Source organism: Scyliorhinus canicula, chromosome 11, assembly GCF_902713615.1.
Source record: "Scyliorhinus canicula chromosome 11, sScyCan1.1, whole genome shotgun sequence".
In the NCBI taxonomy this organism is placed as follows: domain Eukaryota; kingdom Metazoa; phylum Chordata; class Chondrichthyes; order Carcharhiniformes; family Scyliorhinidae; genus Scyliorhinus; species Scyliorhinus canicula.
The window spans coordinates 166,496,105-166,784,462 of NC_052156.1; the positions used below are offsets into that span (position 1 = coordinate 166,496,105).

Sequence of the window (288,358 nt, forward strand, 5' to 3'; positions counted from 1 at the left end):
CCACCTCCCCACCTCCCCATCAACCACAGATTATTACTGCCACCAACCAAACCGGCAGGAGTCTCATTAAAATCATTTTCAAACGTCGGTGAGCAAAAAACGTTTCGGTTCCTCAAAGTACTAATGCCACATTTTCCGCCTTTACTCTAGAAGCAATGATGGTATAATTAACAGGCAGATTTACCGTTTAACAAATCGGTCAGCCGAATCAAGTTTTCCTTGCTTATGAATTAGGGGGCATAGTCACAAACCACACTTCAGGTGCCTGAAGGTAATGCCAGATACAAACTTTGTTTAAAAAAAGAAGCAAATTAAAACTACTGTCCATTCCAAGGCAGAGGACTATTCTGTCCATTCCAAGGCAGAGGACTATTCTGTCCATTCCAAGGCAGAGGACTATTCTGTCTGTTCAGAAGCGAAAACCTGAATTAATATTTTGACCCTGAGCTATGAAAGACTGCAAAGTCTGTTTGTGATATAAATGAATTCATGATTTTGAAACTGTGAAATAGGGATGCACTATTTCATGTAATTGAAAGGTGAAATGTTCCTTTGAATGTTGCCTTTGTAGCAGTTATAGACGGGTTATTGAGAAAACGCCATGCTGCAGGATTTCCATTAGTTTCAATGAAGGTACAGTTTCTTTAGGTATTACAATGAAGTGTACAAGCTGACAAATCACATACACGTATCCATATATTAGTTCCAAGAAGGGGAATGGTGTTTTACTTGTCATAGTTTTTGTTATTCAATAATCAGTTAATTTAGTTGTAAAATGGGAGTGGAAGATTGAATGTTTTCATAACAATCGTCATAATTTGGAGCACATCAGAATATTGTTCAATGCACTTAGTAAACTGGAAATGAAGAATGATGTTTTGATGAAGGCCCCACATTGCTTCTGTATTACACATATCTGACTTTCAGTAGACATGGATTACAAAAATGGTAGTTTTACTCCCCACACATCCAGAATTTAATGCAGGCGGGCAGAGTTTCTACTTTGGAGGCAATTGGCGATTGGCTGCCCCAAATTGCACCCCATTGAAAAATTGTTCCCTCTTCCCATGCACACCACCATCCTGAGTTTCTGCTCAAACCTATTTACATATTGACACAAGTAAAAGCTGCCGTGAGCCAGTACAGTTGAGCAACATTTTTAAAAGTTTACCTTTTTAAAACAAATTGCTTTTAATAAACATTCTTTGATATGTTTGAATGATAACTTTACAAAGTTTGATTAATGCACCATATAATTTTTTTATAAATTCACTCACGGGATGTGGGCGTCGCTGGTTGGGCCAGCATTCCTTGCCCATCCCTTCAGAAGGTGGTGGATGAGCTGCTGCTTGAGCCACTGCAGTCCCAGAGGTGTAGGTACTGCCACATCCGCTAATGGGTTATCACAAAAAGTAAGCATTTTAAATTGGTTCATCCACCACCTGCGATCGTACATTACTGTCAAAACTATACAAAACTATTTTCTAGTTCGATTGGGGTCCAGTAATCAACTATTTCGTAATTCTTTAAAAAAAAGTTGACTCCTTTTAATAACGTGTCCAATGGTGTCCTCATGTTCCTGTTCATTCATCAAGCTTCCTCAAACGAACACAATTAGCAGAAACTCATCATGGTGATGAATTCAGCTAGGAGGCATTGGGCAGATTTCTGGGCCGTGCCTGTTTGGAGTATGACGTTTTTAAAACTAGTGCACCGTGGAGAGTTGAGTTGCATTTAAAATTCCACCGTCCTTTGTGCTGGTTGTGCTGGTATTGGGGAAAATGGCACCGAGTAAAAGAGAATGAAATGACCTCGAGAGGACTGGTCCACTTAAATTGGTCTCAATGATTTGGGAAATTTGCATGCTTAACTGGAATAAACCACCGTTTTCTTCTAAATATTACTTGCACTGTTGGCCATTTGTTGCTTTAAGTACACTGCCAATTTTGTTTTTCCAAATCCAGTGAAGCGTACACATATATATATATAGAGAAAATAATTTTTATGAAGTTCAGATATATGGCAATATGTTTAGAAATGGAGGCTGCACCGTTTAAAATTCTTTCCATGTCTTGTATATTCTAGTTTTTCAGAATTTGTGCATTGTTTGTACCATCTGGACTTGTGCATTGTGTTATTTTTCCCTGCTGAGTTGTGCAATCATTGTTAACCAAAGTAGTCTTTGGTGTCACCTTTCTTAAATAAATGTGAGCAGTTTTGGGAATTTTTGCCATGCCTGTTGCCCTTTTCTTTAACGTGAAAGAAGCAGCTTTTTATGGTTCGGTACTTTTGGGGCATTTTCCTGGAGGTATTAATAGTTGTACCTTTGACATTTTTGACCTATCGTTCCACTAAATTATGTTGAGCTTAAAATGAAATGGGGAGATTGTAGATTCTGAAATAAAAACCACAAATGCTGGAAAAATTCAACAGGTCAGGCTGAACCTGTTGCAGAAAGAAAGATTTAACATTAACCTTGCGTTTTATTTTGCCACTGATGACGCTCGATCTGCTGAGTGCTTCCAGCAATTTTTATTTTAAGATTCCTAGCACTTGCAGTATTTTGTTTTTCTCTTTCTGACTTCTGAAGAACGGCTGTAGAAAGGTTTCTGTTAACAGGTGATGAAGGTCTTGCTATGTGTTGTAATTATTGGGCTGGATTCTCCGCTTTGCGACGCCAGAAGCAGGAATCTCAATCGGGCGGAGAATTGCGCAAAATCTTTAAAATAAAGATTGAAGGGCGCGATTCTCCGCAAATGCGGAGAGTCGTGAAGGCTGCCGTGAAACTGGCCGTGTTTCACGGCAGCCTCCGCGCCCCCTCCCGGGACCCGATTCTGCTCCCCGGTCGGGGCTAGCAGCGAGGCCCCGTGAACCTCGGCATCGCAGGCTTATCGAACTTCGCTAAGCCCGCGCGCCAAGGGTAACGGCGGCTGACGCGCACGATGACGTCAGCCGCGCATGCGCGGATTGGACGGCTCCAACCCGCGCATGCGCGGATGACGTCATTGCGCATATGCGTCAAACCCGCGCATACGCGGGCCGTTATGCCCCTCAGCCGCCCCGCGGACTGATCCAGCGGGCGGCGGAGGAACAAAGAGTGCGCGGGGTTCAGACCCGCTGCCCGCGATTGGTGCCCACCGATTGCGGGCCCATGCCACCCTTGGCACGGCCATGGTGCGGCCGTGCCAATCGGTGCCATGGTTCTCGAGAACGGCACTTTGCGGCCGTCTTCACGAACGGTGAGAGCAGGTGTGTTGGAGTTTGTGAAAACGGCCGTAAAGGCCTGGGAAATCGGCCCATCGGCTAGGGGAGAATCGCTGCTCGCCGTAAAAAAACGGCGAGCAGCGAATCGTGTCGTGGGGCGGCCGTGGGGGGGGGGGGAGAATAGCGGGAGGTCGGGAAAAATGTCGGGAAGGCCCTCCCGCTATTCTCCGACCCGTCGTGGGGGGCGGAGAATCGCGCCCTGCATCTGGCGCTGATTCCTTCTTCACGCTCTGGCCCCTCGCTGGCTCTGGTTCCTTCTTCACGCTCTGGTCCCTTCGCTGGCGCTGATTCCTTCTTCACGCTCTGGCCCCTCGCTGGCTCTGATTCCTTCTTCACGCTCTGGCCCCTCGCTGGCTCTGATTCCTTCTTCACGTTCTGGCCCTTCGCTGGCTCTGATTCCTTCTTCACGCTCTGGCCCTTCGCTGGCTCTGGTTCCTTCTTCACTCTCTGGCCCCTCGCTGGCACTGATTCCTTCTTCACGCTCTGGTCCCTCGCTGGCTCTGATTCCTTCTTCACGCTCTGGCCCTTCGCTGGCTCTGATTCCTTCTTCACGCTCTGGCCCCTCGCTGGCTCTGATTCCTTCTTCGCGTTCTGGCCCTTCACTGGCTCTGATTCCTTCTTCACGCTCTGGCCCCTCGCTGGCTCTGATTCCTTCTTCGCATTCTGGCCCTTCACTGGCTCTGATTCCTTCTTCACGCTCTGGCCCTTCGCTGGCTCTGATTCCTTCTTCACGCTCTGGCCCCTCGCTGGCTCTGATTCCTTCTTCGCGTTCTGGCCCTTCACTGGCTCTGATTCCTTCTTCACGCTCTGGCCCCTCGCTGGCTCTGATTCCTTCTTCACGTTCTGGCCCTTCGCTGGCTCTGATTCCTTCTTCACGCTCTGGCCCTTCGCTGGCTCTGGTTCCTTCTTCACTCTCTGGCCCCTCGCTGGCACTGATTCCTTCTTCACGCTCTGGTCCCTCGCTGGCTCTGATTCCTTCTTCACGCTCTGGCCCTTCGCTGGCTCTGATTCCTTCTTCACGCTCTGGCCCCTCGCTGGCTCTGATTCCTTCTTCGCGTTCTGGCCCTTCACTGGCTCTGATTCCTTCTTCACGCTCTGGCCCCTCGCTGGCTCTGATTCCTTCTTCGCATTCTGGCCCTTCACTGGCTCTGATTCCTTCTTCACGCTCTGGCCCTTCGCTGGCTCTGATTCCTTCTTCACGCTCTGGCCCCTCGCTGGCTCTGATTCCTTCTTCGCGTTCTGGCCCTTCACTGGCTCTGATTCCTTCTTCACGCTCTGGCCCCTCGCTGGCTCTGATTCCTTCTTCACGCTCTGGCCCCTCGCTGGCTCTGATTCCTTCTTCACGCTCTGGCCCCTCGCTGGCTCTGATTCCTTCTTCACGCTCTGGCCCCTCGCTGGCTCTGATTCCTTCTTCACGCTCTGGCCCCTCGCTGGCTCTGATTCCTTCTTCACGCACTGGCCCCTCGCTGGCTCTGATTCCTTCTTCACGCTCTGGCCCCTCGCTGGCTCTGATTCCTTCTTCACGCTCTGGCCCCTCGCTGGCTCTGATTCCTTCTTCACGCTCTGGCCCCTCGCTGGCTCTGATTCCTTCTTCACGCTCTGGCCCCTCGCTGGCTCTGATTCCTTCTTCACGCTCTGGCCCCTCGCTGGCTCTGATTCCTTCTTCACGCTCTAGCCCCTCGCTGGCTCTGATTCCTTCTTCACGCTCTGGCCCCTCGCTGGCTCTGATTCCTTCTTCACGCTCTGGCCCCTCGCTGGCTCTGATTCCTTCTTCACGCTCTAGCCCCTCGCTGGCGGCAGAATCGAAGTTTTGCGCCCCATGCCGGCGGGTCCCCGCAAAACTGTCGGATGCATAGATTTAAATCTCATTAGCGGGTTGAACACCTCGCGCTTCACCCCTCCACGATGCTTTGTCCCTTAGGCGGAGGACTCTTGGGCACGAATTGGTGCAAGTATTTACCAGCGGGGCCTGATGACAGGGCTGTTGAGGGGGAGTGAGAAAACTCTTAAGAACTCTCCAAAATTGTTGGGGGGGGGGGGGGTCTGCCTGGGCTGGGTGGAGTAACGGGCAATGACCCGGTGTCAAGTCCGTGACTTGGGGTGCCCCCCTCGATTTTGGGATGGTCTGGCTCAGACCGTCATTACTGCACTATGTGTTTTGAATGCACACCTTGGTGCTACGTACAGGCCCCTGGCTGATCACTGCTGACTGCTCACTGTGTCCTGCAAATGTTCACACAGCCTCTGGTCATCTGGGAGCCCACCCAGGCTGCCCCCATGGAATCCCTCAGACCCCGGCTGACCCATCACTGGAATGGGCGTGGCCAACCTCAATCAATGGCCAATCAGGTGCTGCCACTCCTCAGTTCACTCATTAGAAGCTCAGCCCCACTGCAGGGGAAGCAGGGGAATAGCAGAGCTCACCCCAAACAAACAGTACACGCACCATGGCCATTGGCACCCTCCCTGGCACACTGCTCCTCTCAGGGCAGAGGCCTCACCAGTGATGCTATCAGGTAGCCCTTCCCCAGGACCACAGGCTGCCTCCAAGCCCTGTCTATCCACTGCCCCTTGCCCCCTGTCCCCATCCATCCTGCCCCGGGTCACGTTGTCACAACTGGTGTGTCACACCCAGGACCCACAACACACTGCAGATGCACACTCCCCTTGCCCAACTCTGTAATATCCTGCACGGGATTATGGGGTGGGAATGCGTATCTTCCCCGTGTTCCTTGTGGAGTACGAGCCCCCCGCTAGGGGCGGGTATCTCAATTACCCAGTATGTATAAGGTCGGCCAGCAAGGCACCGATCAAACAGGAAATGGTAGGGTGCTCCCGGGAAATTTGTATGTATGGTTTGTAAATAAAACTTTGTTCTTATTTTTACCGGGTGTGGACTCACCGTGTCCTTATTATTAAAACCCCATTCTTGATCTTTCCACCAATGGAACCGTTTCTTCCTGTCCACTCGGTCCACATCCCTCACCATCTTGAACACCTTTGGTCAAATCTCCTCTCAGCTTTCTCTTTAAGGAAAAGAGCTTATCCAATCCATCAAAGTGATTGGAGCTTCTTATTCCTGGAAATATTGTAAATCCTTCCTGCACCCTCTCATCCTTCTAAAGTGTGGTGTGCTGAATTGAGCAGAATACTCCGCGTACATGTAAAGGACACCATGCCTCCCTTGCTGCCAAACTCTACACCCTCTATGGAAAAGCCCATGGCCCAATCTGCTTTATTCACCTCGTCCTCAACTGTCCCCCTGCCAATTTCAACAGTTTTTGTATATATGTGCCCAGCTCCCTCTGCTCCTGCACCCACTTTAGAATTGTATAATTCTTTTAGGCTGCCTTCTCCTGTTCTCCCTTACCAAATCGCCTCACTTCTCATTTATCATAGAATTTACTGCAGAAGGAGGCCATTCGGCTCATCGAATCTGCACCAGCCCTTGGGAAAGAGCACACCATTTAAGCCCACGCCTCCACCCTATCCCTGTAACCCCACCTAACCTTTTTGGACACTATAAGGGCAATTTCGAATAGCCAATCCACCTAACCTGCACATCTTTGGACTGTGGGAGGAAACCGGAGCACCCGAAGGAAACCCACCCACACACGGGGAGAATGTGCAGACTCCGCACAGACAGTGACCCAAGCCGGGAATCGAACCTGGGACCCTGGCTCTGTGAAGCAACTGTGCTAACCCATTGTGCTACCGTGCTGCCCTGCGTCATCTGGCTTAAATTTCAAGTGCTCTGTTTCCCAGTAGCCTGTCAATTTTTTTTTTAAGTCATCACCATCCCCCTCCCAGTTTGTGATGGAAAAGCACTTGTTCGAAGATGTAGATACATTCTGGGAAATAATGACTTAAACTGAAACTACCTCTACCAAAGTACGTTCTCCTGTAATATCAGGAGATGCGTTCTTAACCCAGATTTTTCAGCCCAATATTAAAATAATCATGAAATAAACAAAACCACTGTAAATAAGTATTCTGCATTCCTCGTGATGGAGAAAGAACCAAAGAGAACATAGAATTATAGAAATTTCACAGCAGAGAAAGAGGACACTCGGCCCATCATGTCCCTGCTGTCCCAAAATGGGTCACCCAGCCTAATCCCTCTATTTTTTAATATAAATTTAGAGTTTATTTTTCCAATTAAGGGGCAATTTAGTGTGGCCAATCCACCCAGCCTGCACATATTGGGGTTGTGGGGGCGAAACCTGTGCAAACTCCACACGGACAGTGACTCAGAGCCGGGATTGAACTTGGGACCTCGGCACCATGAGGAAGCAGTGCTAACCACTGTGTCTAATCCCTCTTCATCATTTGGTCCATAGCTCTGTGGTTTACAGCACTCGAGGTGCAAATCCAGACACCTTTAAATGATTCGAGGGTATCTACCTCAACTGCACTTTCAGGCAACAAGTTCCAGACCCTCAAAACCCTCTGGGTGACACTTTCCTCCCTCTCATCTCCCCTCTAATCTTTCCATCAATCACTTTAAATCTATGCCCCCCAGTCACTGGCCTCTCTGCTCAGGGAGTTGACTCCTTCACACCCATCACATCCAGGACCCGTACAATTTTGTGCATCTCAATCTAATCTCCCCTCAGCCCCCTCTGTGCCCAGCAGAACATCCCCAGCCTATCCAATCTCCCCTCATCGCTGCTATTGTCCAATCCTGTCAATGTCCTCGTCAATCCCCTCTGTACCCTCTCTAATGCAATGACATCCTTTCTGTAATGAGGTGACCAGAACAGCCCGCAGTACTCAAGTTGTGACCTAACCAATGTTTTAGTTCCAGCATAACCTCCCTGTTCTTAAATTCTATTCCTTGGCTAATAAATGCAAGGATTCCATTTGCCTTCTCATCCCCCTCGTTGAGCTGCTCTGTGACCTGCAGGGATCTGTGGACATTTGCTCCAAGTTCTCTCACTTCATCAACACCTCTCACTATCGGCTCATTTATTGTATAATCCTTTGCCTTGTTGTACCTCCCCAAACACATCACCTTGTACTTCTCTGAGTTGATATCCATCTCCCACTTTTATGCTGTCCTGCAAAATGGTCCCAGGTTTGATTCCCGGCTTGGGTCACTGTCTGTGCGGATTCTGCACGTTCTCCCCGTGTCTGCGTGGGTTTCCTCCCACAAGTCTCGAAAGACGTGCTGTTAGGTGAATTGGACATTCTGAATTCTCCCTCCGTGTACCCGAACAGGCGTGGAGTGTGGCGACGAGGGGATTTACACAGTAACTTCATTGCAGTGTTAATGTAAGCCTACTTGCGACAATAAAGATTATTATTATTAGTACCTTCCTGCAGTCAGCAACGATAATCTTCACCACTAACCTTGTGGCCAATTTATGTGTTATCCACAAACTTCTTGATCAAACCCCCTGCATCTACACCCAAATCATTTAAATACACAACAAAAACCAAGGGACCTGGTTGAGTCCTACGGAACACCACTTCCAGTGACAAAAACACCCTTATCCCTTGTTTCCTGTCAATTGTGAATCCAGTTTGCTGCATTCCCATGGGTGGCACAGTAGCACAGTTGTTAACACCAGGGACCCATTCCGGTCTTGGGTGACTGTGTGGAGTTTGCGCATTCTCCTCATGTCTGTGTGGGTTTCCTCCGGGTGTTCCGGTTACCTCCTACAAAGATGTGCAGGTTAGGTGGATTGGCCATGATCAATGGGCTGGGTTACGGACACAGGACAGGGGAATGGGCCTAGGTAGGGTGCTATTTCTGAGGCCGGTGCAGACTTGATGGGCCGAATGGCTCCTTCTGTACTGTAGAGAATCCTTCCATTCCCCTTGACCCCATGGGTTTATCTTTTTTAAACCAGTTTGCCATGTGGGACTTTGTCAAAAGCCTTGCTAAAATGCATGAAGACTGCATCAAATACACCACCCTTCATCGACTGCTTTGCGTTTTTAAATAACTTGTAAACCTCGCTGATGTGACATCACGTCATCAAGGAGGGAATTCTAAATGTGGGGGAAACATATGGCAGGGAAGTCCTTATTATTAATTTATTAAAATCTACTGAAATGGGCGGGGGAAATTAGAAAACGAGATCTCACCAGCATGAATCTCTTTTTCCATTTCTCTAGAGATTCTGCACCCAGGTCACCATTTGCGTTCATGGTGAATGGAGCGCAAATTGCCCCCAATATTCCCGATGACTCCTCCTTAACTCCAATATCTGCTGCGTCCCCTATTTTGTGAGGACAGACACAAAGTATTCATTAAGAACCGCACCAACATCCTCCGTCTGCACACATGGTTACCTTTTTGATCTTTTATGGGCCCTACTCTTAGTTATCCTCTTACTCTTAATGTATTGATGAAATATATTCCTTTCACGCCACAACAATCCAATTGATATTGGGAAAGTTAAAATCCCCACTGACTACTCCCTATTGTTTTCAGTCTATGGTACACTCCCAGTCGTGTAACTGCCCCTTGTTAGTTTCTCAGCTAAATTCACACAACCTTATTTGATAATCCTTCTACATATCATCCCTCCTCATTGCTGCAATTGTTTTTTTGATGAGAATTGTCATCCCCCCCTCCTATTTTATCGCCCTCTCTATCTCATCTGAAAACTCTGTATCCAGGAACGTCTCTCCTTGAGCCGTGTTTCTGTAATACTTATGATATCATACTGCCACATTTCTATCAGTGCTCTCAGCTCCTCTGCTTTATTTGCTAAACTCCTTGCGTTGAAGTAGATACTCTTCTTTTGTTAAATAAATTTAGAATACCCAATTAATTTTTTCCAATTAAGGGGCAATTTAGCGCGGCCAATCCCACCTACCCTGCACATCTTTGGGTTGTGGGGGTGAAACCCAGGCAGACACGGGGAGAATGTGCAAACTCCACACGGACAGTGACCCAGGGCCGGGATCAAACTTGGGTTCTCAGCTCCACAAGGCAGCAGTGCTAACCACTGCTCCACTGTGCCTGCCGCATTGACGTATCTACTCTTGATCACTGCCACTCTCTTTATTTTCTAATCTTTGTTTTCTTTGACTTCCTGACTCATCCACTAATTTTCAGCCTTCCATTTCAATTTCTGATTTTGTCCCAACTAAATCAGGTCCCATCCTTCCAGCAAACAAATTTTGCTTTTTCTGATTATTCTATGACAAGCTGGGTGGAAGGCGTGACTGGCTGTGTTTGGGTGGGAGGGTATGAGGTGGAGATCCCAATGTCTTCCTGCTCAATGAGCTGACTCACAGCCAGGCTCCCGTCATGTTCACTGGGATTGAAATGTACCTTCCATTACCAAGTCAGTGATCGCCGCTTCTCCACATACTGCTGACCAGGGTGTTGATGATCTCCACCATTACCAGACAGTATCTCAGCCTCTTCTTTCTGAGGAGCTAGGGACCACTGTCCAGGTGATGGGAGCCCTGGTCAGTGATGTCTTTCCTTTACTGTCGGGGCCCTGGTCAACTGTTGGCCAACTAATGGTAAGAACAAGGAGACAACTCATGTGGTGAAATCTATGAAATCTCCAGGAATAGATGTAATCACAGCTAACAACCCTGTTTTTCCCTTCACCCACCCCCCAATTAGATCGTCGTGAGACAGGTTAGTTTTACCCTACTGATGATGAAAGGGCATTCAAATGGTCATTGGATAAGCATATGGATGATAAGGGAATAGTGTAGATGGGCTTTAGAGTGGTTTCACAGGCGGCTAATTCTGCTGCCACTGGTCTTCAATGAGTGGGGTGGGTGGGGCTTACCATGTAGGGAGATGACCCAGGTTTGCCTACAGTCTCCTTGTGTGTGATTGAGTGGGGGGGGGGGGGGGGTGCTTACCCAAGACTGACTGCTGAGCAGCCTGACCAACAGAGCTAGTGGACGGCTTGAAAGAGGTCTCAGAGAGTTAGAGTCTGATGTAATTGTGCAGAAACTGGCCCATCATTACAGAGGGTATTCCCAAAATGCTGCATGAAAGTAAGGAGAAGAGGAAAGTCCTGGATGGATCTTTGGGATCTTCAGATTTGATGGTGTTGAGAAGTTAAGCACTGTTAATGATGCTGTGATCACAACATAACCATGGAAACTATCAACCTAGAAATTTTACCACGACGTAAATAACTGGTTGTGTTGAAGGATATAATAGATGTTTCTTAGTTGAAGTATCTATTTCAAAAGATCCCCACCAATCTATTACCTTTCTACCTTACAGAGAGATTTGGTCTTACATTCACCATCACAGTTCAATTACTTTAGGTATTGAATAAGAAAATAACAGAATTGTAAAACAAAATAGCTGTTTATTGTATATGACCAAGAGGGATTGTAAGACATTTAAAGAAAAATCATTCTGTAAGTTATATTTTTTGTTTTAAACGCATTTTATTCAAACTTGTATCAAAGAAGGTTACAGCAAATAAACACCCCGGGAAACATTCTTCCCAACAATCAACTATACAGTTTGTACAGATTGTCCTCCTTTTTCACCCCCCATCCCCATCACCCACACCCCCCCCCCCCGCGACGAACAGCTCCTCAAACACGGTCACAAACATCCCCCACCTTTTCTCAAACTCCCCTGCTGAGTCCCTTAACCCAGACTTTATCTTCTCTAACCACAGGAAGTCGTACAGATCACCCAACCATGCTGCTACCCCCGGTGGCGATGCCGACCACCACTCCAGCAAAATTCACCGCCGTGCAATCAGAGAGGCGAAGGGCAAGACATCGGCCTTCCTCCTCTTCATGAGCTATGGCTTCTCTGAAACCCCAAATATCGCCACCAAAGGGTTCGCGTCCACTCCCTCCTCCACTATCCTGGCTAAGACCCCGAACACTCCCGCCCAGAATCTTCCCAATTTTTCACAATCCCGAAACATGTGCGCGTGTTTCGCTGGTGCCCGCCCACACCTCTCACACTCATCTGCTACCCCCTGAAAGAACCCACTCATTCTTGCCCGTGTCATATGTACCCTGTGCACCACCTTAAACTGTATCAGGCTCATCCTTGCACAAGAGGAGGTCCCGTTTACCCTTCGCAGTGCCTCACTCCATACTCCCCAATTGATCTCCCCTCCCAACTCCGCTCCCCATTTCTCCTTGATCTTCACCACCTGCTTGCCTCTCTATTCCATAAGTTATTCAACATCGTTTTTATTTACAGAAATGTGGTTAGGCAGAAAAGCAAGGAGCAGCTTTGTAATAAGTTCCAGTGGGTCTTATAAAAATCTGAGGTGGCTCCTTTGAGGAAACACTTCTGCATGATGAAGAATACAGAATGGTAAATCAGTTCCATCAGTAGTTAGATTTTTATTCAGTTTACTTTACAATAAAGTTTTCAATTAATTTTGTGCTGTTAGAACCATAAGTTACATAATGTAACTATTGTAGATACAACATAAAAATTACTATGCATTCTAGTGTAAATACATTAAGGATGATAATAAAAACTTCAAAACTTTATAATAGTCAGTTTGCCATATTTCATACAGTACTTGCCCTAAGTAAACAGTTTATAACAATGTATGTAAATAATAGTTATTTACAGGATAAAATACGATTAACCAGAAAAACGAGAGTACTAGTAGTTATTTACAGCCCTTAAAAATAATTTAATACGCTGTTTCTACAAAACAAGTTACTGATTCACCATCGCGCCCGATGCGTGTGGTTCTGAACAGTACAACAGCTGAATAGAAAACAACTTCACAAAGATGATGTAGTTGAGTCTAGAATTTCTCTTCCATTGCAAACAGTAGGGACATAATGAGCACTGGCAGATGCTGCAAAGCAAGAGTATCATGGCAGGTTACTCCAAGTGTCCTTTGAAACGCAGAAAGAAAATCATCCAAATCAAATAAACTTGCTCCGCTGTTTTCTCCCCTTTCCCCTGGTTCCTGTTGCTGCACCATTCCCCAGGCACCAAGAGCCTTCTGCCATTTGATTTCTTGATGTGGGCCAAGACCACGAGCATCAGAAGGCTGTTCAACATCACAAATGTGTCCAATCCCGTGCTCACCCCCAAGTGCACAGTCGGGCATTTTCCAGACGGAGTGATTAAGTGCTTGGATACTGGCCGGGTTTCTCCGCTCTAACCTAGTGGTGCTGCGGCCAACTCCAGACATTTAACAAACCAATGGTCAAAATAAGTAAAGTAAACATAAAGTAATACATATCTCCTAAATATACCATCCTACCTGCTCTCTCTTGGATAATTGGTAGACGGCATTTGGGGAGGTTAATAGGAGGGGACGTGGGGAGGTTAAAAAACAGTCTCTCTTTGTTGACAAGAGTCTTTTGTGTAAACAATTACTTTGTTGTGCGAAGGAAAAAAACAAGAGAATTGGCCGTTTGGTTGATGGTGAGGACGGTCACTGCAGACTGCAGGAAGTGCTCAGGTTGCCAGAGACGTGGGAAATGGAATTCAACCCAGAGAAGTGTGAGGTGATGGGGAACTCCGACAAGGCAAATGATTGCATAATAAATGGGAGGATGCTGAGAGGTGAGAGGAAGTGAGGTACCTTGGAAAGGTCCTTGGAGTGAATGTCCACAGGTCCTTGCAGATCGCAGGGCAGCTCGATAACAAGGACAAATGGAATCCTTTCATTTATTAACCGAGGCATTAAATATTGTAGAATCCCGACAGTGGAGAAGGAGGCCATTCACCCCATTGTCTGCACTGACACTCTGAAAGACCACACCACCTAGGCCTACTCCCCACTCTATCTCTGCAATCCTGTAACCACACCTAATCTTTGGACACTAAGGGCAATTTAGCATGGCCAGTCCACCTAATCTGCACATCATTGGACTGTGGGAGGAAACCGGAGCACCCGGAGGAAACCCACGCAGTCACGGGGAGAACGTGCAGACTCCACACAGACAGTCACCTAAGGCTGGAAGTGAACCCAAGTCCTTTGCACTGTGAGGCAGTAGTGCTAACCACTGTGCCATCCCTATAAGATCAAGGAGGTTCTGCTGGAACTATATAAAACATTGGTGAGGTCACAACTTGAGTGCTGCGGGTTGTTCTGGTCACCTCATTACAGAAAGGATGTAATTGCATTAGAGAGGGTACAGAGGGGATTGACGAGGACGTTGCCAGGATTGGACAATAGCAGCAATGAGGAAAGATTGGATAGGCTGGGCATGTTCTCTTTGGCACGGAGGGGGCTGAGGGGAGATTAGGTTAAGGTGCTCAAAATTGTGAGGGGCCTGGTTAGAGTGGATGGTAAGGACCTGAGCCGAAAGGTCAGTAATGAGGAGCACAGGTTTTAAGTGACTGGTGGAATGATTTGAGGGGGGATGAGGAAAAACATTATCAGACAGGGGGTTGTAGGGATCCGGAGCTCACTGTGTGAAAGGGTAGTCGAGGCGGAAACCCCCAAGTCATTTAAAGGTGTCTGGATTTTCACCTGACCTGCCGTAACTTTCAGTGCTGTGACCCAAATGCTGAAATGTGGGATGAGCCTGGATGCCTCCTGTTTCAGACAGTGCAGACACAATAGATCAAGTGGCCTCTTCCTGTGCTGTAAACTTTCTATAATGTTTAACTAAATAGAATTTTTGTTGATTTTTAAAAAAAAGTTTCAGAATAGTAAGGGCTTATAATTGATCAGGTTTGGCAGCCTCTGTGGACAGAGAAACAGAGTTAACGTTTTGAGTTCAATATGACTCTTCTTTGGAAGCAAAATGTCAACTCTGTTTCTCTCTCCGCAGGTACAGATATTTTGGTTATTATTATACCTTGGGGATAGTTCGGCGATGTGGGGGGGGGGGGGGGAACAGAAACATTTGGGGGGCTGGATTTTACAGAGCGCTGTATTTCCTGCCCCCCAAAACACGCAATCATCATTGGGGGTGGGGGGGTGGGGGGGGGGGGGGGTTTCAGGGGGGATCCCGTTGCTGGATCCACAGTTAGGCTGCTGGGGTTTAACCACCTCACTGGTAAAATACCAATGACTGAAGGTAGAGGCCCTTAAATGGCCAATAATTGGCCACACAAGGGCCTCAATTGGCTCAAGTGCAGGCAGGCCACCCACCTCGTCGCTGGTCAAACGCCAGGCATAGTGCCCTCCTGCTGTCCCACCTGATTTTACACCTGCCTGTCGCTCCCAGGCAGGGTCGATGGGGCATAAAATATTGACCAAGGATTTAATACCTGCATTGTTTATGCCTGTGTGGGAATAGCACATGGTAGCGAAATGTAACCCGATGAAAGAAAGAAAAAGAAAATTACTTCTGAAAAATATGTACCTTACCGATGATATTGGGGTGTAGTTTTTAAAGTTGATAGGGAGGGGTCATGTGTGTTCTTTTTCAGGGTTTCGGAAGCTATCTGCATAGGTTATGGGTGAAGAATAGAAAAACCCTCAGAATTCACCTTTTTACTTACAGTGCGAGTGACTAGTGACCGTTCCGCTGACACTGAACCTGTTCATGGTGAGTCTGTGACTGGTCACATTCTTCTGCGGCTGAAACACAATAATGTGCACCTTTGGGGCAAAGAGGCAGCCTAGCACGACAAAACCACTCAAGCTGACCGAGATGCACATGGTGGTCGTCTGAACCTGTGGAACAAAAGCAATTGTTAAACTATTGAACATGTTCTTAAAGCCTAGAGAGAGAGACTGAGCCATTTGGACCAAAAATTGTCAAAGTGTTTGTTCCAAATCATGATTTAGAGATATGTGTCCTGACTGAGAATAAGGTGCACGACCACAGCTGGAGTTAGTCTGAAATCAATTTCAGTCTTTAAAAAGCCACAGGATGGAAATTACTGCTACCATTGTTCCTTTGGAGCACCTAATGTGTTTATATATAGGGGAGGCAGTGCGTAGCGGTATTGTTTCTGAACTCGCAATCCAGAGACCCAGAACCATGCTCTCGGGTCCTGGGTCCAAACCTCACCAGGGCAGATGGTGAAATTTGAATTCAATAAGAATCTGGAATTAAAAGTCTAATGATGACCATGAAACCATTGTCGATTGCCATAAAAACACATCTGGTTCACAAATGCCCTTTTGGGAAGGAAATCTGCCGTCCTTACCCGGTCTGGCCTACATGTGACTCCAGACCCACAGCAATGTGGTTGACTCTTAAACTGCCCTCAGGAATGGGCAGAAAAAGCTGGCACAGCCAGCGATGCCCACATCCGTGTATAAATAATTTTTAAAAAATGCCTCACTACACTACCTTAACAGAAAAGTTATCCTGTTTAAAACAAATAGATTACTACTTGTAAAATAATGGAGGCAGCAATTTGATAATTGGGTTGAAATTTGTGTTATGATTATTTTGTCAATAGTAATTTTTGTTTTGTGTTCCAGGGAGTCATAGTCATGTCAAATATTGGCTTGAAGGTAACCATGTAACATTTTAATTTGGTGATGGTGCATAGAAATCCTGATCCAAGTGTAATCGAACTCAGAGTTTGTTGTGCTACTTGTGCTAAATTGGTAACAATGTGTTGTACATACAAATTCTCATCATGTCCTAGTTTTGCTCTGTGTGTGCCATTTGTACATTGTAGCAACATGGTGATTATGTTACTGGGACCAGCGACCTTGACTAATGATCTTGACAAGTTCAAAGCCCACAATGGAAGCTGGGGAATTCAAATTCAATCTGGAGTAAACAAGTTACTGACACTAATGGTGGCTACCAGATTGTCACAAAAACTCACTGATGGCATTTTGGAAAGGAAATTTGCCATCCTTACCCAGTCTGGCTATACATAACTCCAGACCCACAGTAACGGGGCAGACTCTTAACTGCCTTCTGAAATGGTCCAGCGGGCTACTCAGTTCCCACAAAGTGCTACAAAAACTACAATCAAACTAAAACCATGGATTGCAGCAGCTCATGAGGGCGGTTCACCACCACCTTCTCTGGGGCAATTAAGGATAGGCAATAAGTACTGGGTGAGCCAGTAATGCCCAAATCTCATGAATTAACAAACAAGGTTCTAAAGTCTGTCTGCATGTCTGGTACTATGTGTAACATTTTTCGAGGATTCAACCTTTTACACGTCATTAATCTGCCACGGAAACAAAAGATTGTAGGAAAATTATGGAAAGGAGTGTCTGTTGAAAAGCAAAATGAAGTGGATCATTCTGGCCTCCACAGTACCAGAGGACCAATTCAGACACTATCTGGACAGACGCACACACATTAGAAGTGCACTGAGATTCTGTAAGTAAGTAACTCCCATTCCCCGTGACCCAGATTTCGGTGAGTGGTACAATATTGTGCTGTGCAGACTGGGGAGCTCCCAGATTCAATTACTGGACTTTACTGAGTTACATGACCTCATTCAGAGTAGCAATTGAGCTAAATAATTGGCCTCCAGTGTCCTAGGATTCATGCTTTTCCATTATTTTGTAATGTGTTAATCTTGTGACAGTCCTGTCCACAGCTTTAACAGATGAAATAACACTTTTGTTTAAATTTCAGAAAAATGTATTCATAAAAAATGTACTGGTGCATTAGTCACTATTATCACATTGTGATTTTAAATCTTTTGTTCCCACTTTAGATGCAGGTCCTACCACCTACACTAGGTTTGATAATCGCAGGCAGCTAACGAGATTGAAAAATGGTGTTAAACATTTTCCATTACCATCAAACTCAATTCTGCCGAAACTGTACTAAAGGGGCAAGCTATTTCCAGTAATTCAAATAACTATTTGGGGGCATATTCTGCTCATATGAACATATGAATTAGGAGCAGGAGTAGGCCATTTGGCCCTTTGAGACTGTTCCACTCTTCAATAGGATCACGCCTGTTCTGATTGTGGCCTCAACTCCCTCCCGATAACCTTTGACTCGCTTGTTAGTCAAGAATCTATTTAAAGATATTAATTGATCCTGCATGTGCCGCTGTCTAGGGAAGTGAGTTCCAAAGGTTCACAACTGTCTGAGAGGAAACATTTCTTTTCATCTCTGTGTTGAATAGGAAACCCCTTGGGTGAGATTCTCCATTGGCTGACGCTGAAATCGCAAAATGCGATTGGGCGGAGAATAGGTTCTGACGCAAAAATCACAGTGGGCACCGATTTGACGCCAAATCGCAGTTCTCCATCACCTTGACAACAGTGTCAATGCAGTCTGGAACACACGTACAGTAAACACATTTGTATGTCTTTAATGTGCCAGACCCCGGTATTCTCCGTGGCCTCTGCGATTCTCGGGCTCCGAAGGGCGGAGTTCCAGACAGCACGGTTCATTTGTGCTTTGAACGCCCAGTGGGTCCCTAACTATGCGGACAAGGCCCGCCCACTCATTCACTCCGCCGTTTTCCCCCTGACGGCCGAGGATCACCAGGCCTTCAACTGTATCAAGGCCGACATCGCCAAGGCCGCGATGCACGCGGTCATCGAGACGCTCCCATTCCAAGCTGAGAGCGATGCTTCAGAGGTCGCCATGGCCGCCACCCTCAACCAGGCAGGCAGGCCCGTGGCATTCTTTTCACGCACCCTCCATGCCTCCGAAATGTGGCACTCCTCCATCGAGAAGGAGGCCCAAGCCACCGTAGAAGCTGTGCGGCATTGGAGACATTACCTGGCTGGCAGGAGATTCACTCTCCTCACTGACCAACAGTCGGTTGCCTTCATGTTCAATAACACACAGCGGGGCAAGATCAAAAATGATAAAATCTTGAGGTGGAGGATCGAGCTCTCCACCTACAATTACGAGATTTTGTATCGGCCCGGTAAGCTCAACGAGCCCCCCGATGCCCTATCCCGAGGTACATGTGCCAGCGCACAAGTGGACCGACTCCGGACCCTGCACGATGCTCTCTGTCACCCAGGGGTCACCCAGTTCTTTCACTTCATAAAGGTCCGCTATCTGCCCGACTCCATTGAGGAGGTCAGGGCTATCACCAGAGACTGCCAGGTCTGCGCGGAGTGTAGACCGCACTAATACCTGCCAGACCGCATGCATCTAGTGAAGGCCTCCCGCCCCTTTGAACGCCTCAGCGTGGATTTCAAAGGGCCCCTCCCCTCCACCGACCGAAACACACACTTCCTTAACGTGGATATGACGTTTGCCACCGTCATCAAAGCCACTCAACACCATCTTTGCTCTGTTCGGTTTCCATGCCTACATTCACAGCGACCGGGGATCCTCCTTTATGAGTGATGAGCTGCGTAAGTACCTGCTCAGCAAGGACATCGCCTCAAGCAGGACGACCAGCTACAACCCCCGGGGAAACGGGCAGGTGGAGCAGGAGAATGAGACGGTCTGGAAGGCCGCCCAGCTGGCACTGCCGTCCAGAAATCTCCTGGTATCCCGCTGGCAGGAGGTCCTCCCTGACGCCCTTCACCCCATCCGATCGCTACTTTGCACTGCGACTAATGCGAACCCCCATGAATGTCTCCTTGCCTTCCCCAGGAAGTCCACCTCCGGGGTTTCGCTCCCAATGTAGCTGGCAGCTAGAGGACCCATTCGGCTCCACAAGCACGTGCGGCTCCACAAGGCGGAGCCATTGGTCGAGAGGGTACAGCTATTCCATGCAAACCAGTAGTACGCCTACTTGGCGTACCCTGACGGCCGCCAAGATGCAGGGCGGAATTCTCCGTAAGGCCCGACGCTGTCGTGAAACCTGGAGAGGTTCACGATGGCGTCGGAAGCCTCCCCCGGCCCCCCTATTCTCCCCTACCCGGGGGGATAGGAGGGCCGTACTGGGAAACCCGGCGGCCGGGCCTTGTCCCTGGCTTCAAGGCCCGGCATGCCAAGAATGACGCGGCGGTGCCGCCTAATGACATCAGCCGCGCATGCGCGTGTTGGACAGCTCAAACCCGCGCATGCGCGGGTGCCGTCTTTCCCCTCAGCCGCCCCGCAAGACGTGGCGGCTTGATCTTGCGGGGTGGCAGAGGGGAAAGAGTGCGTCCCCTTGAGATGCCGGCCTGACGATTGGTGGGCACCGATCGCGGGCCAGTCCCCTCCCGAGCACAGTCGTGGTGCTCGATCCCCGATCCGTCCCCCCTAGGCCCCACACTTACCTGGCGCGCCATGTTCATGACGGCAGCTACCAGGTGTGATTGCCGCCATCGTGAACCGGTCGGGAACGGCAGGCCGCTCGGCCCATCCGAATCGGAGAATCGTGGGCCGCCGTGAAAAACGGTGGCCCGCATTTCTCCGAGCGGCATGTCGGAAAACCGACGCCATTTTGGTGGGGGGGGTGGGAGAATAGCGGGAGGTGCGGGAGTGGACCTCCCGCTATTCTCCCACCCATCATGATTGCGGAGAATCGCGGCCACAGTCTCCCTCAGGGACCTAGCACCAGCTGGTCCCCCCCCCACCCCCCCCCCCCCGCCCCGGCGCCATTCTTTCTCCCCCCCAGCGCACCTCACCACAGCCCCCACTCCAGGACGATCCGTCCTCCCCTTAGTCCCACCCGGGGATGAAGATGAGGTCTACACGTTCCCGGAGTCACCGGTGACCGAGCCGTCGCCTGCATCCATCGCCACCGGGACTGCGGCACTCACAGTGGAGGATTAAGGCACCCGAGCGACTGAATTAGTGAACTGCCCCCAAAATGTTAACCTTTAAATACATTTAAATAGTTTCTCCACCCCCCCCCCCCCCCCCCCAGACTCTTTTTTTAACAGGCGGTGAATGTGGTATTCACCACTGTTGTACATGTCAGGCTAGGAGCAACATAAAAGAACCAGGTAGGGATAAAAATCAAGATCCTAGAGCAACAAGCAGAATAAGCAAATCACTTTACGCCTTGTCATTTACAATAATGGACAATTATTAATATTTGAATCAGTAGATAGTCTCTTCATTCAATAGTTTGAGTTATTCTGAGAAAATAATTCACACTGATTAATATCTATTTCTGTTATAACATCACCCTGTGATGGAACAACATGTCTCTGTTGCTATCCAAACTGGATATCGTGCTTGATGGATATGTCTTCCACTCTTGCAACAGGCTGAATCTTTTAATTCAGGTGCGAAGGGGCTGGAATAAATTATAAAACTGTTTTTTAGTGAACATACAATACGAGTTGTGATCACACACTCCACTGAATCAATACAGGGTTTCTTCCTGCAATGATAGAAATAATGAACAAACAACATTAGCATCTTCTTGACTCAGAGTCTTTCTTTTATTCTTTCCTGAGACGTGGGTATCAATGGCAAGGGCAGCATCTGCTGCTCAAGCCTCAACACCATTGAGAAAGTGGTGGGTGGTGAGCTGCCTTTGTGAACTGCTACAGTCCATATGGTGCAGATACACCTGCAATGCTGTTACAGAATCCAAATGTTGTCCAGGTCATGCTGCAAATGGACCTGGACTATTTCAGTAGCTGATGATGTGCGATTGGTGCTGAACACTGTGCAATCATCAGCAAACATCCCTCCTTCTGACCTTACGATGAAGGAAAGATCATTGATGAAAGACTCAAGGTGGTTGGGGCTCAGTTACTTCCCTGCGCAGCTCTGGAAATGATGTTCTGGGGCTGAGAGGGTTGGCTTCAAATCTTCCTGTCAGTGGAGAGATTTTCTCCTGATTCACATTGTCTCCAGTTTTGCTCGAAGGTGCAGAGGGATCCGAGTGTCATAGTGCATGAGTCAAAAGGCTAGTAGAGAGATACAGCAAGTAATTAGGAAAGTGAATATAATGTTACTGTTTATCGTGAAGGATTTGATTACAAAAGTAGGGAAGTTATGTTTCAGTTGTACAGGACATTGGTGAGACCACATCTGGAGTATTGTGTACAGTATGGGTCTCCTTATTCAAGGAAATATATAAATGCATTAAAAGCGGATCAGAGAAGGTTTACTAGATTCATACCGGCTGGTTTAGCACAGGGCTAAATAGCTGACTTTTCAAGCAGGCCAAGCAGCGTGGGTTCAATTCCCGTACCAGCCTCCCCGAACAGGTGCCGGAATGTGGCGACTAGGGGCTTTTCACAGTAACTTCATTTGAAGCCTACTTATGGCAATAAGCGATTTTCATTTCATTTCATTTTCATGAATGGGAGCAAAGGCTGGACAGTCTAGGTTTGTATCCATTAAAGTTTAGAAATGTAAGAGGCGACTTGATCAAAACTTTTAAGTTTTGGAGGGGTCTTGATGGGTGGCATGTGGAGAGGATAGTTCCTCTTCTTGGAGAATCTAGAACTGGGTTCACTGCTTAAAAATTTAAAATGAAGAAATTGCTTCTACAAAAGGCAGTGGAAGCAGAACATTTGAATATGTTGAAGGCAGAGTTTGATAGATTCATGGTTAATGAGGGGGTGTAAGGTTATTGGGGTGGGCAGAAATCTGGCTTTGAGGTTACAATCAGATCAAGCGTGACCTTATTGAATGGCAGATCAGGCTCGAGGGGCCGAGTGGCCTACTCCTGCCCCTAATTCATACCTTTGTATGTTCGGGCTCTTTGATGCCACACTCAGTCAAAATGCTGCCTTGATGTGAAGGACAGTGAATTTCAACTCCCCTGCTGAATTCAACTCTTTTGTCTATTTTTGAACTAAGATCGTAATAGGTTCAGGAGCTGAATGGACCTGGCAGAACCCAAATTGGCTTCACTGAGCAGGTATAAGTGACGCCTGATAGCATTTACTGATGATCAAGAGTAGACTGATGGGGCTGCAATTGGGTGCACTGAATTTGTCCAACTTGTTGTTGACAGGACAGGACATACCTTGTCAATTTTACACAATAAATGCTGTGTTCTATTCGTACTAGAACTGTTTGGCTAGGGACACGGATGGTTCTGGAGCATGAGTGTTCAAGATTTGAATTACTCAGGTACAGCAAGTGATTAGGAAGGCAAATGGAACCATAGAATCCCTATTGTGAAGAAGGAGGCCATTTGGCCCATCGGGTCTACACCAACCCTCTGAACGAGCGTCCTACCTAGGCCCGCTTCCCTGCCCTATCCCCATAGCCCCATAACCCCAGCTAACCTTTGGACACTAAAGGACAATTTAGCATGGCTAATCCACTTAACCTGCACAGCTCTGGACTGTGGGAAGAAACCGTAGCACCCGGAGGAAACCCAGCAGACACGGGGAGAACGGCAGACTCCACCCGATTATTTTTTTAAATTGAATTAAAATTTCACCATCTGCAGTGGTGGGATTAGAACCTGGGTCCCCAGAGCATTACTCTGGGTCTCTGGATTACTAATCCAGTGATGGTATCACTACGCTACTACCTCCCCTAATGTTGGTGTTTATTGCAAGGGGAATGGACTATAACGTTAAGTTTAACTGTAGCTGTACAGCGCCTTGATGAGCCCACATCTGGAATAGGAATACAGGAACTAGAGTAGATCATTGGGCCTGTAAAAGCTGCCCCACTATTTAACTAGACCATGGACTGATCATTGACCTCAACACCTGCATTATCTCCATTCACTTTGGTGCAATAAGTCTACAAAAACCTATGAATTTCTGCCTTAAACTGAGCTTCCACGGCCCTCTGGGGTAGAAAATTGCCAAAAGTCACCACCCTCTGAGTCAAGAGATTCCTCCTCATCTCAGTCTGCAATGACCTATCCCTCATTTGGAGAATATGTCACTGGTTTTAGACTCACCAGCCGGGGGAAAGATGTTTCTACATCAAGCCTGCCACACCCTGTCAGAAGTTTGGAAGTTTCAATGCGTTCAATCCTCATTCTTTGAAACTATAGACAATCCAGACACAGCCTCCTCAATCCCTCCTCACGTGACGATCCCACCACCCCAGGGATTATTCTGGTGAACCTGTTTCATAAATTCATGTTGATTCTACCCAATTGTATCATCTGTTTCTCAATGTCAAGTTATCACATCCTTCATAATAGATTCTCACATTTGCCCTGAAACTGACACCTATCTAACAGGTCGACATTTCTCCATTCACCCTGTTTACTGTTTTGGTCTCCGTATTTGCAAAACTATATAATTTTGTTAGAGGCAATATAGAGATGATTCACTCAGCTCATTCCTGTGTTGAGGGACTTATCTTATGAAGAAAAGTTGACCAGGTTGGGCCTGCACCCATTGGAATTTAGAAGAATGAGAGGTGATCTTATTGATCTAGCGGGATTCTCCCAAATCCCCCGATGGTCCGTCGCCGGCGTAAAAAAATGGCGCAAACTACTCCGGCGTCAGGCCAACCGGAAGTTGGTGAATCCTCTGCACTTCCGGGGACTAGGCTGGCGCTGCAACAACTGGTGGTGAAGGGCCACCGCGCGTTAGCGCATGCGCAGAACCGCCGGCGCATTCTTGTGCATGCGCAGGGGGATGTCTTCTCCCTGCCAGCCATCGCGAAGCCCTACAGAGGCTGGAAGAGAAGGAAGGAGCACCCCCATGCCACAGGCCCGCCCGCAGATCGGTGGGCCCCGATCGCGGGCCAGGCCACCGTGGGGGCCCTCCCCGGGGCCGGATCCCCCCGCGCCACCCCCACCCCGAGGACCGCACCAGCTGGCCTACCAGCCAGGTCCCGCCGTGTAGGACCATGCCCATTTCACGCCGGCGGGACTGGCCAGAAACCAACGGCTGCTCGGCCCATCGGGGCCCAGAGAATTGCCGAGGGGGCCGCTGCCAACGGCCCCCGACTGTAGTGGCATGATCCCTGCCCCATCCCTCTCAATGATCTCAGCAGGTCTGGCAGCATCCGTAGGGAGAGAAAAGAGCTAACGTTTTGAGTCCAGATGACTTCTTTGTCAAAGCTAAAAGGCATAGAAATGGCTACCGATGTCGGGTAATGGCGAATTCACCCCTAGTATTCATCCACAGAGAGCGGCAGGAAATCAGAGGCCGACTGCTCTTTCGCCCAGCTCTGCCACTGTGTTCATAGTGAATGCTGACGGACTAATGTCCACCAGAGGCCCAGGATTGCAGAGCAAACCAGGCCATAGGTAAATGATTGCAGGAGGGGTTTTGCGGAGTGGGTGCCGTGGGAGAGATATTAATCGGTCGGAATCCTTTTCTCAGAGATACTCAAGCGGAGTGGGTGCCTCAGTATGTGGTGTGGTGGGATCACCATCCATGCAAGATTTGTCAGCTGGAAAGGTTTACACTGTAGTTTATAGGGATGGCAAAGAAAAATAACTGGAAACACATGAAAGTGATAGTAAATATTGGACAGACAAAGAAACTCTGTATTATAAAGATATCTGGAAAATTTAGAAGAATTAAACACTCTGTGCCATTTCGATTTCTCTGAGGACCACTGATAGAAAGATAAAGACTACGTTTTGGCATTATGGAGAGAATGCTGAATTCTGTAGGATGATAAATCACCACTGTTATCCCTTGCTGAGTGACTTGAATTTCACAATTCAATTTAAAGCCCTTGGTGTTAGGGAAACAAAATTAGTTCAAGGGGCTTATATTTGTATTGGGAACATTAAAAGGTATAATTTTAAGTGGGTTTAATTGAATGTCTGTGCCTGGAGGGTAACATCTACAGTTAGATTCCTGCTGGATAAAGGTGTTTGTATGTGTGGGGATTGGTTAAGTTCCAACTGTGTTTCTATTGTGCTTAGAGAGGGCTATGTCATTACGAATAAATAAAAGGCATAAGCATGTGGGAGTTGCTTAACAACTGGGGCACTGTAAGGTAAAGGTACACACACCTTTAAGTTTTAATTTGACTAATTTGATTGCAGCTGGAGACAGGATCTTCGGGAGTTAACATCTCTCAATTTTTGCCAGAAGAAAGATTAGACAGGATTGGAGCTGCAAAGAGGCAGATGTCCTAATCTACAAGCCGTTGTCTAGATAACCAAAGAACTGGGACAGAAAGAGGGTTTAGGACAAATGGAGTTAATAGAACAGAGACCAAGGTATTGTTCAGAAGAGTTCAAGGAAGAGTAAACAAAGTGCTCAGTGTTAAAGAGATAATTGCAGCACTAGATTTAAAGTAGGGCAGCAAACTTCAAAGGTAGATAAAATGTTTGATGTCATTTTAATACAGTCTGGGAATTGAGAGCAAAAGCAATTATCAGCAGTTTGCACGGCAGTCAAGACAAAGAAATCGTAAAAGGGGTTGGTGTAAAATCCTGGACTGGATTCTTTGTTAAAAATGAAGCGGAAGCTTTGTTTCAAAATGCCACTTGGAAAACCTAGTCTGGATTTCGGAATGCAAAAACACCAAGGGAAAACATTATTATAAGTAGATTTGAAAGTGTATTTTTGTGAGTGAAGTTTGGAAGTTCTCATGTGATAATCATCTGGGGGGTGGGGGGGGGGGGTGAGGAGGGGGTAAGATTCTGAGGAGACATCCACAAATGGCAGAGAGTGTATATTCCTACAGTCATCTTGTGTGCTTAAAAAGGACTTTGTGTTGATGAGACCAGATTAATAAGTACTTTGTAATCCGTATTAATCCTAAAACCTGTCAAGCTAAGAGGAGGGTGGGGGGGGGGGGGGGGGGGGGGGGGGGGGGGGGTAAAGGTGTATTGTATTGTAATCCAATAGTTTCATGTTTAATAAATTATGTTTTTGTTGCTCAAACTAATTAGAAGTCCTATGACTCTGTTCCTCCATGTTTTATTAAAGAAAAATTACATTTATGGTCTTTTGATCCAGGGCTTCATTCTGGGATCTTCCTGTTGCAGCTATAACATTAACAGGGATGGTAACAGTGTACTTGTATGCAATGGCGAGTTGATCACATGTTGTATGAGACTAGACTCGCAATTAAGACAACTTACTGAATCAGTATGTAAAGACCAGCACTAGGATTTGGGACTAATTTATACCCATTATTGGAGATTTTTAGTTAAATGGCAAAGGCCAAAATCCTGACACAAAGGTAACTTATGTTTTGGTGGGACCTGAGAAATTCATCAGTTTTCTCTCCTTCAGCTGCTCACAGCTCTGTTGTGCTTTTAAATTATTTTTTTCCCCAATCAAACATCTATTAAGATATTGCTAGTACTTTACTTGTAACGAGACTGTGAATATATGAACGTAAAGATATTTACCTCATTCTCACTTACACTTTGGATCTCAATTTGATGATAGCATAGTAAAAGTTCATCACTTACCCTATAATCACTGGAAGTCACGTAAAATATCGGTAGAAAGGCAAGCCAGATAATACATGTTGTGTACATGGTAAATCCAATAAATTTGGCTTCATTGAAGTTTTCAGGACATTTTCTGGTCTTAAAGGCATAGACTGTACACAGGGTCACCAGCACCACATCATATGTCAAAGACATTAACATGCTGGAGTCTTTTACATTACATTTCAGAATAACTGTCTCTCTTTTCTCAGGGACCGTGTACCTTCTTGTACCAGGAGCCTCTAGAATCAGCCAGACTGACACGATGATGATCTGAACTGAGATGAGACTCAGACAGATGAAGACTTGAGAACTGGGGCTGATGAACCGGGGTCTTTGGGCCCCTTCCTTCACACCGTTAAATATCCGAGCAATACGGTTGGTCTTGGTGAGCAGTGCTGAGTAACACACGGCAAACGATGTGCCAAGTCCCAATCGACGCAAGGTGCATATAGCGGGCGAGGGTTTTGCGATAAAGAAAAATGTCATACAGTAGGAAAAGAAGACCCCAAACAGCAAAATATAGCTGAGCTCGCGTCCTGAGGCTTTGATAAGAGGTGTGTTGTTGTGCTTTACAAAGATAGTGGCAATCATCAGTGTAGTAACAATCCCAGCACATGAGATAGTAATTGGTCCTACAGCCCAGGCGTCTCCCCACCTGATGTACTCCTCCGGTAAGTCATAGCATCCTGTCAGGTCCTCATTGGGCCATCTGCCCGGCCCACAGTCCTTGCACGTGAATTCATCCTCCAAGAAGGCATAGGGGTCACACGGCACACAGATCCAGCAGCAGACATCTCCAGGCTGCATGTTTTTGATCTCGTTTCTAGCACATGGATCACTGCATTGTGATGTGGGGATGTAGTGCTTGGGCCAGTGAATCAGGGCTGTGGTCAGAGTCAAAGACTTTGCCCATTGGCCCACCTTGATGTAGGTGTATTTTCCTGCAACTTTCTGAAAATTGAAGACATTGTACCGACCAATACCATCGCCATTTCCATCAAAGTTGACTTCGCTGTCCATATCACCAGACGGGCGGAATGGAGCTGGAAGAAAGAACAAAGATGACATTTAAAATATGTCTTCAACCTAAGTGATAATTCTATAGGCAACATGGCTACAAAAATACCATACAGAAGTGAAACTATATGAGCACAGAAATAAGTCTAAATTTCATTCTGCCCATGTTCTGGATGATTTACGCAAATGCTTCCCCTCACCCCCCAACACACACCAGCCACAAAGCTTATTCCACCCTGAGCTCCCTGGTGCATAAGCAATTGTTTTCATTCTATGTTATTCTGAAACAGAATCTATCCATTGTCTCAGTTTTTTCTGACTTTGTTTGCTTGCTGCCTACTCTGATTCCCAGTGGAAAGTTGGAGTGAACTGGAGAGGTGCACATGAACCTTCCTCTCATTTTTCAGAAAATCGCAGGAAAATTCTTTTGTGTCAGATTCGCGCTAATTCCACCTTGAACTGGTTCCTCCTGAGTCTCCTGGAGCTGTTCCATAAATCCTGTCATTCTCCCATCTGAACTCTGATCAATACAAAGTGAGATGGTGGGGAAGGAGCTCCAAGTTTGCGTGATATGGAGGCTGCGCTGAGTATTATACGATGTTCAGCACCATTCACAACTCCACAGATACTGAAGAAGTCCATGTAGGAAGACCAGGATAATATCCGGGCTGGGCTGATAATTGACAAATAACTTTCACACCACAAGTGCCAGGCAATGACCATCTCCAACACGAGGGGATCGAACAATTGCTACTTAACATTCAATGGCATTACCATCGCTGACTCCCCCACAATCAACATCCTGGGAGTCACCATTGATCAGAAACTGAACTGGACCCAGCCATATTAATACTGTGGCTACAAGAGCAAGTCAGAGACTGGGAATCCTACAGCAAATAACTCACCTCCTGACTCCCCAAAGCCACCAGCTACAAGGCTGGAATATTCTCCACTTGCCTGGACGAGAGCAGCTCCAACAACACTCAAGAAGCTCAGCACCATCCAGGAGAAAGCAGCCCACTTCATTGTTATCCCTTCCACAAACATTCACTCCCTCCACCACCGATGAACTGTGACAGCCGTCTGCACCATCTACAAGGTGCACTGCAGGAACTCGCCACGGTTCCTTCGACAGCATCTTCCAATCTCGCAACCACCACCATCTTCACGGCAAGGGCAGCGTATACCTGGGTTTCCCTCCAAGTCAATCGCTGGGCAACATCCTGGAGCTCCCTCCCTAACAGCATTGTGGGTGTACCTACACCTCAGTGGCTGCAGTGTTCAAGAAGGCAACTCACCACCACCTTCTCAAGGGAAATTAGAGATGGGCAATAAATGCTGGTCTAGCCAGCGATTAGATGAATATTCTAAAATCTCATTTGATTGTCTTTGGGGATGAGGCTTTTTTCAAGAAATAGCAAAGACAAATGAAATGAACTAAAGGGTGATGTAGCAGTGTCTATGGTTATGTGGAAAGACTGGAGTTGGAGGGTTGTGTTTGGACTTATTCACCTTCGGTAGCCAATTGCCTGGAACAAATCACCAAGAGGGCAAAGGTTAGTATATGGCATTTCAAGCCAGAATTAGGTTGGGTTGGGTTGGATTCTCTGTTTCTGAGTCTAAGTGCTGACCCCAGCGAAGAATCTGTGAACTTTCACGTGGGAAACATGGGTGCCAAACGTGCACAGATACTGCTATGGGTGAGAGGATAGCAGCGAAGGTATGTGGAACACCCTTGAAACAAATGAAAAACAGCATGGGAATGGTCGGGTCTGTGATGACACTGGCAGGGCAGACATATTGCAGCTGTACACTCCCCACACACACTGACATATTGCAGCTGTACACTCCCCCACACACACACTGATTGGGGCTGGAAAGATGGGACAGGTTGTGCTGGAACCACAGGACCTCAATCTGCAGGACATATTGCCCATAGAAGCTGGTCACTCTAGGGGGGGCAGTGGAAGTTCCCTTTTAAGAACTGGGGTGTTGAACCCCTGTCAATGTTGGGTGGCCTGCTAATTCAACCCCATGATACCTGGCATGGGGCTTTCCGCAACTGCTCATGTCAGGTGAGTTTGGGCGACGAGGGTGGAAAATATCACGAGATGGCCAAAGTCACGTTTCACATGGGGGAAACGGGGGAAATGACCGTCCACTCCCTCGTCAGTGGTGGACCGCTTTTCCCACCGGTCAATGTCAGGGATCTCACTGCAATACGTTTGCATCTTATCGGGCCCATACGCCAGAATCATACCCCCACGTCAAAACATCCATCACGACGGCGTGACATCAGAACAGCGCAAATCAGAACTGGCTTTCAGGATCCACAGAGGCTGCAGGCTTGGCTCCTCAGGGACAAGGACTACCCACTGAGGAGGTGGCTGATGACACCTGCACAGAAGCCAGAGGGCAGCATGGAGATGGTTCAACAGGCTCATTCTGCAGCTCACTCTTTGGTGGAGCAGACCAAAGGGATGCTGAAGGTGAGGCTCCGGTATCTGGTCCGGTTTGGTGAACCCATACAATACAATTCACAGAGGGCATTATGTATTGTGGTCACCTGCTGTGCCCTACACAACCTGGCAATGCCACAAGGGGAGGAGCAGCCGGAGGAGGAGGAGGATGTCGAAAGGGATGAGGCTGAGGAGGTCCTGAAGGGAGTGGATGTTGGCCATGAGGCAATGGCAATGTCCAGGCTAGAAAGATGAGCTCAGGACACACCCATTGTCCTGAATCAATCCTCTATCTTTCTTAATACAGTGAAACCTCAGAGATGTCTGCTACAATAGATACTTGACTGATGCTTACACCAGTACAGATGGATAAGCAAATGCTAACTTAGTACTGATTTTTCCCCCTATGTCCGGATCATCACATTTTCCCGAGTATTTTCCCTAAATCGAAACGAAGTGAGAAAAATTACACTGTCCGTAGTTACGTTCATATTTGAGAGAAGGAAGTGAAAGTTAACAAACAAATCTGAGCCAGGAGGGGAGTGGCAATTGCTGCACTAACAGGAGGTGGCAGTGTGGCCTCACTGTACTCAACTAAAAAGATGTTGTGACGACTCCTCTTTACTGTGAACTCTGTTGAAAAGTACTTTCCAAACTGTTACCCAATCAGGTTTATTGCGATAATTGTGCAAGTACAGAATAGCTGCAAATTGTTTGGGAGCCACGAGCTGGATTCTCCGATTGGGAACGGTGGCGTTTTACGCCAGAAAAAGTGGCATAAAACGGCCACCGATCCTCTGTTTTGCTGGGGGTTAGCATGCCGGCAGCGTAGAGCACCCGGCTCTAGCTGCCGATACGGCCCGGAAAACTGCCGGGTCCGTGGCCGCGCATGCGCGCGACGGCGGCCGACAGCGGCCACGCCGTGCTACATGGCCCGTGAAATAGTGCCCACCTTTGGCCGGTTCGCGCACACCGGACCGTCCCCCCCATAGTGCCCCCAGCCCCTGATAAAGTCCTCCCTGCCTGCGGATCGATCCTCCCCAAACTATGGCGGCGTTGGGCTGAGTCTGCAGCCGCCATGCTGAGTTCCCGACAGATGAGACCACACGTGACCCACGCCGTCGGCAACTCGGCTGGTCGGGGCGGAGCATCGGGTACGGGCCTCAGGCAATGTCCTGAGGCCATCGATACATCGCGCGGTGTACTCAGAGAATACGCTGCTTTGGAGGGGCGGAGCATTGCGAATGTGTCGTCGCCCCCGATTCAGTCGTGACCTTCGATCTCCGGCCGATCACCAGACACGATTTCAGCGACAGCGACCGGAGAATCCAGCCCTATATTGGCCAGTTGAATTCAGGACTTCTCACTTGCCCCTCCAACAAAAACATTTAAAATGCATAATAGAATATTTACAATGTTTTTGCATTATAGACATCACCCCATAATGGTAAGAAAACCCAAAAGCCTCTGTTTGTTTCAAATTTACAGTGTTGCAATCCCCATAGAGATCAATAGCTTTAGACAAGAGATTTGAATTCCCAGTGACCAAGGAATTGCATAAGATTTCAAGTTTTAAGACTTTTACTGTAATGAACAGAGTAAATTCAACAGTGATGAAACATTACTTAGTCGCCAACTAATACTCTACAGAAATGATAGCTCTAGTTTAACACAACCAGTAACCCACACTACACATATACGTAAGCACATTTTCCACAGGACTACAGTCTTTATAGTCACTTCCAGCTTCCAATGGATTCATGACCCCCCGTTTGGTGGAGCTGTAACATTAAATGACTGTCAAAAGGCGCCTCCCTCAGTTTCCGGAGAATTTCCAAACTGCCTACCACCAGCAAACCCCAATCTGGGGATTCCTTCTCTCGGTCAAATCAGGGTGAATCTTCCAGTCTTTAGATTACCATGGGTTGCCTCTCTTCAATTGGGGACTGTTCTCCCTGCTGCATTCTGCCTGGTGGCTTGTAGAGGACGGCAGCCTTCTGTTCTCTGCTGAACACAATAGTTGTAGCCTTTTGTCTCTGAGACGCTCTTGCGCTCTCTCTCTCTCCTTTCTGTACAAAATCTCGGAGACAGAAACTCTGCTCACAGTCGGCCGAGCTGTTCTTGCCTTTGTGAACAATTTTAACCTTTCTCTCACTCAGTAAGTCTCAACCTGGGCCGGTATCCATGGTAATCAAGGGTTGCTGTCGGGAAGAACTAATAGCAGATCACATGACCCTATTCGCTCCTCCATTTTATCTTGAATTAAAGAGACAGTCCAAAGCATAATCATTGTGGAAAACTGGCATACACCTGTATTAACCTGGGACGGAAGCATTGGTTCTAAACCTCACGCCAATTTATTTGTAAATCTGTTATTTACTGCAGTGAGCCTAGTGGGTTAAGGTGCATCTATTCCACTGAAATAACTGTGTATGAAATACATTGGCCGGAATTCTCCCGTCAGCAGTGGGATTCTCTGTGGCCGCCGGTAACGCACTCTCTGCCTACGTGGTTCCCGGCAGCGTGGCGTCGGCTTCGATGGGAAATCCCACTGATGGCGGCAGAGCAGAGAATCTATTCCCAGAACCACGCAGAATACTGATTGGACACCTCAAATAAATGAGGGTGGGGGAGCGGTGGGGGGAATTGGACATCAGAAATATCAAAATTGTCCTTAATTACAAAAATGCTGAAGACCACTGCAAATTTGGAAACTGGTCTAAAACAAAAACAGAAAATGCTGGAAATATTTTATGTGCCTGGCAATGCCTGCAGAGAGAGAATCAGATTGGATGTTTCAGAACTGTGACCTTTCACCAGGAACTGGTTTCTTGATTCTGAACCATGTATTTTCTCAGTAACGTTCAGTTTTAGAATATTCTGGAAAAACAATAAGACCATCATATATAAATGAATTGTTCTAAAAGTTGAAAATAATATTTTGTTAAATGAAATAAAAGAGATACAGGGGGCACAATTTAATGGGAAAATATCTAGGGGTCATTTTGGGCATGATTGGCGGGGTGTTTCTTTACGGCCACGTTGGCAAGATCACAGCCTGTATATAATGGGCAAATGAGGCTCCACGGGCATCTCGCCATTACTGGCTTTCTTGCTGTCTGATTCTCCGGATCGCGCCTCAGTGTCTCGTCGCTAACGAGGGGGAGCTGCTTTTAAGCGCTCCCTCACCACTCACTCTGAGTGAACACACAAACATGGCAGCGCACAGATGTGCCCCTGACTTTGGGGGTGCCGACCTGGCCAGGCTTCTCAAAGAACAAAGAACAAAGAAAATTACAGCACAGGAACAGGCCCTTCGGCCCTCCCAGCCTGCGCCGATCCAGATCCTTTATCTAGACCTGTCTCCTATTTTCCAAGGTCTACTTCCCTCTGTTCCCACCCATTCATATACCTGTCTAGATGCATCTTAAATGATGCTATCATGCCCGCCACTACCACCTCCGCTGGTAAAGCGTTCCAGGCACCCACCACCCTCTGCGTAAAAAACTTTCCACGCACATCTCCCTTAAACTTTCCCCCTCTCACCTTGAAATCGTGACCCCTTGTAACTGACACCCCCACTCTTGGGAAAAGCTTGTTGCTATCCACCCTGTCCATACCTCTCATAATTTTGTAGACCTCAATCAGGTCCCCCCTCAACCTCCGTCTTTCCAACGAAAACAATCCTAATCTACTCAACCTTTCTTCATAGCTAGCACCCTCCATACCAAGTAACATCCTGGTGAATCTCCTCTGCACCCTCTCCAAGGCATCCACATCCTTCTGGTAATGTGGCGACCAGAACTGCACGCAGTATTCCAAATGTGGCCGAACCAAAGTCCTATACAACTGTAACATGACCTGCCAACTCTTGTACTCAATACCCCGTCCGATGAAGGCAAGCATGCTGTATGCCTTCTTGACCACTCTATCAACCTGCGTTGCCACCTTCAGGGTACAATGGACCTGAACTCCCAGATCTCTCTGCACATCAATTTTCCCCAAGACCCTTCCATTGACCATATAGTCCGCTCTTGAATTTGATCTTCCAAAATGCATCACCTCGCATTTGCCTGGATTGAACTCCATCTGCCATTTCTCTGCCCAACTCTCCAATCTATCTATATTTTGTTGTATTCTCTGACAGTCCTCCTCGCTATCTGCAACTCCACCAATCTTAGTATCATCTAAGATGACAGTTCTCGACGGCGTCCATGCAGATCGGGACATCCCGTTCGCCTGAGGGGGTGGGAGGACCAGCAGCAGGGTCACCAATACCGCCTGGGAGACAGTGGGAGCAGCTGTCAGTGCGGGCAGCGTGACCAGGAGGACCAATGTCAGAAGAAGGCCAATGACCTTCACCGAGCTGCAAGGGGAAGTTACCACCTCTCTCCTGGCATCAATTCCGCCTCCCCCCTCCCCCCACAAATCACTGGCTGACACCTCGCAACCTGTCCACACCCAATCGTCATGCATGTTCCTCAGCATCCCCTGGCACTCACCAGTAAAATCCCTTCATGTCCAGGTGTGGTGTCCTCATATGTCACCTGCTATAGAACCGACCCCCCCTCCCACTGTGCTAAACCAGCCCCTATTCCCTCTCTTTGTCCACACGGGAGAAGATAGCCCATAATAAGCGGGAAAGGGTTAAGATGGTGGGTGGAGCACCAGAGACCCGAATCCCCGCCCCAATGAGGAACGGGCCCTGGAGATCATGGGGATGTCCGAGGAGAGAGCAGTCACCAACAGTGAGGTTAGCCTGCGCTGGAGAGGTGAGGGTCCATCGCCCCTTCATCCAGGTGACCTGTCCCAAGTGAGTTGTTCATGTCAGACAAAATGATCCTTCCCCCTCACTGACCACATGTCCATTCTCTCGCAGGATCCTGGACACTAAACCACGGGGTTGAGGAATATTGAGGATCACTGAGGGGTGGCCACAATGTATCACTAGGGGAAATAATTATTAAAACATGTTACACCTGATACAGGAGACTCCTCCTCAAATGAGGCCTCCTTCTCCTCCAAGTTGTTGCCCCGCTGCTGTGCCAGGTTGTGGAGGGCACAGCACACCACCACAAAGTGGGAGTTCCTCTGGGGGGCGTACTGCAATGCACCGCCAGAGCGGTCCAGGCATTTGCAGCAGTCCGATGCACCGCTCTGTGAGCTTTACGTCAGTGGTAGGGAAAATACTGGAGAGAATTCTTCGAGACAGATCTACTCCCATTTGGAAACAAATGGACGTATTAGCGAGAGGCAGCACGGTTTTGTGAGGGGGAGGTTGTGTCTCACTAACTTGATAGAGTTTTTCGAAGATGTCACAAAGATGATTGATGCAGGTAGGGCAGTGGATGTTGTCTATATGGACCTCAGTTAGGCCCTTGTCAAGGTCCCTCATGACAGACTGGTACAAAAGATGAAGTCACACGGGATCAGGGGTGAGCTGGCAAGGTGGTTACAGAGCTGGGTAGCTCATAGAAGGCAGAGAGTGGCAATGAAAGGATGCTTTTCTAACTGGAGGGCTGTGACTAGTGATGTTCCGCAGGGATCAGTGCTGAGACCTTGGTTGTTTGTAGTATATATAAATGATTTGGAGGAAAATGTAACTGGTCTGATTAATAAGTTTGCAGACGACACAAAGGTTGGTGGAATTGGGGATAGCGATGAGGACTGTCAGAGGATACAGCAGGATTTAGACTTTTTGGAGACTTGGGCGGAGAGATGGCAGATGGAGTTTAATCCGGACAAATGTGAGGTAATGCATTTTGGAAGGTCTAATGTACGTATGGAAAATGCAGTGAATGGTAGAACTCTAAAGAGTATTGAAAGTCTGAGGGATCTAAATGTACAGGTCCACAGGTCACTGAAAGTGGCAACACAGGTGGAGAAGGTAGTCAAGAAGGCATGCGGCATGCTTGCCTTCATTGGCCGGGCATTGAGTATAAGAGTTGGCAAGTCATGCTGCAGCTGTATAGAACCTTAGTTAGGCCACACTTGGAGTATAGTGTTCAATTCTGGTCGCCACACTACCAGAAGGATGTGGAGGCTTTAGAGAGGGTGCAGAAGAGATTTACCAGGATGGTGCCTGGTATGGAGGGCATTAGCTATGAGGAGCGGTTGAATAAACTCTGTTTGTTCTCACTGGAATGACGGAGGTTGAGGGGCGACCTGATAGAGGTCTACAAAATTATGAGGGGCATGGACAGAGTGGATCGTCAGAGGTTTTTCCCCCGGATAGAGGGGTCAATTACTAGGGGGCATAGGTTTAAGGTGTGAGGGGCAAGGTTTAGAGGAGATGTACGAGGCAAGTTTTTTACACAGAGGGTAGTGGATGCCTGGAACTCCTGCCGGAGGAGGTGGTGGAAGCAGGGACGATAGTGACATTTGAGGGGCATCTTGATAAATACATGAATAGGATGGGAATAGAGGGATATGGACCCCGGAAGTGTAAAAGATTTTAGTTTAGACGGGCAGCATGGTCGGTACGGGCTTGGAGGGCCGAAGGGCCTGTTCCTATGCTGTACTTTGTCCTTTGTTTGTAGCACGGGTGGCTACATGGGCCTCGTTATATCAGGTCTCCACATCGGCCTACAGCACTGGTGTCATCAGCCAGGACCTCAGCTGGTACCCTTATTCCCCAAGAGCCAACCTACCATCCTGGGGTGGTCCTCGAAGATGCCGAGGATCTACGAGTGCCCCAGGATGTAACTGTCATGCGCGCTCCCTGGGAAATGTGCACACACGTGCATGATCCAAAGGTGGTGGCCGCACAGGAGTTGAACATTCAGGGAGTGAAACCCCTGATGCACTTGTGGGCTGCAGCTTTTGATATGCAGCACGAGTGCTTGCTCGAGTCCTGGAATGACGTTTAGGGCTGCGGTGACCTTAACGACCAGCGGGAGTGGGTGTGCCAAGTCCGCGAGGATGTGGCACAGGTCCAGACTGTCTCTTTGTTGAGACAGAGTCTCCTCTGGCCCATGCTGTCCATCATCTCCTCGGAAGACCAACAACGCCTGTGCAGCTTAGGTCGTCGTTTGCGTCCCCTCTGAGTTGCTCCTCTGCCTGATGGGCGGATGGGTCTTCAGGGGTGTGGTGGCCCCCTGAACATGGGTGCCAGCTCCAGCCTGCTTTGGCACCCCTGCCGCATACTCCAGCACCTGATCGCCTGGGCTGCCACCAGCACTGCAAGGGCATCTTCTATGGGGTAAACACCTCCATCCATTTGGTATCTGTCAAGAATTGGAGAAGGAGAGAGACCGACAATCAGTTTGGGCTTTCCACCTGGGACCCTCAAATCCCTCAAGCCCCCACACTCACCCCCGGCCACTTCAGGGGCCCCCAGACCCCAGGCGCCTGCTGGGTACACTAGAGAGACCGTGCTTAGGTGCCCTCCCCTGTCCACACACTCACTCTTTCGGCACGAGGATATCCCCAGCTCTTGAATGTTTGATCATTGGCTGCTGCCTGGTGCTGACGCTTATAGAGGTCAGGCAAACTGTTTAGGCTTCAAAGTTTGATTGAAAGGCGGTGCAATAATCATCGTCTAAGACATGGCACGTGTACCCACAAGAATCCACTTGAGAGCTGTAAAGTGCTCTCACAACTAACGCGGCCAATTCCTTCTTAGCGATAGGCTTCAGCTGTGAAGCTGGAGGCTGCTCACAGTCAAAGTGAGTTAAAGTGACCTTCAGCAAAGAACCAAGAGCAGCTCTCTGTCCTGGACATGTTTGGTGGGACAGACAGGCAGCAGCTGTCGTTGTAGTTGCTCCTGTTATGGTCGTCCACAACATGTAAAGATGGTTTGAAGGAGTCACAGACAAAAAGCCCCTCACCCCACCCCACCAGGCCCAGGGACGACCCCTGACCTGGAATGTCGCAGCAGCCCCAGCAAGCACTACCTATTCCCCCTCCCGCCCCCCCCCCCCCCCCTTCCTGAGGCCTGGGTCAGCTGCTCCAGAAACCAACATGGCTGTTCACCTCCTCAGTTCCCCTCAGCGCCCATTGCTCCAGCTTCACATTTTTAAAATGGAGTACGAAACGACGCCCGCATGATTTCTCGCTGGGGAGTCGGTTAATGGCTGGGTGGCTGTTACATTCGACTTCAGTCTTGTTAATGAGATGGAAATGATGCAAATGAGGGTTAATGATATGCTCTCCATATTGGGGCATGATCTGGAACTCGCCATCGGAAGCAGGCCGGTTCGATAGCAAACTGGGTCACACCCGGCGCCAATCTCAATTTTTTGGCCTTTCCCTCTATTTAACCGCTTTCGTGGCCTTTGATCATGAAGAAGCAAGCTAAAAACAGAATACGTGTGAAAAGATAAAGGTAATTTTATACTGTCCATTGCCTTTTCTCAGCAATTATTTCAGTTTATTCCAATGCTAATTAAAGTTACCATATCACCAGAATCACAGAAAAATACAGAGCAGAAGAGGCCCTTCAGCCCACCGAGTCTGCACCGCCGCATGAGAAACACCTGTCCTGCCAATCCTAATCCCATTTGTCAGCACTTGGCCCATAGCCTCGAATGTTAAGATGGGCCAAGGGCTCATCCAGGTACTTTTTTTTATTTTTTTATTTATTTATTTATTTTTTAAAAAATTTAGATTACCCAATTATTTTTTCCAATTAAGGGGCAATTTAGCGTGGCCAATCCACCTACTCTGCACATTTTTGGGTTGTGGGGGCGAAACCCACGCAGACACGGGGAGAATGTGCAAACTCCACACGGACAGTGACCCAGAGCCGGGATCGAACCTGGGACCTCAGCGCCGTGAGGCGGTTGTGCTAACCACTAGGCCACCGTGCTGCCCTATCCAGGTACTTTTTAAAGGATGTGAGGCAACCCGCCTCTAGCACCCTCCCAGGCAGTGCGTTCCAGACCATCACCACCCTCTGGGTAAAAGAGTTTTCCCTCAAATCCCCCCTAAACCTCCTGCTCCTCACCTTGAATTTGTGTTCCCCTTATAACCGACCCTTCAACTAAGGGGAACAGCTGCTCCCTATCCACCCTGTCCATGCCCCTCATAATCTTGTCCACCTCGATCAGGTTGCCCCTCAGTCTTCTCTGCTCCAGTGAAATCAACCCAAGTCTATCCAACCTTTTTTTATAACTGAAACGTTCCATCCCAGGCAGCATCCTGGTGAATCTCCTCTGCACCCCCTCCAGTACAATCACATCCTGCCTATAATGTGGTGACCAGAATTACACACAGTGCTCCAGCTGTGGCCTCACCGATGTTCTATACAACTCCAACATAACCTCCCTGCTTTTGTAATCTATGCCCCGATTGATAAATATGCCATTTTCACCCCCCTATTAACCTGCCCTTCTGCCTTCAGAGATCTATTTACAAACACGCCAAGGTCTCTTTGCTTCTCAGGGTTTCCCAGTGTCCGGCCATTCATTGAATATTTCCTCGTCAAATTGCTCCTTCCAAAGTTTATCACCTCACACTTTTCAGGATTAAATTCCATCTGACACTTTTCTGCCTATTTGACCATCCCGTCTCTCTCTTCCTGGAACCCAAGACACTCAGCCTCACTGTTAATCACTCTGCCAATCTTTATGCCATCCAGATGACCATAGGCTGCTTTCCCCTTTGAGGGGGAGAGCTGACTGGTGATTTAACCTGACGATCACCACTCGTCAGGCAACGGGGGATGTTGAGAAGGTGGGACCTCAGCCAGCACGGGAATTAAACTTGTACTGTTGGTTCCACTCTGCATCATGAGCCAGCTGTCCAGCCAACTGGGCTAAACTGGCCCATTTCCCATAGCTTAGAAACTGCTCAAAGATTCATTCTGGTTTTTGGTAATGGCACCTAATACTTGTAACTTAAAATGGCCCTTTTCCAGTTTGACTGACAAGGTTTTGATTATACCACATCAGACTGAAGATGTGTGTATTTTGGAAGAAAAAAGTATTATTTGAATATTTGTAAATTCATGCAATTGCTATATTTATCAGTTGCCGAATCCTTCAACGAGCTGTAGTTTTTTCTACTATTATTTTTATTTTCACAATGTTGCATTAAAATTCTGTTTGAAACACAGATTCAACTGCAACAATCAATCTCCTTTCTGTGGCTGAAATGAATTTCCCCTCTTCTACTCTCCTGGAGATTGATGATTTATCATGTGAGGATTTTTTTTATTACTTTCAAGCGGATACTCTAGAGTTTGGAGAGATTCTGCTGACTCTCGGTCAGCTCTGTGTAGCTCAACATTTGGTTCTGTGTGAGGTTTGTAAGGATCCTTCCTGTTTATTTCAATTGTTCCCATTTATTTTAATGTTATTTAAATGTTTAACATTTAAATGTTATCAAATGTTGGGCGGAATTCTGGTTCCATTCGGTGTCACAAATGGGGTCTCGGTCTTCCAACGGGAGATGGACCGAATGGTCGGCAAGTACGGATTACGGTCTACCTTCCCGTATCTTGATAATGTCACCATCTGCGGCCACGATCAGCAGGACCATGACGCCAACCTCCAGCAATTCCTCCAAACCGCAAAACTCCTAAACCTCACATACAATAAGGATAAGTGCATGTTTAGCACCGACCTTCTAGCCATCCTCGGCTACGTAGTGCGTAAAGGAGTGATAGGCCCCAACCCTGAACGCATGCGCCCCCTGATGGAACTCCATCTCCCCAATACCCTCAAATCCCTCAAACGCTGCCTGGGGTTCTTCGCATATTATGCCCAATGGGTTCCCAACTACGCTGACAAGGCCCGTCCCCTCATTCAAACCACGACCTTCCCGCCGTCGACAGAGGCCCGCCAGGCCTTTAGCCGCATCAAAGCGGACATCGCAAAGGCCACGATGCGCGCCATCGACGAGTCCCTCCCCTTCCAGGTCGAGAGAGACGCATCAGAGGTAGCTCTGGCGGCCACCCTGAACCAAGCGGGCAGACCCGTGGCCTTCTTCTCCAGAACCCTCCAGGCTTCCGAACTCCGTCACCCCTCAGTGGCAAAGGATGCCCAGGCCATAGTCGAAGCGGTGCAACATTGGAGGCACTATTTGGCCGGCAGGAGGTTTACCCTCCTCACAGACCAACGGTCAGTAGCCTTCATGTTTGATAATGCACAAAGGGGCAAGATCAAGAATGACAAGATCTTACGGTGGCGGATCGAGTTGTCCACGTACAACTATGAGATCTTGTATTGTCCTGGGAAGCTCAATGAGCCTCCTGATGCTCTGTCCCGCGGTACCTGCGCCAGCGCGCATATAGACCGCCTCCACTCCCTCCACGCGGACCTCTGCCATTCAGGGGTGACCCGCCTCTACCATTTCATTAAGGCCTGCAACCTGCCTTTCTCCATCGCGGAAGTCAGGACAGTAACCCGTGACTGCCACATCTGCGCAGAGTGCAAACCGCACTTCTACCGCCCCGAGCGCGCACACCTGATCAAAGCATCCCGCCCCTTCGAACGTCTCAGCATTGACTTCAAGGGGCCCCTTCCCTCGAACAACCGCAATATTTACTTCCTGGCGGTAATTGACAAATTCTCCCGCTTCCCCTTCGCCATTCCCTGCCCCGACATGACCACATCGACCGTCATTAAGGCCCTCCTCTCCGTCTTCTCCCTGTTCGGCTACCCCACGTACATACACAGCGATCGGGGGTCCTCCTTTATGAGCGACGAGCTGCGTCAATTCCTGCTCAACAGGGGCATTGCCTTTAGCAGGACGACCAGCTATAACCCTCGGGGTAACAGGCAGGTCGAGCTGGAGAATGGTACCATCTGGAAGACCATCCTACTGGCCCTCCGGTCCAGAGATCTCCCTATTTCCCGATGGCAAGAGGTTATCCCCGATGCCTTACATTCTATCCGCTCACTCCTCTGTACCGCAACAAATCAGACACCTCATGAACGACTTCTTGTTTTCCCCAGGAATCATCCTCCGGATCCCCTCTCCTGACGTCGCTGGCCGCCCCCGGACCCATCTTGCTCTGGAAGCATGTGCGGGTGCACAAATCCGACCCGTTAGTGGAACAAGTCCAGTTACTCCACGCTAACCCGCAGTATGCGTATGTGGAGTTCCCCGATGGTCGACAGGACACGGTCTCCCTCCGGGACCTGGCACCCGCCGGCGTGCGGCCTCCCCCCCCCCCTCCACCACAGACCCCCCCCCCTGTTTTTTCCCCCCCCAGCGCCCCACCCAGGTCACCCCTTCCCCATCCATGGCGTCTCCACAGCCAGCTCGGGTGACGGAGACCATTCAAGGACCATCGCTCCCGGACTCCAGGATGTCAGCGGAACCACCACCATCGGCCGACCTGACGTCACCTCCTCCACTGCGGCGGTCAGCCAGAACGTCACGGGCCACGAAAAGACTGATCGAATCGATCTAAATTTCGACAGCTCCATGGACTTTGTGTAATATCGCTTATTGTCTGGGCCTGTGGGAAGCCCCCAAATTCGATAAAAGAAAGGAGAGAAAATGTTGTCCTCCCGGCTGCTACTCATATCACCAGTTCTCTCCCCCCCCACCCCACCCCGGCTCTTGTTGATACCCCCCCCCCCGCTTCTTCCTCCGCAAGGGGTGAATGTGGTGATATGATTTGCATACCTGTCTGCCATTGGGGCAGAACACCGGCTTACCATTGGCCCCGGTCGGTCATGTGCCTCTCAACCGATTGGTCGAGAGGCTGAGTTAACCACGCCTCCTTGCCGAGGTATAAATAGTCAAACGCCCGGCGGTCGTCCATTTTATTGTAGACAACCGCAGAGCTAAGTTCTCTAGTTTATTAAAGCCTAACTTTTGTAAAGCAACTCATCTCTCGTGCAATTGATGGCACATCACTGCTTCCAAATTTTGCAACTGTGATTTACAGATCATTACCAAAACCAAAGATATTGTTCCTTTGTGTACAACCAACCCATGAGATTAATTACAATAAATTACAATTCAAGTTTGAACAATGCTTGCGCAGCTTGAAATGAAAATTTTATTGAAATTAGTTTCTGGGGTGGTTTGTGATTTTTGATTTTCCCATGATAGAGAATGAAATGTGAGGCTAGCAGCTGATGGGGAGCAGAGCGTTTAAAGCTTTTCAATACCAGGAATGCGTGGGCGTATATATCAAGGAATGTTCGACAGGCGGGATCTCTTCTCTCTTGAGGTAAGAAGGTTGAGGGGTGACCTAAAAGAGGTCTTTAAAATGATGAGAGGTTTTGATCGAGAGGATTGTGGGGAAAAGCCGAGCTCGAGGCAATCAATATAAAATAGTCACCAAGGAATCCAGTCGGGAATTCTGAAGAAACGTCTTTAGCCAGATAGCGGTGAGAATGTGGAATTCACTTCCACAGCGGGTGCTTGAAGTGAATCGTATTGATGCATTTAGGGGGCAGTTAGACAGACTGATGCAGGAGAAGGGAATAGAGGATGACGGTGGTAGATTTAGTTGGGCTGAATGGCCCATTTCTGTGCTGTCATCCTGCATAATGCTATATGGTGATTTATTTTTCACCTGTTTAAAGAGAACGGAACTCAGAAAGGCGATTAACGTGCCTCGAGTGTAGCACAGTAAAAGATTTTAGATCGGACCTGTTTGTTGATGGAGTTACCATTGATCAGAAACTGAACTGGACTAGCCATATTAATACTGTGGCTACTAGGGCAGGTCAAAGGCTAGGAATCCTACGGTGAGTAACTCACCTCCTGGACCCCTAAAGCCTGTCCACCATCTACAAGGCACAAGTCAGGAGTGTGATGGAATACTCTCCACTTGCCTGGATGAGTGCAGCTCCAACAATGCTCAAGAAGCTCAACACCATCCAGGACAAAGCAGCCCTGCTTGATTGCTCCTCCTTCCAGAAACATTCAAACCCTCCACCACCGACGCACAGTGGCAGCCGTGTGTACCATCTACGAGATGCGCTGCAGTAACTCACCAAGGTCCCTTAGACAGCACCTTCCAAACCCACGATCACTGCCATCTCGGAGGACAAGAGCAGCCGATACCTGGGAACTCCACCACCTGGAGGTTCCCCTCCAAGTCACTCACCACCCTAACTTGGAAATATATCGCCGTTCCTTCACTGTCGCTGGGACAAAATCCTGGAACTCCCTCCCTAACAGCACTGTGGGTGTACCTACACCTCAGGGACTGCAGTGGTTCAAGAAGGTAACTAACTCACCACCACCTCCTGAAGGACAATAAATGCTAGTCTAACCAGCGACGCCCACATCCCGTACATGCATTTTAAAAAGTAGACAATGGTGGCTACCTTTTAACATTTCTTCACCCTCTGTAAATGCAGAGATACCTGAAGGCAGCAGGACAGGTTAATAGGGTAGTTAAGAAAGCAAACAGGAAACTTGCCTTTATCAGTTGTGACGCAGTAAGCTGTTCAAAGCTTCATTGACGTCGTCAGGAGGGTAAACTTCTGTCCATGTTTTATGTGGTTTACCGTCAGGAAATGACATTTTCCAAATTGCCATTTATTATGAGAGCAGAAGTCTTCAAACTATATTTATTAATTTATCCCATAAGGATGATAGATATCGGGCAGGATTTTCAGGAGACAAAGCGTTCCCGGTGGAGTAGAATCATTCCGGGTCAGCACTAGCACTATGAGAGGGGCACAGTAGTCGATTCCCTCTCCTTTGTGATTCAGATTTATATGTGGAATTCAGGGTGAGAGGAGTAGCGTTCCATTATATAAGGTAAGATTGGAAAGTCCAGTGAAGAGTGGTGAAGTGGTAGTAGGAGTAATAGAGAAACTATCTTGTCCAGGAATACAGTTTATCTTGGGTAATGATATCGCTGGATCGCAGGTGGGAGTGATGCCTACTGTGGTTGATAAGCCAGTGGAAAATCAGACAACTGAAGTGTTGAAGGACGAATATCCTGGGATTTTTCCGGATTGTGTAGTAACAAGGTCGCAAAGTCACAGGTTAAGACAAGAGGAGAAATCAAAGAGTGAAGATGATGTTGAAATGCAATTGTCAGAAACGATTTTTGATCAGATGGTTGAAAAAGAACAAAAACAGTGGAGGAGGAGGCGGATATTTTTAGTTCAGGAAAATTGGCGGAGTTACAACAGAAAGATATAAAAATAAATCGGATGTATCAGAAAGCATACACGGAAGAGGAATCTGAGTGTATACCAGATGTTATTACTGTAAAACTGATATCTTGATGAGAAAATGGAGACCTGTACATATGCAGGTGGATGAAAAGCGGGCAGAAGTTCATCAAGTAGTATTGCCAGTATGGTATAGAAAGGAGGTGTTGCGAGTTGCACATGAGGTACCAGTGGGAGGTCATTTGGGGATAAGGAAAACTCAAGCTAAAATCCAGAAACATTTTTGTTGGCCTGGACTACATAAAGATGTAGTTAAATTTTGTCAATCATGTCACACATGTCAAGTGATAGGGAAACCTCAAGCAGTGATTAAACCAGCCCTTATTTCCCATTCCAACATTTGAGGAACCTTTTACAAGGGTCCTAATTAATTGTGTAGGACCGCTTCCTAAAACAAAAAAAGGGAATCAATATCTTTTGACGATAATGGATGTGTCTACTAGGTTTCCAGAGGCCATTCCAGTACGTAATATTACAGCTAAAAAGGTAATGGAGGAGTTGCTTAAATTCTTTACTAGATATGGGCTCGCCATAGAACGACAATCGCATCAAGGATCAAATTTTACCTCAAGGTTATTCAAAGAAGTGCTGTTAGGGAGGGAGTTCCAGGATTTTGTCCCAGCCACAGTGAAGGAACGGCGATATATTTCCAAGCCAGGGTGGCTTGGAGGGGAACCTCCAGATGGTGGTATTCCCAGGTATCTGCTGCTCTTGTCCTAGATGTCATGGACAGAAAGTCAAAGGGAATGTAAATGTGATGATTAAGGCTAAGAATGGTGCTGATAGTGGCACATTAAGAGATTTGAATGTGTGAATCACCACCATTTATATTCCTTGGATCTTTTTCAATCTCCACCTATCGCTGGACCCCTATCTATCCCTACCGCTCCAAACCACCCCCCCCCCCCCCCCAACAGTATAAGTCTCACTCTATTCCAGTTCTCTTCAGCTTTGACAAAGAGTCATCCAGACTCGAAACATTAGTTCCCTTTTCTCCCCACAGACGCTGTCAGACCTGCCGAGATTGTTCAGTAATGTCTGTTTCTGTGTCAGTGAAATTATGCTTTTTAAGTGAATAATATTAATGCCGGTAGATATTTTAGTTCAAACCAGGCACTATTTTGTAACATTAGTCTTTAACATAGCTAGAATTTCATAATGAACAGTTTAATTATTAAATTCAATCCAATTAGTAACATGAATTACAGAATACTTTAGCTCAGTTGGTTGGACAGCTGGTTCGTGATGCAGAATTGAGGCCAACAGCATGGACCAGCTGTGGTTATCCATGAAGGCCCTGTCTTCCCAGCCTTACCCCTCATCTGAACTGTGCGGATCCTCAGGTTAAGTCACTTCCTGCTGCAGGAACCAGAAGATTCTGTCCCCAGTCTGTAAGACATCCTCATGCTCCAATCAACTGCTTCCCAAATTGCTATACATTTTGCTATTTAGCTTTAGTCAATAACATAAATGCAACATATTATGTAAAGATACAGTCAGAATGTCTAACTTTCCAATGGGGACTGAATAGCCTCTGCATGCTCTGGCTCAATCATCTCCTGCCTCTTTGCTCCTTTTTGGCGACAGACTACTTTTATTCCTGACTTCCATTGTGTAATTCTTCGGGAGATCGATTAAAGAAAGAGATTCCATTCACGCAGCACCTTCCACATCCTGTGAAGCATTTCATGGTTCCCTATTTGCTTTCGCCCCATGGTATGAACATGTTGGACAGTTAAAATTCAGCAACGCTCCATGAACAGCAATGGAAGAAATGACCAGTTAATCTGTTGGAGGAGTGTCAATGGAGGGGTGACTATCGTGGAAACCACCAGGAGAATGTCACTGCTGTTTCAATTAAATCATCAACCAGCCAGACATAATCCGAGCGGAGGGCTTCATGTGAAAGACAAGAGCTCCAACAGTACAGCTCTGTACTGAACTAGCAGTCTATATTACAGCCTCAAATCTCTGGAGTGGAGTTTGAACTCATAAGCGTTTGACTCGAAGGTAATAATGCTACCACTGGGCAAAACTGACACTCTTCACTGTATGGCCTGATATTATTTAGTTAATTCTTGGCCGGGCTCTGCTTAAATATGTTCGTATTGATTAAATATGGCAACATTTCCAGTCAGCCACCCTACATTTCCTGCAAAATATCCCTATGTCACGATTAATTTTAGAGAACCATGTTCCATTCAGATTTTATTTACAGCCAATAGGCTCAAATCCATTCAAACAAACCATTTGAAATAAACAGTGAAACCATCTTCAAATCATTGATGCAAATAATTGGAAAGGAGACAAAACCAAGCATTTCATTCTGGGATCTGGCCTGGTAACTGAAAAGCAGGCTAACTAATCAATCTCACTTTTCACGGCCCATTATCAGACAATCCCACATATGCAAGAACAATCTTATTTTTCACTCAGAGGGCAGTGAATCTGTGGAATTCTTTACTGCAGAGGGATGTGCCAGCTGGGTCATTAAGTATGTTCAAGGCTGTTGGACATATTTTTAATCAGTGAGGGAATCGAGGGGTGTGGGGATAAAGCAGGAAATTGGAGTTGAGGATTATCATAACTGTCCACTCAGTGTCAGTGAATGGCGGAGCAGACTAAATGGACCGAATGCCCTACTTTTTCTCCTCTATCTTATGGTCTAAACCGCCGATTTAATCACTGAGAGTTTGCTGCGTGTCACTTTAAAAATTGGATTTCACAAACAGATGGTTTGGGGAAACATGCTCGTGCTTCTTCTTAAACAATCGAAAGCACCTCTGATTACAGAAAGATGGTGAGAGAATGAAGGAGTTCAGTTGTGCTCCTCCCTCCTGTACCTAACACCTCTGAATGACTTTAACAGCGTATCAATAATCACAGTTACCTGTGCGTGCTAGTTAAAGCAGTGACTGTTCTCTGCATCCCGCGTAACTAATTATCAATGTCATGGGAAATTCACCATTGTGGGTCTGTAGATATTGGGCTGGATTCTCTCTTCCCCCAGCCCCGTGTTTTTCGGCAGCACTGTTCACTGGAGGTGAGATTTCCTATTCCCGCTGCTTGTCAATAGGATTTCCCATTGGAGCCATCCTACGCTGCCCAGAAACCCACGGCTGGGGGTGTGCTGTTGGTGAGAACAGAGAACCCTAACGACCGGAGATTCCAGCCATAATGTATTCCTTGGTTTAACTTCCATCATCAAATTTTGTCAGGGTTTTAAAAAATTCATTCATGGGATCTGGCATCACTGGTCAGGCCAGCCTTTATTGCACATTCCTAATGGCCTTTGAGAAGATGGTGGCGAGACACCTTCTTGAACCACTGCAGCCCGTTTGGTGTAGGTACATCCACAATGCTCTTAGTGAGGAATGTCAGGATTTTACCCCAATAGCGATGAATGAATGAATGGTGATATATTTCCAAATTAGGGTGGTGGGTGAGTTGGTGTTGTTTTGAGGCAAGAGATTTGTAGACTGAGAGAAATATTGCCCAGAATATATCATCACTTAAACTTTATTTTATTTTGTGTAATAGCCATTTAAAAAAAATTAACTATGCGTCTGTACACAGTCAATTTAAAACAAATTCATTAAATAAATCTATGAGAGGGAAATACAATTTGTTGCTGGGCGGGTTGGCAGGATTGTAGAACTGCTATAGCACAGTGGGCTAAACAGCTGGCTTGTAACGCAGAACAATGCCAGCAGCGCGGGTTCAATTCCCGTACCAGCCTCCCCGAACAGGCGCCAGAATGTGGCGATGAGGGCCTGTTTACAGTAACTTCATTGAAGCCTACTTGTGACAATAAGCGATTATTATTATAGACTTTCATTGTTTTTATATGATTGGTGGAATTCATTAAATGAAACCGATTTTTCATTCATCAACACTTTAATGGCATTGAATATCATATTGCCCTGATTAGATGATGCCAGCTGTATGGCACTGAGTAGTCCTGTTCCTGACTGGGCACCCTGGCCTTAACCCATAACGTGAAGTCATTCACATAACTTGAATACATTCTAATGCATTGTGAAGGATGCACTGGAATCTGAGGGAAATGGGTTACGTTGGGGGCTTTTGGCAACTTTATCCAGGGAGGGGGTAGTTAAATGCACGACTAGGGCAGGTGGAATGCAGCACACGACTACCATGGGTATGGGGGATGAAATGGGGGAGAGCTAGTCTCGGGAACTTTACTTAATATACGTTGTCCTCTCATATGTGACGTGTGGATGCATGTTGCCCAGACACTCCCTTTGTACAGTAAGTAAATTCCCACTCAATCAATCTCTCAGGGTCTTTACATGCTGGCTGCATTGGGGAAATCAAATCATTCTGAGTGTTGCTGGCCTCAGGTACATACGTAATAGTAAGACACTCCAACCTGTATGTTATCAATATTCAGCATTCTCTAGGGGCAGCATGGTAGCATTGTGGATAGCACAATTGCTTCACAGCTCCAGGGTCCCAGGTTCGATTCCAGCTTGGGTCACTGTCTGTGCGGAGTCTGCACGCTCTCCCCGTGTCTGCGTGGGTTTCCTCCGGGTGCTCCGGTTTCCTCCCACAGTCACAAAGATGTGCAGGTTAGGTGGATTGGACATGATAAAATTGCCCCTTAGTGTCAAAAATTGCCCTTAGTGTTGGGTGGGGTTACTGGGTTATGGGGATAGGGTGGAGTTGTTGACCTTGGGTAGGGTGCTCTTTCCAAGAGCCGGTGCAGACTCGATGGGCTGAATGGCCTCCTTCTGCACTGTAAATTCTATATCCTTTAACTACAACAGATTTTAAAGCAGTTATATTTATATTTAAAATTCCTCTACTAGAATATGAAATTTTAAAAAATCTTTTTGATTGTCAATAAAAATAATGTGTAATTAATTTTGCATGTACGTCTCTTGAATACAAGGCAGTTAAAATAGCCTAATAGACACTTAGCAAACTACAACATGGACAAGTCTTACTGCCAGGCATCTCTTGCAGATGAACCTGGTGTAGATTGATGTTTACTAATGGTTGTAATTAATGATCTTTTGGTTCTCGCCTGGACTGGAAAGATCAAAGTAATGAAAGCACTCAGCCAGTGGCCCATACTTTAATCAGACTTCTGTCCACTATAAATGTTAATGTTGGGAAAACCAGTTTCTCAGCACTTAATAACAGCCTCTTCCTCTCTTTTAAGAGACTTAATAGTATTCAACAACATATAATGAGATTTTTGGTTAAAGTTGAGAGCATATGATGTGTAATAGTGTTCAGACTCAGCATTGTCAACGTTAATAATAATGAGGGAAGCTTGGGGCTTGTTCTCTGAACTGTTTCATCATTTTTCAAGCTCCATCCTGCTCATTAACTCCCCCTTCACCACATCCAGCCCCTGCTGAAGCTGGAATACACCTTACCTTTAATAATAGTCTTTATTGTCACAAGTAGGCTTACATTAACACTGCCATGAAGTTACTGTGAAAAGCCCCTAGTCGCCACAGTACAGTGTCTGTTCGGGTACTCAGAGGGAGAATTCAGAATGTCCAAATTACCTAATAGCATGCCTTTCGGGACTTGTGGGAGGAAACCGGAGGAAACCCACGCAAACACGGGGAGAACGTGCCGTCTCCGCACAGACAGTGACCCAAGCCGGGAAGCGAACCTGGGACCCTGGAGTTGTGAAGTAACTGTGTTAACCACTGGGCTACCATGCCGCCCACATAAAGTTACGGTTGGCTTTCAGTAGTAAAAGCTGAAAATGCTGGAAACACTCAGCAGGTGAGGCAGCTTCTGTGGCAAGAGAAACAGAGTTAACATTTCAGATTGGTGACCTTTCTTTAAGTAGTGCAGGTGAGCTCTAAGTAATGCTTGCCTCATCCGAATGTGGGCCCTCTGCTGAGGCGAGCAGATACTCAATTGCTCTTTCAATGCTGCTCTGTCTGCCTCCATCATTCTGATCAGGAAGCAGCGCAAAGTCTGTGTGTACCTCTATTACTCATGTCAACCTGCATCGCGATACCCACAACTGTGGCGACTAGGGGCTTTTCACAGAAACTTCATTGAAGCCTACTTGTGACAATTAGTGATTAATATTATTTCAAACTATTTTTGGGGCGATAAAATTTTTCCTCCTCAATCTGTTTTGGATATATTTTGCTTGTTTATTTATTTGTTTCCGTTCAATTTTCGATGAATATTTATACTTAGTAAGGTGAGGGCTATCAGAACTGCATGAAGGAATAGCACCTTCAAATTAAGGTAAATATTGTAGTGATATGCATCACTGTATATACATAAGGGGTTAATGTAAATACACTACAACTAAGTAACCACTAGAGGGAGCACCAGAGATGTTATGACATGCAGACATGCAACCAATTGGTCATGAGAACAGGACACAACCAATGGGTAATCAGGACACCCAGAGGTGTCATTACCACAAGGGGGCTCTACACGACCCCTATAAAAGGACAAGGCACACAGGCTCTGCCTCTACCACCGGCAGAAACCAAGAGAGCAGCACAGGGTTGATTAACAGCAACATCACACTCTAGCACATGGTCGAGAGCAAGCATGTATAGTTAGCAGAATAGACTGAGTTATTAGAGGCAGATTAGTAGTTTCGAACTCATTTAAGAACATTGTTAATCGTTCAATAAATACGTTAAACTTATCTCCGAGTCTGGAGCATCTTTTAGCAGAGCCTACATCAAGTGGCAGCTTATGTTATTAGCAATAACATAACACAACATGGTACAGAGTGACTGCTCAATGTCCCTAGTTCAACTCAGCAAGGTTAGAGACAACCAGCAACTGAATCCACGCATGATAAACAAGATTCAGGCTCCTCATCAACTCAGGACCACCGGTAATCTTACTGCTAGCTGGCGTTCGTTCAAACAAAAGTCCTAACTATACAAGGAAGCATCTGGCCTGAATGGCGCGACCAATGATCGGAAGATAGCTCTTCTACTCACCATTGCGGGTGAACATGCGATAGAGATCTTCAACTCATTTCAATACTCAGAAGGGCAGGACAAAACGAAATACCAGACCATCCTGGTCAAACTCGACAGTCACTACGAGGTAGACACAAACGAAATCGGTAAAAATGGCGCGAATACTCACCACGAGGCAGAGGTAGGGTTGAAACAGAAGAAGACGGCAGTTTTGAATGGCAGCCATCTTGCGCGTGTGCAGTCTGACCATTCCGCCCATGCGCACTTCCCTAAAAGACGCAAACCGGTGTTTTGCATATGCGCGAGAAGCCGCGCATGCGGAGTAGCGAACAGAGCGCACAGTAAAGGAACCTCGGCATGCGCATGCGCAATTGAGTCAGACGCATGACGTCACGAACGTAATGACATCAGAGGCCCCAGACCATGCCCACTTAAAGGGGAAATGTCCTAAAATGAAAAAGAAGAGTTTAAAGCCACAAAACACAATCCTTTCATCTCGAAAGACAGAAAAATGGCTGAACTTCTACCAGACGTTGAAAATAACCTCCGCAGCACCCTGGCCCTGGAACAAGCAGTTTGCAGCACCCAAAGTGAAGAGCACAGTGACAAATCCAAAACCAAAGAAGATGATTTGTTCATTGAACAAGAGGAAAACGATGCCACACAGCGAGTACTAAACGACTCCGTTGGCATCAGGAATGTGCGACCACCAAACGCATGCCCCTGATCAAGGCAGTGCTACAGATCCAGACCAGTACCTGGATAGCGCATACTGAGTAGGCATCATCACGAAGTGTGAATACCCCACACCGGGCACATTGCAAGTCCCGTCAATCCCTGCCGTGGATTTCGAGGATGAATGGAATGCAGTGATGGATGTCAACCCATGCCCATCCAGTTCAAACTGCACATAGATGCCTCCTCCAACCTGATCTCGCAGTCATACTTCATGAGAATCAAGAAGGCTCCCAAGCTCCTTCCAGCCTGCAAACTCCAGGACTTCACTGGCAACGCAATTAAGGCCCTGGGGTCCTGCCACTTGACAGTGTCCGACCGACACATACAGACAAGCCTACGCTTCCAGATTGTTCAGCCAAACAGGGCGTCCCTGCTAGGTGCGCACGCCTGCAAGCAACTGATCCTCATCCAATGGGTCTACACCATGACGCGCTCTCATCCGGATCTTCAGGCTAGCATCGACGACATCCTGACCCAGTACCCAGATGTCTTCAGCGGGATGGGCACACTTCCATACGAGTACAGGATTCTACTGCGGCCTAACGCCAAACCAGTAGTCCACACACCATGAAGAGTCCCCGACTCCGCACAGAGAGCGATGAAAGATTCCACAGCGAGACCACTGCACGATTCGACACAGAGAGCGATGAAAGACTCCACAGAGAGCGTGATACAAGCCTCCACAGAGAGCTCGTTGACAGACTCCACAATGGAAGCAACTCAAGACTCCATAGCGAAGTCCATACATGAACGAGACCATGAAGGTCTATCCACCTTATCTGAGCAACCAGCAGCAGACTATGAAAGTCTACCCAGCTCATTTAACCAACAAGAAGACACTGAATGTGAGACAAGTGATGAAGAAATCACAATTCCCATACAAGATGTGCAAGATCACAGTGAGACTGACAGATCTGAGCTCGTATATACAGAGGCACTCATCAATCAAAGTGAAACTTCTTTTGAGTCCAGTGAGACCCCATCAATTAAAACCTCACCCACTTGAGCCTATCCACAAGAAAATGAAATCTTGAAGATTTTGTCTCCGGACGAGAAACCAATGATGATTCAAGTGAACCAGGAATGACTCCAGAAGAGGAGCACCAAGGAATCAAAGAGGAATCACATCAACCACAAAGGTGTGATGTCACCAAGATCAATGCAACATCCAGTCATTCTCACAATCCTCAAGAAGAAACGCCCAATGAAACATCAGATACCACAAAGCACACTGACACAGGGAACTTTGAGAATGACTTAAATTATCCACACGAAACAGTCATTGAGCGCGACAAGCACGACAAAAACAACAAAAAGATCAACAGTAAAACAACAACTTGGACGACATGGAACAACTCTGCACATGAAGGACAATGTGACAGCACAGCTCAAAACAATGGTAAGGGTACAAACATACCACGGCATGACAACGAATCTCACCAATTCACGTTTGCTCCACTACAAACAAGCAAACCAGCTTTCAACAAAGATGACATACAGAATCACTACCACAAGAACAGGAAAAAAAAGTCTAAATCAGACAACAAAGTGATTCGACCATTCGAACACCTCATGATGACTTCTTGGTTACTTAAACACAAGAACACTGACGAAGTTCATAAAGAAATGACAACATCAACATCACAACTTCAACAACAGAAGAAGAAAGCCACTCAACCATACAAATTCAAAAGATTGGACTCATAGATATTAATTGGTATTGTATAATCATCAATATCATCACAACTTGTACATGTCATCATTCATCTGCCTGTTTTGTACAATTTTCTTCAACAAAGTACAGAAAATATGTAACACGAAAAAAGGGGGGATGTAATAATATGCATCACTTCAAGGGGTAAATGCAAATACACTACAACTAAGTAACCACTAGAGGGAGCAGCAGAGATGTCATGTCAGGCGGACACGCAACCAATGGGTCATTAGAACAGGGCACAACCAATGGGTAATCAGGATATCCAGAGGTGGCATTATTACACGACCCCTATAAAAAGGACAAGGCACACAGGCTCTGCCTCTTCCACCGGCAACATCACACCCTAGCACATGGTCGAGAGCAAGCGTGTATAGTTAGCAGAATAGACTGAGTTACCAGAGGCAGATTAGTAGAGTGTCGAACTCATTTAAGAGCATTGTTAATCGTTCAATAAATACGTTAGACGTATCTCCGAGTCTGGAGCATCTTTCAGCAAAGCCTACATCAAGTGGCAGCTTATGTTACTTGCAATAACATAACACAACAAATATAACTATCACAATATCACAATATCTGTTCATGATGGAATGATTCCTTTAAGAATGAAACTGGCTTTTCATATATTTGAGGTGACAGTGTGATTTTAATAGTACAATACTTGCTAATTTCATAACTAATGTATGAATTTCAAATAATTCAGGAGCTCCTGCCGATCGAGGAACACGAGCAGAGTCTCTTTGCAGTTTTCATTTGCAGTGTCAGGGAAATCTCCAGCAGCTTGACTTCAGAATTTCATGAATTCTAACTCTCAAAGGGAGGTTTATGAATTTAAATTAGATCTGTGAATTCAAACGTTTTTTCACCAATTTCTTGAAAGCACATTTTCATGTGTATGCTCGATGAATTTCAGGGTTATAAAGATACACAGGAGAAAACAATTAAACACTGTCCATTGTGCAGGAATGCAAACCTGTTTAATTATCAGAATTTTTATTGACCTTCCATAAGCAGTTCTAAATTTTGGATTATTGAAGGCACCACAGCAAAGTCATGACTATTGAAGTGTTATGAAATCTGACATTGCTTTGATTTGGAAGTTGCTACGAGCTGTCATTTTCTCGGCCAACCAACTCTGTGATGCGCAACTGGAGAATCCAGGGAGCTCAGGATTATCATCCCACATTATCTCGTTAATAGCCACATTTTCTTTGTTATCGGAGCAGAGATTAAAGAATGCCATTTAGGGTGGGTTACTCCAGCAGAATGGCGGTAAAATACCCTAAAACATTAAAGATAACTTTCCTTGACACTGTGAAGCATAAAGTATTCAAAATATTTTCTGGTGTAATTTAATTGTTTCAAAAGCAAACGTTGTAAATTTCACAGCAATTTGGGAGTGTAAAGGAAAAGACCAACATGAAGAAAAAGTGGATTAGGCAGAGGGGAGGAGACGGTACTGTCGCTTTTTATTGTGAAGCGAGCCGTCAAGGTGCATGACACAATTGAATACATCACATTTCATATTTCTTTGCTATTGGCTAGTCTGGTTTTAACCAACACAAGGTAGCACTCAAGTAAGAGGACCCATATCAGCAGACTTTTAGAACCATAGATTCCCTACTGAGCAGAAGGAGGCCATTCGGCCCATTGAGACCCCACCCAGCCCCTGAAAGAGCAGAATACTGAGGCCCAACACACCCGCCCTATCCCCATAACCCCGCCTAATCTTTTCGGCACTAAGGGGCAATTGATCATGGCCAATCTACCTAACCTGCACATCTTTCGACTGTGGGAGGAAACTGGAGCACCCAGAGGAAACCCACGCCGACACAGGGGAGAATGTGCAGACTCCACACAGTCTCCCAAGGTCAGAATCAAACTCGGGTCCCTGATGCTGTGAGGCAGCAGTGCTAACCACTTTGCCACCGTGCTGCCAAGAAAGTACTAGTTGGCCTTCTGCGACATCAGTTAATTATCTGGAACTTATTCCTAATGTCTGGCTATTAATACCCTTGCCGAACCTATGTAATTACAGCTGCTTTAAAATGCTCATGCAGCTCGCTCACAGAATCACAGAACTGTTACGGCGCAGAAGGAAGCATTTATCCCATTGTGTCTGCACAGGCCCTCTGAATAAACAACTCACCTAGCCATGAACAGACATCAAAACCAATACGTTTTGGTCAAGGAGAAAGAGTTTTAGTAAGAGACTACTCTTCCAGTGAGAAGTGGGTACCTGCCACAATACTCGCCAAGAAATGAAATGAAAATGAAAATCACTTATTGTCACGAGTAGGCTTCAATGAAGTTACTGTGAAAAGCCCCTAGTCGCCACATTCCGGCGCCTGTCCGGGGAGGCTGGTACGGGAATCGAACCGTGCTGCTGGCCTGCTTGGTCTGCTTTAAAAGCCAGCGATTTAACCTGATGAGCTAAACCAGAAATAGACCGGAACTATTTCTGATACAGTGCAAACCGGTGAGGAGAGGGCTTGGAGGAGACACGCCAATCAAATCCCCGCTTCGATAAAGAGAATTTTGCAGGGTCAGTATCTGAAAGGCCTACATCGGACACTCGAGGTTTGGAAATCCCTGAACCTGAGATCACAACTGAGTCAAATTCAGATTCTGCAGCTGTTGAACCAACAGCATCTGTAGAAACTGAAGAAGAACCGACTTTATTAGATGATGTGCCTAAGCCCAGTGTGGATCAGATTACCGAGAGTGTGAAAACAAAAGCTCCTGAATGACGGATTCTGCCTAAACGGAACCAACGTCCACCTACTCGGACTGATGTGTGTATATACTCGGTTAGATCATCATTGTGCACCATGAGTAAACATTAAAGTTTGTTTTTGTTGTTGCTCGAGTAAAGGGGGAAGGTTGTTATGTATTGTAACCAATGACCTTAATGTATAGTTTGTCACATACATGGTGATATCAGCAGAAGCACTTGGATGAATTTTCCTCTCTTCCATCTTAGACTGTGAACAACCAACATCTCTGTAAATGGCACCTGGTTAAGTAATCTACGGCGTGGCAACTTGGCTATCCTTTGTCTATACTGTGAAGAAAAAGCAATATCCTTGTAACCTTGTGTGGAGGTTTCTTGAATTGTTCACAGTGATCTCTAGGATTGTTGGATGTTTTTCCTGGATGCATCATTTCGGATCTATAGGACTGCATGGTGGGTGAGGAGTTGAATTGGATCTGAATTGTCCCTAGTTTATCTCACCATTGTGCCTTTGCGTGTAATGACTTCAGAGGACCTTGGTTCTGAACAAATCCCTGCCACCTTGCTGGTTCCACGTTTCTTCTACGGGCTCCTGGTTGTTAACTTGTCTAATCTGTAAACTTGGCGATACTATACATCCAATGTTATCATGCATGTTTGTCATCTTCTCTTGCAGTTTGGAAGTTGCTCGCTGGTTTCTGAGAGAGTAGAATGGGCAAGAGTAGGTAGATTATTACACACTAGCCTGCCAAACTGGATCTCTCTTAGTGATGAAATAGTTCTGCTGTGTATTCATTTTTGTTCCTCGTTGGAATGTACTTGGATCCTCTCACTATGAAGGTTAACATACCATTTGCCTTCTTTACCGCCTTATCCACCGTGCTTACTTTCAATGACTGGTGTACAAGGGCACCCAAGTCTTGTTGCACTTTCCCTTCTCTCAATCTACAGTCATTCAGTTTATAATCTTCCTTCTTGTTTTTGCTACCTAGGTGGATAACCTCACTTTAGCCACATTATACCACACTACATGCCATTCATTTGCCCACACAATCAACTTGTCCAAATCTCACTGAAGCATCCTCCTTACAGCTCACCCTCCCACCCCGCTTTGTGTCATCTGCAAATTTGGAGATATTAGGCATGATTTAACGGGAAATAAGTGTCCCGTTTAGCGGGGTATTTTCCAGCATCTACAGTGCTGAGAACAACCTCGCTATTAAATGGGGCTCCGTTTTTCTTTTTGGCCTTGGCAAGGAATGCCCTGCCTGTTAGGGAATCCTGGAGATCTCCCTCACTCCAACTCATTAGGGCAGGCAGCCCCAGGTCCAATCCCTCACGCTCCTGGGCTTGGGAGAATTGGGTGCGACATATTTATATCAGTCTAAATTATATATATAAATCAGGATCTCGCCCAGCTAGGACATGATCCAGATTGCACTGTCTCGTGAGATCCTGTGAGTTGTTCCGAGCGTCGGCAATTTCATGAGAGGCTCTCATGAGATTTAACAGCCTTGCTGCATCACCGAGTTGGGTATGACGAGGCCATTCGATCACACCCATTACATTTAGATCCCTCATCTAAATCATTAATATAAATTGTAAATAGCTGGTGTCCCAGCACCGATCCCTATGTTACCCCACTAGGCACTGCCAGCCAATTGGATTTCTATTCATCTCAATACACTGACCCCAATCCCCAATCCTACGAGCTTTAATTTTACACGCTATCTCTTTTGTGGAACTTTGTCGAAAGCCTTCGGAAAGTCTAAATAAACAACATCCACTGGGCTCCCCTTGTCAACTCGATTAGTCGCATCCTTGAAGAATTCCAGTGGATTTGTCAAGCACGATACCCTTTTGTTAATCCACGCTGACTCTGTCAGTGTTTTCCAACACTCTCCAATGCTGTGGTTATGTTGTGGCCTGACCAGAACATTGAGGGTAATATCATTGCCATGTAGCATGATCTAAAACTGTTCACCATGTTGTACCTGTACTGAAGCATGTTGTTGTTTAGAGGCAATCACTGTTGCACACCATGTCGTGTGGGTTATAATGATGTAGAGGCACCAATTGCTCAGAAGGGACTCTGCAAACACGTTGTGCATTCATTTATTAATGTGAACAGGTAAATATGGACAGAAAGCTCGAAGGCATCAGAGATGTAGAGCTGAGTGTGTGCTCTGCTCCATGTGGATATGAAACTGAGGCTGGAATACATGACACATTTCCCTTAAGTGATGACATGCTGCTATCCCATTACAACATTCCCCTTCCTTTCATTTCTCACTTCTCCTTTCCAAATCTCCTCTCCTTCCCATCCCCGAGATTTGCTCCTGGAAGGTCTTACAAATCTAGTTTTTTTCCCTATCCCCACCCTCTTTACTTCATAACGCATTATTCTTCAGGTTCCCTCCCACTCTGTTATCCCCCAGCCTTCCACTCATCAATGAGAGGGAAATCAAATCAATCATGCCGTTTCTGACATCCACTGAAAATCAGGTCTAAGTTCTTTGCATTAAACTGCATCTGCCCCCGAAGAGATGACCCTGCTCGCTTATAGCAGGGACTGGTTTAGCACAGTGGGCTAAACAGCTGGCTTGTAATGCAGAACAATGCCAGTAGCGCGGGTTCAATTCCTATACCAGCCTCCCCGAACAGGCATCGGAATGTGGCGACTAGGGGCTTTTCACAGTAACTTCATTGAAGCCTACTTGTGACAAAAAGCAATTATTATTATTATATTATTACATCCGTTGATGCCATCAGAACGTTCCAATGTGGGTTGCTCATGTGTACATAACAAATAACAGCATAGATTCATGCAGTCAATACAGCATATTTTAATGATATATTTACAATGCTTTTAGTGGGATCCCAAACTACAACCAATGCTAACTCATTTTGGTTGACCCAACAACATGAATCATGGATGTATAGAGCAATCAAAATTAAAACCTGAAATAACTAAATTTGCAAGACCATACAGGAGCAAATCTTGGGAATGGAAGGGGGGGAATATTAAACGAAAAGTGATAGTGAGTAAAAGAGAAGGATTACATGACAAATAATAGCGAAACAGGAAAAAGAAAAATTAATATTCTGAAGCTATTGTGACTGGAATGTAAGCAGAAATTAATAGTGACTGAAATTGGAGGGCAAAGGATACTTAAGGCTAAGGAGCATTGTTTTAAAAGGCATAAAAAATATATACTTAATATATCTGTGTACAGTGAGCTCCGTGAGTCAATGTAAGGTCAGTTGAGGATAATGCATTGAGTATTGGAAGATGGATCCCTTCTATTAAAGGAAGTGGGAACAAAGTCAGTTATCAGTCAGAGGGATTCAAACATATGTATATTTAAGTTTGTAAGAAGTAATTAACAATTAGAAACATTTCTTTAAGGGATATGTTGGATAGAAATATTATGCTACAGTAATGAGAACTAAGTAACATTAATTGAAGTCTTCACAAGTGAAGATTAAAAAGGATCCAGATCTAGTCCAGTTGGGTTTGGAATGTAATATACACAGGCAGATTGATGGGAAGGTGATTGGGAAAGCTTTTCTCCACTGTTTACTCATGACTGAAGTGATGACACCTTTGATGCTGCAAATTGTGATGATATTGTAAAAATATTGTTGTCTTGCTTGCATATTATGTCAAGATGATTCGTCAGTGACTAAACGTTCTTGACTCTTTCTGCCCTCATCGTAGAAACAGCTTGACGTACAGAGAAAGATTAAGACAGAAGCTGTGCATGTATATTAATGTTAGCAAACAAGTATAAAGGATCCGGCCTGTACTTAAACAAACCAGCAAGGCTGACCAGCATTAGGAAGATAGATGTAGTGGATCAAGAAAAAATGTCTGGGACCTGCCAAGCTTTTTTCTAAATTTTAGACTTACTGCCACTCAAACAGAACCTTTTCATCAGCTTCACAGCTCCAGGGTCCCAGGTTCGATTCCCGGCTGGGTCACTGTCTGTGTGGAGTCTGCACGTCCTCCCCCTGTGTGCGTGGGTTTCCTCCGGGTGCTCCGGTTTCCTCCCACAGTCCAAAGATGTGCGGGTTAGGTGGATTGGCCATGCTAAATTGCCCGTAGTGTCCTAATAAAAGTAAGGTTGGGGGGGGGTGTTGTTGGGTTACAGGTATAGGGTGGATACGTGGGTTTGAGTAGGGTGATCATGGCTCGGCACAACATTGAGGGCCGAAGGGCCTGTTCTGTGCTGTACTGTTCTATGATGTGGAGATGCCGGCGTTGGACTGGGGTGAGCACAGTAAGAAGTCTTACAACACCAGGTTAAAGTCCAACAGGTTTGTTTCAAACACGAGCTTTCGGAGCACGGCTCCTTCTTCAGGTGAATGGAAAGGCTTGTTCCAGAAATGTTTATATAGACACAGTCAGAGATGCCCCGGAATGCGAGCACCTGCAGGCAATCAAATCATCAAAGATGCAGAGAGAGAGGTAACTCCAGGTTAAAGAGGTGTGAATTGTCCCAAGCCAGTTCAGTCGGTAGGCCTCTGCAAGTCCAGGCTTGTTGGTGGGGGCCGAATGTAATGCGACATGAATCCCAGATCCCGGTTGAGTCCGCATTCATGCGTGCGGAACTTAGCTATAAGTTTTTGCTCAGCAATTTTGCGTTGTCGCGTCTCCTGAAGGCCTCCTTGTAGAATGCTGACCCGGAGATCAGAGGCTGAATGTCCTTGACTGCTGAAGTGTTCCCCAACTGGAAGGGAACAGTCCTGCCTGTTGATAAACGGGCATCGTGCGACTATCAACAGGCAGGACTGTTCCCTTCCAGTTGGGGAACACTTCAGCAGTCAAGGACATTCAGCCTCTGATCTCCGGGTCAGCATTCTACAAGGAGGCCTTCAGGAGACGCGACAACGCAAAATTGCTGAGCAAAAACTTATAGCTAAGTTCCGCACGCATGAATGCGGACTCAACCGGGATCTGGGATTCATGTCGCATTACATTCGGCCCCCACCAACAAGCCTGGACTTGCAGAGGCCTACCGACTGAACTGGCTTGGGACAATTCACACCTCTTTAACCTGGAGTTACCTCTCTCTCTGCATCTTTGATGATTTGATTGCCTGCAGGTGCTCGCATTCCGGGGCATCTCTGACTGTGTCTATATAAACATTTCTGGAACAAGCCTTTCCATTCACCTGAAGAAGGAGCCGTGCTCCGAAAGCTCGTGTTTGAAACAAACCTGTTGGACTTTAACCTGGTGTTGTAAGACTTCTTACTGTACTGTTCTATGTTCTATGTTCTTTTCTCATTCTGATTTGTAGTCAGTTCTTAATTTAAATAATCATTATTTACATGCTTTATTAATAACATCTATACACTGATAAAAAACAAATTAGATGTACTGTGTTCAGCTTTTGTACGATTTCCTAACATGAACATATTGACAATGATTTTGATTAAATTATCACAGAACTGGGTTATACACTTAACAGGATTACACTACAAAAGCTCAACATATATTTAACATTCAGGGGCTCATCCAGGGTTGCTGATGATGTCTGACCACTAGGGATGATTGTGCGGATAAAGTTATTCCACGTAACCAAGTCCATATTGGATAACATCACATAACATTTCTTAGAGGCAGAATCATTTAATTTAAGATTTAATTATAAGAAATTGTAATGCCAGCATTTTGGATGAAAATAAATATTGATACCGAGTTGTATTTTAGAGTATTTGAAACTACCAGCAAATTATTTAGGAGCTGGCAACATAGGGATTAGTTGCCATCTTTAGTAGTGCAACATATTATATATTTTGTTGCATCCTTTGAAGATTCTGTATAGTCTTGTGCTGAATTTTTAAATGGATTTTTAGATGTTAAGTGTCTCAGCTTCCAACACCTCCTTCCATCATTTGAATCATGATATTTTCTGTAAATTCATGATTAGAACAAATCTATGCAGCGTATTTCTCTTTGAACGAACCTAGCACAAATAACGCTAAGTGATTGTCAGTTGCAAAATATAGCTTAAATTTATTTCTGTCTTAAATAACTGGCAGCTATTTTCTTTGAGGGCAAGTGTCGTTTTCCCAAGGTATGACATGTAGATTAGGAAGATTGAAAATAGTAATAAAGATGAGAAGCTACATCAAAGAGGTAATGGTTAGGTAACACCATGCCTGAGTGTTAAAAACCTGTGGACTGCAGCAGGAGAACTAAAATGCTGGGAGATAAAGAGATTGGCAATTGTACATGATGTGGAGATGCCGGCGTTGGACTGGGGTGAGCACAGTAAGAAGTCTTACAACACCAGGTTAAAGTCCAACAGGTTTGTTTCAAACACGAAGGAGCCGTGCTCCGAAAGCTCGTGTTTGAAACAAACCTGTTGGACTTTAACCTGGTGTTGTAAGACTTCTTACTGGGCAATTGTACAGAGCTGGAAAGGAACGAGTGAGAAAAGCTGGTAAGATCAGCCTAGATTCAACAACTAGGAATATTCAGGAAGGGGGCAGAGTGGGCAGGATGATATACTCGAGAACGTTGAGAAAGTCCTCACGGGACGGCATGATAGCGCAGTGGTTAGCACAGTCGCTTCACAGCTCCAGGGTCTCAGTTTCGATTCCCGGCTTGGGTCACTGTATGCGTGGAGTCTGCACGTTCTCCCCGTGTCTGCGTGGGTTTCCTCCGGGTGCTCCAGTTTCCTCCCACAGTCCAAAGATGTGCAGGTTAGGTTGCTTGGCCATGCTAAATTTCCCCCTTAGTGTCCAAAGGGTTTGGGTGGGGTTGCTGGGCTACGGGGATGGGGTGGAGGTGTGGGCTTAAGTAGGATGTTCTTTCCAAGGGCCGGTGCAGATTCGATGGGCTGAATGGCCTCCTTCTGCACTGTAAATTCTATGTCTATATCTAAAAGAGAGAATCAGTTCTGGTGATGTCAATAAAATAACGTAACTGAGGAAAAGATGTTGTTGCTTAGAACAAAATAAATTTATTGTTAAATGGTGAGGTGCTGAAAAAAGGCTGTAGATTTAACAGGTAACAGCCATGGTGTTGATGGTGCCAACAGTGTTTGGACGCATATCTTACACTGGATCTACATGCAAGGCATATCGTAAACAAGTAAGAAGCCTCACAACACCAGGTTAAAGTCCAACAGGTTTATTTGAAATCACAAGATTTCGGAGCATAGCACCTTCATCAGGTGAAGCTAGATGAAAGCTAGTGATTTCATATTAACCTGTTGGATTTTAACCTGGTGTTGTGAGACTTCTTACCGTGCCCACGCCAGTCCAACGCCGGCATCTCCGCATCATACCGTAAACAAAGTTAATGGTTTTGTTTGGGGCAGTTGAACAAGGATTTAGCTACTAAATAGAAAGTGGAATAAAGCAAAAAGCATTTGAAGATAAAATGTAGATTGCTTTCCAAGAGGATTGTATCTGAAAATCTGTTTAGAATTTAGCTCCATACTCGTTAATCAGGGTCCGCAATCATGACTGATATAAACTTTTAATGTGCCACACACAACAGAATGGCATTTCCCATAGAGACCGTGTTAGTCCCTTTAATTCTCACTGCTACTGCCATCAACTGGATGCAGGATGATAAAAGACCACTTGAAATGTCGTGGGAAGATCGAGGGATGTATAGCTGTCCCGACAGATATTGACAACAGCTTTCAAAATATATTCAGATTAGATTGTGTCAGACTACATTAGGTATTTAAATCCAGTAATTAAAAAAAAACATGTCCCTTGTAACATTCTGAACCCTTTGAAAAAATGGCAGCATAATCTTGTAATAAGGAATTCTCTTGTTTTCTACTTGTCATTTGGAAAAATTCCAATCGTTTGTGTTTTGAATTTCATGGTTCTTTTGTTTCTCAATGGAAAGCGCTCAGCCAAAGCGGGATGTGGACTCTCTCTCTCTCTCTCTGAGTTTGTGTGTTTAATCATCCCGGGCACCTTGCTCTCCAGTAGCTTATTTCAAGGTCGTATTTGTACTTCTAAGTCAAGGGCCATGACCTACGGTGCAGGAGACCACCAAGGCTGAAATGGGGAGAGGTAAGGTTGAAATCAATGAAGAATTACTGATTAGCCGCCACCAAACTTGAATTTTAAATGAGTTGTAGATTGCGAGAGGGCTGAAGATTGAGTGAGTTAAGAAACTGCATGATTCTGCAGGGGGAATAAGCGAGACACTATGACAAATTTCCATTTCAACTGGGTGAGGAGTTGACAAGGTTGCAATCCTGATTCTCATAATTACCAATATCTTATGCTCTCATAAGTATGAAGATCTTATGTGACTGATAAAGCTTTTAACCATGCATTCATTTAAATGTTAAAACTTGTTTCTCTGAAAGTAACCCAAACAAATGGGTCTTCTCTCAGCACCCACTAGGTCTCACAATATCTGATTCAGAATTACTTTAATTCTTCGACCGATGTTGACTATTTTCAAACCGCTTACATAATTTACATGGAAACCTTTTGGAAATACCTGATCTGAATATCCAAAGGTGACACAGACTTTTAGAGCTTAATCTATGCTACTATCACATCTCAATTTATACTGCACTGCCTTTGCTGGCATCAACTAATGATCAGAATGTTGGCTATTACTGGCAGTGCTGGAAGATGAATACAGAGAATAACAGGCTTGACACTTTAGACAGCGAAGATTCAGATCTCTGATTGCGCACATGGGTAATCAGGTTGTTGGTGGGAATATGTCCAGACAGGGAGGCAGTACATACTGGAAAATGAACCCATTTAGGCTGTTGTGGAATATGTTGCGACAGGCAGTCGCATAGCAGTAATGGCACCAACCTAAATTCAGCTCCTGCCCTCTTCACCAGGATCAGTCTGGGCCTTGAGGATATGCAGAAAGGTAGGGAAAATAACAAAACAAAGAGAACAATATCCTGTAATGTTTCCTTTAAAAAAAAGTTGAACTGCTAATCTTGCCTGATCAATAAATGGTCACTTTTGTTGAAGTTTATATTTGAACTGTCCTATTAGTACAAGGTGTACAGTAACCACTCTAACACTGGGACTTCTGTCTTCACAACAGTTTATCGCATTTATGACATGACAATTTGAGTAATTTGTTCAACAGCAAAATAAAAATGAAGTTATTGCAAAAAAATCAAAGCTGACATGTCAATATTACAGCTTCAGTTAAGAGATGTGTCATTAACCACTTAGCATGGGGATTTGCTTCGATCTCTTATCTTCTTTTAACAGAAAGGCCTCATAATCCAGGTTAAAACCAGATAGCAACGGCATTTTATCACCATAGAAACCAGACATTCTGACATACAAAATATCATTATGCGGTAAACTGCAAAGAAAGTGGACACTTGAGTATTATCAAAGATGGCAACAACAGATTGATGTAATCACCATTTTTATGTGCAATAGAGTTTTAGATTTTTATGCCAGACACAATTTTTTCCAACCTTTAAGATGCTCCTGATCCTGATCTCAGATATTGTCACAAACTGTGTTTAATATAAAACCAGTGCCGTGCTCAATCTGTCTGCTACGATCATTAATACTATTGAACTGGATGTTTTCTCGGGTGTAAAACTCACATCCAATGACAGTTTGTAAGTAAGAACCCAGAGGTGAGAGAATCGCAAGATCTATAGTATTATAAAATTACATCACAGTATTTCTAGGGCGGCATGCAACACAGTGGTTAGCACTGCTGCCTCACAGCAGCGAGGACCCGGCGTCGTCCCGGCCCTGGGTCACTGTCCGTGTGGAGTTTGCACATTCTCACCGTGACTGTGTGGGTCTCACCCCCACAACTCAAAGATATGCAGTGTAGGTGGATTGTCTACACTAAATTGCCCCTAAATTGGGTACTCTAAATTTATTTTTAAAAAAATCACAGTATTTCTCACTAATCTATCACATTGTTGGTTTATAATATCACCCCCATCCTAAAGTCCATACAATTGGTCAGCTGGCTTCAGCAGCTGGTCAGTTGGTTGCCCTCCCTCATTAACAACTTGTCCCAGCTCACTGGCTGCATGCTAATGTGGCCTAAGCAGCAGTTAGTCCTCTTCTTGGTGCCATCTGGCAGATGCTTTATTTTTTCAGCTTTCTAACCAAATTGTGTTTAAGCCTCATTGAGTTTAAGCCCATCACCTACTTTGCTGGCAGAAGGAACAATATTCTTGGCTCTAGTGATCAGCTGCAGAACTGACACATCAGAATGGGAAGTCTCTGGTACCACAGTCTTTAGCACTGTTGCTTCACAACACCAGGTTCGGTTCCCGGCTTGGGTCATTGTCCGTGCGGAGTCTGCACGTTCCCCCCCGTGTCTGCGTGGGTTTCCTCCGGGTTCCTCCTACAAGTACCGAAAGACGCGCTTGTTAGGTGAATTGGACATTCTGAATTCTCCTTCTGTACCCGAACAGGTGCCGAAATGTGGCGACTAGGGGCTTTTCACAGTAACTTCACTGCAATGTTAATGTAAGCCTACTTGTGACACTAATAAAGATTATTATTATTATAAATCATTGAGAGGGTCAATGGAATGTCCCCTTTGTGCTCTGAGACACTACACTGTATATTTCAAAATCTGATTCAGAAAACCCTCCAGAAATGGCCAATGGATTGTCTTCCTTTGTTACCACAGATATGAACATATTCCTGGTGCTGACATGTCTTTATCGATGTTGCGCATTGATGGGAAATTCTCATAAATGTTAGTGTAATACATTGCAGTGAACTCCACCGCGACACCAACCATTTACCACACTTCCCCAGAAAGGCGGCACAGAATCTTCATTTGAGTTTAAAAACAGAAAGTTCTGGAAATACTCAGAAGATCTGACAGCACCTGTGGCGAGAGAAACAGTTTCGAGTCAGATGTGATTCTGTCCACAATGAATGCTTGACTGAAACCTTCCACTGACGCTGCGCAGCCTGCTGAGATTTCCAGAACTTTCTGCTTTAACATCTTGTGCGGGATTCTCTGGACACCCACCGGGTTGGAGAATCGCCGGGGGGCGGTGCGAATCCCACCCCGCCGCCCCGACGCCGTCGGCCGTATTCTCTTGTTGGCAGCGGCCCCCCCCAGCAATTCTCCGGGCCCCAATGAGCCGAGCGGCCATCCGTGTTTTGGCCACTCCCACCTGCGTGAATCACTCAGCTCACGTAACGGCGGGACCTGGCAGGTAAGTCGGCTGGGGCGGTCCTCAGGGGGGTGCAGGAGGATCCGACCCCAGGGGGGCCCCATGGCGGCCTGGCCCACTGGGGCCCACTGATCTGAGGGTGAGCCTGTTCCGTGGGGGCACTTCTTTCTTCCGCGCCAGCCTCTGTAGGGCTCCGGCATGGCCGGCGTGGAGAAGAGAAGGCATGCGGCAAAATATGGCAGCAGGTCTGCGCATGCGGCAAAATATGGTGGCGGGTCTGCGCATGTGCAAGATCACGCCCTTTGGTGCATGCACAAACTCGCTCCGTTCCTTTGGCACCGGCTGGAGCCTCGACAACCCCTCCGGCGTCCACATAGCCCCCGAAAGTACGGAGAATTCCGCACTTTCGGGGGCTGTTGGCGCCGGAGTGGTTGGCTCCAGTTCTCCCGCCGGCGTGGGGGACTTAGTCCCCCAGAAGGGAGAATCCCGGCTCTGATGTCCAGCATCTGTAAAATATTTTACTTTTATTTCATTTGTGTTTGTTGCTCAGCGAGCATCCTCTGTTTTATGTCAGTACCCAAGAGATCACCATGTAAATATTCTGAAGCCAGGGAATGATATTTCTTCAGCCTCCGCACAGTACATCTGGTTTCAGTTTCAAACCTTCTTGCTCTGCGTTCCTTTCTTTTCCATGTCACACCATGATTCAATTCCTCATTAAACTATTTGCCTATTTGCGCTGCAATATCCAGCAATGTAAAATTTGAGACAAGTGAGATATAAAAGATACTTACTGAGTGTCAACTGGAGTCAGAAATTGTGAATGTTAAGATGGTATCTTACCGAAATATACCTTAAATCTGAATGATTAAGCTAGTTTTGTCTGTTAGCTAATAACTGAATATTCAAAAGTCTATGTGGAGAAAGAAACAGAGTTAATGACTCAGGTCAAAGACCTTTCACCATGTAATGACCAGAAATATTAACAATGATTATTCAAGTGATCTATTTCTGTGAAACATGTAACGATGATAGTTTGTGTGTCTTAAGCAAAAAGAACATTTTATGTAATTTTTAATCATCATACTTGATTTTGAGGGGGTGGGGGGTGGGTTTAGTTTAGTTCAGTCGGTTGGACGGCTGGTCCGTGACGCAGAGCGATGCCAGCAGCGTGGGTTCAATTCCCGAACCGGCTGAGGTTATTCATGAAGGCCCCGCCTTCTCAACCTTGCTCCTTGCCTGAGGTGTGGTGACCCTCAGGTTAAATCACCAGCAGTCAGCTCTCAAAGGGGAAAGCAGCCTATGGTCCACTAGGACTGTGGAGACATTTGTCTACTTGATTTACACTCTGATTCCATGATATTTAAATTCATATTTTGCTGTACATTTTACAATGTATTCTTTAGTGGGGTGACTTTTCTTTGCTTGGTGTGCATCGCTGAAAGGCTCTTGTTCCAAATTGTTTATCAGTTTCTGGACAGCTCAATACTGAATCAAATGCCAACTTCATCAATAGGAAGATAATTACTTAAGAATTCAAACTAAGAGTAGTGTAAAATAAGCTGCTGATTCTCTATTCACCCAATTGATGTTCCTGGCAAAGACTAATCTCACCCCTTTTGTTCCTTTAGCTTCTTTTTTTATTTGTCTTTGGTGATTTTTATTTTGTGTGTGGGAATCCTAGTCGTACGTTTACCTTTTAAAAGTCTAGCTGCTTCACCAATGACCATCTTTCTGTCACAAGACTAGAATTTGTGGGGGGGGGGGGGCAGTGGGATTCTCTCCACCCACCCGGCGGGACCTTGGCATCCATCCTGTGGGGGCTGCCTGGTTGGGGGGGAGGGGGGTCTGACCCCGGGGTGGAGGGGGGAGGTCTCCATCGTGGCCTGGCCCACGATCGAGGCCTACCGGTCAGCGCTCTGGCCTCTCCTGGTGGGGGCCTCTTTTGCTCCATGCCGGCCCCTGTAGCCCTCCACCATGTTGTGTGGCGCCAGCGTGGAGATGGAAGCTACCGCGCATGGGCGCATTGCCGCCCGTCGCAGTGCGCATGTGCGCTGGTCACAGCGAGTATGCGCAGACCTGCAGTGGCCATTTGACGCCGATATCGGCAGCTGGAGCGGCGTGGGTTGTTCCAGTGCCTGATCGCTACACATAGCGGTCCGATGACGCCGTCGTTAAACTCTCCAGTTTTTACGGTGGCATCAACACTCTGTCGCCAGGTGGGAGAATCCCGCCCGGGGTGTTCATGACGACTGCAGTGCTCAGTTTCATTCACAACTCCTCAAATAATGAAGTGGTTCACGCTGATAAGTGTCAAATAACATTCTCGCCACACAAGTGCCAAAAATGGGTATGTCCCACAAGAGATAATCTAACCATTTCCCTTTGACATTCAATGGCAATGTCTAAGACACTGGGAGCTGTTGCTCACTCAGGACACAGGCCTGAAACAATGTCTAGAGCATTAAGAAAGTAAAAGAGTCCAAAATGTATAATAGTGACATACGCCGCTCTAATCATTTATGCCATTCACAGTGACACTGATAAAGTTCTTACCACTGAAGTTAATTTTGATTAAGTATTCTTTGTATAACTTCTTCCCATCCAGTGGCATGATCGCATCACAGAGTCTGGTGGTATTAGGGCACAACATACGTTGCATTCTGTGTAAGGCCTGTGCCATTGAGTAAACCGCATTGACAACAAACATTATTTTTGTCTCTTGCTCATAGTTGGAGTTGTTGATTGAGAGCCGTCTGTCACACAACTTTTGACGCGATCGACTGCTTTGTAGCGCGCACTGGAATTTCTGTTGCCAGAACGCTTTAAACCATGGGTTGCGTTTGTTGGTGTGAGGGTGGAGGCTTTGAAAGTACTTGTCAAATTGCTTAATGGGGTAAGAGGCAAGCTCGAGGGTTATCGCCCCATCGGCAACCTGCTCATTCCCCTTAACAACAATTTCTTGGGCTCCCCATCCATCACTGGCGATCCAGGTGAAACCGGAAACGTTCAACCGGCTGGCGGCAGCGAGAAGCTCTTTGGCATCGTCGCCTCGTGTGAATAGCACAACAATCTTTGCATTGGCTTTGTGCAGCAACTCCTGTATAACGCCATCATAGGACTTCTTTGTGGTGGAACGGCCGACTTTCTCCGAAGTAGCAATGCAAATATTTCGAAGCCGTGCCTCATGCTCAAAGGCTTCAATTCCAGTTTCTCCATAATCACCTTCGGAAGCAATTGTTGACACATAAGTCCAATTGAAGAACTGCAAAATCTCGGCCATCGCCTTAGCCTGATAGAAGTCAGGAGGTACTGTTCTTGCAAAGTAATCATAGCGGCTTTTATCACTGAGTTTTGCACTTGTTGAAGCGTAGCTGATCTGAGGAATCTGGAAGAGTCTGAGCAAATTTGCTACCTGCAGATAATGTTAAATATATATTAAATGCGCATCAATGATGAGATGATTATTTTAATGATGTTCAATAACCAAACACAGTCCACATTTATACAGAATCCTTTCTCCAAAGTGCTTCATAAAGACCAGAGGGAAAAATGTCAAGTTAAAGGAGGAAACATTAGGAGTGGGGACAAACTGCTTAGTCAAAGAGTTGGTTTGAAGGCCGTGCTGGACAGTGTGAGCTGCTGCTCATCCAGCAGCAGTAACAAAAGGCTCCAACCAAAGCATTTCGGTGATTGGGTCTCGTTAGAATCTGGCTGAGTGTTGGGATCACCAAATTGACACTCTTGAGAAACTTTGGCTGAGGGGGGAGATGCGTAAATTGGTAATTTCCTACATTGAGCTGATTAATATCACAGATCGAGAGGATGGGGGTGGGAGGAGATGATGGGATGTGTGGTGGGTAACATTGGTGAGAAGTATTGCTGATCTTCCAGACTGGCTCAATGAAAGTAAATGTTTTCTGGATGTTCTTGGAGCAGCTTGTGAGAATCCACTTACAGTTTCCCCTTGACACGTCTTCTGGCCCCTAAATATTTTGTAAAGATTCTACAATGGATGAAGGATTAAAACATTTAAATGAGGTTAGTGCTGGAGCACTGACTGCCTATTTCAAAACCCATCCACCAATAACACCAATGTCTTCAGGCTTCACCTCCTGCCGGCACCCTTAGATGTGTCACACAGGTGGTCGGTACATGTGTGTCTTGTACAACCTCAATGGCAGGATCTCATTTTTTCTCCTCTTCATCCCTGATGCAAAGTTAGGGCGGGAATTCCCAAGAAACTTTATTCCCCGCTGGTGCCCTCAGGTCCCAGAGCCCCCAGAAGATGCCCGCCAGGGGCATCGAAGGCCACGGGACGAGGTAAGCACCTTACAGTGCATCATGGGGAAACACGAGACGTGGTGGTAGAGCTAGAAGGGACAAGCATGTCGAGGATCACTGAGGGCACTGGGGGAGTGGGTGGGGGGGGGGGGGAGTTCGGGGGGCAGTGGGTGGGGGGGGGCGGGGGGAGTTCTGGGGGGGCACCATCGGGAATGGGGTTTGTACAACACATTAAACACTTTCTTGCAAAACCATTATGATGCCTCTCTCACTTTCTTCTACGATGCGGGCTGACCCCCAGCCACTTTTTCCATCTCCCCAGAGCACCCCCCCCCCCACTCCATGCCCTCCCCCATGGCTGCCCATCCCTTCGGAGGGTCCCCTACCTCTCCACCAAGCACTGGGGTGGCACGGCTTGTGCCCCAGGGCTCTTTTCCTGTGATCAAAGATGGCTACTCACCTCCTCGGCTCCGCACAGAAACCCTTCCGCCAGGTTCATGTTTTTGAAAAGGTGCACTAATCAGCGTCAGCGTGAGCACTTGCTGGGGGGGGCCACTGAATGATGGGAGGCCATTGGATATGGGGTGGCTCTCATTACTTTTATGGAAATGGGGCTTAAATGGTGATAATTTGTTTCTCGCCACGTTATGGCGAGATCCCGATTTTGCCTATGGGAGCGGGCTGGTTGCATCGCAAACTGTTTGCCACCTGGTGTGCTTCTCGTTTTTGGCCTCTCCCGCTATTCACCGGCCCCGTTACGCTTGAACGAGAGTGCAACGAGGCCAGAGAATCGCACCCAAAGTGTCATTTTGGCATGAATCACGGGTGATTTCCTTTGGGTTTATGCATCCAAATCACAATTCACCTCCACAAAGGCATTTTCATGGAGCTTGGGAAGATTCTCACTGGAAAATCCCACACTTCTTCCTGGAGTGAGAAAGTAAAGACAGCAGCAAGAGCAGCTCCTCGGAGATTGGGTCACCCTTTTTACAGGATACCCAGATCTCATGGTTAAGTTGAGAGCCTCCCACACAAGGACAACACAACCCCCCGCAGATATGGGGGCAACCCTCGACCCGGAGGGGCAACCTCTTCCCCATCACTAAGTAGCTTTCCACACCACCCAGGCATGAGGGTGACCCGACTTAACAACCATCCATCCTTGTTGACATTGAGACATCTTGCCCCCTCCCTGAAGTGAGCATACCCTGCTGTGCGGTCGCTGAGGACTCCCCAATTGTAAGGACAGTGGAGGATCTCAAACTTTCTCTCGGAGTAATATGACTCCAGGAATAGTATGGGCGGCCGGGTTAGCACTGCTGCCTCACAGCGCCAGGGAACCGGGTTCGATTCAGATCTCAGGTGACTATCTGTGTGGAATTTGCACCTTCTCCCCGTGTCTGTGTAGGTTTCCTCTCATAGTCCAAAGATGTGCAGATATTTGACAAAATTATCATGTGTCTGGTTAAAAATCACATTCAGTTATCACTGGGGTTGAAACCTGGGGTCATTGTACAGAAGAACATTTGAACATTGAAACAATTCAACAATTTTGTTTAATTTAAGCTTGACTGAAATAATATGAACCGTACCTGTATAGAAACGCTACTGTATGAGCCACCAACCACGCCTGCAATCACTAGGGGATTGTTGTCCTGAATTGCATACGATCCATCAGGGCAGATATATTCTGTTTCATCTACTTTTGTCAAAGATGCTCTTACAAATTCCAGAGATTGTTCCAAAGCGTAAGTATCTCGTGAACACGTGTCCAATATATGAACTCCAAGCTTTACCCCAGGAAGCAAGTAAGTGTCTCGATTTATCTCATCGATCGCAAACAGCATAGCTTCCAACCGTTGGACACCTCGGTCTTCATTCACCCTGCCGCAGTCTTCTGTTCTCGAGCCTTTCTCATGCACAGGAAACAACCCACCCAAGACCAAATCTCCTTCGATTTTAATCTCCTTCTTGCCAAAATTACTTTCACCAGAAGAGAAGAAGAGAAATCCTTTGGAAATTAGAATTAGGGCAACCGTTTGGAGCTTCGAAAACATCTTCAGCATTTTCTTTAACTGGAGGGAAGGTTAGAGAACGGCTATATTTCATTTTTTATCCATTGCAATGTCAAAGCAGTTATTCTCCTTGTGAGCATTTGTGAATGTTGTAAGGCATTTCGCATCTGATGCCTGGAAGAAGAGAAAAAATGAAAAAGGGTTTAAGTTTTGTTTTTAAAGTTTGCTCCAATCGTTCGGTGGAAACAGGTAACCCATGTAGACATCTTAAATACAAATTTTCCAAATCTTCTATCTTTAAATAAATGTTTATTTTTTTATTACATTGAGTGTCCTCTCTTGCAGGATGATCAGAACATCCTTCTGTAGCCCTTAAGTAGCTGATAATACTATTCCGATCCATCCCCTGGATTTAAGCCAGACTTGCCTATAGTGAAACTGGAATGATTTCCTGCTGTGTGGTGTTCCATCTACAAGTTTGGCCAGGCTGTAGGGGCTTTAACTATTCTCATTATCGACAAAAGTCAACCAAAACTTTAAGTGGTGATATATGGACAGTCCGTTTTGAAGAGCTTTGAGAGAGATAATGGCCTAGTTGTGATGTCGTCGGGCTCATAATCCTGTGGCCTAGGCTAATGTCCTCAGGGCATGGATTCAAAACCCACCACGGCAGCTGATAGAACTTAAATTCAATGAATAACCTGGAATTGAAAGATTGCTCTCAGTCATGGTGAAACTGTTATTGATTATTGTTAAAAACCCACCTACTCTATTACTGTCCTTACCAGGTGCGGCCTACATCTGACTTCGGAACCACGGTAATGTGGTTGACTCTTAACTGCTCTCTGAAATGGTGCCGCACATCATTCAGTTCAAGGGCAACTAGGGATGGGCAACAAATGCTCGCCTCGGCAGCGATGCCCACATCCCATGAAGGAATAATGAACAAAATAGACATTTCAGCTACCGGGGACACTCCTCATGTGGCTCAATAGAAGTCCTCATGCAATCCACCATTTTGTCAATCACTGGTACAGAGTAATCATTATAAAAATATATTATGTATTAAAAATGTTAATGGAGTGTAGTACTTGTACTGAATGGCGAAGACGACAACTGAGTATTAAAGAATATTGTTAATCTTTGACGCTTACTCTAAAATTACTCATATAAAGTAATTGAAAGGTTCAGCATTCAATTAGAAATTTATGGAGCAGTAATGCAATTGCTGCAGCTCCTCACATGATAATGATGATGATGCAAGACCAGCTCATTCTAATATTTTTGAGGCCTTTTCAATGATTGGCACATGATACATTGGCATTCAGTCGAGTTGGAATGTTGAATATTGCAACTTGTAAATGGTTTCTGGCTTCTCTTCAAAAGCCGTCATTTTCTCCTTTTAAATACTGTGGGACACCAAGACCCTTTGCAGACACTGAATGGTGCAATTTAACTTGCAGGAAGGCCAATCACAAAAGGTGGGTCTGCGACCAGAAAAGAGTCAGTCAGGAATAACATTGCTCATTTTCAATAAGCACCTGTTAGAAATGGCCACTTGGATATCTGACCTGTTGCTCAAGTCAGACTGTGAGGAGGCACCAAGATTGCATGAAATGTGGGGACTTGGTAAATCTTGCACACAGTCGGTGTACTGGGTGTCAGTTTGGTAAACCTTCCCCAATCACATTTGCCTAATTCAGCGTACCATCAATGAGGTTGCAGTTTGGTTTTTGTTCCCACTTATCTTAGCTCCATGGTATTGCTGTATTTCCTGACATATTGTCGACCCCTATTCATGTTTACATAGAATTAAAATCTCCATACAATAATGGAAGAAATGGTCATACTGACACATAATTACCAGCTATGTTAAGCAAGTAATTTGGTATCATTTTGAATTTCCATTTTCCTACGTGACGCAGATCCTCATGTTATTCTTGTGTGTCAACAATGAAATCAGAAATAATGGGATTGAATATCTGTGGCTGTTCTTCTGATTTGGCTGCTGTAGTTTTGGCAGTCGGACACTTGAATCCTGGAAAAATGGTGTAAACATTGTTCCGGCCGTTTCTACGTTGTTCCGGCCGTTTCTACGTTGTTCCGGCTGTTTCTACGTTGTTCCGGCCGTTTCTACGTTGTTCCGGCCGTTTCTACAGTGATTTCCTGCGGAGGTTGTGGCGGATGATTGGGAGCATTCCTGTGCAAAATCAACTCTGACACCTTAATAATTGGAAAAGCGGGGACGATTCTCCGAGACCCGTGCCGGGCCGGAGAATCGCCGCATGCGCGCCACAACGCCCAGACGCATTTACGCTGGCGCGTATGGTGTGGCGCTGGGCTGGAATCGGTAGGTGGGCTGAGCGGCCGCCCCGATACGACAGAGTCCCGCCGGTGGGAACTCTGCGTGAACGCTCGGGGGGGGGCGGCCTGTGGGGGTGGTGGAGGGCTCCATCACCGGGGGGGGGGGGGGGTCTCTGATGGGGTCTGGCATGCGATCGAGGGCCACCAATCGGCAGCCCCCCCCCCAGCCTACTTTCTGGGGTGGCCGGCCCGTGAACACCGATCCCATGTTGGGCCCCCTGTGGGGACCAGAATAGGTTGTGCCCAGGCCCTGTTCGCGCCGTCGTGAATCGCGACGGCATTCACGACAGCGCGAACACTTGGGCTCCATATCAGAGAATCGACCCCGTGCAGCTTACTCCAATGGGTCCAGACTGCTGTGTCACTATCTGCCCACTTGATGCCATGTTCTCTGCCATGACATGTCTCCACAGACGTACCCATGGAATTACCTCCGCTCAACCGCTTGTTTGTTTTTCACCAAATTTCCAACTATTTGACTTGGTTTGGTTCATTGTCACGTGTACCGAGGTACAGTAAAATGTTTTGTTCTGCGTACAGTCCAGACAGATCATTCCATACATAAGAAACATAGGACATACATAAATACACAATGTAAATACATAGGCGCAGACATCAGATGAAGCAAGCGGAATGTATTTCATGTCTGGTTCACTCGACCTCTGACTTTATTGCTACTGAAGCTCCTTACTTGTGGTGCTTTTGTGTGGTATTAAGATGAGCTATCTCAGGGCAGCAGGGTGGCGCAGTGGTTTGAATTGCTGCCTCACGGCGCCGAGGTCCCAGGTTCGATCCCGACTCTGGGTCACTGTCCGTGTTGCGTTTGCACATTCTCCCCGTCTGCCCCCACAACCCAAAGGTGTAGGCTGATTGGCCATGCTAAATGGCCCCTTAATTGGAAAGAATTAATTGGGTATTCTAAATTTATAAAAAAAAACAAGATGAGCTATCTCACAGTCTTAGCCAGAGTCAAAACATGAAGTCAAAGGGTCTTTATAGCACAAAAGGAGTCCTTTCCACCCATTGGGCCGATGCTAGTTCAGCAATCTACTTTATCTCAAACCACACCCCCACACCTCGCTCTCGCTCTCTCTCCACCCCCCCCCCCCCCCCCCTCCCCCTCCATCCTTGTCCCTCTGGAAGTTAATTTTCCTCAAATGCTCATTCAATTTACTTTTGAAATGATTGACTGTCTCCAATACTACCATCTTTGTGGGTTCCAGGAAGATTAATATATCGGAGATGAAGATTAAAAGGTTTGGGGGAAAGGTTTGAGGCAGAAACTGACAAGTCGGGGTGGAAGGTGTTGTGTTCTGCTGCTTGGGATAACACTGGCTGCTATTTGATGCAGTCTTAACTAAAGGATGCTCCGGACTCTGAAATGAGTTCAACGTGTTTATTGAACTATTAACACAGTTCTCAAATGAGTTTGACTCTCTGCTAATCTAACTGTAGTAACTCAGTCTAACTGTAGCAGCTTGCTCTAAGCCACGTGCTGAGGTGTGATGCTGCTGATCAACCCTGTCTAACTCTCTAGATGACTGTCTGTGGAAAGAGGCAGCGTGTGAGTGCCTCATCCCTTTTATAGTGTTTATGTCATGTCCCCTTGTGGTGATGCCACCTCTGAGTGTCCTGACTGCCTATTGGTTGTGTCCTATTCTGAGTGTTCATTGGTTGCATGTTTGCATATCATGACAGAAGGTTTGTAATTGAAAATGTTAATGGTTGAAGCGTTTTGACAACTACTGTGCCCTAACCAAGCCAATTGTTTAGAAATTTAACAAAGGGAAATGAAATGCTGGAGTAGCGAGTGTTAAAAAAATGATTAATGAGGTAGTCTATTTTCCAAAAATGACAATTAGCAATCTAACTTAGTCACTGGGATGTTTGATATGGAGTTTCTTGTGACTGTAACTTATGATATTGCTGTCCAGCCTAATTATGTATCTGTCACAATTTCTTACAGCATGTATGTAACCCACTGACAACCTTTCATTTTGATTCTTCATAAACTAGTTTTGTTATATCCACCCAGACCTGGTTGATAATAAAACATTAAATGACAGTGGCTGAGGGAGATCCACTATAGCACCATTAATCTTACAAATATGTACAAAGGAAAGGTTAGAAAAGTCTGCAAGTGCTCATGGACTTGGTAACTTTTGCTATTCTATACTTGATGGTCTTAGGCATCTGGAGACAATAAAGTCACAACTTGCCAGTTACATAATATTAAGCATAACTGTAAATTAAGTTTTGAGGTCCCATTGTGTTCCCTGTTTATTTACTTGAATTGTTTCTGTGTTAAAGGAAGTTCACAATTATCATTGTTACACGTCCAGGCAAGTTGCTGCTCCTGAGATTAGTTGTATTACGTATCTCTGCGATTACAACCAGTTTGCCAAAAATAGATAACTGGATAAATAACGTTTATAAATACATGGAGTACTTTTCCAAATTGTAAAATTATTAGGGTTCTTACTTTCACCTTTCTCTTTAAATGAAAATGAAAATGAAATGAAAATCGCTTATTGTCACGAGTAGGCTTCAATGAAGTTACTGTGAAAAGCCCCTAGTCGCCACATTCCGGCGCCTGTCCGGGGAGGCTGGTACGGGAATCGAACCGTGCTACTGGCCTGCTTGGTCTGCTTTAAAAGCCAGCGATTTAGCTTTGTGAGCTAAACCAGCCCCTAGGACATGTAAATAGGACATGTAGCAGATTTCTCACTTGGATTTTCATTCTAGTTAGTGAATTTCCAGGTTACTGGGAGCTATAGTGTAAATTAATAGCATTGCAGCACACAAGTGGCAGGAAATGACCATCTTTGACTAAAGAAAATCTAACCATCTGCCACTGACATTTAATGGCATTACTATTTCTGAATGCCCCACTATCAACATCCTGGGGATTAGCATTGACGAGCAACTGAACTGGACTAGCCATATCAATCCTGGGTCTGCAAGAGCAGGTCAGAGGCTGAGAATTCTCTGGCGATTAACTCATCTCCTGACTTCCGAAAACCTGTCCACCATCTGCAAGGCACCAATCAGTGGTGTGGTGGAATACTCCCCACTTGCATGGATGAGTGCTCCAACAGCACTTCAGAAACTCAATATCAACCAGGAAGAAGCTGGCCATTGGAAGCCCCTCTACGATCTTAAACATTCATGTCCTACACCACTGGCAGATAAGTGTCAGAAATGTGTACCTCATACAAGATGCACTGCAGCAGATCGCCAAAGCATATTCCAAACACATAGCCTCTTCCACTTAGAAGGACAGGGGACAGCAGATGCTTGAGAACAGCACCACCTGCACATTTGTCTCCAAGCCATACACCATCTTGCCTTGGAACTGTATCGCCATTCCTTCTCTCTCACTGGGTCAACTCCCTCCCTAACAGCACCGCTGGTGTACAGCACATGGACTGCAGCGGTCCAAAAAATTGGCTCACCGACACATTTCTCGAGGGCAATTAGGGATGGACAATAAATCCTGGCCTTCTCAGCAGGCTCACACCATCGAAACAAATGCTAACTATTGATAGTGACCTATTAGAATTTGTATTATTTGCCGCACCAGGTGCCTGTTGAATGTGCGTCACGTTTGAGTGAATTTTGTTCCAATTCAGATTCTAATGAGGAGTAAAGATATTTTCATGTTCTTGGCATGTACCAGAAGTGCAATTTACTCGCAGCCAGTGAAATATTGATTATAATGGGCAGCACCGAGTGTGGCAAATTTGCACTGTATTTTCCTGAATGCAGAAACTGAATTGTAACCGCACTAAGTAAAATGGTATAGCGCGGTGCAGTCTTCTGCACATGATATGTGTGGCAAATATGTCATTCCATGTCGAAGTTAGTGACTGATGAAGAGTAAGGAAATTGTGATTCTATGTAATAGACAGACTGATATAGGAGCGTGTATAGTAATTCTCAAAAATCAACCTTTGTGCAATCTTCCTCATGTCTTCCTAAAGCTTTTTTGTTCCTTTGAATTAATTGGAGGGATAGGGGCTTTGTTGCTGTTTCTTGGGAGTTATATTGGAGTGTGGTTGTGTTTTCTCGTAGCTTCGGAAGGTGTTTATTTCTGATTTGTTGTTTTTGGGTGCATTGCAAATTCAAACCGTGTAAGATTTGAAATGTGCAAATTCTAACTCAGAAATAATTCAAATACACGTCTCCATCACTCGTTGCTGATTCAGGTACAATTGGATATGTGCAGGATGCCAGTGTATGCTTTATTCATGTGAATGGAGCATTGAAGTTCTTTCTCACTGGGGCAAAGAAGGCAGAGAGTTGACTTGATAGAGGTGTACAAGGTGATGAGAGGCATGGATAGAGTGGATAGCCAGAGACTTTTCCCCAGGGTGGAAATGGCTGTCACAAGGGGACATAATTTTAAGATGATTGGAGGAAGGTTTTGGGGAGATGTCAGAGGGAGGTTCTTTACACAGAGAGTGGTGGATGTGTGGAATGCACTGTCAGCAGAGGTGGTGGAGTCAGAGTCAATAGGGACATTTAAGCAACTCTTGGACAGGCACATGGACAGCAGTAAATTGAAGGGGTGTAGGTTAGGTTGATCTTAGATTGGGATTAATGGTCCCATACAGGCCATACATACAGGACATACATACAGGCCATACATACAGGCCATACATACAGGCCATCAGTCATCCTTCTGATGCGTAGATGGTCAATTTAATATCTCCAGTTCCAATGCTTGGTATGACAATTGAGAGTAACAGTAATCTTATGAACCACTGTTAATAAGAACATAAGAACTAGGAGCAGGAGTAGGCCATCTGGCCCCTCGAGCCTGCTCCGCCATTCAATTAGATCATGGCTGATCTTTTGTGGACTCAGCTCCACTTTCCGGCCCGAACACCATAACCCTTAATCCCTTTATTCTTCAAAAAACTATCTATCTTTACCTTAAAAACATGTAATGAAGGAGCCTCAACTGCTTCACTGGGCAAGGAATTCCATAGATTCACAACCCTTTGGGTGAAGAAGTTCCTCCTAAACTCAGTCCTAAATCTACTTCCCCTTATTTTGAGGCTATGCCCCCTAGTTCTGCTGTCACCCGCCAGTGGAAACAACCTGCCCGCATCTATCCTATCTATTCCCTTCATAATTTTTAATGTTTCTATAAGATCCCCCCTCATCCTTCTAAATTCCAACGAGTACAGTCCCAGTCTACTCAACCTCTCCTCATAATCCAACCCCTTCAGCTCTGGGATTAACCTAGTGAATCTCCTCTGCACACCCTCCAGTGCCAGTACGTCCTTTCTCAAGTAAGGAGACCAAAACTGAACACAATACTCCAGGTGTGGCCGCACTAACACCTTATACAATTGCAACATAACCTCCCTAGTCTTAAACTCCATCCCTCTAGCAATGAAGGACAAAATTCCATTTGCCTTCTTAATCACCTGTTGCACTTGTAAACCAACCTTCTGTGACTCATGCACTAGCACACCCAAGTCTCTCTGAACAGCGGCATGCTTTAATATTTTATTGTTTAAATAATAATCCCGTTTGCTGTTATTCCTACCAAAATGGATAACCTCACATTTGTCAACATTGTATTCCATCTGCCAGACCCGAGCCCATTCACTTAACCTATCCAAATCCCTCTGCAGACTTCCAGTATCCTCTGAACTTTTCGCTTTACCACTCATCTTAGTGTCATCTGCAAACTTGGACACATTGCCCTTGGTCCCCTAATGCTCTCCCAATGTTGCACATTTGCTGCATTTTTCCTGACTAAATTTGACAATTCTCAAAGCTGCCAAGCTGAAACAAATGAAGGCAGTAAATGGTCTTTCAATTATTGTCTGTTCAATTCTGAACTAATATTCTCTCTATCACAAAGGCTACCTACTTCTACCTTTTAACAGCAGCAGAATTTATATGCCAAGGTGGTGGGGTGAGTGGTTTAAGGTGCGGATGAGCTTTCAAATCTTGGACCTGGCAATCAGGTTGGGAACCCCTGGGTTTGGTCCGGGTAGGTTCGCAGGTAAGTGAAGCTGTTGGGAGAGTCATTAAAATATGCAAAGAGATAATTAACTATGAATTTAACCCTGCAATCTGGCTTCAACAGCCCACAGTTTCCCAATCTGTCTGCATCTCACCAGGGTCAGAAAGGCAGGTGCACAAAGTGGAAATAATCCTCAGTGAAACTGACCGGCTGGGAAGCCTTCGAACAGTGAAACTGACCGGCTGGGAAGCCTTTGAACAGTGAAACTGACCGGCTGGGAACCTTTGAACAGTGAAACTGACCGGCTGGGAAGCCTTTGAACAGTGAAACTGACCGGCTGGGAAGCCTTTAAACAGTGAAACTGACCGGCTGGGAACCTTTGAACAGTGAAACTGACCGGCTGGGAAGCCTTTGAACAGTGAAACTGACCGGCTGGGAAGCCTTTGAACAGTGAAACTGACCGGCTGGGAAGCCTTTGAACAGTGAAACCGAAGAGCCCCAGCCATTCTCAGGTGAGACTTTGCTACTTACAGCAGTTCTTCTGAGCGTGAGCTCTTGCTGCCTGACAGGTGATTTCCAACTTCTTGGAAGTCAGTTCAGCTGTCCACAATTCCACTCACCTTGATCTGTGCTTCCCTGCTGTTAGTCTTCACCACTATGGGATCAGCTTATACAGCCCTACCCTGCTGAAGAGCAAGACAAACTATAACACAAACAGCACCAGCAGCAGGAACAACACCAACAGCATCACCAGGAGCAGCAGCAACACCAGCAGCAGCAGGAACAACACCAGCAGCAGCAGGAACAACACCAGCAGCACCAGCAGCAGCAGGAACAACACCAGCAGCACCAGCAGCAGCAGGAACAACACCAGCAGCACCAGCAGCAGCAGGAACAACACCAGCAGCACCACCAGCAGCAGGAACAACACCAGCAGCAGCAGGAGCAGCAGCAGCAGCAGGAACACCAGCAGCAACACCAGCAGCAGCAACAACACCAGCAGCAACACCAGCAGCAGCACCAGCAGCAGCAACAACACCAGCAGCAGCAGCAGCTGCCTTCTCCTTAGCCATGTTCCTCTTCACAGGACAGAAAGGAAGTGCTGTGAGTTCCAGTTCGAAGGATCTACAAGCAGAGGACCTTCTCTCTTACCATGCCGGAGCACCCAGTGCCTTCAGAGGCTAATGGTTTCACTTTGGTTCATTGCCTCCTGGACTAAGACCTCCTTAAAGGAGATTAGGAGGTTCCATATTGCCAGTTGCAGTCAAGATGGCTCTTTCACTGGAATACCACTCCCAGTTCACTGCCTCTCCCCAGAATTCTGTTTACTTTCCCTGATAGGAAAGTAGAGATTTATGTTTGTTAGAAATTGATTATGTTGAGGGTGAATGTGAGACATTGGATGCATAATTACATAAAAGATGTGGCTGAGTATTGACTGCTCCGACAGAGATGTGAGGGGGTGTCCGGGAGAACAGTGGGGCTGTGAGATGTGTTGCTCTGAGGAGTGTTGGATGGGTGATTTGAAGTCAGAGTTTGCAGGTTATGCTGCCCCCCTCTCCTGGGTTTTGGAATCCTCTTCATGCTCCGGGTTTGAGGAACCACATTCCTGCTGCTCATTTTATTGGCCGTTTGGTTTTAGAGGCGGGCGTCATCCTCCATCCTTGGGAAGCATCACCTCAGGACCTCCAGAAAATGGTGAGCGAGTTGAAGGTGGTCTTCCCAGGACCGCTCCCCATTCCTGTGGTTGCTGAAGCCACAGGAATCAAGGTGCAGTCAGGCTTTCTGAACCGTGCCAAGGTTCCTTTAAATAGAAATCCTTCCATTGACAGATTTGGCATGTCAAATTGCCCACACTCTCTGATTGGCTGGGAAATCTGGAAGTGGGATGTCAATGCTGTGGCTGGGTTAAATAACCATGGAAACACCTGCTTCCTACTTTTATTGCAAACGGATTCCCTGCTTTGTTAAGATTTACTTACTGTCTGTCTCTGTCTCTGCCGCACCCCATCTGCTGCTGACACCCGTGACTTTGTCACTTCCAGATACCATTCTTCCAATCTGCTCCTGCCATGTTCTCCATCTTCCAAACACCATAAGCTTCAGCTCATGCAATGCTCTGCTGGCCATACCTCTCCTAATGCCTCCTTTATCCTGTAGCTCACATCAGAGAGGCAAGATTTTCCACCTCGCCAGGCTGGAAGCGCATAATTGAAAAATCGAAGTTTGCGTCCGGCATCTGGGAACCCACCCAGGACCCCCCTCCCCCACCTCTGGACACCCTCATCCATCAGCGCTATCAGGAAGGGGATGGGCATGGCCGAGCTCAATCGGGGGCACACCAGGCGCTGGCACTCCTTGGAAACACTGCCCCACTGCAGAGGAAGCAGGGATCAGCAGAGCTCACCCTAGCCAGAGGACACCAGCGCTGTGGCCTTGGAGCCCTCCCTGTTCTTTGCCCCCCTCAGGGCAGAGGCCTAACCTGTGACCCCCACCCCTCTGGATCACCAGCTCCTCCAGGCGGTGTTCAGTAGGGCAGGCTTGAAACAGCGGCCCACCCTGGGAAAGAAGTTTCCTCCGCTGTGGGTCCACCTTGGATTCCCGAAATTGGAGGGGGGGGGGGGGGGGGGGGGGGGGGGGGGGGGCAGGTCAACTGTGAGCCATCTTCACGGCTACAATGAGTGTGTGGTAAGTGTAGCTCTTAAAAACAGCTCCATCTGCCAGTCTCTTTCTCGCTAACTCCGGTCCAGCGGTCACAGCGCTCTGAATTTGCATGTCCTAACTTGCTTACCGAATAGCGCCCTCAACAGAAGTCCGAACCGCACGCCATTCAGTCCTGACGGAACACTAGTCTCCCAAACGGAAATTTCGGGCCGAAATATTTTCCTATGCAAAATCCTGTTGCATTTGACAATACAATTGAATTACAGTGTTTGACAATGAGGAATAGTAATGGTGAGCTGCTGTATGCTCTGTGATGCTCAAAGTGTTCCGTCCACTTAGATTTCTGTAGATTTTCACTTCAGCTTACTTGGCTTTAACTTAATTAAAGCTGGAAATTAGCTTCCCCTTGCAATTAGTTTTTACTGACCTCACAATGATGAGCAAGATATTGGAAAAAGGGTTGTACAAATTTGAATTAATTAAAGTGTTCATATTTTCCTGTGAGAGCTGGAATAAGTTAAAATGCATGGTTTGGTTAACTGAATTTTAAGTAGAGATACCATCTATTTAAGTGGACTAAAAGGAGATGCTCTGCCTGTAGATGCCATAAATAGAACTGCAGCTACTGTAATCCTTATTGGCATCGCAAGACCACCTAATTAGAACCACTTAATGTTTAAATAATGTGGTACAGGGATGTTGGTGTAAGTGCTGGATATTTAATGAAGCATTAAATTACAATTAATTGCAAAAGAGTTTATTTTAAATGAAGACAGCAAGCCTGATCATAGATTAACAATAAGTGCATATTGCAGAAACCATGCCTATTGCTACACTGGAGTCTTCATTAGAGTTACTGACATTCTTTTGGATCCCATAGCTGAATAATATATTTAATTTCTAAATGAATTACAACTGTTACATTCTCCTTGCACAGTAGTCACTGTACAACAACCCCTTGACTTATTTAATGGATATTTTAGTAAATAAAGACAATTTTGCATTTATCAGTATTAATTGGATATGGGTGCATTATCTTGACTCACAGCCAAGCATTGCATAGCAGCTAAAAGGTTTGAAACATTACAGCGCAACAAAGAGAGGCAGCCAATTCTTATTTCAGATTAATACACATGAGCTAAAAATCACAATTTACATTTAGACACTTTTAAAATTAATGTGAGATATGAGCTGATCTTCATCTTTGTACTGTTTTTAGAAAAAAACTACTGTAGTAAAATAGGAGGCATGACAATTTTTTTCACCAAGCCAGTCTTCATTGGGCTTTGATTGATGAAAAATCTCATTAGATTTTTATTCCAGGAAAGAATGCTCCCTTGTGTTGCTCAGCAACAGCACAGAATAGTGCTAAGAGTTCAGTTCCACAGCAATGTTTAGTGAGACACTGGGCTACAGAAGCAGTTCTGTGGAGATTCAGTTGAACTCTAAAGTGTATAATGGAGATTGTTTTCTCTTTCAGTTCAACCCCAATTTGGGAAAGTTTTGTAAACCTTGGACTCATTCTTACTGCTGTAACCTTGCGTGTCACCAATTAATAATTGTCCTTTTGAAATTGGCTTATTCAGAGTAGCATTCAATAATAATAATCTTTATTGTCACAAGTAGGCTTACATTAACACTGCAATGAAGTTACTGTGAAAATCCCCTTAGTCGCCACATTCCGGCGCCTGTTCGGGTACACAGAGGGAGAATTCAGAATATCCAATTCACCTAACAGCACGTCTTTTGGGACTTGTGGGAGGAAACTGGAGCACCCGGAGGAAACCCACCCAGACACGGGGAGAACGTGCCCACTCCGCACAGACAGTGACCCAAGCCGGGAATCAAATCTGGGACCATGGCGCTGTGAAGCCATAGTGCTAACCACTATGCTTCTGTGCTGCCCATTCAGTATTGCAATGTGGCTTTACTAATAATCGGTATAGAATTAAATAACTAGTTTTGATGTACAAGAATCTTTGCTCCAGATCCCTTGGTATCTGTACCTAATAAATAGCCATCAAATTCAATCTTAAAAATTTCACTCGTTTCATCATCCAGAACCTTGTGGGACAGATTTCCACTTTGTGTGAAAAAGTGCGTTCTGGTTTTATTCCTAAATGGCTTACTTCTAATTTTAACATCATGCCTCCTTGTTCTAATCGTAGGAACAGGAGTCGGCCATTCAGCTCATCGAGCATGCTCCGCCATTCAGTACGATCATGGCTGATCAAACACTTCAAAGCCTTTGACACCCACCATCCCCATAACCCTTTATGTTGTTAATCAGAAATCTATCAATCTCTACCTTAAATACGCACAATGACTGAGCTTTCACATTTCTGTGGGATAGAGAATTCCAAATGTTCACAACCCTCTGTGCAAAGAAGTTGCTCCTCAACTCTGTCCTAAGTGGCTTCCCCATTATTTTCAAATTGTGTCCCCGATTCTAGACTCCCCAACCAAGGGAAACGTCTTACCTGCATCTAAATGATCAACCCCTTTAAGTATTTCGTAGGTTTGAATGAGATCACATCTCATAAACTCTATCGACCACAAGCCCAGTTTGCCCAATCTCTCTTCATAAAACAACCCATCATCCTTGGAGCGTGTCTGCTGAACCTTTGTTGCGCTCCCTGTAATCTGTAATCTACTAATCATAGAATCTGCAGTGCAGAAAATCTGTAAAATCAAAAGTTCTTTAGAAGCATCCGAAGTATTGGTTTGACTTGTTGAGTGTAGGTATATTGAAAATTTGAAAGCTGAGATTGATGGACGTTTGTTAGACGAGGATATGAAGGGATATGGAATCAGGGCTGATAAATTGAGGTAAAATACAGATTAACCATGATCCAGTTGAATGGTGAAATGGACTCAAGTGGCAGAATGGTTTCCGCCTCGAACCTATGATAACAACGGCCTGAATTCTTTGGCCGCGACCATCCCAAGATCGCTACGGACCACATAAAGGTCCATTGACCTCGGGCGGGAATTCCCGGTCAATGGGCGGGGGCAAGGCGGAAGAATCCTGCCCAACATTTCATTGACGGCATATTTTGTAATGAATGCAAGGTGCTCATCATACTCAAATTGAGCATATAGCCCTCTTGTGTCTCCTATCACCTCACATTAATTAATTTACATTATTCCATATTGAATTTTAATTACATTTCTCAATGTTATCACTAAACCTCTTTAAGATTCTTTCAGAAGTTATTTAATCCTCCTACACTGGCCACTTAAGATCCCATGTTGCTATGAATTTTCTAAACTTTTACTTTCTTTAAAACCTTCAGGTGTGGAATGTTTTCTTGAAAGTTTACCTAAATGGCCTTAGATGTTCCTTGCAAAAACCAAAATAAAGTTCCACTGGAATGCCAAGGCGTCTGTTTATTCAAAAACCATGCTGTCTTTTCATTATATTCACGATTCTCAGACACTGATGTTATCCTGTACAATACGAATCCCTATTTCTTTGAAGATTCAAGATGAATGTCCTCTGGATCATGTGACCAGTAAATACCTTGGGCGGGATTCTCCCATCGGCCGGCTAAGTGTCGACACCGGTGTAAAAACGGGAGTGTTTTACTCCGGAGTCGCTCCAGCTGCTAATCCCAGCGTGAACCTGGCACCGCGAGGTCCGTGCATGCGCAGTTGGACCGGCGCTAACTAGCGCATGCGCAGTGGCCTTCTTCCCTGCGCCGGCCTCGACACCAAATGGCGCAGGGCTATAGGAGCTGGCGCGGAAAGGAGGCCCACAGCCAGACAGGCCGGCACGCCGATCGGTGGTTCCCAATTGTGGACCAGGGTACGACAGAGGCCCTCCCTAGGGTCGGACCCCCCCACTCTCCCCCCAGAGGCCGCCCCTAGACCCTTTAACGCCGAGGTCCCGCTGGCTCAGAGGATGTTAGAACGGCACCGGCGGGACTCAGATTTTTTATGAAGGCCGTTCGGCCCATCTGGGCCGGAGAATCGGCACGCTGGCCCGTGCCGGCCCGGGCCGGAGAGTCGCCGCATACCCCGACCGGCGCCACGCTGACCACGCCGGTGCCGATGGCGCCAATTCTCCGTTCTGTGGAGAATTGCATCCCAGCGTCAGTGCAGCGTGGCACCGCACCGATTCTCCAACCCGACAGCGGGTCAGAGAATTCCGCCCCTTCATTTTTGGACTTTCTTTATAACCTATTTATTGGCCCTGACACAACAGACTGATTTCAAGTTGAATAGGTCTAAATCTCTAAAACCAATTTGGTTTTTAATGCTCCAGCCAATCCTGACCAAGCTGTAGGATGTCTTTGGATCCCCCTTCCTGCCAGGCTGAATCTGCCTTTCTACTTGCCTCTTGCACCCTGTAGTATTTACTTTACATAACATAGAACATGGAACATAGAACAGTACAGCACAGAACAGGCCCTTCCACCCTCGATGTTGTGCCGAGCATTGTCCGAAACCAAGATCAAGCTATCCCACTCCCCGTCATTCTGGTGTGCTCCATGTGCCTATCCAATAACCGCTTGAAAGTTCCTAAAGTGTCCGACTCCACTATCACAGCAGGCTGTCCATTCCACACCCTAACCACTCTCTGAGTAAAGAACCTACCTCGGACATCCCTCCTATATCTCCCACCCTGAATCTTATAGTTATGCCCCCTTGTAACAGCTACATCCACCCGAGGAAATAGTCTCTGAACATCCACTCTATCTATCCCCCTCATCATCTTATACACGTCTATTAAGTCACCTTTCATCCTCATATGCTCCAAAGAGAAAAGCCCTAGCTCCCTCAACCTTTCCTCATAAGACCTATCCTGCAAACCAGGCAGCATCCTGGTAAATTTCCTTTGCACCCTTTCCAATGCTTCCACATCCTTCCTATAGTGAGGTGACCAGAACTGCACACAATACTCCAAATGTGGTCTCACCAGGGTCATGTATAGTTGCAGCATAACCCCGCGGCTCTTAAATTTACACCCTCTGTTAATAAACGCTAACAGGCCTTCTTCACGGCTCTATCCACTTGAGTGGCAACCTTCAGAGATCTGTGGACATGAACCCCAAGATCTCTCTGTTCCTCCACATTCCTCAGAACCCTGCCGTTGACCCTGTAATCCGCATTCAAATTTTTTCTACCAAAATGAATCACCTCGCACTTATCAGGGTTAAACTCCATCTGCCATTTTTCAGCCCAGCTCTGCATCCTGTCATTGTCTCTTTGCAGCCTACAACAGCCCTCCACCTCATCCACTACTCCACCAATCTTGGTGTCATCAGCAAATTTACTGACCCACCCGTCAGCCACCTCCTCCAAGTCATTGATAAAAATCACAAATAGCAGAGGAGCCAGCACTGATCCCTGTGGTACACCGCTGGTAACTGGTCTCCAGTCTGAAAATTTTCCATCCACCACCACCCTCTGTCTTCTATGTGATAGCCAGTTACTTATCCAATTGGCCAAATTTCCCTCTATCACACACCTCCTTACTGTCTTCATAAGTCGACCATGGGGAACTATACTTACACTTAAGTGACTCTTGTTTACTTCCTGTCATCAATACTTAATTCTACAAACTTTACACACACTTCTGATCTCTTTTTTTTTATTCCTGAGCTGTATGCTGGTGTTGCTTCTGCTACATTTCTCTTTGTGTTCCGTAGAGATATACTTCCTGTTCACAACCTTGAAAGCAGCCTTAACATTTCCCTTTGATTTTTTAGATGTGCTTTTTGTGCAATACTCTCTGGAACTCTTATAAACACGACAATATCAATTCAATTATCTCCATAACCCAAGGTTACCAAAAGAGAAAATGCTTGAAAATCTCAGCAGGTCTATGATACACGATCAATTGCACAAAAGACTCAGATTGGTACAACTGTGGCTTTATTACAGTCAGATGCGTGGCCTCCTTTCGAGTCTAGATGCTTTGTCTTTTGGTTTCAGATTCCAGCATCCGCAGTAATTTGCTGTTACCCAAGGTTACCAGTCGGTTCTGGTAGATTACTTATGCACAAAATCTAATACAACATCTATCCTGATACCTGCTCTAGAATGGTACCTTCACAAGCAATTCCTCATTATCTTTATGAAATTCATTGTGCTTGACCTCTTGCATTGCAGTTGCCTGCTTAATTCTGTGATATTGAAATCACCTTCGAATCGCTCATTATGAATTTCTGTCATCTATTATGAAAATATAACTTGTCCAAACAGTTCAGCTTTTATTATGATATGGAGATGCCGGCGTTGGACTCGGATAGGCACAGTAAGATGACTTACACCACCAGGTTAACGTCCAACACTTGTAATCACTAGCTTTTGGAGCGTAGCTCCTTCCTCACCTGTTGGACTTTAACCTGGTGGTGTAAGACATCTTACTGTGCCCACCCCAGTCCAACGCCCGCATCTCCACATCATAATAAGAGGTGAACTGTTTGGACAAGTTATATTTTTATAATAGATGACAGAAATTCATCCTGGTGTTTGGGCAGCACGGTAGCACAGTGGTTAGCACTGTGGCTTCGGAGCACCAGGGTCCCAGGTTCAATTCCCCGCTGGGTCACTGTCTGTGCGGAGTCTGCACGTTCCCCCCGTGTCTGCGTGGGTTTCCTCCGGGTGCTCCCCTTTCCTCCCACAGTCCAATGATGTGCAGCTAAAGTGGATTGGCCATGCTAAATTGCCCTTTGTGTCCAAAAAGTTTAGGAGGGGTTATTGGGTTACGGGGATAAAGTGGAAGTGTGGGCTTAATGTGGGTCGGTGCAGACTTGATGGGCCAAATGGCCTCCTTCTGCACTGTACATTTTTACTGTGCCCATCTTTTCTTAGTCAATGTTTAACCCTTTCTACTGTTAACCTTTTGCCTATAGCTTTTTTTTGGAGCTGTTATGCGTCTAGTCTTGCATTGAATTTAGATTTTGGAAATTCTCCCGTGCAATGACGGGGAGCTGATAAACAACCACACTGTCCACTCTCACTTTATGCTTGTGTTACACCTTTAAAAAACAGGCAAAGGTTTAAAATCTAATCAGCGTTTTCATCATCAAAGTTGCCATTTTTGCTTCATTTTTCCCCCAAAATTGAGTATCAAATTTGACTTCTGTTCACCTGAGGCAATGATTCCTTGAACCGTACTTGAGTTGTGACTCCCTTTGGATACAATTTTAATCACTTTGATGTGTGAAGCTGAAAACGGCAGCGAGGAGCAGTTGTTGCAAGCAAACCTATTGCCTCGTAGCCTCTTATGCAAATTTTCATTTGATTGACAGGGGAGGTTTCCGATGAACAATCTGGTGAAATGCACGGAAATACCATTGTTGGTGTTGCAACCTATATTACCCAGCTGAAGGGTTACTGCCTTCATCTAGAACCTAATATTGACAGAGCTTAACGCTGAGATTTGGAATATCCAATTCTTAAATTAAGAAAGATGGACGAGCTTGTATTCTGATTTGTGGTTGGAAGATTGATGAAAAGGGTCAAATTTGTCTGTCAACCAGACAATCCAGAAAATCCTCAATTTGCATGGAACTGATCGAAATCCAGTCATTAAGGGCTATCTGGTTGCACCATGAAGATATAAATTTTGTAATCCTGCAGCAGTTCTTTTATCATTCGACGATTACTTTTGTAGGACATTGGAAGGCCCCCGGACAATCAGTGTGAATAGTTCCCTTGTTCCACATATGCCACGCTGGGGGAGCCCGCAATACCTCACCAAAGTTGCTGGAAGCATGCTATCTTTTGCATTTTAGTTAAATATAAAGTGAGATGAAGACGTATTGATACCCTCATCTCCATTACTGTTTGTGGTTGGTATACAACATTATAAAGTCTTTATATCAGCTCTCTCAGAGAACTCTTTGTGCTTTTTCTGTTCATCTTCCATTCTTTTGCCCTCTCCCTCTTTTTCCCTTTTCAGCCCCTTTCTCCCGTTCTTCATTTTTCCTTTTATTTCCATTTTTCCTTGTTTCCTCCCTGTCTCCCATCTGGGGATCAGATGATTCCATGCAAGAGGTTGAAAAGCTGGAGGGAGATAAGGAATTCAACATTTTGGAAGATCTGGAAAGGAATGAGTTCCAATAGAATCATAGAATTTACAGTGCAGGAGGCCATTCAGCCCATCAGGTCTGCACTGGCCCTTGGAAAGGGCACCCTACTTAAGCCCCATGCCTCCACCCTATTTCTTTTATCCCCGTAACCCCACCTAACCTTTTTGGACACTAAGGGCAATTTATCACGGCCAATCCACCTAACCTGCCCGTCTTTGGACTGTGGGAAGAAACCGGAGCACCCGGAGGAAACCCACGCAGACACGGGGAGAACGTGCAGACTCCGCACAGACAGTGACCCAAACCGGGAATCGAACCTGGAACCCTGGCTAACCACTGTGCCACCATGCTGCCCATGTGACTGTCAGCTGTATTTTGCTTTTAGAACTTTGAAATCAGGGTGCAGAGTCCGTCAATAAGGCAGTATATTTGGAACTTATGGGCAATGAAGAAGATGATGACACAGACTCCTTTTCCTTGTAAAGAACCTTTAATATTGAGGGACATCACAAGACTACTGACAGAAGTTTACGTATAAAAACATTGGGGTGCAATTGAACGGCCAAGCTGTGCCCGAAAAGCAGCTCGCTGCAGCGCAATGTGGCCGATAGAAGCTGGGAGACCCCGCTCCCGGTATCCACCTGGCTCGCAATCCTTTGCGAGATCTAACGCGATCTCGCGAGATGTTGTGATGTGAATCCTGCCCATGTTGGGCGGGAACACTTTTTGGCAAATCTGCATATTAGAGCGAGACAACTTGTATCGATTTAATATGCAGTTTGACGAGGCGCCCTAGGCGTTGGGATCTATCTCCTTCACATTGGGCGAGCGCTGTTCAGTACTGGTCTCCATAAACCTAGACCAGGCAGAACAGTGCTTGTGGGGGTCTCCCCGGGGGTCTGGAAGTCCCCAGGTGTATGCCCTTTGGGCAGGGTGGTACCCTAGCACTGCTGATGCCATCCAGGCAGCCTCACAGTGCCACCTGTGGTGCCAGCCTGGCACTGCCAAGGTGCACACGTGGCACTGCCAGCTAGCAGTGGCATCAGCAGGTTGGTACTGCCAAGGTGCAAGCTGGCATTTTTCACGGGTGCCCTGCACATGTGTTGGAGGGGCTGCTTGGGGAGCTCCGTCATAGTGAATTGGGGCTTAGAGGTCACGTCGGGGACTCCGGAGAATGGGATGGCAATTAACAATGGCCTCCTGATCTCTCGCTACACCGAGGAGTCCTGGCGAGCTGAGCTCCTTGGCGCAGAGAACAGGACTATGGAAGGCGTCAGCCACGCGTTCCCCACTGAGGCCCCCATCTAACCCACGTGATGTTTGATAGCATTGTGTATCTCGGTGCAGCGAGCGCTGGGAAACACACGGCTGAACCCGCTCGCTTTGGGTCTTTGTTCCCATTTTGTTAAATCGCACCCACAGTTACTGGGTTAAAAACAGACGTACATTTCAATAGCACCTTTTATGATCCCAGGATAACCCAAAGTGCTTTCACCCAGTGAAATACTTTTGAAGTGCAGTCACCACTGTAAAGTAGGAAATGTGCCAGCCAATTTTCACACAGTAAATCCCACAAACAGTAACATGGTAATGACCAGATAATCTGTTTTGTGACATTGATTGAGGGATATACAAGGCTAGGGCATCGGAAAGTATTCTCCTGCTCTTCTTCCAAATAGTAGCCATGGGATCTACTGAATGTAGGCCCTCTGTTTAACACCTCGTCTGAAGGTAGTGCAGCTAGCACTGCCTCACTACTACACTGGAGTGTATGTCTAGATTTTTGTTCTCGAGTCCTGAGTGAGATATCACCTCACAACATTCTGACTGTGGGATATGAGTTACCCAGTGAGCCATGGCTGATGGACTGTTTAGCTGGTTCAGCACAGGGCTAAATTGCTGGCTTTGAAAGCAGACCAAGGCAGGCCAGCAGCACCGTTCAATTCCCGTAGCGACCTCCCCGAACAGGGGCCGGAATGTGGCGACTAGGGGCTTTCGCAGTAACTTCATTTGAAGCCCACTTGTGACAATAAATGATTTAGGGGCTGGTTTAGCACAGTGGGCTAAACAGCTGGTTTGTAGTGGAGAACAAGGCCACAGCGCTGGTTCAATTCCAGAACCAGCCTCCCCAAACAGGCGCCGGAATGTGGCGACTAGGGGCTTTTCACAGTAACTTAATTGAAGCCTACTTTTGACAATAAGTGATTATTATGTGGGGCTGGTTTAGCACAGGGCTAAAGAGCTGGCTTTTAAAGCAGACCAAGGCAGGCCAGCAGAACGGTTCAATTCCCGTACCAGCCTCCCCAAACAGGTGCCGGAACGTGGCGACTAGGGGCTTTTCACAGTAACTTCATTTGAAGCCTACTCGTGACAATAAGCGATTTTCATTTCATTTTTCATTTTCATTTTTTCATTTCCGTGGCGAGCACAGCTGAGTTCAATGTTTTTCCCATTTGGGGCCTACACACATGATTATTGGTCAGGATCGTTTGCCAATTATTTTGCTCTCTTTAGCCCTGGATTACTGAGGGATTTAAACTCCCCAAATTATGACCATCATCAGCAAGGCAGCACCGTCTCACAATTGAACATGGAACCTTCCAGTTTGTTTGGTTCGATATATCATCCAATATGCCTATTTACTGAGCTATTAAAGAAAATGAGAATGTGTTCCCTCAGCCATGAAACCATTGTGATTTATTTTACTATCAGGCAATCTATACAATAATTTAGAAATAATCAGCAAAGGGATTTTAAAAAGGCTTTGCTTATTTATCAGCAGAGCGGTGTCCAAGTGTATCATATTTTGGCTTTATTCTCTGAAAAGCTGATGTATCATCTGCATTTTAATACAAGCCCACTCTCTGCTCTTTAGTTCTGAAAGAGAGTTATTTATAAATTAATAAGCAGTCTTTTCATTCACCTTAATTTGGATCAAGTGGTATAATTCCCATTACACAAAGCACAATTTTATTATGCTTGAATTCTTAGTAATGACCTCATTTATTCCTCTGTTTGGTTCCCACTTAGCCATCTGTTAGCTTTGCTACCAATACCGTTTGCATAGTTGTTCAGCTGAACCAAAAATATTTATCCCCAAAGAGTTTGCGAGGAACCAGGCTGGAAACTATTTGGAATAATTAAGAGGTCCATTTCACTCTTGACTCTCCTGACAGTTAAAGGGATGGGTGCATATAGTGCAAATGGTTCCTTTATAAAGGCTGTTCCTAAAGCTTCCACAAGCAATATTCTCCAAATATAGAAAAAGGTCTATTGGGGACGTGAGGTGGCTTGAGGTAATACTGCCGAGGCCTCTTGCAGAACCAAAAGGGGCTCATTAAAAACAAGATGAAGGATAACTATACACAGGCACAGAAGTCTCTGAAACAGGTCTTCACTTTACCACTCCCAGGACCTTGAACTTTTTCTCATTTGTCCAGTTCGCACGCTCATGCACGATAGGCTGATAGGCCTCAAGCCAATCATGTGGACCGCAGGAGATCGCCCCTTAAAGGGCCCATGCTACCATATCCCTCCCCGCACTGAAGTCCCTCAGTAACACATCTACATCACGGATCATTTGCAGTCAACTATGTACAAGGAAAAATTTGAGACAATAAAAAGGAGTTCATAACAGTCCTTCGTAGGGTGAATCTGTAAGGGGACGTCTTAGACCTGATGGACCACCTCTGTCCCCAACTGGCTCCTCCATCAATGCTGTTGACGAGAAGAAAGTTGGCCAACTTGAGAATAACGTTCTGTTGGTTGTTTCCTCATTGCACATTTCAACGTCTGAACTGGTCTCTCTGCTAAGGTGGTAAGGGGCTGTTTGAGGCTGGGGTGTTTGAGAGTGGCTTGTAAGGGGCTGCTTGAGGGTGGGTGGTAAGGGGCTGCTTGAGGGTGGGTGGTAAGGGGCTGTTTGATGGTAGGGGTAAGGGGCTGTTTAAGGGTGGGTGGTAAGGGGCTGTTTGAGGGTGGGGCTGTTTGAGGGTGGGGCTGTTTGAGGTTGGGTAGTAAGGGGCTGTTTGAGGGTGGGGCTGTTTGAGGGTGGGGCTGTTTGAGGGTGGAGCTGTTTGAGGGTGGGGCTGTTTGAGGGTGGCTAATGAGGGGCTTTTTGAGGGTGGGGCTGTTGAGGGTGGGGCTGTTTGAGGGTGGGGCTGTATGAGGGTGGGGCTGTTTGAGGGTGGTAGATGCTGTTTGTTTTGACAAAGTGCTGGCATTCCTCTCCAGTAGACACTGTGCCATTGTCATCTTTTGGTGTCAGGCATAAGGATGGGCCTCATCCTGAAGAATTCTGGATTCTGTGTTGATATAAAACTTGGCCTTTATCCCTCGAATCTGGCTAGTTCTTTCCGAAACACATCTTTATAATTGCAGGAGACTTCCTTGAAAATGGCACCTGATACTTTGAAAATTTCCAATCAAGTTTAATTTTACTTGGGGCAGCCAATCCCACCCCATGGAACTTGGTCATTGTCCTTCTCTGATGATGAAGGGTAACTGGTCATCCTATTGCTGATATGACACTGGCATCGTAGTTGTCCCCAAAACCGGTGGCCGGTAATTTAATGGAAAAGGTCCTGAAGGATAGGATTTATGACCATTTGGAAAGATGCAGCTTAATCCGGGATAGTCAGCACGGATTCGTGAAGGGTAAGTCTTGCCTCACAAATTTGATTGAATTCTTTGAAGACGTAACTAAGTGTGTGGATGAAGGTAGAGCAGTTGATGTTGTATACATGGATTTTAGTAAGGCGTTTGATAAGGTTCTCCATGGTCGGCTCATGAAGAAAGTAAGGAGGTGTGTGATAGAGGGAAATTTGGCCAATTGGATAAGTAACTGGCTATCACATAGAAGACAGAGGGTGGTGGTGGATGGAAAATTTTCAGACTGGAGACCAGTTACCAGCGGTGTACCACAGGGATCAGTGCTGGGTCCTCTGCTATTTGTGATTTTTATCAATGACTTGGAGGAGGTGGCTGACGGGTGGGTCAGTAAATTTGCTGATGACACCAAGATTGGTGGAGTAGTGGATGAGGTGGAGGGCTGTTGTAGGCTGCAAAGAGACATTGATAGGATGCAGAGCTGGGCTGAAAAATGGCAGATGGAGTTTAACCCTGATAAGTGCGAGATGATTCATTTTGGTGGGAAAAATTTGAATGCGGATTACAGGATCAACGGCAGGGTTCTGAGGAATGTGGAGGAACTGAAAGATCTTGGGGTTCATGTTCACAGATCTCTGAAGGTTGCCACTCAAGTGGATAGAGCCATGAAGAAGGCCTATAGTGTGTTAGCGTTTATTAACAGGAGGCTTGAGTTTAAGAGCCGCGGGGTTATGCTGCAACTGTACATGACCCTGGTGAGACCACATTTGGAGTATTGTGTGCAGTTCTGGTCACCTTCATTATAGGAAGGATGTGGAAGCATTGGAAAGGGTGCAAAGGAGATTTACCAGGATGCTGCCTGGTTTGCAGGATAGGTCTTATGAGGAAAGGTTGGGGCGAGGGCTTTTCTCTTTGGAGCGGAGGAGGATGCGAGTCGACTTAATAGAGGTTTATAAGATGATGAGGGGGATAGATAGAGTGGATGTTCAGAGATTATTTCCTCGGGTGGATGTAGCTGTTACAAGGGGGCATAACTATAAGGTTCAGGGTGGGAGATATAGGAGGGATATCAGAGGTAGGTTCTTTACTCAGACAGTGGTTAGGGTGTGGAATGGACTGCCTGCTGTGATAGTGGAGTCGGACACTTTAGGAACTTTCAAGCTGTTATTGGATGGGCATATGGAGCACATCAGAAAGACAGGGAGTGGGGCAGCTTGATCTTGGTTTCGGACAATGCTCGGCACAACATCGAAGGCCAGAGTGCCTGTTCTGTGCTGTACTGTTCTATGTTCTATGTTCTAAAATCTTTACCCTGTATATGTTGCCAGCTTGGCAGTTGTACTGCTTAAGCTGAAAAGTTGAACTCCTCCTCTCTGGTATTTGAAAGTTTGATCGTCCACCATCATGGACAACGCTCTTGTGTCAATCTCCATCCTTAATGGTCACCCGTTGACCATGGGGACTATTTCCATTGTGGCTGTTTTGCTTTCTTTCATCATATTCAGTCTGTAAATTTCTGATTCTTCAGTGGAGTTCTTCTCCACTGTATTCACTGGAGTCTTTGCTTGTTGTTTTTAAAAAAACTTTGTCATGGTAATGTGTTTGAATGTGGCCCTTCCTGTTGCACCTAAAACAGATGAATTCTCTGCAGTGACATCTTTCTTGGGGGTGATCTCCTCGCATCTATAGCTTTTGTCAAAATTCCTGGGTTGGTGGGCCATTTATCATCCTGACCTCTGAGTAGGATCCTGCTCCTGGGACCGTGGCTGAACGTCCTCTGCCTATTGATCTGGGGGCACGCCTTGCAGCCACACCGCTCCACAATTTGTTTATCTCGCTCTCTTGCACGCCGTGAAGCTCCGACGCACTCTTCTCAGTACACTTGGTTGCTAGGGCTATTGTCTCGGGAAATATTTATCTCAACCAGCAATTTCCTTTGCACGTTGATGTTATCAATGCTGCATACTCAGCGGTCACACAGCATGTCGCTCAACGCTGTTCCAAATTTGCAATGTTTGGCCATTTGGCGGAGTCTGGCAATGAAAGCAGAGATTGACACTCCAGGTTCCTGACGACTGAATTAAACTTGTAGCACTCGAGTATGATGGAGGGTTTGAGAGCCTTCACAAGAGTCAAACAATTTTGGGGTGGAAGCTTCTGGGGCCATCATGGTGTTGTAGGTCAGGGACAACAAACCATCATTAAAACAACCTTCTGTTTATTTTGCCCCGTGATTTCATTGCCAATAAAGAAATACTGGATTTGCTCAGTATTCTGACTTTGGACCCCTGATCAATCGGATCGATTTTCCCAATCATAGGCATAGTTTTTGTTTTCACTTACTGTTTTTTATTGTAACCCACTTCTACCATGAATTCTGAGACTAGCGATGACTTGCAATCATTTTCCGATTAATGCTTGTTGCTAATGTGGTGGCTCAAGGTAAACTGCGAGGTTTCTTGTGTAACCAAAAGGGGCTTATTGAGAATGAGGAAAAGGATAACTATATATAGGCACAGGGGCCTCTGAAACAGATCTTCACTCTACGATACCCAGGCCCAGGGCCCTGCACTTTTCCCCATTGGTTAAGGTTTGTGCTCTCACACAATAGGCTCTGAGCTGGTCACATGTATTGTGAGGAATCGCCCCTTAAAGTGGCCACACTAGCACAGGATGAAAATGTGGAATGTAGTCTCAGTGTGATATTAATCAGGTAATGATGAGTACATGGTGCACCTTTTTGTTTGGATCTCAGGCGAGCAAGGTTGAATTGCCTTCCATTAGTTCTGGTTAGTAGACCACCCTCTGTTACCCTCTGTCGATGACCTGAAGGCATTTGACAGCAGCAAAAAGTAGAATATGCCAAAGAGTCGGTGCCAGAGCACAATCCGGATTGACCTCAGTGCGGACATCAAAGGGTTCTGATGTTGCCCTGTCGCCCGTACCCATCACGTTGATCATATCGAGTTGCTTCAACAGTTAAATAGACTGCCTCTTCCCACATGGTCGAATGTCTGGGTGAGGTCCATGGAGGCAATATATAGAGATCCCTTTGTACACAGCATTTTTCTAGTAGCTGCCAGGCTGAGAATATTATGTCCATTGTAGACCTTCTGGTTCTGAAACCACACTGAGTTTCAGGGAGATCCATTCAGACAGGGTGAGCAACCAGACAAGCACATCATTTCCCATCATGCTCAGCAGGGCAATGCCTCGATTGTTGTTGCAGTTACCGTGATCACCCTTGTTCTTGTACAGGGTCACAATCTTTACAATCATGCATGTGCTAGGACACTGACCCCCTTCTCCAGCAGAGGTGGAGACGTTTGACAGACGCTGCAGAGTTTACCTCGCTTGATGAGCTCAGGCGGTATAGAATCAGCACCTTATGCTGTCAGTCAAGTCAATAGCTTTGCTCAACTCTTCCACTGTGAGTTCAATATCCAGCTTTGACATGACTGGCTGGCTTTCTATGGTGTCGAGAGCTTTCTCAGTGATGGTATTCTCCTTAGTCTATAACTCAGGGTAGTGTTCCATCCATCTGTGCAACTGGTTATTGTCGCGGTGATGATTTCCCTTGTCTTTGTTTTCAATGTAGCCATTTTCGTTGTTGATAAACCTGTTGCCTTTTTAATCCCTTCATACATTCCTCTAGCATTCCCCATTTCAAAGACATCTGGATATTCGAGGAAAGTTGGAACCAGAGTTGTCGTTGGTGCGTTGCTTATCAGTCTATTAGACTTTACTTGTAATGGCTCTTTATCGAGAGTCTTCTCGTTCAGATATCTCTGGTAATTAATGAGAGTGGGCCGCTTTGTTTCAGTGGCAGATTCCTTCACAGTGACGTTAGCTTTGAACCGTCAGAATGTTTGGTTCCCACATGTTGAGAATGCGGAATTGTGGATGATGCCTTGGAGTATGTCCCATTTTGATTCTGCATTCTGTATGGGACTGTCAGAGAGCCGCATTCAGTCGAGTCGAGCATCTGTTTGTTTTTATCTGCGTTGGCAGAAAGGTTGGCGTTTATACAAGGGCGACATTTCTGTTTGAAGGAACCTTAATCCTAGCGCACATTGGGGAGTAATTTGTATCAGTCAACACTGTGCGTGTGTTGAGAATGCTGTTCAGAGAGTCACGTCAGGTCATGATCAGATCCTGTTGGTGATAATGGCCTGACCTTGGATATCTTTAGGTTGCTTTGTGGCATTGTTTGTCAGGAAGAAGGTATTGGTTACATAAAGCTTATGGTAGCAGCCAAACACATGCATTCTCTGTCTGCTCTCTTTTGTCTTTCCCAACCAATACTGTCTGAGGCCCCTGTTTGAGTTGAGAGGCAGATGGAGAGAACATGTTCTGAACCATTTGTGGGGGTTCTATCATTGAAAGTGGCCAGGCCCTTATAGTGAAGGTCTATACATTTCTCTAGGTAAAAAGAATAAAATATATAATTCCTCAGCATATTATGATGTCAAGTGATCATCAATAAGTCACACCCTTTCTGTATACACAAAGAATATTTCCAATAATTAGAGCATGCTTTAAATGAGATGTTTGACCTGAGGTGGAACACTTCTGCCCTTGCTCTCTGGTGAGTTTGGTGGCTTGGGAGGTATTTAATGAACAGGATGATGGTGGACTAGGACCACTCCCCCTCCACCTCCACCCCGATTAGGTCCAGGTTGGGAAGGCCCATTTTCATCCTGGCACAGATGGACAATATTTAATGTCTCACCCCACCACCTCTGGTATTAACCCTGTGGCGAGAGGAGCAGAGATAACGCGCCATGTGGGGAGCACGACAAGTAAAACTCTGTTGCGGCTTCTTGTGGGATTCTGAGCTGTGGGGGAGGGTCGTCCCTCGTTCAAGACAATCACGGGCGGCATGGTAGCACCATGGTTAGCACTGCTACCTCACAGCACTAGGGATCCGGGTTCAATTCCGACCTCAGGTGACTGTCTGTGCGGAGTCTGCACATTCTCCCCATGTCTGCGTGGGTTTCCTCTGAGTGCTCCGGTTTCCTCCCATAATCCAAAGATGCGCAGGTAAGGTGGATTGGCCATGCTAAATTATCCCTTAGTGTCCAAAGGTTAAGTGAGGTTATGGGGCTAGGGCCTCGGTCGGCTCTTTCTGAGGATTGGTACAGCCTCCAGCTCTTTGGGATTACCCATCCCCCATCACCTCCCTAAGACTCTGCCCCGTATTGTCTTCATTCTTAAAAGTCTCGACATTTAAATGACAATATTAAAGAAAAACCAAAAGATTTTGTTGGTGTTAACCTTCCCAAATGGTTAATTTTCCTCTATGACCAAGATATTTGTGAAGCTGTTCCCCCACTGATCTCAATCCTGTTATCATATAATGTCTGTATATATTCAACTTTTATCATGGTTTCCGTCGAGACTGATAACTTTAAAAAATAAATTCTAGTTGAAAGCTGAAAGGATTACATGCACGAAAAAATAAAAATAAATCACGTGTTAAGACATTTGCTGTACCAAAAGACTCGAAACACTTCTGACTAAACACTGTTTGTGGAAGCAACTTATACTTTAACCACAGAATGGAATACACCCCTTCTTATTTTTAGCACAACTGAAGAAACACACTTCACAGGTGTACACATGCACTTTCCTTTAAGAAGGAATTCAATTCTCCCAAAATGATATTTAGATCCAAAGGGTTTACTTCTGTCCTTTTCCTTTCTCATCATGTTAACTTCTAACCATAGAGTTGTCCTTTATAGTGAGAATATTGTTGGGGAACCTCCCTTTAGTACAGGCTGGGTGAATCTTCCAGCTTCATTTTAGCTCCTCATGAATTTGGTTATTTCAATCCAAGTGCACACTTCTACCCCCATTCCTGTGTGATGCACCATAGAGTGTAAAGTATTGAGTATAAAAGCTGGAAAAAATTTGTTCCAGTTATGTGGAACGTTGGTTAGGCCACATTTGGAATACAGTGTCCAATTCTGGTCACTGCACTACCAGAGGACGTGGAGGCTTTGGGGAGAGTACCAGGAAAAGGTTTACCAGGATGTTGCCTGGTATGGATGGTATTAGCTATGAGGAGAGATTGAATAAACTGGGATTGTTCTCCCTTGAGAGATGGAGGCTGAGGGGCGACCTGATAGAAGTTTATAAACTTATTAGTGGCGTAGATAGGGTGAACAGTTGGAGGCTATTTCCCAGGGCGGAAATGCCAATTACAAGGGTCACAGGTTCAAGGTCAGGGAGGGATTGGTTCAGTGGAGATGTGCGGGGAAAGTTTTTTACACAGAGTGGTGGTGGCCTGGAATGCACTGCCAAGTGAGGTGGTTGAGGCAGATACATTCGTGACCTTTAAGACTTATCTGGATATGCACATGAACAGACGGGATTATAGAAGGACACAGGCGGTTGGTCTAGATAGGACACGTGATTGGTGCAGGCTTGGAGGGCCGAAGGGCCTGTTCCTGTGGTGTATTGTTCTTTGTTCTTTGTTATTGACTAGAGAATTCTATTTCATCTTTGTGGAAGGACATTGAAGCTAATCCCAACTCCTCTGCTCCTGCCCCAACTGGAATTTGATAATTCAGCATGACCCAGGAACTGGTTTGCAGAGTTCAGTTCAACTCCTCAATATCTGCCTACTGAACCACTGGAGGAATTAACTTTTTAAATGAGAAGATGTTTTGTCCCAATATTTAAAGAATCACTTAAAACCAGCAGTGAGGTTTATGTAAATGGGAAAAATACACTTGGCTAATTAAGGGGCTGGTTTAGCACAGGGATGAATCGCTGGGTTAGAAAGCAGGCCAAGGTAAGCCAACAGCACGGTTCAATTCCCATACGAGCCTCCCCGAACAGGTGCTGTAATGTGGTGACTAGGGGCTTTTCACAGTAACTTCATTTAAAGCTGACTCATGACAATAAGCGATTTTCATTTTCAAGGGTCAAATAAATAATAATTTGTCAGCTGGCACCAATAAAAAATAATCATGGAAGCTACCAGATTGTCATTAAAAACTCAACTGGGTCATTTAGTATCCTTCAGGAAAGACACATGCCAACTCTGCCCCATGTTGTCTCCCTGCCTCTCCACTCCCAAAAGTATCCTGTACAGACACTAGAGACAGATTTTGATCACAGCCTTTGCGCACATTCCAAGGACAGTAAGAATTACTACAGAACCATGCTAGGAGCTATTTAAAGTCTGAAATTTTGGTGCTGATATGGTGTGGACCTAATTTCTTCCGCTGCTTTTTCATGTACAAGAGCACGGAGGAGAAAGACACAATGAGATTATTTGCAGATTAATCTGGTTCATATTTATTGAAGGTAATAGAGAGTTTTCATTTGGCAATAAAATCACACAGATGTCAATAGCACTAAATAACTTATGTTGTGTGAAATTAACAGCTGCAGTAAACCTGTCATGTGAGAATTGTCGGGAGGTTTAGAGAAACCTTTCCTTCAATAGAATGCACAGTAGACGTCATAAACAACTGTGCTCCTGCATTCGAATGGCCAGGCTAATAGTGCTCATTACAGGGAGCAATGTAACATTAATAAGTCATGCAATATGCTAATTGCAGATCCTTCTTGCATATATCCCCATATAAATTCTTGTTATCCGGTAGGTCTTTTCTGGCAAATAGCCAGAAACATTATTTTCTAAAGCAGTCCTTTCAACTTGCTGGTGCAAGATACTGGCTTTAACAACAGTTAAAAGCATGTGTTTAACATTGTTATGTTGTAAGGCTTATTTTAGGGTGGCAAGGTGGCACGGTGCTTAGCACTGCTGCTTCACAGCACCAGGGACCAGGCAATTCCGGCATTGGGTGACTGTCTGTGTGGAGTTTGCCTGTTCTCCCCGTGTCTGCGTGGGTTTCCTCCGGGTGCTCCGGTTTCCTCCCACAGCCCAAAGATGTGCAGGTTAGGTGTTGTTGCAGGGATAGGGCAGGGGTGGGCACAGGTAAGGTGCTGTTTTGGAGGAATGGTTCAGACTTGATGAGGGCTGAATGGCCTCCTTCTGCATTGCAGGGATTCTATGATGTACGTACACCATTGTGTATGTTCTAAAATCACTGTCGTTTAAGATTACAGTTACATCCTCCTGTTAAAAATATCCATAGGCTGATATTAAAATTCAAGGGATTGTCATCGACATTTCCCCTTTTCTGCAGAGGATTTTGATAGCCAATATTTTGATAGTCCTATACCTCAGTTGGTCGTGTCCCAGCCTCTGAGCTAGAAACTGAAGGTTCAAATCCCATTCCAGGACTTGTTAGCCATGGAAACAGTATTTGTGATGCATTCCAGGAGTCGATGTGCAATTTACTAATCCTTCCAACACTTCCCCACTATTTTTCAAAGACAAAAGAAAATGTGTGTAAAGATACAAAACAAACAGTAAATTTTTCTGAATTAATGTAATTATTTTTTGAATTGATTGACAAATTGTGAGTTTTTAAAAAACCCTTTACCATTTTATTCCCGATGTGGAGATGTCGGCGTTGGACTGGAGTGGGCACAGTAAGAAGTCTTACAACACCAAGTGTGGGCATCACGGTAGCACAGTGGTTAGCACTGTGGCTTCACAGCGCCAGGGTCCAAGGTTTGATTCCTGGCTTGGGTCACTGTCTGTGCGGAATCTGCACATTCTCTCCGTGTCTGCGTGGGTTTCCTCCGGGTGCTCCGGTTTCCTCCCACTAGTCCCGAAAGGTGTGCTGTTAGGTAATTTGGACATTCTGAATTCTCCCTCTGTGTACCTGAACAGGTGCCGGAATGTGGCAAATAGGGGCTTTTCACAGTAACTTCAATGTAATGTAAGCCTACTTGTGACAATAAAGATTAGTCCAACAGGTTTATTTGGAATCACAAGCTTTCGGAGTGTAGCTCCTTCATCAGGTGAGTGGAGGTGGGTTCCACAAACACAGCATATAGAGACAAAGCCAACGATGCAAGATGATACTTTGAATGCGAGGCTTTGCAGTTAATTAAATCTTTACAGGTGCAGACGGGACGACTGGAGTGAGGGATAATCACAGGTTAAAGAGATGTGAATTGTCTCAAGCCGGGACAGTTGGTAGGATTTCGCAAGCCCAGGCCAGATGGTGGTGGTTAAATGTAGTTAAATGGAATGAGCCATGAATCCAAGGTCCCAAGAGGCTGTACTCATGTGTGCGGTACTTGGCTATCAGTTTCTGCTCGGCGATTCTGCGTTGTTGTGCATCCTAAAGACCGCCTTGGATAACGCTCACCTGAAGTGTTCCCCGACTGGAAGGGAACATTCCTGCCTGGCGATTGTCACGCGATGTCTGTTCATCTGTTGTTGCAGCGTCTGCATGGTCTCGCCAATGTACCACGCTTCGGGACATCCTTTCCTGCAGCGTATGAGGTAGACAACGTTGGCCGAGTCGCACGAGTATGTACCGCGTACCTGGTGGATGGTGTTCTCATGTGTAATGGGGTACCCATATCGATGATCTGGCACGTCTTGCAGAGATTGCCATGGCAGGGTTGTGTGGTGTCGTGGTTGCTGTTCTCCTGAAAACTGGGTAGTTTGCTGTAAAGGAACTCCTAGCTTCTGTCACGACACTACGGACATCTTACAGAAACTCAGTACCAATGGACCAGTTGAACCAGGAACATTCCTCATCATAATGGACATCCTGACACTCTACACTAGCACCCCCCATGACGACGGCATTGCTGCAACAACCTCAGTACTCAACACAAACAACTGCCAATCTCCAGACTCAATTCTACAACTCATCCGCTTCATCCTGGATCACAACGTCTTCACCTTTGACAACAAGTTCTTCATCCAGACAGATGGAACAGCCATGGGGACCAAATCCGCACCTCAGTACGCCAACATTTCCATGCATAAGTTTGAACAAGACCTCTTCACTGCACAGGCCCTTCAACCGACATTATACATCAGATACATCCATGACATTCTTTTCCTTTAGACCCACAGCGAAGGATCACTGAAACGACTACACAATGACATCGATAAGTTCCATCCCACCATCAGACTCACCATGGATTAGTCTCCAAAATCAGTTGCATTCTTGGACACACTCATCTCCATCAAGGACGGTCACCTCAGCACTTTGCTTTACCGCAAGCCCACGGATAACCTCATGATGCTCCACTTCTCCAGCTTCCACCCTAAACATATTAAAGAAGCCATCCCCTATGGCCAAGCCCTCCATATACACAGGATCTGCTCAGGCGAGGAATAACGTAACGGACATCTACAAATGCTGAAAGATGCCCTCTTGAGAACGGGATATGGCTCGACTCATCGATCAACAGTTCCAACGCGCCACAGCAGAAATCTGCACCGACCTCCCCAGAAGACAAACATGGGGCACAACTGACAGTGTAATCAATCTAGTTGGAGAAGATACTGAGGGATAGGGTCTATTCACATCTGGAGGAAAATAGGCTTATCAGTGATAGGCAGCATGGTTTTGTGCAGGGAAGGTCATGTCTTACAAACCTAATAGAATTCTTTGAGGAAGTGACAAAGTTAATTGATGAGGGAAGGGCTGTAGATGTCATATACATGGACTTTAGTAAGGCGTTTGATAAGGTTTCCCATGGCAGGTTGATGGAAAAAGTGAAGTCATATGGGGTTCAGGGTGTACTAGCTAGATGGATAAAGAACTGGCTGGGCAACAGGAGACAGAGAGTAGTGGTGGAAGGGAGTGTCTCAAAATGGAGAAGGGTGACTAGTGGTGTTCCACAGGGATCCGTGCTCGGACCACTGCTGTTTGTGATCTACATAAATAACCTGTAGGAAAGTATAGGTGGTCTGATTAGCAATTTTGCAGATGATACTAAGATTGGTGGAGTTGCAGATAGCGAGGAGGACTGTCAGAGAATACAACAAAATAGATAGATTGGAGAGTTGGGCAGAGAAATGGCAGATGGAGTTCAATCCAGGCAAATGCGAGGTGATGCATTTTGGAAGATCAAATTCAAGAGCGGACTATATGGTCAATGGAAGGGTCTTGGGGAAAATTGATGTACAGAGAAATCTGGGAGTTCAGGTCCATTGTACCCTGAAGGTGGCAAAGCAGGTTGATAGAGTGGTCAAGAAGGCATACAGCATGCTTGCCTTCATCGGATGGGGTATTGAGTACAAGAGTTGGCAGGTCATGTTATAGTTGTATAGGACTTTGGTTAGGCCACATTTGGAATACTGCGTGCAGTTCTGGTCGCCACATTACCAGAAGGATGTGGATGCTTTAGAGAGGGTGCAGAGGAGGTTCACCAGGATGTTGCCTGGTATGGAGGGTGCTAGCTATGAAGAAAGGTTGAGTAAATTAGGATTGTTTTCGTTGGAAAGACGGAGGTTGAGGGGGGACCTGATTGAGGTCTACAAAATTATGAGAGGTATGGACAGGGTGGATAGCAACAAGCTTTTCCCAAGAGTGGGGGTGTCAGTTACAAGGGGTCACGATTTCAAGGTGAGAGGGGGAAAGTTTAAGGGAGATGTGTGTGGAAAGTGTTTTACGCAGAGGGTGGTGGGTGCCTGGAACGCTTTACCAGCGGAGGTGGTAGAGACGGGCACGATAGCATTATTTAAGAGGCATCTAGACAGGTATATGAATGGGTGGGAACAGAGGGAAGTAGACCTTGGAAAATAGGAGACAGGTTTAGATAAAGGATCTGGATCGGCGCAGGCTGGGAGGGCCGAAGGGCCTGTTCCTGTGCTGTAATTTTCTTTGTTCTTTGTTTGTTCTTTAGTAATGCAGGAAATGGGGCAAACAATTTTCACACAACAAACTCTTATAATCAGTAATGTGATAATGTCCAGTATTCAATTGTTGATTGAGGGATAAATAAAAAATGTAAATGTTATCACAGTGTAATAGGCTACTTTCCCCTTTGGGAGCTGACTGGTGGTGATTTTATCTGAGGGTCTCCACACCTTAGGCAAGGTGCAAGGCCCATGGATAACCTCAGCCTGTCCTGGAATTGAACCTGTACACTTGACATTGCTTTGCATCAAAAGCCAGTCATCTAGCCAACTGAGCTAACCTACCCCAGTGAGGATAGTGTAGATAATTATCCTGACCTTCTTTGCATCAGTGTCCTGGATCTGTTATGTCCACCTGAGAGAGCAGGGGGCTCCTGGGTTTAACGTCTCCCCTGAAAGATGGCACCTTGGACATCGTAGCACTCTCTCAGTATGACACAGGAATGTCAATCTCCATTTCCGTGCTCAAGTCTCTGGAGTGTACTAATCACTGGGGAATTTCAATCAGGCCTCACGGTAGCATGGTGGTTAGCATCAATGCTTCACAGCTCCAGGGTCCCAGATTCGATTCCCAGCTGGGTCACTGTCTGTGTGGAGTCTGCACGTCCTCCCTGTGTGTGCGTGGGTTTCCTCCGGGTGCTCCGGTTTCCTCCCACAGTCCAAAGATGTGCGGGTTAGGTGGATTGGCCATGCTAAATTGCCCGTAGTGTAAGGCTAATGGGGGGATTGTTGGGATACGGGTTACGTGGGTTTAAGTAGGGTGATCATTGCTCGGCACAACATCGAGGGCCGAAGGGCCTGTTCTGTGCTGTACTGTTCTATTCTATTCTAAAGATTTGTGACATTTATGTGGTCATATTTGCATATTATAAAATTGATTTATTTTTTGGATTACTTTGACTGTGATGATGCCCTAAACACAACTCTCCTTGTTCAATGTATATTCTACTTTCTGCTATGTAAACCTGGATAACTGTGCAGATTAAATATCGGAATAATTTGCACAAAATATTTGCTTTGCCCGTAGTCAATCTGCAACATTCAATGAGCAATTTTACATGGGTTCATTTTGAAGTGTGAGGTCTTCCATTTACCAGATCAATCAGAGAGATTGAGTCGTCATTCAGATAGATAATACAGTATTCTTGATTACACCATGAGCTAGTCACCCAAAAATATATGCAGCGTTCTTCCTGAGAAACTGATTGACTGGGAACTCTGCCCAACGCTGTTAGGGGCTTTCTTTAAACAAACTTGGCATTGACTGAGAACGTTTGTTGGTTGCCACCCAAGTGTCAAAGCATGTGGCCAGACATCAGATTCAGCGCATGTTCCTCAGACAGCAAAAAATCTGATGCAATATGAAATAACGATATGTTATGCAACTCAAGTTATCAGCAATGGCGGCTCAGGTAAGAAATAAATGTTATTTACAATAAAATACTAATTGCAGATCTGGCTATATTAACACAGCTGGGCCCAATTGTTTTGTTTCCAAAAAGGATTATAAAGAAGCATCTCTCATTTAAGCAGAACGTTGAGAACTACATAAATGATTTGCACACAATGTATCTGCAAATTCAGTGATACAATCTGTTGTTGCAATTAGGTGTTGTTAGGTGTTGTTACCATTAATCGAAAAGTAATTATTTAAAAAGACAAGCCATGGGGACAGAAAGACTGAAATTTCCAAAATTATATTGTAAAGTCATTGTTGTTGATATTTGTCATATCAAAACACCCCGATTTTTATGGAGTGTAATGGCTGTTATGTATCATAGAGTCACAGAATAGTACAGCACAGAAGGAGGTCATTTGGTCCATCAATATCTGCCAGTTCTCTGTCAGAGCAACTCAGCAAATCCTACTTCCATGCCTTTTCCCCGTTGTACTACAACTCAATTCTTTTCAGATAATTATCCAAATATCTTCTGAAAGCTGCAACTGAATCTGCCTCCAACATTCTCTCAAGCTGCCCATTCCAAATCTCGCTGTGTTACAAAACAATTCCACGACGCCTTTGGTACTTTCTCCATTCACCTTAAAATCTGTGCCCTCTGATTCTTGACTTTTCCACCAATTCAAATAATTTATTTCTCGCTACTCTGTCCAGACCTACCCAGCCTGGGAGACTCTTGCTCAGAAGAAACCTACCTGGAGGAACTTCCTTAGTGAAGGGATGCAATTCTCCCAGAACACCCAATGGCAAGAGGAGATCTGGAAAAGTAACCTGAGAAAGGAATGCCAGTGATCTCGAGTCTAAGGATCAATTCCACCTCCCGGAAACACCTGCCAAGTGTGCGGTCAAAGGTGAGATTCTAGGATCTGCCTCATCAGCCACACAGGAACGGCAGAACCCGGGACCAGTGACCCGGAGTTTCTTAAGTGGACAAACACACACGTTAGTGAGTCACCGCTAAAGAAGAAGATCTAGTTTCCCCTTAACCTTCTCTTCTCCAAGGAAAACAACCGTAGCTTCCCCGATCCATCCACATGACTGAAATCCCTCATCCCTGGAAATAGTCTCGTGAATATTTTCTTCACATGTCGTTAAAAGGTTGTGAATTAATCTCGGTACATATTGCTCCTTCTGCTAGGGTGCTGTAAAAAGTGATACCGAAAACACCGGCCCTTTAAGAAATATTTTACTCTATTTAAGTTTCTCATTAACACACAAACATTTCAGGTCTCCATGAACAATTTGGACTCAATTGCTGATATTAGTGCAAAACCAACTGACAAACAGCTCTGATTCATATCGGAGATTGGGCCTGAATGGCAATTGGGATTAGCCAAATGCAAATCAATAATAAATGAAAGAACAAAAGAAGGAACCTATCTTTATATAACTCCTATCATGACCTCAGTATATTCCAGAGTACTTTACATTCAATGAAATATATTCGAAGTGGAGCTACTGTTACAGGACAGGAATCATAGCAACAAGCCTGTACACAATAAGGTCCCATAAGCAGTGATAAGATAATGACCTGTTGACGTTTACTGAGGGCTAAATCTTGGCCAGGATTTTGGGAGAATCCCTCTGCCCTTCTCCAATTAGTGCTATGGAATGTCTGAGGGTGCACCTTGCTTCATCATTTACTGAGCTGGTTGTGAACAGTTCTATCTTGACTGTTTCTTCCCTGTGATCAGAAATTGGCCGTGATGTCGAGTTATGAATTTTAATGGAACTGCTGATCAATAACCTATACCTTCTACCATTAACAAATGGCGTGTGTGTGTGCAGAATGATGCTAACTGCGTGGGTTCGCTTGCTGTACTGGCAACATTATTTACAGAAGCCTGCCTCCCCGCCTTGCCCATGCTTGATGTAGATGCCATATAACTAATAATCTCTCTCTAATGGAGAGCGATGTCTTCTGCCCTCTGTGGACTATTACCAAAAACTGCTCATTGGCTGCCTGAGGGACTTTGCTGTGTGGACGTTTGTTGTCTATTTAAATGCACAGTATTTTTGGGACATCCTCAGGGCATGTTAAGGCACAATAGAAATGCAACTTTATTCCAACTCACATACTGATGCAAAGTGGCTACTAACTATGTTTATACATTTATAATGATTCCCCCAGAAGGAAGATGAAAGGCAAATCAAACTTTTTTGTTTGCTCCATAAGACGTCTACAGTGGGCTACAGTGTCGGAAGAAGATGAATGATCATCTTATTGCAGCCAGGGTAAGTTTGCCTCCTCATGTCTCCCACTGCATCCCTTCACACACCAAGCACACCTTCACCGTGGTCTCTTACCAAGCTGCCTCAAGGGGCCCCAACACTTGTAATGCTGCCCGTCTGGAGGCCACAGAGCCGAGCAGCTCTGAGAGAGACATCTCTGAGAAAAGCATTGTAGAGCCATCACATCTGTCAGCCGCCAACAGCTCAGATACTCACACCTCAGTGTGAGTACCGAATAGGCAGGTTTCTGCGGCACTCACTGGTCAGCACCTCACAGCTGAAGATGCACAGCAGGTGAAGGAAGGAACGCCCCAGGGATACAGCACTGGGAGGGATGCCAGAGCCCAGGATTCTGCTGATTCTCAGGCTGATGTGGTGTCCCTGGGTCTGGTCATCGCAGAACTAATGGAGCTGCAAAGGCAGAGTCACGAGCATCAGGCCGTGATGACAGCATCCCCGCCTGGGACTGCAAAGCTGACTGGAGGAGTCCCGTTGTCTTCTGTCTGAGGAGATAGTGACAATCCCTCCTGCCCAACGAGATCAACGCTGTGAGGGTGGCATCCGCAGTGGAGACCTTGGTTCAGGATGTCTGCTCCATGGGGGGGGGGGGGGGGGGGGGGGGTCTGCTCCATGGGGAGGGATGTCTGCTCCATGGTCAGGTATGTGCGCTCCGTGGGGAGGGATGTCTGCTCCATGGGGAGGGATCTCTGCTCCATGGGGAGGGATCTCTGCTCCATGGGGAGGGATCTCTGCTCCATGGGGAGGGATGTCTGCTCCATGGGGAGGGATGTGCGCTCCATGGGGAGGGATCTCTGCTCCATGGGGAGGGATGACTGCTCCATGGGGAGGGATGTGCGCTCCATGGGGAGGGATGTGCGCTCCATGGGTAGGGATCTCTGCTCCATGGGGAGGGATGTGCGCTCCATGGGGAGGGATCACTGCTCCATGGGGAGAGATGTGCGCTCCATGGGGAGGGATCTCTGCTCCATGGGGAGGGATGTCTGCTCCATGGGGAGGGATGTCTGCTCCATGGGGAGGGATGTGCGCTCCGTGGGGAGGGATGTGCGCTCCGTGGGGAGGGATGTCTGCTCCATGGGGAGGGATGACTGCTCCATGGGGAGGGATGTCTGCTCCATGGGGAGTGATCTCTGCTCCATGGGGAGGGATGTCTGCTCCATGGGGGGGGGGGGGGGGGGGGGGTGTCTGCTCCGTGGGGAGGGATGTGCGCTCCATGGGGAGGGATGTGCGCTGCATGGGGAGGGATGTGCGCTGCATGGGGAGGGATGTGCGCTGCATGGGGAGGGATGTCTGCTCCATGGGGAGGGATGTGCGCTCCATAGGGAGGGATGTCTGCTCCATGGGGAGGGATGTCTGCTCCATGGGGAGGGATGTCTGCTCCATGGGGAGGGATGTCTGCTCCATGGGGAGGGATGTCTGCTCCATGGGGAGGGATGTCTGCTCCATGGGGAGGGGGGGGGGGGTGTCTGCTCCATGGGGAGGGATGTGCGCTCCATGGGGAGGGATGTGCGCTCCATGGGGAGGGATGTGCGCTCCGTGGGGAGGGATGTGCGCTCCATGGGGAGGGATGTCTGCTCCATGGGGAGGGATGTGCGCTCCATGGGGAGGGAAGTCTGTTCCATGGGGAGGGATGTCTGCTCCATGGGGAGGGGTGTCTGCTCCGTGGGGAGGGATGTGCGCTGCATGGGGAGGGATGTCTGCTCCATGGGGAGGGATGTGCGCTGCATGGGGAGGGATGTCTGCTCCATGGGGAGGGATGTCTGCTCCATGGGGAGGGATGTGCGCTGCATGGGGAGGGATGTCTGCTCCATGGGGAGGGATGTGCGCTCCATGGGGAGGGATGTGCGCTCCATGGAGGGGGGGGGGGGGGTGTCTGCTCCCTGGGGAGGGATGTGCGCTCCATGGGGAGGGATCTCTGCTCCATGGGGAGGGATGTCTGCTCCATGGGGAGGGATGTGCGCTCCGTGGGGAGGGATGTCTGCTCCATGGGGAGGGATCTCTGCTCCATGGGGAGGGATGTGCGCTCCATGGGGAGGGATGTGCGCTCCATGGGGAGGGATGTGCGCTCCGTGGGGAGGGATGTCTGCTCCATGGGGAGGGATGTCTGTTCCATGGGGAGGGATGTCTGCTCCATGGGGAGGGATGTCTGCTCCATGGGGAGGGATGTCTGCTCCATGGAGAGTGATCTCTGCTCCATGGGGAGGGATGTGCGCTCCATGGGGGGGGGGGGGGGGGGGGGGGGGGTCTGCTCCGTGGGGAGGGATGTGCGCTCCTGGGGAGGGATGTGCGCTGCATGGGGAGGGATGTGCGCTGCATGGGGAGGGATGTGCGCTCCATAGGGAGGGATGTGTGCTCCATGGGGAGGGATGTCTGCTCCATGGGGAGGGATGTCTGCTCCATGGGGAGGGATGTCTGCTCCATGGGGAGGGATGTCTGCTCCATGGGGAGGGATGTCTGCTCCATGGGGAGGGGGGGGGGGGGTGTCTGCTCCATGGGGAGGGATGTCTGCTCCATGGGGAGGGATGTCTGCTCCGTGGGGAGGGATGTCTGCTCCATGGGGAGAGATGTGCGCTCCGTGGGGAGGGATGTGCGCTCCATGGGGAGGGATGTCTGCTCCATGGGGAGGGATGTCTGCTCCGTGGGGAGGGATGTCTGTTCCATGGGGAGGGATGTCTGCTCCATGGGGAGGGATGTCTGTTCCATGGGGAGGGATGTCTGCTCCATGGGGAGGGATGTCTGCTCCATGGGGAGGGATGTGCGCTCGATGGGGAGGGATGGCTGTTCCATGGGGAGGGATGTGCGCTGCATGGGGAGGGATGTCTGTTCCATGGGGAGGGATGTCTGCTCCATGGGGAGGGATGTGCGCTCCGTGGGGAGGGATGTGCGCTCCATGGGGAGGGATGTCTGCTCCATGGGGAGGGATGTGCGCTCGATGGGGAGGGATGTCTGTTCCATGGGGAGGGATGTCTGCTCCATGGGGAGGGGTGTCTGCTCCATGGGGAGGGATGTCTGCTCCATGGGGAGGGATGTGCGCTGCATGGGGAGGGATGTGCGCTGCATGGGGAGGGATATCTGCTCCATGGGGAGGGATGTGCGCTCCATGGGGAGGGATGTGCGCTCCATGGGGGGGCGGGGGGGGGGGGGTGTCTGCTCCATGGGGAGGGATGTGCGCTCCATGGTTATGTTCCTGACCCAATGGCTGAGGGCATGTGCTCCATGGTGAAGTGCTTCACCACCCTGACTAATTAGGATGAAACTGCTTGATTTAAATTTCAGTCACTTTGTTCATTCTCCATGACATCGCTTTTACCTATCAGAGTCTACTTGTCAACTAATCAGCATGTTCTGCACATACAGTAGAAATTATTGATTTCCCCTGAGAGAGTTCTGATGAGTGCAAGATGAAAAGCTTTGACAACATGTCTCTTTCTTGAGCAGTACACAAGTTCCGTAATACCAAACAACTATATGTATTCTGATTGGTGGGTGTGACAAGCTGTGATCCCCAGGAATCTATACTGGGGCCTCATTAAAAAAATTATATATATCAATGATGAATAAATAAAGAGTTACATATTCAGATCTGCCAATGGTACTAATTTGATACAGTAAGTTCTAAAGATGGATGCAGGAAGGTACAGAGGGAATGAGCTAAATGAATAAACAAAATTATAGCCAATACAATTTACAGGCAGTAAGTGTGAGATCAACTAATTTGGGTCAGAGAAGGACAAATATATATATTTTTAAAATTGCGAGAGACTAGTGATTTCGGAGAAGCAGAGCCATCTGTGTACCCAGCTCCTCAAATCACAACAAACTGGTACTTTTTAAATATTCGTTGATGAGACATTAGTGAACCAGACGGGTTTTTATGACATCGGCAACGGTTTCATGGTCGCTGTTGGACTCCTAATTCCAGATTTTGATTGAGTTCAGATTTCACCATCCCGCAGTGGCAGGATTTGAAACTGGTTCCCCAGAGCATTACTCTGGGTTTGTGGTTTCTAGTCCAGTGACAATACCACTACACCACGGGGCAGCACGGTAGCATTGTGGATAGCACAATGGCTTCACAGCTCCAGGGTCCCAGGTTCGATTCCGGCTTGGGTCACTGTCTGTGCGGAGTCTGCATGTCCTCCCCGTGTGTGCGTGGGTTTCCTCCGGGTGCTCCGGTTTCCTCTCACAGTCCAAAGATGTGCAGGTTAGGTGGATTGGCCATGATAAATTGCCCTTAGTGCCAAAATTGCCCTTAGTGTTGGGTGGGGTTACTGGGTTATGGGGATAGGGTGGAGGTGTTAACCTTGGGTAGGGTGATCTTTCCAGGAGCCGGTGAAGACTCGATGGGCTGAATGGCCTCCTTCTGCACTGTAAATTCTATGTAAACCATCACCTCCCCTGGTGCAAAACAAAAGTAAAATGTTGGCCTTTATTCCAAAGGGGTTAGAATACAAAGAGGAGGAAATGATGCTTCAGTTGTACCAAATGTTGGTGAGACACATTTGATATGGTATTATTATTATTATGATTATGGTCTGGGCATCACACCTCAGCATTACAGATTGGCCATGGACGGGGCACAGAGAGATACCAGGGCGTAAAGGGTTAAATTACAATAGCGGCTTGATACACCTGGGCTGGAATCCTCTGTCTGTTTGCTGGTGGTGTGATTTTCTGGTGTTTTCGGCAGCGCACCGATTTCACGGTGGCGAGGGGCGGCTTCGATGGGAATTCCCATTCACAGCGGCGGCGGCAGAGAATCCAGCCACCAGCGAACGGCGCACCGCCTTCCGCCGCTTGGAAACACCCGTCTGGGAGGCCGGAGAATGCCCTCCTTGGCCTGCATCACCTTGAGTTTAGAAAGCTGAGAGATGATCTGGGTGGTGTGTTTAAAATATAAAAGGAGTCAGTAGATCAGATAGAGAGAAGTCATTTCCTCTGGCTGGGGGTTCCAAGGGGGAACAATGTTAAAATTAGAAATTGGACATGAAAAGTTGATATCAGGAAACACCGTTTCACAAAAAGACAAGTGAAAATCTGAAATTCTCCCTGCCAAAAGACTGTTGATCAAAATTTTCAAAATTAAAATTGCCGGATATTCATCAGGTGGGGGAATGAATCAAAGACAGGTAAATGGCATTGAGGTCCTGACGAGCCATCATCTAACTGAATGTGGAATAAACTCAAGGGGCTGAATGGCCTCCGCCAGATGCTATGATAAGTGACAACAACTTCCCTGTGTTGTAATAGCTTCGCAAGCCTCTCGCGATTCTCAGAACCCTTTTATCATTCAGACCGGGTCAGTGCTGTCCGCATGCTAGTAAATGCTGACCATTTTCAACGGCTAGAAATAGTCTCCTGTGATACATATTGATAAGTTGTTGCTAACGTGCTTATGATAATAGAATTTCAATCAGAATTGTGCTTGTGCTGTGATTCAGGGTGAAAAAAAGACACGTTCAAAATAATTGACATGAGGGAAGCGTGCGTGAAATATTACAGACCTTATCCCAGACTAGGTATACGGGAATGACAGATGGCTTTATTTCTCTTGAACAGACAAGAGGGCATGCTCCATGAAAACCAAATAACAGTGTTGCTGCTGCCTGCTACTACACCTCTCTGCCATTCCAATAATGGTTGGTAGGATTTAACTCTTTGAACTCTGCAGCCACATCTATTCACCCAGGAAAGCGAAGGCTGCTCCTGCATATTCCTGCTGTAAGTTTAGCAGCAATGTGGTGAAACAGCTGGGCTCTGCGTATGCTTGGTGCCAAAACTTCCAGGATTATCGGTTGGACTCTCTGCCTGCCCCACATAACCTATCAAACGGTGCGGAGTATTGGGAGTGCTGCAATTTCAGCACCCCAGCTTTGGTTAAGTTTCAGCAAGTGACTGGTTCAGCCACTTCTGCAAACAAAGTGATGCAGCCCATCTTTAGACAGATTCACAATAATAATAATCTTTATTAGTGTCACAAGTAGGCTTACATTAACCCCGCAATGAAGTTACTGTGAAAAGCCCCTAGTCGCCACTCTCCGGCACCTGTTCGGGTACACAGAGGGAGAATTCAGAATGTCCAATTCACCTAACAAGCACGTCTTAAGAGTTCAGGTCAGGAATGTTCTTGATCAGTGCCACAACACAGTAGAGAAACTTCAAGGTACGCTGCCAGTGAACTCAATGGGCCAAATGCTGGTCCTTAAGGACCTGGTGGGTCTTCGTTCTATGGCAATCTTCAGCAGAATTAGTTTTGAAAACCTGCAACTCCTGTTTCCGACGCTCCTGTCGCTCTGGTTGGTCGATGCATTTTCGAGCTCCTGGACCGTTCATTCCTGAGCCTCCAGCTCCTTTCCCATTCCGTCGAGCACCTCTGACTACCACCTGGATGTCCACCTTCATCTCATCCTTCATCGCGGTCAGCTCCTTAGTTAGGAATGTCTTCAATCCTTCTCCAGGTGGGGTGGGGGGGAGCCCGTGGTCCGGGTCGTCGGTCTCCCTCACTCGGGAGTGGTCGGGGATCCCTCGCCTCGTGGGTCCGCTGACTCGCTCGCTCACTGCTCCTGCCCTTTACCATTGTTTCTGGCTTCCTGCAGCCTCTGGAGCTGCTATTTTCTGGCATTCTGCTCTTATTTCTTTGCCTTTTTTTATTGAGGAGCTGAAAGAGTCAGAAGTTTCGGGCTAAATTCAGCCCAAATTGCCTATTTGGCGGTGTTCTGGAGGAGAGCCACCTGATGTGCAACTAGGCGGAAGCATTTGCGACGAATTTGACGGGAACAAGTGGGTGGATTAGCGGAAGTTTTAGGCTGGTTTGCCCATTTTGAGGTTTAACTCCCCATTTAACTGTCGCCTGGTTTCTCCTCATGTTGATTCCAAATTGAGTTACTGGTGTCCCCTGGGCAAAGAAAGCTCAGGTCGACAATGACTGTTACTGAAATCGGGGGTGCTATTGCAGACTCTGTTTACTTTAGTTAAATCGCGCCCCTGATTATTTATTTCCTGCTCTTTCTGTGCACATTTGCTGCTGTGCTTCCCACATTACAACACTTTGAAAGAACTTCAATGATTGTAAATAATTTTACGACATTCTGAGGTTATGGTATCCAGAGAGAGGGGTAACCCCAGATCCAAGAGGTGTGAATTGCCTCAAGCCAGGACAGTTGATAGGATTGTGCAAGCCCAGGCCAGATGGTGGATGTCCCGAAGCGTGGTACATTGGCAAGACCATGCAGACGCTGCGACAATGACTGAACGGACATCACGCTACAATCGCCAGGCAGGAATGTTCCCTTCCAGTCGGGCAACACTTCAGCAGTCAAGGGCATTCAGCCTCTGATCCCCGGGTAAGCGTTCTCCAAGGCGGCCTTCAGGACACGCGACAACGCAGAATCGCTGAGCAGAAACTTATAGCTAAGTTCCGCACACATGAGTACGGCCTCAACCGGGACCTGGGATTCATGTCGTATTACATTCATCCCCCACCATCTGGCCTGGGCTTGCGAAATCCTACCAACTGTCCTGGCTTGAGACAATTCATACCTCTGTAACCTGGGGTTACCCCATCTCTGGATCTGTAACGACTGAATTACCTGCAAATGCTCGCATTCTAAGCATTGTCTAGCATCTTTGAATTTGTCTATATGTGTTTATGGAACCCACCTCTTCATTCACCTGAGGAAGGAGCAGTGCTCTGAAAGCTAGTGATTGAAACTTTAACCTGGTGTTGTCAGACTTCTTACTGTGCTCAACCCACCCCAACGCCGGCATCTCCACATCATCATAACTTTGAGGATTCATGATTGTGGTGCCGCATTTTTACTTTTCGATCAGCTTCGACCCTCCCCCGAAGGTCCCTGGGTCTCCCCAATCTTACTCAAACCTCACAATGTGCAGGTCAAACTCCCTCTGGTGATCTTCCAATCTTCCCCAGTAACCCTGGACCCCATTTTAATTCTAGCCCTTCCCCCCCCGAATCCATTGCTGTTGATGTCATCATGCCCCATGGGGACCTCACCCCTCCCCACCTTGAGACTGTGTTCACAGTGGCATACAGACCCCCACTCTGAGCAACCCCCTTTGTTTTGTTTCCCACAATTACAGGCTGCCCCTGACCATGACCATTCTCTATGTAACTCAGCACTGAGCCAGACACCTCATTACCCCAGAGAGACTATAGACATGCTCTCCACACTAAGCTATGCCTATTCCCCATAGAGCACAGAGGCTTTGCCCCTCCCTGGAGTGGGAAGAGTGCATGTGCGCTATGAATAGCCCTGTAGCATGACCTGCTAGGCCCCAGTACTGCCTTAACCTCTCACTCCCGACAGCATGGTTCATAGAGCCCCAGGACTGCCTTTAATCTTTTCCTAAGAAGTCTTACACCAGGTTAAAGTCCAACAGGTTTGTTTCAAACACGAGCTTTCGGAGCGCTGCTCCTTCCTCAGGTCAATGAAGAGATATCTTCATTCCTGTTCAAACCTGTCGGACTTTAACCTGGTGTTGTAAGATTTCTTACTGTGCTCACCTCAGTCCAACGCCAGCATCTCAACATCATGGCTTTAATCTCTCAGTGATATCTCTTTGTCCCAGTCCAGGGGCGGTGACTTCTTGCACTCAGCACTCGAGTAACTTAGGACTGGCCAAAAAGCCGTTTCCCTCCATGAGTGTCTGAGTAATCCACCCTCCCTGTGAAATCCTGCCCTCCCACCCCCACCCTCACCCCACTCTCCTCTGCCTGCCCTCCCACCCCTACCCCACTCCCCTCCGCCTGCCCTCCCACCCCTACCCTCACCCCACCCCATTCCCCTCTGCCTGCTCTCCCACCCCCACCCTCACCCCCACCCCACTCCCCTCCGCCTACCCTCCCACCCCCACCCTCACCCTACCCCACTACCCTCCGCCTGCCCTCCCACCCCCACCCTCACCCCACCCCACTCCCCTCCGCCTGCCCTCCCACCCTCAACCCCACCCCCACCCCACTCCCCTCCGCCTGCCCTCCCACCCCCACCCTCACCCCACCCCACTACCCTCCGCCTGCCCTCCCACCCCCACCCTCACCCCACTCTCCTCTGCCTGCCCTCCCACCCCCACCCTCACCCCACTCTCCTCTGCCTGCCCTCCCACCCCCACCCCACTACCCTCCGCCTGCCCTCCCACCCCCACCCTCACCCCACCCCACTACCCTCCGCCTGCCCTCCCACCCCCACCCTCACCCCACCCCACTACCCTCCGCCTGCTCTCCCACCCCCACCCCCACCCTCACCCCACTCCCCTCTGCCTGCCCTCCCACCCCCACCCTCACCCCACTCTCCTCTGCCTGCCCTCCCACCCCCACCCCACTACCCTCCGCCTGCCCTCCCACCCCCACCCTCACCCCACTCCCCCCTGCCTGCCCTCCCACCCCCACCCCACTCCCCTCTGCCTGCCCTCCCACCCCCACCCTCACCCCACCCCACTACCCTCCACCTGCCCTCCCACCCCCACCCTCACCCCACTCCCCCCTGCCTGCCCTCCCACCCCCACCCCATCCCCTCGCCATGCCCTCCCACCCCCACCCTCACCCCACCCCACTCCCCTCTGCCTGCCCTCCCACCCCCACCCCACTCCCCTCTGCCTGCCCTCCCACCCCCACCCTCACCCCACCCCCACTCCCCTCTGCCTGCCCTCCCACCCCCACCCCCACTCCCCTCTGCCTGCCCTCCACCCCCACCCCACCCCACCCCACTCCCCTCTGCCTGCCCTCCCACCCCCACCCCACTCCCCCTCTGCCCTGCCCTCCCACCCCACCCTCACCCCACCCCACTCCCCTCTGCCTGCCCTCCCCCCCCCACACCCACTCCCCTCTGCCTGCCTCCACCCCCCACCCTCACCCACCCCACTACCCTCCACCTGCCCTCCCACCCCCACCCTCACCCACCCCCACTCCCCTCCGCTGCCCTCCACCCTCACCCCCACCCCACTCCCCCTCTGCCTGCTCTCCCACCCCCACCCTCACCCCACCCCACTCCGTCTGCCCTCCCACCCCCACCCTCACCCCCACCCCACTCCGTCTGCTCTCCCACCCCCACCCTCACCCCACCCCACTCTCCTCCGACTGCCCTCCCACCCCCACCCTCACCCCCACCCCACTCCCCTCCGACTGCCCTCCCACCCCCACCCCCACCCCACTCCCCTCCGCCTGCCCTCCCACCCTCACTCCCACACCACTCCCCTCCGCCTGCCCTCCCACTCCCACTCCCACCCCACTCCCTTCCGACCCTCACCCCCACCTCACTCCCCTCCGCCTGCCCTCCCACTCTCACCCCACTCCACTCCCCTCCGCCTGCCCTCCCACCCCCACCCTCACCCCCACTCCCCTCACATTCATGTAGTCTAACTCCTATCCACCCACCCCTGTGTTCCATATTGGGTTCCAGCTTCCCCACCCCCAATCTTCCCAGGCTTGCCATCATGCTCTCCTGCAAACACCACCCTTCCCTCTTCACCCTCCCAGCTTAGTCTTCTTCTCTGACCCCCCCTCCAACCCACTATACCCCCTTCACCCTCATGTCTTTGTCATCCCTTTCTCCTCACCTCCCAGCTGGTCGCCATGCTGGCCTCTATCTCAGACTGCAGCCCTGCCGGAGGCCCAGAGCAGCCAATGCTGACATCCTGGAGAACCCACCGTGAGCGATCCAACCATAAGCTCCCATCAACACTGTGTGCCAACGCTGGCATCATTGAGGACCTGGTGTGACTCTGCTGTCACCAGACCGTGTATGATGTCACCAACACAGAGGAAAAAGGCTAGCAGCCTCAGGAAGAGGAAGAGGAAGAGGTCTGTTCCTCAATTCAACCTCCCCCTGCCCCAACTGGACCTCTACCCACTGCAGCTCGAGTTTCCATCCATCCCTTCCTGTAAACAATGTGGTGTCCCTTTGACCCCCTTGTGTGTGAGATTTTCAAGCAGCTTTGTCAGGGTCAAGCTCCCTCCCCTCTGCCTTCCATTCTTCGTCGTATTCATCCACCTTCTTGCCTTTTGTCGACTACAAATAAGTCCAAGCCGAGAAGGTTAAAGAAAACTTAATACAGTACAACACACTAATATCTACAATAAACTTCAGATCCCAGCTAGATCTGTGCCATACCCTACCTGGCCAGCTTTATATAGAACTTAACCGGATGATTTAGGCCTCCCCTACGCGGGATTGGCTCATATTCGGCGAGACTCACGGGGAGACTGATTGCTCCAACCCTGTAGGTCTTGTGCGGGTTATAACTTTGCCCCTCTGTCCACCATTGTGAGTCCTCATCCTTTCCCCTCTCTTTGCACAATCCTCCTTGCAGATTGTCCCACTGATCTTCATTAGATCATCAACACCTCTGGCCTCACATCGTACTCCATCCCTGGTCGAATTCCAGACCTTTGTTGTGGGGGCTGCAGGAGTCCCAGAGCACAGAGCTGTCCAGACAGACACTGGTGTGTGGCACTGGGGGGATAGGAGACCCCGTACTCCCCAACCCCAGGCACAGTGCGTCTCTGACTCAGTGACAGTGGAGGGTCCATCGGGACAGCAGCACGGTGCTGCCCATGAAGACCAACTGGGCCTTGGAGATGGAGGGCGCATTAGGAGCAGTGCAGCACTGTGGCAGAATGGTTGTTGCACTGACCTCAAAGTCTCTGGTGAACGGGAATCCGCATTGTGCACACCACTCACTATCAATCGGTGTGGACGCTGACTTGACGCAAGATTGAAAGGCCTAATGGAATGCCAGCTGTTTAATGAGCATTCATGAGATGCAAATAAATGCAAATGTATTTCACGCCACCAATCAGCGGGAAGAACAACCCGCAATTAACCTACTATTGGGAGAGTTGCAACGTCATTTTATGCTGGTGGGTGTCCGACTTTTTGGCTCCCACCAGATTCCCCGTGCCTGCCACCAAACCCTCCATGGGGCTGTTTGAAGAATTGCACCCTGAATGACATGGTGCCCCATGTTACCCGCTGTACCCAGATACCCAAATGATTCTGATTGAGTCTTCTACTGTCTGCCACCATCATATCCATGTGCATCACATCATTTGCATCCCAGGAGTAGCTCATTTAAGTCTTATTAATATTTCTGAAATGTTTTAGTTCACTAGATTGGCCTTGGCTGTCAAGACCTACACTGAAAAGGAAGGGGAGGGAAGAATTGGGGATATATATAAGTGGCTGGGGGAGCAGGGAGGCGAGTAGGTGGTAAAGATCAAGGAGAAATGGGAAGAGGAGTTGGGAATGGAGATCAATTGGGGAGTATGGAGTGAGGCACTGCGAAGTGTAAACGGGACCTCCTTTTGTGCAAGGCTGAGCCTGATACAGTTTGAGGTGTTGCACAGGGTGCATATGACTCGGCCGAGAATGAGTGGATTCTTTCAGGGGGTAGCAGATGAGTGTGAGAGGTGTGAGCAGGGGCCAGCGAATCATGCGCACATGATTTGGGGTTGTGAAAAATTGGGAAGAGTCTGGGTGGGGGTGTTTGGGGCCTTAGCCTGGATAGTGGAGGAGGGAGTGGACCCGGACCCTCTAGTGGCAATATTTGGGGTTTCAGAGAAGCCGGAGCTCATGGAGAGGAGGAAGGCTGACGTCTGATTGCACAGCGGTGAATTTTGCTGGAGTGGCAGTCGGCATCGCCACCGGGGGTAGCAGCATGGCTGGGTGACCTGTACGACTTCCTGCGGTTGGAGAAGACAAAGTATGAGTTAAGGGACTCAGCAGGGGGGTTTCGAGAAAAAATGGGGGATGTTTGTGACCGTGTTTGAGGAGTTGTTTGTCGCGGGGGGGGAGGGGGCAGGGAGAGTGGGTGATGGGGAGGGGGGGTGAAAAAGGAGGACAATCTGTACAAACTGTACAGTTGATTGTTGGGAAGAATGTTTCCCGGGGTGTTTATTTGCTGTAACCTACTTTGATACAAGTTTGAATAAAATGCGTTTATAAAAATAAAGACCCACATGGGAAAATCGAGCTCAAATGTGCCGTTGTATCCCACTCTCAATTTCCAATCACTATCATCATTGCTTTAATTTGATTCATCACAACATGATCAAAAATCTCCCCTTCAGTTTGATAACTTGTGCTAAAAGAATATATTTTTCAAAGTTCTATTTTTTCCCTGTGTTTCTCTAGTCGGCAAGTTTCCATTTCAGAATCTTCAGCTTTTCCTTATCTGTCTTGCTTTTAAACGGACATATCTTGCATTCCTGACTATCTCTCCTACTAGCATGAGGAAATGCTGAAGATTGACTTGCGTGTCCATTTTGAGTTATTTTTGTGGATGCCTTCCAAAGTTCAAACCTCCAATTGACCTTTCTCAAGCTCTTTTTAGGGTAAACGCACTTGCAGACAAATTCACTTAGCTCTGTGGCATATTTGCAAAATCCTTTTCTGACACATTAAAACTGGGCTCAGAATCCACAGACCCTGCTTTCGGTTTCAATGTCAGCACAGTACATACAGGATAGCTTGCTACTTATAACACCCCAAGTAGTGAATCTGTCACTTCCTTACCAGTAGATGTTAGTTAGTACATGCTTATTAAAGTGACGCAGATCTAACAGGTCCCTGTAGTATCTGCTGCCGCCAGGCAAGCAAAGCACTGTACATACGTGCAATAGTTTACAATGATTTTGCAAATAAGCATTCCCAGAAAACTTATGCGTAAATCCTGCTAACAGATGCTCTTAAAGAGCCAACAATAATATAACCAATCCTTTCTTTCATGTCAGTGTGTGTTACTGACAGCATACTTGCCTCTGAATCAGAAAGTTCTTGGTTCAAATCCCAGTTCAGGATTTGAGCATATGAGAGAGGCTAATGGTTCAGTGAGGGAGCGTTGGTTGGAGGTACCACCTCATTGATGACTCTTTCTGGTTGAGGAAAGGACTCTGTATCAACGATGTAAGATGTACAGCACAGAACCAGGCCATTTGGGCCAAGCAGTCCACGCCAGTGTTTATGCTTCACTTGGCATCATTCTATTTTTCAATATCTATATCTACAATGGAAACCTTCTAGTCCCTTCTCCCTCAAATGTATGTCGAGGTTCCCCCTTACATGCATCTACAGATTTCTTTGAAGAACAGCAGAGGGGTTTGTCCTTGTTTTATGGCTAACATTTCTCCCAACCCACACCTTTGAAAAATATTAATTGGTTATCTAGATCATTGCTATTTGTGGGATCTTAGCCATTCTGCTTGCCTACATAATAACAGTTCTAATCATTGAAAAGCACAATGCTCCGGGATGAGTTCTTATCTTCCTTGTGTAAATTCACTATGTATGAATTCTGCAAAAAGGATCTTTCATGACGTTGGATGATGTTGAATGGTAGAGTAGAAATTCCATAAACTGACTCAATCTGCACCTTTCAGCATCGACACACATTTACTGTTCAGTGCTTATACCTGCAGTGCATGCTCTCGAGCACCTGTCTCCCACATGGAACGCTGACTCCTGTTGCCAATGGCATTGGGCTGTTTTTTCGATTAGGCTGCCAGAAGGATTTTTCACAGTGACAGGATCCTTTATCTTGTGGGAGGGTCAATAAAATTGCTTTGGCTGCTACCCGCTGTCTCTCAATCATAAAATGACATTGACGTTGGTCACAGTGTGGTTTGTGGCCTAGAAAATTAAGATTTATTCAGCAAAGCTCACCTCAATTATTTTTTCCGTCAAGCAGTCTGGAGAATACTTGCAGAGAAGCAACTTGTTACCAAAAAGCCAACTTGGATTTGGAAGAAGAATGTGCTGAGTAGATTCACAGGAGACCATTCAGATCCATTGTGTCTTTGCTAGCTCCACTATCCAAGTTTTTCAGTTAGTCCCACTCCTCTCCTATTTTTGTATAACTTTGTAAATGTTTGCTTTGCAAACACATGTGCTGGTCCTCTTTGAAAGTGAATGTTAAATCAGCTTTCACCACCCATTCAGACAGTTTATTCCAGATCAGAACAACACACGGCATTAAAAAGAACACATCTCTCCCCTTCCATTCCTGGTTATTTTGACAATTATCTTAAATGTGTGTCCTCTTTGACATCTTTGAGGAAAAAGAATTATAGAATGGTTACAGTGCAGAAGGAGACCATTTGGCCCATCATCTTCAGGTTGGCTCTCTAAGAACAATACAGGTCCATCCCAATCCCCTATTTTCCTGAAATCCTGGGCGGGATTCTGTGATCCTGAGGCTAAGTGTTGATGCTATCGGGAACGCCGTCGGGAAAATTGGCAATTCTGGACCCGACAGGGGGCCAGCACGGCACTGGAGCGGCCCACGCCGCTCCAGCTGCTGATCCCGGGGTCAACTGGGCGCCGTGGGGTCTGCGCATGCGCAGTGGTACCGGTCCCAACGCACACATGTGCAGTGGCTCCCTTCTCCGCGCCGGTCCCGACGCAACATGGTGCAGGGTTACAGGGGCCGGCGCGGAAGGAGAGCACCAGTCCGAGCGGCCGGCCCGCTGATCAGTGGGCTCCGATCGCGGGCCAGGCCACAATGAAGGCCCCCTCTGGAGTCGATTCTCCCCCCCCCCCCCTCCACAGGCCGCCCCAGGACCCTTGCATGCCGAGATCCTGCTGGCTGAGAGCAGATTAGAACATCGGGTTCTTGCTGCGGCTGCTCAGCCAATCCCGGGCCGAGAATCGGCGGGGGGCCGCTCCGAGGAGAATCGCGTTCCGATGTCGGGGCAGCGCTTGCCTGTCGCAGGGATTCTCCGGCTCGGCCCCAGGCTGAGAGAATTCCACCTCTTGCATATTTTCTGTTAACGCTCCTTATCCAATTCCCAATCTGCCTCCACCCCACTCTCAGTCACATCCAAACCGAAACACCTGCTGAGGAAAATAATCTTTCCTTTTGTTGTCTTTGCTCCTTTTTTTGGCCAATTTTAGAATCATAGAACCCCATGGTGCAGAAGGAGGCCATTCGGCCCATCAAGTCACCATGGACCCCGTCAAAGACGACCCTAACAAAGCCCAATCTCCAGTAACCGCATCTAATCCTTTGGACACTTGGGGGCAATTTACCATGGCCAATCCACCTAACCTGCACATCTTTGGACTGTGGGAGGAAACCGGAGCACCAGGAGGAAACCCACGCAGATGCTGGGAGAACGAGCAGACTCGGCACAGAGGGTAGTCCAAGTCTGGAATCGAACCCGGTCCCTGGCGCTGTGAGGCAGCCGTGCTAACCACTGTGCCAACGTGCCACCCCAAGTTACCTTAAATCTGTGTCCTCTGGTTCTCTACACATCTACCAATGGGAACAGTTTCTCCCTGTTTACTATGACCACAACCCTCGTGATATTGAACCCTAATAAATTTCAGACAAAAGGCTTCTAATTCTATGACGGATTAGTTTAATGAGGTGAATGTTTAATCTTGCTTGAGTAATTTGGGATTGAAAACAGAACCCTTTATTCCCAGAGTCAGACTCAGTAATCTCCAATCAAGCTTCTTTACAACTTGGGTCAATGCATCAATTAGAACTTAACATAAATGTAATTTTAATGATCACAGGACCAATCATAAAACTGATGAGAAAATGGTTAACAGGTGGAGAATAAGAAGTAAACAAGAATGGTTTCTAATTGGATCTGGGTTGACTCGAATCCCTCGAAGTGATGTAGTTGCCGGCGAGGTCTGTATTCCATTAATTATATTTTTTTAACAAGTTAGATCAAGTCTCTTATTCCTCCATGTTTATGTTATAAACTTACTGATCAAATATCGAAAAGCTTGCTACTCTGATCTATTTTCTAAGTAACATTATTTGAATATAAAATTGATATTACTCATGGAAAGAATGATGAATGTTACTTCAACTTTATATAAATTTTACTTCCATCTAATTATAAAATTACTTCAGGATTTCACGGAGGAGAAATGCAAGCTCCTACAGTACAAAACCGAATATGCAATCTGAGATTTACTATTTTTTTCCACGCAGTTACACATGGAGGTCAAACCCCTTCAATGCCAAATGTTGTATTTTGTAGTTTAGCATTTGTTAACGTGCATCAATACAAATTAAACCGCATTGGAAAATAATAGATATTAATAGTGCATAAAAACTGTGTATTAGAAAGAACAAAGTCTCAGATGCTGTGGGATAATGCGTTAATAGAGTGAAAGGTTCTGCAATGGGCAGTTGATCCATTCTGTCAGCTATAAGGTGATGAACATTTACTCCTTTGTGACTTGAATTTTGCCTCATTTCACATTTTCTCACATTTACGATAATAATTATTTCTGTGATTGAACAGTATCCCAAGAGGGAATTTGCAGAAATTCCAGTCACTGCATGTATCTGAATGGACTACAGCTGAATTTTGTGTTCCCCATTAATATATTTGAGACACATAGATCCATGGAATCAGTTGATGCTGGCATGCTGCAGGAACCAATTTGTTACTTGTCCTGGAGCATGGAACCTCTCCGCCTTCTGTCAATGAAATTCATCATTTCTCACATTGACCTTGACATCTAACTGCACCGTACTCTGTTGTCAGCCGGCACAACTTTGAAAGAAATCACACAGAGTTACATATCTTCTTCATTCTGAGTATACGGAGAAGAAATAATTGGTCTGTGGGACAACATGTTTCTCTAACTTGTATTCAGCATTTGGAACAAGCAAAGAAACACTCCACAATTCTTGAAGGCTGCAGGAGAAATTTGAAAGCGCTACTTTATTGTTTTAAACACAACAAAATCGATCTTTGTCGATTTTTAAAAAGCTATTGATTTAAACTAAAGAAAAGGAGCAACTAAACATTAATAAGTTCTACCGTAACTTTTGGGTTAAGGTGAGCCTTCTCGTCCAATGGAATTAAATTCATCTTGTTACAGTGATGGAGAAAAACCTCTTGGAATTATACACAGTAATATGGAACTTTAAAAAGACCTGAGTTTTATACTTTTAAAAAGGGACACCGACTGAAGATGGCTGAGAATGTACAGCTAGCCACTGACAGGATGGATGCAGGGAGTTTCTCTAAGGAACAATGGAACCCTTTCCTGTGGTTCCAGACAAGATAATTCTAAAATAATCCAATCTGGTAAAGACAAAGGAACATATTGACTATATCAGCTAAAGACACTGGGTATAATTGCTCAGACTGACTAGTAGACCCCAGTTATAACACACACAGATGGGAGTTAAAGGCCCGCCAAGAGAGTTGCCTAGTGTTTATCTGCCAGTCTATGTGTGCTGTCAGAAAACCAGCTGGATGTTTGCCACACTTCAGGTGATACAATAACTGAGGCAGGGCCCCTGCAAACATAGCCAGCTTTTGCAGGGATATCAAAACATCACTCTCTCACTTTGAAAGTTGATCAGTCAGCAGAAGGATTTCAGTTGGAATAGTAACTGACATCTCTTCACAACGCTGAACTGAAGAATCAACTACTGCCACTGACCTGTATTGTCCACAGTGCATCATTATCTACTCCTCTTGACTCAAGGACTGTTCCATGTAATATTTTATTTTATACTTACTCACTATTGGACTCAGTTTTTATTTCTAATCCATATGAATGTAGATGCATGTGGTTTACCATTTCTCCTCATGCTTTTTGTGGTTACTATCCTGACTTTATCTTAACTCAAGTTAACCTGGTTAAATTAGCTCCTTTTTAATCATGACGATTGTGTCTGGCGTACCACAAGGATCTGTTCTGGGGCCGTTGCTGTTTGTCATTTTTATAAATGACCTAGAGGAGGGCGCAGAAGGATGGGTGAGCAAATTTGCAGACGACACTAAAGTCGGTGGAGTTGTAGACAGTGTGGAAGGATGTTGCAGGTTACAGAGGGACATAGATAAGCTGCAGAGCTGGGCTGAGAGGTGGCAAATGGAGTTTAATGTGGAGAAGTGTGAGGTGATTCACTTTGGAAAGAATAACAGGAATGCGGAATATTTGGCTAATGGTAAAATTCTTGGTAGTGTGGATGAGCAGAGGGATCTCGGTGTCCATGTACATAGATCCCTGAAAGTTGCCACCCAGGTTGATAGGGTTGTGAAGAAGGCCTATGGGGTGTTGGCCTTTATTGGTAGAGGGATTGAGTTCCGGAGCCATGAGGTCATGTTGCAGTTGTACAAAACTCTAGTACGGCCGCATTTGGAGTATTGCGTACAGTTCTGGTCGTCTCATTATAGGAAGGACGTGGAAGCTTTGGAACGGGTGCAGAGGAGATTTACCAGGATGTTGCCTGGTATGGAGGGAAAATCTTATGAGGAAAGGCTGATGGACTTGAGGTTGTTTTCGTTAGAGAGAAGGTTAAGAGGTGACTTAATAGAGGCATACAAAATGATCAGAGGGTTAGATAGGGTGGACAGCGAGAGCCTTCTCCCGCGGATGGAGGTGGCTAGCACGAGTGGACATAGCCTTAAATTGAGGGGTAATAGATATAGGACAGAGGTCAGAGGTGGGTTTTTTACGCAAAGAGTGGTGAGGCCGTGGATTGCCCTACCTGCAACAGTAGTGAACTCGCCAACATTGAGGGCATTTAAAAGTTTATTGGATAAGCATATGGATGATAAGGGCATAGTGTAGGTTAGATGGCCTTTAGTTTTTTTCCATGTCGGTGCAACATCGAGGGCCGAAGGGCCTGTACTGCGCTGTATCGTTCTATGTTCTATGTTCTAAAACTTATCAAATGTAAAGGAACCTGGTTTGATTAAACCATTTTCGCTACCAGAAGAGGGTGGATACAGAGTCAGTCACCCCTCCTCACCCAAATTTGTGACAATTTGGAGGAGGCGCAGCCAGAGGAAAACCAATCAAGGGGTTTCGCCCAGATCCACAACCTTTGGGGAACCTCACCTGGGGCTGCAGCATATCAGCCAACCATTGCCTCAGTGGGTCTCCCGGGCCATTGGAGATCCCTGGATGGTCCGGGTCAGAGCAGGTGGCCCCCGGCCCTCCCCTGGGAAAGGCAACCTGCCACTGCCCAGCTGGCACTGCCAAGGTGCCTGGGGTGCCAGAGTGGCACTGCCAAGCATCAGGGCCCGAGGGGGGCCATGCCCATGAAAGGAGGGTGGAGGTTTGAAGGGTGGGGGTGTGCAGGGCACGGACCTCTGAGTGTTTGGGGGGAAGATGGGTGGGGGTCCTGCAAGGGGGGATGGTGTAAGGGGGCTTATCGGGGCCTGAAAAGGGGGGCCTTCAGAAACCCCATTGCGGGTGTCCTCCCTTGGAGGGTGTTGGGTAGTGTCCATGTTTGTGAGGGAGTGCCATTGCCCATGGATGGTGGGGACCCACAAGCTCACATGGACCCCTTTCACAATGGTGGCCCGATCTCAGAGTTCAGCTCCGCGGTGCTAAAGAAACTTAAGGGCTGGAATCTTGCCCCCCCGCCCCCCCCCCCCCCCCCCCCCCCCCCCACCTTGTAATGGGCAAGCCGCGGGCAATGGAAAAGTCCATTGACCTTGGGAAGAATTCTCCAGTTACTGAGCAGTTTACGACCTACTTCCACGACTGTCATTCAGTCCCTGCCCATTTGGGAGGAGCTCCGGCATCGCACGGGACTTCGGGAAATCTGACGAGATGCAGAGTCTGTCAGGCTGTCCGCTGAAGGCTTCCCCGAGATTCTCCGGCAGCGTTGTGCTCTCGCTTGAGCGCAATGTGGCTGGAGAATCGCGCCCCAATTGTCATTAAATAGCGGTGGGGAAACTCACCGGCAGAACTGGTAGGAAACTCCCTGAAAAAAACACCACAAATGAAGTTAGAAATATTTTGGGAGAATTGCGCCCGCTATTTCTCATGAAGGCCATTAATAAAGAACAGTTAAAATGCTAATCGCCTCCTGTGTGTACTTGTGTACTGATTGTTCTTGAAAGGTATCAGGACCAGAAAGGTAACACCCTTGATGTCGGCAGCAACTGTCGAGGCTTTCTGTTAACCTTGAAACTCAGGGAAAGCCACATTCAGGAGAAGAGGGAAGAGTTAAAAAAGATAACTTCAATAGGAAAGGAACTGTAATATTCCCAGACTAGTGGAACCAGTTTAACTTATTAGTATGTGGCCAACATTAGCGATGACCATGGTTTGTTGGCCATCCTTAGATACTATAGAACAGTACAGCACAGAACAGGCCCTTCGGCCCTCGATGTTGTGCCGAGCAATGATCACCCTACTCAAACCCACATGATGATGTGCAATGGGAGTGACGGGCCTTTTCCGCGACTTGCAGACACAGAACCTTGTTCAATTCACAGGGCAGTAAAAGTCAGTCACGTAGCACTGACACCATCTAGGACTTTATTTCCACTGTTGCCCAGAGGCTGCAAGATCAATTTAATTCTGGTTTCACAGCTCTTCGTGGTGGGATTTGAGCCGATTTGGGAGGTGGGGGGGGGGGGGGGGGGGGGGGGGCTGCTGGTTTAATGCTGTAATCTCCGTATGCTTTGTACACTCCGTATGCTTCCCCCGATATCTATGTATTTATTTTGTGTATCTATCGTATGTCCTATGTTTTTCATGCATGGAACGATCTGCCTGGACTGTAGACAGAACAATACTTTGCACTGTACCTCGGTACAGGTGACAATAAACCTCAATCTAAATCTAATCTAAACCACAAAGCGAATGAGTATGATTGGCAATTAGTTTCTGATTATGTGATCTCCTGCATTACAAAACATATAACTTAGGAATCATTAGAAATAATCTGACCACCTGTCAGAAAGTGTGTGTGCAATCGTTTCGACACAGCATGGGAAATGTGGAGCACAATCGACATTTCCCAGAAGGGTTGTCAAGTAATTAAAAGTAGAAGGAAAGTTGGCTGTGTTTTTCACTCGCTTGTCATGAAAGAGCAAAGGACAAGAGCTGTCATTTTTAGAAAGAAAATCCCTCTTTTTTTTTCAATAAAAAGGAAACTTGCCTGGCCCCATGGTGTGTGGACTGAGTGTAACACAGCCTCTCACTTTCATGTGAATACGCTCCCGTATGAGAGAAATGCCTCATAATAGAACAATTACTTAAAAACAAATTCTTGCAGCAGTCCTTCTTGCCAACTCCTAATTTTACAAACAAATTGTCCGAATAATGGTGTGCCAAGGCATGAATACAAAATCCTGCTCACTGCCGTGGACTACAGCTAGCTCTGCATAACCCCAATTAGTCCAAGGGTCTGAAGAATGAGTTTGTGCAGCAGTTACAATGGCTGTTTTTCTATCTGTTAGCAGATTTTACAGTAAATATATATTAACGTGAACGTTTGCACAGATTACTCATACAGGAATATTAATTGCAATTGAAACAGTGACACTTGGACTGTTGCTGTTAACCTCCTACTTTCAAAAGCACTGGGCAAAGGGAAATTCACTATAGGACTGGAAAATGATCAGGTTGTTCATGATATGTACCACCTTTTGACTTCATCCACCTCAGGCGAGTGTAGAACTCGGATGGGTGAGCTTCCAGAAATGGGGTTGCAGCAGTAAAATATGATGGATCATTGTTTTCACAATTCAGTAAAGAATCTGCTCATATGAGCCCTGCAGTGGGGATGTGGGCGCTTACACTGAGTTTCAAACTACATAATGGTTTGTTCAAGAGTCTGAAAACAAGCCTCATGGATTTATTGCTTATTTTCTGCCTCTATCCCCATCCTTACCGTGCATGGCTGCTGCCAGGCATCAGAACAGGAGCAGCGATTGGTCAGTAAATTCCTCTATGGAAAGGCACCAGTGGGTGTTCCCTGCTGCATTGGAAATGCTGATTATTAACTTGCACACGGCCTACCAATGATTTTCCATCATTCCAATTTGAAGGGACAGGAGACTACAAGATGGAACTTGCAGCATTCTGCAATGGGAGCAGTGTAAGGTTTACCCTTGTCAAACCTGGATAACACGTGACATTTGAGAACAGGGACATGCAAGCCTCCTGTCTTTGTGGTGCATTGAATGGAGCCACATGGACCACAACGGGCAGGAATCTCTGCGCAACCTGCCCTGTGTTTTTCAGTGGTAGAGACAGCCCACCGGCAAGGGGCTGGCTTCTTTGCACCCCAGTGCTGAAATTGGGACCACACCGATTCTCCGGTCACCGAAAAGCAGCATCACCGGGGAGCACGCCGCGCCGCCTGGGGCCATTGCCAGAGGCCCGCTCTGCCATCCTCTGCCCGCAACCAGCCGAGGTCCGAACGGCATGGATCTAACCTGGTCCAGCTGGTCGGGATGCTCGTGTGTTGGATGCGGACTCTGTCCGCGGCCGTCCTGGTCAGGGGCGGGCGGATCGGAAGTTGGGGGGGCCTGATAGGCGGCCGGGGAATGTTCGTGCGGGGGTTGAGGGTCAGGCGCATGGCCAATTGGAGAGTCTCCTTTCTGGGTCTAACTCCGCGGTCCGAGTCCGCGCTGGAGGCCGCTGCCATGCGAATGCGCGGCATCTGATCCGGAAGTGTGGGGGGGCCTTATCTGCAGTAAAAGTTGCAAGATTTACTCCGGGTTCCTGCTAGCCCCCTGCAGGGTTGGGAATTTGTATCCCTTTAATCCAGGATTTTCAGGAGTAAAACGCCACCATTTTGACGCCGGCGTGGGGACATAGTCCCAATAATGGAAAATCCAGCCCGTGATCTTCTGGTTGCGCCGTTATCAACGGGATTTCCCATTGAATGCACCCCTCATCACCGTAAAACCCGAGATGGGGGTGCACCACCCATAGGACAGGAATATCCCGTGCATCTCAAGTTAATAGATCTTCTTACGAAAAGCATCCCTAACAACAGTGGGTGAGAAATATAAACCCATGTAGGATTGCATTGCTTCGCTTTTTCAGCGGCATTGTTGGGGTTTACAGGCCAGATACATTCTGTATATTGGATTGTCTCCTTTAAATCCCTTTGCCGAGGATCGATGATATTCTGTCGAAAAATAAAATAATGCAAAATTTGAACTTTACATTTATTTCCAGAAGAAGTGGACAGTAGGAGACAAATGTAACATTTAGATTGAATGGGATGATAACATTGAAAATGAAAATGACAAGTCACCAGGAAGCTTTAATTTAAAATAGTGCATTGAGAAGAAAAAAGCAGCATAATTATAGCAGGAAGGTTACAGGAACATACTCTGTACACCCTGGGAAAGTGCTCAGTCAATTCCAGCCCCATCTGTCCCAGAGTCACAACACAAGTGAATTAACCAATAATTCTTATAATTCCTGACGTCTTTGGCCCTTGGCTGCACAAGAATCACAGTCATCAGGTTTATTAGCGATCCTATATCAGCTTACCCAAACAGGCGCCGGAATGTGGCGACTAGGGGCTTTTCACAGTAATTTCATACTTGTGACAATAAAAAGATTATTATTATTTATAATGAGAACTATACTGAAATATGCAGTAAACACACAACTGAATGACAAAAAGTTAATACCTTCTACCACCTTTAACTGTCCCACACTCTATCCCCCCCCCCCCCCCCCACACACACAAAAGGCATACAAACACTGAGGGGTGGAAAGGGGTAAAAATAAAAATCAAGGTAAAGAGATTTGAAGTCTTTGTTTCAAATGGTGGTTCTTTAGTGCACTTTCCTCACAGCACGCTTGCTGATTAAAGTCTGGTTTACAGCCGGTAATGGTATTTTTTGCAGAGTCAATCATTCATGGTCCCCGCAGATTAGAAAATGCAGTACTCACAGGCAGCAGGCTCTCTGGAGAAACACTTTAGTTCTCATCGGACTGGGCCTTCAGCTTGAAGTTCGCCTTCAGGCCTATATATTTTAAGATAGAGACTTTATTTCACATCAAACCCTGCCTCCCACTCATGGTTTGACATCTAGCTTCTGCAGTCTCCAAAGAGCAGCAACCAGACTTGCTGGAGAGAGAGTCCGTCCTCACAGTGCCTTCCGAAGGGCATTACATTTCTTTTTATTCGTGCATGGGCGTCACTGGGCCAGCAGTTATTGCCCATCCCTGAGGGCATTTAAGAGTCAACCACATTCCTGTGGGTCTGGAGTCAAATTGAGGCCAGACCAGGTAATGATGACTGATTTCCTTCCCGAAAGAACATGCGTGAACCAGGCGGGTTTTTACAACAATCGACAATGGTTTCATGGTCGTTATTAGACTTTTAATTCTGGATTTTCTTTATTGAATTCAAATTCCACACCATGTACGCTGGTGGGATTCAAACCCGGATCCCCAGACCATTACCCTGGGTCTCTGGGTTATTAGTCCGGTGACAATACCACTGTTAGTTTTGGATATTTTTTGGAGAGATTTAGTTAGATTCCTCCATCAAGTTTCCAGAAACAAAACTGGAACCCTCGTGACTCGGAAAACATTCCAATGGGATCAGATCCAATCACTACCTGTTACCGGGCAGAGGACTGCCTTTTGGGCCAATTCATTGGCCACCAGCCAAATCAGTCAAACCAAGTCCCAGCCAATCCCTGTCATTGGTGTCGGACAGTCGACAGCTCCGGATTGAACAAGCACAGACTAACACAGCGATCTCTCCTGCTGCTAAAATCCTCTGCTTGAATTAAAGGCGCAGGCCACTGCTTTCTTCTGTTGAATTTAGAAATACATGCTGCATCAAGGCATGTCCATAAATCATCCATGGAGCAAAAATGTAACGGCAGAAATAAAAGAAAGGGGAAAATGAGGCAGGGAATAATCAGGAAGGACCCTCACAATTTCTATACCAGATAAGGAACATTTCAAATGTAAACAAAACCCAACACTGTAACAAGGGATCAGTAAGCTATCGAGATTTATCTCTTTTGTTGACAAATAAATGACTAGGATGGGAATAGAGGGATACGGACCCCGGAAGTGCAGAAGATTTTAGTTTAGACGGGCAGCATGGTCGGCGCAGGCTTGGAGGGCCGAAGGGCCTGTTCCTGTGCTGTACTTTTCTTTGTTCCTCTTTGTTCTTTGATGCAGTTTAATACGCCAATGTTGCTGCATTATTTTACTTGCAAACAGCCATTCAACTGATCAAAACTGTGATGCAGAACTAATTATATCAAATATAACACAGATTGAGCAGATTAAAATAATTGGATTTGATGTTGAAATTATTCTGTATATTTTCCTGATGATCCAACAATTTGGTGTTCTCAGAATAATGCTTGTTCTAAATTCACAGTAGATTTGGTTTCTTTGCTGTTAAATGTGTTGTTGCTATTAGCAATATGTTTGTAATGCAATGCGCTGTCTACCAGCGCCATGGAGCATTAAGACAGGATGTGCTTCTTGAACCAGTGAGTTCCGTTAGGATGAGGGGCTAGTGCTGGTTGGAGATGTCTACCTGTGGGAGGGAGGCATGTTAGAGAAAACCAGGAGTGAGCGATCCTGCTTGAATAATTCTTTGTGGTGAAATCTGACCTGTAGCGGGAGGAGACAAATGCACAGTGTAAATGCGAGGTGTGGTGATGGAGAACTGAGAACTGGGAGAATGCAAAAAATATTACATTGGAAAGAAGCTGTACTTGAAACCACAAGGACTTCAAATTGGAACTGTCTGTCACAGAAATTTCTTAAAATAGATACGGAAGCATAGTAGTTATGCTTCTATTAATTGAGTGGGCCTGGATGAGTTCAAATTGTACCATAGTTGCTGAGGAATTTAAATTTGATTAACGTGGCAGCACGATGGCGCAGTGGGTTAGCCCTGCAGCCTCACGGCGCTGAGGTCCCAGGTTCGATCCCGGCTCTGGGTCACTGTCCGTGTGGAGTTTGCACATTCTCCCTCTGTCTGCGTGGGTTTGGCCCCCACAACCCAAAGATGTGCAGGGTAGGAGGATTGGCCACGCTAAATTGCCCCTTAATTGGAAAAAATGAATTGGCTACAATAAATTTTTTTTTTAAGTTGATTAACAAAATAAATCTGGAATAAAACACTTCTTTCATTAATGGTGGCCAAGCATTTGCCAGCTTGTGGTAAAAAGGTAGCTGGTTCACTCATGTCCTTAAGGGCACAGAATCTGCCCTCCTTCCCTGTCTGGTCGACATGTGCCTCCTGACCCAGAATAATATGGTTAACTCTTAAACGGCTTCTCAAATGGCCCAATAGGTTATAGAGACAAGGGCAATGCAGGTCTTGGTGTGAATGCATAAGTTAGGCCTGCACATAACGTCCTGTAGGCAATTTGGGAAAAGGAGATGGTTGATTCTGTCGGATGGTTTCCTGAGCAGACTGTCAAGGTCACCTGGCAGAATGCCTCATCACCAGAACTTTTAAAATAAGCACGGTAGCACAGTGGTTAGCACTGCTGCTTCTCAACTCCAGGGACCCAGGTTCAATTCAAGCCTTGGGTGTGTGGAGTTTGCACTTTCTCCCCATGTCTGTGTGGGTTTCCTCCGGGTGCTCCGGTTTCCTCCCACAGTCCAAAGATGTGCAGGTTAGATGGATTGGCCATGCTAAATTGCCCCTTAGTGTCCAAAGTTTGGGTGGTGTTAGAGGGATGGGGCACGGGAGTGGGACTGGGCAGGGTACTCTTTCAGAAGGTCGGTGTAGACTTAAAGGGCCGAATGGCCCCCTTCTGCACTGTAGGGATTCTGTGAAGCACAATGACGTAGCTTGGCTGGTGGTGAGAAAGGCCCTTCCCGTTAGACCCTTCCCTACACGCCCGGAGTCTGACCCCATCGAGGTAACTGTGGTGGGGAAGGAGGCCGTTGTCCACTTCCTTGCGGAATGTGCCTTTGCAACAATGGTCTGGAGAGAGATGCGGTGGTATTTGTAGAAGTTCATCCCGAGCAGCTCCGTGATTCAGGACTCTGTGTTCTATGGACTGTTCCCAGGGACACACAGCAAGACAAACACCAGCTGCTGCTGGAGGATCATCACATCAGTGAAAGATGCTCTTTTGTCTGCCTGAATGTTGGTCTTCCAATCCAAAGAATTGTCCCAACCGACTGTTGCAGACTGGCACATTCCAAAGCCCAGGACTAATCACTGAGGGAGACACTAAAGATTGGGGCAGCTGCAGCAATAGTCACTGTCTGAGACCTTTCAGCCAGAGTGAACTGAGGGGCTGGGAATTGCATTCTCTGCTCAGTTCGAGCAGGAAACCAACGATCCGCTGTCGAGTGCCCCAGCAGCCCATAACACACCCATACCCACCATCACAACTTCCAAAGTCAGATAGGCTTTCCTGAAAGTGAACCCTCGGAAGGCAATGGGTCCAGACGGGATTCCTGGTCGTGCTAAGAGCCTCCGCGGACCTGCTGGCAGATGTGTTTGTGGACATCTTTAACCTGTCCCTACTCCGCTCCGAGGTCCCCATCTGCTTCAAGAAGACCACCATCATACCGGTGCCAAAGATAAACCAGGCAACGTGCCTCAATGACTACCGCCCGGTGGTCCTGGTTTCAATCGTAATGAAGTGCTTCGAGAGGTTGGTCATGAAGTGCATCACCGTCATACTCCCAGAATGCCTTGATCCACTGCAATTCGCATATTGCCGCAACCGGTCTACAGCAGACGCCATCTCCCTGGACCTACAGTCATCCCTAGAGCATCTCAACAACAAGGACTCCTACATCAGACTCCTATTTATTGACTACAGCTCCGCCTTCAACACCATAATCCCAGCCAAACTCATATCAAAGCTCCAAAACCGAGGACTTGGCTCCCCACTCTGCAACTGGATCCTCGACTTTCTGACCCACAGACCACAACCAGTAAGAATAAACAACAACACCTCCTCCAAAATAGTACTCAATACCGGGGCCCTGCAAGGCTGCATACTTAGCCTTCTACTGTACTCCCTGTACACACACGACTGCATGGCAAAATCTGGTTCCAACTCCATCTACAAGTTTGCTGACGATATGACCATAGTGGGCCGGATCTCGAATAATGAAGAATCAGAAGACAGGAGAGAGATTGAGAACCTAGTGGAGTGGTGCAGCGACAGCAATCTATCCCTCAATGCCAGCAAAACTAAGGAGCTGGTCATTGACTTCAGGAAGCAAAGTACTGTACACACCTCTGTCAGCATCAATGGGGCCGAGGTGGAGATGGTTAGCAGTTTCAAATTCCTAGGGGTACACATCTCCAAAAATCTGTCCTGGTCCACCCACGTCGACGGTACCACCAAGAAAGCACAACAGCGTCTATACTTCCTCAGGAAACTAAGGAAATTCGGCATTTCCACATTAACCCGTACCAACTTTTACAGATGCACCATAGAACATAGAACATAGAACATAGAACAGTACAGCACAGAACAGGCCCTTCGGCCCTCGATGTTGTGCCGAGCAATGATCACCCAACTCAAACCCACGTATCCACCCTATACCCGTAACCCAACAACCTCCCCCCTTAACCTTACGTATTTTCAGGACACTACGGGCAATTTAGCATGGCCAATCCACCTAACCCGCACATCTTTGGACTGTGGGAGGAAACCGGAGCACCCGGAGGAAACCCACGCACACACGGGGAGGACGTGCAGACTCCGCACAGACAGTGACCCAGCCGGGAACCGAACCTGGGACCCTGGAGCTGTGAAGCATTTATGCTAACCACCATGCTACCGTGCTGTGTGAATCCCATAGAAAGCATCCTGTCTGGCTGCATCACAGCCTGGTACGGCAACTGCTCGGCCTAAGACTGCAAGAAACTTCAGACAGTCATGAACACAGCCCTGTCCATCACATGAACCTGCCTCCCATCCATTGACTCCATCTACACCTCCCGCTGCCTGGGGAAAGCGGGCAGCATAATCAAAGACCCCTCCCACCCGGCTTATTCTCTCTTCCAACTTCTTCCATCGGGTAGGAGATACAGAAGTCTGAGAACACTCGCGAACAGACTCAAAAACAGCTTCTTCCCCACTGTCACCAGACTCCTGAATGACCCTCTTATGGACTGACCTGATTAACACTACACCCTGTATGCTTCATCCAATGCCGGTGTTTATGTAGTTACATTGTATACCTTGTGTTGCCCTATTATGTATTTTCCTTTATTTCCTTTTTTTTCATGTACTGAATGATCTGTTGAGCTGCTTGCAGAAAAATACTTTTCACTGTACCTCGGTACACGTGACAATAAACAAAATCCAATCCAATTGTATGGACCCCCCTCGGGCTGTAGGACTCGCATTGAATGTACACAGTGAATATCACATTCGCACAATTGTACTGCGTCACATGATCTTGGTAGAAAACCTGAATATCATTGCACTCTCCGTGATGGCCATTTCAAAATGTTTGTAATGCTCTTTCAGATATTTTATGAATAAAGTATATTTTTGCAAAAAGTTATTTCAAATGATATTTGAATTTAGGTTGTTTTTGAAAAAACAGTCCTGACCTAGTATTCATTTAATGTATGTATTAAGTACATTAGAAACCCAAATTATGATTATAAATGTACCAAATTCCTTCTTTATATGTGGTTCTATTTTGACGCCAATTTGGAGTAAAACGTCTGCATTAAAATCGGGTGAAGCATTAAAAGATGTTCCTTTTGCGGGTGAGCTGAGTAACAGTCAAGTGTAGAACTCACATAATCTGCATACACATTACCATAAAATGTGGAGGCAATGTTAATTTCTGTTCCCGCAAGTCACTCTTGTGTTAATGGTGAAAGCAGCTGAACCTTAACGCATTGAATATGAATGCCCAGCTCTAAACTTGCTCCTGATTCCCCGCGGGAAGATGGAGGCTTAGGGATTCTCATAGAGAGCAACATGATAAAACAAAATGCCCATATTAATTTCTAATGTTCATTAATTATTTATCACCAGTTACCTGATCCTCTCCTGGATAATTGAGAATTCTGATAACCTGAAATCAGTAATTCAAGGGTTAAGTTCCTCATTTAGGGGTTTAAAAAATCTGTTCAGGAATTATGACAGAAACCAATTAAGAGTAAGTTTACTGAGATGTCTGAAAACAATTCATTATTTAACAAAATCCCTCACCCCTGAAACACAAACAGAAAATACTGGACAATCTCAGCAGGTCTGACAGCGAGTGTGGCGAGCGAAGGGAGTGAACGTTTCAAGTCTGGATGATTGTTGGTGAACCTTTGACAAAGAGTCATCTAGTCTTGAAACGTTTGTTCCCTTCTCTCTCCACAGATGCTGTCAGGCCTGCTGAGATTGTCCAGTGTTTTCTGTTTTGTTTCAGATTCCAGCATCCGCAGTAATTTGCTTTTACCTTGCGTATCCGATCCTGGTTTTGATTCTGTCTAAAACTCCGCAGAAAGTAACTCCGGAATATTTACATGTTGAATTTGTAAGTGAAAGGAATTGCGGATTCTTAGCCCATCGGTATTAAACAGCGATAAACCAATGTAGGTGGAGAGGTTGCTGCCTTTCTCCTCCTTAATCCAGTGCAGAGAGAACTGCAAAAGTTGTAACTCAGGCTGAGAAACTCGGGCATCTTCGGAACTCCCATTGGAAAATTAGATATTCTGAATCTTGCAGGAATGATGCAGATAAAACAGCAGCAGTACCTCTGTGCATGGTTAGTGAGAAGGGCGGGAGCTTGTAATTAATCTCTTCTTGTGTCTGACACTAACCCTCGCTACTTTCCCACTTTCACAAAATGATAGTGGAATTTGTTCTGGATAATTCAGTTTTTCGACCTATATTTATTTTGCAAACATTCCTCCGATGTTTGTGGGCTGGAGAAAATAAAACTCGGGAAAGCTGTGAGAGAATGTAATTTAGAACATAGAACATAGAACAGTACAGCACAGAACAGGCCCTTCGGCCCTCAATGTTGTGCCGAGCCATGATCACCCTACTCAACCCACGTATCCACCCTATACCCGTAACCCAACAACCCCTCCCCCTTAACCTTACCCTTAACTTACCTTTACCTTAACCTTAACCGTGAGGAAACCCACGCACACAGGGGGAGGACGTGCAGACTCCACACAGACAGTGACCCAGCCGGGAATCGAACCTGGGACCCTGGAGCTGTGAAGCATTTATGCTAACCACCATGCTACCCTGCTGCCCCCTGTTGAATTTGTTGAAGTTCCTGCGCTAATTTATATTTAAAAATAACTTCACCTGATTGGCCTCCCTCTGTGACTTTGGCGAATAAATACAGTTTAAATGTCAGCTTGGTTTAGTTGATTTCCATTTTGTCTCCTGACCTAGAAAGTTGGGAATCCCACTTTCATTTCAGAAAATCATTTAATTTGACACAAAGGACTTCAGCACAAAATCTAAATTGATAGTTCAAGGCGGTGCTGAGGAAGTGTAACATTGTCAGAGGAGCTGTCTTTTCAATGTTTTTAGATGATTTGTGTTTCTCGAATTAGAATCAAAACAAAACAAAACAAAATGCAGCACTTGTTTGTCCTTGGCATTAGACTGAATTTAACTCCTGCTTCTCTTTGCAACTTCATAAAACTCTTCCACTTTTTAAGCACTCAGGTGAATAATTAGAATTAGAACAGTACAGCACAGAACAGGCCCTTCGGCCCTCAATGTTGTGCCGAGCAATGATCACCCTACTCAAACCCACGTATCCACCCTATACCCGTAACCCAACAACCCCTCCCCCTTAACCTTACTTTTTAGGACACTACAGGCAATTTAGCATGGCCAATCCACCTAACCCGCACATCTTTGGGCTGTGGGAGGAAACCAGAGCACCCGGAGGAAACCCACGCACACATGGGGAGGACGTGCAGACTCCGCACAGACAGTGACCCAGCCAGGAATCGAACCTGGGACCCTGGAGCTCTGAAGCATTTATGCTAACCACCATGCTACCATGCTGCCCTATTGTTCAATTTAAGATGCTTGATGGTCTAGCCTCCATAAAGTTGATGTCCCAAACTCTTACCTGGCACCAAGTCTCATTCACGTATCATCCCCGTGCTCGCTGACCTATAATAACTCCCAGTTAAGCAAAGCCTCGATTTTAAAACACACATTCTTGTTTCCAAATCCCACGATGCCTCATTCTCCCCTCTCTCTGTAATCACCACCAGTCCCAGAACCTTCTGAGATATTCGTACTACTCTAATTCTGGCCTCTTGATGTTTTAATCATTCCATTTGGTGGCCATGCTTCTGGCTGCCTGCGCTCGAAGCCTTGGAGTTTTCCCTCCCCAAACCTCTTTGCTTCTCCCCCGCTGTCTTTCTCTGTTAAGACTCTCCTAGAAATCTCTCCCTTTGCCCTTTTATCTTTATTATGGCTTTGCGTCAAATCTTGCTTTAGAATACTCCTGTCAAATACCTTAGGATCACTTGTTTTTCTAACGATGCTATGTAATTTCATGTTATTGTTGCTGTGGCAGTCAAAGAGGTATAGATCCTCATCTGTCACTCCCAACATTTTATTTTAAACTAGTGTCCCAATGGCTCACATCCAATTTGGATCTATTACTCTTTTGGCCAATGTGCAACATGACCTCCCAAGATGCCACCCAGCGCTGGATCCCTTTAAAGTTGTATTCAGTGCTCTATTTTGGCAGAAAATCCAGCCAAGCGTACACTCTCTAACTCTTATTGCATACCAAATGGTTTTCTATTATATACAACTTCAATGAATAATTGTCCGCATGTTGGTAACATCTAGTTTGCATGTGTTATGAGCTTCAACGAATTGTAGATCACCCTGTACAGAAGTGGCTCACAATGTTAAGTTAATAATAATCTTTATTACCACAAGTGGGCTTACATTAACACTGCAATGAAGTTCCTGTGAAAAGCCCCTAATCGCCACACACCGGCGCCTGTTCGGATACACGGAGGGAGAATTCAGAATGTCCAAATTACCTAACAGTGTCTTTCGGGAGGAAACCGGAGCACCCGGAGGAACCCACGCAGACATAGGAAGAATGTGCAGACTCCGAACAGACAGTGACCCAAGCCGGGAATCGAACCTGGGACCCTGGTGCTGTGAAGCAACAGTGCTAACCACTGTGCTACCGTGCTGCCCAGTTTGGTGTTCAGTAACAATAAATACCTGCCTTGGATACTGTTTCTTGGTGAGGAGATACTCTTCCTCACTACAGATCCTTTTTAAATAAATAAAACTTTAAAGTAGAGATGTGCGACCTTTCTGGTCTGGTCACTGATCAGAATTGCAGAGTTGGTATCTGTGGGAGGGGATTTTTGTGGAGTTTTCCTGCTCAGTCTTGGCTGAGATTAAAAACCTCATAAAGATGGCATTTGAGGGTTGAATTCAAAGCGAAGTCAGCAACCTACTCATTTGAACTTTCCATTCACCTGACTTCAGCCAAGTAAGAGGGACTAAAATTAACTCCAATGTTTCACAAATAAGTCTGAAGGGAGATATAATCAGGAAAGGTCATAGGTACACGGCAGGTTTTCCAGCATCTGTAAAAAGATGGGTCCGCACCCTGGAACTGGGCCTTTTTCTGAATCGGGGAGGTGGTGTGGTCCCAAATGATATGTTCCATGATATGTCTGCCGGGTTCCACAAAGACTTCTCTTAATTTTGAAGTGTGATTATTATGGAAAAACAGAAAAATCATAGGAGACATATACACACACTCGAGTAAAAAATTCAAAATCAGCTGCGTATAAGTGGCTTCAGAAGGCAGCAATGGCCAGCTTGGTTTGAAGGCAATTTTCCGAGAGGCTTCGATTTTTTTTACAGTGGCAATTACTGAGCCCAACTTGGTTAACAGACTGGTCTTTCAGAAGGCTAATGCATAGTGAGAATAAAGCCTGAACATTTTAATCTGTAGGTGTTCAGGGTGCAAGGTGAAAGTGAGTTGGTGGAATGGGGGTGTTGGTAATCAGGTTGGAATTTAGTGTAACAGCCCAGGAAAGAGGTGAAATGGGGAAACGATTGACTGAGCATAAGAATAAAAATAAATGAAACCTGGAGGTAGAAATTGTCAGCATTAAATTGTCTGAACTCAGGGGAGCATGTAAAGGCAATGGACATCTCTTTAAATTTAAATCTGGAGCCAGTAGATGATGACAGTCGTTCTTTTAAGCCCTGAAGTTATGTAAACAGCTGGTCATAGTTTTGTCTGAAATTCATCTTCACAATATTTAAGTGGCGGCACAAACTTGTTTATTTTATAATATGGGAGTGACAAATTTCCAATTAATGGGTGAAATATTAGGACATGATTTAGGGAGACAACATTATCGCAGTTAATTCAATAATTCCTTTTACAAGTTGGACCTGTAATATTCATTTCAATGCCTCTTGCATTACTGTTTTACCTCAATATTTTAAACTAGGGGAAAAGTCTGCAAATTACAGAAATGCCATACACAGAAACTGGATAATAGCTCTCTCTGCGTTACATACATGTTTACATACATGTTACATACATACACAGAAACTGGATAATAGCTCTCTCTGCGTTACATACATGTTTTAAAATAAAAGTAGAAAATTAGGAAGGTTAGGAATGAGAATTTTCCCTTTATTCCAGTGAAGTTCAACGATTTACTGCATTCGCTCTGATGTGTATTTTGAATAACTCCACCTTCTCCAGTAGTTTGCTTTGTAGATTATTTTGAAGCATGATCAATTCTGATGTAGATAAGGTTTTCTCTAATGTGACTGTATTGGAGAGCCACGAGAGGGAGCAGGGAGAACTGAGGAGACATTGGGAACTGGAATTGTTCCGGAGCGCTGAGAGCATTGGAAGGTGCCAGGGGTACTGAGGAAAGAGGTGTTTCCTGGGAGGAAAGGAATGCAGGGTTGAGAAACTGAGGCAAGGCACAGTTCGGAAGCCATTCAGATGTGGATGTTGAAGCAGTTCAGGGGACGTCATTGGGCCTTGAATATAGCCTCCAGGCCTGAGCCCTTCAGGGGCAGCCAAATCCAGGAACAGAGTAAAGACTCTACAGTATGAGCAGAAAGACATGCCAAACTGGAGCATGATAGAGTTGGCGGCAATGGAGAGAAGGAAATGTGTCAGACTGTGGGCAATAGATAGAGACATAGCTGAGGAAACCATGCAAATGTTTTAAAATGCTGCCAGACACACATGATCACAATTCAAGTTTGTGGGCACTGCTAATCTTGATGGCACAATGTCTGAAGTTTTGGAGTACGTATTCTGGAGCCATAAAACCTGCCAGGATTTTCTCACCCTGGCTTGGATATCTACAAACTCTCTACAGGATACATGTCGGCTCAATTCTTTGAAAAGTTGACTTCAGTAGTTCTGTTTGAGAAATTGCTCAGCCATTATTCTAGTTTTGGCATGACGAGCTCAAAATTAAACCTCAGCATAATCTCTGTAAACCTGTTTCAATCAGGCAAATACCTACCTTTAAAAAACTCTCAAAGATTTAGTACGAGTGTGTCAAGTGTTCATGTGATAATTTTCCAAGATCTTGTGCCACTGGACTTGAGTTCAGTGATTGGTTCATCAGAAAGTTCTAGGAGGACAGCACTAAATTTTTGACATGAAAATTCATTTTCCATAGCAAGTTAAGATCTGTGTTTAAAAATCCCCACACAGGCTTGTAATGTGAGTACTCAGGATCTGTACGGGAATGGTATTGCTTGGTACTGTAACCCCAATACTTACTGTTTTGGTTAACTATGCTAGAATTCTGTTAACTTCTTCATTGTTTCAATATTGTCGTGATACTGAAAGTGACTCGCTCAGCTACAATGGACCTTTTTCCCTGGATCGTAGGAGGCTTAGGTGATCTTATAGAGGTCTATAAAATAATGAGGAGTGTCGACAAGGTAGATAGTCAACATCTTTTCCCAGGGGTAGAGGAGTATGGAACTAGAGGGCATAGATTTAAGGCGAGTGGAGAGAGATACAAAAGAGACCAGAGGGGGAATTTCTTCACACAGAGGGTGGTGAGCATCTGGAACGGGCTGCCAGAGGCAGTGGTAGAGACGGGTACAATTCTATCCTTTAAAAAGCAGCTAGACAGTGACACGGGCAGGGTGGGTATAGAGGGATATGGGCCAAATGCAGGCAAGTGGGACTAGCTTAATGATAGAAACTGGGCAGCATGGACCAGCTGGGCTGATGGGACTGTTTTCATGCTGTAATCATCTATGACTCTATGTCCTCCGCTATTCCAGAGCTCTTCCCTGTGTCTGCGTGGGTTTCCTCTGGGTGTTCCGGTTTCCTCCCACAGTCCAAAGGTTTGCAGGTTAGGTGGATTGGCTATTCTAAAATTGCTCCTTATTGTCCAAAGATATGCAGGTTAGGTAGGGTTACGGCATAGGGTGGGAGAGTGGGCCTAGGTAGGATGCTCTTTCAGAGCATGCAGGCCCGATGGGCTGAATGGCCTCCTTTTACACTGTGGGGATGGATTCTATGTCCACATGCATTTCATTGGAGGTCATGGATCTCACCACAGGTCACGGATATGAACCTGTAGCATCCTTGTCTAAAACAGTTCAGTAGCTGAACTGCGTTATGCATGTCTTGTCTTGTGTTTGGGAGAGCAGCCTTATCTAGCATAATTGAAGGTCAATGTAATAAATTCTGGCATGTCTAACAAACATTCATACATTTTTGACGATAATTTTGTAGATCATAGAGAGTTTGTCACTGGAACTTTTGAAAATGGCCGACTCCTCATATTTATTTAATTTATTTCACGAATCCCACAGAGATTCCAACCACGGAGTTCTCAGCAGTAGCAGGATTTCTCAACTCCCTTTACATCTGCCAGCCCTGATATACCGTACTGAAGAAACACAGTCAAACAAGTGTCTGAAGCTCTAACAGTGCAATGGAATTTCACCAACAACAAAGGGAAATGAGAGAAGGAAACTGACCCCGATTATTTAATGGCAGCAGTTATTGTGTTTGTGTGTTCGAAGTACATTTTTCCTTTATGTCATTACATTGTCAGCAAGAAGTGCCGTCAGTGAAGCAATACAGGAACTCAAAGCCAGTTTTCTTCCAAGATAAATAGTCAACAATAGTTCCTGAAATAAACACACAAAATAGCCCAATATCTCTATACTAGCTCCAACTGATCACATTTGAACTTGCCCACTAGTGGGACCACATTTGGTGACCTACTCACAATTTGAACCAACTTATTTTATCTTTTGGGAGAAGCTGTGATGAATTTATTCACAATTTCCACTTTCCTTTGGGTCATAAATGATCCGGGTGATGAGGATGGTGCAAATGGCCAGGAAAATCTGGACTAACGTGTCAAAATACTTGTCACTGGGGCGGCACGGTGGTGTAGTGGTTAGCACTGCTGCCTCAGGGCACTGAGGACCCGGGTTTGATCCCGGCCCCGGGTCACAGTCCGTGTGGAGGTTGCACATTCTCCCCGTGTCTGCGTGGGTCTCACACCTGTAACAATCAATCTGTAACAGCACATTGTAGCAGCGCTGTCATTGGTACCAGAAACTGTTTACCAAGGGAAACAATGACATAACACCTTAAAACCTTCAAAGATAATACTTAGAGCATATACTGGACAAGTAGTGCTGTTGAAAAGCAGCTTTGACAAAGAGTCATCGGACTTGAAACGTTAGTTCTTTTCTCTCCCTACAGATGCTGCCAGACTTGCTGAGATTTTCCAGCATTTTCCCTGTTGTTGAAAAGCCATATCGATGTAAATGTGCAGCTAAACGGACTGATCGCAGACTTCTCCCTGTGTATCGTTAAATGAAACTGTCCAGTCCTAATGGGGATAGCCTGACTGGAGAGAATCAGACTAAACTGGGCCGGGGTGAAGCTCATGTTGGAGTCTGAAGCAGGTCTACCGGAGATGTTAAAGAAACATGACATTGTATTTAGTGGAGAGTTGGAGAGCTTGAAAGAAAACTCAATTAAGCTAAAGATTAAGGGCGAAAGCCAAGAAATATGTGTAAAGGACAGTATGCCATCAGGCCAAAGGTCGAGGCAGAATTAGCGAGGCTGGTTAAGACGGGGGTCCTCGAACCCAGTAATGTAAGTGATTGGGCCAGGCCAATAGTAACCACGATGAAGAAAGATGATTTGGTTCAGATATGAGGTGATTTGAAAGTCACTATCAATCTGGTACTTTGTGCAGAGCAATACCCTCCCCCTTTAATTGATTATTTATTTGCTGGGTTGGCTGGAGGTCAGCATTTCAGTAAAGTTGACCTTAGTCAAGCTTATCTCCAGCTAAATGTAGATCCCGATTCGCAACAATATTTAACAATCATGACACAGAAGGACTATTCAGATATGACAGACCTCCATTTGGCACCATGTCTGCACTTGTGTTGTTCCAAAGTGCAATGGGTCAAACTTGCAGTGGACTAGAAGGAGTCCAGTTCGATCGAGAGAAGAAATGAAAAGCATCTTCAAAATTTAGATGCTACACTTGCGAGACGAGAAAATTATGGACTCTGAGTACGAAAGGATAAATGTGAATTCTTCAAATCTTCTGGACCATGGCATAGATGCAAAGGGACTGCACAAATCACCTTCAAAAGTAAAAACCATAACTGAGGCGCCTGGACCTAAAACCCTAACTAACCTTCATTTGTTTTTGGGCTTATTAAACTATTATGGAAGATTTGTCCCAAATCTCAGAATTATTCTTGAGTCATTACACATCCTATTGTGTCAAACCAGGAAATGGAAATGGGTGGATCAGTACGAGAGGGTCTTTGTACAAGCTAACAAGAAATTACTGAAGTCAGAAGTCCTGACACACTCTGATTAGGGGCTGGTTTAGCACCGGGCTAAATCGCTGGCTTTGAAAGCAATCAAGGCAGGCCAGCAGCACGGTTCAATTCCTGTATCAATCTCCTCGATCAGGCGCTGGAATGTGGCAACCAGGGGATTTTCAGAGTAACTTAATTTGAAGCCTACTTGTGACAATGAGTGATTTTCATTTCATTTCATTTTTTATTTCATCCGGAGTTATCCTTGCATCTGGCTTACAACGCTTCACCGTATGAGGTGGGAGCAGTGTTTCCTCACACAATGACCAATGGTTAAGAGAAGCCAATAGCATTTTAAATGAATGATGCACAGATAATGAAGGAATCTCTTCTAAATTCCAACGAGTACACTCCCAGTCTACTGAACCTCTCCTCATAATCCAACCCCTTGAGCTCTGAGATTAACCTAGTGAATCTCCTCTGCACCCCTCCAGCGCCAGTACGTCCTTTCTCAGGCAAGGAAACCAAAACTGAACACAATACTCCAGGTGTGGCCGCACTAACACCTTATACAATTGCAGCATAACCTCCCTAGTCTTAAACTCCATCCCTCTAGCAATGAAGGACAAAATTCCATTTGCCTTCTTAATCACCTGTTGCACCTGTAAACCAACTTTTTGTGACTCATGCACTAGCACACCCAGGTCTCTCTGCACAGTAGCAAGTTTTAATATTTTATCATTTAAATAATAATCCCTTTTGCTGTTATTCCTACCAAAATGGATAACCTCACATTTGTCAACATTGTATTCCATCTGCCAGACTCTAGCCCATTCACTTAACCTATCCAAATCCCTCTGCAGACGTCCGGTATCCTCTGCACTTTTTGCTTTACCACTCATCTTAGTGTCATCTGCAAACTTGGACACATTGCACTTGGTCCCCAACTCCAAATCATCTATGTAAATTGTGAACAATTGTGAGCCCAACACTGATCCCTGAAGGACACCACTAGCTACTGATTGCCAACCAGAGAAACACCCATTAATCCCCACTATTTGCTTTCTGTTAATTAACCAATCCTCTATCCATGCTACTGCTTTACCCTTAATGCCATGCATCTTTATCTTATGCAGCAACCTTTTGTGTGGCACCTTGTCAAAGGCTTTCTGGAAATCCAGATATACCACATCCATTGGCTCTCCATTATCTACCGCACTGGTAATGTCCTCAAAAAATTCCACTAAATTAGTTAGGCACAACCTGCCCTTTATGAACCCATGCTGTGTCTGCCCAATGGGACAATTTCCATCCAGATGCCTCCCAATTTCTTCCTTGATGATAGATTCCAGCATCTTCCCTACTACCGAAGTTAAGCTCACTGGCCTATAATTACCCACTTTCTGCCTACCTACTTTTTTAAACAGTGGTGTCACGTTTGCCAATTTCCAATCCGCTGGGACCACCCCAGAGTCTAGTGAATTTTGGTAAATTATCACTAGTGCATTTGCAATTTCCCTAGCCATCACTTTTATCACACTGGGATGCATTCCATCAGGGCCAGGAGACTTCTCTACCTTTAGCCCCATTAGCTTGCCCATCACTACCTCCTTAGTGATAACAATCATTTCAAGGTCCTCACCTGCCATTGCCTCATTTCTATCAGTCGCTGGCATGTTATTTGTGTCTTCCACTGTGAAGACCGACCCAAAAAACCTGTTCAGTTCCTCAGCCATTTCCTCATCTCCCATTATTAAATCTCACTTCTCATCCTCTAAAGGACCAATATTTACCTTAGCCACTCTTTTTTTGTTTTATATATTTGTAGAAACTTTTACTATCTGTCAACTGTCAACTGTACTATCAACTGTGAGCCTGCAACAGACTGTGCCCAGTGAAGACAGAGACATTCCCGAGAACCAGACATGAGAGTTTGAACAGTTTAGGCCGATACTCTCTCGAGTTTATAAGAATGATGGGAGATTAAATTGAGCTATACAAGATGCTAAAAGGTATGGATAAAGTAGACGTGGAGCTGATGTTTCCTATTGTGGGGCATTCTAAAACGAGAGGTCATAATCTTAGAATAAGAGGTAGCAAATTTAAAACAGATTTGTGGAAAAACTACTTCTCCCAAAGGTTGTGAACCTGTGGAATTCACTATGCCAGAGTGTGGTGGATGCTGGAACAGTGAGTAGATGTAAAGGAGTTAGACAAATTTTTAATTGGTAATGGGTTGGAGAAGGGGCAGGACGGTGGCGTTGAGGCCAGGATGGGACCTAACCATTTTGGACACTAAAGGCAATTTAGCATGGCGAATCCACCTAACCTGTACGTCTTTGGACTGTGGGAGGAAACCAGAGCACCCGGAGGAAACCCACGCAGACACGGGGAAAATGTGCAGACTCCGCACAGACAGTAATTCAAGCCGGGAATCAAACATGGGACCCTGGAGCTATGAAGCCACAGTGCTAACCACTGTGCTACCGTGCTACCCCAGGAGGAACATATCAGCCATGATAGAATGGCGGAGCAGACTCGATTGGCCCAATGGCCTAATTCTGCTCCTATATCTTATGAACTTATGAACCTAAAACAACTGTGGAAGGCAGTACCCCAGTTGAGGACACGTCAACATAAATGTCAGAGATGTGACCTCAAGTTTGTCTTTAAGAGAATTTAGGGGCTAGTTTAGCACAGTGGGCTAAATTGCTGGCTTGTAGTGCAGAATAATGCCAGCAGCGCGGGTTCAATTCCCGTATCAGCCTCCCTGAACAGGCACCGGAATGTGGTGACTAGGGGCTTTTCACAGTACCTTCATTGAAGCCTACTCGTGACAATAAGCAATTATTATTATGTTATTATTTTTGTACAGCTGTGGATAATAAAGAGCCTTTTTTTTTAGACAATCCACTTTAGCACTTAGTGGGAAGGTGAATCTGTAACAGCATATTTTTCAAGAACTCAATCTTCTATAATTGCCATGAGGCATGGATTTTTTTGCATATTTGTGTTATATGCAAGAGGTTGGACAAATACACGATTGTGATCTTGATGTGTTCTAAAAGCAGAAGTAAATGATTTGAGTGTGGCAAATTACACAAGAAAAGATGTCTCATCCAGGGGGAAAAAAAATCACAAATGCATTAGTATCAACTAAATAAAAATGCTGGCAATTAATCATATTGTTGAAAAGACAAAGGCTTTCCATTTCAATTCGAAATTACTTGTCAAGAGATTTATCCATTTGCACTAAATACTCTTGCCAACGTTTGATCATGTGTTGCTTTATTGTTCCAGGATTCTATCCCTTGGCAAAAGCTCTCAGTGGAAGTAGTAATGAGTCTTCCTTTTCACAAATCCTGCATCGCTAGTTTTGTTTTGTTTGTCCTTTGTTATAAATTATTCAAAACATTTTATTGTATAATTGGGGCCATTAACAGTTCCACCTTGAAACAAAGGCCTGAAATGTAAACCTTTCAAAGACGGACATGTTTGGAATCGCATTTATCTTTGATATAATTTGGGTATTATGTTGTTTATTTGCTGTACGTTCCTTTAATTAAAATGAGCTGTTGAAAAATAAATAGTTGGCAGGGTTACAGAACTTTCACTCTGCATCGTAGGCAGTTTCTGTTATTTACTGTTGAAGAAGGCAGCTCCCTAGCACCTTCTCAAGCGCAGTTAAAGATGGGCAGTAAATGCTGACCTAGCCAATCACGCCCACATCCTGTGAAAGAGTATATAAAAAATTACGGTATGAGAAATTGTCAAATGACTTTTTTGTATAATCCGTGTCAATCTGCCTTGAGGTTTGTTTGTGTGTATGTGTGTTCTCCACTCAGCCATTAGGAATTATTGACTGAAGAGTTGGCACATATGGAATAATATTTCTAATTCGCAAAGTAAATTATATCAGTGAATGAGCAACAACATCAAGATTGATGCCTGATTTTGCTGGCGTGGGATCAGCCTGGCAGGGCCACTTTGGCACGCTGGCACTGACATGGTGGTACTTGGCTGGCACTGCCAGGTGGCCAGGCTGGCAGTGCCATGGTTCCCAGGTGGCATCGAGAGTGTCAGGATACCACCGTGCCCAGGGCCTGACCACCCAGGGAGTCACCGATCACCTGGGAGGCCCCCTCAAGTTCCAGTGCTAAACGTCGCCCGCACAGGGTCTCCCAGGTGAGGCTGTTCGATCCCGCGCCTCGGGTAACTCCGGCGCAAACATATTTAAGTGAGCTTAACTGCACACTTAAATCTGGATCCTGCCCATTGAGGGTGAGATCCAGATCACGACACCTCACAAGATCTTGTTAGATCTCGCGAGGAGTAACGTGCGTCCCACGTTGGGCGTGATCGAGGCCATTAGATCACACTCATTAACTCTCTCTCTCCACAGATGCTGCCAGTCCTGCTGAGTTTTTTCTGTTTTTATTATCATTTCTTTTATATTCCAGCATCTTGCAATAAAGATGTGAAGTGAATGTGTTGAAATAATGTTCAAAAGAATAAGCAAAGGTGGAAAATGTTCATCCATTAATACCATGAATAGTCATTTCTAGGTTCCTAGTGTGAAGGGAAACTATTGCCTCTTTGGTAACAGCAGGAATCTTGAAAATACAGTAATGATCAAAGTCATCAACTGCTTTAGAACAGCACAATCTAATTCATTTATGTAATATTAAAAAATGCATTTACAAGATGTGGGCTTCGCTGGCTAGGCTACCATTTATTATCCATCCCTAACGAGAAGGTGGTCGTGACTGCCTTCTTGAACAGCTGCAATCCATTTGGTGTAGGTAAACCCACAGTGCTGTTAGGGAGGGAGTTCCAGGATTTTGACAAGGCGACAGTGAAACAACGGTGATATATCTCCAAGTCAGGATGGGTATCCCACGTATCTCCTGCTCTTGTCTTTCTAGATGGTCGTGGTTGTGCGTTTGCAAAATACTGGCTAAGGAACTCTGGTGAGCTCCTGCAAGGCATCTTGTAGATGGTACACACGGCTGCTACTGTGCATTGGCGGTGGAGGGAGTGAATGTTTGTGGGAGGGATGTCAATCAAGAGGGTTGCTTTGTCTTGGATGGTGTCGAACTTCTTGAGTGTTGTTGGAGCTGTACTCATCCAGGCAAGTGGAGAATATTCCATCACACTCCTGACGTGTTCCTTATAGATGGTGGACAGGCTTTGGGGGGTCAGGAGGTCAGTTATTCACCACAGAATTCCTAACCTTTGACCTGCTCTGGTAGCTGCAGTACTTATATGGATGGTCCGGTTCAATTTCTGGTCAATGCTAACCCCAGGATGTTGATAATGGGGGATTCAGTGATGGTAATGCTATTGAATGTAAAGGGGCGATGGTTCGATCCTCTCTTGTAGGAGATGGTTATTGCTTGGCATTTGTGTGGCGCAAATGTAACTTACCACTTGTCAGCCCAAGCCTCCGGACATTGTCCAGGTCTTGCTGCATTTGGACATGGACGGCTTCAGTCTGAGGGATCGTGAATGGTGCTGAACATTGTGCAGTCATCAACGAACATCCCCAATTCTGACCTTATGATGGGAAGGAGGTAATTAATGAAACAGCTGAAGATCATTGGACCTAGGACACTACCCTGAGGAACTTCTGCAATAATGTCCCGGGATTGAGATGATTGACCTCCAACCACCACAACCATCTTCCTTTATGCCAGGTATGACTCCAACCAGCGGAGAGTTTCCCTCCTAATTCCCATTGACTTCAGTTTAGCCAGGGCTCCTTAATGCCATACTGAATCAAATGCTGCCTTGATGTCAAGGGCAGTCACTCAACACCTCACCTCTGGCATTCAGCTCTTTTTTCTATATTTGAACCAAGGCTGTAATGAGGTCAGGAGCTGAGTGACCCTGGCAGAAGACAATCTGTGAGCAGGTTATTGCTGAGTAAGTGCCGCTTGAAAGAGTTGTTGATGACTCCGTCCATCACTTCCTGAGGATCAAGAGTACACCGATAGGGCGATAAATATCCGGGTTGGAATTGTCCTGTTTCTTGTGTACAGGACACACCTGGGCAATTTTCCACATTGCCGGGTAGATGCCAGTGTTGTAGCTGTACTGGAACAGCTTGGCTAGGGGTGCGGCAAGTTCTGGAGAACAAGTCTTCAGTCCTTTGCTGGAATATTGTCAGGGTTCATAGCCATGACAGTGTCCAGTGCCTTCAGCCGTTTCTTGATATCTTGAATCGAATTGGCTGAAGACTGACATCCGTGATGCTGAAGACCTCTGCAGGAAACTGAGATGAATCATCCACCCTGAACTAAGCGCTGAAGATTGTTGAGAATGCTTCAGCCTTGTCTTTTGCTCAGATGTCCTGGGCTCCTCCATCATTGTGGAGCCTTGTTTGGTACACAAGTATACCTGTGTTGTCGCTTCACCACGTCGACACCTCATTTTTCGGTATGCCTGATGTTGTTCCTGGCATGCTCTCCTGCACTCTTCATTGAACCAGGGATGATCCCCTGGCTTGGTGGTAATGGTAGAGTGGGGGATATGCTGAGCCATGAGGTTGCAGATTTTGGTTGAATACAATTCTGCTGCTGCTGATGGCCCACAGCACCTAATGGATGCCCAGTCTTGAGTTGCTGGATCTGTTCAAAGTCTATCCCATTTAGCACAGTGGTAGCGCCACACAACACGATGGAGGGTGTTGCTGAGGATGATCTAGTATGTTTTTCCCTCTTGTTGGTTCCCTCACCACCTGCTGCAGTCCCAGTCGAGCAGTGATGTCCTTTAGGACCCGGCCAGCTCGGTCTGTGGTGGTACTACCCAGCCACTCTTGGCGATGGACATTGATGTCCCCCACGCAGAGCAATTCTGTGCCCTTGCCACCCTCAGTGCTTCCTCGAAGTGTGTTCAACATGGAGGAGTACAGAGTCATCAGCTAATGGCGGACGGCACGTGGTAATCAACAGCAGGTTTCCTTGTCCATGTTCGATCTGGTGGCATAAGACTTCATAGGTCCAGTGAAACAACGGTGATATATTTCCAAGTCATGGGTCCAGAGTCGATGTTGAGGACTTCCAGGGCAACTCCCTCCCGACTGTATATCACTGTGCCACCCGCCACCTCTGCTGTGTCTGTCCTGCTGGTGAGAAAGGACATACCCAGGGATGGTGATGGCGGTTTCTGGGACATTACTACTTTAAATTTCAAATTTATTGAGTAAAAAGTGGGTGATACGGATGAGAGGAAAAATAATTGCAAAGTGTTATTGACAGCAGACAAGAAAGAAAACAAGGATGTGAAACTATCTCAGCAAATTACATCAGGGGAAATTATAGTACTAATTGTGAATGAATTTAATAATCATGTGTTTTGAAAGGACAGAAGTAGGATTCTCACACAGTAGTGGGATATTTGACTTGAGCTGTATTCTATTATAGAATGGGTGACATTTTCCCATATTGTTTCAGTGTCAGGTTTTGACTAAAAACCAACGTGTAATTTTTCAGTCTTTATGCCTCTGGACCTCTGAAACAGTTGTCTTTTCAGTCTTTACGCCGCAGTCTGTTTGGGAAGGGGGGGGGGGGGGGGGGGAGGCTGATAGAATCGGCAAGGCCAGTTCCACAGAAATTGGGCCACCATGTTTAAAGGGCGTCTGATTAGCTCAGTGACCCCGCCCCCCCACTCTCCACAGACATAGAACCCCCCCGCCCCCTCACAAGCATCGGGGACCTCAACCCTGCCACCCACCACCACAGCACAAACAGTGGGGCTTTACCCACCTCCTCTACTCCCGCCACTTTCACAGAAATTGGGGCAACTCCCTCCCCGACAGTCTCGGGGGCACTCTTCCCCATCTCCATTCCCACCACTGCAGTCTCGGGGAAACTTAACCCCTCATTCCGCCTCCATACCTTGGAATTCCCTCCCCAAACAACTCCATCCCATCATTTTCCTCTTCTCCTCCATGACCCCTTTGAAAATCCACCTTTGGCCAAGCTCTTGCCCCTCTCCATCCCCCAGCACCATGTGAGTTGTGTCTTCTCCTTCATCGCTGGTTGAGATGCTGGGACTGAAGGGAGAGCTGCTGGGTTGAGTAGCCGCAATGGAGCAGGAACTGAAGCTCAGAGTCAAGCTGCAGTGAAATTTAGAAACTGCAATGCAGCCCCAATATAACGAAGCAGTGCCACAGGGGATACACTTGTATTATAAATAATTGAGCGCATTGTTAAAAAAAAATGTATGTTTGTGGATCATATCATATTCTGTGGGAAAGCAAAATATTAGGAGAGAGCAGATTTAGGAATTTGGAAAGATGCAGAGCAGATGCTTTGTATTCAAAAATGTAATGTATCGGAAAATGTTATTAAAATATCTCACATTTCAAAATGAGCATATTCTGCAAAAGGTACATCATTAAATAGGTATGGTTGTGAAAATTAACTGTACTCCAACAATTCAGCAATGATAAAAGCAAGAGAATCTGTTTCATAAATTAATCCAATAGGTTGCACATTTAATGAAATGCTGTTGAGACATTTGCCTTCAGTCCTGCCTGTAGGATTAGGCTCCAAACATAGCGGAGGTACAAAGATCTGAAGGGTGACAAAGGTGGCTCCAGATTTCAGAGCTGTGAAGTCAAATTTAGGTTAGTCTGTAGAAGGGTCATAGGGACTCAAAACTGTTTCTCTCACGACAGCTGCTGCCAGACCTGCTGAGTTTATCCAGCATTTTCTGTTTTTTATTAAATTATTCATCTAATCTGGGAATATATTAGATTCATAGATTGGTACAGCACAGATCGGGCAGCACAGTAGTACAAGTTGATAGCATTGTGGCTTCACAACGCCAGGGTCCCAGGTTCGATTCCCCGCTGGGTCACTGTCTGTGTGGAGTCTGCACGTTCTCCCCTTGTCTGCGTGGGTTTCCTCCCACAGTCCAAAGACGTGCAGGTTAGGTGGATTGGCCAGGCTAAATTGCCCTTAGTGACCAAAATGGTTGGGAGGGGTTGTTGGGTTACGGGGATAGGGTGGAAGTGAGGGTTTAAGTAGGTTGGTGCAGACTCGATGGGCTGAGTGGCCTCCTTCTGCACTGTATGTTCTATGTTCTAGAGACAGATGGGGACCATTTGGTTTATTGAGCCCATGGCAGTTTTTAAAATTTATACCGTGGGTATTATTTGTGTAAAACTAGAATGGAAGAACATGTGGGCATGTTCATAAGCTAAGGAAGCAAGAGATAAATATAACATAAGGAGGTGCAATGTCTGGTCGTCATTTTGCCTACAGAAGACAGGGACAGATTGCTGGATTGCTGCTTATAATTATGTATAACTTCTAGCAAGTGTAAGTGAGCCACACTGTGAACCCGAATGATAATCTTAAATTGGTTGTTTGTGTACTGCTTAGCACACTTGGAATTCTTCAGTATGTGTTGCCCAATCTAGAATCACGTCTAATGTTAGACATTGGCTGTGATTTTGCGCCCACCTATGCTGCAAGTGCAATTAGCAACGTGGGTGCAAAATCTCAAAAAAAGCCAAAAATTAGAATCTTGCTGGTGCGATTTAGCGAAGCTATCGCCCCCTCTGCCACTCTGTAGCGAGGTTCATGTCCAGGAAGTTTGAGAACCTTATTTTCCGTCATTATCACGCAGTCTCGCTCATTGTAAATTCCGATCTCGCTGGTATTACATTACTGTGGCACGGTTGACAGCAGCTTTTTAAAAATGTAAACCTGGTGGCCTCACGTCCGAGGGAGATTCGGGTGTGAGTACGCAGGTTGCTACTATCCACCAGGGAGTCTCTGGGGAGAGCGGACACTGGAGAGCTTGGTGGAGAGTCAAATAAGAGGGTCTTGTGTTCGGTGCGTGGGAGTTGCTCACAGGTTCACGGGGCAGCTCATGGGTTCGGGGGCATTGAGTGGGGGTCAGAGAAGGGATGCTGATACTGAAGGGTTGCTCGAATTGGAGCGGGTCAGGCACCAGGGCAGCAAAGGGGGTGAAGGATATGTTCTGAATCGAGGTGTGGGGGGGGAAGGCATTTTTGGAGGGGTGTCGCCATTGGCATGACTCTGTGAGGGGGGGTTATTGCTTGGTCCCATAAGGAACGAAGGACATTTTTAATGAAAGGGCAACAAATCCCTGTTCTGAGGCTAGAATCCACAGCTGAAGGGAATGTGCAATGTCGAGGGGCCCTGGCACTGGGCAGCTGGGCAGCTGGGCGGGTATCCACAATAGAAGACTTGTAGGATCCACAACTTTGTGGGGTGGGGGGTTGCCAGTGACGTTATCTGATCGTGATAGCAATGAGCTCACCCTTGCCAGAACCCACTTGCCTATAACATTAATCACTTAGTTGTGATGTCTGCTCGTGCGGCTGATTGGCCATCATGAGTTAACCATTTGAACGCTCAGCTCCCCATTCTGTGATTGCCAAGACTTGCCTTCAGCATTCGCAGAGAGGGTGAGCAGATCAACTGTATCTGACACAAGTTTCCACGGCTGACCAGGCAGCCCAGCACCAACATGTGATGTTGCAGTGGTGACCTCACACTCAATTCACCCCCCCCCCCCCCCCCACCCCAAAAGTTTTGGGCACAGCGCCATTCAGTTAACCCATGGGCCTCATGATTTAATTTTTCGTGAATTCGAGGGCTGACAAGGGTCTCCAAGGTAGACTACCATTGTTGCGTAGGGAACGGCTCGTGTGAGGACTTGGTCTATGTGGGTGATAAGAAGAGAGTGGAGTTTAGTGAGAAGATAAAAACAGCAGTTACTGACCAATGATAGGATGCCAGTAGATGTGTGGGCAATGGGTCAGAGCATGGGCTGGACTCCGCAATGGTCACTCATTTGCTTTCTTCCCTCAGTTTTTTTGCCGATATAAACATGGAACCAGTTGAGTTGGCGGCAATCCTTCCCACCGTGAGGCAGGAGTGATGTCATCAGCGTCAATGTGTGGCTTCCCGGAGGCAGGACCAGAACCCTGAGGAGGAAGCGGTGGCAGGGACTGCTCAACTGCTGGAGGCGGCACCATAGGGAGTGGCTGCTCGGAGGCAACATCTTTGTTTACAGACGGTGGAACAATCTCCTCAGACAAAAGGCTTTGAGACTCCTCCAGCCAGCCTTGCAATCCGAGGAGTGAAGCTGACATCCCTTCCTGATGCTCTTGGCTCTGTCTCTGTAGCTCCAGCGGCTGAGGGATGGCTCGGTCCAGAGGCAGGTCATCTGACTGAAGCTCAGCAGAGTCCTGGGCTCCAGCAATGTTCTGAGTGACAGATCTCTGGACTGTACTGGCTGAGAATCATCAGAAGTGAGGTTCTCACCAGTTAGTGGCCCCAAAGCCTGTCTGCTAATAATTTCCACTGAGATGTGAGGCCCTGTGTTGGTGCCAGGTGCGGGTGTGATGCCCGATGGCAACGTTTGAAAATTCATCAGAGCTGCTCTGCTGGCTGCTCTCCAAAGCCACAGCAGTGGCAGGACTGGGCTGGACAGAGCTGGGCCGGGCTGGCCTGTGCTGGACAGGACTGGGCTGGGCCGGGCTGGCCTGCGCTGGACAGGACTGGGCTGGGCCGGGCTGGCCTGCGCTGGACAGGACTGGGCTGGGCCGGGCTGGTCTGGGCCACTGATTTCCCTGCAAGGGAAGGGAGATGACATTAGTGCCTGACAGGGACATATGGATATGAGAGGTCAGCCAGAGTGGTCCATCTACTTCTCGGAGAGCTGGAGGGCTCTCCCCTCTGATGGAGGAAGGATTTTCAGTTCAGGTTTACCTCCACCTTTGGGTGGGTGCTCTCCTTTTCGTTGTGAAGCAGCTTGTCCTGCAAGCAGAGAGATGGGGAGAGTGTAAACAGGACCCGTACCTGGTCAGATGGAAAGGATGCCTGGGATGTGTGGGAGCTGGGATGTGATGAGAGGAGCTTCAGGGATGATGAGGAGGCACGTGGAAGGGCGAGTGGGGGGGGGGGGTCCCCTTGAGGTGGCAGTGAGTGATATCCCAGTGAATGTGTGATGAGTGTGAGTGGGTGAATGTTCAGAAATGAACAGTGACTTACCTCGAGGAGGCCACTCATCCCATCCTGCATTGGGTGCCCCTCCTCTTGTGCAGGGAGCTTATCAACACTGCCACTGCCTCCCATGTGGAGTTGGTGACCTTGCTGTTGGTATTCTCCCAGCCGGAGGGTAGAGGACGTCCCGTCTCTGCCCTACCCCATCCAGCATGCGAGTCGGGGCTCTTTCCGAAACCCTTGAGCAGCTTCCCAGCAGCCGTCCCGAGCGGAATTGGAAGAAGTGCTGGGGAGGTGTTGAAGAGGAACACCCTCTGATTGAAATGCCTGAGTGATACTGGAGCTGGTGAATGAGACTCAGCCTGCCATGGGCCAGCGTGAAACTCATGCAAATGTTTTTTTTCAAAGTGCCTAAAATTACTGCCCGGAAACTCACCAAAGCCGACAGCAGCTTGTCACTGCTTCGCTCACCCACAGTGACAGAGTCAAAATAATGGAAAATTCCACCCATCATTTTCTGAGTTTTGCAAGCACGGCCTGATTCTAGTCTTTACTCTGCCTATTGCAAACAAGGTGTGGAGATGCCGGCATTGGACTGGGGTGAGTACAGTAAGAGGCCTTACAACACCAGGTTAATTGCAAACAATTGAAGGATGTGCTGTTTGATTTGATCTGCAAGTTATTGGCATGTATGACCTAAATACCTGGCATTTCATTGGAACCGAAACTCATGTGAGTGGTAGGAAAACGTTTTTTTGACTTGATGGCAGCATCTGTAAGTGAAAAACATCAGGTGTGTTGCCACTGCATCATCTTCGGCGATCACTCACTGATGAGTATGATTGTCCACCTAAGAAAGTTTGTTCACAGGCTCTGTGGCTCCTTGCGTGGTTAATGAGACCGATCTTGGAGCTGCATCTTCGACCACACATTGGCAGGTGTTTCCAGGGGCAGGTGTTTCCAGGAAGCGGGATCGGTCCTTGGACTCTAGATCGCTGGTATTCCTTTCTCAGGCTCCTTTTCCAAGACTCCTCTTGTCGTCGGGTGTCCACAAAAATAGTGTCCCTTCAATCAGGAGGTTCCTCCGAGTAGATCTCTTCTGAGTAAGGGTCTCCCAGGTGGTGACATTGATGTATCTTTTCCTGAGGTAAGCCTGCAGGGTGTCCTTGAAGCCCTTCCTTTGTCCTCCTTTTGTTCGGGAGCCATCCTTGTGCGGAGCAAAGAAGATTTGCTTTGGCAGTCGATACTCTGAAGTCCATGTTTGGCCCAATGGTGTTTATTTGGGACGATCATGGCCCTGATGCTGGTGCTTTTGGCTCCTTCAAGGACATTGATGTTAGCACAGCTGTCCTCCAAGCTGAGGTGAAGAATCCGGCTCAGGCAGCGTTGATGGTACCTCTCCACGGCCTTGAGGTGGAATCTGTACATAGTCCATGTTTCTGAGCTGTATAGAAGGGTTGGGAGGATGACCGCCTTGTACACAGGGATTTTGCTGTCAGCATGAATGTTGTGGTCGTAGAAAACTCTCATCCTTATTAATAATAATAATCGCTTATTGTCACACAGAGGCTCTCATCGATTGGATATGATGGTTTAGCACAGTGGGCTAAATAGTTGTAAAGCAGACCAAGGCCAGCAGCATGGGTTCAATTCCCGTACCAGCCTCCCCGAACAGGCGACGGAATGTGGCGACTAAGGGGCTTTTCACAGTAACTTCATTTGAAGGCTACTTGTGACAATAAGAGATTTTCATTTCATTTCATTTTATTATCATTTCATGTCGGATCTCTGAATTAATGGCAGCTTTAGGTGATAGACGGCTCCCCAGATTAGGAGAAATGTTCCACATTTGGGAGGGTTTCTCCGTTGATCTTTATGGAGGGATCATGCCTTGGGGTGGATTGGTAAAGGACTTGAATCTTCTTGAGGTTAAGGCTGAGACTGAATCTTTGGTATTCTTCCAAGAATGCGCCAAGCATTGCTTGGAGATTGTTCCTGGATAGAGTGGAGAAGGCAATCTACACCGGATGTTGGTGTTGATTTCTTCTTGGATTTCAACTGATTGAGGTTGAAAAGCTTTCCGTCCATCCTGCAGATGATGTCAACCCTACTGGGAAGCTTGTTCTTGACAAAGGAAAGATGGTGGTGATGAAGATGGAGAAAATGGTGGGGGTGATCCCTGCTTGACTCCAGTCTTGACCTCAAATCTTTCTGTCTTATTTTTGCCAGTGAGGACTGTTGCGACATTCTGTTGTGGAGGAGTCGGAGGATGTTGATGAATTTCTCTGGACAGCCGGCCTTTGACAGGGTCTTCCAGAGCACTTCCCCATTGACTGAGTTAAAAGCCTTGGTCCATTTGATGAAGGCCAAGAAACTCTCCGCTGGAAATTGTCCACTCCTGCGGCTTTTCCATTCTTCATGTTCAATGGCAGCTGCAACTTCATCCCTGCTTGCTGGGAGTCCAAGATCATCTTTGCTAACTTGCTAGAGTTCTGTGAAGATGTAACAAGCAAACTGGATAAGGGGGATCCTGTAAATGTTATATATCTGGACTTCGGAATATGTTTGATAAGGTGACGTTTGAAAAGGCTAATACACCAGGTTAGATCACATGGGGTTAGCGATAATGTATTAGCTTGGACAGAAGACAGAGAGTCAGGACAAATGGGTCCTTTTCTGGATGGTAAGATGTAACTAGTGGGGTGCCACAGGGTTCGGCCCTTAGGCCCAATTATTTACAATCTATATTAACGACTTGGATAGAGGGATAGAAGGTACTATATCCAAATTTGCAAACGACACAAAAATACTTGGGACCGTAAGTTGCAATGTGGAATTAATAATAATAATCTTTATTAGCGTCACAAGTAGGCTTACATTAACACTGCAATGAAGTTACTGTGAAAATCCCCTCGTCGCCACATTGCGGCGCTATAAGAATGGATGTAGATAGGATAGCTGAGTGGGCCAAAATGTGGCAGACACAGTTTAACGTGGATAAGTGTGAGCTCATGCATTTTGGTCGAAAAAATTGAAAAGCAACTTATCATCTAAATGGGGAGAGACTTCGGGGTGCTCCATTGCAGAGGGATCTGGGGGTCCTCATGCAGAAGTCATAGACAACAAGTATGCAGGTACAGCAGGTAATAAAGAAAGCGAATGGAATGTTGGCATTTATAGCTAAAGGAATTGAGTATAAAGGCAAGGAAATGATGCTGTAACTATACAAGGTTTTGGTGAGACCACACCTGGAGCACTGTGCACAGATTTAGTCCTCTTATTAGAGGAAAGACTGGTGGCATTGGAGGCAGTTCAGAGGAAGTTCACTAGACAGGTTCCAGAGGGGTTTGTCGTATGAAAAGAGATTGAACAGTTTAGGCCCATACTGTCTAGTGTTTAGAAGAATGAGGGGAGATCTAATTGAGGTTTATAAGATGATAAAAAGTATGGATAAAGTAGACGTAGAGCGGATGCTTCCTTTTGTGGGGCATTCTAGAACGAGGGGTCATAATCACTGGATAAGAGGTAGCAAATTCAAAACAGAGATGAGGAGAAACTACTTCTCCCAAAGGGTTGTGAATCTGTGGAATTCGCTACCCCAGAGTGCGGTGGACGCTGGGACAGTGAGTAAATTTAAGGAGGAGTTAGACAGATCTTTAATTGGTAATGGGTTGAAGAGTTATGGAGAACGGGCAGGACGGTGGCATTGAGGCCAGGATGGGATCAGCCATGATCATATTGAACGATGGAGCTGACTCGAGAGGCTAAATTGCCGATTCCTGCTCCTAGTTCTTATGTGCTAAGAAATAACTATTCTGTCTAATTCTACCTTCCAGCTCCTGGTCTGTAGCCCTGTAGGTAATAGCACCTCAAGTACAAATCTGGTGTTCTTGATTAATAAGGGGATTTCTTGATTAATATGGAGGTCAGGGATTATGGGGAGAAGGCAGGGGATTGGGGGTGAGGAACATATCAGCTATGATCGGATGACGGAGCAGACTTGATGGGCCAAATGACCTAACTTTCCTCCTATATCTTATCGTCTTAATGGGAAGTTGTGGATTTCCTTGAATACGTCCTCATCTATAATTGTGTCATTGTTTAGGAGTGGTTGAAAAGTTCTCTCCATCAAAGGCTGATGTTTTCTCTGTCTCTCAAAATGGTTGCATCATTACTCCGCACCGGTTTGAACCAAGGGCGTTAAGTCCATATATTGCCTTGGTGGTACTGATGATGCCCGGGTGTCATGCTTGTTGGTGAAGAGTTACAGCTCCTTAGCTTTCTCAGTCCACCATTGATTCCTGATTTCCCTAGTTCTTCTTTGCACCTCTGCCATGGCTGATTGATGAGCTTTTCTCTTTGCCTTTCTTGTGATGTCGATTTGCCAGGTGCAGAGAGCTTTCCTCTTCTTGTTGATGGGGTCTGCGATGGTGTGGGCATTCACATCGAACCAGTCTTGGTGTTTCCTTGGTCTTGCAGCCGATGGTTTCTTCACAGCTTGAGATGTTGGCTGTCTTCAGCTCTTTCCAGTCTTTCACCACTCCATTAGAATGGACACTGGAGATTTTGAAGAGGACATTGTTGGAAGTTCACTTCTTTAATCATCTTTCTGAGCTGCTTCTTCATCTTTTGCTGGTTCAGGTGGAGTTCGATGCACCGATAACTTGTCCAGATGTCATCTGTATTGATCATCGTTTTGGTGATGAGGGCATCCTGGTCTTGGGATTGGATAATAACATAGTTGATCATGTACCAGCCCTTGATCGTGGATGTCTCCAGGAAGTATTAAACTTGTCCTTTTGCCACTGCATAATAGCATCGTGAAATAACTATCTTCACCTGTTGCTCAATCTTTTGAGATACCTCAGCCTTTCAGGCTAATCTAAGGTAGATTGAGGGCTGGATTCTCTGCCGGCGAGATGCTCCATTTTGCCGTGAGCCAGTGGGGCTTCCTGACGGCGTGGGGCTGCCCCACACTGGGAAACCCCATTGAGCGGGCCGGCGGAATGGAGCATCCCGCCGGCGGGGTGAATCTGAAATGTGGTGCGGCGGGGCGGAGAATCCAGCCCCGGGCATTTTTCCTTAGACCCATTCATGTGTTTGCAAGATATCCAGCAAGCACTGATCTAATTGAGGTAAATATTATCCTGCAGCATAGCTTTGATGTGCCCTGTTTGGCACAAATAGTTTGGGTCCTGTTTGCAAGATTATCGATGAGGCCAATCTTGTAGTTTGTGGAACTGTAGGAATCCCAGTGTGTATAATGTGGTATAGAGTCGCTTATTGTGGCAGAAACTTATTAGTGGGTTTATCAACTGGCACATAGAGCAAAGGGAGTTAGAGTGTTCAATTTCAAAAGTGAATTTGAGCGCAGGATGGAGTGCATTAAATTGTGTAAGAAAATTCATACATGCAGCTGCCGATTCAAAGATCGCAAACATGTCATCTACATATAAGAGATATGCAAGGACCTGGGGGCTGGGGTCATTAAAAAAAATTGAGCAACAGATGAAGTTAGATGTTCCACACTTCTGCTATGCAGTGAACAATACCATAGGCCATTCGTGCCAATGACTGGTGGATCATATCAAATAGCACGTTCCTTTGGTTGTTCGCAATAGGCAGACTACCTGTGCCTATAAATTCAATGCATAATGTTTAATGTTTGGTGCGATTCCCTAATTGAGCAGTACTTCCTGAACAATCCCAAGTGTGCTCAGAATTACACACTAGAAGCTACATATGTTCATATGCAGGGACCTGGCCTCTGCAGGCAAAAGGAACATCACTTAGGAGTAACTGCATTTGTCAATATACAGCAACAGAAGTTCCATGATTGGGATAAAATGAGAGAATACATGAAGGCAATCTCTTTCTCTGTAAAGAAAACCGGGGTGTTTTTGTGCTCCTCGAGAATGGTCGAAATGAAAAATGAAAAGCGTTGCACAGTGAGTCAACGAGAACACCATTTTAAATGATTGCCACAACCTAGCTCAATTCAAACTATTCTTATGTTGTGCTTCAATCTTAATCTCGGAATAACATCTGCCCTGAAGCTGTAAATGTTCAATATTCGGGGAAGGCAGAACTGCTGAATAATTGTTAATACGAAACATCATACACTTCATCTGGGTTTACAACATGTCGACTTGAGAAGACCTATCATTACATTTTGTAGCCAAAACGATGAAGTTAAAAATGTCCTTAATGTTCTCTCCTCAGCATCTAAGTTCTAAACCATGTACATTGATCAACCACTGTACATTTTCATTCAGGTTTCATGAATCCAATAATTATGACGTCTTTGTTAGACATTTTTACATTTTTAACAAAACAAGAAATGAATTTGATTTATAAAGGAAGTTTGGGAACTTTGCACTGTTGGCCTTCAAGCTCAGTGTTGGAAAGTGATCACAGATGAGACAGATAAAGGAATGGTGCTGATTGTGTGAGGTACTGTAAACCCCCATCTCTTTTTTTAAAAATGGGTCTACCGCAGAGTTGCCACCATCACACAAAATCAGACGTATAATAAAATCTGTTGTCTTATTTAAAGAAAATGAAATCAAGCAACTACAGTGCAGGTGTACAATCATCCTGCTAATCGTTTTCTACCCAAATGATCTGTTCCAGACAGGAAAGACAATGGTCCACTCCACTTCCTCATTTATTATTGTACTTAGAGATTGTATGGCAGCTATTTTACTAAGCACATACACATGTAACTATTTCTTACATAAACAGCTTTAAAAATAATAAATACTTTCTCCATTCGTGGAACTTATCCTACTGTGATGATGATATAGTTTCCAGCTGCCACAGCAACTTTGGGTTACTTGTCATTATCTTATTAGCTGTGCAAAAGACTCAGTTTCTGACGAGAAGTGGATGCTGCTGGAATCACCCTCAGCCGACCTGGATTACACGGCTTGTTGACATAACCAAGGGACTCCCGACGTTGGAAATTCACTCAATACGAGGTGGGACATTGTATGCCACTGCAGAATTCAACGGCCTGTGAAAATTTAAATGAACTGCCGATTGAATTGTAAGGCAGCATCTTTCTCTGGACACCTGTTGGTAAATGATCGACAGAGCACAGGGTGGTAGAAATGGTGACGGCCAAAACGAGACACAGAAGAAAGACATCACTGATGCCCAATAACGAGGTTAAGGGAAAGTTGCTACAGTCCCAGATGACCATAGGCCGCTTTCCCCTTTGAGGGGGGAGAGCTGACTGGTGGTGGTTTAACTTGAGGATCACCACAGGCAAAGTTGAGAAGGGAAGGCCTTCACAAATAACCTCAGCTGGTACAGGAATTGAACCCATGCTGTGAGATTTTCTCTGTCTCACAAACCAGCTGTCCAGCCAATTGAGCTAAAGCAGCACACAGACAACAATACCCAGAGACGGCAAATTACATGAATGGCATGTAATATTAATAATAACCTTTTATTGTCACAAGTATGAAGTTACTGCGAAAAGCTTCTAGTCGCCACATTCCCACGCCTGTTCGGGTAAGCTAGTGCGGGAATTGAACCTGTGCTGCTGGCCTTGTTCTGCATCATACTGCAACACTCATGTTCAACATCATGCAATATCTTGTGCAACATACTGCTTATCTTGATACACTGTAGGACAAAGCTTGATGACATTACTACCAGGTCCAGCAAGTTAATCAGCATTTACCTCTTTACCATGTTATCTTAAATTAATTGTAACTCCTGGCTAGTACTATGTACCAGTCTTACAGTAGTGTTCCTCCACTGGGATCACTGCATCACAACATTGTATTAGCAATTGCTCAGTTTGTTTACTCTGTTTTTTAAGACAATCCACAAGAGAGAGAGTTTACAGGAGGAGGTACCCTATCATTCTTTTGCACTAACCCAGAGGAAGACATCTTTCCAATTCTGGGAGGACAGGGATGGAAGAGGGAAAACAAGAGGTGGGTTTCTCCGATCGGCAATGCCAAAATCATGTTCGCCGATCTGCCGGAGAATCCCCATTTACGCAGGCATTGGGGCTGTTTTTGAGATGCTCCGTCTCCTCGAAAAGGCGTACTGGGGCAGTACACGACATGCCATATGGACGGCCTCAGGACGTCACCTGAGGCCCTTTCCTGATGCTCCGCCTCCAATGTGCCGAATCCCCGATGCGAGGGCGGAGAATCCACTTTCACGCCGAAATCGGGCCTGGCACTGGTCCGGCGATTCTCCGGGACCCGAGAATCGGCGTGATGGCAGAGTATGCCACACAGCTGGGGGCCCATTGACAGACGCCAGCCCTGCGATCCTCCGCTCCCGAACAGCCGGGTTCCCGATGACGCGGGACTAACCTGGAATTGCCGGTTGGGATGCTGGCGTGCGGACTCAGTCCGCGGCCGCCCTGGTGGTAGCGGGGTTCAGCGGACATGTCTGTCAATGGTGGAAAAATTTAATTAGGGATGCACAAAATTCCAGAATTGGTGGGGCACAGATATTTTGGAGTGTAGGATGAGATAAACCAAACGGAGAGCTGCCTGGGATTTGGACGAGCAGCTACCTACAGGTATGACTGACTATAATGTATCTACTACATGGTCAGATATGATAGAGGGTTTAATACTTTCTAAAGGCACTTGTGATGGCAAGGTAGGGCCACCACTGACATGATCAGCTTCTGTCTGCTGCTGCATTAGTTTTGCGCTTGCCATGTCAGGCGATCGATATCTGATAAAATCCAATGATTTGAATGGCTACAAAACAGAGTTGCCTGTGACTTCCTCTTCACTGGTTTTTCTAAAGTGGTCATTGCTACTGCCTCAATGGCGGACTACAATGCAGATAACTATTGTTCTTGTGCTGCTGTGGGGGTATAATATCAAATGGCTGCTCAACATGCTCCATATATCGTACCATCCTCTGTCGAAAGTGTAATAATTCCACGGAGACATAAGCCACTTCACCAGATTCCCTTTTATTAACAAAACCAACAGCAATACGACCATGTGCACTCAGCTCGCTGTCTACACCGGGAGTGCACTCAGCTCGCTGTCTACACCGGGAGTGCATTCAGCTCGCTGTCTACACCGGGAGTGCACTCAGCTCGCTGTCTACACCAGGAGCGCATTCAGCTCCCTGTCTACACCGGGAGTGTATTCAGCTCGCTGTCTACACCGGGAGTGCATTCAGCTCAGTGTCTACACCGACAGTGCACTCAGCTCGCTGTCTACACCGGGAGTGCATTCAGCTCGCTGTCTACACCGGGAGTGCACTCAGCTCGCTGTCTACACCGGGAGTGCATTCAGCTCGCTGTCTACACCGGGAGTGCATTCAGCTCGCTGTCTACACGGGAGCGCATTCAGCTCCCTGTCTACACCGGGAGTGTATTCAGCTCGCTGTCTACACCGGGAGTGCATTCAGCTCAGTGTCTACACCGACAGTGCACTCAGCTCGCTGTCTACACCGGGAGTGACTCAGCTCGCTGTCTACACCGGGAGTGCATTCAGCTCGCTGTCTACACCGGGAGTGCACTCAGCTCGCTGTCTACACCGACAGTGCATTCAGCTCCCTGTCTACACCAGGAGTGCATTCAGCTAGCTGTCTACACCGGGAGTACATTCAGCTCCCTGTCTACACCGGGAGTGCATCCAGCTCCCTGTCTACACCGGGAGTGCACTCTGCTCGCTGTCTACACCGGGAGTGCATTCAGCTCGCTGTCTACACCGGGAGTGCATTCAGCACACTGTCTACACCGGGAGTGCATTCAGCTCCCTGTATACACCGGGAGTGCATTCAGCTCCCTGTCTACACCGGGAGTGCATTCAGCTCACTGTCTACACCGGGGAGTGCATTCAGCTCCCTGTCTACACCGGGAGTGCATTCAGCTCCCTGTCTACACCGGGAGTGCATTCAGCTCCCTGTCTACACCGGGAGTGCATTCAGCTCCCTGTCTACACCGGGAGTCCATTCAGCTCACTGTCTACACCGGGAGGGCACTCAGCTCACTGTCTACACCGGGAGTGCACTCAGCTCCCTGTCTACACTGGGAGTCCATTCAGCTCACTGTCTACACCGGGAGGGCACTCAGCTCACTGTCTACACCGGGAGTGCACTCAGCTCCCTGTCTACACCGGGAGTCCATTCAGCTCGCTGTCTACACCGGGAATGCACTCAACTCGCTGTCTACACCGGGAGTGCATTCAGCTTGCTGTCTACACCGGGAGTGCATTCAGCTCCCTGTCTACACTGGGAGTGCATTCAGCTAGCTGTCTACACCGGGAGTACATTCAGCTCACTGTCTACACCGGGAGTGCATTCAGCTCGCTGTCTACACCGGGAGTGCATTCAGCTCACTGTCTACACCGGGAATCCATTCAGCTCCCTGTCTACACCGGGAGTGCATTCAGCTCCCTGTCTACACCGGGAGTGCACTCAGCTCACTGTCTACACCGGGAGTGCATTCAGCTCACTGTCTACACCGGGAGTGCATTCAGCTCGCTGTCTACACCGGGAGTGCATTCAGCTCGCTGTCTACACCGGGAGTGCATTCAGCTCGCTGTCTACACCGGGAGTGCATTCAGCTCCCTGTCTACACCGGGAGTGCATTCAGCTCGCTGTCTACACCGGTGTGCATTCAGCTCGCTGTCTACACCGGGAGTCCATTCAGCTCCCTGTCTACCCTGGGATAGTGCATTTCAGCTCGCTGTCTACACGGGAGGTCCATTCAGCTCGCTGTCTACACCAGGAGTCCATTCAGCTCACTGTCTACACTGGGAGTGCATTCAGCTCACTGTCTACACCGGGAGTCCATTCAGCTCGCTGTTTTCACCGGGAGTGCATTCAGCTCGCTGTCTACACCGGGAGTGCACTCAGCCCGCTGTCTACACCGGGAGTGCACTCAGCCCGCTGTCTACACGGGAGTGCATTCAGCTCGCTGTCTACACCCGGGAGTGCACTTCAGCTCGCTGTCTACACCGGGAGTGCAGAGGATCTGAAAACTCCCTGTTATTACAGAGAAGAGGTTCCCTGATGGCACTAATCAGGGAAACCCGTATTTCATGGCCAATCTCAAGGGCTTTGTCTAAGTCATTACAGAACAGTGCCCCACCAAAGATTTGTTCAGAGACGTTCAAAATCATGAGGAGATGGACAGAGCAGAGAAGAGAGCAAACTGATCCCCGCTGGTAAAAGGATGAAGACATGAGACGTACACGGTTTAAAGTAATGCGAGGTAAAACATTTTCACACAGCGAGTGCTTGGGGTCCAGAAGTGTGGTGGAGTCAGGTTCAACCGAGGCATCTGAGAGGGCATTAGATGATTGTTTCTGTTCAAATAATGTGCTGGGATACGGAGAAAAGGCAGGGAAATGGCAGTAAGCCATGGTGCTGGGTTGGAGGGCCGGTACAGACACAATGGGCAAAATGGCCTCCTTCTGTACCGTAACAATTCTGGGATTCTGAGATCTGAACCTTACAAGGCAACTCAAGCGTAATACTGCACAGTGACACCTTTTCAAGAGTCACTGATTCTGGAGAAGTCAAGACTTGCTTCCTAGTACCTTTTATAGAGTTACCATTAGAGCTGAACAGCCCACATCTCACAGATAAATAAATAAAACCTCCAACCAACAATTTCACTTCTGGCCTGGAGCATCATTAATTTTAATTGCTCAACCATTCAGCCAGCAGAACAGCAAGTTGTGGAATTCCCTCCTTCCTCATCTCTACCTCTATTTTCCTCTAAGACAATCCTTAACACCAGCACTTTTACCAAACTTATGGTCATCTGCCCTAATATCTTCTTATATAGCTTGTGCTCCTGTGAAGTGCTTGAGAACATGTACTACGCTAATTGGTGTCATACCCAGCACAAAGGAAGATGGTTGTAGCAGGTCAAACATCTCAGTTCAAGGAGTTCCTTCGGGCCCTGTACTAGGCCCAACCATCTTCAGCTGATTCAACAATGACCTCCTTTCCATCATAAGACCAGAAGTGGGGATGTTCACTGATGATTGCACATTATTCAGTATCGTTTGTGACTCCTCAAATGCAAAAGCAGTCCATGCCCAAATGCAGCAAGACCAGCAAGTTAGGGCAGCACGGCAGCATGGTGGTTAGCATAAATGCTTCACAGCTCCAGGGTCCCAGGTTCGATTCCCGGCTGGGTCACTGTCTGTGCGGAGTCTGCACGTCCTCCCCGTGTGTGCGTGGGTTTCCTCCGGGTGCTCCGGTTTCCTCCCATAGTCCAAAGATAGAACATAGAACAGTACAGCACAGAACAGGCCCTTCGGCCCTCGATGTTGTGCCGAACAATGATCACCCTACTTAAACCCACGTAACCCGTATACCCATAACCCAACAATCCCCCCATTAACCTTACACTACGGGCAATTTAGCATGGCCAATCCACCTAACCCGCACATCTTTGGACTGTGCGGGTTAGGTGGATTGGCCATGCTAAATTGCCCGTAGTGTCCTAAAAGGTTGGGGGGGGGGGGGGGGGGTTGTTGGGTTATGGGTATAGGGTGGATACGTGGGTTTAAGTAGGGTGATCATTGCTCGGCACAACATCGAGGGCCGAAGGGCCTGTTCTGTGCTGTACTGTTCTATATCTATATCTATACCTGGACAATATCCAGGTTTGGGCTGGCAAGTGGTAAATAGCATTCACGTCACACAAGTGCCAGTCAATGACCATCTCCAACAAGAGGGGATCTAACCACCGTCCCTTGACAGTCAATGGCATTACCATTGCTTAATCCTCCACAATCAACATCCTGGGGTTACCATTGACCAGAAACTGGACCCAGTCACATAAATACTGTGGCTACAAGAGCAGGTCAAAACTCGGAATGCTGTGGTGAGTAACTCGCCATCTGACTCCCAAAAGCCTGTCCATCTTCTACAAGGCACAAGTCAGGAGTGTAATGGAATACTCTCCACTTGCCTGGATGAGTGCAGCTCCAACAACACTCAAGAAGCTCGACACCATCCAAGGATTGCTCCCCCTTCCACAAACATTCAAACTCTCCACCACCGACAAGCAGTGTCAGCCGTGTGTACCATCTACAAGATACACTGCAATAACTCACCAAGGCTCCTTAGGCAGCACCTTCCAAACCCACATCTAGAAGGACAAGGGCAGCAGATCCTGGGGACACCACCACCTGGAGGTTCCCCTCCATGTCACTCACCACCCTGATTTGGAAATACATCTGACATTCCTTCACTGTTACTGGGTCAAAATCCTGGAACTCCCTCCCTAACAGCACAGTGGGTGCACCTACACTACATTGATGGTAGCTGTTCAAGAAGGCAGCTCACCACCACCTTCTCAAGGGCAATTAGAAATGGCCACAAATGCTGGCCTGGCCAGCGAAGCACACATCGCATGAATGAATAAGAATAAAATGTTTAAGGCACTTCATGCAAGTTGTTGCTATCATGGTTAGGAGCATGATCACCATAATAGAATTGCAGCAGTTCATGAATATCTCCTGAGAACCAGTAGAGATGGATAATGAATCCGCATGACCATGACTCTGCTTACATCCCAAGAACCTGTTTTGCCATTTTCTACAAAAAAGATGATATATATTCTGTGAAAAAAGTGAAATATTTTTGTCTTACCTTTGCGAGGTTTTTATTATCTTTCTCTGAGGTCTGAATGTTGAAGCAGAAATTGCCAAGTTCCTCTCAATTGTTTTGGGCCTTGATATAATTGTTTGAACAAACTCCCAAGCAATGCAGCCATTCCCAGTTCACTGAACTCCACAGGTAAAGAAGGAACATTTTACAACATGGTGGAAAAGTAGACATGGGGCCACATTCTCCAGTCCCCCAGCCGTCTCTCATCGGCAGCAGGAACCCCACGGTGGGGGGGGGGGGGGGGGGGGGGGGGGGGGGGGGGGGTGCCGGCAGGAAAGGTCAATTGCGATGGCCAGGGAATACCGGCCACTTTATTGAAGCTTTCCATCTTGCATTTATCAGGGCGCAACTTTGAATACAAGAGTAGGGACTTGCTGGGGCATTTCAGGTGGCAATTATGAGTCAGCCACATTGATATCACAAATAGGCCAAATCAAGTAAAGATGGACAATTTCCTTCTCAAAGTTGCATTGATAAACCAGGCGGACTTTTACCTTTGTTGAAAATTACAATAACCTGTCAGTTATTATGGTCATTAATACTGATACGAACTTAGATTTATTTAATGAATGAAATTTGACCTCCTCAGGTGCTCTGTCGAGGTCTCGGGATCATTAATTCAAGCCCCTGGGTTACTGCTCCAGCAACATAACCATTATGCAATGGCAAACCTTCTACTCTGCTTCCATTGACAGTTTTGAATTTGAAAATAACAAGATCATACCAATAAAACGACTTGCAGCTACTATTTTAATATATTTTGCATAATTTCAGAAAAGGAGCTGAATAATCTGTACTGTGTGCGCAGAATAGGCCAAATAGTAAAATAATTTAAACCTCAAATAACTTCTATGTCGCTTGTGTCCTTGTCATTTATGCCCCATTTATGCCCCACCATAATTGTGAATTGAGTTTTGTGGTAAGTACTCACTAATTTTCACCTTACCTATTCCATAGAACCGTGGGAACGTTATAGCACAGAAAGAGGCCATTCAGCACAATGTGCTTGCTCCGGACAAAAATATAGAGAGAAAAAACAAGTCGCTCATTTTAAACCACTTTCCAGCACCCAACCTGTGGCCTTGCAGGTTACAGCTATTCAGATGCAGATCCAGGTAGATTTTAAACGAGTTAAGTGTTTCAGCCTCAAACACCAATTTAGGCAGTGAATTCCATTTGTCCATCCCCACCCTCTGGGTGAAAACGTTTTTCCTCATTGCCCGTCTAATCCTTCGACCAATCATCTTAAATCTGTGCCTCCTGGTAACGGATCCCTCTGCCAAGGGAAACAGGTCTTTCCTGTCTACCCTATCTAGACCCTGTATGTCATACACCCTGTTTGCTTTCCCTACAAACCACACACCATCCTGACTTGGAAATATATTGCTGTTTCTTCTGTCGCTGGGTCAAAATCCTGGAACTTTCTCAACAGCGCTGTCATCGTCCAGGACAAAATCAATTTTCATTCGGAAAGCAATCAGTGAATCAAGGAAAGCCAGCATAGTCTGGCTGGTAAATTGTGACGGACTAACTCTATTGAATTATTTGATGAGGTAGTTGATCAAGGTCCTGGAGTAGATTTTCGATATGTGGATTTTGGAAGACATTCAAGGCAATACGACACTGGGAGATAATTAAAAACACGGAAGGCTCTGGAACAAAAGGGTAAGTGGTGGCATGGACACAAAGTTGATTCAGTGACTGGAAGCTGAATGGATGCATGTTTTCAGACAAGAAATAGGAGCAGGAAGAGGCCATTTGCCCCTCAAACCTGTTCCACCATTTAATTGGATGATGGCTGATCTTCTATCTCAATGCCATCATCCCGCACTGTCCCCGTATCCCTCGTCATTGGCAGCTAGAAATCTATCAATCTTTGCTTTGAACATACTCAGTGACAGAGCTGCTAAGGCCCTCTGGGGCAGGGAATTACAAAGATCCACCTCCCTCTGACTGAAGAAATTCCTTCTCATCTCAAGCCTTAATTTTCTAACCCTTATTCGGAACTGTTGTTCCCTAGTTCCAGATGCCCCAACCAGGGCATCCTTCCTGCACCACAGGGTCTAAAAATGCGGTTTAAGAATGTGGTTTGAGAAGGCAATTCATCACCACTTTCTCAAGATCAATGAGGGCTGGGCAATTAATGCCAATCTGGTCATAGACACCCACATCCCGCGAACTAATAGATTTTTAAAAAACTGGCTTGTAGTTTCCATCTCTGATTTTTTAAATAGCGGGTATAACATTTAGAAATCCTCCAGTCCTCCGGCACTATTTCTGCGACTGGTGAAGATTAAGAGGGTTGCATCTTTCACCATCCTGGGATGTATTCTGTCTGGACCAGTTGATCTCTGTAATCTCCCCAACTAGTGACTCCCATACTTTGGTCGGACCATCTGAGGAAATAGCATGCTTCCAAAAAGGAGGGGGAAGGGCTATGCGATGCATCAATTAGTGCCATTCCTACACAACTCACGGCAGTAAGTCGGTAATCACTGAGGAACAGATTCTTTTCTCAATCTTCAGAATGTAATTAATGGGGCAGGGAGCAAAGATAAATGAATTAATTTCATTCTGGAATCTATTCAATTTCACCTGAAAATGTTGCATCAAACGTTATCCTGGGACAATTACAGTTCAAGATTTTCCCAGCAGTAAGAATAAATAATGTAATATCTAATTAAAAGATCATATATAAACATAAAGTTCTTTCCCTACATTGGGTTGGAGATATGTACCTCTTATCATAATCTGGAATCTACCTTTAATATTCTAGAACTCAATATAACTTCAGTTCCCCTTGGGTTTGCCCTTCTTCCAGGGGATTTGGCGGCATAGTGGTGTTGAGGAATTGTCGCTGAACTAGTCATTCAGGGGCCCAGGTTAATGCTCAGGGGACATGGGTTCAAATCCCACCACGGCCCCTGGTGGAATTTAAATTCAATGACTAAATCTGGAATATAAAACTAGTTTCAGTCATGGTGATCATAAAACTATCATCGATTATTGTAAAACCCATCGGGTTCACCAATGTCCTTCCGGGAAGGAAATATGCCGTCCTTACCTGGTCTGGTTTACATATGAGCACTGATCTAGAATATGTAGTTGGCTGCTGGAACGGCCTTCAGCAAGTCACTAACTTCAAGGGTAATTCGGGATGGGCACCAAATGTTGGACTTCATCAAGATGCCCGGATCCCATCAAAGAATAAGGAAAAAAAAATGGCATCTGATTTTAAATGGACGCTATTCTGCGGAGATAAATTAAAGTCTGCTTTCAGATGGGTTGGGCTGAAGTGCCAAAGGTGACCCCGCTATTCACCAGAACTTTGCCGATTTTTGGGCCTCGGGGAGTTTCTCCCCCTCAAGATGACACTTTGCTCCTTTCTTGGACGAGCTCCTCCGAAATTGGGGCGCCATTTTGACCAGCTGTCCTGATCTCTATATCCCCCCCCTCGGCTCCTTTCAGGCCGCACCAGTCTTTCTGGACCTCCTCCCTTCACCCCCTCAATGTTTCTGTGGCCCTGGAGGTCCTCCCATCCACCCTCTTGTGGGAAAGGCCCCTTGGGGCCAACCCTGGGAATGCCAACCTGGCAGCCTTGGTACTGCTATCCTGGCACCTAGGCACCTAAGCAGCGTCCAGGTATTTAAATTAGCCTAATGGCTCATTCAAATATGCTGATCTTGATCAAGTCCAGTGAGGAAGTTTTCCCAATCCCACCGGGTGGAGAGAGCTGGTGACTGGCGATTGGCGTGGTGCCTGGTGAAGAGTCCGATTTGTGATTCTTGAAGGATTGTTTGCTTTGAATATACTCAGTAATGGAGTGGGACAATCCCTTGCGTATAGAGACTTCCAACGATTCACCAGCCACTGAATGAAGAATCCCTCTTCTTTCAGTCCTGAAAGATTTCTCCCTTATTCTGAGAATTCGTCTCCTCGTTCTAGATCCCCCCCCCCCAATCAAGGGAAACATCCTTCCTGTATCCGCCTTGTAAAGTCCTGTAAGAATTTTGCAGTCTTCAATGAGTTCAGCTCTTCTTCACTCACAATCATTTGTATTTAGAATTTACTTTCTCATAGAAAATAGGAGCAAGAGGAGGCCATTCAGCCCTTTGAGCCTGCTCCATCATTCATTATGATCATGGCTGATCACCCTTCTCATTAGCCTGAGCTTTCCCTCCATATCCTTTGATCCATTTAACCCGAGATCTATATTGAACTTCTTCTTGAAAACATTTTGGCCTCAACTGTTTTCTGTGGTAATGAATTCCACAGGTCAATCAAGATATTTCTCTTCCAATCAATCCTAAATGGTCTACCTTTTATTGTCAGACTGTGACCCCTGGTTCTGGACTCCCTGCCTTCAGGAACATCCTTCCTGCACCTACCCTGTCCAGTCCTGTTAGAATTTTATAGGTTTCTATTGTAATAATAATAGCTTATTGTCACAAGTAGGCTTTAATTATGTTACTGTGAAAAACCCCTAGTCGCCACATTCCGGCGCCTGTTCGGGGAGGCTGGTACGGGAATTGAACCCGCGCTGCTGCCTTGTTCTGCATTACCAGCCAGCTAAACAGTCCAGTTTATTCCAGTGTGGTCTCACCAATGCCCTGTATATCTGCAGCAAGACATCCCTGCTGATGTACTCTAATCCACTCGCTATAAAGGCCAACATACCGTTTGCCTTCGTTACCACCTGCTGCACCTGCATGCTTACCTTCAGCGACTGACGTACAAGGACACCCAGGTCTCGTTGCACATTCTCCTCTCTCAGTCAAGAGCCAATCAGATTATATCTGCCTCCTGTTTTTGCTACCAAAGTGGATAAAGTCACATTTATTCACATTATACTGCACCTTCCATGTATTTGCCCACTCACTCAACTTGTTCAACTAACACTGAAGCATATCTGTATCTTCCTCATAGCTCACCCTCCTCTGCCCACAGCTTTCTGTCTGCAAATTTGGAGATATTACATTTTGTTCCCTCATCTAAATCATTAATATATATTGTGAATAGCTGGGGTCTATCACCAATCCCCGCGGTACCCCACTAGTCACTGCCTGCCATTTGGAAAAATACTTGTTTATTCCTACTCTTTGTATCCTGACTGTCACCCAATTTTCTATCCATCTCAATACACTTATGCTTTAATTTTACATGCTAATCTCTTACGTGGGACCTTTTTGAAAGCCTTTAGAACGTCCAAATATACTACATCCACTGGCTCCCCCCCATCAACTTTACGAGTAACATCCTCGAAGATTTCCAGTAGATTAGTCAAGCATGATTTCCCTTTTGTAAATTCGTACTGACTCTGACTGGTACTGCTACTGCTTTCCAAGTGTTTCACTTTTCAATTTTTTATAATGGAGTCTAACGTTGTCTCCACTACCAACAGGCTGCCTGATCGATAGTTTTGTTTCCCCTCTACCTCCTTTTATAAATAGTGGCGTTACGTTAGCTACCTTCCAATCTGTAGGAACTGTTCGAGTCTATAGAAAGTTGGAAAATGACCACCAATGCATCCACTTTTTTGAGGCACTTCCTTAAATGAAATGAAAATGGCTTATTGTCACGAGTAGGCTTCAATGAAGTTGCTGTGAAAAGCCCCTAGTCGCCACATTCCGGCGCCTGTCCGGGGAGGCTGGTACGGGAATCGAACCGTGCTGCTGGCCTGCTTGGTCTGCTTTATAAGCCAGCGATTTAGCCTTGTGAGCTAAACCAGCCCCTCAAATCACAGTCGCTGCGAGTTCGAACCTGCGCGGGGAAACCCTATTGGATTTCAAGTCCAACGCCTTAACCACTCGGCCATCGCAGCTAAGTACCCTGGGTTGTAGATTATCAGGTCCTGGGGATTTATCGGCCTTCAATTCCATCCATTTCCCCAACACCATTTCCCTGCTAATACTGATTTCCTTCAGTTCCTCCCTCTCACAAAACACTGTGCTCCCCAAAATTTCATGTACATTATTTGTGCCCTAATTTGTGAAGACAGAACCCAAGTATGCATTTAGTTGATCAGCCATTTCTTTGTTCCCCATTATACATTCCCCTGTCTCTGACTGTAAGGGACCTATATTTGTTTTTACCAGTTATTTACTCTTCACGTCCCTATTGAAACTTTTACAGTGTTTTTATCTTCCCTGCAAGCTTATTTTTGTACAGTATTTTCCCCTTTTTAATCAATCCCATGATCCTCCTTTACTGAATTTTTAAAAAATTTAGAGTACAAAATTCTTTTTTTCCAATTTTCCAGGGGCAATTTAACATGGTCCATCCATCTATCTGCACATCTTTGGGTTGTGGGGGTGAAACCCATGCAGACACGGGGAGAATGTGCAAACTTCACACGGACAGTGACCCGGGACCGGGATTGAACACGAATCCTCAGCGCCGTGATACAGCTTTACTGAATTCTAAACTGCTCTGAATCCTCACGTCTACTGTTTTTTCTGGCCAATCTGTATGCTTCTTCCTTGGATCTAATACTGTCTCTATTTTCCCTTGTAAGCCATGGTTTGGCCAGCTTTCCTATTTGCACCAGATAGGAATGAACAATTGTGGCAGTTCACCAATGCGCTCTTTGAATATTTTCCATTGCCTATCCACCGTCACCCAGTTAGGTAATGATGCCTCATCCAGCAAAGTGAACTTGCACCTCATATCATCGCAACTTTCTTCATTTAGATTCAGGACCATAGTCTCAGAATCAACTACGTCACTCTCCATATTGATGAAGAATTCTATCACATTTTGGCCGCTCATCCCCAAGAGACCTCGCATATCTGATTGCCAATTATTCCTTTCGAATTACACAATACCCAGTCTAGGATGGCCTGTTGTCCAGTTGGTTCTTCAATGCATTTGTCCAGAAATACAGATTCCACATTGTCGGAGTTAATATCCTTTCTCACTGTTGCGTTAATTTCCTCTTTAACCAGCAATGAAACTTCATTGCCTTTTCACTTTTGTCACCCCTTCCTAAATACTGAATATCCCTGGATGTTCAATTCAGATCCTTGTTTGCCCTGGGGCCATGTCTCCGTAATCACCACTATACAGGATGGCAACAGTAGCACAGCGGTTAGCACTGTTGCTTCATAGCGCCAGGGACCCTGATTCGATTCCTGGCTTGGGTCACTGCCTGTGCGGAGTCTGCACGTTCTCCCCGTGTCTGCGTGGGTTTCCTCCGGGTGCTCAGGTTTCCTCCCACAAGCCCCGAAAGACGTACATGTTAGGTGAATTGGACATTCTAAATTCTCCCTCTGTGTATCCAAACAGGTGCCGGAGTGTGGCGACTAGGGGATTTTCACAGTAACTTAATTGCAGTGTTAATGTAAGCCTACTTGTCACACTAATAAAGATTATTATCATACCCGTTTATATCTATTTGCATGATTAATTCAGCCGCTTTATTGCAAATGTTCCACCCGATAAGGCACAAAGCCATGAGGCTTATCGTTTAACATTCCTTACCCTGTTCCCATTTAATTAAACCTTTTGGAAGATGTTTTCAATTAAATAATATCAATTACTCTTGGGCCCTTCTTCCCTGATACCTCTTACTACAAAATATAGTCCTTGCAAACTATAAATCACTAAATAAGAACCATCCAAACTAGAAGTGATAAAAATAGTAAAGACATACCCGACTGTACTCACCCAATCAGCTGCTCCCACTTGCCCTGAATCCTGACGCCACCTCAGGAGCTCCAAACTCCAAGCTAGCACTCAGATTTCTCACTGCACTCTTACGCTTTTTGCAAACTCCACTCAAACTCTCATTTAGGTGCTGCTGACTGTCTGTCCCGGTGTCCTCCTCTCACTTGCTCCTCCTCAGAGAGCAGTGAAGGTGGGTCATAGGTTATATTCAGGGCTGAGTGAGACAGTGAAGGGCAGAGCAAACCCATTGAACTGAATGGACGACCGCCCCTGTTTCTCATCTTATGATCTGACATTACTGGGGTTGATGGGCTTTAGTCACGAGGAGAGGTTGGAAAGTTTAGAACTATTCTCCTTGAAATAGTTTAGGAGTTGATCTATTAGCGGTTTTGAAAATGATGGGTAGAGAAGAATGAGAAAAACTAATACCTCAAAAAGACAAACAACAGAACGACGTGGATTTAAAATCACTGGCAAAAGATCTAAAAATGAGAGAGTATTTTCACTCCGAGTTTTCAGGATGGGTAGCGCTCGATCAACAAAATGGTTGAAGGTGATTCCATAAATAACGTTAAAAGTGAGTTGGACAGGATGATGAGTAAGTTACAGGATTCTGGACAAAAGGAAGGAATGCAAAACTAAGAAGAACAAAGTGAGCCTCCTTCTACGCTGTGCGTTATGATTCTATGATCTGTATGCTGTCATGATAATCACTAGTATTCCACACACACCTGCCAATTAATTACAAATAACACGGAGGATGATACCTTTCATAACATTTGTTGACAGCATTAAGCATTAGCCAGGTAAGGAAGATTAGAGAATTTGACAGCAGACAATGGGAATTAGAATACTGTGTGCAGACAGGCTCTGGTACTGGTGGATGGATTTTTGACTTTCGGAAACGTGTAAAGTAATGTGCATTGAAACAGGAACCTTGAGGTGGGTTGCTATTGAAGTGATGCATATTTTGACCAGCCCAGTGTTTGACGTTTGCAGAATCTCATCAGCATGTTCCTAACCCCAAATTATTAATCAAAGTGCTTGCTTTCTCTTTGGGAGTTACTTATTTCAGAGTAGAGGATTTTAGCACAGTTGGCCAGGGTTTATGGGCCCCCGATATTAAACTTCCGCTTCTGCTTGATCTTGTCTTCAGTGTGTTTTCTTGGAAGCAGCCAAGAGGAAAGAAATCCATCCTCAGTGATAGAAATACCTCAGCAGGTCCCATCTGAATCAACATCTATACCGTGACATGGAGACCTGTCTAACTCAGGTATTAGATCAGAGCTTCATCCACAGAAGGTTGACTTGGTGCTAATCACACATCAGCCAGGTTGTCACCTTGGAGTCAATTAAATGGAAAAGAAATCCTGCTTTCAATTGACAGTCACAAGAATATAGATAAAAGTGGGTTAGGCTCTTGATTAATAAATCGTGGACCATTCTCGTGCTCGGCACAGTGAAAAACACAACTAACCATAAACTGTGTGAATGCACTCCCACTATCCACTGGATCATGTTGAATGGTTCGATCAATTGAAAGAGTTTGGCTTCATGTTTGGGTGTTTGCCTCTCTGTAACATAACACAGTCGGCACAAAACCGAGGGGCTAGGGAATATACCTAATCTTTATCTGACACAATAAACAGAGCCATGATGTGGAGAGGCCGGCATTGGACTGGGGTGAGCACAGTAAGAAGTCTTACAACGCCAGGTTAAAGTCCAACAGGTCTGTTTGGAATCACTAGCTTTCGGAGCACGGCTCCTTTATCTGATGAAGGAGCTACGCTCTGAAAGCTAGTGATTCCAAATAAACCTGTTGGACAATAAACAGAGCATCAGCAATAGGGCATGTTGGCAACTCTCAGGCTGGACACTATTGGGTCTGGTCAGCACAGAGCCTTTGTTGAATGTTTCAATATGTATGTCTAAGCTTCTGTCCTCAAACTCTCACAATAATTGTCACAGTTACAAGAGGAAAGGAGATGAACCACTGTGTAATTGTAGGACCCGGATTTTATTTAGCCAATCACAATTTTTGGTTATATGTATTCAGTCAACGAATGTCCCTGAAATTTATTTAAAGCTTGATTACATTTTATTTAAAACATTAAAAGGTACATAAACAATTAACTGAGTATTTTAGAGATTTTTTGTTTATGGAAACAAATATTTGTTAAAGGTTGAATAAGTTAGCAGACATGCTAAGTACAGTCATTATACTGGGGATACATTTCAGGAATGTGCACAGCATCGGCCTGTGATTTTCTGGCTATTTCAGTTTAGTAAGGAGAAAATTTACATTTAAAAACTGAATGCAACAACTTCAATACAGAAAGTATTTGACGATGGGGGAATTGGTGACATTGAGAAACTTGGAGAGCCTGGTGCTTTGAAGTAGTTTGATATTATTCTTACAAACTCCCCACTTCTCCTGCTTTTGTCAATGTTGCCAAATCCATGCAATCCTCAATGCTCCAAACCTCCTGCCAAGTCCCAGAGTTCTCCGGATCTCCAAGACCCTTTCCCTTTCCATCCGCACATCTCCGCTCAACTCCTGAATTTCACGAACAAGAGCTTTAGGTCCCTGGATCCCAGGCCTGTCTCAGTATTACTAGAACTTCCAACAGCAACTTGTGTTCATACAGCACCTTTAATGGCCATGAAATGACCCAAGGTGCTTCACAGAAGCGTCATAAAACAATATGACAACAGGTCATGCAAAGAGATGTTAGATTAGGTGACCAAAACCTTGATTAAAGAAGTAGGCTTTAAGGTGAAGCCTTAAAAGTGAGACACCAATGGTAGAGCAATGAAAATTGGGAATGTACGCGAGGTGAGAATTAGAGGAGCGCAGATATCTCAGAGGGTAGTGGAGCTGGAAGAGATTATGGAGATGGGGAGGGGCGAGACCAGGGAGAAATTTGAAACCAAGCAGGAGAATTTTAAAATCAAGATGTTTCTTAACCAGGAATCAATAGTAGGTCAGTGAGCACAGGGGTGATAGGGGAACGGGACTTGCTACAAGTTGAGACATGAGCAGCAGATACTTGCATAATCTCAATTTTACAGAGGGTGGAATGTGGGATATGTTGGAATATTGAATCTAGAGGGAATGTCGACATGAATTAGGAATCCAGCAACAGATGAGTTGAGTCAGAGGTAAAGTTGGGAGATATTATGGAGCTGGGAATAGAAGGTCACAGTGATGGGATGAATGTGAGGTCAGTAGCTAATCTCAGGATCAAATGCAATGCCAAGTGTTAAGAACAATTTGCTTAATCTCGGGCTGTTGCCAAGGACAGGGATGGAGTTGGAAGTTTGGGAATGGAGTTTGGAGTGGGCACAAAGACATTGGCCCAGTCTTCCCTTTAATTGGAGGAATGTTCTGCTCGTGCAGTACTGGATGTCGGATAAGCAATCTGATAATTTAGCAACAGTGGAGGAGTTGAGAGGGGTGGTGGTGAGGCAGAGCTGGGTGTCATCAGTGCAAATGTGAACGCTAACCCTGTGCTTTTGGTTGATGCCACTGAGGGGCAGCGAACAGATGGGAAATAGGAGGGACCAATGATAGATCACCAGAGGTGACGGTGCAGGAGCAGGAAGTGTGGGCAGCATGGTAGCAACGTGGACAGCACGGTAGAACACATGGTTAGCACTGTGGCTTCACAACGGCAGGGTCCCAGGTTCGGTTCCCGGCTTGAGTCACTGTCTGTGCGGAGTCTGCACATTCTCCCCGTGTCTGCGTGGGTTTCCTCCGGGTGCTCCGGTTTCCTCCCACAGTCCAAAGACGTGCAGGTTAGGTGGATTGGCCATGATAAATTGCCCATAGCGTCCAAAAAGGTTAGGAGGGGTTATTGGGTTATGGGGATAGGGTGGAAGTGAGGGCTTAAGTGGGTCGGTCCAGACTCGATGGGCCGAATGGCCTCCTTCTGCACTGTATGTTCTATATATCTATATAAGAGATGCCATTGCAAGTGATTAATGGGCTAAATTAAATAAATAAGAATGGAAGCAGGCAAGAGCGATTGAACCCAGCTGGAGGACAGTGCCTAGGCCTTGGAGCAGGATTATGTAGTCAAGGGCTGCAGACAGGTGAGGAAAGGTGAGGAGGGAATGTTTACCTTTGCCACAGTCACGTAGGTTGACATTTGTGACTTTGATAAGAGACGTTTCAGTTCTGCGGTGGGGCAGGATCCTAATTGGAAGCATTCAAACATGGAAGTCCAGGAAAGATGGGAATGGATTTGGGAAGGTACAACACGTTCAAAGGCAAAAGCAAAATTTTGCAGATGCTGGAAATCTGAAATAAACACAGAAAATGCTGGAAATACTCAGCAGGTCCAGAGAGGCCACGACCTGAGACGTAACTTTGTTCTTCTCCCCTGACCAGACCAGACCCACTGTGAATTTCCAGCATTTACTGTGTTTAATAACAGATTCAAGAACTTTGAAGAGGAAAGGGAGGTTGAGCTGTGATGGTGGTTTGTAAGGACAGTAAAACCCTGGAAACCACAATAAAGCACAATTAGCCCGAGACCCCGATACTGCCAAATCCCAGGAGCCTTGGCCTGAGCTGATATGCCAGTGACACTGGTATTACTATTGCCCTTTTTCTTACAAAATCCCCAACTCACAGCCAGCTACACCACAGCAGATATACTAGGCAGACAGACAATAAGGGTTTTAAGATAGGTATTCTTTCATTGCATATTCAGGGGATCAAGAAGAACATTTGAAGAATTTTTCATTAGGAGATGTAAAGAAGTGGAACTCACATTATGTGGTGTTTGGAAGGAATGTCACGTGTTCGACTGACTAGGCGATGCTCCAAGTTTGTTTATCTTAGCATAAAAATGCACCGTGTAACCGGATCATTTTAGCAATCCATGTTCTCACTAACTTCTCTCCAGCTTACCTTGTCTGATAGCTTTGAGTCCTTATTTTGTTATATTTCTGGCAGGCACCAGCCCCTCTCTGATATCTCATCCAGGTGAGTATCATTTATATGTGATACTTAGTATGGAGGTCCAGCGTATTTGACTGTGTGAGGCATCACAGACGAGTCCAAACCTGTTCTCCCCTGACATGAACACATGTTAATTTGCAGCAGTGATCCCTGGATAGCAATCAGAGAGCACATCTAAACCATTGTCCCCGCAGTGAAACACTCTGACCATTTTCCTTTTCTAGCCACCCAGGCACAAATGACTAATTCAGCAAAATTAGGGTTCAAACCTGGTATCTTCTTAGTCTGTATGACCCACCTACACACAAGATAAATTTACTCAACTATTACCAATGTCTAACTATCTCCTTAATCTCATCTCAATAGAAGCAGAAGAGTTTATTTCCATTGGAAGCAGTTCAGGTCTGGTCTACTTCATTCGAGGAATGGAGTATGATGAAGCTGTTTTAAAATCAATACATCCACATGCATTATATGTGTGGAGGATGAGGGTTAATTGCACTTCATCCAATGACATCTGTCACTAAAAACAAATCTAATTATCATTTTACTCAGATTTAGTTCTAATTCTGGCTCTTCCGCAGATCATGGTTTGGCCAATGTTCTGACAGCAACATTCTGTGCAGTCACTTATTGTTACTGTTCTATCTATGTCACTGCTTTTATACAATGCCCAATGGATAACAACATGAGGGAATTACACCCGCTGAAGCTCTTTGAATGGGTAAGGAACATTGAAAGGTTAGCGCTTCTATCTGAAACAGTAACAGCACTGTACAAACATGTTGAAACCATGATTTAACACGACTTAGTAAATTTCAGGAAAAATGCAGACCTGTTCATTATCTTCACTGCAGAAGATCCTAATAACTTGCTGCCTCGTGCTGTTCATAGATTTGAAACGTGGACTGGAAAAGCACAGAATCTAAACAACACTGAATATTGATTTTAAAGAATGATTAAATGTTCAAATGCTTGGGAACGCTGCCCAAGTTACACACTCTAACTTGTCTGAAGCCTTTATTTGGTGCTACAATAGTGTTCGCTGCTAATTATTCTAGTATGTAAGTAATCTATGATAAAGGGCTAGATGATCATTGGTGTAGAAGTGTATGAAAAAGAGGACGTTGGAGCAATGGAAATGCCATTAAAGGGATGAAGCTGAAATATTAACTGATTAGTTATTTAGCATTTTTTGATATAGTTAAATACAAAAATGAATACAGCATAGCTTTTTCTGTGTGTTTAAGAAAGGCCACGAGGACCCTGAACATTCCTCCAGCATGACAATGTTTTAACCCATCTTTGTAATATTATGGACATGAAACTGAGGAGTCTTGCGTTTCTGCCTTTACATCCAGAAAGAATTGCAAAGCTAGGGCAAGCCAACGTTTGTTGGTAATTACCATAAACAACACTAGATTCCTGACAGATGAAGGGTTCCTTCTTTAAAAAAAAACAATCACACCGAACATACCCAAAGTCTCTCTGTGCCTATTTGCAGGCATATGTCAGGTAATCACTGAAGGTAACTGACAAATCCATTGACCTTGATTTATTAATTAATCACTCAAAGAAAGCAGAAATGAAACGCTTGTTATGATACATATTTTCCGCTGTGCTTTCACGGAATAATAATCAGACATTGAGACGACATGAATTTATCCATTTGCACAACAACCTGGCAGGAATGTGCTGAGGAATTTGAAATGGCACAGCCTCAGAAAAGTCGAAGTTTTAAAGAGAGGATAATTACCTGTAAATGCTTTATTGAGCAGCATGGTACAAGTTCAGGCCGCTTTGGTGTGAGTTTGCCTCCCGTTCCATTGGTTTGGACAAAATGAAGCGAATTGAAATTTGAGAGACGTCCTAATATCAGAAATCTTTCAACAACCCGAATTCTACAGGGACATCGCCAGCACTCGCGGAGAATATCAAAGAAACATGGCCAGGCAAGGCGGATCTGTCTCCCAACGTTTAATAAATAACAGGTTTTTTTAAAAAAAGCATTCAGTTTGATGTCTCCGGCATTGGTTTGGAATGAGGTGCATTTTTTTTTTGTCTTGAGCACCTTGTCTTGGCTGTGTCAGAACACGGGTTTAAATCACACACACACACACATGCTTCAAATGAAAACTATTGCATATTAAAGTTCCTACATCTTACCGAGTTCTCATCCTCCTGGGCTGCTCAGTCAGACCCGGGATTCTTCCTGTGGGCTTGGAGCGGCTGCTGAGGAGCTGGTTTGAGGATTCAGTGAACCATTCCGTCCCCCTCGCACCGATCAATGTGCACTGAATCCTCGATCTTGCTCTGGGATCTGCTCCTTATTGGGGCAGAAGGAGCAAAAGGTAAATTGTAAACTCACCCTGGTCTCTCGGTTGAAGTCGATTCAGCAGCAGCAGCATTAGCAGCTGATACTCACCATGAGAGGGGTAGAGAGCAGCAGTCAGCAGCAGGCTGGCTGGGCAGTGTGGGGCTGAGATGTGTCTGGCTGAGGCTCACTTTGCTGCTTCCAGAGCTGGGGGGAGAGGGACAGGGAGGCCGGTCCCACTCTGGAATCTGCCAACTTCTCCCGGGTTCCGAGCTGCATCCGATTATCAGCCCTGTAACTCCCCATCCAAACATTTATGGTTTGGGAAATGGCCATTGGAAGCCAGGGATGCTCCCGTCTCCTGGTTACTGGAATCAATCTACAGCCCGTTGCCCGGGAAACGGCGATCTGATTGGACAGGGGATGTGAGATAAAGCTCATTGCCCGCCTCTCCCATCCCCTCTCTCTCACAAATACACACACAGGGACCTGTCACTGCCCATTCCCTGCCTGTCTGCTTAACTATGGAGCAAGTCAATCTGCTCCAGCGTCCAGCGCTGATGGAGAATGAGGCTAACCATGGATTGTATTGAACCCCTACTAACACAGACCCACAGCCAGACTGAGCCTCTCCCAGACTGAGGACAAACCACTCAGCTCCAAGCTGCTTTCTGAAGAAGCCATCTCCATTAACATGCCCCAGCCCCAAATCCCCACTTTCCAAAATAAGGTACAGAATCCCAAACATTTCACTTGTTAAATATATTTCCTCTGGGCAGTTTGGTTCCACAAGGTGTTCAGTTTGAGGGTTGGGAGTGGTGTGTGGGGGGCGGTGAACGATAGGTTATTAATGCAACAACATCTGCCACCGCACAGATCTTACTGAATATTTTACACTCTCCGAATATCATTATATTTAGACAGAATCATCATTTCGCTGCAAATACGTTGGGTCCATGCGGATCGCACGTTACCCAAAGGCAGTTTTTTTGCCAATAGGCTTTGAGGGTAAAATACTACATTATAAATGGCTTCGCGGGGATGAAACAGGTTTTGTGCATCACAATGTCTAAACACTTGGGGGACGTGAAATCAGATTTTAAAAATATTCCACGTCATTGGAATGGGATTCTGTCTCGGACCCAAATTTAAATGAACAATTCTGAATCTGATGTGGTTTGGATGTTAATATTTCGGTGGAATTAGCACAGTGGTGTGTTCTGCTTTAAGCTTTACAATATTAAGTGTTACACAGGCCTCTCTAACACTATCTTCTTCCTTTCAAACATTTACTTTGTTCAGGATTGTTACAGCAAAAACTGCAACTAATTATTTATGTTTTGCAATAGCCCCGTGAGGTTATTAATGTTTCCGAGGTCCCCTTTCAGCTGTTACAGAGTGACATCTCCCTCAAAGCTAAACAAACAGCTATTTGTGAAAGGCGCTCCAGACTGCAAGGCGATTCAAAGAGTTTTTCCACAGACAGAAGACAAGGAACTGATTGCAAATCGATAAACAAGGATTGAGAAATCCACAAAGCATGGGGTCTTCTTTGATTTAATACAACAACTGCATGTACATAGCACCTTTAATAAATACATTGATAACACGTCCACAACTTTGTGGAGGAACTTCACACAAGTGGAGAACGAATGGGTGACATTACAGCCGGAGCGGGATCAAAGAGTAAAGATTCCTCTCTCTCTCTCCAAGCACACCTTGCAAATAAGGCTCCAGGGGTTTTCCTGGTTCGAAATGAAGTCATAAAACTGCAGAATGCCCAACAAGAAGATCTAAAGACAATATCCAGTGGAAATGTGTGAGCATTTAAAATAAAATATGGATATTTGCAAATAAAAAGCACAGTTCAATCTGTGAGCAGTTGTTTTTTTAAAAAGCGAGTGTTTCAGAATAAAATGTCCTTTGATCCTACCATCATTTAAAACAATGCGTGAGCAATAGTGTGACATGATGGAGTAACAATGGACAGTGGCAGACATCAATCGGTAATAGGTGAACATCAATAAGTACAATATGATACATTTAGCAAACACTCCACACTAGGCGATGACAATTTGCCTCCGCCCCTCTCACACCTTTTCGGTGTCAGGAAATCGTGGGATTTAAACCAAGTTTCAGGACTCCAGGTCCATAATCCAGGCTGACCGTCAGCACCTAACTGAAGGCGGAGTTGCAAATACAGATGTTCAATCAAGGAAGGCACTGCCTACCTCCCTGTTAAGGTGGACCTGATCTGTCAGTGACACTGCCCACTGGTGGGTGGCACGGTAGCACAGTGGCTAGCACTATGACTTCACAGCGCCAGGGTGCCAGGTTCGATTCCCGGCTTGGGTCACTGTCTGTGCGGAGTCTGCACGTTCTACCTGTGTCTGCGTGGGATTCCTCCGGATGCTCCGGTTTCCTCCCACCGTCCAAAGATGTGCAGGTTTTGGTGGATTGGTCGTGCTCAATTGCCTCTTAGTGTCCAAAAAGGTTAGTTGGGGTTACTGGGTTACGGGGATAGGGTGGAGGTGCAGGGTGCTCTTTGCAAGTGCCAGTGCAGACTCGAAGGGCTGAATTCCCCCCCTTCTGCACTGTCGATTCTATGATTTGTGGGGACTTAAAACCCAGAATAGCGACAGCACAGGGGAAAGCCAATCAGCCCATCATGTCTGTGCTACCCTCAAGATCAAATCAGCTTATCCCACTCCCCAACTCCAGATAGTTCTGTAACTTATTTATTTTCAGGTCTTTCCTTTCCAAAGCTTTGATTGAATCAGTCTCCACCACATTCTGTGCATTCCACACCTGAACAACTCACTATTTAAAATAGATTTTCCTTGTGTTACCTTCCGGTCTATTGCCATTGACCTTAAGTTGGTGTCATCCAGCTCTCGGACTTGCTGCTGATGGAAACAGTTCTTCTCTATCTACCCTGTCTAGATCCCTCAAATCACTATCTAATCTCATCTCAATCTTCTCTCTGAGGGGGACAACCCCAGCATTTCGAACCCACCCACATAACTGAAGTTCTTCACCCTTGATACCGTGGTCATAAATATTTGCAGCATCCTCTCTAACGCCTTCATATCATCCTAAAGGATGGTGTCCAGAATGGGACATAATACATCAACTGAGGCTAAGCAATATGCTTTAAAAATGTACATAATTTCCTCCTTATTTTAGTACTCTGTGCTTCAATTTATAAAGCCCAGGATCTCAAATGCCTTTTAATCACTTTATAAATCTGTCCTGTCACCTTCTATGATTAGTGTAAATATACCTCCAGGTTTCTCAGCTCCTGCTTCAGAATGATAACCTTTATTTTATATTGCCTCTCCTCATCCTTTCTACCAAAATGCTTCTCCACATTAAATTCTATCTGCCATGTGCCTGCCCATTCCACCAGTCTGTCTATATCCTCCTGAAGTCGATCACTATCGTCCTCACGGATCACAATACTTCCAGGTTTTGTGTCATCTGCAAATTTCGAAATGGTGTTGGACACACTGAGGTCTAGCTCATTAATATAGATCACAAAAAGCGGTGGTTCCAATACTGACCCTTGGGTACCGTGTATTATACTCTCTCAGTCTGATAAACAACCATTTACCATTTACTTTGTTGTCACTTGATTAAATTCTCATCAAGAATGTCACTTTCCCTTTAATTCCATCGGCTTCAACTTTGTTGGCAAATCTATCATGTGGTACTTTATCAAAAGGCTTTTGGAAGACCATACACACCACATCACTCTCATTACTGTCATCAATAATCTCTGTTCCCTCATCAAAGGGCTCAATCAAGGTAGTTCAACACGATTTGCCTTTAACAAATACTTACTGGCATTGCCTATTAATCTACATTTTTTCAAGTGACTGTTAATTTTATCCTGAAGTATCCTTTGTGCAAGCTTTCTCATCACTCAGGTTAAAAAAAAAATTGGTCTGTAATTGTCAGGCTTATCCTTATGCCCTTTTATAAAACAGGAGTGTAACATTTGCAATTCTTCAGTTCTCTGCTCTCCATCCAGCTCTGGCGACATTAACTTTAATCACAGTCAGCCTTTCTGTTGCCTCATCTTTAGCAATTTTCAGCCCTTCCAGTATTTTGAGATCACCAATTTTGTTATTACTTTGGCAACATTTTTTTCTTGGTACAGATGGTGCAAAATATTCATTTAATACCTCAGCCATACCTACTGCCTTTGTGTTTCGGCCTCGTTATGGTCCCTAATCAGTCACACCCCCTCCTTTAGTCTTGATACAGAAGACTTTGTTTTCTTTACTGTTAGCTTCAGTCTCTTCTCATACTCCACCTTAGCCTCTCTTATTTCCTTTTTTTACTTTCCTTCTAATTTACTATATTCTGTGGGGGGAAAGATTCACGCAGAGGGTTGTGAGTCTTTGGAACTCTTTGGTGGAAGCAGAGTCTTTGGGTACTTTTAAGTTAGAGCTGGATAGATTATTGATGAGCAAGAGGGTGAAAGTTTATTGGGGGTCAGCAGGAATGTGGGGTTGTGGTTTCAACCAGATCAGACATGATCTTATTGAATGGTGGAGCAGGCTCGAGGGGCTGAATGGCCTCCTCCTGATGCTGATTCACATGTTCATATTCAACCTGGTTCTTACTGGTATTATCAGCCTGATATCTGTCATAGGCCCCTTCTCCTGTTACATCTTATTCTCTCATTGTTCAGGGAGCTCTGCCTTTCCTTACCGTAGCTATCCCCCTCCCATGGGAATGGATATGTCACTGTACCCAGATGATCTCTTTAAAGGCAGTGCAACCTTCTGTTACAATTTTGCTTAATGATCTTTAATTTCAACTTACAATGGACAGATCCTCTCACCTCACTGAAATTGTCCCTCCTCCAATCTTGTTTTTACTTTACTTTAGACTGCCTATTGTCTTTTCTATAGTAAGAAGTCTTACAACACCAGGTTAAAGTCCAACATGTTTGTTTCAAACACTAGCTTTCGGAGCACTGCTCCTTCCTCAGGTGAATGAAGAGGTATGTTCCAGAAACATATAGACAAATTCAAAGATTCCAGCCAATGCTTAGAATCTATTCTGAGCATTGTCTGGCAGTCCAACCTCAGTCCAACGCCGGCATCTCCACATCATGTCTTTTCTATAGTTAACCTAAACTGTATGATACAATGAGCTCTGTTCTCTAAATGTTTCCACACTGGCACTTGATCCACTTCACCCACCTCATTCCCCAGAGCCGTACCCAACGATACCTCCTCCTCGTTGGGCCAAAAACATACTGATCAAGAAAGGTTTCCTGCAAATACTTTCAAAGCTCTTTCCTGTCTTTTCCCTTTACACCGTTCCTATCCCAATTCATTTACAGATATGGCGGGATGGTGGCATAATGGTATCTTTGTCAGGATGGCAATCTAGAGGCCTGGATTAATCCTTTGGAGACTCCAGTTTAAATCCTACTGTGGCAATTAGAGGGCCAAATCTGGAATAAAATGTTTGTCTTGTTAACTATGATCATGAAACTATCGAATCGTTGTAAAAAGTCGATTGGTTTATTAATGCCTTTTGGGGAAGGAAATCTGCCATCCTTATCCACATGTGACTCCAGATCCACAGCAATGTGGAGACCCTTCACCATCCCCTGGAATGGCCCAGCAAGCCACACAGTTGGTTCAAATCTCTAGCAGTGTACCTACACCACCTGCACTGTGTCGTTCAGGAAGGCAGCTCACACCTTCTCAAGGGTAATTAGGGATGGGCAATAAAAGCTGGCTGAGCCAGAGATGCTCACCTGCCAAGAATGAATATAAAAGAAAGGATAATTGAAATCTCCCGTTATCACTACTCAATTGCTTTTGCATCTCCCTGTAATTTCTCTAAAAATTTGTTCCTCTGTGTCTTTCCTAATAGAATACACCCAGTAGTGTAAACTTACCTTTATTTTGTTCCTTCACTCTAACCAAATTGATTCAGACATTAACCCCTCCAGCACATCCTCTCTGTCTGGCACTGTAATGTTTTCCTTCATCAATCTCCTTTCTTGCTTGCTGTGCACAAATTATTTCTGCACTTGACTACACTTCAAAAGTAACTGAATGGATGGAAAACAAATTGAGATATTTCTGAGGAAATGATAAAGTACAATATATATACAAGCTCCTTCTTGTCTGTGAATCACAAAACACAAACAGAACAATCTGTGAGCACTTACAACACAGAACACAATACAGGGGCATTTATTGAACCTCACCATATCTTTCCTTCCCACCCACAAATCTGGATACATATTCATATCCCTTAGAACACAACAAAACTGCTTTTTAAAATTGTAAAGCATTGCACTGTGGGCTTTTGCTATTTCTATTTTAAATCATCCGTCAGGTACCAAGAGCAGTTCTGATTCTGTCAAGAATATATAGCCACTTTATCCAGCAGAGTCAATGGAAACTCACTATTGACAGGTTTCTCATTCTACGCTGAACAAGAAGGCCTGTTTGATGGCTTCCACTCAGGGGGGCTGTGAACACCTGCTGATATAAAAGCCATGGGCTCCTGAGAATCAATACATTATTGTCATTTTGTGTTTAGATAATGATGGAATCAGGGAATGTGCGTCTCATGCTATTTTTTTCTGCGCTCTTGTCAGCTAATAATCTAGCAGCTGTAGAAAGCACGCAGAGTCAGTTGGAGGAGTGTGTGTGGGACTGACAGTCTGTGTCAATGCCTTGGGACTTCTAAGATGTTAAAGGTGCTATGTGAATTCACGTTGTAGCTACTGACAGTACAGGAGGGTTTAATGGCAGTGGTATCTGCAATGATAAGGGCTTAAGGTAAACCCAGGCTGTAGGTAGAGTGAGCAGACAGTAAATTGCTTCAAATACCCTTGCCTAATGTTTTGTGGGAATTTGTGTGAAATTCTGCTGTACACTGACGTCCCTTCCCCACCTGCCTGCCAAAAACAAAGCCAACTCTGTTCATGCCAAACTGCAAACCTCACAAGATTAGAAAACTTGGCAAGGTTTGCATCAAATATCATAAGATCACAACTTTTTTTTAATTTTAAGAAAGTGTTCCTGTGGGGCCTTAGGCACAAACATAACTTATCTACCATTGAAATATCACCTTGGCTGTGACTAAAGCATACTCTTAAAAGGTGGCTGGCCAGCCATGGTAAAACATTCCATCAATATTGAGTTTGTTAGTACAATAATAACAAATGGCCTGCTTTTGTATCGCACCCTTCATCACCTCAGAATATCAAGAAGCACTTTCCAAGCAATGAAATACTTTTGAAATGCAGTCCTTGTCGAATCGCAGCAAACACAGCAGATGATTTGTACACAGCAATATCCCACAAACAACAGTGTGACAATGAGCAGACGGTCTGTTCCAGTGATGTTGTTTGAGGGATTGTTTGACCAAGCTATGGGGAATAACAGACGTGATCTATTCAAGATGGGCTGCACCCATCTGAGAGAGCGGAGGAGGTTTAAGGGCTCGTCTAAGAGATAGCACCTCCAACAATTCGATGCCACACATTGTCGCACTAAAGCATCAATGAAGGTATGGGGATCAAGCCTAATGAGTGGGATTTGACCCCGTAATCTGCTGATTAAGAGTGGAGCCGTGGCTGTTACCTGCATGGAAATGTGGAGACAAAAGCATTGTGAAATTGAGAGCACTCACCAATTGGAAAAGATGCACAGACAAATATGCAAAATACCCACTGAAATTAACAAAAAAGTTCCTGAAATTAATATTATACAGAGCAGGTCTGATAAGAGCCAAATATAAATAGTAGCTGGCATCAGGTGAGAGGAATAGCAATTACAATGTTGCCAAACTGTAAAAGATGTATGCATTGATAAGTCATCTTGTAATTTGTCCTTAATCTGATCCCAATCTATTAGATCTCTGCACTGCAAAATGCCCTCAATAACCTTGAGGACTTGGTCAATAAAACATGCCGTCCTGCCACCTTCTCGGCTTGACTTGCATACAAAATGATGCCAGCAGCAAGAGGATTGAAGAATAAAGCACAAATTTCCCAGCTTCTTTACTGGTTTCCCATTAGTGGAAGGATGTGCAGCTTTATTTCAGGTGTGTTATGACTGTTGGTCTAGTTGTATTTTTGTTAGAGTGCAGTCTGCTTCTTACGATTTCTATTCAGCAGCGTAACACATTTGAGTATGTGTGCGGCAGCTCTCTGAAATTTAAATAACCTGGTGTTACACATTTCAGTGCATAAAGAGACATTTCTAGGCATTCGGCTTTTATAAGCTTGGAAGAGCAATATGATATTTATATATGATATTTAGCTCAGCAATAAAAACAAAAATGTAATTGGAAAGGAAGAAATGGTTTAGATGTTAAATAAATATTTTAATATATTATATTACATTGACATTTGGTGTTGGTGTTTACTCATGCTGGTGTTAGTTGTGGTGTTCTTTGTGTTGCTTAATTCAGGATGGTTGGCACAGTGTTCACAGAGACCATAAAATAGCTTTAACTTAAACAGAATTATAAATTTATTAACACTACTAACTTGAATTTGACACGTACTCCTAAAGAGTATTGACATTTAAACTACACTCATCTACAGCTAATCTTAATACTTATATAAACTATGATCTGCTCTCACTCACACTATTTGTACTTCTAACTCTCTCTAAGCTAACTCCTGCACATACTCCCCCACAAGGCTTAGCATCACTGCCTTATATACTTGTAACTGTAGCTCTCTGTAGTGGCTACTCTCGACACTTCATTAACCCTTGCAGTTTTTACAATTATGATAATACCATAGTAGTGGCAAAGTAGGTGTACTAGCGGGGAATGTGAAACAAACTTCACTGTTAGTTGTTGGAAAAGATTTCTTATGAAGGAATTAACAGAACTGAAAATGCATCAACTATCAGACTTTAATGACATGCACATCGGGCCATTGAAGGGAGACAGAGAGGAGATGATCAAGGCTCTGCCCATAGTTTTAGTCAGTATCAGCTGTGGTTCAGATGATGGCACCATAACCTCCCAGTCAGAAGGTTGTTGTACAAGTTCCACTCCAAGACTTGAGCACAAATGTTTTGGCTGACACTCCAGTGCAGTACTGAGCGGTTCCTGCACTTTAGGCATGACATTTTCAGAAGAGTTTTTTTTTAACAAACAATTTTATTGAGGTAGTTTTCGGCATTGTAAACAGTTACAGACATCAACCAAAAGAAAGCAGAAAAGGCAAAAATGTGCAAACATCCATGTACATTCAATACTTCAAATCATAACATACTGCATAAGCCCGCTCCTCTCCCATCGACACTACCCGCCAATTTATCCCCCCTACTCTACTCTACTCTAACCTCCCTCCCCCCCCCACCCCCCGCTGACGCTCACTCTTCCGCAAAGAAGTCAATGAATGGCTGCCACCCCCGGGCGAACCCCTGTACAGATCCCCTCAAGGCAAACTTAATTTTTTCCATCCCCAGAAAACTCGACATGTCCGAAAGCCACAACCCAGTCCCTGGGGGCCTTGAGTCCCTCTACGCCAGTAGCACTCGTCGTCGGGCCACCAGAGAAGCAAAGGCCAGAACATCAGCCTCCACCCCCCACCCCGGACTCCCGGGTCCTCCGAAATCCCAAAAATTACCACCCCCGGATCCATCACCACCCCCGTTTCCAGCACCCGGGACATGATCATTTTCAGATAAGTTATTGAATCGAGGCTCCTCCTGTTGTCTCAGGTGGATGAAAGCGAACTCCAGCACCACCTAGAGGGAGATTTTGGAAGTTCTCCCTGGCGTCTTGGCCAAAACGATCCGTCGATCAAAAGCACCAAAACAAATTATCCAGATATTATCAGAGAGCTGTTTGTGGGAGCTTACTGTGTGAAAATTGGCTGACGTGTTTTCTACATTACAACTGCGATTAAAAGTCACTTTGAAAGTACTTCATTGGCTGTGAAGTGCTTTGAGATGGTGCAAGATAAATGCAGTGTGTGCTGATTGTGGGCGGAACTCATGGAATGCATTATAACCTCCCTGTAGATGAAAGGCAGGATGAATAAGTTATGTATCTGCAGAATAGGTAGTCTAACATCACATCATTGAAAATTAATAAAATATTCAAGAACAAGTAAGTGACCAGGAGAGAATCATAGAAAAATTAACTAGGAAATCCAGCATGAATTTGTTCAAAACAAATCTTATTTAATACAAATAACAAAAAGTTTTTTCTGAGGAAATGAATGATTGTATAGCCAACCTATGCAGCATATGTATTTTCAGAAGTAAATTGTTAAAGTCTCTCAGAGGAAGTTTGTTACTGTTATGATCTGGCAGGTGGTATGTGCCACGCTACCCAAGTCCCCAAAAGAAACTTGGCAAGTTATCAGAACAGTTTTCGATTTATATTTTACTGATAAACTACATGTACTGAAGACAGGAGCCACAAATTCCAGGTACACTTTTGGAGATTTTAAATAGTAAATTAAAACATTGATTAACAAAATAAAAGAAAACCTAAAGACACAGGAATACATTTACACAGTTAAAATTAGTCGTATGGATCATTTCTCCAAAATATTCTTTTGCGGTTAAACTCACAAACAAACCACCCCTTTAGGCAACAGTCCTTATAGAAATTTTAAAAATTCCAGTAATCTTATTACAAGGCACAACCCATTGTTGCTGTGGTGGATGTATTTCCCAAGGCTTGTCTCTCTCTCACTCAACTGTGGAAATCCAAGCCTTTAAAATAAAACCCTGCAAACAACACTTTATGGGGGTGTCTGAAGGCTGCTCACTTCGCCTCTTCAAACTTCTGTTCTGGCACAGCACTCTCATCAGGAGCTGATGTTTGGTCGCCTCCAGCATAGCTTTCAACCTCACTTTTCCTCTTTCATCTTTTGCCAGTTGTCCTTATATCTTGTTGGAATTTAACTTACTCAGATTTTTTTATGTTATGTTTATGGCCACTATTTTTGGGTCAAATAAAGTTGAATAACTTTGTCTTATTTTTATGACTTTTGTTAACTTGTAAACTTCTTCTTACCTCCCTTTGATGTTCAACAGCTAAAAATCCAAATACTCACGTATCTTCTTAAATACATTTCTACCTATGTTTCATTTACTTGAAGAGCATCAAACTTGGCAACATTCACTTCAAATACATGGTTTTCATTGCCTCCATGCCAACCTATCCCTCTCTGCCTCTTTGCCCATGGCCCTTTATAACCCCTTTTAAACTTAGTACCAACCCATGGCACCAATCACCAGTCTATTTACTAAACCTATCATGTCAACTCACCCAGTACACCATGGGCAGAGCTCAGGACCCAAACTGTACTTAAATAAAGTTATTAAGCACCAATTGAATAAATCACTATTAAAATAAAATGCTTATTGAGAAAAATAATCCTACATTTACATTTCTTTAATCACTTCTAAATACAAGCAGTGGAATTCATAGTCTCATTACAAAGGGTCTCTAACTACTTGGGGATGTCAATAAACCTGTTAACTGAGAGGCACACAACTGTGACAATCGAGGTTCGTCGATCATGATCACCAATCATACAGCACTCATCTACCAATGATAGCCCTCAGGCTCATGTCAACAGAATAAAATAGCAACACTGATTTAAAAAATGCTACAGAGAGTTTGTTTTTCAAGTATATAAAGGGCAGGGGTTTTAAATATCTTGACAGCTTGACCATTCCTTTTGACAGTTCCGATGATCTTGACAGTTCCAATGAGTTTATTCACTTTTTATGCACAGCCTTGTCTACTTTTAACAGTCACAAAGGACAGCTAATCTCTCACAGAGGGCACAGCTGGGTGAGGCAGGGGCACAGTGCTATATAATAATAATAATCTTTATTAGTGTCACAAGTAAGCTTACATTAACACTGCAATTAAGTTACTGTGAAAATCCCCTCGTGGCCAAACTTTGGCGCCTGTTTGGGTACACAGAGGGAGAATTTAGAATGTCCATTTCACCTAACAGCACGTCTTTCGGGACTTGTGGGAGGAAACCAAAGTACCCGGAGGAAACCCATGCAGACACGGGAAGAACGTGCAGATTCCGCACAGGCAATGACCCAAGCAGGAACGAACCTGGGTCCCAGGAGCTGTGAAGCAACAGTGCTAACCACTGTGCTGCTGTACCGCCCATATATTCACTAGATTAGGAAGTTAGAGATCCAGGATAATGCTTTGGGGACCCGGGTTCAAATCCTATCATGGCAAATGGTAAAATCTGAATTCAATAAAAAAAATTAAGAACAAAAAATCTAATGACAACCATTGTTGATTGTTATAAAAATCCATCTGGTTCACTAATGTCCTTTAGGAAAGGAAATCCGCCGTCCTTACCTGGCCGACATGCGACTCCAGATCCACAGCAATAAATGTTCTCTGAAACAGCCCAGCAAGCCACTCATTTCAAGGGGAATGAGGGATGGGCAATAAATGCTGGCTCAGCCAGCGACACTCACATCGCATGGATGCATAAAATAAAACTTTTCTTTCTCAAAGGTCACATGATCTCTATGAAAGGCGACATAACCAAAAGGGTAATAAACCTCTTCAAAAGATTATCCTATCTATCAAGCAAATCTGCAAAGTTCAGACCTGCTCCTAACAGGTCTTATCTGCACACATAATGTTTCCCAGTTCTAGCTGTCAGAAATTTGAGATGAATGGACGCAGTTGATGTTTTATATGGTAGGTACCATATTCAGGGCAGGCTTTAGGATCTGCCCTCCACAACCATTGTTGCAAGGTTGGAGAGGCCGTCTGACTGAACAAAAACTCAAGCCTCTACATTCAAATATCTAAGTCATCTATCTATAAAACAGGAATCGACAGGTGAAGAACAATGTACAATTTCTGTCAATTAATCTGAGCAAGACATGGGTTATCATTATTGCAGCTATTTAGAGCAAAGAAATAATTTATTCCTAATGGATTTATGTATATAGTTATCTGTATCTAATCAATACCATGAAATTGACACTTAAATTAGGAGATGTCAACAGCCAGAATTTTGTATGTTCTTGTAATGATTTACAAGCAGGACTTTCTCATAATAGTAATAATCTTTATTATTATCACAAGTAGGCTTACATTAACACTGCAAAGAGCTTATTGTGAAAATCCCCTAGTCCCCTGTTCGGTTACACCGAGGGAGAATTCAGAGTGTTCAATTCACCTAACAAGCACGTCTTTCGGGACTTGGTGGGAGGAAACCGGAGCACCCGGAGGAAACCCACGCAGACACGGTAAGAATGTGCAGACTCCACACAGACAGTGACTCAAGCCGGGAATCGAACCTGGGACCCTGGTGCTGTGAAGCAACAGTGCTAACCACTGTGCTAACATGCCGCCCAATACATAAGTTAAATTTATGGGCAGCACGGTGGCACAGTGAGTTAATCCTGCTGCCTCATGGTGCCAAGGTCACAGGTTCAATCCCAGCTCTGGGTCACTTTCCATGTGGAGTTTGCACATTCTCCCCATGTTTGTGTGGGTTTCGCTCCCACAACCCAAAAAGATGTGCAGGGTAGGTGGATTGGCCACGCTAAATTGCCCCCTAATTGGAAAAAATTAATTGGGTACTCTAAATTTATTTTTAAAAAATTTACAAATAATTTCTGAATATATCTGTAAAATAAACGGTCAGAATATGATCGCCTTTCTTTAAATTACAGTAAAATACCAAAGATTATGATTCAGAAATTAATTGCTTTAGATGTGATCAAGAGTATTGTTTACTGATGTATGTTTTCTATATGTTGTGTACTGCGTTGTGCCCATAAGATTTTGATCGTCAGCAAATATTCTAAGAAGCTAATGAGAAGCAAGTCTTTTTTTTCCACTAAATTAAACAATCACACTATTGAAAAGGTCTTTCCACTATAAAATGTGGAAGACATTTATTATTGAAGAACCTCAACAAAAGGAGCCCACATTAGCTTGTAGAACCGCTGCAATGTAGAAGGGAGCCATTCGGCCAGCAAATCTGCACCTGATTTCCGAAAGGGCACTCTAGCTTGGTCCGTCCCCCTGTCCCATCCCTGCAACCCCCTAACCAGCACATCTTTGGACTGTGGGAGGAAACCGGATCACCCGGAGGAAACCCACGCAGACACGGGAGAACCTGCAAACTCCACACAGACAGTCACCCATGGTCAGAATCAAACCCGGTTCGTGGCGCTGTGAGGCAGCTGTGCAAACCACATTGCCACCGTGGTTTAGGTATCTCAAGTAATACAATTTACTGATATCTGCATGATTTGAATACTTTAATTATTAATCTGATATACTATAGAGTTTATTTTCTAATGTACGGGTCTATAGTCCTTCCTCACCAACAGTTTCAAAAGTTCCCAATAACTTAATGAATATTCACATCATTTGCTGACAGTTTTAATTCCAATCTGGTAACTTTATTTAATAGGTTGAGGCACATCCATTGCAGGGGTTTGTGATTCACAGTCAACACCAACTCTCTTATAATGTTTTCAGGATTAGTGAAAACCGAAGATTCACGAGAAATATGAGCATAAACAAGACTTTTATTACTGCCATAGATCAGATACATGTCGCTTGTAGCTTTCCTTGTGGACAAGAGATTTGTGTGTCTGACTGCCTATTAGTATATTATACCAACTTCACTGTGGGATAATGTATGCTAGAGATGCAGCTTTCGGAATAGGTCATTCAATCCACCCTACCTTTTGATGAACGTAGAAGAGATCTCTTAGAACACATGGCAATAAAAGAAGATTATTTGTAGACCGTTATGCAACTGTGATCCAAAGTCTCTTTCTAGGCTGTTATTCAGAACAAAAGCAACTCTCTTGATCAAATGCCTAATGTTTCCATGAGCAATGTGCCTGAAATTGGCCAAACCATCTGAAGGGATTGAAGAATTTAAACACAAATTGAATTGAGTGTCACTTCTGTTTCTCTTTATAACTGGCCTCTAAAATATTGGATCACAAGTTAGATCTGTAGAGTTTGGAAGGGTTAATGTGTGAACAAAATAAATAGCACCTCCCATAATGATGAAACAAGCAAACACATGATTTGGAGAGGAGGAGAGAATGGCCATGGCTTCAGTAGTGCAACATCTGATCATTGATAGTTGTACATAGTTCAGTTGTAGAAAATGAGTCAGTTGTTGTTTCAGTAACCATTCCAAAGATAGACTAACCAACATACAACCTGGTGGCAACAGTGATGGACAAAACACGAAAAATACATCTTGAAAGAAGGTTAAATATCGGGCCTGTAAAAATGGTGCCAAAGCCACAGAACTCTGTGAGATGCAATTGACGGTCTCCAAAGTTGCTCAGCTGTCATGTGAGTGCCCCTTTAAGAAATTTGTTCTCTTATCACATGGCTTCAGTGATGTCATTGCGTGGGCGGAGCTGGCTGTGGCTCTGAGTTTTACTTTAGTGAACAGATTTTGGAAGCTAGATAAAGGCAGAGAAGTCTTGTGTGTCTCTCTTTCTCTGCATGTTAAAAGATGTATCCAGATCACTTGATAATTTAAAAGTGATAACAGTTTTCTGGAAGGAATTCAAACCTACTGTTTTGGTAAAAGGGTTTGTCTGGTTTATTGGATGTTGTTACCAAATTGAAACCGTTGAAAGGGAAGTTATTCAGGGTTATATATAGAGAACTAGCTGTGTGGGGTAGTTGATAAAAATGCTTACTGTGTGTGTTTATAGAAATGTTAACTGAATTTGTAGAATAAACTTTGTTTTTGATTAAAAGGCCTCTGTTGAATAACATCTGAAAGGCAGGCCCTTGTGCTCCTAGTAACCAAAATTAACAAACAATTGTAGGTTAGGTGAACTCCATGATATACTTTCAAGTTTTCCAAACCCTGGCCCATAACACAGCAAATGAAGTGGAGACAGGAAAAGTCAGAAAATAAACTTTTAAATCATTCAGTGATGTCTGTGAATAGCCCGATCCAGCGATTGTCGTCTTCTAGTCGGAGGAACAGGCCAAACCTTCAAAAGGGTAAAAATTGATTTCAACAGCACACCGGGGAAACTGGATCCCGAGCCAAGTTGGTTATGGAAATCCCTGTAGCCCGTGTCTGAGTTCAGCGCCATTACACATGACGAGCATGAGACAGCAGAAAAGAAAATCCAAAAGCTGAAAATACTCGATACTTCGGGGGAGGGAGTGAAGATATCGGTTTTCTAACAGTTTTGCAGTGTTGGACAAATAAGTCTAACCGAGAGGTCCTTCAGGGAGAGACAGTGACTGCAGTGCATATCAGTAAGAGGCTGATCAATGGGGGGCATCTTCAGATGCTGGAAGAAAAGTTTTAAATTTCAGGTGAACTGCCCAAAAGCTTAGAAAAGCCATGGATCTTGAATTCATGCTACCTGACAGGTTTGGACACATGGAGTACTGTGAACAGTTTTGGGCCCTGTTTCTAAGGAAGGATGTGCTGGCCTTGGAAAGGGTCCCGAGGAGGTTCACAAGAATGATCCCTGGAATGAAGAGCTTGTTGTTTGAGGAATGGTTGAGGACTCTGGGTCTGTACTCGTTGGAGTTTAGAAGGATGAGGGGGGATTGAAACTTACAGGATACTGCGAGGCCTGGATAGAGTGGACGGAGAGAGGGTGTTTCCACTTGGAGGAAAAACTAGAATCAGAGGACACTATTTCAAATTGAAGGGATGATCCTTTAAAACAGAGATGAGGAGCAATTTCGTCAGCCAGAGAGCGGTGAACCTGTGGAACTCTTTGCCGCAGAAGGCTGTGGAGGTCAAATAATTCAGTGTCTTAAGACAGAAATGGATAGGTTCTTGATTAATAAGGGGATCAGGAATTATGGGGAGAAGGCAGGAGAATGGGGATGAGAAAAATATCAGCCATGATTGAATGGCGGAGTAGGATTGATAGGCTGAGTGGCCTAATTTTGCTCCTATGTCTTATGGTCTATGGTCTTAAATCAAACTCAAAACCAGGCACTTTGGAGAAAAAGATTCTTGAGGTTCCAAATTGCCACAGATTTGGATAATATGCCTGAAGCTGAATGGATCAACAGGTTACTCCACTCCATAGGAACAGTAACAGATGTGTTATTGCCAGACGGGGTATGAATGAGACCTTTGATAAATTTAAAGAAATCTGAAATGCCTTTGATAACTATTTCAACTTGAGGAGAAATTAGATTCTGCAAAGGTCCAAATTCAACAAAAATAAACAGGTGAACCAATGCATCCTTTTATTAATGATCATTTTGTTCTGGTTGAAAGATGCAAACATGGAGGCCTCAAAACAGAATAAACTTGAGACCACATCGTAGTTAGCGTTGCCGATGAATTCCTATCAGACGTACTGAAATCTAAGGAATATCTCACCTCTCTGAAGTGAGAACAGAAACCCGGCAACAGAACAGGTCAATACACAGAGGTGAGAAAAATCTTTGTTCTGAAAACCTTCAGTGGCCATTCAGTTCCTTAATCCCAGCAATGTAAAAGAAACATCAGAAAAGAAGCACAATTTGACGAGGAAATACAAATGCCATATAAACCCTGCCAATGCTGTGGTGCCAAACATACCTACAGGCATAAACATGTCCTGCAAGCATTGCAAAATGCGTTCCAACGAACAAAGAACAATACAGTACAGGAACAGGCCCTTCGGCCCTCCAAATCTGTACTGGTCATGATACCATCCTTGGCCAAAACCCTCAGCCCTTCCCTGTGCCGTATCGCTCTATACCCACCCTATCCATATATTTGTCAAGATGCCTTTTGAACGCCGTGAATGTATCTGCTTCCACAACCTCCCCTGGCAATGTGTTCCAGCCACTCACCACCCTCTGTGTAAAAAGCCTGCCTTGCACATCTCTAAACTTTGACCCATGGATCTTAAACCTACGCCCCCTGTTGACTGATCCCTCCATCCTGGGAAAGAGTGCCTGCCCATCCACTCTATCCATGCCCCTGATAATCATGTAGACCTCTATCAGGTCACCCCTCAACCTCCGTTGTTCTAATGAAAACAGTCCGAGTCTATTCAGCCTCTCCGCATAGTTAACACCCTCTAGACCAGGTAACAGCCTGGTAAACCTCCTCTGCACCCTCTCCAAAACCTCCACATCCTTCTGGTAGTGTGGAGACCAGAATTGTGAGCAATATTCCAAGTGCGGCTTTACCTAGGTTCCATACAACTAGAACATAGAACAGTACAGCACAGAACAGGCCCTTCGGCCCTCAATGTTGTGCCGAGCCATGATCACCCTACTCAAACCCACGTATCCACCCTATACCCGTAACCCAACAACCCCCCCCTTAACCTTACTTTTATTAGGACACTACGGGCAATTTAGCATGGCCAATCCACCTAACCCGCACATCTTTGGACTGTGGGAGGAAACCGGAGCACCCGGAGGAAACCCACGCACACAGGGGGAGGACGTGCAGACTCCACACAGACAGTGACCCAGCCGGGAATCGAACCTGGGACCCTGGAGCTGTGAAGCATTTATGCTAACCACCATGCTACCCTGCTGCCCTCTACCCTGCTGCCCTGTGTTGACTTGTCAGTTTTTATACTCGATGCCCCGTCCAATGAAGACAAGCATTCCATATGCTTTCTTGACTGCCTTGTCCACTTGTGTTGCTACCTTTAAAGGTCTGTGGACCTGCACGTCCAGGTCTCTCTAACTTTCTAGGAGTTTTGTCATTTATGGTATATTTCCCCTGTATGTTAGACCTACCAAAACACATTAGCTCACATTTGTCTGTATTAAACTCCATTTACCATTTCTCTGCCCAACCCTGCAGGACAAGAAAAATAAGTTCAAAGAGAGACTACTGAACTTCCAAGTCTGACAAGATCATGATCAGGGAGAGTTGTGAAGTCTCCTGATTGAATTGAATGTCAAACACTAAGGTGCGTGGGGTGGGGGTGGGGTGTTGTGTGTAAATATGACACCAATGATTCTGTACAGTGTTGTTTTTAGTCCCTTTTCAGTGGTTTCAAATTAAGCAGATGATGGATTAGACTCTTATTCAAAATGCTCACATTTTGTGATAAGCTAATTTTCAGTAATAGACAGCACCGGGTTACCACACTTCAGTACGTGTAGGGATATTTTTTAATGTCAGGAAAAAAACAATCATGTTCTAATACACTTACTAATTGCACTGTTTCATGGAAGATTTTACCTTTCTTAGAATCATAGAATCCTTACAGTGCAGAAGTATGCAATTCAGCCCATCAGGTCTGCACCCACCCTCTGAAGGAGCACCCCACCTGCCCTACCCCCATAAGCCCACTAAGGGCCAATTTATCATGGCCAATCCACCTAACCTGCACATCTTTGTACTGCGGGTGGAAACCGGAGCATCCGAAGGAAACCCACGCAGCCATGTGGAGAACGTGCAAACTCCACACAGACAGTCACCCAAGGCCGGAATTGAACCTGGGTCCCTGGTGCTGTGAGGCAGCAGTGCTAACCACCGTGCCACCATATACACTTCAGCAGTCAAGGGCATTCAGCCTCTGATCTCCGGGTAAGCGTTCTCCAGGGCGGTCTTCAGGACACGCTACATCGCAGAATTGCCGAGCAAAAACGTATAGCTAAGTTCCGCACGCGTGAGTGCGGCCTCAACCGGGATCTTGGATTCATGTCGCATTACATCCACCCCCCACCATCTGGCCTGGACTTGCAAAATCCTACCAACTGTTCTGGCTTGAGACAATTCACACCTCTTTAACCTGTGATTATCCCTCTATCTGGATCTGTAATGATTTGATTACCTGAAAATGCTCACATTCGAAGCATTGTCCGGTATCTCTTACTTTGTCTATGTAAATGTTTCTGGATCATACCTCGCCATTCAACTGAGGAAGGAGCTGCGCTCCGAAAGCTCGTGTTTGAAACAAACCTGTTGGACTTTAACCTGGTGTTGTAAGACTTCTTACTGTGCTCACCCCAGTCCAACGCCGGCATCTCCATATCATGACCATATATTTATGCAAATATGGTTGACTGGGAAATTGGACCATAAATTCCCTTTGGAATAGCAATACGATTTTAAGTTCAAAACGAGCCCAGGTTGCCAATTGCACCCAAAGCAGAAACTCTGCTTGTCTAATTCTCCTGGGTAACACAGGTAAAGAACAAACTGGACCAAGTATTAGCCTATCGTGAATCCACTCCCTTTATAGCCAATTCACATCACTTCCTTTCTTCTCCTGACTTTGGATAACTACGTGCTATCATTTCATGCAACAGAATTGTCATGTCCTCTCTCAGTTGCATATCTGCCTTGAATTACGTCTATCTTGTTCTGTGAGAAAAATTTGTATCGAAATGGATCACTAACATAGATATACACAAATTTTGCCAACTACCACTTCAACATTACAACAACAGATATTGCTGTAACCATTTCTATTATTAATTATTCCTAATTTTAAGTGTAGTCAAATAATTGAGAACAACCAATGCAATTTTTAATAATTCTGCTCCGTTTGATACTATTGGAAATGAGTTACTTGTTACGACATCCTGGGTTAGTGCACAGTCAATTCCAGCCCCACGTTCCCCAGTGTCACAACACAACTGAATTAACCAATAATTCTTATGAAAATATCCAAAGTCTTCGGCCCTTGGTTGTCCAATAATTACAGTCACCAGGTTTGTAAATTTAAACACAATTACTGTTTATTTCTAACAAGAACTATCGTGCAAAATGCAGTAAATACAACAATTTAAATGTTAACTAATTCCCAATCACCCACTTTAACCTGATACCCTCTGCACACACATGCACACATGCTCACCCACACGGCACACAAACACAGAAGGATGGAAAGGGGTAAAAATCGTAAGTCAAATGAAAAGGAATCTTTGTTTCAGATGATAGTTTTTAGCACACCGTTGTTCATAGCAAGCCTGCAGGTTAAAGTCTCTATTTGCAGCCTTTAATGGTTGTCCTATAAATAGGGAGGCTATGGGGTAGCGATATTGCTGCTCGCCGAGTAATCCAGAGACCCAGAGCAATGCTCTGGGGACCCGGGTTCGAACCTCGTCAGGGAAGATGGTGAAATTTGAATTCAATAAACAAAACTCTGGAATTAGAAGTCTGAAAGAAGATGATTGTGAAACCATTGTCGATTGTCGTAAAAACCCATCTGGTTCACTAATGTCCATTAGGGATCTGTCGTCCTTACCAGGTCTGGCCAACATGTGACTCCAGCCCACAGCAATGTGGTTGACTCTTAAATGCTCCCAGGGATGGGCAATAAATACTGACCCAGCTAGTGACGGCCACATCCCTGGAACAAATTAAAAAAAATAGATTCATCCAGATTCTCTGCCAATTCAGAAATACAGCGTACACAGCTTTCTGGGTAAAATAATAATAATCGCTTATTGTCACAAGTAGGCTTCAATGAAGTTACTGTGAAAAGCTCCTGTGAAAAGACAGAGGGGACAGAGTCGCAGGACCTTTCTCCATGCTGCCAGGATCAAACCATAACTCTTTGGGACTCTGAATAGCATCCCACTGGGATAGGATCAATCACCACCTGTTACCGAGCAGAGTATGGCTTTTTGGGCCAATTCATTAGCCACCAGCCAATCAATCAAACCGAGTCTCTCTCTCTGGTGCCGATAAGATGATAACTCTTGTTTAAACCAGCACAGACTAGCAACGTGATCACTCCTGTCCTTTCTGGTTGGATTAAAGATAAAGCCAAGATTCTCCATTTGGAAAATCCTGGGCGGGATTCACTGTTCCCTGACGCTGATATCGTAATCGCCGATCGGTCAGAGAATCCTTTCCGACGCCCAAATCGGGGTCGGCGGCGTTTTGACAGCAGTTTTCTACCCTCTGCCCCCCTCCAAAATCGTGCGCCGCACGTCGATGGAACGGCGTTGGCGCATCCCCCAATGCTCCACCGGCTATAGGCCGAGTTCCCGAACGCATGGTCTCAGTGGTCGGCGTGGCGGCTGCGGACTGTGTCCGCGCCACCACAGTCATCTGGGAGCCATTGTGCTGGCTGGCGCTGATTTTGGCTTTGTAAAATGCCACAGTTCCCACGTCAGTGTCGCCACTTAGCCACAAAAACAGAGAATCCAGCCCATTGCTCTCCCGCTGGAGGAGAATTGCAACTGATTTGCAATCTCCGGTAGCGTAAATCATGAAGCAATTCAGTATCCCTAACCATGCAAATGGATGCCTGGCGAGGAATGTGAGGGATTCCCGAGGGAATTCCTCTATCGGGCCACTATTTTGAATGGGCTGCTCGATAGAAAAGTCCAACTACTCCCCTGCATCACAAATCAGCCCTCCACCCCCCCACCCCCCCGCCCCCCCACCTCGGCCGCCCCACTCCCACGGATCGCAAATCAGCCGCCCCACCCCGGGTGTAGTGATTGGTCCATGTCCCAGCCTAACCAGTTCTTGAACAAGGTGCATGAAATGGTAAAATAAAAGCAGAATGCTGTGGATGCTGGAAATGTGAAGTGGAAACAGAAAATGCTGTAAAAGCTCACAGCAGGCCTGGCAGCACGTATAGGGAGAGGAGGAGAGTTAGCGGGCCTGGCAGCATGTATAGAGAGAGGAGGAGAGTTAGCGGGCCTGGCAGCATGTATAGGGAGAGGGCGAGAGTTAGCGGGCCTGGCAGCATGTATAGAGAGAGGAGGAGAGTTAGCGGGCCTGGCAGCATGCATAGGGAGAGGGCGAGAGTTAGCGGGCCTGGCAGCATGGATAGGGAGAGGGCGAGAGTTAGCGGGCCTGGCAGCATGTATAGGGAGAGGGCGAGAGTTAGCGAACCTGGCAGCATGTATAGGGAGAGGGCGAGAGTTAGCGGGCCTAGCAGAATGTATAGGGAGAGGGCGAGAGTTAGCGAGCCTGGCAGCATGTCTAGGGAGAGGGCGAGAGTTAGCGGGCTTGGCAGCATGTATGGGGAGAGGAGGAGAGTTAGCGGTCCTGGCAGCATGTATAGGGAGAGGAGGAGAGTTAGCGGGTCTGGCAGCATGTATAGGGAGAGGGCGAGAGTTAGCGGGCCAGGCAGCATGTATAGGGAGAGGAGGAGAGTTAGCGGGTCTGGCAGCATGTATAGGGAGAGGAGGAGAGTTAGCGGGCCAGGCAGCATGTATAGGGAGAGGAGGAGAGTTAGCGGGCCTGGCAGCATGTATAGGGAGAGGGCGAGAGTTAGCGGACCTGGCAGCGTGTATAGGGAGAGGGCGAGAGTTAGCGGGCCTGGCAGCATGTATAGGGAGAGGGCGAGAGTTAGCGGGCCTGGCAGCATGTATAGAGAGAGGGCGAGAGTTAGCGGGCCTGGCAGCATGTATAGGGAGAGGGCGAGAGTTAGCGGGCCTGGCAGCATGTATAGGGAGAGGGCGAGAGTTAGCGGCCCTGGCAGCATGTATAGAGAGAGGAGGAGAGTTAGCGGGCCTGGCAGCATGTATAGGGAGAGGAGGAGAGTTAGCGGGCCAGGCAGCATGTATAGAGAGAGGAGGAGAGTTAGCGGGCCTGGCAGCATGTATAGGGAGAGGGGGACAGTTAGTGGGCCTGGCAGCATGTATAGGGAGAGGGCGAGAGTTAGCGGGCCTGGCAGCATGTATAGAGAGAGGGCGAGAGTTAGCGGGCCTGGCAGCATGTATAGGGAGAGGGCGAGAGTTAGCGGGCCTGGCAGCATGTATAGGGAGAGGAGGAGAGTTAGCGGGCCTGGCAGCATGTATAGGGAGAGGGCGAGAGTTAGCTGGCCTGGCAGCATGTATAGGGAGAGGGCGAGAGTTAGCGGGCCTGGCAGCATGTATAGAGAGAGGGCGAGAGTTAGCGGGCCTGGCAGCATGTATAGGGAGAGGGCGAGAGTTAGCGGGCCTGGCAGCATGTATAGAGAGAGGAGGAGAGTTAGCGGGCCTGGCAGCATGTATAGGGAGAGGAGGAGAGTTAGTGGGCCTGGCAGCATGTATAGGGAGAGGGCGAGAGTTAGCGGGCCTGGCAGCATGTATAGGGAGAGGAGGAGAGTTAGTGGGCCTGGCAGCATGTATAGAGAGAGGGCGAGAGTTAGCGGGCCTGGCAGCATGTATAGGGAGAGGGCGAGAGTTAGCGGGCCAGGCAGCATGTATAGGGAGAGGGCGAGAGTTAGCGGGCCAGGCAGCATGTATAGAGAGAGGAGGAGAGTTAGCGGGCCTGGCAGCATGTATAGGGAGAGGAGGAGAGTTAGCGGCCCTGGCAGCATGTATAGAGAGAGGAGGAGAGTTAGCGGGCCTGGCAGCATGTATAGGGAGAGGGCGAAAGTTAGCGGGCCAGGCAGCATGTATAGGGAGAGGGCGAGAGTTAGCGGGCCTGGCAGCATGTATAGGGAGAGGAGGAGAGTTAGCGGGCCTGGCAGCATGTATAGGGAGAGGGCGAGAGTTAGCGGGCCTGGCAGCATGTATAGAGAGAGGGCGAGAGTTAGCGGGCCTGGCAGCATGTATAGGGAGAGGAGGAGAGTTAGCGGGCCTGGCAGCATGTATAGGGAGAGGGCGAGAGTTAGCGGGCCTGGCAGCATGTATAGAGAGAGGGCGAGAGTTAGCGGGTCAGGCAGCATGTATAGGGAGAGGAGGAGAGTTAGCGGGCCTGGCAGCATGTATAGGGGAGAGGAGGAGAGTTAGCGGGCCTGGCAGCATGTATAGGGAGAGGGCGAGAGTTAGCGGGCCTGGCAGCATGTATAGGGAGAGGGCGAGAGTTAGCAGGCTTGGCAGCATGTATAGGGAGAGGGCGAGAGTTAGCGGGCCAGGCAGCATGTATAGGGAGAGGGCGAGAGTTAGCGGGCCTGGCAGCACGTATAGGGAGAGGGCGAGAGTTANNNGTATAGGGAGAGGAGGAGAGTTAGCGGGCCTGGCAGCATGTATAGGGAGAGGAGGAGAGTTAGCGGGCCTGGCAGCATGTATAGGGAGAGGAGGAGAGTTAGCGGGCCTGGCAGCATGTATAGGGAGAGGGTGAGAGTTAGCGGGCCTGGAAGCATGTATAGAGAGAGGAGGAGAGTTAGCGGGCCTGGCAGCATGTATAGGGAGAGGAGGAGAGTTAGCGGGCCTGGCAGCATGTATAGGGAGAGGAGGAGAGTTAGCGGGCCTGGCAGCATGTATAGGGAGAGGGCGAGAGTTAGCGGGCCTGGCAGCATGTATAGGGAGAGGGCGAGAGTTAGCGGGCCTGGCAGCATGTATAGGGAGAGGAGGAGAGTTAGCGGGCCTGGCAGCATGTATAGGGAGAGGGCGAGAGTTAGCGGGCCTGGCAGCATGTATAGAGAGAGGGCGAGAGTTAGCGGGCCTGGCAGCATGTATAGGGAGAGGAGGAGAGTTAGCGGGCCTGGCAGCATGTATAGGGAGAGGACGAGAGTTAGCGGGCCTGGCAGCATGTATAGAGAGAGGAGGAGAGTTAGCGGGTCAGGCAGCATGTATAGAGAGAGGGCGAGAGTTAGCGGGCCAGGCAGCATGTATAGGGAGAGGGAGAGAGTTAGCGGGCCTGGCAGCATGCATAGAGAGAGGGCGAGAGTTTGTGGGCCTGGCAGCATGTATAGGGAGAGGGGGAGAGTTAGCGGGCCTGGCAGCATGTATAGAGAGAGGGCGAGTGTTAGCGGGCCTGGCAGCATGCATAGGGAGAGGAGGAGAGTTAGCGGTCCTGGCAGCATGTATAGGGAGAGGGCGAGAGTTAGCGGGCCAGGCAGCATGTATAGGGAGAGGGCGAGAGAAAGCCGGCCTGGCAGCATGTATAGGGAGAGGGCGAGAGTTAGCGGGCCTGGCAGCATGTATAGGGAGAGGGCGAGTGTTAGCGAGCCTGGCAGCATGTATAGAGAGAGGGCGAGAGTTAGCGGGCCTGGCAGCATGTATAGGGAGAGGGCGAGAGTTAGCGGGCCAGGCAGCATGTATAGGGAGAGGAGGAGAGTTAGCGGGCCTGGCAGCATGTATAGGGAGAGGAGGAGAGTTAGCGGGCCTGGCAGCATGTATAGGGAGAGGAGGAGAGTTAGCGGGCCTGGCAGCATGTATAGGGAGAGGGTGAGAGTTAGCGGGCCTGGAAGCATGTATAGAGAGAGGAGGAGAGTTAGCGGGCCTGGCAGCATGTATAGGGAGAGGAGGAGAGTTAGCGGGCCTGGCAGCATGTATAGGGAGAGGAGGAGAGTTAGCGGGCCTGGCAGCATGTATAGGGAGAGGGCGAGAGTTAGCGGGCCAGGCAGCATGTATAGGGAGAGGGCGAGAGTTAGCGGGCCAGGCAGCATGTATAGGGAGAGGGCGAGAGTTAGCGGGCCAGGCAGCATGTATAGGGAGAGGGCGAGAGTTAGCGGGCCTGGCAGCATGTATAGGGAGAGGGCGAGAGTTAGCGGGCCTGGCAGCATGTATAGGGAGAGGGCGAGAGTTAGCGGGCCTGGCAGCATGTATAGGGACAGGGCGAGAGTTAGCGGGCCAGGCAGCATGTATAGGGAGAGGAGGAGAGTTAGCGGCCCTGGCAGCATGTATAGAGAGAGGGCGAGAGTTAGCGGGCCAGGCAGCATGTATAGAGAGAGGGCGAGAGTTAGCGGGCCAGGCAGCATGTATAGGGAGAGGACGAGAGTTAGCGGGCCTGGCAGCATGTATAGAGAGAGGAGGAGAGTTAGCGGGCCTGGCAGCATGTATAGAGAGAGGAGGAGAGTTAGCGGGTCAGGCAGCATGTATAGAGAGAGGGCGAGAGTTAGCGGGCCAGGCAGCATGTATAGGGAGAGGGAGAGAGTTAGCGGGCCTGGCAGCATGTATAGGGAGAGGAGGAGAGTTAGCGGGCCTGGCAGCATGTATAGGGAGAGGGTGAGAGTTTGTGGGCCTGGCAGCATGTATAGGGAGAGGGCGAGAGTTAGCGGGCCTGGCAGCATGTATAGGGAGAGGGCGAGAGTTAGCGGGCCTGGCAGCATGTATAGGGAGAGGAGGAGAGTTAGCGGGCCTGGCAGCATGTATAGGGAGAGGGCGAGAGTTAGCGGGCCTGGCAGCATGTATAGAGAGAGGAGGAGAGTTAGCGGGTGAGGCAGCATGTATAGAGAGAGGGCGAGAGTTAGCGGGCCAGGCAGCATGTATAGGGAGAGGGAGAGAGTTAGCGGGCCTGGCAGCATGTATAGGGAGAGGGAGAGAGTTAGCGGGCCTGGCAGCATGTATAGGGAGAGGGTGAGAGTTTGTGGGCCTGGCAGCATGTATAGGGAGAGGGCGAGAGTTAGCGGGCCTGGCAGCATGTATAGAGAGAGGGCGAGTGTTAGCGGGCCTGGCAGCATGCATAGGGAGAGGAGGAGAGTTAGCGGTCCTGGCAGCATGTATAGGGAGAGGGCGAGAGTTAGCGGGCCAGGCAGCATGTATAGGGAGAGGGCGAGAGAAAGCCGGCCTGGCAGCATGTATAGGGAGAGGGCGAGAGTTAGCGGGCCTGGCAGCATGTATAGGGAGAGGAGGAGAGTTAGCGGGCTTGGCAGCATGTATAGAGAGAGGGCGAGGGTTAGCGCGCCTGGCAGCATGTATAGGGAGAGGGCGAGAGTTAGCGGGCCAGGCAGCATGTATAGGGAGAGGATGAGAGTTAGCGGCCCTGGCAGCATGTATAGGGAGAGGGCGAGAGTTAGCGGGCCTGGCAGCATGTATAGGGAGAGGATGAGAGTTAGCGGCCCTGGCAGCATGTATAGCGAGAGGGGGAGAGTTAGCGGGCATGGCAGCATGTATAGGGAGAGGAGGAGAGTTAGCGGGCCTGGCAGCATGTATAGGGAGAGGGCGAGAGTTAGCGGGCCTGGCAGCATGTATAGGGAGAGTAGGAGAGTTAGCGGGCCTGGCAGCATGTATAGGGAGAGGAGGAGAGTTAGCGGGCCTGGCAGCATGTATAGGGAGAGGGCGAGAGTTAGCGGGCCTGGCAGCATGTCTAGGGAGAGGGCGAGAGTTAGCGGGCCTGGCAGCATGTATAGGGAGAGGGCGAGAGTTAGCGGGCCTGGCAGCATGTATAGAGAGAGGGCGAGAGTTAGCGGGCCTGTCAGCATGTATAGGGAGAGGAGGAGAGTTAGCGGGCCTGGCAGCATGTATAGGGAGAGGGCGAGAGTTAGCGGGCCTGGCAGCATGTATAGGGAGAGGGCGAGAGTTAGCGGGCCTGGCAGCATGTATAGAGAGAGGGCGAGAGTTAGCGGGCCTGGCAGCATGTATAGGGAGAGGGCAAGAGTTAGCGGGCCAGGCAGCATGTATAGGGAGAGGGCGAGAGTTAGCGGGCCAGGCAGCATGTATAGGGAGAGGGCGAGCGTTAGTGGGCCTGGCGGCATGTATAGAGAGAGGGCGAGAGTTAGCGGGCCTGGCAGCATGTATAGGGAGAGGAGGAGAGTTAGCGGGCCTGGCAGCATGTATAGGGAGAGGGCTAGAGTTAGCGGGCCAGGCAGCATGTATAGGGAGAGGGCAAGAGTTAGCGGGCCTGGCAGCATGTATAGGGAGAGGAGGAGAGTTAGCGGGCCTGGCAGCATGTATAGAGAGAGGGCGAGAGTTAGCGGGCCTGGCAGCATGTATAGGGAGAGGGCGAGAGTTAGTGGGTCTGGCAGCATGTATAGAGAGAGGGCGAGAGTTAGCGGGCCTGGCAGCATGTATAGAGAGAGGGCGAGAGTTAGCGGGCTTGGCAGCATGTATAGGGAGAGGAGGAGAGTTAGCGGGCCTGGCAGCATGTATAGGGAGAGGGCGAGAGTTAGCGGGTCTGGCAGCATGTATAGAGAGAGGGCGAGAGTTAGCGGGCCTGGCAGCATGTATAGGGAGAGGAGGAGAGTTAGTGGGCCTGGCAGCATGTATAGGGAGAGGGCGAGAGTTAGCGGGCCTGGCAGCATGTATAGGGAGAGGGCGAGAGTTTGCGGGCCTGGCAGCATGTATAGAGAGAGGGCGAGAGTTAGCGGGCCTGGCAGCATGTATAGAGAGAGTAGGAGAGTTAGCGGGCCTGGCAGCATGTATAGGGAGAGGAGGAGAGTTAGCGGGCCTGGCAGCATGTATAGGGAGAGGGCGAGAGTTAGCGGGCCTGGTAGCATGTATAGAGAGAGGGCGAGAGTTAGCGGGCCTGGCAGCATGTATAGGGAGAGGGCGAGAGTTAGCGGGCCTGGTAGCATGTATAGGGAGAGGAGGAGAGTTAGCGGGCCTGGCAGCATGTATAGAGAGAGGGTGAGAGTCAGCGGGCCTGGCAGCATGTATAGGGAGAGGAGGCGAGTTAGCGGGCCTGGCAGCATGTATAGGGAGAGGGCGAGAGTTAGCGGGCCTGGCAGCATGTATAGAGAGAGGGTGAGAGTTAGCGGGCCTGGCAGCATGTATAGGGAGAGGAGGAGAGTTAGCGGGCCTGGCAGCATGTATAGAGAGAGGAGGAGAGTTAGCGGGCCTGGCAGCATGTATAGGGAGAGGAGGAGAGTTAGCGGGCCAGGCAGCATGTATAGGGAGAGGGCGAGAGTTAGCGGGCCAGGCAGCATGTATAGGGAGAGGAGGAGAGTTAGCGGGCCTGGCAGCATGTATAGAGAGAGGAGGAGAGTTAGCGGGTCAGGCAGCATGTATAGGGAGAGGGCGAGAGTTAGCGGGTCAGGCAGCATGTATAGGGAGAGGAGGAGAGTTAGCGGGCCAGGCAGCATGTATAGGGAGAGGAGGAGAGTTAGCGGGCCTGGCAGCATGTATAGAGAAAGGGCGAGAGTTAGCGGGCCTGGCAGCATGTATAGGGAGAGGGAGAGAGTTAGCGGGCCTGGCAGCATGTATTGGGAGAGGGAGAGAGTTAGCGAGCCTGGCAGCATGTATAGGGAGAGGAGGAGAGTTAGCGGGCCTAGCAGCATGTATAGGGAGAGGGCGAGAGTTAGCGAGCCTGGCAGCATGTATAGAGAGAGGGCGAGAGTTAGCGGGCCTGGCAGCATGTATAGAGAGAGGGCGAGAGTTAGCGGGCCAGGCAGCATGTATAGAGAGAGGGCGAGAGTTAGCGGGCCAGGCAGCATGTATAGAGAGAGGGCGAGAGTTAGTGGGCCTGGCAGCATGTATAGGGAGAGGGCGAGAGTTAGCGGGCCAGGCAGCATGTATAGAGAGAGGGCGAGAGTTAGTGGGCCTGGCAGCATGTACAGGGAGAGGGCGAGAGTTAGCGGGCCTGGCAGCATGTATAGGGAGAGGGCGAGAGTTAGCGGGCCTGGCAGCATGTATAGGGAGAGGAGGAGAGTTAGCGGGCCTGGCAGCATGTATAGGGAGAGGAGGAGAGTTAGCGGGCCTGGCAGCATGTATAGGGAGAGGGCGAGAGTTAGCGGGCCTGGCAGCATGTATAGGGAGAGGAGGAGAGTTAGCGGGCCTGGAAGCATGTATAGAGAAAGGAGGAGAGTTAGCGGGCCTGGCAGCATGTATAGGGAGAGGGCGAGAGTTAGCGGGCCTGGCAGCATGTATAGAGAGAGGAGGAGAGTTAGCGGGCCTGGCAGCATGTATAGGGAGAGGGCGAGAGTTAGCGGGCCTGGCAGCATGTATAGGGAGAGGAGGAGAGTTAGCGGGCCAGGCAGCATGTATAGGGAGAGGGCGAGAGTTAGCGAGCCTGGCAGCATGTATAGGGAGAGGGCGAGAGTTAGCGGGCCTGGCAGCATGTATAGGGAGAGGAGGAGAGTTAGTGGGCCTGGCAGCATGTATAGGGAGAGGGCGAGAGTTAGCGGGTCTGGCAGCATGTATAGAGAGAGGGCGAGTGTTAGCGGGCCTGGCAGCATGTATAGGGAGAGGGCGAGAGTTAGCGGGCCTGGCAGCATGTATAGGGAGAGGGCGAGAGTTAGCGGACCTGGCAGCATGTACAGGGAGAGGGCGAGAGTTAGCGGGCCTGGCAGCATGTATAGGGAGAGGAGGAGAGTTAGCGGGCCTGGCAGCATGTATAGGGAGAGGGCGAGAGTTAGCGGGCCTGGCAGCATGTATAGGGAGAGGGCGAGAGTTAGCGGGCCTGGCAGCATGTACAGGGAGAGGAGGAGAGTTAGCGGGCCAGGCAGCATGTATAGGGAGAGGAGGAGAGTTAGCGGGCCTGGCAGCATGTATAGAGAGAGGGCGAGAGTTAGCGGGCCTGGCAGCATGTATAGGGAGAGGGCGAGAGTTAGCGGGCCTGGCAGCATGTATAGGGAGAGGGCGAGAGTTAGCGGGCCTGGCAGCATGTATAGGGAGAGGGCAAGAGTTAGCGGGCCTGTCAGCATGTATAGGGAGAGGGCGAGAGTTAGTGGGCCTGGCAGCATGTATAGAGAGAGGGCGAGAGTTAGCGGGCCTGTCAGCATGTATAGGGAGAGGAGGAGAGTTAGCGGGCCTGGCAGCATGTATAGGGAGAGGGCGAGAGTTAGCGGGCCTGGCAGCATGTATAGAGAGAGGGGGAGAGTTAGCGGGCCTGGCAGCATGTATAGGGAGAGGAGGAGAGTTAGCGGGCCTGGCAGCATGTATAGGGAGAGGGCGAGAGTTAGCGGGCCAGGCAGCATGTATAGGGAGAGGGCGAGAGTTAGCGGGCCTGGCAGCATGTATAGAGAGAGGGCGAGAGTTAGCGGGCCTGGCAGCATGTATAGGGAGAGGGCGAGAGTTAGCGGGCCAGGCAGCATGTATAGAGAGAGGGCGAGAGTTAGCGGGCCAGGCAGCATGTATAGAGAGAGGGCGAGAGTTAGCGGGCCTGGCAGCATGTATAGGGAGAGGGCGAGAGTTAGCGGGCCTGGCAGCATGTATAGGGAGAGGGCGAGAGTTAGCGGGCCTGGCAGCATGTATAGAGAGAGGGCGAGAGTTAGCGGGCCTGGCAGCATGTATAGGGAGAGGGCGAGAGTTAGCGGGCCAGGCAGCATGTATAGGGAGAGGGCGAGAGTTAGCGGGCCAGGCAGCATGTATAGGGAGAGGGCAAGAGTTAGCGGGCCAGGCAGCATGTATAGAGAGAGGGCGAGAGTTAGCGGGCCTGGCAGCATGTATAGGGAGAGGAGGAGAGTTAGCGGGCCTGGCAGCATGTATAGGGAGAGGGTTAGAGTTAGCGGGCCAGGCAGCATGTATAGGGAGAGGGCAAGAGTTAGCGGGCCTGGCAGCATGTATAGGGAGAGGGCAAGAGTTAGCGGGCCTGGCAGCATGTATAGAGAGAGGGCGAGAGTTAGCGGGCTTGGCAGCATGTATAGGGAGAGGAGGAGAGTTAGCGGGCCTGGCAGCATGTATAGGGAGAGGGCGAGAGTTAGCGGGCCTGGTAGCATGTATAGGGAGAGGAGGAGAGTTAGCGGGCCTGGCAGCATGTATAGGGAGAGGAGGCGAGTTAGCGGGCCTGGCAGCATGTATAGGGAGAGGGCGAGAGTTAGCGGGCCTGGCAGCATGTATAGAGAGAGGGTGAGAGTCAGCGGGCCTGGCAGCATGTATAGAGAGAGGAGGAGAGTTAGCGGGCCTGGCAGCATGTATAGAGAGAGGAGGAGAGTTAGCGGGCCTGGCAGCATGTATAGGGAGAGGAGGAGAGTTAGCGGGCATGGCAGCATGTATAGGGAGAGGGCGAGAGTTAGCGGGCCAGGCAGCATGTATAGGGAGAGGAGGAGAGTTAGCGGGCCTGGCAGCATGTATAGAGAGAGGGCGAGAGTTAGCGGGCCAGGCAGCATGTATAGGGAGAGGAGGAGAGTTAGCGGGCCTGGCAGCATGTATAGAGAGAGGAGGAGAGTTAGCGGGTCAGGCAGCATGTATAGGGAGAGGGCGAGAGTTAGCGGGTCAGGCAGCATGTATAGGGAGAGGAGGAGAGTTAGCGGGCCAGGCAGCATGTATAGGGAGAGGAGGAGAGTTAGCGGGCCTGGCAGCATGTATAGAGAAAGGGCGAGAGTTAGCGGGCCTGGCAGCATGTATAGGGAGAGGGAGAGAGTTAGCGAGCCTGGCAGCATGTATAGGGAGAGGAGGAGAGTTAGCGGGCCTGGCAGCATGTATAGGGAGAGGGCGAGAGTTAGCGAGCCTGGCAGCATGTATAGAGAGAAGGCGAGAGTTAGTGGGCCTGGCAGCATGTATAGGGAGAGGGCGAGAGTTAGCGGGCCTGGCAGCATGTATAGGGAGAGGAGGAGAGTTAGCGGGCCTGGCAGCATGTATAGGGAGAGGGCGAGAGTTAGCGGGCCTGGCAGCATGTATAGGGAGAGGAGGAGAGTTAGCGGGCCTGGAAGCATGTATAGAGAGAGGAGGAGAGTTAGCGGGCCTGGCAGCATGTATAGGGAGAGGGCGAGAGTTAGCGGGCCTGGCAGCATGTATAGAGAGAGGAGGAGAGTTAGCGGGCCAGGCAGCATGTATAGGGAGAGGGCGAGAGTTAGCGAGCCTGGCAGCATGTATAGGGAGAGGGCGAGAGTTAGCGGGCCTGGCAGCATGTATAGGGAGAGGAGGAGAGTTAGTGGGCCTGGCAGCATGTATAGGGAGAGGGCGAGAGTTAGCGGGTCTGGCAGCATGTATAGAGAGAGGGCGAGTGTTAGCGGGCCTGGCAGCATGTATAGGGAGAGGAGGAGAGTTAGCGGGCCTGGCAGCATGTATAGAGAGAGGGCGAGAGTTAGCGGACCTGGCAGCATGTACAGGGAGAGGGCGAGAGTTAGCGGGCCTGGCAGCATGTATAGGGAGAGGGCGAGAGTTAGTGGCCCTGGCAGCATGTATAGGGAGAGGAGGAGAGTTAGCGGGCCTGGCAGCATGTATAGGGAGAGGGCGAGAGTTAGCGGGCCTGGCAGCATGTATAGGGAGAGGGCGAGAGTTAGCGAGCCTGGCAGCATGTCTAGGGAGAGGGCGAGAGTTAGCGGGCCAGGCAGCATGTATAGGGAGAGGGCGAGAGTTAGCGGGCCTGGCAGCATGTACAGGGAGAGGAGGAGAGTTAGCGGGCCAGGCAGCATGTATAGGGAGAGGAGGAGAGTTAGCGGGTCTGGCAGCATGTATAGGGAGAGGGCGAGAGTTAGCGGGCCAGGCAGCATGTATAGAGAGAGGGCGAGAGTTAGCGGGCCTGGCAGCATGTATAGGGAGAGGAGGAGAGTTAGCGGGCCTGGCAGCATGTATAGGGAGAGGGCGAGAGTTAGCGGGCCAGGCAGCATGTATAGAGAGAGGAGGAGAGTTAGCGGGCCTGGCAGCATGTATAGGGAGAGGAGGAGAGTTAGCGGGCCAGGCAGCATGTATAGGGAGAGGGCGAGAGTTAGCGGGCCAGGCAGCATGTATAGAGAGAGGAGGAGAGTTAGCGGGCCAGGCAGCATGTATAGGGAGAGGGCGAGAGTTAGCGGGCCTGGCAACATGTATAGGGAGAGGGCGAGAGTTAGCGGGCCTGGCAGCATGTATAGGGAGAGGGCGAGAGTTAGCGGGCCTGGCAGCATGTATAGAGAGAGGGCGAGAGTTAGCGGGCCTGGCAGCATGTATAGGGAGAGGAGGAGAGTTAGCGGGCCTGGCAGCATGTATAGGGAGAGGGCGAGAGTTAGCGGGCCTGGCAGCATGTACAGGGAGAGGAGGAGAGTTAGCGGGCCTGGCAGCATGTATAGGGAGAGGAGGCGAGTTAGCGGGCCTGGCAGCATGTATAGGGAGAGGAGGAGAGTTAGCGGGCCTGGCAGCATGTATAGAGAGAGGGCGAGAGTTAGCGGGCCTGGCAGCATGTATAGGGAGAGGGGGAGAGTTAGCGGGCATGGCAGCATGTATAGGGAGAGGAGGAGAGTTAGCGGGCCTGGCAGCATGTACAGGGAGAGGAGGAGAGTTAGCGGGCCTGGCAGCATGTATAGGGAGAGGAGGAGAGTTAGCGGGCCTGGCAGCATGTATAGAGAGAGGGCGAGAGTTAGCGGGCCTGGCAGCATGTATAGGGAGAGGGCGAGAGTTAGCGGGCCTGGCAGCATGTATAGGGAGAGGGCGAGAGTTAGCGGGCCTGGCAGCATGTATAGGGAGAGGGCGAGAGTTTGCGGGCCTGGCAGCATGTACAGAGAGAGGGCGAGAGTTTGCGGTCCGTATCACTCTTCCTCAGAGCTGAGAAATATTGAGTTGTTAATGAAACACAAGATCTTCCTGTTGCCAGACCACCCATTTGAGAAACCGTAAAAAATAAATCCTGGACGAAATCATGCTTTGAAAGGTTAACAAAGGAACACAATTAGTGTGTACAAAATTCCTCTGGCCACTATCTTAACGTAGAATTAATCCTTTTAAAATAGACGCAGCTGCATGCCAACACTGCTAAGTATGATGGAAACCCAACAGAACAGTCTAACATTCTCTTTGCAAATCATATATATCAGCATAAACAGCAGAATGACACTTGCTGCCTTATCCTCATTATGTGGTAGCTCTGTATTTCACTGTCACAGAAGTACAATTTAAACTGGATCATTTTGTATTAACATATATTCTATTGCTTTGCTGCTTTGGTTACCATGGCACCTTGTTTCGTAATATATTTCGTACCTTGAATCTGCATAGCAATGAATTATACAGGCAGCTTTACTGCAAAGTTAGCTTCGATTAAGTCTACCCTCCGGCTTTTTTCACTGCTTTAAATAGAGAAATTTGGATTCTGATTATCACCTGCTTTTATAGTGCCTCACTGATTATTTCGGAAACTCTGGAGAGTCCCCATGGGAAGGAAGTCAGATTGATTCACAAGGCCACCAGCTTCTGACAGCGTCCCTTCGAAACTTTGTCATCAGAAATGTTTACCGGCATTAACTGGCATCTACCTGACTTCTGCTTTCATGAAAAGGCTGTTCATAACTTGAAACCTTCTCATCTTCTGTGCTCCGTTATTCCAATATTCAGAAACCAAACTGGCACAGGATGATCCAGTTTCCGCTGGATTTACATGTGCGATACAGAAATTGTACATTATAAAAATGATTGCTAGTGATTCCCTTTTCTTTAGGGACCATTCCCAAAAGGTACCCCAAAACGAGCTTCCATTTTCCAGACGGAATTTTCACCAGTGCATGAAGCAATTAATTCTGATGTTTTACCATGATAAAGACATTATATAATACAGATCGTTGTTGTTCCTAATGACTTCTATTGAGCAACAGTCTCTTTGCTCCAGAATTATTATGCAATACCTTTTCTGTTTTGAGATTGCTTATAATATTTGAGCATCATAGCAAAAATATTTTCCTTGGCATCTGTTTGAATGGAAAATAGCTCAGCTCTGGATAGAGGAATGGGTGGGTTAACCAAATACTCCATCATGTATCTGTATATAATTTCCAATTACTGTCTAATTTGCCTAGGAGTTGGATATTATAGTTATTTCTCTTTAGTAATTCAAAGTGAATAACGCTGATCACTCACGTTGCTCATCTCTGCCACTGTATCATTCCAAAGGTCAATGCTTGAGTAAGAATGCTTGTTACAAAAAGGGCTCCAATGACTTGTGCCTGTTCAAATAGTTACCTTTTCATTCTACCTGCGATCACACATCAGGTTCTCATTGGTCTTGAACCTGACAATGATGGATATGTCTTGGCATCTTGGATGTCTGCATTTTCCTGACTGTGTGCTGGTATTTTACAGATTTTCATTTTTGCCACCAGAAAGGTTTTGTTATATTTCTATTGATTATGTGCAGCATTTCATCGTTCACAGTGCCATATTTATAGTTTTTTGACAATGCAGAACTTGAGAATTTTGGAAAAATGAGACATGTTGAAGCTTTTCCACTTGTGCTCGGCAGGAATCTTCGCAAGTAGATCAATATATGGGCAAAGGGGACAGCACGGTGGCGCAGTGGGTTAGCCCTGCTGCCTCACGGCGCTGAGGTCCCAGGTTCGATCCCGGCTCTGGGTCACTGTCCGTGTGGAGTTTGCACATTCTCCCCATGTTTGCATGGGTTTCGCCCCCACAACCCAAAGATGTGCAGGTTAGGTGGATTGGCCACGCTAAATTGCCCCTTAATTAGAAAAAAAATGAATTGGGTACTCTAAAATTAATAAAAATATATGGGCAATGGCATGGTGATTAGCACTGCTGCCTTCCTGCGCAGGGACCCGGGTTCTATTCTGGCCTTGAGTGACTGTGTGGAGTTTACACATTCATAGAATCATAGTATCATAGAATTTACAGTGCAGAAGGAGGCCATTCGGTCCATTGAGTCTGCACCGGCCCTTGAAAAGAGCACCCTACTTAAGCCCACGCCTCCACCGTATCTCCATGTCAGCATGCGTTTCCTCCGGGTGTTCCGGTTTCCTCCCACAGTCCAAAGATGTCCAGGTGAGGTGGGTTGATCATGCCAAATTGACCTTTAGTGTCCAAAGCTGTGTAGGTTAGGTGGGGTCATGGGGATAGGGAGTGGGAGTGGCCTGAGATAGGATGCTCTATCAGAGGGTCGGTGTAAACTCAATGAGCCAAAAGTCCTCCTTCTGTACTGTAAGGATTCTATGATTCTAAAACAACAATTTATATTGTATGAGAAGAAAATACTGACTGGTTGGCATGGAGACTCATCGGCATTGCCATGGCGAATGCACCAGATGACAACTATTGTTTGAAAAGCAAACCAGGTAGTTTGACCCTGAATGGTCAAGGCTTTGCCCTGGGCAATGTATCAGTAAATGTCTGTCACTTATTTTGTTTAACTGAAACTGGTGCAATGTGTGCATATGTACTTTCTGTCAGCAAAGAACAGGGCCCTGTGTATTAATATATGTAGCTTCCAGTGCCTCCAAATGCAGCACACTGTGAGCCCAACTGACAATCTTAAATTGGTTGTCAGCATAATTAGCACACCAAAGATTGTTTGTGTGTTATTTTCTCTTCCCGCACCTACTGGTGGACAAGGAAGACTTTCATCTGATTCCATAGCAAGTTTTACCTGGAACAGGTCACTAGCCTGTTCATTAATCCTAACCCTATAGTTTAAGGAACACCATGCTGCAGTAAGCATGGCTGACCAGAGGTTTCCCCTGCTCTTACTGCCTGTCATTGTTGGAAGGATTCTGCAGGTTGATACTCTGCCTGTCTGGCCGTATTATGAACGCACCTTCCATAGCCACTAGGTCCTGAGGTGGGACTCGAACCCGTAGCTGCTGGCTCAGAGGCAGAGGCATCATGCACTGCACCACAAGACCTCCCACACTGAGGATTATTTGGCTAATGTTGCCCAATTGCACTATCACATCTCGTTGGACACGGTGTTTTGAGTTTTACAAGCGTGGGCTGGTTCGGGGGGCGGTCTGTACCTTGTCCATTGTAACAGCAGAAGGGACATGTTGTTTGATACAATTGGTCAGTCTCTGGGCCTTCCGACCTACATATCGAGCATCACACCGGCATTGAAATTCATATAGCACATTATTCATTTGTGAGACAGGCAGAAGATCTTTTTAGCAGCATCCTGTGAGTGACGAACATCATTCCTGTTACTATTGCACAGTGGCAGCAGTGTTAAACAACCAGCTTCACCTGCTGCTCATATGTTTTGAGATCACTTGCCCTTCCAGGGTAATCTGAGGTAGTCTGGACACTTTTCAGGGTTAAAAGTGATGGCCTTAGGCCCGTTAATGAGTTTGAGTGATGTACATTGCAAAAGACCTGGGGCGCGATTCTCCGAAATGGAGACAAAGTCCCGACGCCGGAGTGAAAACCGGAGTGTTTCACTCCAGCGTCGGAGCCCGCTCCCAGCCCGCTCCCAGCCCGCTCCCAGCCCGCTCCCAGCCCGCTCCCAGCCCTCTATTCACCCGCCCCTGGGGGACTAGGAGCGGCGTCGCGTATTTTATGCGTGCTGGGCCGTAAATGACGCGGCCGGCATCGTGTAAATGAAGTCACCCGTGCATGCGCTGTTGCTGTCCTCCCCGAGGCCGCCCCGCAAGAAGATGGCGGATGGATCTTGCGGGGCGGCTGAGGAAAGGAGGTCCTCCTTCAGAGAGGTTGGCCCGCCGATCAGTGGGACCCGATCGCGGCCCAGACCCCATCGGAGGCACCCCCGATGAAGGAACCCACCCCCCCCCACAGGCCGCCCCCACAGCGTTCCCGTACAGTTCCCGCCAACAGCAACCAGATGTGTCGGACCGGCGTGGCCGGCGACTCTCCCAACCGCTGTGGCCTCGAAGAATCGCGGCCCTGATCAGGGTAGCTATTATCCCACAGGATGTCTTTCATGCCCCATTTCAACATTCAGCTTGCACAGTGAGCAAACAGCTCAAGCCCTGTTTATGAGGTTGCCAGTAGGACCAATCTTTCAGTATGTGGAACTGTAAGAATCCTGACCCATTTATTAACCAGTGAAGTTAAACTTGGGTGTTACAAACCCAGTTGCTGTTATAACTGGGCAGGAAGACCCCAGAATGGAACTCTGACTCAAAAGACTGTAAGTTTTACTTTTTTTAAAGAAAATGTTGATGAACAGTCTCGGCCTACCAATTAGCTTTTAACAACAAAACAAATTATTAAACATGCAAGGTTTGATTACAATACAACACTCCCAATTATCTTCACAAATATACACAGATTTTAAGGGTAATACAAGTTACAAAATTTTTCTTATGATATGATGGTCTCAGTGAACACACAGTCCTTTTAAATCCACAGCCTAATTGTGGTCAGACACACTCCACTCTGAAACCAAGTGGCCAATGCCACCTGATCGAAATTCTATGGATTTCTCCTCAAATCTCCCGAGAGGATTCTTACACGGTGAGTCAGCCTAACTCACTGGACTCTGACTTCCACATGAGTGATTCCAATCTTCACTCTCAAGAAGACATGCTTCAGAATCTTCTTTCAAACACTATTTTTTCTCAACTGTTCCCAACAAGGATCTGTTTCCAGGTTTTACAACTCTTCTTTCAATATTCCTTTGTCCTGAATGTTTTTAAGCTTTCACACAAACTCAGCCACCAATTGCTCCACAATTACTTCAGCTATTGCTTCACAGGCTGTAGTGAGGTATTACAAACCTTAGAAATACTTCAGATATCTTTGACTTCTCACAATGCAACTCCTTCTCAGCTCTGTCGATGACTTCAATGAACAGTTGGTTTGGGGTACTGCTCTAAATAAAATGGACCATAGGTTTTACCACCTCAAACCCATTCTTAAAAACTTCACTTGAATTGTTCTCTTAGAAACAATGCTTTTTCACTTTGATGCCTGTGAGAACCTGTCCAACACAGTTAAATAGGGTCAGGTGGTCTTCACTCACCCTTCGTGGGATTTACCCAATCCCTCCCATAAAATGAACACTATGATTTGCATTTTCCGGTCACCTTGTGGCAGGACCCTGTGCAGGAGATTCGGCAGTCGAGCCAAAAGTCCATTGACTTTAAATATTTGGGGTGGGCTGGAAACCCCCCCCCCCCCCCCCCCCCCCCCCCCCGAACTATTTTCCACATTATGTTAGTAGCAGTGCGGGTTCCTGAGTGCTATCCCTGAGGTAGACTGCAGTGATGTGGCCATTTGGTTATCTGGCTTATTTTGTCCTCTAATTGATTTTGGTTATTTAGTGACTTGAAGATTCCTGCCGTCTCTTCAAACATGACTGTGCGGTCAAGGGGCATGTATTTCCCAATCAAAATTACTTTATTCCTATAAATTGTTATGGAAGGTTTAAACTAATGTGGCAGGGGGATGGGAACCGATGCAGGAAGTCGGAGGGAAGTAAAATGGGGACAGAAACAAAAGGCAGTAAGGGGGAAAGTGTAAGGCAGAGAAGCCATAGTCAAAAATCAAAAAGGGCAGGGCAGCATGGTGGTGCAGTGGTTAGCACTGTCGTCTCACGGCGCTGAGGTCCCAGGTTTGATCCTGGCTCTGGGTCACTGTCCGTGTGGAGTTTGCGCATTCTCCCCATGTTTTTTCCCCCACAGGGCGGCATGTGGAACAGTGATTAGCATTGCTGCCTACGGCGCTGAGGACCCGGGTTCGAATCCCGGCTCTGGGTCACTGTCCGTGTGGAGTTTTCACATTCTCCCCGTGTCTGCGTGGGTTCCGCCCCCACACCCCAAAGGTGTGCAGGGTAGGTGGATTGGCCACGCTAAATTGCCCCTTAATTGGAAAAATAATAATTGGGTACTCTAAATTTAAAAAAAAAATGTTTTCTCCCCCACAACCCAAAGATATGCTGGGTAGGTGAATTGGCCACGCTAAATTGCCCCTTAATTGGAAAAAGAGAATTGAGTACTCTAAATAAAAAATAAATAAAAAAAATAAAAATCAAAAAGAGCCACACTACAAGGTACAGTGACTGAGGGGAGCTCAGTGAATAGGCCCAGTAATACTAAAAGGAATAAAACGGGAAGTAAAAACATAAATGGAAAGCGAAGCAGCAGGTTATTACATCAATGATAAGGAAAATTAGGAGAAAAGTTCAAAGGAAAAATAACTTAGGAGAGATTACTGATAGAGGTGTTCAGATTCAAAACAGAGGTATAAAAGCCAACATAAGGGTACTTTACCCGAATGCTCGTAGTATTCGGAATAAGATAAATGAGTTGATGACGCAAATCATCATGAATGACTATGATTTAGTGGCCATTACTGAAACATGGCTAAAGGATGGTCATGACTGGGTGTTAAATATCCAAGGATATCAAACTATTCAGAAGGACAGAGTGGATGGTAAGGCAGGTGGTGTAGCTCTGTTATTTAAGGATGACATCCGGGTAGTAGTGAGGGATGACATCGGTGCGATGGAAGATAAGGTTGAATCCATTTGGGTGGAAATCAGGAATAGTAAGGTGAAAAAGTCACTGATAGGAGTAGTCTATAGGCCGCCAAATAGTAACATTATGGTGGGGCGGGCAACAAACAAAGAAATAACTGATGCATGTAGAAATGGTACAGCAGTTATCATGGGGGATTTTAATCTACATGTCGATTGGTTTAACCAGGTCGGTCAAGGCAACCTTGAGGAGGAGTTTATAGAATGTATCCGCGATAGTTTCCTAGAACAGTATGTAATGGAACCTACGAGGGAACAAGCGGTCCTAGATCTTGCCCTGTGTAATGAGACAGGTTTGATTAATGATCTCATCATTAGGGATCCTCTTGGAAGGAGCGATCACAATATGGTGGAATTTAAAATGCAGATGGAGGGTGAGAAGGTAAAATCAAACACTAGTGTTTTGTGCTTAAACAAAGGAGATTACAATGGGATGAGAGAAGAGCTGGCTAAGGGAGACTGGGAGCAAAGACTTTATGGTGAAACAGTTGAGAAACAATGGAGAACCTTCCAAGTGATTTTTCACAGTGCTCAGCAAAGGTTTATACCAACTAAAGGAAGGATGGTAGAAAGAGGGAAAATCGACCGTTGATCTCTAAGGAAATAAGGGAGAGTATCAAATTGAAGGAAAAAGCATACAAAGTGGAAAATATTAATGGGAGACTAGAGGACTGGGAAATCTTTAGGGGGCAACAGAAAGCTACTAAAAAAGCTATTAAGAAGAGTAAGATAGATTATGAGAGTAAAGTTGCTCAAAATATAAAAACCGATAGTAAAAGTTTCTGAAAATATATAAAACAAAAAAGAGTGGCTAAGGTAAATATTGGTCCTTTAGAGGATGAGAAGGGAGATTTAATAATGGGAGATGAGGAAATGGCTGAGGAACTGAATTGGTTTTTTGGGTCGGTCTTCACAGTGGAAGACACAAATAACATGCCAGTGACTGATAGAAATGAGGCTATGACAGGTGAGGACCTTGAAATGATTGTTATCACTGAGGAGTTAGTGATGGGCAAGCTAATGGGGCTAAAGGTAGACAAGTCTCCTGGCCCTGATGAACTGCATCCAGGGTACTAAAAGAGATGGCTAGAAAAATTGCGAATGCACTCGTGATAATTTACCAAAATTCACTAGACTCTGGGGTGGTCCCGGCGGATTGGACTGAACTTAGGAGGAACTTCTTCACCCAAAGGATTGTGAATCTATGGAATTCCCTGTCCAGTGAAGCAGTTGAGGCTCCTTCATTAAATGTTTTCAAGATAAAGATGGATAATGCTCTGAAGAATAAAAGGTTATGGTGATCGGACGGGAAAGTGGAGCTGAGTCCACAAAAGATCAGCCATTATCTCATTAAATGGCGGAGCAGGCTCGAAGGGCCAGATGGCCTACTCCTGCTCCTAGTTCTTATGTTCTTATAAATTGAGGAGGAGGAGGAGGAAGAAGAGAAACACCAGGCAGGTTTGGAGGTGCACAGAGTGATTCGTCACAGATGACGCCTTACAGATAGAAACCCATTCACCATGATTTACAGATCAACAAAAAATCTTTCTTCCCTTTCTCAGCCTGTGGCTGCACCTGCCCCCAATAGCCGGCAGGACAATATGTTAACTGCTGGCTAAAGACACACGTCCATCAGGGGAAGAGCATGATCTGCACCAATCAAATTCACTGCTGCCATAACTTGATTCTCTCACATGGTGACCTTTGGCCTACTAGTCAGATAGCTCACCACTGAATGCAGACAGGATGATTCTTTTTCATTTTCGTTCCTCTCAAAGAAAGAAAATCACTGAGTTCTACAGATGGTCTGGAACCAGCAACTGCAAGAAGAAATTGATGGTAAGCATGTGACCTGCCGTCCATGTGACTCCAGACCCACAGGAATATGGTTGACTCTTAACTGCCCTCTGAAGTGGCTCAGCCAGCCACTCAGTTGTATCAAACTGCTACAGAAAAACTCAACTGCACTGTGAGAGTATTCGCCCACACCCATGAAGGAATAAATAATACATTTTAAAAAAGCACGCAGGACACGCACTCGAGTTGGCAGACTTTCGTTAACTGCACCATGGGACACTCCCCTGATCCAGCCATTCCTCTTGTCACCAACTAAAGTGGGATCAGCACTGACAGTGTTGCACATCATCCGGGTTTGAAGACTTCCCTATCATTGCATCTCCTCGAGCAGTCACCATGTAGAAGGCAGTATCTCTCGCACGTCACCTTTTCCACAGCCAGCCCTATAGTTCTACATGAGAAGAAAAGGGTAATAATATTAGAGGTGCTGTGGCCCAGATTTCCATGTTGCATGTTGTGCAGAGAGCCCGTTACATTCATAATAATTAGCCAGCCTAACATTAATCCCAAATCTCTCTATCCAGTAGCATGCCAAAATGTAAGGCCATCGTCCTGTGATTGAGGAAATTGGCTCTACTATCCCGAGCCCATTCACACATTAAATATATTAACATGATCGCTGGAAAAATTCACCCTTATTCTGCGAGCCTGTAGCAACTCCTAATCTTTGTCGTCACTTTAACCATTTTTGGTCATTCGTTTCACCAGCTGAAATTAAATGTAGCTGCTGGACTGATATGGAAGAAAGGTTTTATTTTTGTTTCCAAACTGCAACTTTACCTTCCTAGTCTGATTTCTGAATCCTCCCCATGATTCTTTCCCAGAGGATTTGGCACTAGATTACAAAAGGCAAGTGTTACTATGACCGGAGACAAAGAAATACATAGCAGCTGTATGTTATTCCAGAGATTTTCTTGCAGTTTTACTCATTGTTTCTTCTGTAGAAAGTAAACTTCCTCTTTCCGCCATCCCTCTTTCTTTCCAATCGCAAAGAACAATCACTCTGTAATCCTCCAAACCCATTTTTATCACACATGGCACAAAATGAGTATTCTCACGCATTGTAACTGAACGTGAGGTAGAAGTCTCCATCGTCCCAGATGATCATAGGCTACTTTCCCCTTTGAGGGGGAGACCTGACTGATGCTGATTTAACCTAAGGGTCACTACACCTCAGGCAAGGTTGAGAAGGCAGGGCCTTCATGAATAACCGCAGCTGGTATGGGAATTGAACCCACGCAACTGGCCTTGCTCGGCATCATGAACCAGCTGTCTAGCCAAGTGAGCTAAACGGATCCCCATGGACATCATAAGTAGGCTAACCATTACAAGGTATACTGCAGCAATTCACCCAGGTTGCTTCCAAACCCAGCGACCTCCACCATCTAGAAGGACAGAAACAGCAGACTCATGGCTCCTCTCGAAACACCGTCCTGACTTGGAAATGTATTGGTTTCTTCACTGCCACTGGATTCCCTTCCTAACAGCACTGTGGGTGTTCCTACAACAATCAGACTACAGCGGTGCAAGTAGATGGCTCACCACCACCTTCTCAAGGCCAATTAGGAATGGACAAGAAATGCTCGTCTTTTGAGCGATACCTAAATTCCGCAAATGGTAATACTTTGTGGAACAAACTGGCCGACAAACTCCAGAGCAAAATAGGCACAAAGATAGACCACGAAATGTATTAGAACTTAGATTTACTTTTAACTGTACTTCCTTTGAATGGAACAGCCAGTACAGTATGAATTTGTTAAAAAATAAGTCCATGAGTGGACAATAGAAGCACTGAGAGAGAAGTAAAACACGGCAAAATGCTGGAATCTTGAACTGTAAAAAACAGAAAATCTTGGAAGTATTTCCGATCCATGACCTTAAGTAAAGCAGTGACACAGGGAGCAAGGCACAGGAGGGCAGCACTGCTGAAACCAAAAAAAACCCACCATCTCAGGAGTGAACCTGATGGATTTGGGAATGAATAGCAGACAGGGCGAATGTAATCTCCAAAACTGGTAAACTTGGAAAGATGTGAATAAGATGCCCAAATGTAATTAACATGTGCTTGTGACTGTGATGATTTCTCTCACTTTGCCATACCCAAGCTATAATTAACCAGCAGTATTTGATGGCTGAAATTGTTCGATAATTCAACACTAACATCCCTTATTTTAATGAGCCTAAAGCACACATTTTTAATTTAAAGTGAGCAGCTTTATGATGCTGATGCCAATAATTTTGGCATTAATTAAATGGATATAAATAATGCTGCTGCTAAATTGGAAACACAGCAAAATACGTTTTCTTTGTGTGCGACTATTTTTGTTACATGGCTGCAATTGACACAATTACTTTCCGAGCTTCACCACCATTAAAATAATGAATGAAAGGCAGGTGTATGGAATTTCCAACAACACTGTTCCTGCACAGGTTACCACCCTTCACTTCTTGGGATTTTTTATTCTGGTGTTGATGTGCTTAAATTGTCTAATGTCTGGATTGGGAAAGTGTCCAGAGAGAATTAGAATGATCAAGGTGAACATTCATACGAAAACCTATCATTCCGTGGCCATGACAGTGCGCTCTGGGTCTCTGAATGATCCCTAATTTTAATCTTGAAAGTCTTTGTTGAACTTTGTACTTTACGATGTTCCTGCCATGTGCTCAGTGACAGTTCCATTTTCAGAACTGCTGAATCATCCACGGGCACATCCCAATACCGGAGGATCCATCAACATTCCAATCTCTTTTTGATGCATCTCTTGTGGTTTGTTTGTCTACTCCTGACTCAAGCTTTTGCTCATCGCCGATGATGATTTGTTTCCCGACATTCTGAGCCAGGAACGGAATGCTTTGCTCTGGATGGTGTTGGCTGCTGGAGTCCACGGTCGGAATTCTCCGGTTGTCGGGATTTACTTTTCCCGCCGGTAGCACATCTCAGCCCATGGGATTCCTCGCAGCGTGGGGTGGTTTCAACGGGAAATCTCATTGACAAGTGGCGGGAAGAAAGAATCTCGCCCCCAGGGAACGGCGTGCTGCCGAGAAACACCATGAAGCTGGGGGACCGGAGAATGGAACCCAGTGCTTGAGTTTGGGCACATTGGATAGTAATTCTTCTTGGATGATGCTGCCAAACGGGTAATATCAGATCAGCCCAGAGTGTTGCAGCTGTACCCAGCAGACAGATGGTGAATGTTCAATCACACTCCTGACTTAAACCATGTGGATCGCAGAGAGGCATTGAGGAGTTAATAGGTCATAGGTTAATGAACCAGCAGGGGCTGGTTTAGCACACTGGGCTAAACCGCTGGCTTTTAAATCAGACTAAGGCAGGCCAGCAGCATGGTTCCCAGACCAGCCTCCCTGAACAGGCGCCGGAATGTGGTGACAAGGGGCTTTTCACAGTAACTTCATTTGAAGCCTACTTGTGACAATAAGCGATTGTCATTTAATTTAATTTCATTCAATCACTCATCACAGAATCAGCCGACATGGGCTACTCTGTTGTTGGAGAAGTTATGAAGCTATGAGTGGAGCGGAATTATAGACTATCTTCCCGTGTGTTGGTCTTTCCCCTTGGGGGGGGAATTAAATATTAATTATGTTTTCCTGGGCAGTTACTCATACTTTTCTTCAGACATTAGAATTTCCACAGTGCAGAAGAAGAACATTCGGCCCATCGAGTCTGCACCAACCCTCTGAAAGAGCACCCCACCCAGGTCCTCTCCTCTGCCCTATCCCCATAACCCCACAAAGAGCCAATCCACCTAACCTGCACATCTTTGGACTGTGGGAGGAAACTGGAGCACCCGGAGGAAACCCACGCAGATACGGGGAGAACATGCAGACTCCACACAGGCAGTCACCCAAGGCCAGAATTGAACCCAGGTGCTGTGAGGAACAATGCAACCTGTCGCCCCCAATTCTTACATGAAAATGAAAAAATAAAATGAAAATCGCTTATTGTCACAAGTAGGCTTCAAATGAAGTTACTGTGAAAAGCCCTAGTCGCCACATTCTGGCGTCTGTTCGGGGAATCTGGTATGGGAATTGAACCGTGCTGCTGGCCTGCCTTGGTCTGTTTTAAAAGCCAGCGATTTAGCTCTGTGCTAAACCAACCCCATCAATAGTCAGATAAAAATTGCGATGATATTGGGAGCCAATTGGTTCTAGTGGAACCTGAGTGGGGCATGGGCGAGCAGATTATTGCTACGTGTGTGTCACTTGAAGGAAATTTTAATAACTTGTTTGACCACTTTGCTAACGATTAGACTTGAGGCTAGCATCATTTATCCTGTGTTTTGTTTCAGGATTAATTGGGAGATTAACAGATTAATAGCTGTACTGATAGGGGAGACCATGGTGTCGTGGCAATGTCACTGATCAGTAACCCAGAGGCCCAGGTTAATGCACTAGAGACATGGGTTAAAATCCCACTCTGGCATTCAGTGAGTAAACTGAAATATAAAGCTAGTCTCAGTAATGATGACCATGAAGCTATTATTGAGAGTTGAAAAACCCCAGCTGGATCATAATGTCCTTTCGGGAAGGAAATCTGCCTTCTATGCATGCCCTGGCCGACATGGAACTCCAGATGTACAGTAATGTGGTTGACTCTGAGTTGTCCTCTGAAAAGGCCAAGGGTGTGATCGAACGGCCTGGCCGTGCCCAACCCGGTGATGTGATGAGGCAGTTAATTCTCGTGAGATGCCCTTTGCATGATTTACGATGCTACAAATGCCTCATGAGATCTAACGCGACCTCGCAAGATTGGATTGGATTGGATTTTGTTGATTGTCACGTGTACCGAGGTACAGTGAAAAGTATTTTTCTGCGAGCAGCTCAACAGATCATTAAGTACATGGGAAGAAAAGGGAATAAAAGAAAATACATAATAGGGCAACACAATGTACACAATGTAACTACATAAGCATTGGCATCGGATGAAGCATACAGGGTGTAGTGTTAATGAGGTCAGTCCATAAGAGGATCATTTAGGAGTCTGGTGACAGTGGGGAAGAAGCTGCTTTTGTTCGTGCGTGTTCTCAGACTTCTGTATCTCCTGCCCGATGGAAGAAGTTGGAAGAGTGAGTAAGCCAAGACGTCGCGATCTGGATCCCGTCCTCACTGGGATATTTAAATTTGCATATTTAAGTGAGCAATTAGGGCCGATGCTCTCGAGGCTCAGGAACGAACATCCGTGCATGGGAAACCTCACCACGGCGCCATTTAGCATTGGTACATACAAATGTGGACAAGGCATAATGGCACCTGGGGATGGGGGGGGGGGGTGCTCCCAGGCCATTGGAGGCCCCAGGTGGCCAGGCTCTGGGCAGGGTGGTACCCTGGCGTTCCCGCTGTCATGTGGGAACCTTGATGCTGCCAACCTGGCACCTTGGCAGTGCAATCCAAATAACACTGCCAGACTGACAGGGGCACTACCAGGTTGTCAGGCTGGGAGTGCAAAGGTGCCCAGGTGCCAGGTTGTCTGTGCCAGAGATCGGCCCCGGAGGTGCCCTGCTCTTATGAAGTGGCTTGGGGGGTGGGGTTTGAGTTCGAGGACACCCTAACAAGTAAGCTGGGGCATTGGGAGGAGGGCAGTCCAGAGGGGGGGTCGAGAGATTGGGGCAGGATTTAAAAATAACATCCAGTTCTCTTCTTGCACTGACGAGCTGAGCTGAGCTGGTCACTGCAGGAACATACGGCTTCGGTGGGACGTTCCACGTAGCGAGGTCATTAACATCCCGCTATTCACCCCCACAACGGGACTCTGCATTTTGGACGTTAAATCGTGTCCCCAGTTCAAGGACAATTAGGATTGGGTAACAATTGCTGATCCTTGCCAGTGATGACCACGAACCATGAGAGAATAAAGAGAAAACAATAGTAAGAGGACGGCTCGTTCAAAAATGCAGGAGTTCACCCCTCTAGCCAGGATGTTGCTGATATCCTATTTGGCTAACTTATCTCTCACCAAAAAGCTCTTTGCACAAATAGTATTTAGGCTCAGAGACTCATTGTCCATAACTTTTTATAAAGGAAGTTATATCAGCACTATCTGCCGACAGCCATTAAAATAACGCAGGTCGACAAAATAGGGAAAAAGTGAATGATGTTGGTGATATGTACATGGTCAGTCAAGGTGAACCATCTGGTTCTCCCAGCTTTGATACTGTAAGGATGGGATCATTCTGAAATTATGGTGGTTTTTTTTGCAATTTCCCCCCTGAACATCTTAGTTTTAACTAGTGCAGGAACAGATGGGAGTAATCTTATTTCCAAAAATTGAAAGATAGGCTTCCTCCGGACGTCTCCAACATCACAGATGTCAGTCTTCAACCAATTCAATTCACTCCACATGACAGCAAGACACGACTGAAGGCAATGGATACTGTAAAGGCGATGGACCCTAACAATATTCCGGCAATAGTACTCAAGATCTGTGCTCCTGAATTAACCTCGCCCCTACCCAAGTGTTCCAGTACATCTAAAACAGTACAGTAAATCTAGTAATTTAGCAGGTTTGGGAGAGCCAGGAGTGCCGGATCAAACCTCCACACGGGTCTCTGGTCTCGGCCCATAATGTGGCACATGATCTGAAATCACAACCGCTGCGTATTCCGGCCCCACAATCCCCGGGAGTATTGACTACCCCACCACAGGAAAATATATTTGGGAGTATACCCGATGTACATGGGAGAAGAAGGAAAACTCCCTCTCTCCCGGATGCCTTAACTTCCACGGATCCACACACCTGGTCCATAAATACCCCCAGCTCTTTGCCATACCCAACCTGGTCCACTTGTAGAAGAGACTTGAATCTGTGGGCACAGCCTCAGACTGAAAGGACAATCCTTAGAACTGAGAAAAGGAGGAATTTCTTCAGCCAGAGGGTGGTGAATCTGTGGAACTCTTTGCCGCAGAAGGCTGAGGAGACCAAATCACTGAGTGTCTTGAAGAGAGAGATAGATAGGTTCTTGATTAATACAGGGTATCAGGGGTTATGGGGAGAAGGCAGGAGAATGGGGATGAAAAAATATCAGCCATGATTGAATGACGGAGCAGACTCGATGGGTTAAGTAGCCTAATTCTGCTCCTATGCCTTATGGCCTTATGGTTTAATTAGAGATGGGAAAGAAATGGCCACATCCCATGAATGAATAACAAAAATTACCTGCAGGAACTTCTAAAAGAACAAAAGTAATGTGAGAGTTTCTCATCTGGAGGTCACTCATTAATGAGTAACATTTGGATGTTAACAGCTGACACACTGGGGTTATTTTAGTGAAAGCGAAACAGACACTAAGCAGATACTGTGCTAATAAAACAGACCTTTTTGTCAGTCTGGTTTTAGCATAAATTTTGGAAGTAATTGCTAATTTGCTCAAAAGCTGATTGGAAGGGTGAAGTTGTAGATTGAGCTGGAGGAGGAGCGATGTGCTGTACCCACAGGGGAAAGAGGTCCACTGTAATAGCCAGCACGAGACATACATGTGGGGATGATTGTTCCCCATGCTCCTCGGGAGTACGAGCTCCCATGCTAGGGGTGGGGTAGCTTACCCGTACCTGTATAAACGTTCGACCGGTGTGGAACTGACCGACGAGAGAGAGAGAGAGAGTGAGGTTGACCGGGCCTCATGTTTGTATTCGTTGTACAATAAATGTCGATAAATGTCTTTACTTTCAAACCCGTTGTGAACTCTCCACACCTCAGTAAACCCCTCAGGAGCTGGTGTTGCTCTGTGTGGCCTTATGTTCTCCTCCCATTCCTCCTCCAGACCAATAGAGATGCCCATGACCAAACTCTCCCTTTCTCCTGGTGGCAGGATATTATAGCACTTAATGTTTTTCGGTGAAGTCCTCAGAGATTTTCAGAACAAATATTTATAGGGCGTTGGGTAAGTCTTGGTAACTACCCCAGAAAGTTTTCCAATATCTTTCCAGTCTTCTTCAAACCTCTGGCAGCAAGTGAACAGTGAGAGATGTTTATACTTTTAAGCAGCTCTTGAAATCCTCTGCAACAACTTGTTTACTCCCGCACTGCGAGTCGTAGGTAGGAGACGGCGTTACTTCAATCGGTAGCCAGCAAAATGCTGTGCTGCCTCGAGTGTTAGCAAACAACTTAAGAGGCAACCAGCGCCAAACAATGCTCCATGGAGACTGCTGCTACTCGCGCAAGCATCCACTCCTTTAACAAGATGGTGCCTTGTGCTAAACTCCAGCTTCACCATCTTGGCCATCTCAGAGGCTCTTTAGTGCCTGAAGAATCTGAAGAATGGCAGCACGGTGGCACAGTGGTTATCGCTGCTGCCTCACGGCACCGAGGTCCCAGGTTCGATCCCGGCCCCGGGTCACTGTCCGTGTGCTGTTTGCACATTCTCCCCATGTATGCGTGGGTTTCACCCCCACAACCCAAAGATGTACAGATTAGGAGGATTGGCCACACTAAATTGCCCCTTAATTGGGAAAAAAAGAATTGGGTACTTTATAATTTGAAACAAAAGAGTGTGGAGAAAGTAGCTCCCATGAAATGATGTATTGAGGAAATTATTGTTTTTGCAGCAGACGTATTGGGGAGTGGGGGTGCAGAGGATTGGTCAGAAAGCTGTCACAAGGGAACTCAATGATTTGGACAACTGGAATTTTCTGCCAAGTGTGACCTTTAACATATTCAAATAAGTCATGGCGGAGTGATGTCAGATGTCCTCTCCAGCAATGAGTGGGATTGGTGCACTCACCCCCTGGGCAGGTGGTTTTCGAGGAGATCTAATCCCATTTCACTGCTGCTGTTATCAGAGTCCTTTGCTGGCCGGGATTTTATCCCTCCCCATCTCCAACCCCCTTCAGCATGCTCCTTGCTGCAGGCAGAAAAGCTGCTCACAGCCCACCCACAGTACTGAAACTGGAAAACAACGGAGCGGGGTGAGTGTCAGGTCAGCAGATGTCCCACACTGCCACAGATCCAGCTGTAGCAAAGAGAGCCTCAAACCCGCTTTCTGTCTGGTGACACTCGAAACTTCACAACACCAAAACAAAGCAGGTCACAAAACACGTTTGTGGGTGATTGTAGTTGGATGCAGTGTTAAGTTAACAAATGCCTCATATTTTCCTTTTCCAGGCCGTCTTGAGGAATTGAATTTGCATTTCAAGATGCGTCCCCGTCATCTGTGAACTGCTGAATCTTGGCTGCTTAGAGAAAGAATCCTTTGTAGCTCTCAGGCAGTCAGTATGCCAAAGAGTTCAACGCAATGCTGTCACAGCCAGTGACACTTGGAATCAATTCCATTGAGAACAAATTCAGTTTATGGCCCTACCACATACTGAGAAGGCAAAAGATCTAAATTTTCCCATTAGTTCAGGGCTGAAACTTCCTGTGAAAGAAGACAGCCAGAGTCTGTGGGTTGGAGCTTTACAAGCCTGAAATCCTACTGATTCCACTATTCTTTACATCAATGTTTGTTTTCTTCAGACTTCCCCCTCATGCAGAGCATCAATCTGTTAATAGCGCAGCATCCAGCAGGTTCATACAAGGCTTTTACTTCGATTTGCCAAGACTTGCTATTCTATAGTCAGCCTTGTTTTCTTTAAGCATGTCCTTTGCCTGTTTACTTTTTCTATAAAATGACCAAACCTATTGACAGTAACTTTAATTCCTTTAGAAATGCAGCTACCATTTTAAACATGCGGTTAGAGTTCTGATTCTAAATGAGCATATATTGGTCTTCAAAAGACAGACAGTATTTATTGCACAGTTTAAAAATAAATCCCAATTAGTCAATGGACACAATAACTTCCCTGCAATTGTCAATTGATTCTTCGAGTAACCTGCGGAGATATAAACATGGGTTTTTAGTTACACATCCTGAGAAATCTTTAGTCCTGTCAATTCAATGGACCACATCTACTGCCTTGTGAACTGCCTGTAATTTCTCCAAGGTTTATTAAGGGTGTAAATGCAAACTTAAGTCGTCATTTCTGGCCAGGCTCTTCTTGTAATGTCCCTCAATTAAAGGTTTATTTCCATGCTGCCCCTGTAAGACATAATTTCATGCATGGGGGTCAATATCCACAGGTATGCTAATGATGCTCAGCGTCACCTCGTTTCCATCCCTCTTGAAGCCAAAACTATTCTATCCCTTAATTTGAAATGTCGCCCATCTGTTAATCTTTTCAGCACTTGTTTTGCATTTTCAATACCTTTGTGTATCTGTTGCTTGGTGCACATTTTCAACCTTTTTATACCGTGGAAATCACAGAAACATTGGTACAAATATTCTTGGAAAAATATCAGTGACTTCACCGTACCCACAGTTATTCATGCAGAGATCGCCAGCAGGTTTTGGCAAAGGCGTCATATGACGTGAGTTGTGAAACTCCATAAATGGCTGGTCGATTTTTTCAGGTTCACTGTTTGCCTCACGCTCACGTTCTCTCAGCCTGTGTGTCACTGTTTACACATTGAACTTGAATTAAACAGCAAGTTAGAATTTGTACTTTGCAGTTTTAGTACTCATTTGCAAATGTGATCATTGTTAACACAACCCCAGCCAATCTCTCCGGCCCATGGAAGGAACAATTTAAACTGTTGAGTTTCATTCTCGCAAGTAGTAATCAAACATTTTAAATATTGTTTTTTTAAACTTTTCCTTTCTCTCTCTCTTAATCCAAACCTTCTTCCATTCCTTTATTTCTGGATCTGATGTGAGACTAATGCAAACAATCATTCCCTGTTTCTTTCTCAATGCTTAAATCACACTGGTTAAGGAGATAGACTGTTGGTCCCATAATGCAGTATGGTCCCAGATACCCCAGGTCCTGGCAACACCGTTGCTCGCTCACCCTTCCAGCAACTTAGAGAGCAGTATTTTTGAGTTTAAGGGCGCAGGGTAACGGATAAAGAATGCACACACAATGACATGTCCAACTCCAACAAGATTAGAGCCTATTATAATTTATAATCAATATTCTTTAATTGAAACACATTTTCCAGCTTGTTCTATCAAGTGAACATTTGTGGATTGCAGAAATATTCTGCATTACTGCCAAATAAAAAGCAAGATTTATTTATCTTGAATTGTGCTGATCTGAATGTATGTTATGTTATTAGGACATATTTCATGGAAATCATACTGCAACAAAATGTATTCATATATGATTCAGAAAGATATTCAAAAATAGTCACAGTACAGAAGATGAAAGAGAAGAATGTGCAATGAAAGAAATGTTCAACATTGGGGTATGGGACAGGAATAGGCCAATTAGTCTTTCCAGCCTTTCCCGCCATTTAATGTGATCCTGCTTGTTCTGAAACAATCTGGGCGCGATTCTCCCGAGTTACGAAAAATCGGGAAGCTGGCGTCAAAAACGGGTGCGTTTGACACCAGCCTCCGCCCCCCCGACCGGGAACCGATTCTGCTCCCCGGTCGGGGCTAGCATCGTGCGGCCGTGAACTCCGGCATCGCGGGCTTAACAAATTTCGTTAAGCCCGCTAGCCAAAGTTAGCGACGGCTGACGCATCAGATGACGTCAGCCGCGCATGCGCGGATTGGACGACTCAAACCCGCGTATGCGCCGATGACGTCATCACGCATATGCGTGAAACCCGCGCATGCGCGGGCCGGTATGCCCCTCAGCCGCCCCGCGAATGGATACAGCGGGGCGGCGGAGGGAGAAAGAGTGCGCGGGGTAAGTACCTGCTGTCCGCGATCGGTGCCCACCGATCGCGGGCCCATGGCACCCAATCGGTGCCATGGTTCCCCAGATCGGGACTTTACGACCGTTTTTACGAACGGTCAGACCAGGTGTGTTTTACGTTCATAAAAACGGCCGTAAAGGCCTTGGAAATCGACCCATCGGCCAGGGGTGAATCGCTGCTCGCCGTAAAAAGACGGCGAGCAGTGATTCGTGTCGGGGGGCGGGCGTGGGGGGGGGGGGGGAGAATAGCGGGAGGGCGTTGGACCAGCATGTCCGTAAAAATTTACGCCGCCCGTTATTCTCCGATTTTTCGTAAGTCCGGAGAATTGCGCCCTCTATACTCGCCTCAGTGTTACGCTGAACTAAGCATGATTATATTATTATGTTGAAATAGATTGTGTCCATTTTTTTATAATGGCAAAAATAACCCATATCTTCCAGTCTCCGGAGACAGGATGTACGACCCAAGATCCTGTGGAAATCTCGACGCGCTGACCTCCATAGCAATTACCTGGGAAGTTTAAACTTCCGACGAACAATCCACCTGCACCCTTGGATCATCCACAAAAGTCTCCGACTCTGAGCGAGAGTGAGAGACCAGACAGTTCTGATGTACTTACTTGGGTAGTTACCCAGGTAATGTTAGATAGATTAAAACTTAGTCTGACTCCTGGGTAATTACAGAACTGACTCTCCCAGTGATTTGCGCTGACCTCCCCCCTCCGATATCCACTTCAACCACCTGACTAACCCTTTCACACTCCGATCCTTCCATGGATGGATGGCCGTTTGGCTGGTCTGCCCCTATCTGCAGCCTTTAAACCATTGAAACAGTCTGTCAGCAAAATTCAAAGATCTGTGAGATAAAGGTAAACCTATTCCCTTTAATGCGATGGAAAGCTTTGAAGTGTTTTTGCACTGTCAATTTCATTGCCCTTTATCATTTCAAGCCTATGTGCATGCCTAGAAGTCTAAAAGCTTTGAACTGCATTTTTCCAATTCAATTTCACAGGCCATTGCCTTTTAAATGCCTTTGATTGACAGGTCCAGGTAGTATCAAAGGAAGGATTACCGTTGTTTAGTAATATAGCTCTGCAGGGGACCATTGTGATGCCGCTGTTTTTCTAACCACAGTTTTTTTGAAAGTGGCTGTCTTTTGTTCTAAGGAGCTTCCTAGAAAGTGCAGGTGTGGTGAAGACCAGCCAAGTGACCCCACCTCCCATGAAGGACCCCCACCCTCAGTTCCATGGAGGCAATTTTAGGGAGGGTAGTCACCCCCCTTGCTACTCCTTGGAGTGCAAGCCACCAGGTCCCCGTTTGTCAGGGGCTGGAGCATCCGAGGAGGCAGGTGAAACAGGTGACCTGCCCAGAAATGAGATTCACATTAGGGATAATGACCTATTTGTATGTTCCCACCAGGTCTGGGCAGGAGCCTTGCCGAGAGTGAAACCCGTTTTTTGCCCAACGCCTGATTCACCGGGCTATCGGGATTCCGGCCGCTGACTCACAACCCTGGAGAATCCCCCCTCCCACCGTGAACTATCTCTCAAGATCTTTCTCTCTTTGAATTGTAAGAGGTTAGGGATGGTCTCCATGGTTGATGGATCCATAACACTTCAGCCTCAGATCCCACACAGCACACCATCTCTTCAATTCTGCCCTCTCTGATGTTCCACGACCATTAATTGTGGACACCAAAATCTTTCATTTACCTGTTTACAATCCAACACGTTGTGTCAAGAAATGGCCAGGTGCTTTATTAAACTTGTTTTTTATGTTTATCAACTACTCTTGAGGCAGCGAGTTTTTTACTAAATGCATTAATTATCCTTCAAAGTGAATATAGAACAGATTATTCTCCCATTCGTATTTAAACATGTTGCATGAACCTGGGGTTAGAGTCAGGCATTTTCCCAGGCTCACACTATCCAACTCAAGTCATGGGTTGTAGTAATCTCGAGCAGACCACTTCCTTTTGTAGCTGGAGATTGAGTAAACCCAATGACAGTCTAATCGCATCCTCACTGTCTGTTCCACCAAAAAGCTCTTGCCTGTTGACATAGGGAACCACCTTCCTGTCCACTCTGACAATCAAAGTTTGCCAGAGGAGTATTTAGCAATTTGCATTTCTCCGATTGTCAACATTCTTCTTTTAAAAGTCCATTGCTATAGTTACCCAGAGGAAGGGCTATTTCCAGAGCAGGGATGCAAAAATCAATTTGAAGACACTAGTTTTCTTAACACACATTATTGCCTTCGCTTCATGAGACCTTTGGCTTTAAACCAATTGGCCATTTACTGTTTTGGCAGAGTTAGCAAATGAAAGTGAAACATTTTAGCACCTGATCTAAAATAGAGGATTATCTAGTCCCTGTGTACGGATGCTCAGCCATGGCTGAGTGAACAGTGAACCGTACCCGCAGCTCCACATCAGAAAACAGAGTTTAAATCCGACAGCACAAAACCGAGACTAATGCTCAAGTATAGTACTGAGGGAGAATCGCACTGTCAGAGGGTCAGTGCTGAGGGAGAATCGCACTGTCAGAGGGTCAGTGCTGAGGGAGTGCCACACTGTCAGAGGGTCAGTACTGAGGGAGTGCTGCACTGTCAGAGGGTCAGTACTGAGGGAGTGCCACACTGTCAGAGGGTCAGTGCTGAGGGAGTGCCGCACTGTCACAGGGTCAGTACTGAGGGAGTGCCGCACTGTCAGAGGGTCAGTACTGAGGCAGTGCTGCACTGTCAGAGGGTCAGTGCTGAGGGAGAGTCACACTGTCAGAGGGTCAATACTGAGGGAGAGTCTGACTGTCAGAGGGTCAGTACTGAGGGAGAGTCACACTGTGGGAGGGTCAGTACTGAGGGAGTGCTGCACTGTCAGATGGTCAGTACTGAGGGAGTGCTGCACTGTCAGAGGGTCTGTACTGAGGGAGTGCCGCACTGTCAGAGGGTCAGTACTGAGGGAGTGCCACACTGTCAGAGGGTCAATACTGAGGGAGTGCCGCACTGCCAGAGGGTCAGTACTGAGGGAGTGCTGCACTGTCAGATGGTCAGTACTGAGAGGGTGCTGCACTGTCAGACGGTCAGTACTGAGGGAGTGCTGCACTGTCAGAGGGTCAGTACTGAGGGAGCGCTGCACTGTCAGAGGGTCAGTACTGAGGATGTGCTGCACTGTCAGAGGGTCAGTACTGAGGGAGCGCTGCACTGTCAGAGGGTCAGTACTGAGGGAGTGCTGCACTGTCAGTGGGTCAGTAGTGAGGGAGTGCTGCACTGTCAGAGGGTCAGTACTGAGGGGGTGCTGCACTGTCAGAGGGTCAGTAGTGGGAGAGTGCTGCACTGTCAGAGGGTCAGTTCTGAGTGAGTGCTGCACTGTCAGAGGGTAAGTCCTGAGGGAGTGCTGCACTGTCAGAGTGTCAGTACTGAGGGAGTGCTGCACTGTCAGAGGGTCAGTACTGAGGGAGTGCCGCACTGTCAGAGGGTCAGTACTGAGAGAGTGCTGCACTGTCAGAGGGTCAGTAGTGAGGGAGTGCTGCACTGCCAGAGGATCAGTACTGAGGGAGTGCCGCACTGTCAGAGGGTCAGTAGTGAGGGAGTGCTGCACTGTCAGAGGGTCAGTACTGAGGGAGTGCTGCACTGTCAGAGGGTCAGTACTGAGGGAGTGCTGCACTGTCAGAGGGTCAGTACTGAGGGAGTGCCGCACTGCCAGAGGGTCAGTACTGAGGGAGTGCTGCACTGTCAGAGGGTCAGTACTGAGGGAGTGCCGCACTGCCAGAGGGTCAGTACTGAGGGAGTGCTGCACTGTCAGGGGGTCAGTAGTGAGGCAGTGTCCAACAGCTCCTACTGGGTCACACTTGAAACCCCACAGCCCCCACTGGTAGACACCTCACGCCTTACAAACTGGTGACAGCCCCAACTTCCAATGACTCATTTCCTGGTTGATTGATGACATCACCACCTTCCAATGACTCACTTCCTGGTTGATTGATGACATCACCAACTGCAACGTGGTAACTGACCCGATAGATAGATAGAACAGTACAGCACAGAACAGGTCCTTCGGCCCTCGATGTTGTGCCGAGCAATGATCACCCTACTCAAACCCACGTATCCACCCTATACCCGTAACCCAACAACCCCCCCTTAACCTTACTTTTTAGGACACTACGGGCAATTTAGCAGGGCCAATCCACCTAACCCGCACATCTTTGGACTGTGGGAGGAAACCGGAGCACCCGGAGGAAACCCACGCACACACGGGGAGGACGTGCAGACTCCGCACAGACAGTGACCCAGCCGGGAATCTTACCTGGGACACTGGAGCTGTGAAGCATTTATGCTAACCACCATGCTACCGTGCTGCCCAGTTGTGAAGCCTCAGGTTTGTCCTTCAGCGGAAAATCTGACCAACCCTCCAACCACTTGAGGGCGGGCCAAGGAAGGTGTGGCCACTCGCTCCACAAGTGGAACAAGGGGAACAACTCAAATTGTAACTGTGACCGTCCGGGTCAGACCATCACCCACACACTGACCTCCTGCCCTGAGAGAACCATTCCTGGTGGCATCAAATCCACTCAGACTGTGTCAGCTGAAACTGTTGAAAGATTATTCACCTTGACATCGAACTGTAACTGCTTGTCCAGGCAAGTGAATTTGAAAGAAGCTTAACAATATTCAGCTTGTTTAAATATTAATTCAAGAGGGACTTGGATCAAATACATTTCAGATATTGGCTGAATCGTGTGAGTTTGAAGACTAAAAATTGGAAGTCACACAGTGATCAAAAGTCATCTGTTATTGGTAATGGAAGCTGGGGCAGCAAAGACATCAAAGGTTATGATGCAACATAAGAGCTCGTGGTGGAGGGGGCAACCCATAACTGGATAGAGGATTGGTTAGCTAACAGGTAACAGAGAGTGGGAATGCATGGGTCATTTTCTGGTTGGCAGTATGAGACCTCAAGTGTACAGTTAGCCAGGGTAACCCCCAGACAGTGGACCGAGGAGCGGACTTGGTAGAGAGATATCTGGCGACTGAAGTGCTAATGAAGCTGATGAAATCGGAGAGAACAACCCCAGAATACAGTCAAACAAAACTTCCCCTAAACCCAGAGCGAGAAGCCAAACCCCCCGAAAGACTTCAGTTCCACAACTAGAAGCCGACCCAATATACCTGTGTACACAGAGATATCCGTTAACCTGTGTACACAGGGATACCCGTTAACCTGTGTACATGGGGATGCCCGGTAACCTGTGTATACAGGGATACCCGGTAACCTGTGTACATGGGGATACCCAGTAACCTGTGTACATGGGGATACCCAGTAACCTGTGTACATAGGGATACCCGTTAACCTGTGTACACAGGGATACCCGGTAACCTGTGTACACAGAGATACCCGTTAACCTGTGTACATGGGGATAGACGGTAACCTGTGTATACAGAGGATACCTCGTAACCTGTGTACACAGGGATACCTGGTAACCTGTGTACACGGGTATACCCAGTAACCTGTGTACACGGAGATACCCGGTAACCAGTGTACACGGAGATACCCGGTAACCAGTGTACACGGAGATACCCGGTAACCTGTGTACATGGGGATTCCCGGTAACCTGTGTACACGGAGATACCCGGTAACCTGTGTACATGGGGATTCCCGGTAACCTGTGTACACGGACATACCCGGTAACCTGTGTACACAGGGATACCCGTTAACCTGTGTACACGGAGATACCCGGTAACCTGTGTACATGGGGATTCCCGGTAACCTGTGTACACGGAGATACCCAGTAACCTGTGTACATGGGGATACCCAGTAACCTGTGTACACGGGGATACCCAGTAACCTGTGTACATGGGGATACTCAGTAACCTGTGTACACGGAGATACCCGGTAACCTGTGTACATGGGGATACTCAGTAACCTGTGTACACGGAGATACCCAGTAACCTGTTTACACGGGGATACCCGGTAACCTGTGTACATGGTGATACCCGGTAATCTGTGTACACGGGGATACCCGGTAACCTGTGTACATGGGGATACCCGGTAACCTGTGTACACGGGGATACCCAGTAACCTGTTTACACGGGGATACTCAGTAACCTGTGTACATGGGGATACCCGGTAACCTGTGTACATGGGGATACCCAGTAACCTGTGTACACAGAGCTACCCAGTAACCTGTGTACACGGAGATACCCAGTAACCTGTGTACATGGGGATACCCAGTAACCTGTGTACACAGAGCTACCAAGTAACCTGTGTACATGGGGATACCCAGTAACCTGTGTACATGGGGATACCTGGTAACCTGTGTACACGGGGATACCCTAACCTGTGTACATGGGGATACCCAGTAACCTGTGTACATGGGGATACCCGGTAACCTGTGTACACGGGGATACCCAGTAACCTGTGTACATGGGGATACCCAGTAACCTGTGTACACGGAGCTACCCGGTAACCTGTGTACACAGGGATACCCGGTAACCTGTGTACATGGGGATACCCAGTAACCTGTGTACACGGGGATACCCAGTAACCTGTGTACATGGGGATACCCAGTAACCTGTGTACACGGAGATACCCAGTAACCTGTGTACATGGGGATACCCAGTAACCTGTGTACACAGAGCTACCAAGTAACCTGTGTACATGGGGATACCCAGTAACCTGTGTACATGGGGATACCCAGTAACCTGTGTACACAGAGCTACCCAGTAACCTGTGTACATGGGGATACCCAGTAACCTGTGTACACAGAGCTACCCAGTAACCTGTTTACACGGGGATACCCAGTAACCTGTGTACACGGAGATACCCAGTAACCTGTGTACATGGGGATACCCAGTAACCTGTGTACATGGGGATACCCAGTAACCTGTGTACATGGGGATACCCAGTAACCTGTGTACACGGAGATACCCAGTAACCTGTGTACATGGGGATACCCAGTAACCTGTGTACATGGGAATTCCTGGTAACCTGTGTACACGGGGATACCCAGTAACCTGTGTACATGGGGATACCCAGTAACCTGTGTACATGGGGATACCCAGTAACCTGTGTACACGGGGATACCCAGTAACCTGTGTACATGGGGATACCCAGTAACCTGTGTACATGGGGATACCCAGTAACCTGTGTACACAGAGCTACCCAGTAACCTGTGTACAAGGGGATACTCAGTAACCTGTGTACATGGGGATACCCAGTAACCTGTGTACATGGGGATACTCAGTAACCTGTGTACATGGGGATACCCAGTAACCTGTGTACATGGGGATACCTGTTAAAAACAGAATCCTGGGAGGATCAGCCATGTCCTAATCGCACAGTCACCGAACATGTCAATCAAATGAGAACTCGGATACATGTGATCCTTCTAATAGTAAAGGAACAAATGGAGAAAGCCCAGGGGGCCCAGACCAGGGTTTACAACAAGAGGTGCCATACCCCAGGTGGGAAATCATGTTTTGGTGCCGACAGCGTGCGAGTTCCTTGTGAGGTGGAAGGGACCCTATGAGGATCTCGAAAAGGTCGGCTTGCTTACCCACAAATAAGGCAGCCAGATCACAGAAAAACAGAGCAGATTTACCATGTAAATTTACTGAATAAGTGGAATGAAGCAGAGGCCTTATTAGCCATCCTAAAACCCGATCCAGTGGAAGAGGAATGCACGATAGACGTTCCAATGCGGGGTTTGAATCCTCAACAGAAACAGGTGCGTGAATTCTTGTGTTCTCTAATCCCCCGGGTGTATAATTTAGCTCAGTGGGCTAGGCAGCTGGTTTGTGATGCAGAACAAGGCCAGAAGCGCGGATTCAATTCCTGTACCGACCTCCCCGAACAGGCGCCAGAATGTGGCAACTAGGGGCTTTTCACAGTAACTTCATTGAAGTCAACTTGTGACAATAAGTGGTTATTATTAATAATGGTATGAATACAGCACAAAATTGTGACCCAGACCAGACAGAGGGTAAGAGTCTGACCTTATCAGCACAGGCAGCACGGTAGCGTAGTGGTTAGCACAATTGCTTCACAGCTCCAGGGAGGCGGCGGGGGACAACTGGATTTAGCGGGGGGGGGGGGGGGATAAGGGGCACGGGGGTGGGGGGGACAGCTGGATTCAGAGGGGGGGGGGGACAGCCAGATATTTAGCAGGGGGGGAAGGGTGGACAGCTGGATTCAGCGGGGGGGTGGGGGTGGGGGTTTAGCGCGGGAGGGGGATGAGGCGGGGGGGGTGCAGCCGGACTCAGTGGGGGGGGGGAGTGGAGGGGGGACAGCCAGATTCAGCAGGGGGTGGGGGGCACAGCCAGATTCAGCGGAGGGGGGGGGGTGAGGTGGGGGGGCATGAGGCAGGGAGGGTGCAGCCAGATTCAGCTGGGGGGGGGGAAGAGACAGCCGAACTCAGCTGGGGTGGGGGGGGTGGAGGGGGGCACAGCCGGATTCAGCGGGGGGGGGGGTGGAGGGGGGGACAGCCGGATTCAGGGGGGGGAGGGGTGGAGGGGGGACAGCCAGATTCAGCAGGGGGTGGGGGGTACAGCCGGATTCAGCGGGGGGGGGGGGGTGGTGGAGGGGGGACAGCCGGATTCAGGGGGGGGAGGGGTGGAGGGGGGACAGCCAGATTCAGCAGGGGGTGGGAGGGAGACAGCCGGATTCTGCGGGGGGGGGGGGGGTGAGGGGGAGTGGCAGCCGGAGTCAGTGGGGGGGGGGGGGGATGGAGTGGGAGACAGCCGGATTCAGCGGGGGTGGTGGGTGGGAGCAGTGAGATTCAGTGGGGGGGGGGGGGGGGGGGCGAACGTGGGGGCAGCCGGATTGAGCGGGGGTGGTGGGGTGGAGCAGTGAGATTCAGTGGGGGTGGGGGGGGGGGGTGAAGGTGGGGGCAGCCGGATTCAGCAGGGGTGGTGGGTGGGAGCAGTGAGATTCAGTGGGAGGGGGGGGGGGGGAAGGTGGGAGCAGCCGGATTGAGCGGGGGTGGTGGGGTGGAGCAGTGAGATTCAGTGGGGGTGGGGGGGGGTGAAGGTGGGGGCAGCCGGATTGAGCGGGGGTGGTGGGGTGGAGCAGTGAGATTCAGTGGGGGGGGGGGGGGGGGGGTGGGCAGCCAGATTTAGTGGGGGTGGGGCCACCCATTCAAAATGGCAGACTGAACTTTGGGAGGTCTCTCGACCCCTCGCTCTCCAGGGTCTCTTGGAAGTGGTGAAAGTGATGCTGCCAACATTACCTGGGTGACTGACCAAAGGCTGAGTGTTTTGACCCAAATTGTACGTGCTCATTTGGCCAAGTTGCAAAGCACCATTAAGAGGCTTTGATGATACAGAGGAGAGAATCCTGCATGCTGAATACGATGCTTCCTCTTTGGAGGCAAAAATTCAATTCTTGGAAACCGGGTTGAGTGGCCTGGCCGAGGGCCTGGAGGACTTGGAGATCTGAGGTCGGGAAAAGGAAATCCGAATTGTCGGTCTGCCAGAGGGTGTGAAGCTAAAACTCCTGCCACATTTTCTCAAGCTGGATGCAAAGGCCGGGCATTTCCAATTAGGAAGTGTGCACCATATCCTATTGAGATGCCAAGGGATGGTTTTCATTCCAGGCCCTTAATTATTCGCACCCACAGCCTTAAAGACCGCCAGAAGGTTCTGGTGACACCACAGCGAGGTGGGACCTGGCTACATGAGGCAGTGAGGATTTCTTTCTTCCAGGAACTATTGGTGGTGAAGTAGGTTAAGCAACGGAGCATTGACGAATGATGTCTTGCTTTTTCCTGTGACCTTGAAAATTGTATTTGACAACCCCATCAAGTCATTCAATATTCTGACTAGATTTTCAAGTAACAACATTAGAAGTTTCTGAATGTGAGGCTTTTCAGAAGTGTGCGCTGGACGGGCTGATTACTTCCTTCGATCCAGAGAAAATGTTTGACTGAGTTGAGTGGAAGTATTTGGTTTATATGTTGAGACACTTTGGGTTGGTGATATCAGTTATTCTATCATGGACGTGTGACAGCAGTTCTCACGAATGCTTTGAGATCATCGGATTTTGGGCTTCAGAGAGACTAGCAGATTGCCGTCTGTCCCCCTTGTTGTCTATGTGGGCCATTGAGCCACTGGTGGAGGCCATCAGGTTGGATTGCTTGATATCGGGGTTGGAATGCGGGATGGAGCAGCACAAGATTATGCCGGATGCGGATGACATACTGCTGCTTGTGTCAATCTTGCCGTTTCGGTCCTGGCTTTTACTGGAGCAGTGGACAGTTTCAGTGCATTCTCGGGCTACAAGATTAACTTTACTAGGTTAGAGTTGAGGGGGTAAACCCCGCCCCCTTTTTGATGGTCCCCCATGGGTTTAAATATCTTGGGGTCTCCATTACCCCTTCCGTTAGGCAGTTATATGGGACCAACATCCCCCCATTGATTGCGGCCATTTAGATAGGATCTCGATCAGTCATCGGCAGCCCCGGTTTCTTGGCTTGGGATAGTCGCCCTAATTTAAATGAACGTATTGCCTAGATTGTTAAATCCTTTACAAACGCTGTCTATTTTGTTGTCGGCTACAGTCATTAAAGAAATTAATGGAATGGTTGGTATATTTATTTGGAACAAAAAGAAACCTCACCTTCAGGTCACTAAGCTCCAGTTATCAGGTGCTGTGGGGGGTGTTGGGTCCCCTGAATATTGGGCTACATCAGCTGGCCTCTCATCTAAGATTCATTGGAGGCTGGGCTAGGATGGATCCGGCATCCATCTGCTTGACACTGAAACAGAAAGATCAATTTTCCCTCCACAGGTCCTCTTGTTTTATGCTAACATTAAGGCAGACTCTGCTAAAGGTGATAATCCTATTATTATTAATACCCAGAGAGCATGGAGGTTGGTCTGCCAACTCGAAGAGAGAGTCAAACTGACATCTGCTGTCGCTCCCATCCAGTCCAGTCTTCCCACCCAGTCTAATCGACCACAGACACGTTACCTGGAGAGATAGAGGCATTTGGAGGTTGCGGGACAGGTTTAGAGATGCCTCCTTATCATCCTTTGAGCAGCTGTGTCAGCAATTTGACATTGCAGGACAATCCTTTTTTCAATACTTACTGCTTGGAGACTTCATCCTTAATAAGACTTCCCTGCGTCCTGACTCCTCAATTTTCCCACTGGAAAGAATCCTGAGGAGCCGAAACAATTGATTAGTTGTGACTCTAAACGTCCCCGACCCCTTGCAACATCACAGTGGCTTATGCTGTTACAAATGCTGCCTATCATTTCCTGGGACTTGTGCACTGCTGCAGTGTTCACAGGAAACAGCTCGAAGGTAGCATGTCATCGTCATTAAACTTAATCACAAATTTGTTGCATTTAAGATGTTTTCACACTGATGGCCCATAAGTTGCCAGCAGTATTATTTATAAACTTGTGTTTGAGGAAGTTGCTTGTTTTTTTCCCCATTCCTTGAAAGTCCTTGCAGAACTCAGCACTCAGAACTAGGCATGGCGGATGGGGGTGGGAGGGGCTGGAGGCGAGGGTTATATTGCTTAACAAACAAGTGGAGTTGTTGCAGTTAAAATAAGTCCTGAAAATGAATTATTGCGTTCTGTAATCAAGAATTGATATATTACTCCAACAGGAAAATAGGAAAAGCATTAGAATTATTATTATAGCAGCTCCCAGACATTTGAACTGTATCATTAGCCACTAGGATAAATATATTAAAACAGCAACTACTATTTATATTCACACAGGGCCTCTAATGTCATAACCTGTCCCAGAGCTCTTGGCAGGAGCATTGTGAAACAAGATTTGACACTGATCACATAAGTAGACAATAAAAGCAAAAACCTGGTCCATGAGGTAAGTTTTAAGGAGTGTCTTAAAAGAGAAATGAGAGGTATAGAGGCGGGAAGATTTGAGGAGGAAATTCCAGAGTTTGAGGGCTTGCAGCTGAAAGTACATCTATCAATTGGTTGGAAAGTAAAGCAGGTTTGAAAAGATTTGTATTTGTATCGGTAAACATTAGAAATAAGTTATAGTTTTAACTGGGTTTAATTTAATGTTTCTGTGCCTGGAAGGGTTAGGTTCATGCTGGACAAAGGTGTTTGTATGTGTGGGGTTAGTTTCAATTCTAACTCTGTTCCTATTGCACAATGGGCAATGGCTATGGCGTGGAGAATAAATAATCCAACAGTGGTTGCTTAGCAACCAAGGACTTGTAAGGTAGAGAAACTTTTAAGTTTTAGTTTAGCTAATTTGATTGCAGTTGGAGATAGGTAGTGAGGGAGAAGGCAGCACTCACATCTCTGCCAGAAGCAGTTGGTTTAGAAGGCTAAAGAGGGATCACCTCTCTCAGCTCTGCTGGAAGAAAAGCTATACCATGGAGTAATGGTTAAGAAAGCAAGGGCAGAGATCTGAAGAGCAGCTACTTAAGGAAACTAAGGTTAAAGGTAATAGATCAGAGAACTGTTCAGTAAAGGCAGACTGAGCTGAGAAGGAGGCTGAGAAGCTGGAAAGATATCACAGGTTTGTGAGATTTTACTGCAGTCTGTGGAAAGTGAGTTGAAATAATTATGGAAATGGGTGTCTGGATCTCGGAATTTTGTACAAGCTGTTAAGGCAAAGGATACCTAAAAAGGGGTGCTGTTAAATCTTGGACTGTTAAAAGTGGAGCAGAAGTTTGGTTTAAAAGAGTCTTCTGTAAAACCTGGTCTGAATTTCGGAATGCAAACCAGTCAGGGAAAGTATTGTTATGGGAGAAGATTTTAAAGTGTGTTTTTGGGAGTGGAGTTTGGAAACTCTCATGTGATTATCACAGACAAAAATTTGGGTTCAGAGTGGAGTGCGTGTATTTGCCCATAGTCTTCTTCCGTACTTAAAAGGGACTTTTTGTGTTAACGCAACCATTGTAGCTTAATTTTGTAATCCATGTTAATCTTTACATTTTTGTGTATTTGTTAAGTTCAGGGGCAGTAAAGGAGTATTGTACTTTGGGATCATCCCGTCCAGTTATCATAGAACTTACAGTGCAGAAGGAGGCCACTCGGCCCATCGAGACTGCACAGGCTGTTGGAAAGAGCACCCTACCCAAGGTCAACACCTCCACCCTATCCCCATAACCCAGTAACCCCACCCAACATTAAGGGCAATTTTGGACACTAAGGGCAATTTATCATGGCCAATCCACCTAACCTGCACATCTTTGGACTGTGGGAGGAAACCGGAGCACCCGGAGGAAACCCACGCATACACAGGGAGGATGTGCAGACTCCGCACAGACAGTGACCCAAGCTGGAATCGAACCTGGATCCTGGAGCTGTGAAGCAATTGTGCTATCCACAATGCTACCATGCTGCCCTAGTTTTTGATGTGGAGATGATGCCCTTGGACTGGGGTGAGCACAGTAAGAAGTCTAACAACACCAGGTTGAAGTCCAACAGGTTTGTTTTGAATCACTGCTCCTTCCTCAGGTGAATGAAGAGGTGGGTTCCAGAAACATATATATTGACAAAGTCAATGATGCAAGACTCGCATTCAAAGTATCTAAACATCCACTGGGATCACACCACAATGATTTAGTGATTAAAATTTGGGGATGCTGGAGGTTGGAATTAGAGAAGTGTGTATAATTCAGAGGGTTGTGGGGTAGAGGAGGTTACACAGATACAGAGGGAAAATGCTATGGAGGGATTTGAAGAGAAGAAGGAGAATTGTAAAGTTGAGACGCTGCTTAACCAGCAGCCAGTATAGATTGGTGAGCGCTATGGCGACCGGTGAATGGGGCTGAGTGTGAGCTGGTGCACGGCCAGCAACATTTTGGATGAGCTCAGATTTGTGTAGAGTAGAATGAGGCAGTTGTCCGGGATTCTGTCTGAACAGGCAGGTCTGGAGGTGACAAAGACTTGTGGGAGCCCTTGGGCAGAATATCCCTCCCCAGTGAGCACATCACTGTCGACATGCCCAGGCCCCATGTGGATCTCTACCCTCCCAATCTAGAAGCTGTGTGCATGGTCCCCTACAGTGGATACCCCCGCAAGAAAATTTCACATACCCCCTCTTTTATTATGTTTCCACAAATACAGGTCCTAGATGCCTCCCATAACGATTACCATCCCATCTGCAGACCAGCTCAGAGCCAAACAAATCAACGGACAAAGACAGTGAAGATGCCCTGCAATCCAAGTTGTGCATTATCCCATATGAGCACATACCCCTTGCCCACCCCTGAAGGGGGGAGTACAACGTGTATGCAATGCCCTGCAGCATAGTCAGCTGCACCCCAGGACTCTCTCCTCTCTCTCACTGCTGACTGTGAGCAAGAGGAGTGACTGTGACCTCCTGGCCCAGACCAGGGATTTTGACTTTCAATGAGTTCTTCATTGCCCTCATGACTGAACCCGACACTATCTCTCTTTCCCACCTCTTCATGAGTGTCAGTAAGACCCATCTGTCATGTGCCACACAAACAAACACCCCTTCTCTTTTCCCATTCTGGGGTCTGCATGCATTCCCTCCCATTCATACTTCTGGTATCCCATCCACTCCCTTCTTTGTCAGCATCTCAGTTTCCACTGTTGGGCTGCAGCTTCCAGGCCTGAATCTCCTCTCTGCCCACTTCACGGCAGAAGTCAGCGGGATAACTGACCTGCCATTGACCCACCATCACAAGAATTGCAAACTGTTTTCACGCCGGAAAACAGTTTGACTCCAGCTGGATTTGCTGCTCCCGCTGCCACAATGCACGGCGGGTGGGAAACTTACACCCAATGTTTCTCATTTTCATTTCTAGTGAGTTCTTGTCAAAGGTGATAAAAGTGTAAAGTAATTCACTTGAGAAAATATGGTCACATTGGTGACCTGTGAAAGTAACCTTTAAATTGTTCATATTTTCTTCCTGCGGCCTAATAGTTTGATTGTGTTTCCCTTTGAATTGTTCAAGGAGGAGGATGCTGATTGGGAGAAGACATTTGTATCCCAGAATGGCAGTATTTATTTCAGCTCGGACTTCAAATCATCCTGGGATCGAAGTGTGGCACGGTGGCACAGTGGTAAGGACTGTTGCTTCACAGCGCCAGGGTCCCTGGTTCGATTCCCGGCTTGGGTGACTATGTGGAGCCTGCACGTTCTCCCCGTGTCTGTGTGAGTTTCCTCCGGGTGCTCCGGTTTCCTCCCACAGTCCAGAAAGACGTGCTTGTTAGGTAATTTGGACATTCTGAATTCTGAACATGCGCCGGAATGTGGAAACTAGGGGCTTTTCACGGTAACTTCATTGCAGAGTTAATGTAAGCTTACTTGTGACACTAATAGGGATTATTATTATTAACTGGTTCAGCAATCCAACTTGTAAAAATAAAAGAATACCATTATCCTGGTACTCCTGCATACTTAATGTTTAGAGAGCTTTTTTTAAGTTTGAAGTCTAGTTCTGAAACATATTCACCCTAGATGGGGTTATACTGGTATCATATCTGGTTCGCATCTCATTAAGCAGCAGGAACGGAGCATTTCCAGAGGAGAGCAGAATTGAAATGTTTTGTTTGGATGGGGCTCTAATGGACCTGTAGATGAGTTTGTGGCCAGACCTTCACATTCTGTTCATTCTGCTGAATTCTAAATGATCAGAAACTCATCGTACTTGGCTTTGATGGTTAGAATTGTGAGCTCAACTTACACAGCAAACAAAAGCTTTCCTTCCGATTCCAGCTCTGAGTGGGAAAGTTTCACCTAATTAGCCGGAAACTGCAGAAATGACATGTTTCCTCGCTAACTAGCAGGGAATGGGGGAAGATGGCTGGCTGTGAAAGAAAACTCTCTTGAAAGTTTTGTCACACTACCTTCTGGCAAAAGAAAGATAAAAGATGAGAACAGAACAGAAGTTCCTGGCTGACGTGGGAAATTGAGAGAAGGATGTGAAATTTGAAAAACAATCCTGGGATTTAGCTGATAGGACAAGCCGGACCAAACTCTGATTGATTTGCTTGCTGTTGCTCTGGAAACCACACTGATCTCAACGACTGCCACACCGTTAGGTGTCTGCCGTGGAGGATGCACAGCATCCTTGCTCCGGTTTTTCATATTAAATATGTTTTGAGGGACAAACTGGAAGGGGTGACCAAACCTCTTTTCATAAGGATAGTGCCCTTTAATTTTAGCGTTGTTGATTAACCTTCTGCATTCTATTGCTGTCCTATGTGGCTGCCATTGTTGACAGGTGACCTTAGCCATGAAACTGACATTTGAGTGGCTGCCATTCTGAAACGTTCTCTTGGTGGAATGTGAATACCTGTCAGCAATCACCATTCCTAGAATCTTCTGTTTGGGTAAATCTTAGTTCCAATGATTGATAAACAATGCACTAGCCTGGCGAAAGCTCTGAATACTAATCTATACGGTAATGCTTTACTCAGATACTTGAGGATATGTAATAAGCACTTTTCCTGGATTATCATTCTAATTCAATGTCAGTTCATGTATTTTATCATTCAGTCTTCTTTCCCAAATCTGAATTTGATGAAAAATTGGCATTGCTTGCAGAATATATTGATGGAATATTTATAACTGTACCATTCTCAGCAAATGAGACAGTCCCATACTGCTAAAAATGTCAAAACACAATTGACAAGACATAGAAAGGATTGAATTTCACTATCTGAATATCTGAATACCACAGTAGGCTGTTTAGCACAGGGCTAAATCGCTGGCTTTGAAAGCAGACCAAGCAGGCCAACAGCATGGTTCGATTCCCGTAACAGCCTCCCTGAACAGGCGCTGGAATGTGGCAACTAGGGGCTTTTCACAGTAACTTCATTAGAAGCCTACTTGTGACAATAAGCGATTTTCATTTCATTTCATCTTCATGCTGCCGCCTGTTAATGTTGATTACATTTTTCTTTCTTCAAGCTTCACTCTTCCCCTATCAAAGACAGGGGAATGATTTGCCTACAGGAAAAAGGTGAGGGAGTGGGACCAGCTGAGTTGTTCTTGAAGAGAGCCAAATGGGCCAAATGGCCTCCTTCTGCACTGTAACCATTCTATGTTTCAACGAGGTTAGGATTTGGCTGGCAGATACCATCTTGCAGCACCATTTGTGATTCCGGGTTGTGAGCATGTAGCCATCTAAGATGGCCACCTGCAAAGGCCCATGGGAATTATGGCCAACCCAGGACTCTGCGTATCTGAAACACAGGTAACCAGGCCTGATTGAAACCCCCGCTCATTTGCATTTTAATGGCCCATTTTCCCAGGACAATAGAACTCCAATCAGGCAACCGGTACAGCCACAGACTGATCGGCGCCACTTCCTTTACTCAGAAAGCCCAACTGCCAAGGTCAATGACCGCTAAGGTCCCCCCCAGCTACCAAGGCACCCGCCCCTTTATTGGCCGAAATCGAAGACGGTGATCAGAGCCCCGTCGAACTATTGGGTCCAAGGTTAAGGAACGCCTCAAAGAGCGCAAAATCCCAGAGGGATAAAAGGGAGCACAGCCATGTGTTCTGTCTCTTTTGGATCCGGCCTGTGCCAACCCAATTGCAGCAGGAACAGCCAGCCAAGTTCAAGACCAACGATCGCTACCTGACGGATAAGCCCAGCAGAGACAGAGCCATTTTCTTTGAACAAGTGAAATCCAGATAAAGGCCTTATCCATTTGCACAGTGCCAGTCGCCCTGAAGTTAAGTATAGGTTATTGTAGCTGATAGGTGTAATTTAACTCGTAGTAGATATTGTGTTTGCATGTCGACATAACCCTTGCGCATGCAAATAAACTATCTTTTGAACTAACTAGCTGGTTGTGTGGTCATTTGAACGATATAAGGGAAGGCTTGTGGTTCACCAACATTATTAATAGAGCAACAAGCATCAGCAAGTTATTGAACTGTGGAGATATAATAGCAGAGTCTGAAACTCCTCGCCTGAGATCCATACACATGCACTGTCCAAAAGGAGCTGCTGTATCATGGCTGGGAACCTGGAAGAGCAACCTTCCCTCACCCACAGCGAGCAAGCTGAATTTAATTACAATTGACTATGTGACCCTGGTTGATGTCAGTGAACGCAGCGCCAACCAGGGAAGAAAAGAGATCTTGCATTTCTCAAGCACCTTATCACATCTCTCTGAAAGATCCCATAGAATGAATTATTTGGATGTGCAGTCGCGCCATAGAAACTGAACTCGAAGCCTTCCTACTCGGCATGGCTCTGTTTCAGGGCAGTGACTTTACCAATTGAGACACTGGAGAGAGCGGTCATTGCAATTTCAAATCACCCATCGGGTAGAAACATTGTTCATAGAATCATAGAATCATAGAATCCCTACAGTGCAGAAGAAGGCCATTCGGCCCATCGAGTCTGCATCAGCCCTTGGAAAAAGCACCCTACTCGCCTCCACCCTATCCCCGTAACCCAGTAACCCCAACTAACTTTTTGTTTGGACACTAAGGGCAATTCAGCACGGCCAATGCACATAGCCTGCACTTCTTTGGACTGGGGGAGGAAACCGGAGCACCCGGAGGAAACCCACGCAGACACGGGGAGAAAGCGCAAATTCCACATAGCCAGTCACCCAAAGCCGGAATTGAACCCGGGTCCCTGGCACTTTGAGGTTGCAGTGCTAACCATTGTGCTACCGTATCGCCCGTGTTGAACGGAGTGAAAAGCTGTTGTCTTAAGTAAGTGTAGTAATCCACGGGAGGCAGGAGTTCCGTCACCACACCAATATTTATTTACAATAACGATATTACAGGAGCAGCTACAAACAGTGTTGCTAGCAGTCCAGTCAACTTAAGACTGGCTCACAAAGCCTACACAGGTGCTTATATGGGCCCCCTCAATGAGCTATCATTGAGGGAGCTCATACTCCAATTGGCCAACCAATAAAGCCAATTGGAGTTCATTACAGTAAGACTAAAAACCCAATGGTAAACTTCGATATAGTTGTCTTAGCAGAAAAGTGTCGTTTATTTGTAGTGTTAGGTTTGGTAGACAAATGCTATGTACGTATCATTCACATTAGAAATGAAGAGTAGAGCTTCTGTTCTGCTGCATTGGTTTTTACAGTGCTCTTTACTCAAAATCAGCCAAATAAATCAAGAGATTCTCAGTGCAAGTTACATCGACACAAATCATGACTCCATGATTTTTATAGCTGATTTTAAAAATTACATTGGAAGCTGATCCCACCCAAAATATCAGCCACGTGGCAAGGTCAAAGATCAAATTAAACATCATGGTGAGTCTCCAATCAGTGCACCCTTTGAGGAAACTTCTAAAATTAATGGGCTTTTTTTTAGGTATGAGAACACGAATACTGTGAATATGAAATGAAATGAAAATCGCTTATTGTCACGAGTCGGCTTCAATGAAGTTACTGTGAAAAGCCCCTAGTCGCCACATTCCGGGGAGGCTGGTACGGGGATGAACCGTGCTGCTGGCCCACCTTGGCCTGCTTTAAAGGCCAGCGATTTATCCCAGTGTGCTGAACCAGCCCCTTGCTGGTTATATTTAATAGTATAATAGAATATTTAAAAGTATTTGATTTATTATGAAATTCAATGTTGCACACTGATCATAGAACCATTACAATACAGAGGAGCCATTCGGCCCATCAAGTCTGCACCAGCCTCCGAACGAGCCACCTACTTAGATCCACACGCCACCCATCCCCGTAACCCCACCTAACCTTTTTTGGACACGAAAGGGCAATTTCGCGTGGTCAATCCACTTAACCTGTGTAACTGTGGGAGGAAACCGGAGCACCCAGAGAAAATCCACACAGACACAGGGAGAACATGCAAACTCATGCAGCCAGTCACCCAAGGTCTGAATCGAACCCAGGTCCCTGGTGATGTGAGGCAGCAGTGCTAACCACTGTGCCATCACGATGCCCCTGATGAATCTAGTAAATGGTTCAATACAATGCAGTTTAAAATTCTGACTTCTGAGGAGTGGCAATCACAGTCAGATTGCCACCCAATCCCATGACACTGAAATGCAGCCTCATCTTTCATGCCCAACCCCCGAACTCAGGTCGAATGAGGACAGTGCAGTCCAAGGACCTGTATCGTGAGCGAGAAGTCAGAGAAAAGGAAGACATGCCTTGTTTTCATACCACCAGCTGCTGTAAAGCCATTAGGTTGAAAGGTCCCAGCCACTTTGAGAAGCCAGGGAGGAGGTAAGTGAGTAAAGTAAGTGGAGGGGCAGTGGGTCAGTGGGTGGGGGTGGGGATGGGGATGGGTGATCAGTGGGGGGGCATTGGGAGGGTAGTCGTGGTGGATGAGGGGTAGTTGGCGGGGTCTTTGGAGAGGGGGGTGAGCAGGAAGGCGGTTGTGGGGACCAGTGGAGTGTTGGGAGGGCTGTCAATACTGTAGTGGTTTTAATTACTCTAACCTTTCCTGGGTTACTATTCCTGTCGGAACCATCTGAACTCTGAGATTTAAATCAGTGTATTGGATAGTTTCTAATGCAGGGCATTTTCCCAACATCGAAGTTTGAACTTCCCGGGCAATTGGCATGTAATCTTTACGAGGACACATTCAGGGGGCCACCCCGGTGATGCACAATCAATAACTCATTGGGTCACACATGGCTGGGGATGGGCAATATGGCGGTGCCCATGAATCGCATGTGGTCCCTGGGGACCAAGACGGCGGTGCCCGAGGTCCCCACGTGGCTCGCAGGATCAAAGATGGCGGCGCCCACGGGCCGCACGTGGCCTGCGATGAGAGTAATGGCGGCGGCCCCGGTTCGCCCCCAGAGACAGCGGCGACCGCCCGGGCCTGGCATACCGCCACAAAATGCCCCCCTTTTCCACAGCCCTTGCAAGTTGCGGAGCGGGCCGGGTAGCGTTGCCGGGGGTGCTTGGCTTGCCCGCAAAAATAACATCGGGGCCTCCTGGGGTTGCCTGGCAGCTGCGTGGCACACGCTTGTGGGGGTTGGGGGATGCGTCGAAATCGGCTGCGGGTGGGGTCCACGCTGCCCATGGGGCTGCCGCGCGGTCGGGGACGTACGCTCGGGCGTTGCGGGAGGCTACGTCTAAGGAGTTTGCGAGGGTCTGTGCCTCCTTCAGACTCAGCGTCTCTTTTTCCAGCATCCGCTGCCGGATCTGAGAGGACAGCATATCTGCAACGAAGGCGTCCCGGATTAAAAGTTCGGAGTGGTCGTTGGCTGAAACTTGCGGACAGTCACAGTTCCTGCCTAGTACCAGCTGTGCGCGGGAGAATTTGTCTCGCCCGGAATTTGTCTGGTGGCTAGAAGATGTTGGGCGTAAACCTGATTTACTGGGCGGATGTAGTGTCCTTTCAACAGGGTCATCGCGGCCGCGAAACCGTCCGCGTCTTCGATAAGCGTGTAGATTTCTGGGCTCACCCTCGAGTGGAGAACTTGCAGTTTCTGGTTCTCCGTGGGTGTAATTGTGGCCGTCCTGATGTATCCATTGAAACACGCCAGCCAGTGTTTGAAGGTCGCCGCTGAGTTTGCCGCGTGGGGGCCGCGTTCCAGACACTCCGGCTTGATGCGGAGCTCCATTCTTCAAATCTAGGTCAATAAATTGATGCACGATCAATAACTCCTGAAGCAAGGTCGTAGGACAATTGAAGGCTTTATTGAACTAGATGTTTCCCCCAGTAGCGCAGGTACAGAATGCAGCAGCTAGGGAAACACAGACTCTTATACTCCGCCTTACTGGGCGGACTTCACCAATGATCTTACAGTATCAAGTACCTCCAACACCAATCATCAGGTACCTCCAACCTAGGTACCATAATACCCCTAATACCACACCCAGCAAATCCTTCGGTACACCCCAGGTGTGCCGCCACCCCACCCCCTCAGAGATAGGAAGTTATGGGCTGATATAATTTTCAGTTATTAAAAACTGGGCTATTCATAGTTGGTGGATTGACGCTGATTGAAAAAGCTAACAGTTTTCAGAGAAGCCAATTCTCAGCTGTATTAATCAACTATAGCAAGTCAATCATCACCCTGAACCATATCAATGTCGGTAGAAGAACCCAATTATGCTCCATTATGCTGCCCACTTTTGCTGGTCCACGGACGATTTTACAATCCTCAATTTGCAAACGGATTTAAGCCGAAACCTGAGCAAAAAATTCAATCCGGAAACCCAGAAAACTTGAGTACAGTTGTTCCCTCGACTTCCGATTAAACTCAAAGCGGAAACCCTACTCCCCAAGGTTGAAGCAGCTACTTGGTGCAATGGCATCTCTGTCAATATAATCTGGTTAGATTTTATTGTACAAACTAAAACCCACCTTTGGGAATAGATTGCGTGCCATGTTTTTATTCTTTTTCTGCAACTTGGCATATCCGTAATATTCAACCCAATTCAATTACTCAGTGTTGTCCATCTGTTCTGCTTGTCATGAATTAATGAAGATTATTAATTTTTTTTGCGGATTAGCTTGCTGACATCTGCAAAAACACACATCCCTGCAGGTGTCCCGTTGAAACCAGTCGTGCAAGCAGAGCTGCTTTACTGAGTCCTGATTCTCTGACGTGTCACAAAAAATGGCCATTCGGACCCAATTGTTCCAGGAAACAAAATGCTGGAAATCTGAAAAAGGAACGGGAAATGCCGGAAAGGATCAGCAGGTCAGGCAGAATCCGGAGCGAGGGAAAGGTAAGGTTAATGTTTCAGGTCAATGACCTTTGCTTGAACTGAGACACTTTGCAGGTTAACAGTCCAATGGGAGGGTCAGAGCCAAGGGAATGGGAGAGGAAACTGCAGATCAGTCTATGGTGAGGTGGATTGTTGACAATGATTCAAAGGCAGAAATGACGATGACGTTAGAGAGATGGAGGGCAGTCTTTCTATTTCTCTATGGCATACTTACCCTCACTCTATCTAAGATCAGATCAATTGATGTCCATTGGGGAACTGCAATGTTTGCCTCCAAATAATACATCAGCTGAATCTGAAATAAATGTGATAATTCTTCATAGTTTTAGAATAACTCTCAGATCTCAGGGGCAGCACGGTAGCATGGTGGTTAGCATAAATGCTTCACAGCTCCAGGGTCCCAGGTTTGATTCCCGGCTGGGTCACTGTCTGTGTGGAGTTTGCACGTCCTCCCCGTGTGTGCGCGGGTTTCCTCCGGGTGCTCCGGTTTCCTCCCACAGTCCAAAGATGTGCTGGTTAGGTGGATTGGCCATGCTAAATTGCCCGTAGTGTCCTAAAAAGTAAGGTTAAGGAGGGGGTTGTTGGGTTACGGGTATAGGGTGGATACGTGGATTTGAGTAGGGTGATCATTTCTCGGCACAACATCGAGGGCCGAAGGGCTTGTTCTGTGCTGTACTGTTCTATCTTCTATGTTCTATCTCAAATCCCTTGGAAAACAGGCACGGTGTCATAAGGGAGTACTGCACTGTCAGTGGTTCCGTCTTTTGGGGCCTCAACCCACCTTTTGGGTGGATGTAAACCATCCTGGTCAAATTTATTCAGCAATCAACATCCCAAGAATAGGTTGTATTATTATCACTGGTGAATGTGGAGGTTTGCTGAATACAAATTAGCCGCTGTGTTTTCTACATGACAATAGTGACTTCAAAACCATTTCATTGGTTACAAAATGCTTTGGGACATCATCTTTATTTAAAATGAAAGGTGCGATGTAAATGTAAGTCTATCTTTCTTTTTCCAATATACACACGAACAAGGGGCTGGATTCTCCGATTTTGAGACTATGTCCGGAGCATGTGTCTAGTCTTACAATGACCTGCAGCACGGTAGCATGGTGGTTAGCACAATTGCTTCACAGCTCCAGGGTCCCAGGTTCGATTCCCGGCTTGGTTCACTGTCTGTGCGGAGTCTGCACGTTCTCCCCGTGTGCGCGTGGGTTTCCTCCGGGTGCTCCGGTTTCCTCCCATTGTCCAAAGATGTCCGGGTTAGGTGGATTGGCCATGATAAATTGCGCTTATTGTTCAAGGTTGCCCTTGGTGGGGTTATTGGATTATGGGGATAGGGTGGAGATGTGGGCTTGGGTAGGGTGCTCTTTCAAAGAGCCGGTGCAGACACGATGGGCTGAATGGCCTCCTTCTGCACTGTAAATGCTATAAATTCTATAAGCAGTCGCGCCGTACAACATGGCGCCAGTCGCATATGGACCCGGCCTGCCAAATAGTGTCCTCCTGGACCCCCCCCCCCCCTCGCCACCCCCAGACCACCCCCCACCAGTCCCCCCAGCCCTCGCTGAAGCCCCCCCTGCCAGCAGCATGGCTCCCCCCCCCCCCGACTGTGGCGGCGCTGGACACAGTCCGCAGCTGGACACAGTCTGGACGCAGTCTGCAGCTGGACACAGTCTGGACGCAGTCTGCAGCTGGACACAGTCCGCAGCTGGACACAGTCCGTAGCTGGACGCAGTCTGCAGCTGGACACAGTCCGCAGCTGGACACAGTCCGTAGCTGGACACAGTCTGGAGCTGGACACAGTCTGCAGCTGGACACAGTCCGCAGCTGGACACAGTCCGTAGCTGGACACAGTCTGGAGCTGGACACAGTCCGCAGCTGGACACAGTCCGCAGCTGGACACAGCTGGACACAGTCCGCAGCTGGACACAGTCCGCAACTGGACACAGTCCGTACCTGGACACAGCCCGTAGCTGGACACAGTCCGTAGCTGGACACAGTCCGCAGCTGGACACACACCGCAGCTGGACACAGTCCGCAGCTGGACACAGTCCGCAGCTGGACACAGTCCGCAACTGGACACAGTCCGCAGCTGGACACAGTCCGCAACTGGACACAGTCCGTACCTGGACACAGCCCGTAGCTGGACACAGTCCGTAGCTGGACACAGTCCGCAGCTGGACACAGTCCGCAGCTGGACACACACCGCAGCTGGACACAGTCCGCAGCTGGACACAGTCCGCAGCTGGACACAGTCCGCAACTGGACACAGCTGGACACAGCCCGCAACTGGACACAGCTGGACACAGTCTGCAGCTGGACACAGTCCGCAGCTGGACACAGCTGGACACAGTCTGCAGCTGGACACAGTCCGCAGCTGGACACAGCTGGACACAGCTGGACACAGTCCGCAGCTGGACACAGTCCGCAGCTGGACACAGTCCGCAGCTGGACACAGCTGGACACAGCTGGACACAGTCCGCCACTGGACACAGTCCGCAGCTGGACACACACCGCAGCTGGACACAGTCCGCAGCTGGACACAGCTGGACACAGCTGGACACAGCTGGACACAGTCCGCAGCTGGACACAGTCCGCAGCTGGACACAGCTGGACACAGTCTGCAGCTGGACACAGTCTGCAGCTGGACACAGCTGGACACAGCTGGACACAGTCCGCAGCTGGACACAGTCCGCAGCTGGACACAGTCCGCAGCTGGACACAGCTGGACACAGCTGGACACAGTCCGCCACTGGACACAGTCCGCAGCTGGACACACACCGCAGCTGGACACAGTCCGCAGCTGGACACAGCTGGACACAGCTGGACACAGCTGGACACAGTCCGCCACTGGACACAGTCCACAGCTGGACACACACCGCAGCTGGACACAGTCCGCCACTGGACACACACCGCAGCTGGACACAGTCTGCAGCTGGACACAGTCTGCAGCTGGACACAGTCCGCAGCTGGACACAGTCCGCAGCTGGACACACACCGCAGCTGGACACAGTCTGCAGCTGGACACAGTCTGCAGCTGGACACAGTCCGCAGCTGGACACAGTCCGCAACTGGACACAGCTGGACACAGTCCGCAACTGGACACAGCTGGACACAGTCCACAGCTGGACACAGTCCGCAGCTGGACACAGTCCGCAGCTGGACACAGTCCGCAGCTGGACACAGCTGGACACAGCTGGACACAGTCCGCAGCTGGACACAGTCCGCAGCTGGACACAGCTGGACACAGCTGGACACAGCTGGACACAGTCCGCCACTGGACACAGTCCACAGCTGGACACACACCGCAGCTGGACACAGTCCGCCACTGGACACAGTGCACAGCTGGACACACACCGCAGCTGGACACAGTCCGCAGCTGGACACAGTCTGTAGCTGGACACACCTGGACACACACCGCAGCTAGACACAGTCCGCCACTGGACACAGTCCGCAGCTGGACACACACCGCAGCTGGACACAGTCTGCAGCTGGACACAGTCCACAGCTGGACACAGTCCGCCACTGGACACAGTCCGCAGCTGGACACACACCGCAGCTGGACACAGTCCGCCACTGGACACAGTCCGCAGCTGGACACAGCTGGACACAGTCCACAGCTGGACACAGTCCGCAGCTGGACACAGTCCGCAGCTGGACACAGCTGGACACAGTCTGCAGCTGGACACAGTCCGCAGCTGGACACAGCTGGACACAGCTGGACACAGTCCGCAGCTGGACACAGTCCGCAGCTGGACACAGCTGGACACAGCTGGACACAGTCCGCCACTGGACACAGTCCACAGCTGGACACACACCGCAGCTGGACACAGTCCGCAGCTGGACACAGTCCGCAGCTCGACACAGTCTGCAGCTGGACACAGTCCGCAGCTGGACACAGTCCGCAGCTGGACACAGTCCGCAGCTCGACACAGTCTGCAGCTGGACACAGTCCGCAGCTGGACACAGTCCGCAGCTGGACACAGTCCGCAGCTGGACACAGCTGGACACAGCTGGACACAGTCCGCAGCTGGACACAGTCCGCAGCTGGACACAGCTGGACACAGCTGGACACAGCTGGACACAGTCCGCAGCTGGACACACACCGCAGCTGGACACAGTCTGCAGCTGGACACAGTCTGCAGCTGGACACAGTCCGCAGCTGGACACAGTCCGCAACTGGACACAGCTGGACACAGTCCGCAACTGGACACAGCTGGACACAGTCCACAGCTGGACACAGTCCGCAGCTGGACACAGTCCGCAGCTGGACACAGTCTGCAGCTGGACACAGTCCACAGCTGGACACAGTCCGCCACTGGACACAGTCCGCAGCTGGACACACACCGCAGCTGGACACAGTCTGCAGCTGGACACAGTCCACAGCTGGACACAGTCCGCCACTGGACACAGTCCGCAGCTGGACACACACCGCAGCTGGACACAGTCCGCCACTGGACACAGTCCGCAGCTGGACACAGCTGGACACAGTCTGCAGCTGGACACAGTCCGCAGCTGGACACAGTCCGCAACTGCACACAGCTGGACACAGTCCACAGCTGGACACAGTCCGCAGCTGGACACAGTCCGCAGCTGGACACAGCTGGACACAGTCTGCAGCTGGACACAGTCCGCAGCTGGTCACAGCTGGACACAGCTGGACACAGTCCGCAGCTGGACACAGTCCGCAGCTGGACACAGCTGGACACAGTCCGCCACTGGACACAGTCCACAGCTGGACACACACCGCAGCTGGACACAGTCCGCAGCTGGACACAGTCCGCAGCTCGACACAGTCTGCAGCTGGACACAGTCCGCAGCTGGACACAGTCCGCAGCTGGACACAGTCCGCAGCTGGACACAGTCCGCAGCTGGACACAGTCCGCAGCTGGACACAGCTGGACACAGTCCACAGCTGGACACAGTCCGCAGCTGGACACAGTCCGCAGCTGGACACAGCTGGACACAGTCCGCAGCTGGACACAGTCCGCAGCTGGACACAGCTGGACACAGCTGGACACAGCTGGACACAGTCCGCCACTGGACACAGTCCACAGCTGGACACACACCGCAGCTGGACACAGTCCGCCACTGGACACAGTCCACAGCTGGACACAGTCCGCAGCTGGACACAGTCCGCAGCTGGACACACCTGGACACACACCGCAGCTAGACACAGTCCGCCACTGGACACAGTCCGCAGCTGGACACACACCGCAGCTGGACACAGTCTGCAGCTGGACACAGTCCACAGCTGGACACAGTCTGCCACTGGACACAGTCCGCAGCTGGACACACACCGCAGCTGGACACAGTCCGCCACTGGACACAGTCCGCAGCTGGACACACACCGCAGCTGGACACAGTCTGCAGCTGGACACAGTCCGCAGCTGGACACAGTCCGCAACTGGGCACAGCTGGACACAGTCCGCAACTGGACACAGCTGGACACAGTCCACAGCTGGACACAGTCCGCAGCTGGACACAGTCCGCAGCTGGACACAGCTGGACACAGTCTGCAGCTGGACACAGTCCGCAGCTGGACACAGCTGGACACAGCTGGACACAGTCCGCAGCTGGACACAACTGGACACAGCTGGACACAGTCCGCCACTGGACACAGTCCACAGCTGGACACACACCGCAGCTGGACACAGTCCGAAGCTGGACACAGTCCGCAGCTGGACACAGTCCGCAGCTCGACACAGTCCGCAGCTGGACACAGTCCGCAGCTGGACACAGCTGGACACAGTCCGCAGCTGGACACAGTCCGCAGCTCGACACAGTCCGCCACTGGACACAGTCCACAGCTGGACACACACCGCAGCTGGACACAGTCCGCCACTGGACACAGTCCACAGCTGGACACACACCGCAGCTGGACACAGTCCGCAGCTGGACACAGTCCACAGCTGGACACAGTCCGCAGCTGGACACACACCGCAGCTGGACACAGTCCGCAGCTGGACACAGTCCGCAGCTGGACACAGTCCGCAGCTGGACACACCTGGACACACACCGCAGCTAGACACAGTCCGCCACTGGACACAGTCCGCAGCTGGACACACACCGCAGCTGGACACAGTCTGCAGCTGGACACAGTCCACAGCTGGACACAGCTGGACACAGTCCGCAGCTGGACACAGTCCGCAGCTGGACACAGTCCGCAGCTGGACACACACCGCAGCTGGACACAGTCCGCAGCTGGACACAGTCCGCAGCTGGACACAGTCCGCAGCTGGACACAGTCTGCAGCTGGACACAGTCCACAGCTGGACACAGTCCGCAACTGGACACAGCTGGACACAGTCCGCAACTGGACACAGCTGGACACAGTCCACAGCTGGACACAGTCCGCAGCTGGACACAGCTGGACACAGTCTGCAGCTGGACACAGTCCGCAGCTGGACACAGCTGGACACAGCTGGACACAGTCCGCAGCTGGACACAGTCCGCAGCTGGACACAGTCCGCAGCTGGACACAGCTGGACACAGTCCGCAGCTGGACACAGTCCGCAGCTGGACACAGTCCGCAGCTGGACACAGCTGGACACACACCGCAGCTGGACACAGCTGGACACAGCTGGACACAGTCCGCCACTGGACACAGTCCACAGCTGGACACACACCGCAGCTGGACACAGTCCGCCACTGGACACAGTCCACAGCTGGACACACACCGCAGCTGGACACAGTCCGCAGCTGGACACAGTCTGTAGCTGGACACACCTGGACACACACCGCAGCTGGACACAGTCCGCAGCTGGACACAGCTGGACACAGCTGGACACAGTCCGCCACTGGACACAGTCCACAGCTGGACACACACCGCAGCTGGACACAGTCCGCCACTGGACACAGTCCGCAGCTGGACACACACCGCAGCTGGACACAGCTGGACACAGTCCGCCACTGGACACAGTCCGCAGCTGGACACACACCGCAGCTGGACACAGTCCTCAGCTGGACACAGCTGGACACAGTCTGCAGCTGGACACTGTCTGCAGCTGGACACAGTCCGCAGCTGGACACAGCTGGACACAGCTGGACACAGTCCGCAGCTGGACACAGTCCGCAGCTGGACACAGCTGGACACAGCTGGACACAGTCCGCAGCTGGACACAGTCCGCAGCTGGACACAGCTGGACACAGCTGGACACAGTCCGCCACTGGACACAGTCCACAGCTGGACACACACCGCAGCTGGACACAGTCCGCAGCTGGACACAGCCCGCAGCTGGACACAGTCCGCAGCTGGACACAGTCCACAGCTGGACACAGTCTGCAGCTGGACACAGTCCGCAGCTGGACACAGCTGGACACAGCTGGACACAGTCCGCAGCTGGACACACACCGCAGCTGGACACAGTCTGCAGCTGGACACACACCGCAGCTGGACACAGCTGGACACAGTCTGCAGCTCGACACAGTCCGCAGCTGGACACAGTCCGCAGCTGGACACAGTCTGCAGCTGGACACAGTCCGCAGCTGGACACAGCTGGACACAGTCTGCAGCTGGACACAGTCCGCAGCTGGACACAGTCCGCAGTTGGACACAGTCTGCAGCTGGACACACCTGGACACAGCTGGACACAGTCCGCAGCTGGACACAGTCCGCAGCTGGACACACACCGCAGCTAGACACAGTCTGCAGCTGGACACAGTCTGCAGCTGGACACAGTCCGCAACTGGACACAGTCCGCAGCTGGACACAGTCTGCAGCTGGACACAGTCCGCAACTGGACACAGTCCGCAGCTGGACACAGTCTGCAACTGGACACAGTCCGCAGCTGGACACAGTCTGCAGCTGGACACAGTCTGCAGCTGGACACAGTCTGCAGCTGGACACAGTCCGCAGCTGGACACAGCTGGACACAGTCCGCAGCTGGACACAGTCTGCAGCTGGACACAGTCTGCAGCTGGACACAGTCCGCAGCTGGACACAGCTGGACACAGTCCGCAGCTGGACACAGTCCGCAGCTGGACACAGCTGGACACAGTCCGCAGCTGGACACAGTCCGCAGCTGGACACAGTCCACAGCTGGACACAGTCTGCAGCTGGACACAGTCCGCAGCTGGACACACACCGCAGCTGGACACAGTCCGCAGCTGGACACAGTCCGCAGCTGGACACAGCTGGACACAGTCCGCAGCTGGACACAGTCCGCAGCTGGACACAGCTGGACACAGTCTGCAGCCGCCACGCTGGGTTTCCCAGACCACACGGGACCCGTGCGGTCATGAACTCGGCCCAACAGGGGCGGAGCATCGTGGAAGGGCTTCAATGTCACCCACTGGCGCCGTTATGACAGCGTGTGGCGCGCTCCTAGATGATGCCGATTTGCAGGAGGTGGAGCATCGGAAAAAAAGCGCTGACCCCGATTCGGTCGCAAACAGGGATTCTCCACCCGATCACCAATTACGATTTTGCCGTCGAGCAATGGAGAATCCCGCCCAGGGTGTTTGGTGTTAGAACTTCACTTGCGTCGTGGTGTGGTGGTATTTCCACAGACTTTCACCCACTCTAACTGGGCTGCCAACATTCAGGCTCCGCATTGTTATTGGAGTGAGCTGAGACCATTCCGACAGCCTCCTGCCTCATTTTTCCTTTCGGATTAAAAAAAAAATTACAGGATGTGAGCGTCACTGGTTAGGCCAGCGTTTATTGCCCATCCCGAGTTCAGAAGGTGTTGGTCAGCTGCCTTCCTGAACCACTGCAGTCCTTGAGGTGTAGGTACCCCCACTGTGCTGTTAGCGAGGGAGGTTCAGGATGTTACCCCAGCGACAGTGAAGGAACGGTGATATATTTCCAAGTCAGGGTGGGGAGTGACTTGGAGGGGACCCTCCAGGTGGTGGAGTTCCCAGGAATCTGCTGCTCTTGTCCTTCTAGATGGTAGGAGTCGTGGGTTTAGACGGTGCTGCCTAATGAACCTTGGTAATTTCCTGCAGTGCATCTTGTAGATGCTACACATGGCTTCCACTGTTCACCTGCACTGGAGGGTTTGAATGTTTGTGGAAGGGGGAGCAATCAAGCGGGGCTGCTTTGTCCTGGATGGTGTCGAGCCTTTGAGTGTTGTTGGGGCTGCGTTCATCCAGACAAGTGGAGAATATTCCATCAGACTCCTGACTTGTGCCTTATTGATGGTGGACAGGCTTTGGGGGGTCAGGAGGTGAGTTACTCGCTGTAGGATTCCTTGCCTTTGACCTTCCCTGGTGGCCTACTAGTTGAGTGTCCAATTCGAGGGTTACTTGATGAGACCTGGTGCAAGGGCCACAGGGGCCACTTTCAAAATGTGTGCAGGCAGGTTTTAAACTTAATTTAAGGGAGATAGCGAAAACCTGCCGTGAGACAGATCAGCATTTGAGATAACACACTGGGCTGGCGGCATTGGTGCCCTTCTTGGTCGCCCACGTTTTTCCAAGGTTCCACGCTGCTCTGCTTCAGTCACACCTTTTGATTTAATTTGGCTCATGCCAAAATCACGGCAACCATTGAATTGATTTCATTGTTTTTTCCAGCAGCACTCTATGTGTCATTCTCTCTCAGCTGGCTGCGTGTGTGTTTTTAGTCTGTCCCCTCCCTGTGGGCTGTTTCATGTGTTCCTCTGTAATCTGCACCCATTTTGATGAATGGTCACATCTTATTTGCTGTGATTGGCCTGCTGTCTGTTATCAGCAGTTTCTATTTTAATCTCAGGTCTCTAACATGTGCAATTTTGCTGGCTTTTTGTTCAAAAGTGCAGTTGCGCTTTTATACTGTAACCTGAATTATTCACACGTTGTTTCTGAGCTGCCACCAAGAGGGGAAATTTCGGTTGTATATATTGAAGAAAAGGCACACACTCGTGGATTAAACTCAAACATGGGCCTTCTCTTCACCTGCATGTTAATGAAAAATTGTGCGCTAAACAAACATTCCTCTTGAAATCACATTACCATCATTAAACAAAAGACCAATATCAATCAATTAAAACGCTCCCTGTAGCCATGGCAACAAGACAGAATCGATATTATTGGTACTGCTTTGAGTACACATCAAAAGATAGATTTGTCTTCATGGTTGTCCACTGGATTTTCAATAGACACAGTGCACTTCAGTGGAAGAAGCTGCCCATTGACTGGGCCAGGTACTTAAAAAAAAGATTGGGAGGACATATGAGTATGTCATTCAAATTCTTAGCTGCCAACTAAAATCTTCATGAAATTCCCTTTTGAGTTGACTCTGTGAGCAAATCATTGAATTTAAATATCAAATAATAACCTGCAGAAACTTTCAAGTCAACAGTGTAAAATGTTGCAATGTAAATTCACAATCCGGTGTAATAATAATAATAATCTTTATTGCTGTCACAAGTAGTCTCACATTAACACTGCAGTGAAGTTACTGCGAAAGTCCCCTCGTCGCCACATTCCTGTTTGGATACACGGAGGGAGAATTCAGAATGTCCAAATTACCTAACAGCACGTCTTTCGGGACTTGTGGGAGGAAACCGGAGCACCCGGAGGAAACCCACGCAGACACGGGGAGAACGTACAGACTCCACACAGACAGTGACCCAAGCCGGGAATCAAACCCAGGTCCTTGGCGCTATGAAGCAACAGTGGCAACCACTGTGCTACTGTAGTTTATCTTTACCTATCTTTAGCTAACCAATCCTTTTTTTAAAAATAATTTTTATTAAGATTTTCACAAAATATAAACAACAAAACAATATTAACATAACAACCATTGTAAAAACCCAAGAACAACACCCACCCAACTACAAAAGCAACTGCAAACAAAGAAGAAAAAAAAAGCAAACAACAAAAGGGAAAGAGATAACACCCCCCCCCCCCCCCCCCCCGGGTTGCTGCTGCTGCCGGCCTATTTCCCTACCGTTCCGCCAGGAAGTCCAGGAAAGGCTGCCACCGCCTAAAGAACCCTTGTACTAATCACCTCAGGGCAAATTTCACCTTTTCCAATTTGATGAACCCCGCCATATCATTGATCCAGGCCTCCACGCTTGGGGGCCTTGCATCCTTCCACTGAAGAAAAATCCTCCGCCGGGCTACTAGGGACGCAAAGGCCAGAACACTGGCCTCTTTCGCCTCCTGCACTCCCGGCTCCACTGCAACCCCAACAATTGCGAGTCCCCAGCCTGGCTTGACCCTGGATCCCATCACCCTCGACACCGTCCTTGCTACCCCCTTCCAAAACTCCCCCAGCGCTGGGCACACCCAAAACATATGGGCGTGGTTCGCTGGGCTCCCTGAGCATCTAGCACACCTGTCTTCGCCCCCGAAAATCCTACTCATCCTCGTCCCAGTCATGTGGGCCCTATGCAGCACCTTGAACTGTATGAGGCTAAGCCTCGCACAGGAAGAGGAGGAATTCACTCTCTCCAGGGCATCCACCCACGTCCCCTCCTCAATCTCCTCACCCAGCTCCTCTTCCCATTTACCCTTCAGCTCCTCCACCGAGGCTTCGTCTACCTCCTGCATTACCCGCTATGTGTCCGAAATCCTCCCTCCTCCAATCCACACCCCCGAGAGCAACCGATCCCGCAGCCCTCGTGGGGGCAGCAAGGGGAACCCCTCCATCTGCTGTCTGGCAAACGCCCTCACCTGCATGTACCTAAACATGTTCCCCGGGGGAGCCCAAACTTCCCTTCTAACTCCCCCAAGCTCGCGAACCTCCCCTCCACAAACAGGTCCCTCAACCTCCTAACCCCTACCCTGTGCCAGGCCAGAAATCCGCCATCAATGCTCCCTGGGACAAACAGATGGTTCCCCCATATCGGGGCCTCCATCGAGCCCCCCACTTCTCCCCTATGCCGTCTCCATTGCCCCCAAACTTTGAGGGTAGCCGCCACCACCGGGCTCGTGGTATACCTCGTTGGAGGGAGCGGCAACGGCGCCGTTACCAGCGCCTCCAGGCTCGTGCCCACACAGGACGCCACCTTCATCCTCTTCCATGCTGCCCCTTCCTTGTCCATTACCCACTTATGCACCATTGCTGCGTTGGCAGCCTAGTAGTACCTACAGAGGTTGGGCAACGCCAGCCCCCCCCCCTATCCCTGCCCCGTTCCAAGAACACTCTTCTCAACCTCGGAGTCCCATGCGCCCACACAAATCCCGTAATACTCCTGTTGACCCTCCTAAAAAAGGCCTTCGGGATAAGGATGGGGAGGCACTGGAACAGGAACAAAAACCTCGGGAGCACTGTCATCTTAACGGACTGCACCCTCCCCGCCAGTGACAGCGGTAACATATCCCACCTTTTGAACTCCTCCTCCATCTGCTCCACCAACCTTGTGAGGTTGAGCTTGAGCAGGGCCCCCTAGCTCCCAGCCACCTGGACCCCTAGGTACCTGAAGCTCTTCCCTGCCTGCTTCAGTGGGAGCCTACCAATCCCCTGCTCCTGATTCCCCGGGTGCACCACGAACAACTCGCTCTTGCCCAGGTTCAGCTTATACCCAGAGAAGCCCCCGAATTCACTAAGAATCCTCATCACCTCCGGCATCCCCCCCCACTGGGTCCGCCACATACAGCAACAGGTCGTCCGTATAAAGCGACACTCGATGCACCTCCCCACCCTGCACCAGGCCCTTCCAGTTCCCTGACTCCCTCAACGCCATGGCCAGGGGCTCAATTGCCAACGCAAAGAGCCAGGGGGACAGGGGACACCCCTGTCTCGTCCCCCAGTACAGCCGGAAGTACTCCGACCTCCTCCTATTCATGGCTACACTCGCCATCGGGGCCTCATAGGGCAACCTCACCCAACTGACAAACCCCTCCCCAAACCCAAACCTCTCCAACACCTCCCACAGATACTCCCACTCAACCCTATCAAAGGCCTTCTCCGCATCCATTGCCACCACTATCTCCACCTCCCCTTCCACAGCCGGCATCATAATAACGTTGAGGGGCCTTCGTACGTTTGTATTCAACTGCCTTCCCTTCACAAACCCCGTCTGGTCCTCATGAATGACCCCCAGCACACAATCCTCCATTCTTGTGGCTAAGATCTTTGCCAGCAGCTTGGCATCTACATTTAGCAGCGAGATCGGCCTATATGACCCGCACTGCAGAGGGTCCTTGTCCCGCTTCAGGATCAAGGAAATCAGTGCCCGTGACATAGTTGGGGGCAAAGCCCCCCCTCCCTTGCATCATTAAAGGTCCGGACCAACAGGGGGCCCAACAGATCCACATACTTTTATAAAATTCAGCCGGAAACCCATCCGGCCCCGGCGCCTTCCCCGACTGCATGCTCGCTATCCTTTAACCACCTCCTCCAGCTCGATCGGCGCCCCCAGTCCCTCCACCTACTCCTCGGGAATCACAGCTTGTCCAAGAAGCGCCCCATTCCACCCTCCTCCACCGGGGGTTCAGACCGGTGCAGCTCCCCATAGAGGTCCCTGAAGACCCCATTAACATCTACCCCCCTCCGCACCACCTTCTCAGCTCTATCCATCACTCCCCCAATCTCCCTGGCCGCGTCACGCTTTCGGAGCTGGTGTGCCAGCATCCTGCTCGCCTTCTCCCCGTATTCATACACCGCCCCCTGTGCTTTCCTCCACTGAGCTTCCGCCTTTCTGGTAGTCAATAGGTCGAACCTGGCCTTAGCTAACCAATCCTGAACGACTATCTATAAGAAATGGCTACTCGGCCAATCAAACACATCACCTCTTGAACAACCAATTTTATGAACAGAGGTTTTGGTCGTTTGTAACGAAAAGCGGAATAGCCATTTTTTGTTTCTGACCAACCTAGTTATATAATATTTATATCAAGCATAGTTGTATTGCTGAGAGAAGAGTCACATTGCTGAAGCCTTTCGCTTTGCTGAGGGTACACATCCTGATGGCCGGCAGCTCATACCAAACAACATGTCCCTTTGGCTGTTCCTCAATAGGCACAGTACTGGCTGTACTCAACCACTCTGTGCATAATGTCTGCATTTGGTCAGCACTTACTAAACAATCCCGAGTGTGCTCAGAATTACACAAACAACCGATTTAAGATTATCAGTCGGGTTCACAGTGTGGCTTACTTTACACTTGCTAGAAACTACACACAGTCATGTCCAGGGACCTGCTCTCCCCAGGCAAGAGGAATATGTCCAGACATTGCACCTTCTTTGAGTAAACAAAAACATGTAGAACAATACCTTCCTGGTGCATTAATCATGGCAATGTCACAACCAATCAGAGCCGTCTCAAAAACCATCCCTTTCCTCATACCTGATAAATTGTTGTTCCCTTTGAAATTTGGCATTCTTGGGCCAATTGTGATGAGTGCAAGATGACAAGCTTTGACAGCATGTGTCTTTTTTCAGCAAAACTCAAGTTCTGTCCGAGCAAGCATAGTTGTAGTCCTACAGTTTCAGGGGCTCAAATAGAACTCTGCTATGTTTTATTTATTCTGTATAAAGTCCATGTACACTTGTACTTGAAGATTAGTGTACAAATGCTGAGCATGTTTGCATGCAAATTCTTTGTCCATTGTGGTAACAGCAGTGTTAAAATACATTAATTTATATGCTGCATTTTACACAGGCTGATACAAGACCATAGTGCCATGAATGGAAAGCACTAAATACTGTTGGGTGGAGATGATGAACTGGCATACATTCCACGGCACACTCAGGTGTGAAAGGATTGAGGAGAGTGGCATGTTCCTCCCTTGAACCTGATATCAGGCAAGCTGTCTTTTTCATTTGCAAGCTGGTGCTTCTACACAAATCATTTCCAGAGAAGCATTTCCTTTGTGATTGAGAGAGTGGTATCTTTCCAAAGTCAACTTTCCAATATCCTGCAATGCATGCTGGCCCACTGGAACCTCACATTCCAGATGCTTTTTCCCCCCCTCATTCTCCGAATGTTCAAATCTATTCCATTAATCCTAAACATGTGACTGCAGGAGTGAGGCACTGTGGCAGCCAATTAATGCAACACATATTCATCAATCTAGAGGATGATGTAAAATTCCAGGATTTAATACAAATCAATGAGGGATTGATTCACCGTGTGACATTGGACTCGAAATGTGAACACTGTTTTCCTCTCCACAGGTCCTGCTTACTCTGTTGAGTATTTCCAGAACTTTCTGCTTTTAAACTCAAAGGGCGATTCTGTCCAACCTTTCTCGAGAAGTGTGGTAAATGGTTGGTGTAGCGGTGGAATTCACTGCAATGTTTTGGACGAATATTTGAGAGAATTTCTCATCAGTGCACAACATCCATGAAAACAGGTCAGCAGCAGGAATATCTTCATACCTGTGGTAACCAGGGAAGACAATCCATCAGTGAAGGTCTGCAGTTCGGAATCCGGTTTTGAAGTATATAGTTTCTCAGAGCAGCAAACGGGCATTCCATTGGCCCTCTCTCAATAATTTAAGGAGACTTCTTCTGATATGTCATTTCTCCAGCTGGTCACTAGAGACAAAAACTGTAATCCCTCTTCCAGTGCGGTAGCAAATGGGTTTCTCGATGAGGTTGCTTTCTCTCCTGACAGCAGTACTGTGAACATCTCCCTGTGGACCCCAGAGAGTTTTTATTTCAAAGCCTCATTAGTAAACTCAATTTAAACAAAGACTTAAGCAGTGCCAAAAACCTTCTGTTGATGTGATGAGGAGATTCTGATCTATTGGTCACGCCATATGATTGGGGAAGAAGCTGGAAGTAATTGTGGGTGATTTTCCTCTCTGGAAAACCACTGTGCCCATGGGGGAAGGTGGGATAGACTTTGTTTTTGTTCTATAAACTGAGACACAGCGCATCAGCTGCCTGTAATAATCTTTATTATTGTCACAAGTAGGCTGACATTAACACTGCAATGAAGTTACTGTGAAAAGCCCCTAGTCGCCAGACTCCGGCGCCTGTTCGGATACACTGAGGGAGAATTCAGAATGTCCAATTGAAATGAAAATGAAAAATGAAAATCGCTTATTGTCACG

General features: G+C 47.1%; 2 protein-coding genes and 1 long non-coding RNA gene across 10 annotated transcripts in view; 2 read left to right on the plus strand and 1 right to left on the minus strand.

Annotated features, from left to right (window-relative positions):
* elapor2b (endosome-lysosome associated apoptosis and autophagy regulator family member 2b) overlaps window positions 1–2,228 on the plus strand; it is a 126,745-nt gene extending 124,517 nt beyond the window's left edge. The window contains exon 22 of the mRNA XM_038811973.1: window positions 1–2,228. This exon is cut by the window's left edge and continues 1,507 nt beyond it. The gene's annotated coding sequence lies outside the window, so the exon portion shown is untranslated.
* Window positions 2,229–12,030: 9,802 nt separating this feature from the next.
* grm3 (glutamate receptor, metabotropic 3) lies at window positions 12,031–195,021 on the minus strand. Of its 8 annotated transcripts, none has more exons than XM_038811975.1 (7): window positions 194,784–195,021; window positions 194,525–194,678; window positions 75,026–75,622; window positions 71,706–72,564; window positions 27,275–28,341; window positions 15,662–15,836; window positions 12,031–13,381 (listed from the first exon to the last, which is right to left on the minus strand). In XM_038811975.1, the coding sequence occupies exons 3-7, from the start codon at window positions 75,497–75,499 to the stop codon at window positions 12,996–12,998; spliced, it is 2,961 nt and encodes a 986-aa protein (XP_038667903.1). In that variant the 5' UTR covers window positions 75,500–75,622; window positions 194,525–194,678; window positions 194,784–195,021; the 3' UTR covers window positions 12,031–12,995. The 8 variants fall into 8 exon arrangements, with proteins under 8 accessions (XP_038667903.1, XP_038667902.1, XP_038667906.1 ...); XM_038811974.1 differs by having other exon boundaries at window positions 194,525–194,684; XM_038811978.1 differs by having other exon boundaries at window positions 12,031–13,049; window positions 194,525–194,684; window positions 194,784–195,020.
* A 66,521-nt stretch (window positions 195,022–261,542) lies between these two features.
* On the plus strand, window positions 261,543–287,096 carry LOC119973897. The gene is made up of 3 exons (XR_005462417.1): window positions 261,543–261,642; window positions 272,199–272,417; window positions 286,960–287,096. It is a non-coding gene; the product is annotated as an uncharacterized LOC119973897 (long non-coding RNA).
* Window positions 287,097–288,358: the final 1,262 nt, after the last annotated feature.

Coding starts and splice junctions, on each gene's coding strand:
- grm3 (XM_038811976.1), bottom strand. CDS start 75,499: ATGCTGAAGATGTTTTCGAAGCTCCAAACGGTTGCCCTAATTCTAATT. Junction 15,837..27,274: donor TGACTTCCAGTGATTATAGG/GTAAGTGATGAA, acceptor TTTGTTCCACAG/GTTCAGACGACCACCATGTG. Junction 13,382..15,661: donor GGTCACTAGTCACTCGCACT/GTAAGTAAAAAG, acceptor AAATGTCTGGAG/TTGGCCGCAGCACCACTAGG.